At 50.2% G+C, this 279,100-nt stretch overlaps 1 protein-coding gene across 1 annotated transcript; it reads right to left on the bottom strand.

Annotated features, from left to right (window-relative positions):
• Positions 1-57,479: 57,479 nt before the first annotated feature.
• On the bottom strand, positions 57,480-199,149 carry COL13A1 (collagen type XIII alpha 1 chain; the record flags this gene model as incomplete). Its single annotated transcript, XM_079705576.1, is given in 37 exon segments — positions 57,480-57,533; positions 57,535-57,651; positions 62,679-62,714; positions 63,743-63,796; positions 64,997-65,050; positions 70,488-70,568; positions 71,512-71,538; positions 72,535-72,576; positions 74,998-75,042; positions 76,352-76,450; positions 77,224-77,376; positions 77,730-77,774; positions 78,810-78,872; positions 80,381-80,404; positions 81,818-81,886; positions 82,251-82,295; positions 83,455-83,508; positions 85,007-85,075; positions 86,066-86,119; positions 88,607-88,633; positions 89,466-89,498; positions 90,410-90,454; positions 100,629-100,664; positions 101,433-101,459; positions 103,821-103,925; positions 107,445-107,510; positions 110,545-110,571; positions 111,421-111,447; positions 114,576-114,602; positions 115,213-115,239; positions 116,027-116,062; positions 123,866-123,916; positions 126,452-126,478; positions 129,331-129,366; positions 132,104-132,130; positions 178,727-178,804; positions 198,856-199,149. Coding segments are annotated over 37 exon segments (2,181 nt in total).
• Positions 199,150-279,100: the final 79,951 nt, after the last annotated feature.

Raw genomic sequence — 279,100 nt, 5'->3', positions numbered from 1 at the left:
TCTAAAATTTCACAAGGATGTATCTAGGTGTCAGCACTTGATGATAAGCCTGTTCAATTTGAAGACTATTCATAACTCCTGGAATTTTTTTCCTGTCATGTATTTGATTATTTCCTCCCATCTCTTTATTTCTCCCACTTCTCCCTTTACTTGTCTCTTAGTGGGATGCCTGTAAACCAGGTCTTGAATCTCCTAGATTGCTCCCCCAAGTCTCTTAACCCTTTTTTTTTTTTTTTTTTTTTTATTAGTTTCTGCTTTATAACAAAGTGAATCAGTCATACATATACATCTGTTCCCACATCCCCTCCCTCATGCATCTCCCTCCCTCCCACCCTCCCCATCCCACCCCTCCAGGCGGTCACAAAGCACCGAGCTGATCTCCCTGTGCTCTGCGGCTGCTTCCCACTATCTATCTACCTTACGTTTGGTAGTGTATATATGTCCATGCCTCTCTTTCCCTTTGTCACAGCTTACCCTTCCCCTTCCCCATATCCTCAAGTCCATTCTCAAGTAGGTCTGTGTCTTTATTCCCGTTTTACCCCTAGGTTCTTCATGACATTTTTTTTTTTTAAAATTCCATATATATGTGTTAGCATACGGTATTTGTCTTTCTCTTTCTGACTTACTTCACTCTGTATGACAGACTCTAGGTCTATCCACCTCATTACAAATAGCTCAGTTTCGTTTCTTTTTATGGCTGAGTAATATTCCATTGTATATATGTGCCACATCTTCTTTATCCATTCATCCGATGATGGACACTTAGGTTGTTTCCAGCTCCGGGCTATTGTGAATAGAGCTGCAATGAACATTTTGGTACATGTCTCTTTTTGAATTATGTTAACCCTTTTTTTTAAGGATTTTTTTTTATATGGACCATTTTTTAAAGTCTTTATTGCATCTGTTACAATATTGCTTCTGGTTTTTTTTTTTTTTTTTAATGTTTTGGTTTTTTTGGCACAAGGCATGTGGGATCTTAGCTCCCTGACCAGGGATCGAACCCGCCCCCCTGCACTGGAAGGCAAAGTCTCAACCACAGGACCGCCAGGGAAGTCACAAGTCCCTTAATCTTTTCCTTCCGTTTCTCAGTCTTTTTAATTTTTATTTTGGTAATCATATTGTTAATTTCCGAACGTTCTTCTTGTTCTCTGATGGGTTTTTTTTCATAGCATCCTGTTCTTTTATGAATGTACCATGTCTTCCAATCTCTCTGAAACTAGTTGGGATGTGTTTACATCATCTTCTTTCTCTAAATTTTTTTATCCAGTCAGTTGTCCTATTTATTTATTTTCATCTTTTTCATGTTGGCTTTCCTTACATGTCTGGTGATCTTTGGTCATGCATTCATATTTAAGAATGAAAGACAAGGTTGCTTATTACAGGCAGATGGGATAGAAAAGCTTTCCTCAGATACTGTTTGGTAGGCATGGTTCCTGTTTGGGACCTCTGGGTACATGTGCAGAGCATGCCAATTAGCAGGCATCACCTTAGGGTCCCTGGTTAGGAACTGAGAGCCCCCAAATGCCAGAATGAGGGAGTTTTACTTGGTAGAGCCATACCCATCCTCCAAATTCTAGACCTGCCCTGTAGTTGTTCAATTTCTTTAGAGAAGAAACCTCAGATCATTAGTTTGGAGGATAAATGCCAGATTTGCAGAAGCTCTACTAGGAGTAGGGGAGAGAGAGAGGCCAATTCACCTGGCTGTTCTGGAGACAGACCTTCAATGACTCCCCATTTTTCATCTGCCCACCTTCAGGGCAGCTCCCTCCTGCTTTTATTCTTAGCTGTGGCTCCTCCTGTGATGCCATCCACATATTCCTATGTACTTTCAGTCATAGAAAGAAATTTGCTGAAATTTGTTGAAATCTCGCATTTGCTGATGACCATCACCAGCCCCTGCCCCTTTGTTGTGAAGTGTTTATTTTCTTTGTAAGTTTTTTTTTTTTTTTTTTTTTTTTGCGGTACGCGGGCCTCTCACTGCTGTGGCCTCTCCCGTTGCGGAGCACAGGCTCCGGACGCGCAGGCCCAGAGGCCATGGCTCACGGGCCCAGCCGCTCCGCGGCATGTGGGATCCTCCCAGACAGGGGCACAAACCCGTGTCCCTTGCATCGGCAGGCGGACTCTCAACCACTGCGCCACCAGGGAAGCCCCCTCTTTGTAAGTTTTTACCATTATTTCTGTGGGCTCTAGAGAAGGAAAGCTCATGTGCTCAAAGTCCATCATTTAGAACTGGAAACCAAAAGTGTGACTTTAATTTAACATCTTAACAAACATCATTTGGGAATTAGCCTCGTAAGTACACTAGTAAAAGGAAAAGTTAAGGTGTTTTGTAATTGAGTAAGAATGTCATACTGAAAAATTTAGATTACTTTCATCACCAGGTGAGTCACTGGAAACTGGTCCTGAGATAATTGAGAAATATAAAATTTCATATCAAGAGACTGTATAAGACTCACTAATAGAATCAGACCCTCAGTGTGTCTGTATTTGCATAATTATAGCATATGGGATTCCTATAAACAATATTTAAAACTACACTGTAATCCCAGATGGGAGGAGAAGAAAGAAAGGAAACATCCTAAGCATTTGCCCTTATTCAATGAATTGCTCTGGGTGAGAAACAGCAAACTTAATACACTGATTGCCTTCATGAAAAGACAAAATAATCTGGTTTCTTTAGACCACTGTCTTCCTTTAATTTAAATAAGTTCTTACTCAAGCATAAACAGCTGATAAAGAGTAAACTAATTTTTATGCCTCAAACAACTTCTTGAAGTTTTTATTATACGCAAACTGAAGAGGAACAAGGCAAAGTAGCCAACTGGCAAGACGGCCCATTAGCAGCCGCCAGCAATTCTGATTTAAATGACCATTTTTTCTGCCGCCAAGCTTTTGCAATGTGTCTTTTAAAAAGAGAGAGCAGTCAACACTTGAGATTTAATTATAGGCCAGTGTGTCACAGGTGAAGTCTGGTTGGGCTGATGAACCACCGTGACAAAGGATCTAGAATTTCAAAACAGCTTATTTTATTTATTTTTTAATTGGAATATAATTGCTTTACATAGTTGCGTTAGTTTCTGCTGTACAACAAAGAGAATCAGCTATATGTATACATATACTCTTTTGAGATCATTCCCTTCAGAAGTATATAAATCAAAATGCTTTCATATATACATTATTTTAAATCTAAAACTAAGAGGTCTTATAGCTTTTTAATGATGGAAATGAATTAAAAAAACTTTAAATGTTTTCTGTAAGGTTCATAAACATGAAATTCATAGTGTCACCCCTTAATGGATTCGTTTTAAAATTGCTGAAATTTATTCAATTTATTCATTTTTAGTTCCCATGATACTTCCCTAATCTGTAGTATTGTGCTTCAGAATATTTTATATTGTAAATATTTATGAAAAAACAAAGTAGTTCTGCAATGAAGCATCTTTACTTTGTCAGTTCAAAACTATCCTTTGGGAGAATAAAATGAGATGAAATAAAACTAGGTAGGACATAAGGGAATTCAATATAATTATATTAACTATATGTAGAAATATATTTTTAAAGGGTATGAAAAAAGTCTCTTCACCTCATACCTGATAAAATTTTAACATATTTTGGTGTGTTACCCTTAATACTGTATTAAAATAAAAGAAGTTTAATAGTATTATTTTGTAGCTGTGAAAACCATTTTCAGTAGTCCCAGCTAAATCACTTGCTCTATTACACTTCCATTTATGAACTCCAAGGGCAAATCATTATTGCACAAGTAATACTTTCCAAATCATTTTCTTCCATGGCCACCTTTAAGTGAATGAGAAGAGTCAATAATCTTATTGTCATATATGTTAAAGCACATTAACAATTTATAACGTAAGAGCTGTATCAAATGCAATTTCATTGAAATGACACTCGGATCAAATTAATCAAGTTAACCAACCATGAACGTTAGAACCAAGCGTTAACTCAATTTATTTAAATTATACTATTGGATTACAAATCATTCCCTTTTAAAAAAGCATTTCAAGTCCTGTCCTGGAATAATTTGGCGGGAAACTCAACTGCCAGCACATTCTTTATAATTCAGTCAGAGGATATGTGGCCATCTGGGGCACTCTAGAAGGGGTGGGGAGCCGAGCGCGGGATGGAGCAGATGTGGGGTAGATTTAGGATATCTGCTGCTACTGCAGTACATGCTGACTTTTTAAGACGTTTTGTCTTTGTTGAACCAGAGCTAAGTTTTGTTTTGCTTTGTTTTTGTTTTTGCTCCTTTGTTATTAGCCTTATGTTATTTTCTAATATAAATATATTTGGCCACCTATGGTACTAGTTGGATGAGAAATGAATATAAATGAATGAATAGAAATACTTTGAGCTCTCTTTGATTCTGAGTTAGCAACGCACCCCAGAAGAAAATGAACCGGTTTGCCTTCCTGAATCTATTTATTCACAGAAAACATAATAAAAACAAAACTGTTCACTGGGTCCAGCCGGCTTTCGTCTTTTTGCACTTTCGAGAATTAACAAATCGGAACAGTGGACAAGCTATCCTGTTTCCTTAAAATCTAATAGTTGCAAATTAATAGTGAGGTGTATTGTTTTACAGTGATCTGTCTTGCTGCCCTGAGCAGGGGACTAGCTTTGAACCAAGATGAGCTGCTCAGGGAGAGCGAGGTGATGTGGCAGCTCCCTTTGGCAGTGGGTGAGTGGACCAGTACCAGTCGGTGGGTGGGCTGCAGCCCCTGGTGCTGCCTGACCCACCAGGGGCTCCCAGAGACATCCATGACTGCTGGGCCAGTTGTGGGCTCTCAAAGCTAGAGCGGACGGTGTGCTGAGCAGAGGCAGCTGCCCTGGAACGGCTCTTCCTTCATCCCTCCCCCTGCCTGCCCCTCCCCACCCTGTTTTCCTTACTGTCAGGGCTAAGGCAGTGGCTGCACTGCGGGGACCAGTGGCTGGGGGTCTGTTGCTTCAGTTGCAGTGTTCTGTGCTGGTGACAGGCAGTGTTGCTCCCTGGTCAGAGCTGTGAGGGTGCATCTTGTATCACCTGCACCAGGTAAGGGCGACGGCCAGCCTCTGTAGGGCACATCATGGTGGGAGAATGGAAGGTGCAGTGGATGGAGGAGGGGAGTGATACGGTTCTGCATCGACCAGCTGCGGCCCTTAGTCAAATGAGCTGACTTTTCAGAACCTTCCTTTTGCTCAAACAAAGCCTTTCAGAAGCTCTAATATGTATAACACACAGAAGGAGGGGGAGTTATGCTGGTTGGAGTGGGGAAGGCCTGGGAAGCTTGATGGCTTGGTCCCCACCCTTTCCTGCTTTGGGCCTCTGGGCCCTGTGGCGCTCCACTGGAGAACCATGGCACCAGCTGACCTCTGAGGTCCTTTCTGACCTAAAAGTTGCTGCTACTCTAGGAAGATGCTCAAAATGTCACTCCTTCTGAGCCCCGACCCTCCATCTGTTACTTCGTTCATAGAGACGGAACAATCAGGTAGAATTAAATCACATGCCGGTGATCTTTCCTTCAAAGTCACTATTTCATCACCCATGATAACAACAGAAAAGAAAAAGTGGGCTTGAAAAACTGCTTTACTTTGTTTATGGCCTGCCTCTTCTCCACCCCAAGACAATGATCGACACTGTTTACTAAAGAACAGCAGAGGTGAAAATCCAGTTTAGAAGCAAGGGGGCAATGATGACCACCTCATTGAAATTCTGGAAAACTGGTCAATTTGGAAGTTTAGCATTCTGGTGGGGAACCCAGTGAATTATTGTCTGATCTAAAAGTGTATGGTATGAGCTATTGAAATTTACCTTTTCATAGTCTACCACCACTATTTACTGTAATGGCTTTATTGAGCAGTGAAGGCAGCAAAAATACAAGTTACGCAGTTCTGTGTATGAACCATTACTGCTGCCAGGCCAGTGAACACAGGGCCTGGGATTTCCTGGAAAAGTTTGACTTCATTTTGTTATTTTTTTGTCCTGTTCTCATGGAAATAACCCACATTTAGGCATCGAAACTATATCATCAGGACTATCTCTCATATCCAGAAACGATCTCCAAACCTTTGGTCAGACCATGTATTGCAATTCTGACCTAAACAATACGGTCACTGTAGCTTATTCTTGTGGCATCACAGAATCAGCTGAAATAAACATCCCTGTACGAGGCTGGTGGTCGTACGCCTGTTTCCACACATGTTCTTAAAGCATGGGAATTTTGACTTGAATGACTTACTCCATTCCAAGTCCAAATTGGCAATGCCAGTCAAAATAAATTGGGCAAAGTATGATGGATGGTGAGATGGATAAATGAACAATAAAGGCTTCAGAGAAACCACCAAATTTATCTTATTTAATACTTTGTGACAAGACAGTTTAAAGTACAGTGTGATGTGGCTCAATCTGATGCTCTTTATCTTTTATTGACATAGGTAAAATAGTGATGCAAACAGGAGTTTAAAAAGAAAATCTGCATACACTAATGTTAAAATGAACATAATCTGAGAATCACTGGAACGCCAGCACCTCCTGTTCCACCACATGCACATGAGGATGTGGGGCCGTGGAGTGAGGCTGCCTGGGCAGGAGTCCTAAATCTACCACCCACCAGTTGTGTGGTGACCTTGGGCACATTTTAACCTCTCTCTTCACTTCTGTAAGATGGGTATAACAACCGTGCCTACCTATAGGGCTGTCGTAAGAATGATAAGCGTTGATACCTTTGAAGGGCTTGGAACCGTACCTGGCAAGCAGTAAGGCATTTAGTAAACATTAGCTACTATGACTTATTTCCACAAAAGAAAGTTTTAGAGACTATTTTCACAGAATGCAGGCTAACATTTTATTTCAAAAGTGACTATTCTAATACTATATTGCTGGATTTGTGTATAACATGAGGCTTAAAACTCAGTGATGTCTTTCTGCTTCTCTCATTGGTCTTAGGAGGCAGTGTAAAGGGGTGGAAAAGACATAGTCCTGGGAAAACACTAAGAGCCACATACTCTACAGCAAATACTTTTGTTTTTCCCAAGGCTGGGCACTTTGGGCCCCTCTTGTTCTAATCCCATATTCCTCACCTTCCGTCTGCCTGGGAACCCACAATTATCGCAATGTTAGACCCATAGGATTTCACAAAATCATAATCTAAGACTGAAAAGGACCTGAGTGATCAGTCATTTAGACCACTCCTGCCCAATTTTAGCCACAATAAAAGTGAGGGGTTGTGGTCATTGAACGACTTGTCCATGGCTACACGGGGACTGGGTGAGACCAGACCCAGTCTCCTCACCCCCACTTCTGGGACCTGGGTCTGGGGCTGTTTCTCTTATACTTTGTTGTATGTTTCATCTCCACTGGCACCTAGCATAGTATTATGTACACATTTGACATTCAAAAAATATTCCTTAAATGAGTAAATGAATAAGTGAAACCAACCTTAAATATTTGTTTTGAAAGTACTTTGGAGTTCCTTTTGTAGTATTTGTGGGGGGCGGAATGAATTATTTTCTCAAACACTTTTTTCTCCAACCTAATTCCCAATATGCATACCATTGTGCATCTAGGGGAAAACCAATCCCCCGTCCTCATGTTTCCACTACATTCTTTTTTAAAATACCACCTTCCAATACCATTGTTAGAACTCATGTCCTCATTTTTTTCCTTCTAAATCTAACTTAAGATATTCATAGAATCATAGTGATGAACAATTGTGACCTGTTCATTTAGTTCACTCCCCAGCCTGAACCTGGGCAGGGCAGGCCAGGATTTGAGGGAATGCACATCATCGTGCTGAGCAAAGAGGAGGTGCTAGCTAGAGCCTGGTGTCTGCATCAGGCTTCCTTCTGCCTGCCTTGTCTCCTCCTCCCCTTTCCCTCCAAATCCTGCTACATTCCCTGTGAAGCCTTGCTCAAGCCTTCCCATCCAGCTTAGAATTCTCCTCTTCCTTTAAAAACTGTCATAGCATTTTAATTATGGCTTTTATTACACATTATTAATCACTTTTAAATTAATTGTGTTTAGTTATCCAAGCAACATATAAATTAATCCAAGTTGTAAAATTTCAAATATTATAACAACGGTTATGGATGGGTATGATTAATATGATTAAAATCCTCCACGATGCATCTAATTCTTGTTTCTTTTAGTGGGTGTCTTGTTCTACACCTCTCCTATCCCTTTTTACTTATAGAAATTCATAGTTTTATTTTGTTTTTACAAAAATGGTACCATTCAATATATATTGTTCGGTAATTTGCTTTTTTCGTTAACAATGCATCTCGATGACCTTTCTGTCTTAGTAATATATAGACTTACTTCATTCTTTTTAACTGCTTCCTAATTTTCCAGAAGATGTACTAGAGTTTATTTAGCCATTCTCTATTGATGGCCATTAGGGTTGTTTTCAATGTCAGAATTACCAAAACTCTGCCATGGAAGGGAATCACATAATCTGTGTACACGCCTGCCTGCTTCTCTAGGGTACATACCAAGAAATGGAATTGCTGGGTCACACAGAATGTACACATTATTAGTTTTAACAGTGCCAAACTGCCCTCCAGGTTGGCTATATTAATTTACACACCTGTCAGCAGTATATAAAAGTACCCGTTTTCCCACTAGCTTGCCAATCTTAATCACTTTTCCCCTTCTTTTACCTTCCTATATATTTTATTTCCTAGGTTTGGGGGTGTAAGCTCTCTGAGAGCAGGGCCCATGATCTCCTCATATTTGCATTTCTTCCCCCATCCAGAGGGGTTTAAAAATTGGTGCTCCATAAACACCTGTTGAATGATCTCTAACCATACGTTTTTCGTTCATCTCTGGGCAGTACACACTTTTCAGAAGCATTTACCAAGACAGCATCTAACTTTGAGAATGAAAAACATCCTAAGAAAGTTGGTTGATTTTTTTGCACATTCCTCCTGCTGAACAAGTTACAGATATCTTTCATTTAAAGTTGCCTAAGACAGGATTCTCTTCTGCCTTGCTGGCAGGGGGCAGTGAAAACAGACCTGGTTATCTCAGACAATAGCTAGCAGCGTGTCCCACCCACTGGGAAACAGCAGACCAAAGGCGCCTCAGAATCCCTGGGAACTAGACAGAAGATGGAATGGTGAAGGAGAAGGGTCACAATCTTGGAACATTCTGGATCTAAGAAGGTAAATTCTTTTATAGAGTTTTGAAATAGAGGAAACCATTAATAATGTCTAAAGCATGGCAATAAATGGATCCAGGTGAGGAGGAACTGTGACAGGGTAGGAAAAACTGGAGTGAAGAACTGGGCATAAGGAAATCTGGATAGAGGAAATAGGGGTTTGAAAGGTGTGAATTACGTGATTCAAGAGAAACACTTCCTCCAGGCCTATATTTATTTATATGATAATCTTGGGCTAAAGCAATTCTAAAAATGCACGAGTGTAGCTCCAAATCTTGGCGCTCTGAACATTTATTTGAAAATAGGAAGAGTTTTCCAAAGGGGTAAGAGATAACTTTCAGCTAAATATGAAAGAATTGAGAATTACGTGTAGCTTGGTTTGTGTTTCACAAAAGAACTGCTCCTAAATAAGAAACATAAAGGAAGACACATGTTCGCTATTAATAATGTTTCTTTTTCTCTCACCTACTGAACCGTTTCAATAGCAACTGCGCAGCCCAGTGAGGGTACAATCGCATTTCGACACAAACAAATGAGAAGTGAGGAAACCATTTGCCGTTCTGGACCGATTGGGGAATGGCCCCCTGAGGCTGGACCGATACACCTCAGTTCATTAGCGCTGTTGGAAAACCCAAACTGCCCTTACTTTACCATCAGGGCCTCGGGGCTGTGGTCCCCGCTGCACTCCCTTAACCAGACACGAACCCGCGGTGCGGTTTGGTTTCTCGGCTCATCTCTTTTCGCCCCTTTCATCCCTTCTCCTACCCTGGGGCCGTTGCCAATAAACCCATCAGTGACCGGGCCTAAATCAAGCCCGCTGTGGCCCATTTTTGGCCAGGAACAATCAGCGCCTGGAAACTACTGGAGGAGGAGGCGCATTTGGCCCTTTGGGGGCTCAGTGCCCTTTTGGCCACTGTTGTGTGGAACAAAGAGGGCAGGAGCGGAGGGCGCCCCCAGGAGGAATGGCGGGGAAAGACACCCGTGGGCGCGATTCAGGAGGCGGGCGAGACTGGAACTAGGGTGCTCCCGGAGAGCGGGCTAGGCGCCCGGGGAAGCATGGCTGGTCTCCGTCCGCTGCGCCCCGCATCTGGCGGCCGGCGCAGCCCTTTCCTGCGTCGCAGCCTCTTTACTTTTATTCCTCCCCCCTCCGATTATTATTACTATTCTTTCCCGCGCAAAGCGGGAACCCGGGACTGCCCAAGCGAGCGGCGGAGGGGCCGCCATTTCCCCGGGAAAGCTCAGCGCGCGTCGGCACCGGGCGCCCCGGAAAGGGAACCAGAGGGGAGTGCCCGGCCCCGAACCCTCCTCCGCGCCGGCCGGGGACTCACAGCCGCCCGCGGCGCCCCGCTCACCGCGCAGCAACCCCCGACCCACGCCTCCGCCGCCCGCGTCCCTGGCCTGACCTTCTCCGGCGCGGCCCACCCCCGGACCCCGGTCCCTTCCCTCCTCCCGGCGCCTCCGCGCCCCTTCCATTGTCAGCCCGGAGCAACCGGCACCCGACCTGGGCACCCTCTGAGGCCCCCAGAGCGGCCCTGCCCGGGCTCTCTCGGCCCCTGCGCAGACCACCGCCCCGGACCAGTCCCCCTCGGCGGCCGGGCGCCTCCCTTCTCCCCCTCTGCGCCCCCAACGCCGCATCTCCAGGAGCCCTCCGCTCCCTCGGGACAGCCTCGCCCGGGGCTCGCGGCTGGACCCCGCATCCCTCCTCCCTCCCTCAACGCCCAAGATGCCCCCGGCTCCTCGCCGGCCACAGGAATTTTACCGCTTCTTTAGCAAACGCCCCCCCCCTCTTTATTTCCTGAGGAGGCAAGTTGGGCAGCTTGATTTATTAATTTGTCTTTCTTTTCTTTCTTTTTTTTTTTTTTTTTTTTTTTTGCGGGGAGGGTCGGCTCTCTGGGGAGCGCCCGCAGGGGCTGGGCGGTGAGGAGGGGCAGGGGTTCTCTCCAGCCCCTGCACTGCCCCCGCGGCGCGTTTTGTTTCCAGACCCCGAAGCCCCCTGAACAATAATGCCACCGCCATGGCGGGCTCACCTGGTGCTGTGCCGCCTGCTCCGGGCGCCCGGTGCCCTCCGCGCGCCGCTCCCAGGGCGCAGGTTCGGCCCGCGCGGCGCCGGTGCCGGGCAGTACTCTTTGCCTTTCTTTGGGTTCTATCTGTGCGTGTCAATGGCGGCAAGCGGCAGTTCTCCGGGCCGCGGATAGTAGCGGGGGGAGGAGGAGGAGGGAGAAGGGATTGCTCCTTCTCCACATAACCACCTCTAGGAGGAGTCGCTCAGCCTCATCCCCCGCCAGCCCAGGCTCCGCGACGGGTCCTGGGCTTTCGGTGGGGCCTGATGAGCTATTGTCCTTCAGGAGCATTAATGATGAAACCGCGCGGCCTCCGCGTCGCTGGCGGATCCGCTGGGTGCGCTGAGGGCCACTTGCTAAGATGAGGCTTTCCCTAGGGCTGGGGACAGAGGCGCTATGGTCACGATCCAGAGTCTCCTGTTAGCAGGATCCACCTTTGGTGGAAGAAGGCGGCGTGGGCGTTCATCCGGCAGTTCTAGGGAGAGCCTTAGAAGGTGAAAGGGAAAAAATGCCACCTTCGATGGTCTCGTGTCCTTAAATAATAATAAATACATTAACGATTGTGTCCATCACTGGGACGATAGCATAGCATAGGGTGGCCATAGCCACGACAACTGAGAATTTATATCCATGCCTGCATCTTAGCTTTTTATAAATTAAGACAGAATCCAGCGTTGCATATTCTTTGGAGTAGCAGATGTTTGTTTTCATGGGTAAGACTGTGTGCATGGACATAATTTTTAATTCAGTTGCTTTACAGTGTGTTAGTTTGTAATCTCAGCGGGTATTAAGACTAGAACGGAGCTATTGTTTTAAGGATTTCTATTAGTTTCTGGAAAAAAATATTTTTATAGGGGTGTGGTGGACAATATCAGGTGTGAAAATGGGGTTAGTAGTTGCTCTGTTCTACTGGAAGCCAGTGCTGTCCTTTGTAACTCTAGATGTTGGCCAGGGCTTCATGGCTGGGGCGGTGAGTCAAAGGAATTTGTTTATTTCAGCGGGAAATGCTAACTTGCTATGGGCCATCCATGCTTCCTCTGATCTGCTGCTCAGTCAAAGGACTAACAAAAGGAGAGGCACATTTTTGATGTCCTCACAAAAGAGAAACCCACAGGAAAACACAGTTCTCCAGCGTTGGCCAAATAGATGCATTTCAAAACCTCTTCCATTTGGCAATATTATGTGTACTTACGCCTATAAACTTATAAATGTTTAGGCAATGGGGAAACTTGGGGTGACTAAAAGCCTCCAATAGACTAAGTCCACTCCCCTCTGGATTTATACTAGTTAATCAGGGCTGTTGGTGGAATTAGGAGATGGTGCATTAGACTGGGTTCATGTCAAAGTGTTTTCTGAGCAATCAGTTGACTTCCCAAAAGATTATGGATAAAGGTACAAATAAACCTCTCTGTTTAAATCTCATATGGCTTCTCAAAGTCTCCTGGGCCCAAAGGTCTCCATTCATTGGGACTTCCTTCACTCGCCTTCCTACTCTTTTTACCCTCTCTGTGTATGACCTCACTGTTCTTTGTCTTTTTTTTTTTTTGGCCTTACTGCGCGGGCATGTGGGATCTTAGTTCCCCAACCAGGGATTAAACCCGCGTCCCCTGCATTGGAAGCGTTGCGTCTTAACCAATGGACTGCCAGGGAAGTCCTGTCCTTTGTCTTTGCAGGCACTTTCCAGGTCAGCAATCTAGTCAGGATGAAGTCCTCTCTTCCCAAGACATGTATTTATACGGTTTTAAATGATCCCCTGGGGCATCTCATAATGGTTTCGATTTCCCCTTCTTAGAGGAAGCGCCTATCTCCCTTCTTATATAGATTTCTGATGCCCATTCTAGATCAGAAATAACCTCCAGCCAACATTCAAGAGGGCTCAGGAGCCTTCTGGGAGTGCTTGAAAAATCCTCCTACCCTGTGACCCAATCAGCCAGGCTGACTGAGATAGAGTTGAATAATTCATCAATATATATTAGATTCACATTCTCCCTGTAACTTCCCAATAAAAATGGTACTCATGGTCATTTTTATGTGGATTTTATGTAACTCGTTTCATCCTAGCATTTTGTTATATGCTCTTCCTGAGAAAGGCTGGGTCTAAGAAATTTACTAGACAGAATTTTTCCCCTTTCATACTGGTTGGTTCCTTCAAATAGATGATGTAGTTGAAATTCAGAGAATCAAGGGAATGTCAGCTTCATAATACTCTGGTTCTTGGAATAGAAGAGATCACAGAGTTCACTTGGTCAAACCCTTTATGTGGTAGGAAAAAAACTGGTATTCAGGAGATATAAGGGACAAATATGCAACCTGATATGCAGATCTAGTTAAATTATCTATATTTAATATTGAACACTTAGCACATGAACAGAAATTTAACACTGAGATAATATTGTATAGTTAAAATACATTTGAAGTAGTCAACATGATTACAAGTTCATCAGGAATCTTGAGTTCTGTGGTGGCCTCCAGCTCAGGGAGCCTCTGACAAGCTGAATAATAAATACTGATAATAAGAGCTTACACTTATTGAATGCTTACTGTGTGTATTGTGCTTTACCATTACTAACTCATTTAATCCTGACAACAACTCTGTGGGGTGGGCACTATTTTCTCCTTTTTACAGGTGTAGAAACTGAGGCAGCGAGTGGGTGAGAAAGTTGCCCATAGCTACAGTTAGGAAGTGGCAGCCTCTTATTCTTAATTCACTGTTACTGTGGTCGGGGTGTGCATTTGCTTTAAGCAAAGGAATTCTGTGATTGGTCACAAGGTGGAAAGTCTCTTGGACCAATCCCAATACATATCCTCAAGGAGTCAGTGGAAAGCTGATTACAGTAGGTTTGGTTGATTACCATTGCAATGAAAATATTTTCTTAACTCTTGACCTGTATGTGTGCATGATAGTATGAATAAACGTATTGATTGTGAGTTGACTCCATTAGCAACAAGGATGTCTCATAAACATTTTACTGAGATGCAGGATGAACTGCTTCTTAGAGGCAGGCATGTAGCATGATATAGAGATGAAAAAATATGAATTAGCCATGCAACCAGATTCATATTCTGTTGGATCTACTAGTAATTCATCCACAAACTCATCTATTTTAAAAATAGCTTTGATTTTGACCCCCAAAACCTTTTTACTTTTTCATAATCCAAATTTATGATGTTGTGTGAATTGAGTGGGTTTTTATTTTCCATGATTAGTTCTAATCTGGTTTATGACACTTATTATAATTCGTGATCATTTTACCCTTCTGAGATCTTGCTTTGCAATTGCCCTATTAATTTCCTGACCTCATCCTCTTCTAGAAGATATGTCATGTAGGTATATATTTATATCTGACATATATAAGTATATGAATATAAGATTTAGATGTCCAGATTAATTTCATTTGAGAATTCTGATCTCCTTTGAAGTAACCTGAGATTCCCTGGGAGTGTCATAAAAACAGATGGAAATCATTGGTTTAAGCTCTTCTTTGAATGTAAGTTAAGCAATTCTAGACGGCGTATTAATTCCATCAAGGCACCAACTGGCATAACTCTAAATAGCAACTTGGGAGCCTGAGGTTATGAATGCCCACAAAGCACCAAGCTAAACAGTACCCCACTATTCTAAGAAATAAACACAGCTTCTAAATGTACCTTATAGCCTGGAAAATATTAGGCAATCTGACTTTAAAATATTTTATTAGCTAGAAAAATGCTTAGTCTTTCCTGTTGTTATATTTTGAATAGTGCACATGATTAATGTTAAACATTTATTTCCTTGATCTGAACTGGTGGCTTTCAGATCTTAGTAATTTATGGAAGTGAATAAATATCCTTAAAGAAATGGCACGTAGGCAATCGTTTGCCAACAAAGCCCATTCTTGGTATCTCTGGCTAAAATGAACATCTTCGTCCCCTAACAAGAAACATTTTACTGGTTCTGATTCTTAAAAACAACAACAAAATATGTCCTTTATTTTTGTTTTTGCCCGTGCTGTCCGGCTTGTGGGATCTCAGTTCCCTGCCCGGGCCACAGCAGTGAAAGTGCCGAGTCCCAACCACTGGACCGCCAGGGAATTCCCCAAATATGTCCTTTTTGACACTATGTCCTGACCCTTTGGTTCTGGGAAAGGGGATTTACATGAGTGTGTGCGTGTGTGTGTGTATAGAGGCATATCTATGTATATACATCTACATATGAACGAATAAATATTTGGTGTGTGTGTTACACGTGTGTACATTGTAAGATGTGTAGTCACTGAGATTGCTGTAGGCTCAGAGTTAAGCCTGACTTGGATTTTTTTTTTTTTTTTTTTGTGGTACGCGGGCCTCTCACTGTTGTGGCCTCTCCCGTTGCGGAGCACAGGCTCCGTACGTGCAGACTCAGTGGCCATGGCTCACGGACCCAGCCGCTCCGCGGCATGTGGGATCTTCCCGGACCGGGGCACGAACCCGTGTCCCCTGCATCGGCAGGCGGACTCTCAACCACTGCGCCACCAGGGAAGCCCCTGACTTGGATTTTAAAGGAAACTACCAAATGTTTAGCATTTAACTGATGAACTATATTGTAAAGGAAAATGAAATATTTCAGGTTTTTAAGGGAAATACATTGTCAGCCCCAATTATGCAGAGTTGTAGTTAGGAAAATAAGGCACGTAATGTCATTAAGTTTAATGGAAACAGAACCCGGAGCTAAGGGGAGTGTGCCAGTTGGTATCTTGCTCTGTTCAGTGCCGGAGCTCTCTGGAAGATCATCCCAATACTTCCAGGCAGAGCTCTTTACGACAATTGTGATAGGAAGTGGCAGCATGCATCTAGAGACTTTAGACCTTAGCATCTGTGTTGGGAGATCTGTGCAATGTGGCCTCACACCTAAATGAAATTGCTCTTTACAATTTAAACCCATTCTAGAGAATGGGGGCACTGATTTTACAAATGCACAAAAGCAGAATACCATAGTAAAACTATAATTTATTTATACAAATGGTGTGTTTTTACAAAGGCCATCTGTCGGTTGACTCTCTGATCTAAAACAAATCTGTTTGTTCCCCAGAAGAAATAACATGTCTGTTGAAAAAGGATTTATGGACGACAGGCTGCCCAATCCACCAGCCATTGGTATAATAGTAACTATTTATGATATATTTACTTCTAAGGGAGTGCTGTGAGTGGAAACTATTACTTGTGAAGTATGGTAATTAATTTTTCATTACCTCAAAGCCAAGAAATGGAGCCCAGTTGCATTTATTAAGATTGCTGCATGAGAAACATGTTTCTTCTGGAAAAAAGAATATAAAATAAAAGCATGATAGGACCATGGGCTTGAACTCAAGCCCTGGATTTGGTTTTGGAGGACAAGAAGACAAAGCGCTATTGAATGACCCTGGCCACTTGATCTCTAGGCACCACTGGTAGCCCTTATTGAAAATTAGATCCTACCATTAATACCAAAAGAAAAGAGGACTCTAGGCTGGGAGAAACAGAAATGGAAGAGAAGGGAAGACCCCTGTCTCCATCCTCCTATACAAGAGAGATACTCCAGTGAATATTTATTCATATTTTAATAATTATTTTGGAATGGAATCTAATATTTCTTAGTAAGTACCCTTTTAAAGAAACTGGGCTAGGTCACATGAGAGGTACAAAAAGGCATGTTTTCTTCTCTCAGGAAACTTGCCATCTTCCTGATAACTCAGGGCATGGTGATAGATACAGAAATCACCTTGACATTATCAATGAAAAGTGGTTAACCAGAGTCAGTGGTTATCTTATCTCTGAACTCCTTTCTTAAGTTAATACCAGTTATATTTTGGTTTTCCAGAGTATTCATAAAATTAACTAAACCAAGTTCTTGCCCCAAATATTTCATTTTATTTACTTTTATTTATTCTTATTTTTCAGACATTTAAAAAAATATATAATACTTGAATATGACACACAAAAAAGTACAAAGGTAGACGGTCCAAGGGGTCCTTACTCCTTGTCCCCCAGGCAACCAGTTGCACTTCCCAAGGTAACCAAAGTTAAGTTACTTTTGTGTCCTTCCAAGCACCACTTTTCTCCTGGGTTTCTTTTTGTGGACAGAGGTCTTATTTGTCTTTTAAGGGACTCTGGAGAAGTCTTAATATTCAAACCCCAAAGGGGACAGATTCTACAACAGCACATTAACTCCTCTCTGTTAAGATCTTGGGCAGAAGAGTGGACACAGAGGTTCAGAGGCAAGATGTTGGTGAACGTAACTACGAGGATTTTCTGCTGGTGCAACAAAGTGCAAGTCCCTCTCCCCTTTGGATCTAGGAAAATCCTCACATGATGTAAGTCAAAACCCAGAGACAAGGTTGGCACTTAAATACATTGTGTCTCTCAGGCTGACAGTCCAGGATCCCAGCTCTGAAGTTAGGAGGACCCTCCCTTACATCTTGAGTAATCCTTGAAGATGCCTGAATGCCATTCCACTTTATTTCCCATGAATACCTCCCAGTAGTGGGGCTAGAGAGGAAGTGGGCCCTGCCACAGAACCCCCATTATGTAGACAAGTCTCCCAGGACAGTTGGATTGAGCCTGTCTGCCCCCAAGCTCCACACTTCAAAGGGCATCAGAAACGATGAGGTGATTGGATCAGATCACATCCAAGGTCATGTCTGCGTGGGATCTCTCCAGCCTGGGGCTCATGAGCAGGGCTGACTTCATCTGGGGCTGCTGCTCTCTGGTTTGGGCTGCCAACCTTCCCATTTGGAGGCTGGGTCTCAGCTCAGCCCTTGGGGGATCTGAGGGTAGTGGACCAGGGCACAGCATGTCCCTGGAGCCTGCATAGGCAGGAGGTTGATTCAGCCAAGGCACTCTAGAAGCATGAGCTTCAGGGACAGTGGGGATGGGGCAGCTCATGGCTTCCTGCAGCCATTTAGCTATGGCCTCCTGAGGTCTGGTTCTCAGCAGCCCTCATGTTGCCCCTCCCCCATCCTTATAGAGGAATTCCACTCTTGGGCCTCAACACAACACTTCCTGCCTCACTTAAGTATTCCTTCCATTTCCTTTGGGTTGCAGAAGAGTATCAGAGTGAAAAGGAAGAGGGTTCATGCCAAAGGAGACTCAGCCACTCACACCTTCGCTACCCATAGAAATTTCAACCTCTGTTTCTTTCCCTCCCTCCCTCCCCCCCCTTCCTTCCTTCCTTCCTTCCTTTCCTCCTTCTGTTTTCCTCCTTGAAAATTCTTAGCTTGGGTTCTTGAACACATAAAAGTCCACGGAGAGCTGCTGAGCTCTTAGAAGATACTGAGGCTGTGGGATGTTTTGTGTGTGTGTGTTTCTGTTGAGAAGATCCTTCGTATTTTTTGGCAGCTTCTCACAGGGATTTCTGCGACAAAAGATAGCTGCCCACTACTGAGTCTTCTCTCACCCCAGACTCCTACCCTCCCCAGCCAGTTCTGGTTCCTCTGCTACGTGCTCTCAGAAAACTTCACTCCTCCCTTTAGAGCATACATTGACACATTTTTGTGTAAAGGGACAGATAGTAAATATTTTAGGCTTGTGGAGTATATTATGTAGGTACTTATATAGCAAGAGAGAAAACAAATTTCCACAACTTTTTATTAATACAATTCTAAATATAATAATGGAATATGGTTGTTTGTAATAAACATCTACTAATGAGAAGAATGGAATTCTATTTTCTGTTTTAGGGGTGATAACATTTCTCCCCCTCCTCCCCTCCTCCCCTCCTCCCCTCCTCCCCTCCTCCCCCCCTCCCCCCCTCCCCTCCTCCCCCCCTCCCCCCCTCCCCCCCTCCCCTCCTCCCCCCTCCCCCCCGCCCTCCTCCCCTCCCCCTTCCCCTCCCCCTTCCCCTCCCCCTTCTTCTTCTTCCTCTTCCCCTTCTCCTCCCCCTTCTTCTCTTAGACATTCCTCTTGGATCTCTCTCTTTGCATTCTCCAGGCCGTACAGGTTGCTTTCTAGGAATGCTACCTATTTATATGAGGGATTTACCTCTTCCACCCCCTTGACTCTTCTTTTTTTTTTTAATTTTAATTAATTAATTAATTTTGGGCTGCCTTTGTTGCTGCGTGCAGGCTTTCTCTAGTTGAGAGCAGGGGGTTACTCTTCGTTGCCGTGTGCGGGCTCCTCATGGCCGTGGCTTCTCTTGTTGCGGAGCACTGGCTCTAGGCACAGGCTTCAGGAGTTGTGGCTCGCGGGCTGTAGAGTGCAGGCTCAGTAGTTGTGGTGCACGGGCTTAGTTGCTCCGCGGCATGTGGGATCTTCCTGGACCAGGGCTCGAACCTGTGTCCCCTGCATTGGCAGGTGGATTCTTAACCACTGTGCCACCAGGGAAGTCCCACCCCCTTAACTCTTTCTTTCACCCCTTTTGTGTGTTGGATCCACTGTCTTCCTCTTTCTTGGTAGGCTTCCTTGTTTTGGTGGGGAACATTTTCCAGGAACTTCCTGAGAAAGGGTGCATAGAGGTAAAAATATTTGCATATCTGAAAATGTCTTTATTCTACTATTACATTTGGTATCTTTCATCTGTGGTCATTTATCTTACTCTTTTTGTCCTTGAGGGTTTATGCCTGTAAATTCCTTTACTATTATTTCAGTGGAGTTTTGGGAGGGAGTGGAAATAAACATAGATAACAGAGTTAAAATTTCACCTGCTTTCAATGTCTTTTTCCTTTATTAACCGCCCCCCCAAAAAAACACCCCAATTTTAGTTAGACTGCATTTCCTAGCTTCCCTTGGAGCTAGACGTGGCTGAGTCATTAAGTTCTGGCCAGTTCTGCATACATTATGTGTGTAACTTCCAAGTCAAGCTCTAAATGAAAGAGGCAGGTCTTCTCCTTCTCCACCCTTTTGCCTGGAACATGGTTATGGTGGTGAACCATCCTCAACCTTGCAGCAGAGGGTGACACACGGGGAAGGCTGAGCAATAGGAGAGAAGGAATATGGGTCCCCAACATAGTGGGGCACCTTATCAGCCCTGGCCTTCTAATGATCCCTGGTATGTGGGAGAGAATTACATCTCTATCTTGTTTAAGTCATTGTTAGTAGAACCTGCATCCTGACTAATCCACTGGATGTTCAATCTGCCATGTTTAACTGGAGGAGATCCTTCATTACATGTAAAATAAATTTCTTCTCTTTTTCACATAAAGGAATTAAAAGGCTCAGAAATGGTAAGCAGTGGAGGAAGAAACACATCTCTCAGTTGGGTGAATAGGTGAACTGTTGTCACATGACCACACTCCTGACTTCTTTTCTTTTTTTTTTTTTTTTTTTTTTGCGGTACGTGGGCCTCTCACTGTTGTGGCCTCTCCCGTTGCGGAGCACAGGCTCCGGACAGCGCAGGCTCAGCAGCCATGGCTCATGGGCCCAGCCGCTCCGCGGCATGTGGGATCTTCCCAGACCGGGGCACGAACCCATGTCTCCTGCATCAGCAGGTGGACTCTCAACCACTGCGCCACCAGGGAAGCCTCTTTAACTTATTTTCTTTTTATTTACATGGTTCATGGAAAGAAGACTGAGCTTAGAAATGAAAGATATGGTTCTTTTTTGTTTCGTTTTTTTTGGCCACGTGGCTTGTGGAATCGGGCACTCGGCAGTGAAAGCACAGAGTCCTAACCAATGGACCGCCAGGGAATTCCTGAAAGATTTGGTTTTGGTCCTAACTCCTCCAGTGTGTAACTTTGGAGGTTATAGAATCTCTTTGAGTCTTAATTTCCTCATCTATAAAATGATAATAATGGTTAAGAATGGGGTGGGGGATTTATGAAATTCTGCTTTTGTAATTATATCCTTCTATATTTGCTCTAAAGTGAATCTAAAATGAATCTTTAAAATCAACGTTAGGGAATTTCCTGGCGGTCCAGCGGTTAGGACTCGGCACTCTCACTGCCAGAGGCCTGGGTTCCATCCTTGGTTGGAGAACTAAGATGGCACAAGCCACATGGCGTGGCCAAATCAAATCAAATCAAATGACAGTTATTTAACATATAAGCTTAATGTATTATAATATCAATATTATTTATTGAACATTTTCCATGTGTGTGGGACTACAAAGCATTTTTATAATGGTAATGATGTTAATAATAATAACCCCTTATTGCATGCTTACGATGTGCTGTGTATTATGCTAACTGCTTTATACGTATTAACTAATATGCTCCTTAAAATAACCATGTATGAATAGTTCCATTATCAACCCACTTTGCGGATGAGGAGAGTAAGACTTACAGAGGTTATGTAACTTTCCTAAGACAAGGATTCACATCTATGTCTAAACCAACTCCCAAGTCTTTTCTTTTTTCTTTATTCCTTTCCACCTTTTCATAAAGTGTTTTATGTGATTTTTTAAAATTAATTTTTATTGGAGTATAGTTGATTTACAACGTTGTGTTAGTTTCAGGTGTACAGCAAGGTGAATCAGTTATAGATGTACATATATCCACTCTTTTTAACATTCCTTTCCCTTATAAGTCATTACAGAGTATTGAGTAGTGTTCCCTGTGCTATACAGTAGGTTCTTATTAGTTATCTATTTTATATATTATATGATTTTTTAAATGAAAAATTAGAACAGGTAGGTAAGATTAGAGAACCATAACTGCACCTTAAGCAAAATTTGCCTCTAACCATGGTCACCCATGGCCATGACCCGACTTAGAATGGCGGAAGGGGACGTGGGGTCACCCAATCCAACCTCTCCCCAAGCATGGAAATTCCCGCTGTGACAGCCTGGACAGATGGTCACCCAGCCTCTGTTTTATTTAATACCTCAGTGGCTGAACTTTTACTGCTTTATTAGGCTGCCCGTGCCAGTGTTAGGGAACCTCAACAAATCTGGTTTTCAGACTCCAGCCCCTGTGCGTGCCTGCCTTTGCAGTACGTATGTACGCCGTCTTTGCAACGCCAAAGCTAGCAGGTGGTGGCAAATCTGTCTCTCATCTTCCCACTTCCCCTCTCCTGCAGCCCCATTTGGTAGAGAATTTCACGTAGAAGATTGTATTTGAGCGGAATGTGGAGGACTGCATGGGATTTCTGCAGGTGGAGGGGAGAGGAGGCAGAGGCTGCAGGTGGGGCAGGGGGAGGGGGCGGGGGCGTGGCCAGTGTCCCAGCCTGGTGGGTCAGCAGGCGCCCAGAGAGCAGCTTAACAGGAAAGTATCTTTGGGATGGCAATGAGGCCCTACTAAGGGGAGCCTTGAACACAAGGGTGAGGACTGGTACTTACTATGGTAAGCAGTGAGATCTTGGAGCTTCTGATGCATAGGGGAGTAGACAGTCTGAGGGGCCTGCTTTTGGGAGATTCCCCTGACATTTGTGCATGCGTGCTCAAGGGATGGCTTGGCGGGGAGACTCTGGATCAGAGAGAACGGCCCTTCCCAACCTGCTGGAGCAGGTGCCCCCGGCTCCTCTCATCAACACGATCACTTTTCTCTTTACACAGCCGCATTTTTATTTCCCCTACTGTGTAACAGGATGGCTTATTACACTTATTAAACTAAAGATGTACATTAAAACAAGCATTTTGAATAAGATAAGAAGAAGAACAGCCTTTTGCAACAGATCATTGAAATGTACCTAGGGCACGTTTTCCTTTACTCTTCCAGCCTTCTCTGGTGAGAGGCACCCTTACTTCACAGCCTCAGAGAGAATTTGTCCTGTGGGCCCAAAGTCACATGGCTAGTGGCCCAGCAGGCATCAGAACTGGGCCTTTTTTTTTTTTTTGTGGGACGCGGGCCTCTCACTGTTGTGGCCTCTCCCGTTGCGGAGCACAGGCTCCAGACGCACAGGCTCAGCGGCCGTGGCTCACGGGCCCAGCTGCTCCGCGGCATGTGGGATCTTCCTGGACCGGGGCACGAACCCCTGTTCCCTGCATCGGCAGGCGGACTCTCAACCACTGCGCCACCAGGGAAGCCCAGAACTGGGGCTTTCTGATGGAGATTCCAAGGTTCTTTCCATTCCACCCTAAATGCCTCAGTTAATCTCATTAACCATCATTGTGTGTGTGTTTGTATCATATAAAAAGGTTAGAATAGGCTCCAAAATAATTCAACATAGGAATTTTTGCAGTTGGGTTTTATGTGGACAAATGAAAATGCCCCAATCTCTTTATTGACACATGCTTATTTTCATAAAAAGATATTTTTCAAAGAAGCTTGTTAAGTAGATCTACCCAGAATCTTATGCTATATTCATAGATTTATGACTGAAGGACTGTGTAGTCACCATTTACTGATGTAGTTATTTTTCTTACCTGTACAAGGTCACAGCCGCCTGTCCTCTGAGTCCGGTTTTGTCAAGAGGCCCAGTTCTCTTTCTAGTACCCTGTGCTGGCTCTCTCTCTGGTTGCTGCTTTCATCCAGCTCATTAGATGAAGGTATTCTCCACTTTGTTCTGTGTTGATGATCATGAAATTGAGTGCTCCCAAATAATATGACAAGTGAGCAAGAAGAACCTTTCTTAGACCCAGAGGGGATGGTGACAATTAAGATCTTTAAGAACTTTCAAAAAGATGTCCCTGCAGAGTGGCTATGACAGCTGCTGCTCATTGAGATGAGAAACCATTGGCTCAGAACCAGCCAGTTCTGAATATCAGGGCTTCATGTGCTACTCCAAAGTGTTCGTTTCTTTCCATGGCGCCTGCTGAGATGCAGTCCCTGGAATTCCTGTTTTAAATGTGCTGCTGGAGACTCTGGGCTATTAAGGGTTATTGCTAGTGGTCCTCCGTCTAGGAAACGATTCCAGTTCTATATTATCCATCTTTCAGTTGGCTTAAAGGACTGCATGTATTATTGCAGAGCATTGCAGTGATTTTTATGTTTGCTTTGGTAACCCGCATAGTCAACTGTAACATAAATTATGTTGTGGACGTTATAGTACATAACCCAAAGAAGCAAATGTTCACCCATCAGATGCTCTCAATTATTTTTTAGAATAAATTCTGTAAACTAACCCTCACATGAACATGTTATTATTTTCCAAGCAGAATGAGTGTTCAGATTACCTTAGCTCATACTTATATATCCTTAAAATGGTTATATGTATTAATGATTCAGTTGAATTAATAGACCCTAATGCCTCTCTTGGAACTATTTACAATTGTCTTATATATTGCTCCAAGATTAGATAAAATCCCAAATTTTGAGTCCCGCTGTCCTGAAGAAACCCCGCATTATACTTAGTGAGAGCTCATGACGTCTCATGTGCCGCCACACTCATTTTCACATTTTTAAAAAAAATCAATAATCAAATTGGGCATTCCTTTTTTTTAAACTACATTGTAATTCCTTCGCTAATCTTTTGAGTGTGTGAGGTGTTTTCTCGAAAGCACTATAGGGCTGATATTCTATGTGGTTAATCTTCCTTGACCCAACCCTAGTCATTCACAAACAACAGATGTTCCTGGGATATTTTTCGCTTTCCTGCTTGCTCTGTGAGCAATTAAGTTTGTAGTAGGCTATGTCTTTGTCAAGTCCTCAGATTTCCAGTCAAACCTGGTATTTTCCTTGTGCTGATTTTTCCTCCCTTGGGACACGGTCTTTTGGTGCGGTTAGAGGTTTGTGGCAGGCTTCATTTACGTTTGTTCTGGTTTTGGGTACAGCTAATTCAGGCATAAGGTTTCTGTCAGATGATATTTAGAGACACTGTATATTTCTGTTTGGAATACTGGAAATACAGGGATTTTTCTACAGAATTTGTGAGTGGGATGCCTCAATCTCCTTGTTTACAAAACAATCACAAGATCTTTTAGACAATTCCAGAGCCTCCTAGAGAAATCCCCAGGGTCTCTCACTGTCAATTCTAGCTTCGTGATAACTATTCCTCATTCCCCATCTCTCAGTGAAATATTATTATTAATTAGAAAAACAGATTGATAAAAATGGGTTTTTATCTGCCTTTAATTCAGTTCTGTACAAAAAAGTTTTGGAATATCTACTGTTTACTATGGCTGTTAGCACACACCACAAAGCAACTTGGATAGGAATGCGTAGGACTGATGTAATCAAAGCAAAGACACAAAGACATGAGAATGATTTTTTTCCCCTGAGGACCATATATCCAATTTGTGGATAAAATATTTCAGTTCAAAGTATTTATTGGTTTTATTTATTTTTTCCTGATTACAAAAGCAATAATATTCATAATAGGCATTTTGGGAAAAATAAGAAAGTAGTTCTCATCCACAATCTCAACATCCATAAGTTAACCATTGTTAACACTTTATTTAATCTCCTTCCTTTTTTCTAAGCATGTCTATATAGTTCTCAAAAAAATTCACTTCGTATTGTTTTTAAGAACTTTATAAGATAAAACCTATATCTAGAAAATGACACAAATGTATGGCTTAATATAAATTATCACAAGGTGAATACTCGTAATAATAGCCAAATAAAGAAATAGAAAAACAATAAATAAATAAATAAAAGAAATGGAACTTTGCCGACACCAGAAGCCCGTCAGTCATCCTGATCACCATCTCAACCCTTCACTTCTCACAAAAGTAACCACTATTCTGGCTTTTACCATGCGTAACATTTTATCATTTATAACCTCTACGTATGTTACAAGCCTCATAATATATTATTTTCATTAAACTGTCAATGATCTTTTCAAGAGATTTTTAACAAATAAGAAAAACACTTTATATTAACCCCAATATTTCCATTTCTGGTGCTCTTCATTCTATTGTATAGATCCAGATTTCCATCTGTTATAATTTCCCTTCCGTATGCAGGACTTCCTTTAATATTTCCTGAAGTGCAGGTCTGCTGCTAATAAATTCTTTGAGCTCTTTCATGCTTGAAAAAGTCTTTATTTCACTTTTGTTTTTGAAAGATATTTTTTCTGGGTATAAAATTATAGGATTACAGATTTTTGTTGTCATTTAGTTCTTTAAAGTATTGCTCTATGATCTTCTGACTTGCATTGTTTCCATCTAGTAGTTAGTTGTAGTCTTATCTTTGTTCTGCTGGCTGCTTATAAGATTTTATGTTTATCACTAGTTTTAAGCAGTTTGGTTATGATATACCTTGGTAGAGTTTTCTTCTTGTATCTTGTGCTTTGGGTTCACTGGACTTCTTGGATATATGTGTTTGATAATTTTGATAAAATTTGGAAAAATTTCTGCCATTATTTCTTCAACTTTGGCCCCACCTCCCTCCTTTTCCCTCTTCTTTGGCGACCCTAATTGTACTTTTTTAGGCTGCTGGAAGTTATCCCACTGCTCCCTGGTGCTCTGCGGTTTTTCTTTTTCAGTCTTTTTTCTCTGTTTCATTTTGGATAATTTCTATTGCTGTGTCTTCAAGTTCATTACCCTTTTCTTCTGCAATGTTTAATATGCTGTTCCTCCTGCTCAGTGTGTTTTTAAAATCTCAGGTGTTGTAGTTTTCATCTCTGTAAGTTCAATTGGGTCTTTTAAAAGTATTTTGTTCATATTGCTATATGCTCAATCTTTCCTCTACTTTATTGAATACATGTACTGTAATTACATTTTTTTAACATCTTTACTGGAATGTAATTACAGTTTTTTTACGTCCTTATCTACTAATTCTATTTGCATCATTTCTGCATCTCCTTATTATGGGTCACACTTTCCTGTTCCTTTTCATGTCTGGTAATTTTTTAGTTGGCTCCAGATCTTATAAACTTTAACATGTGGGGTACTGGATATTTTACATTCCTGCAGATATTCTTTTTTTTTTTTTTTTTTTTTTTTTGCGGTACGAGGGGCTCTCACTGTTGTGGCCTCTCCCGTTGCGGAGCACAGGCTCCGGATGCACAGGCTCAGCGGTCATGGCTCACGGGCCCAGCAGCTCCACGGCATGTGGGACCTTCCCGGACTGGGACACGAACCCATGTCCCCTGCATCGGCAGGCGGACTCTCAACCACTGCGCCACCAGGGAAGCCCCCATTCCTGCAGATATTCTTGAGTTCACTTCTGGGATTCCATGAAGTTACTTGGAAACAGTTTGATCACTTTGAGGCTTGCATTCAAGCTTTGTTAGGTGGGATCAGAGCAATTTTTGTTCTAGGGCTGATTTTGCCTCACTACTTAATGCCTCATGTATTACAAGGTTTTTTCTCAGGTCATGGACTTTCCCTGGATTTATGTGAGCTCCAGAAATTGTTCACCTTTCTCTGTTTGAGTAGTTATTTCCCCCAATTTGGTAGTTTCCTTATAATCATGTGCTGATCAGTACTCAAGGGTTGCTCTCTGCAGATCTCTGGAGCTCTGGCAATGTGTTCCTCTCCTCTCCTGTAATTTGCCCTGTGGACTCTAGCCACCTGGCCTCCTTGAACTCCCAACTTTGTCTCCTCAGCTCAGGAAGACTGTTGGGTTCCTCCTATCTGCATTCTGGCCTGGATCTTTTCTCCAGGCAGTAAGCCGGGGCAATTTTAGAGCTCATCTCATTTGTTTCCCCTATCTTAGGAATCACTGTTCTGTGCAGCCAGAGAGCCAATATCTAAAAACAGATTTTTCCCCATATATTTTGTCAGGTATGTTAGTTATTTCAGGCGGGAGGCTCAATCTGGTCCCCGTTACTCCATCTTGATCAGAAGCAGAAGTCCCTATCTTGACTTTGGTAGTGATAGCTTCCTTATGCTACTTTGTAGTTTTATCACCCTCGGGTACATCTCTAGAAACTACAGTTTAGTCTTGCCCATAAAAAAAGTTATTATGCATCTTTTAAGTCTCTTTTAATATACAGATTCCTTCTTCATCCTTTCCTTTTTCTTTCATTTGATCTGTTGAAGAACTGAACTGTTTGGCTATAATTTCGCATGCTCTGGCTTTTGCTGATGCATATTTTTGGTGTAGTTCAACATATTGCTCCAGTCTTTTATATTTCCTGCAAATGGGTAGCCAGATACAGAGGTCTGATTCGATTTGGGTTCAATTCCTTTGGCAAGATTTCACCAGGAGGTGCATAATGCCTGTTTGTTTCTCTTTTTGTGATGTTAATATTAATGCTTAATGCCTAAATGTATTAATTCATTGAGGATTGCAAAATGGAGATATTCTAGTTCTTTAATTTCTTTTTCATTTATTAGGTGGAGTACCTTTATAAACAGACACATGTCCTCATGACTATTTGATTATCCATGGTACAGCTTATATGGGAAGGCAGAGTAAATGATTCATTTAAGATAACAAATTGGTTTCATATCATTCTCTCAAGATGACCCATTAGTTTAAAAAATCACTTTTAATATGATTATTAACTATTGATTGATGGGCTTTAACCAATTGCAATTATACTTTTTGAAGCTCAAATTGCCCCATCTCTGGCTGGTGGCAGCCTCTTCAAGTTGGCTTTGAGTCTTTTTAACACCTTAGTAGCTTAATAAATTCCTCTCTATCTAGTATGCCAAGATGTTCCAGGCTCATCTTGTATATTTCCTGCCCCAAACCAGGAATAGCAACTTCCCCAAGAAGTCTTTTCATAGAAAATGGTATTCTAAACACTCTGCTAGGGATGATCATTGCTATTAGGTTGGTCATTGTTTTCAGACTTCTTTAGTGAACAGAGCTAAGATTTTATGTGTGTGTGTATGTGTCTGTGTGTGTATTTTTTCTTTTAAGAGAGAAAATATCTCTTGAGTTCATATTGATACTTGTAATTCATAAAGACAGAATTGTACAGTTCAACCTCTTCTATATTACATCTGTATTTCCTTTCTTCTACACCAAGAATCTTGATTCTTAAGGACAGAAGAGATGATAGAAATATAATATCCCATAATTACCCATCTACTCTATCCCTCACTCACACAAAACAACCTCAGAATAATTGTAGTATTACAATCACCAGTGTTATTACTAAGAGCAGTTAACATAAATTTTTGCATGTTGTGTCCCCATTCTACTCCCGCTTAAAAATAAACTGTATCTACTCGTTTGTACTTCAGCCATTGCATACTATAAATCTCTCCCTTTTAAGCCTCATTGCTGTTAATTCTATAAATGACTACTCGTTTATTACTTATCACCAGTCCTTATGTTAAATGTTCCTTATGTTAAATGTTCATTTTGTTTGACTGAAGCTCATTCTTTGGTATATTTCTCAGGAAGCTCTCACGGGAACAATATTCCCTATATTTTTGTGTGTTGGTAACACTTTATGCCCTTTGCACTTGAATGCTACCTTTACTGTCTATAAAAAACTTTGGCTTGTATTTTCTTTCTTTGAGTATCTTAAAAATACTCTCCATTTGCTTCTGGAGGAATATTAGTGTAGAAATGTTTCATGATAATCTAATTTTCTTTCTCTTATAACTCATCTACTGTTTTGACTAGATATCCAAAGTATTTTTTTTGTAAGTTTAGCAATTTCTTTAGAATATATTGTGATATGGGTCATTCTGTGTTGATAATCTTAGGTACATGATGTATTCTTTTAAAATGTAGTTTCAGGGACTTCCCTGGTGGACCAGTGGGTAAGACTCTGTGCTCCCAATGCAGGGAGCCCAGGTTCAATCCCTGGTTGGGGAACTAGATCCCACATGCATGCTACAACTAAGAGTCTGCATGCCACAACTAAGAAGCCCGCATGCCTCAAGGAAGATCCCGCGTGCCGCAACTAAGACCCAGTGCAGCCAAAATAAATAAATAAAATAAACAAATATAAAAAAATAAATAAAATGTTGTTTCAAAACTTTTTTTATTTTAAGAAAGTTTTTTTGAATTATGGATTTTGGTATTTATTCTGTTCCCTTGTTTTAATTTTCTTCTTTGGAGACTCCTAGTATCCGTATATTGAATCTTCTTTGCCTGTATTCAGTATTTGTTACCTTCTGTCTAATCTTTTTCATCTCTTCTGAAAAATTTTTAATAGACTTTATTCTTTAGAGCACTTTTAAATTCACAGCAAGAGTGTTGAGATCACTTACTCTTGTCTTGAAGATTCATACTGAATCTTACTTAAAACATCTAAGTAGGGCTTCCCTGGTGGCGCAGTGGTTGAGAGTCCGCCTGCCGATGCAGAGAACGCGGGTTCGTGCCCCGGTCCGGGAAGATCCCACATGCCGCGGAGCGGCTGGGTCCGTGAGCCATGGCCGCTGAGCCTGCGCGTCCCGAGCCTGTGCTCCGCAACGGGAGAGGCCACAACAGTGAGAGGCCCACGTACCACAAAAAAAAAAAAAAAAAAAAAAAAAAAAACCTAAGTAAATTAAAAAGCACCTTAATTAATAAATTAATTAATAATTAAAAAATTTTTGGCTGTGTTGGGTCTTCATTACTGCATGCGGGCTTTCTCTAGTTGCAGAGAGTGGGGGCTACTCTTCATTGTGGTGCGCGGGCTTCTCATTGCAGTGGCTTCTCTTGCTGCAGAGCACGGGTTGTAGGGGTGCAGGCTTCAGTAGTTGTGGTACGCAGACTCAGTAGCTGTGGCACACGGACTCAGTAGTTGTGGCGCATGGGCTTAGTTGCTCTGCGGCATGTGGGATCTTCCCAGACGACGGCTTGAACCCGCGTCCCTTTCATTGGCAGACAGATTCTTAACCACTGCGCCACCAGGGAAGCCCAAAAAGGCCCCTTAATTTCTGAAAGATTGTTGCTGGCTGTAACATTCTTTACTTTTTTTTTTTTTTGCGGTACACGGGCCTCTCACTGTTGTGGCCTCTCCCGTTGCGGAGCACAGGCTCCAGACGCGCAGGCTCAGCAGCCATGGCTCACGGGCCCAGCCGCTCCGCGGCATGTGGGATCCTCCCGGACCGGGGCATGAACCCGCATCCCCTGCATCGGCAGGCGGACTCCCAACCACTGCGCCACCAGGGAAGCCCTGGCTGTAACATTCTTGGCTGACAGGTTTTTCTTTCATCAATTTGAATACATCATCTCACTGCCTTCTGGCGTCTCATTTCTGAGAAGTCAGCTGTTAATCTTGCTGGGGTTCCCTTATATGTGATGAGTTGTTTTTCCCTTGCTGCTTTCAAGATTTTATTCTGGGGTTTGAGCTTCAACATTTTTACTGTGATGTGTCTGGTTGTGGATTTTGTGTGTGTGTGTGTGTTTATCCTACTTGGAGTTTATTGAGTGTTGCAGTCATCCCAGGTTGCCTTAACATAACACCATAGGCTGGGTGGCTTAAACAACAGAAATGTATGTTCTCACAGTTTTAGAGGCTACAAGTCCAAAATCAAGGTGCCATCATGGTTTCTTTCTGGTGAGAGCTGTCTTCCTGGGTTACAGATGCTTGCCTTCTTGCTATGCCTTCTAATGGTGAGGCGAGAGAGAGAGGGAGAGGGAGAGAGAGAGAGGAGAGAGAGATCTGGTCTTTCTTCCTCCTCTTATAAAGGCACTAATCCCATCATGGGGTCCCCAGTCTCATGATCTCATGTAAACCTAATTACCTCCCAAAGTCCTTACCTCCAAATACCATCACATTGACGGGATAGGGCTTCAACATTTGAATTTTGAGAGAATACAAACATTCAGTCCATAGTAGATCTCATGCCTCCAAATCTGACTGCAAGAAAATACCTTCACATTTCTTTGTTTTTTTGTTTTTTTTCTTTTTTTGGTGCTGCTGCTCGTCTTGCAGGATCTTAGTTCTCTGACCAGGGACTGAACCCAGACCCGGGCAGTGAAAGCACTGAGTCCTAACCACTGGACTGCCAGGGAATTCCCCCAACTTCACATTTCTAACTGAAAACATTTTATTTATTTATTTATTTACTGCCATCACATTTATTTATTTATTTATGGTACCTCTTAATCTCCCTCACCTGTTTATCTCAGCCCCTACACTGTCCCCACTTCTGGCAACCACCTGTTTGTTCTTTGTATGCACGACTCAGTTTCTGTTTTAATATGTTTGTTCATTTACTCTGTTTTTAAGATTCCACAGTAAGTGAAATCATGCAGTATTTGTCTTTTCCTGTCTGACTTATTTCTCTTAACAGAATACCCTCTAGGTCCATCCACGTTGTTGTAAATGGTAAGATTTCATTCTTTTTTATGGCTGAGTAGTATTCTATTATATATATACCACATCTTTTTTTTTAAATTGAAATATAGTTGATTTACAATGTTGTGTTGTTTTCTGGTGTACAATACAGTGATTCAGTTATATATATATATTCTTTTTCATGTTCTTTTCCATTATATTTTATCACAGGGTATTGAATATAGTTCCCTGTGCTATACAGTAGGACTTTGTTGTTTACTTATTTTATATACAGTCGTGTGTATCAGTTAATCCCAAACTCCTGATTTATCCCTCCCCCACCCCCTTTCCCCTTTGGTAACCATAAGTTGTTTTCTATGTCTGTGAACCTGTTTCTGTTTTGTAAATAAGTTCATTTGTGTCATATTTTAGATTCTACATATAAGTGATATCATATGGTTATTTGTCTTTCTCTTTCTGACTTCACTTAGTATGATATCTCTAAGTTCATTCATGTTGCTGCAAATGGCATTATTTCATTCTTTTTTATGGCTGAGTAGTATTCCATTGTGTATATATACCACATCTTCTTTATCCTTTCATCTGTCGATGGACATTTAGGTTGTTTCCATGTCTTGGCTATTGTAAATGGTGCTGCTGTGAACATTGGGGTGCACGTATCTTTTCGAATTAAAGTTTTCTCCAGATATATGCCCAGGAGTGGGATTGCAGGATCATATGGCAACTCTATTTTTAGCTTTTTAAGGAACCTCCATACTGTTTTCCATAGTGGCTGCACCAATTTACATTCCCACCAACAGTGTAGGAGGGTTCCCTTTTCTCCACATCTTCAGCAACACTTGTTATTTGCTGTCTTTTTGACAACAGCCATTCTGGTAGGTGTGAGGTATCTCTTACTGTGGTTTTAACCTGCACTTCCCTGATGATTAGCAATACTGAGTATTTCATGTGCCTGTTGGCCATCTGTATGTCCTCTTTGGAAAAATGTCTGTTCAGGTCTTCTGACCATTTTTTAATTGGGCTGTTTGCTTTTTTGATGTTGAGTTGTATGGGTTCTTTGTATATTTTGGCTATTAACCCCTTATCAGATATATTGTTTACAAATCGAAAAAATTTTTTTATGTTTCCTCTATTGATGGACTTTTAAGTTTGTTCCTACTTTTTTTTTTATAACAAATGATGTTACACTGAGTATTCTTGTGCATTTTCTCTCTCTCCCTCTCTCTCTCTATATATTTATATATATAATTATAATATATGTAATACATAGGCATATATATTTTATTCATATATTGATATATGATATATAAAGTATTTTAAAAAATATTTTGAAGTTGTACACAGGGCAATTTCTGGACTAAGGATCCGAATTTTTCTGTTTTTACTTTTAATAGACAGTACCTGTCTTCCAAAGAAATTATTTCCCATTTATTGTCTGTTCATTTCCTTTTCTTCCCAATGGTTTTTATCTACAGTTAGAACAATTTTAAGAGAAACATTGAAAAAAATCAATCATAATCCTGTCACTCTACATCAGGAACATTTTTTTGTGAGTTACATTTGTTAATTTTGTCCATATGTAATTAGAGTCTACCATCTTGTTTCCTGCTTATTTTCATTCCACTTAAAACTGTCAAAAACATTTCCCTGTGTAAACAGTTTTTCATCATCTTTATCATTATCATATGGTTTTATGATTGCATGATAATCTAAAAAGATAAAATAGTAAGTTTACTTAACTGTTTTGATGGAAACCATTCTAAACTGCAATACAAAAAGATGTCCCCATCCCTTTTCCCTAAAGATGCATGGATCTTTAGGTTTCTATTCGGAAGGGCTAGGCTACTTTTAGGAGGCCAGTCAGAGAAATACCAGGTGCTCAGGGAATTTACTGTCCAGCCTAGAGACACATTTTTTAAAAAGTTTTTCATTCCAAAAGCAAGTTTGGAATTTTGTTACAGAAACTTTGGAGAGAGAGGTAGAGAGAGAGAGAGAGAGACAGACAGACAGAGAGAGAGAGAGAGAGAGAGAGAAACATCAGCCTTAATTTCACCATAGATACTACCACTGTAGTATTTCCTTCCACTTTGTTTTTTCTATTAGTACACTTCCCCCTCAATCAGGTTACTTTTCTTTCCTTGTCTTTTGCCTTAAAAAGTACAGAATACACGAATACATTCTTACTGTAAAAGATTAAAATAATTATTAAGTGGAGAGGAAACAATAAAGCCCTCTTTCATTCTAGCACACGAGTCTCCCCTCCCTTTAGAGGTTAATTACTGTTAAATATTCGGTGAGCATAATTCCAATTTTATTTCTTTGTAGCTACATACATATAAGTACATATACAGTTATTTTCTTTTTACAAGTAACATCATCTCTCTGATTTTCTATGACTTGCTTTTTCAACTCACAATGTATCTTAGAGCTAGCTTCACATTAGTACTACATTATTCTCTTTAATATCCATTTAATATTCTACAGAAGGGATTATGCCAGAATTTTTAAATGTTTCCTCTACTGATGGAAATTTAAATTTGTTTCTGTTTGTTTCTGTAACAGTGTTACAGTGAATACTCTTGTGTGTTCCTTTTTGAAACATGTGAAAATTTCTGTGGTAGTTTCCTTTCAGTTGAATTTCAACTTCACTTAATAGATATGTTAAAAAGTTTGAGAGATGTTGCCAAACTGTCTTGAATTTATATCCTTTCTAATAGTACATTAGAGTATCTGTTTCCTTTTATTCTTGTCAATTTAATATTATAAAACAAAAATTTTTGATAATCTGATTGGGAATGCTTTATAATTGTTTTAATTCGTATTTCTTTGCATTTTGGTAGATCTGGCTTCTTTCACGTAGCATAATGTTTTCAGTATTCACCCATGTTGTAGCATGGATCAGTGCTTCATTCCTTTTTTTTGATTGAATAATATTCCATTATATAGATACATCACATTCAGTTTATCCATTCATCAGTTGATGGACATTTGGGTTGTTTATACTTTTTTACTATTATGAGTAATGCTACTACAAACATTAGTGTACAAGTTTTTGTGTGAACATATGTTTTTGATTCTTTTAGGTATATTCCTGGGAGTGAAAATGCTGGGTCATTTGGTAACTCTGTGCTTAACTTTTTGAGCAACTGCCGTACTGTTTTCCAAAGTAGCTGCACCACTTTGCATTCCCATTAGCAGTTTATTAGGGTTCCACTTTTCCTGCATCCTTGTCACCACTTACAGTTATCCATCTTTTTTACTACAGCCATCTTAGTGGATGTGAAGTGTTGTCTCATTGTGTGGTTTGCATTTCTATGCACATTCCAGAACTGTCTTCTTTTTCCTTTTTTTTTTTTCTGGAGTACACCTTCTAGTAATAATTGCAATGAGAGTTCATGGCCTAAGAAATACTCTGAGTCCTGCACATCTGAACATGTCTTTATTTTTTTCTAATACTAGAATAATAGTTTGATTGGATATAAAATTTAGGTTCAAAATTATTCGTCTCAACACTTTGAAATTATTCCTACATTGTCTTCTTTTTAAATACATTTTTTTGTAATAATTTCAAAGAAAAATTAGAGTAGTATAGAGAGCTCCTGCATACCCTTCACCCAGATTTACCAATTGTTTGCATTTTCCCACATTTGTTTTATTATTTTATTTTTGTCTTTATCCCTTTCTATTTTTTTCTGAACTATTTTAGAATTGTAGCTATCCTTCCCCTTTACTTTTAAGTACTTCAGTGTGTATTTTCTAAGGGCAAGAATATTCACTTCTATAACTACAATACCATTGTAAAAACAGAAAATTTAACATTGACACAACACTATTTAAGCCTCAGACCATATTCAAATGTTTCCAATTGCCCTATAATGAATTTTATATAGCTTTTCTTTTTTTTTTCCTGGCCCAGGATCTACTTAGTTCTCACGTCTCTTTAATCTTTATTCTTCATTATACTGGATCAGTTCCTCGGTCTTTGTTTTTTGTGACACTGATATTTCGGAGGAGTCCAGGCCCCTGTTTTTGTTGAATGTCTCTCTATTTACATTGTATTCTTACACCTCCAGTGAGAATCTGGAGGTGGAGGGACTGAATGAGACTGCATTTAACTCAGCATGACCCATCCTCACTCTTGAAGAGCCAGGGAGGTAAACAGTCTACTTCTGCAATATTCGGTACTCAGACTCTTCAAGGCCTCTTCAAGCTCAGAATCCCTGGAGATGGCATTTACCAGCTCATTTTGGGGAATTTACTGTTCTCTCAAATGAAGCATGAGCTGGGAAAGAGATCTCTATGTGTTGGTGCTATCCAAACCAATCTCTCCTCAATTCCCACCTTACAAATCTTGTCTCTGAGAGGTAGTACGCTGACTGTTTTCAACCACACTTACAGCTGTCAACAACAACTATATATAAATACCATATAAAAATACCAGTGACCACAATGGATCTCCAGGTATCACTGTAGGTCACCATAGTATCAGAAGAGATTTTGAGTTCCGTGATTTCACTTTTTTGGAGAAGTAGAGGCTTTGGGAGATGAAGAGCTAGTGCAGGCCACATCCCTTGTTAGTGTCACAGCCCCATCTTGAATGAGTATTCTGATTTATTATTTAAACTTGAAATCCAGCAATCCTAAGGAAACCACTGTTCAGCTGTGGCAAGAATATTACAGTGACCACTTAAATTAAATTAATATTAGAAAAAAGCGGAGGGGGTGGGGGACTAAGAAGTCTCCAGGACTAAGATGGTGTGAATTTGCCAGCCAGATTAAAAAGGCCAGGTGGGTGATACGCATAAAACATCATTGGAGGGGGCTTTATGAGTTCTAAAAAGAGAGACTGCAATTCATTATGCTAAGAGCATCTTAACTGTCAGCACATTGAATTAAGAGGCCAGTAGCAAAGAGGGCCTTCCGAGTTAAGTCACAAGTGTGAAGAGTCAGGGGTCTTTAATTCAGAGGGAAAACTCTAGCCATATAAACGTAGAGATTTATTCCTTACGCAGTGATGAGTGCTATGAGACCCAGGGTCAACATCCTCCACTACATCTGCTTTTGATAAGCTCTGCTGAGTTAGTTATTTATGTCAAGAGTTCTTAGCCCCAAGCTAAATGGGAGTGGGGGTGGGGTGACAATGAACAGGGAGAAGGGGAGGGCCCAGAGCTCACAGGGGTCAGAAGGTTAATGCTCAGATATGGGGCTCCGTCAATATCTGTTCAAGAGTTATCCTGATTACACTTTTACCAGCAGAACGTACAAGTTGAAAATGATCATGGGTTTTAGTGTTGGTGAAATAAGTCTGGGTACTAAATAAAGCAGAGTATTGCTTTACAATTGTAAAAAATATTTTTGTGTTTCCGTGGAAAACTATGTTTCATCTACAGCCTATCCTTCTGGGTTATCAGATTCTAGACCTGTTCACTGGCTTTGCAACACTTTGTAAGTTGTAGGTTATGGACAGATATGTATATTCTGTCCTGATAGTAATAACGGGCTTTGCTCCCTTTGTAATTCAGCTCAACATTCCATTAGTCTACATAAATATGTACATTTAAAACTTTTCGTCTGGACTGGTTAAAACGATGGTGTGGTTCCCTCATCATATGAGTCAAATAAAATCTTTAACATGTGTTCATTTTTATATCTGTATGAGCGTCATGATTTTACCTTTTTCTAAATATTATCTTTTAACAGAAAATCCTTCTGTAGCCTGATTGCTTATGAAAAAGTTCAGCCACTCCCCTTTTCTGTGTCTTTCTGAGATTTGGTTACACAGATCAGCTCTCTGGCACTTTTAAACATCAGTCATTTAAAACAAGAACAAAACACAGATGAAACCTTTTTTTTCTTTTTTTTTTTTTAAATGCTGTTTTCTGCACTGTTGGGTTTAATCATTAGAAACCACAGGACTATATATCTAAAGTACTTATCTGTTTTATCACTTTTGCATCAAGGAGCTGATAGAAGTTTGGGGGTGGGGGGAGGATGGTGGGAAAGAAAATGTCAGGAAACAGAAAACAGAGAGGTGCTTTTACATGCTTCATCCCTGTGTGATCATTTCAGATCAGGAAGGGTCCCTGGTCACATTTAATGGCAGAGCCAGACCTGGAACTCTTATCTCCTGGGTTGTAGTTCTGCTCTGCTCTTTGGAAAAGGAGGGGAGAGGTAGACGTTTTTACTTTTAGAAGCCCCTCACTCAGACCCCCAAACTGCTCAATGCAATGGCTGTATTTCCGATGCCTTATTTTGAAGACAGAGGGCCCGTATATAGGTGACAAGGTGAATGAAGCAAGTTCCCTCTCACCCGCCTTCCACGAGCATCATCTTGAACAGCAGGCACAGAGAGAGGGGCCACAGCCCCAGAGAAAGTCCTGGATGGTCCTTTTATCCCAAGCTGTCTTTCTCATGAGCTGGAGAGACCATGATGTTGAGTCACAAAAATTCTGTCTCTCATATACACAAGGAAGGGACTGGAGATGATCTCAAAGGCTTGTTTCTACTCTGACATGGTAGGAAGCCAAGGTCAAGCCTTTTGGTCAGCTGACCTGGGAAGCAACCTGCTATTCATCATGGCTTGCTTTTGAATTGTATAGCTTCAGTTTGGTCATCCACAGAGGGTAAGATGGCACTTCTCAGCTTTAATGGAATTACATGCAAGATTTCCTTGGCTCCACACCCCTTGGGAATTCCTGCCCACTTAGGATGGTTTGTCAATTCCAGGTCATTTGACTGTATTTCTGCCTTGATAGAAGTCTTCTTCATGCGATGTTAGACACCGATGAAGAAATTTTCGTCAAACCAAGAACATATTCAAAGTTTGAGTATTTCATTAAAAATTGTTGAAATTTATTTCTTCCCTAAATGCTCTTAAAGCTAATAAAATAGTTATGGTTATTAATCATGGGTCTTATACATATCAATGGAAAAAGTTAACTTCACGCTCAATTTCTTGTTAGTTTTGTCCCCAAATAGACTTTAAGCAAAATAAAATATTAAACAGAAATCTCCTTTATATAAAATGTTTATACTCCAGCCAGTTGGCATAATGAAAGTTAAGACTTAGTAATTCCATGTGCATCTGCTACCTTTCAAATTTTAAAAACAACTGTGGCAGCTGTTTTCATTTTTAGATGAAGCGCCAAGAGGTTAAGTGATTTAGCCAGTCTCACATCTGTTAATGAAAGAGTCAGAACTAAAACCCACTCTCCTGAGCCCTAATCCTTTCCTCTTTATATGATACCATCTTACTTCCATTAGCTAGGAATGAAGGCTCCCTTTAATCATGAAGCTCTTTTTCCCTTCTGAGAGATGTTAAAGGTATATAATTTCTGGGAAAAAAAAAAAAGAACAAGATGTAGATGATTTGTAATTTATTACTTAGATCAACTCCCATTTTAGAAAAGACAAAAAGAAAATATATAATTCACATTTACATCTTTTACAATTGAAAGTATTTACACCATAGATACTATGTACAAAATATCATATAAAACTCTAGGATGACACAGACAGGAAGGACCACAGTTTTGGCAGGGAGTTTTCTGGCGCTTTTTTTCCTTACGAGTTTAAGTGCATTAGGCTAACAGTTGCCTAACCATTTTGCTGATTTTAGGCAGTTACTGTTTCATCTTTTTAGCTTGATGGCCTCTCCAAAAGAGCCTTTGTTTAGAATAATTAGTAATTGATCTTCCCACATCACTCTCTTGGGTTCACCTTTGAGCCTTAGGATACTGTGGTTCAGGCCATTGGCCCTTGTGGGTTTCCAGGGGGTAGGGCTTTCTACTTAAAAGAGTAGTTGTACTCATTTGCTAAAATCCTACCCACATCTGGGAGTAACAAAGCTACATTTCAAGGAATAGGCTCATTTGCTCAGCTACATTTTTCGGTAGAGAGTATTCCAGTTGCAAAGAATATCCAGCTTTGCACTTAATGGGACCCAGGACCAGAAAGGGCTGTCACTTACTGCACTGCTGCAGGACTGGGACCGAAACTGGGTCTTCTGACCCCCTCTCAGGGCCCTTACCCTGGTGTCACAGTGGCTGGGATGGAGTTACTCAGAATGCCAGGTTGTGGCCTGCCTAGATGTGGCAAAGTGGGAGGCAAGAGGTTTCAAACAGATGTGGGTATGGGTTAGCCGGGGGCTCTGCCTTCTACTTCAGAACACTTAAGAAGCCACTTGCGAAGCCATCTAGTCATAGGTCCTTAGGCACATCCCGACCACCTGGGATGTTTTCCCTGTGGTTTACTTGTAGCCTGGAAGTTATTGAAATGGAGCGAAGGCCCCACTGCCAAGGCAGAAAGCTGTCTTTGACCCGGTATGATCGGGCATTGGCAAATTGAATCACAGGAAATTAAAAATCAAAGTCAGAAATGGAAAGGACAGAACAATCCAGCAGAGAAACAAGTTTTGTTGAAATAGCACCTGATAATGAAAGAAAACCATATAGGTAGTGTTTAGAAGAACTGATCTTTTAATGTCAATATCTATCAGAGAGCTTGCTCACTGCTTAAGCAAAGTGCTTTCCTATGTCTACTAACCCCGAATACTAACATAATTCCAAAATATCAAAGGTGATTAGAAAAATAAATTGAGTGCACCAGAAAAAATATCCAAAATTAAGAATGATAAAAGAATAATAGTGATAATGATCACAATTAAAAAAGAGGCAGTACTTAAAATACCAAGATATAACAGAAGATATTTACATGTATGAAGTTAGCTGCAGCACAAAATATATCAATGGGTGTGTAAGATTGAAACATTTCTGAAATCATCTGAAGGTTGTGAGAAGCAGAAGAAACTCTGTTCCATTATCAAGATCATCATGGAGATAAAATACTGTGCATTTAAACATTGTACCCCAAATGTACCAAATCACAAGTAAAAACAAGCTTAAATGAAAGTGTAAAATTAACAAATGCGTAAAATCCAGTTGCTTCAATAAACAGGCTGGAAAGACCAGCCTGGGATTGCAGTGGAAGTTTGCAAAGTCCAGTTAGGCAGAAAGGTAATGCTGGGAATGCGGGAATCAGGCATTTTGCCCTTCATGTTTTTTTTTCCTGGTAAAATGGCATTTTTGCTGAATCGCTGGAATATGATATGAGATTCTATAATGTTTCTTATAAAGGAAGCTTTCAAACTTAAATTGGAGTCATTAAAATTCTTTGGAGACTTTTTTAGATCATGAATGTAAAAGGCCATGGTGCTAGGTGGAGTCTGGCTATTGGAGAAAATTAGGGTCTGAGGCACAGGGATTCTGCCCAGAAGTGGTCCCTGTGGTCAGTGGAGAGAGGCCAAGGTTGAAGCTAAGGCCTTGGGCTGTCATGCTCTGGGGTCACCACCCTCCACTGAATGCCTTTGTGAGGCTGGTGGCAGAAGACTAAGAGGCCCCAGGTCCCCAGCGCCCCAGGAAGGCGTCTTCCTCCACGGGCAGTGCTGTGGATGGATGGGCTGTGAGCTGTGAGCACTGATGTTCAGAAACTCACTTGCTCTGAAGAGCCCAATGTGAGTGCCTCAGGAGTTGGTAGGGGATGCCCGCATGAGTGGCTACTTCAGAAAACTTCAGCTGGAGAAACCAGACTTCTTTTAGGGCCTCCTTCCAAGTGGGGACCTGCTTGCTTTATGATTAGGTTAACGTTTGGACAGGGGGACTGGAGACTGTGTCCCAACGGAGAGCCAGCCAATTCCTCCGAGTCTGTGTGCCAGGGAACAGCATATTTCTAGGCCAGTTGGTATAGTTAAACGTTTTTCTCTTCTGCCTCAACCCCTGCTGGGCAGGGGTTTGGAAGACACGTGTTTTTACATGGTCCACGTACAGTCATATTCCCAGAGACATCACTTCGTCCTGCGTGAACCTGCAGTAACACCTTCCAGTAGCACATAAGACACAGCTGCTATTTTCTCTTAAACACAATTATACACCCCTTTGGCCATAGGACAACAACAGAGCCACTTAGCGATTTACCTTCTTACATTGATCATTCTGGAGCACACACTGAACTTTAATGGCCATGGTGGCAGGAACCCTGCAGACCCCTGCTCATTCATGGGAAACACTGAGGGTCTTTCATGGGGGTCTTGGATGGCTGCGGAATTGGCTGGCTTGCTTTTGGCTAAGCTATAAACCAAAGAGTCGGTTTTTAAGAGAAAGATCAGCTCTTATGACTTCTGCCACAAATACTTGGCACTGGGTTTCTCTGAACGTCTCATCATGTATTAGAGACCTCATCCCAGATTCCAGCAATTCATGCATGGAAGGAAACCAAGTGGGTTCCCAAAGGAAAAGGAAAAAATCGGCACAGGGAATTGTTGTCCCTCCTTGTCCAAAACAACTTTCCACCCAGGTTCAGCGGGGAGGGAGTGTTTCTCAGCCCAGGCTTGAGCCAGAGCCCTTTTTTTTTTTTTTTTTAATAAATTTATTTATTTTTGGCTGCGTTGGGTCTTTGTTGCTGCACGCGGGCTTTCTCTAGTTGGGGCGAGTGGGAGCTACTCTTTGTTGTGGTGCGCGGGCTTTTCATTGCGGTGGCTTCTCTTGTTGCGGAGCACGGGCTTTAGGTGTGCAGGCTTCAGTAGCTGTGGCACGTGGGCTCAGTAGTAGTGGCTCACAGGCTCTGGAGCGCAGGCTCAGTAGTTGTGGCACACGGGCTTAGCTGCTCCGCGGCATGTGGGATCTTCCTGGAGGGAGCGAACCCTTGTCCCCTGCATTGGCAGGCGGATTCTTAACCACTGTGCCACCAGGGATGCCCTGAACCCCGCTTTAAATTAGAAAACATAGACACCTACATGGTTAAAAACCAAACCAAACCAAACAAATCCCTGATAGGCATAGGGAAAAATGCATTTGATCTGTTCAAATCAGCAAAAAAGCTATTGAATTATGGAATCACAGAATATTACATCTAGTCTCACCCTTTCATTTTAAGGGTAAGGAAGTGGAAACTCTGCGCCATAGCCTGCTGCCTTCCTCTGGAGAAGCAGCGTGTCGCAGGTCTATACTGAAAAGTTTCTCTGACTTATTGAACTTAAACCAGTAAAAACCCCTAGAGACTTTGCTTATGACCCTGAAACCAGAAAACAAAGAAAATAAAGTATTTCTTCACCAGTAGGTCCTAAAAGCAATGTTTTATCAGACTCAGAATAGAAACCCGAAATGAAATAAAATAAAACAAAGGTGTGGATTTCTCTTCTTATGGGGAACATAATAGGTGAATGATACATCTGTCAACGACTCTATTTAAAGGAAAGGCACTAGGAGAATTTGGTAGGAAAAAAAGCTGTCACACACGTTGACCAGATTGCAGATCTTTCTCCCCAGGGGCCTCGTTTTGCAGCGGTGAGCTCAAATGAGCTAAAATGATGCTCATGGACTGAGCTGCGGGAAGCGTAGGGGAGCTGGGGGGTTGGTCAGAGGATGGGGAGGGAGGCAGAAGGAGATGAGGAGAGGGAGAGCCGAGGGAGCCAAGTGATCTGAGGGTGAGGAGTGAATGGAGAGAGAACTGAAAAATGAAGAAAACAGAACGTGGGTGGATGCAAGGTAAGGAGGTGAGAAATCCTCAGGGGGCACCAAAAGGAAAGGCCGAGAAGACCGTCCAGGCTGAGAGGCTGGGGGGTCTTACCCCTTGCGGAGGGTGGGTCAGAGATTGATGAGAGGCCTTGGGAACCATTTGCGAAAGTGACAAAAGCAGCAAGAAGGTAGAAACCTTCCAGGCTCTCACCATCTGCTTGACAAGGGGAGGAGACACAAGCCTAGGGCACTGCAGGGATGTGGCGATGGGGCGTCATGGAGACCAGTGACGGACCTGGAGCTAGGAGAGGTCCTGCCCCTTGAAAGATGACCTCTTTTTTGGTAAAAGGCTCTAGGATGTGACAGGGGTCCCTGCAGGGGTCAGGATGGGACAGCCTGCTATTGGGGACACCTAGGGTGGGCACAGGGTGTAGGATGCTTCATTCCAGGAACTTAGCACCAGGTTGCCTTCACAGGAGGTGCTTTTGACCCAAAGGAGGGCTCGGAGGAAATAACTTTTTAAAAGTCGTAGGAAAAATGCAACAGTTAGTAAAAAAAAAAAAGAAGACATCTCACCTTAACATCAAAACAGAAATGCTAGGAAACTTAAACCATCAGCAAACTATATGCAGGTAATTTTTTTTCTTCTATAGAAAAGACCCACTGCCTGCAGTACGGATAGGTCCTTACCAAAAATAATTACCACAAGGAAAAAAAGTAATTCTTGAGCACTTTTATCATTGAGGAATTATTCTTGGAAACCGTTTTTTCCTACTCTCTAATCTATATAATCAGTCAGATAAGCTGTTGATCTTCATTATGCAACTCGGAAAATTAGGTTCTGACTCACTTTAAAAATACATTAAACCTTCAATTAACTGCACTGAAGTTTCCTACAAGACACAGTGCAATTGAACTTTTTCTACTGAAATACCAAGGTAATGATTGTTAAACTTAAGATGACAGATTGACTGCATGGGGAATCTCGGCCTCAGTGTCCAAGAGGGCACAGGTGGGGAGCAGAACGGGGGCGGGGCTGCTGGGGAGTTGGGTACAGGCCCAGAATCAATAATACATCTTATTTTTTTGGTTGTTTTTTGTGTTTTTGTTTTTGTTTTGGCTGCACTGCGCAGCTTGAGGGATCTTAGTTCCCTGACCAGGGATCGAACCCATGCCCTCGGCAGTGAAAGCAAGGAGTCCTAACCACTGGACTGCCACGGGATTCCCAATAACACACCTTATCTTGGAATCAGCAAAAAAGAAAAATCCTCATTCAACCAGGGATATGGGTAATTGGAATTTTAAAGAAAGATTTAAAAAATTTGCTGATTCTTCTCTTTTTAGGGAAAAGAAAATAAAAACCCTATGAACATTTAGGAAATTTAGTTTTAAAAAGCAACTTCCTGGGGAGTGGGGACAGTCCACATCCATCCTGTCCCCACCTCCCCCAGGTTGGCCACCATTTCCACATCTCCATTATTCAGTGTCCATGTTGTTTGTCAAGCAGACCCTCTGTGTGGACACGAGAGGGCCTGCTCTGAACCTGATTTTGCCAGAAATTTTAATGAGCCATTTCTCAAGTGACTCCAGTTAATTGAGGTTTGGCTACAAAAAGCAAGGTTTTTCCCCGAACTGAATACGAACCATCTCTTTGTCTAACCTTTATACGGCCCTTTCCCGTGTTCCAGTTCCTTTCATGGAGATAATCCTTCCATGGCCTGTGAGGTAGGCAGAACCTGCCCCAGGTTACAGATGACGGAGGGAGTGGAGGCTCAGAGCATGGGAGGCTCTTGCCCAAGGTCGCCCAGCCGGCCCCGGGCAGTCAGGTCCAGCATGCAGACCTCCTTCCTCCCAGGCCAGAGTGCTTCCCACTGGCTGCGGGAGCTGCAGACACATTTATTTTGGCAGACTTTTGCAATAAAACACTTTGTCTTTGGAATGAACGGAGTGCAAGAAATGTGTCTTAGCAGGCGATTTCACTGCATTTCTACAGTGAAGTGAGCCCAGGCACCAGCAGTTTCCTCTTTAAAAGGTGGCCATGATGGATCTGTCTTCCTCCAATGTTGTTGGTTCAGAGCTGGTGCTTTGCTGGCAGGTGACACAGACCATTTGACTATATGCAGATGTCCAGGATCCTGTGAGTCATTGAAAGTCCTCAAATCCCTTCACTCATGTATCATGTCATATAGGGATGCTTTTGATTTCTCCCGTGGCCCCAGAGATGGAAGGAGCGTTGAGCGGCTGGTTAATTTGGCAGTAAAAAACCCCGTGGTACCCACCAAGCCTCTGCATATGGTGACCGAGGGAGAAGGAAGGCAGTGAAGGGTAATTTCCAGGCACTGTCCCTTCAGCAATTTTGCTAACGGATGAAGGTTTATTCCAGATCCTCTCGCAAATAGGTGGCTTGCTGCCTCTCTCCATCGTTTCTGGACTGCAGACCAGATACGTGAGGCCCTTGGCTCTGAGGGCCAGCCCAGACATCCAAGCTCATCGCCCAGGAGTCGCTCGTGGGCTTCTCTCCTCTACTACACCATTGTGCCTTCCTCTCGAAGACAAAGCTCTCTGCTTTTGCAGCTTGGCACGCTGGTCAGCTTATGACGTTTGAAAGAACCCAGGAAGTTAAAGGGTTAATCGTGGCAGCACCAAAGAAAGTTAAAGGAAATCTGTTGAGAAGGAGCTGGGAAAGGTGACCGGCCTCTGGCCGCAGCCTCCTGGGGAGGCTTCCAAGTTCAGAGTGTGACAGTGCTGGCGGCCCCTTCTGCGGAGAGGTCTCTCAAAGATCCACAATTCTTCCCTGACCAAAGGGCATCCAGCGCCGTTGCGGTGCAGCAACAGCAAAGGGCGCTAGCTGGAGGGTCGCGCCAGAAACCCCAGCAGAGAGCTGGGGAGACAGGCGGGGTGAGCCTGCGCTCTGCGGGCCGAGCGCTGGCCCTTAGAGAGCGCAGGTGTCCCACGCTCTCCCGTGGTCACCCTCTGATCACCCCCTCAAGCCAGACCCCCGGGAAGGGTTCGGCCCGCGCCCCTCTGTCCGGAGGCCGCTCCGTCTTCACCCTCCTCCAGGGGAAGGCGCTTTCCCCAAGGCTCAGGCTGCCTGGCTTCACTTCTTGGCGACTAACCATGGACTCTGGCCCTTGAGGAGGCAGAGAGAGGGGGTGTTGGAGGAAGAGCCCTGCGGTGATGGGCATGCAGGGGTGCCTCCCTGAGCCGGGGGTCCCACTGACCTGGTGACCTTGGCAGGTACCCTCCCAGTTTGGACCTCTCTGTCCACTTCCACCACAATCCTGCTTGCCCTCCCCTGATTTGAGAAGCTGGTGTGGCCCAGGATCCTGCCCACCGGAAGATTCTATGAGGAGGATGAGGCAAGGGAGGGGCCCGCCTGTCTGCAGCGGTCAGCTCCTCCTTCTCTGCTATTAATTCCTTCCTGGACCCCCCAGGCCTCGCCTCATTCTGGCCACGCTGGCGTCCGCGGCCTCCTCAGATGCGCCCTCACTAGCACTCAGCACAGTCCTTGTGCTGCTGGGCACCCTGTTAAGTCCTGGAGGGCCGGCTGTGTCTTCCGGTCCTTAGGAGCCCCAGCTGCCTCCCAGTGCCTGCACGTGGTAGGTGCTTAATAAAGTAGATTGATAACTCAGCAGGTCAGGGAAGTTTATGAGCCCCGGCCAGGGCCCTGGCAGGGAGACCTGAGCTAGGTCCCTCAGGAGCCCAGTGAATGAGAAAGTCCTTCTCCACTAAGAGTTCATTGTCTAATATGGGAGACTGACTTCCCTAGTCTAATAGAAGGTGGAGGAAGAAAAGCAGACAGAGTTCCTGGTTGTTCCAGGGAGGGAGACTCATCTAGCTGAGGAACACAGAGAGGTATTCCCAGGGCCACGGAGTCTGAGGTGGGCCTTAGAAGGAGGTAGACCTTTGACAGTTGAGAAAGCATGGCATTCCAGGCCCAGGGCCCTGCACGGGCCAGGTGTGGAGGGGAAGCAGAGGGTGCATGCAGGGGCCAGCGAGTAGACCTGGAAAGGGAGGCCCTGCTGGGGAGGACCCCGTGGTGCAAGACTTCCGTCCCTGGCTCAGCTCTGCCCCCTCAGAAGCAGGGCTGGTCTAGGAACTGGAGGGTCACTGCATGTGGAATTCTGCCTTGGCCGAAAATCCAGCTCCCTTCCCTGCGCCCTCCGCCCCGTCCTCCAGCGCTGCAAGGAACCTTCACCCTTGAAAGTTCCCCTCCTTGGAGAAATGAACTGCTGTTCCTCCCTGTCCCCCCCTTCCTTCTCTGCCCTCCGTCTCCGTGTGGATTTCCTCCTCTTTCCTGGGTCACTCATCAGTGGCCTGCCCTCTTTTTGGTGGTGTGGATGGAGTCTTAGGTGCTTGACATCTCAAGTTGCCTGAGAGTGTGTCCAGGTGCCAGGTAGGGGGCGGGGCCAGGCTGCGGGTGTGTGTGTGGGGCCCCGGGAGGGGAGCCGAGAGCCTGGTGTGAGGAAGGCAGCAGTGTCCCTGTACATTCGTGGGGCTTTGGGGCTCCAGCTGCATGCCGGGTGGTTAAAGCTGTACTGCTGACTGACGAATGCAGCAGCGTGGACACCTCTGTGAGAGACCCCATCTCTGCAGCCACGGCTGCCCCAGGAAAGCTGCCCCAGTCACCCACGCCCCAGGGCAAGTCCAGGAGTCTTGTCACTCAGGATTACGAAGCACACGCATGCGGCACACAGATTTGCAAGGCCAGCTCCATGCACGATACTGTCACAGCCCAAAATGACTCTAGGTGGAGGGGCATGGAATGCTCCAGCATCCCAGTCCTCCCAGGAGCCGAATGGTCAGTGGAATCAGGGGGTTTCAGGATGTCAGAGGTCACCTGTCACTGACACCTGGGGAAACTGAGACTTGGAGTGCGTTGCCCTAGGCCAGATAGTTAGCCAGATAGAAAGGGCTGGGAGCTGAGGCTCCCGACTCCTAGCCAGTGCCCTCCCCCTTCACGGGCTGACCTTGACCCTCCCCACGACTGTGGTATTCCATTCTGCCAGGTGGAGCGGGCCCCGGGAAGGGAGGCCAGGCAGGAAGGAAGCACTGGGGGAGGCTGTGACGGGGCAGTGGGGTGTGTGGAAGGGCCGTCACCTCCTGAGCAAGGTGGGGCTTCCTTTGGCCTCATGACTGCGCAGGCACAAGTGGCTGACCTTGATGAGAGTCCTTATCTGGGCCTAGAGGACTCTGTTACACTGTCACCCATGAGGGCACTGGCTCAGTCTTTTGTCCAGCTGGGTGTTTGCAAGTCTCCAAGCAGACAGTGCCGGCTACAAGGTGCGCTTGGTGCCACCGCATGGGGAGGGGAGCGAACCAGAGAAGGTGGTTCTCCAGACCAGCTGCCTGCAGGTCCCAGAGAACATTCACCAACAGGGCCGTGATTTGCCCCCTGGGCAGGGCTTGGTGCCTCACTCACTCCTTGAGCGAGCAGCTCTCAACACGGGGGGCTGCAAGTCCCCAGAACCAGAGTGAGCATTTTAACCTCCCCGAGCCTTCTCTGCCACCAGCGCTTTGTGCGGCGCCCCCTGGTCCATCCCTCCTGCAAGGCACCTGCCCCCCTCCCCGCACCGTCCCTCTAGCACCTGCCTCTTCCTGTTCTCCTGTCTGCCAGCATGAGTGCTGAGCCCCCCTGCTTCCTGACCGTTTGTCTCCCTGCTTCTGACCCATCTGACATGGAGCTGAGTTGGGTTAAGGTCCAAGTAGTGAGGCCTGGGGCTCCCTGACGTCAGGAGCCTGGGGTTTGGGAGTGTGCCGCCCGCAGCCCTGTGATGGGGAGGATGTCCGGGTTGAGGATACACGAGGCACCAAACCCCGGTGGGAGACGGTGTGCGTACACAGCGTCCAGCCTCAGTGAACTGCCCCCCAGGGGAGGGCAGTGTGGATGCTGAAACCAGGCTGATTGTTTTTTTTCTCTGCCCACCAGGCCCCTGGGGGTGAAATGTGTGAGGTTCTTCCCTGCCTACCCTGGGCTCACCTGCCACTGCCTCTGATTTATTTTTCCTTGACTCTGACGTTTAAACTTTTCTTTACACATATTTCTATTTTATTATCTGTATTCTTGCAAGTGACTTTGAATCCTTTGTGATGTTTATTAGCTGAGGTGTAATAAATAAATGAATAATAACACCAGGATGGAAACAGAGTAAGGTTTTTGTTTGCTCAAGAGTTATTCAGGGTCTTCAGCTAACACAGAATCTCAGTTTCTGGATCTTTCCAGTTTATGTTTGACTCTACTTTGAGATCATCAGTGGGCTCTGATTGCTCCAGTGAGACCCTGAAAGGGAATGAGGCGGTGGGTCTAGGAAAACCAGGTTATACTCTGATTCCTCAGGACCTCAGATGAGGGGGTGGAGGTGAGGACGGTGGCATTGCAGAAGGCATAAGTCAGTGGAGCCAGGACAAGAGCACATCTCCAGGAGCAGAGGCTGGGCAGAGCTGTGCTATGACTTTCAGGGGCTCTGGGCACTTTTGCCTGTGTGGACTCCTTCCTCCAGAAAAATACAAAAAAATTATATTTTGTGACTGCTCTGGTAGAAAGATAAATATAACCCTGGCTGGATTCATGATTATATATTCATTTTTTTCTTTTGAGTTTAAAAGAAATGAAAATTAAAATATTGTCTTAACCCCTGAAAGGGCCAGGCTTGCCCTCACTGTGCCTGGTGGAGCTTCTGGGGAGCAGGCTCGGGACGAGGAACATCCCTGGGCTGAGGATTATCGGGGGAGTGTGGCATCCTGGAATGCTCCCTCAGTAGAAAGAGCAACGTGTACCAGCTGGTGGCTGGGGCCTGGGTCCCTCATGCTCTGCCACCAGTGGAGGGGAGAGATGACCACAGACAGCAGCTCTAATTCAACTGCTTCACTTTTCAAACAAGGAAGCCAAGACTCAGGGGAGGAAGGTGTCTGATTTCCAAAATATCTGAGTGGATGTTTGGTAAGCATGCTGGTAAGGTCCCTGGGGTCTGGGCAGCATGTTGTGGTCCCATGAAGATAAGAGTCTGTGAGCGCGATCTCACCCCACAATGTGGCAGGGGCCGCACGAATGTGAAGCTCATTAACTTGGAGTTTCTTGTTACCATGCGTGGACAGGGTCTCCGTTTCAGTGTGACTTTGTACTGTCTATGATGAAAGGATATACATATAAAGACAAACTAAAGTGCAAACAAAATGGGGGGGTGTTTAAATTACCCAAGTACTTCGTTATTTTCAAGCCCTCTAGAAGCACCAATTATGTTGTAACACGTAACAGTAAACCTGTGTGCTGCCCCATAGGTAATACTTACCTAGTCTTTAAAATAGGTTTATTTTATTTATAAGCAGCAAGACCTTTATAAGCACTATACTAAGAACAGTACAGAAAACCGTAAAACTCTGCTTCTTAAAAAATAAAAACAGCTTCAGATTGCCAATATCTTGCCCAGATTCCTGTTTTCTGAGCGTTCTTTGTTGGAGTGGAATGGCTGTGAGGCAAACTTTTCAACTGCTAGTTGTGAGTAGACCTTGCAAATCTATAGCAAACGAATGGCCATCATCAGCAATAGCTGCTACTAGTGATTGCAGCCCAAAAGAAAGAAAAACAAACAAAAACCCACCAAAAAACAAAAGCAGTAGCAAGTAGCCCTTTGTAACCTTGGGGGCTTCGAGGGTTTCAGCACAACTGAACTTTACACACTCATGTGGCACGGTAATGAACTTGGGGTACATTATAATAGACATTGCTTAATATAATCCCAGCCCTCCCTCTGTTGGACTTAATGGTTCAAACCATTAAACTTCTGAGGAACCCCGCTTCTGGGACTTCCTGATTTCACAAGAAAAGAATGTATTTAATTTAGTGATGAATCAGGATCAAGAATTGCCATGTTTAATTTTTTTAATAATGAAAATCCATAAGAGTTTAAAATATTCTGAGACACACCTAGCTTAGCAAACACCATGGAACTCCACGTATCTCTGAAGTCACACATAAACTAGCCAGCACCTGAGTGCTGGTTGGCCCCCTTTGGCACTGGAACACAATAATTTATTAAGCTTCAATACTTAATAAGTGTGCACAAATATCATGCAAACGTACAGCCGTACTCACTAACGAAAAGTGTATTAGAGTCTTAGATGTATACAAAACATCTTGTAAACAAAAGGGAAGAGGTTGGTGTTTTCTGTACAAAATATGCAGGCTTTCCTTTTTTTTAATAATCTGTAAGATGCATCATACTTCGGGCATTTTCAAAAAGTGAAAACTGTATAAAAATAAATATTCTATTTACAAACACACACACAGGCCAATCCCAGGTTAGAGGCATCACTGCAAAACAAAAACACAAAGCAACATGGAGTTAGTGTCAGTTGGTCTGTGAGTGTTTATTTCCCTTGTGGGAAACGAGGTGGGTCTTGTCCTGGGTTGGATGGGAGCTTTGGGTAGGGGAACTGGGGGAGCCAGGAACCCCCTTCGTTCCAAGACCCTGGTGCTGACTCTCAGCATCCTGAGGGTGGGAAACCACTTTCTCTTTCCAGTCATTCCCCATCCTGGCCACTAGAGGGCACTTTCTCCCTATGCTGCCTTTGGAGGCCTGGCTGTTGAATTAACAGCATCTTCCCAAAATGAATTTATGGTGTGAACCAACAGACACCAGGCTCTCTAGTTGTTTCTCCCAGACACTGTAGCTCTTGAGAGTAGGCTGTTCTTCCCCTGCTAAGCCCAACCATTTCTATCTCCTAACCATCCACAGCAACCTTGAAGAAGAAAATCTTTTTTCTTAGGGGACACACCCCTTTCCTTCTTGGAGCTAACTAGGTCTACAGGAACTCACCGAGAGGGTGAGGCACAGCGAGAGAGACAGATTCTTGGGGAGGCATCATCTCCCTTGAGGGCTGAGCTTTCCCTTTCTCTGGTTAGGGGTGCTTTAGGTACTTGGGTGGTTTCATTGCTTTTACTGAATCCCGTGAACTAATGAGATTGTGGGCACTTAGCCAGAGGATTGTATTCATCTCATTGTAAGTGTGACTGCTGTCACTGGGCAGGACTAGATTAGCTAAGCGCAAACTCTCAGGCAGGTAGTGGACTCCAGCCCTTTAATGAGGATGAACCCACACCTTGAGACCTCAGTGATAAAGGGCTGGCATGAAGTCTCTGAGTGGGAGGCAAGGTGGAGGGAGGCCGTGGGTGGGACTGCATGGCAGCAGTCCTTTGCCAGGACCAAGTTGGGCTTCTGGATTAGCAAACCAGTGGCCCTGGTCATGCCGGGGAGCCTTGCACTTTGGAGGCCCTGGATGAGTGGGGTGATTGCATGTAAGGGCACAGCCCAGTGCTGTCAGGTGGCTTTAATGATGGCAAATGCAGGGGCAAGTGTGAACAAATGAAACCTCATTGTTGGTAGGAATTCTGGGAACCCAAGAGAGGTGAGGCTGCAGGTCTCATGTGCAGAAGCATGGAGCTCTGACAGCTTAAGTTCAAGGGGCAAGGTAGAGTGGTGAGCTGGCCAATCTCTAGGAGGAGGTATAGAATCTATGTGACTTTATAGTTTAAAAAACTTAGATTTCCTATATCTGGATAATGGCTTAAATGGCCTCCTACGAACACTATGAGACTAGCTAATAATAACTAATTTTAAAACATGGTTTAGAACTCCTTGCAGGAGAAGTATTGTATAATTTAACCACACAAAGCATAAAGATTTTATCTGTCTGACTACATGGAAATTCCATACACTCGGGTTTGCGGATGCCTTAAAAATCATTTTTAAATGTTCTCAATTTTGTGCAGTGAGTGAGAGGGTGTTTAATGGGCACCCTGCCTGTGGGATCATTCCTTTTTTGACCCATGTCTTGCTACCTCATCTGCAGAAAGGCCCAGAATGGAAATCGTGCGTGCTTTATTCCACCACAGAGAAAGGAGCCCAAGGACACCTCTGCTCCAAGGCACTAGAACCCTGGGAAACCTTACCTTATTCCAGCAGCCCTGGACTGGCAAGCCATCTTCACCCTGCAGTGAGGAAGGAAGGCAGACGGCTCAGACTCTGCGGGACGGCCCACTAAGCAGCAGGACAGGGGGAACAAGGGCCACAAACATTGCGGCGGCTGATCAGGGTGCGGCCCCTCTGATATAGTCTGTCTCTTTTCTCTACCCCAGGGCCGAGCCGAAAGGAGGCAGGAAGCACGCCCGCCCGTCTGCCCATTGGCCAAGCTCACATGTAGTTACAGTGCAAGGCCAAGATGCTAGCCTGTGGGCTCAGCAAGCAGAGGTGACCTGAATGCTGTGGAGAGGAGAGACCAGAAGCCTGCTGGTCTCCCCTCGGGCTGTACTGAGTGCGGGGTGCCCGTGGGCGTCACTCAGCGCTTGGGGGCCTCAGTTTCCTCCTCTGTAAAACCTGGGGAAAGTGTGGCTCTATGAAACGACCGCCCCCCACTTCTCCCATTCTCTGATTTTTTCTCTCTTCCTTAGCAGCTGGGGGAGGACATCTAGGCAATTCCCACCTGGTGATCAGTAAGGAGGAGGAGGGATGATTTCACAGGCATTGCAATGTGGGCCTGAGGTGCCTTCAGCAAGGAGGCAGGGCTCCTGGCACAGCCACTGCTGGGGACTTGGGGGGAAGAGGCAGTGGTGGAATGGGAATCCACCGGGTGCCCTTGTCCCCTTTGTCGGTGCACCTCCGGAGCACCTACAGCCTCAGGACGTCCCGAGTCTCCTCGGGCCCTGCTATCCTGGCTGCTCTGGCACTCCCTGCGGGAACCTAGAAACCACTGAGAGGCAGGTGGGGAGGGTGAGGTTGAACCAGGGCAAAGATCTGGTTCTCAGTCCGGGTCTATTAGAATTGCAGCCCAGATTTTAGAACTCCAGGCTCCAGGGCAGAGAAAGAGATGCACATGGGGTTTCAGGGGACCGCAGCAAGTGGTCAGGCCCCGCAAAGCCGGAATGGGAGCACCCTGTGCCCTGGACCTACTCATCCACCCATGACAGGTGCCGAAACCACTCACCTGGCATCCAGCAGACAGCCGGCCCTGCACGGGGGCCACAGAAGTCTAGTTACCTTGTACTAAAATTCCTGATCAACAGCCCCCAAGCCCTGCCCCACGTCCACAGTAACACAGCGCAGGAGACGGTGAACAGTAACAATGAGAAACAAGAAAGGCAAGGCATGTACACTTCCACAGCAAAAGTAACACACAAATGTTATTGGAGAAAATGCCAGTTTGCATTAAAGGTCAAATCAAGATAACTTTCATTGTCCCTTCTGGGTCTGGGAGGGTCTGCAGGGCGAGGTGGTGCATCCCAGGGTTCCATGAAAACCTCTGTCCCTTTCCCCAGCCCGCCACAATATGACACTTCACACGGTCTCTGGAAGGGAGAGGAGCCTCCGTGGACCACAGGGGCATTCCCATTGGCACGTGGATGGTGGCAGGGGGGACAGAGGAGGGCTGGGCAGGCAGAGGGGAGTGACAGTGTGTGGGTGAGAAGCAGGGAAGCCAGGCTGCAGCCGGCAGAACTCAAGTGTTCAGATCGTGGGAAGGGTCACGGCAGAGGGGACGCCTGGCTGCTTGGTTAACGGAGGTGCCGCGGAGGGCGCGGGAGATTCCACGGCTGAGAAAGGCGTCTGTGCGGTGCGCGCTGCATGCTGGGGGTTCAAGGTGGGGGTGGGAAGGTGGGGAGCGCGGCGGGAACGGGAGGCTTGCGACGCTGCTTGCTCTGCCGTCCTTTGTGTTGCCTGTGTGGTCCTAAAAACTCCCTTCAAGGGGCTCTATGGTCACCTGTCAGGGTCACACAGCATCTTTTTTTTTTTTTTATATAACTTTTTCTCTTCTGTTCAAAGATAATTCCTGTGTTACCCTGGGGTGGGGATGTGAGGCTGGGAATGCTCATCTGACAGTTACTGGTATGAAACTAGATCCATGAGCTCCAAACCTCCTCCAGAAATTTAGGAGAGCAGGAAGTTTTTGAGCCAATTGCCTTGGAGTGAAGTGCCATCTTCTGCTTCCCCTGCAGTATGTTGAAAGGATTGCTGTAGAAGCCTCGGGTGTCCCTGCTTGGAGAGGGACTGGGCCCAGCGGGACCAGAAATGCCACCACTTAGGTGGGACATGCTTGGGAGCGGGTCCTAAATGTCTCCCCTCCCTCCCTGTCTCTCCCTTCCCTTCCTTAACTACATTCTCAACCTTTCCAGGTTCTTCCAGACTTTTTGGTTGTGAACCACCTAAAGACGAAAAAAAAAAAAGGGAAACCAAGGGAGGGTCTTGTAGTGTCTTCTGGGATTTAAGCAAAAAGGATGAACCCTACAGGATCTAGAATCCTGATTTTGGACCGTCCCCTGGTTCTGGGGGTGTCACCGGGGCAGTGATCCCAGATCTATGCCGGAAGAACAGTCAGCGTACCCCCTCCTCTACTTTGGTTCTAGAACTCCTCATTCTTCCCCGTGTTCATAAGGTGCCTGTCCTTCCTCTGCTAAATCGTGCGATGCTGGAGTGGAGCGGGACACGGGGCCACCTCAGGCATCTCATTGAAATGTTTTGCCAATGCTTTTCCAACTAACTGCAGTGTGTGAAGGAAGAGAAGTCACAATCCTAATAACTTGTCCTGAGAATCCACTTCCCTGGCTTTCTTTCTGGTGGCAGGTTTGTCTAGAAGCAGTTCTGAAAGGAGGGTCTGATGCAGCTAAGGTTGGCATCAGGTGGGGAGGGCCGCTCACATTAAGGTGATGGGCTTTTGAAGCAGCTGCAGGAGGAAGCCAAGAAAGCATCCTGGCAGACTCTGCATGCAAGAGGGGAACGTGGCGGGAGCCCCCTGAGGACCAGCTAAGGCAGGGTGACCCTTGGTGTCTACAGAGTGAAGAGTGACAAGCAGGAGTGTGCAGGGCAGCGGGAGAGGCACGCAGGCACAAGCCGCACACGTGGGGAAGCCCACACTGGCCATGCAGGCAAGGAAGGGTGATGCCATACCAGTGGGCACGGGGCATCCAGTCCGTCCAGCCCTGGTAACCCCGGCTCCCCTTTCTCTCCTTTAAAACCTCGGTGTCCCTGTTCACAAAACCAACCACGATGATTATTTAGGTCAAGGCTGGCCAGCTCCGACTGTGGCGTGGAGAGGCCCTGTCCTACCCTGGCCAGGATGCAGGACCCTCGAGGCATCTATAAATAAACCCCAGATCCCAGTTGATTCCTGTCTCCCCAGTTCAGCTTTTGCGCTCTCTCTGGCTCCTGGGAGAGTTGAGCTCTGGAACGTGTACATCGAGCCCCCTCTCCATCTAGACTCACTTGGAGTAAACACAGGTGAACTTCAACTTTAGCGCATCATAATTTCAGGACCTTCAAATGGGTCGAGGGACACTTGAGAAGCCCGGCATATGTGCCACGAATCATTCCTCGTTGGCTGGTTTGGGAAGGCTTCCTGGGGGTCTGTCTACAGATTTTGGTCTGCAGCTTTACAGGTTTTAGCCGGATGGCTGGTGCGCGTTGGGAGGCTGTGTATGAAAGCCCCTTTCTGGCCTCATTCTGCCCAGTTTGGGGCATAGATGGCCCTCAGGAGACGCTAACCCCAGTGTCCTGCATCCTGACCAAGTGGGGATTCAGACAGCTTGAACTGCTGGCCACAGAGGTGGCCATGAAACGAAGAAGGCAAATGTGGGGTGGGTTTCCCAATTGCTACACTGGCTTCCAAAGCCAGCCTGGAGCTAAGAGCCAAGGCCTGCTCCCAAATCCCTTTCCTCCTGGTGTCTCCGTTTCCACACATCAATTGTTCCGCATCTTCAAAGGCAAGGGCTTTAGCGGGAATGACTTGCAGCTGTGGTTTTAGGGCAACACCAACAGCAGGCAGAATTTCATCAGCCACATGAACAGGTCGGTTTTGGTAGCATCAGTGGAGTCATTTGGTTTTCATCTTTTTATTTGCCTTCTTTGTTTCCAGCTTGCAAACCTCAAGGAAAAACCCAGAACAACCAAGTGATAGATGGAAACATACCAATGGACAGGGGGCATCTAATCCAGGTGCTCCTTGGTCTCCCTTATCCCCCTTAGGCCCTCTAGAGCCTTTCTTCCCCCTCTCCCCCTGTAAATAATGGTTTAGTCCAAGAAAAAAAAAATAACATAAAAACTTTAGGATCATTCATGTGTTAACATTAGAGACAGAAAAAAAAAAAGAATGAAAGAGGGAAAAATAGATTCTCTCAATTAGGATATTCTCCCCAGTAGGATTAGGGGTCAGTCCCTTAGCCCACCCCTCCAAGAACCTGAGAATTTGGCTAAGGCAGGTGCGGAGGGGGCAGGGAGCAATAGGCTGAGAGCCAGAGGTGGGAGGAAATGCAGATGGATGATACTGGTGGCCAGTTTTGCTAATTCTGAGCCCAGAGTGCATCTATAATGAACCTGGGGACCCACTTCCTTCTCTTTGAGGGTTCATTTTTGAAAGGGTCTGGCCTGACAGCTTTTGTCCCAACGGGTTTTCGTCCCTTTGATATTCTATTTGATATTCTATGAGGAGGGAAGGTGATTTTGTTTAGAGCCCTGGGGTGTGTGTGCATGTGGATGTGAATGCGGCATGTAGGCGTGTGCACATACATGGTTGTGCATGTGTGTATATGAGCTTGCGCATGTGTACACAAGTGTGTGCATGTACTAGTGTGTGCTCGCACGTGTGTGTACAAGTGCACGTGTGTATGTGTGTGTCCACGGCTCATAGGGGGCACCTGGTTCTCAGCTGGATCCTCCCATTTTATGTGTGTCTCTGGCCCATCCTGGTCTGAAGTCATAGGCAGCTATTTGTATATGGGTATGTTGGTTCAAGAAATTCATTTGTTTCTGAAAAGCTTCAGTAAACATCGTCTTTCTAAACTGAACCCTATTTTGTATATGTCAGGGTCACTCTCCATTTAAAGCGGGGCTATGGGAAATTCTTTGTAATGAATTTGAGTTTGGATTTTTATATGTTGGGTTTCTCTATAAGGGGGCCAAGTGTGCCCCTGGAGAGTCTTCCTGGGAACTGTCCTCCTCTACAGAAGGCCGGTTGTCTAATGCCTGGGGGCTTCCACAGTGTCCCTTGGGGTGGGTGGCCAAGTGGTCAGAGCAAAGGCTTGGAGCCAGAATAGGATTTGCCTCTTATCAGCCACATGACTTTGGGAACTTACTTAACCTCTCTGAGCCTCAGTTTCTTCATCTGTAAAATGGGGATAATAATACCTCCCTCAAAACTTTGTTGTGATATGTATAGCTGAGTCACTTTGTTATACAGCAGAAACTAACAAACCATTGTAAAGCAGTTATACTCCAATAAAGATGTTAAAAAAAAAACTTTGTTGCGAGGCCTTTGTGCACATTTAGTGCTTAATACTAAATGTGCACTAATACAGTAGGTGCTCAGTAAATGACAGTGGCTTCATAAAGAGAGCAGTAATGATCGCTACTTCTTGTCAGCCAGTACAGGAGCCAAGGCTGCTGCCAGCGGCACGGTCTTGTGTCTACCGTGTTCCCGCAGTGGAAGGCTGTAGGGTTCCTTAGAGGGAGGCAATGGATAAGAATACTTTTGACGTTTCTCCAGGTCTTTAGAAATTACCCACATTTCTTGATTCCAGAGGTTGCCTGCAATTGCCAACACATCTTTCTAAATGAGTTTTCTAAAATGCAGATGCTTACTTAGAAAATAAGATGTGTATAAGAGGAAACATGTATATGCATCTTAGGGGTCATCTCATTGGCTCTAAGATATGCCCACCAATGAGGAAGTCATGGCACGATTAATCTGCAGACAGTGGACAAGCAAAACCACTAGCTGTTTGGAGGGGGAAGCCCCATGGGAAACTTTCTCAGGAATGTGGCCCCTTATTCTCTTTGGGTCAGGCCAGTGCAAAAGTGAGCACAGTCCCTAAATTCAGAGGGTGAGAGAAGCTCCCGGGGAGTGGGGGATGGTGATGATGTGCCTGTGGGTAACAGAGGGTCAGCGGTGGTCCCTTCAGGATGGGAAACTTGCACTCTGGGCCGTCATGTTCTAAGGGCACAGGAAATAGCCTTAATTGGGTGCCCCTTGAAGACAGTAGCGTAGTAACCTCACCTCCATCCTCCCTGCTCCCCTCTTCTGAAGAGGACACGAAAAGGGCCCTGGTGCAGAGGGGATTCTAGCTGGTACGGGGGAGGGGCAAAGAGAGTCAAGCGGCAGGGGGTTCTTAAAAAAATAAATAAACGTACAAAACTGGGTTTAGAGGAAATAAGTTGAAGTTGGGGGAGTGGAAGGGTAAGGATGCGGGCTATGGGATTATTATAATGGGGTGAACATATCTAGAGGGAGAAATAGTGAAGGAGTAAAGGAAAGAAGAAGCAGGCTGAGGCCAAGACAGAGAGCAGAGGAGGGAGAGCTAGGAGGTAAGGGAGCCTGGGGAAGCAAGACACGCACACACACAAGTGTGCACACATATACGTGCACACACATGCACACACACATGTACACCCAGGCACACACGTGCACTCTCCCACACTCACGCACATGTACACACACACACACCCCAGATGGCACCTCTTGCAGAGTGGGAGGAGCCTCACCACACGCTCTCAGACCTTTCAGTTGGCTGGCTTGCAGGCAGCTCCACGGTTACACCCAATTTTCCTGATACCCAAATTGCCAAATTCACACCACCCTTTATCCTCTGATGGACTGTTTCATCCTAAAAGTGGCTCCTGGGCCAAATTCACAGAGCTGTTAAGGGACAGGAGAATGCCCCTAGTGACAAGGACAGAATCTTTCCCCTGGTATGTGTGTCCCCTTAGAAAACTGCCTATCTTGGGCTCTGGGCCTTGGCCACCACTACAAGGACCGTCCTCCTTCCATGAGCAGAAAGGAGACTCCAAGACCATCCTCTGGCGGGACTTGGAGAAGCATGGCTTTAAGGCTGTGAGATAGGATAACAGACGCTGGGGCGCCCGCCCAAGCCTCTCTGATGGGGAACCCGGGTGTGAAGGGGGCAAAGCTTGGGAGCCCCCTTCCACACTCGGTGGGCACGGGTGTTTTGAACATCTCCAGCTTCACCTCCACGAGAAACAGTGAAGCTTCCAACTAGAATGTCATCTAAGCACTCCTGGCCTTTTACTTTGACAAAAGGGTCAGCATTCTGAGCTTCCAGGCACCAGAAAACACTGGTCAGGGCACAGCGCTGACTCTGCCTGGACCTTTCTTCATTTTGTAGGCTTTTATTACCAAGCCCTCATCTCTCCCCTCAGAAGTCCTGTTAGGGCTGGTGGTATAAAGAGGTCTGGAAGAGGAGGTGAGATGTAGGTGGGACTCTTCTAGGATGTTCTGGTATCCAGAGAGTCAGATGTCTTGTATGGAAGAACAAGCTAGTCCTTGATTTGGAAACCTGCCCTTCAGAAGAAGTCGACTGGCTCTTTATGGTGCACTCAGAGGAAGGTTCAGGTACCTTGCCTGTTTTCTGGACTTGACTTTTACTGACATATTGCTGATTTATATGTGGGACTGGGGGGAAGTGTATAAAACCCTGGGCACGGCAAGTGGAGAAGAAATATTTCCCCACTGGATCGTGGGGACTCAGCGGCTTATTCAATGACCTCTGTTCCTTGAGCATCAGAGCCACCAGCCTCCCGCCCCTGTCCACCTGCCTGTCCTCTAGAGCACACAGTCACCACCAATGGGAGGACTAGCTTTGCAGCCTTCAAATGCCCAGTGCCTCAAGCCAACTGAAAAAGTCATGAGAGATAGGTTTAACAAGTGTTAATCGAATTAACAAAGAACACCGGAACACTTTAGACATAAATTAGAAAGGAGGTTAGTACGTCAACTGAGAGGTGCAATGATCAATTATTTTAGTGGCCTAAATTCTTGGATGCCACAGTAACGAAGGTGGGCTTCCCAGCCTGCCTGAACAGGCTGGCCCATTTCTGGAAGTAGGTCTGTTTATTCCAGGGGTTCCTAGACTTGGGCTCCCCATGGACGGTCTGGGAGGGGTCACTGTGTCTCTTCCTTCTTGTTCATAGAATAGATGGGACAAATTGATTGCTTTTGACCAGCTGCCAGAAAGGAAAATTTAGGAATATGGAAGCGTTCGATAAATTGATCTTAAATGGAAGAGACTTGCATTGATGCCAGATATAAATGTACAGATTCTGGCATGTTCTAGCCATAAACATGGCTATCGGTGTTCAAAGATCAGCGGAAGGCCTGGGTTCTGGAAGCCACCTGCTCTGTCTCTAACACTCCTGGGAATTCAGAACATGTTATCATAGTTCAGGGCCTCGTTTCTCCATTGGTTCATCCCACTCCTCTTTTACCTCTAAGATCCTTGGGTATTATTCCCACTAGAAGATGCTCCTGGGCTTCTAGGGGACGTGCATCCCACTGAGAACCCATGTGATGAGGCAGCCAATGAGACGTTCTAGAAAGGAACCCAAAAGTCATCCCTCATTCAGATGTAGTGGGATGATCTCTCCTGGGCACAAACGTGCCACGTGTCATGTGCCATCAGGTGGCTGTGGGTGCTGTGGACAGACACTTAGTAACTGCGTCCTGGTGAACACGGCAGAAACCAAAGGGACAGCTGGGGGCCTCGAAAGGCATGATTTGTTTCACAGTCCTGCCAATTCTTCCCAAGAGAAATAATGGCTGGGATAGTTTTTTAAAGGATTGGCTGTATACAACAGCTGTCTGCTTGTTCTTGGAACTGGGATTTATTTTCTCTCTCACCAGTGGCCTGGGATGCCTGGTAAAACTAAGTGTCAGAAGACTAGGACTCAGCAACGATGGATATAAAAATATCATTTAGGGGCCCATTATCAGGGCAACCTAGAGAGAGCTGGGCACATGACTACTGTTACTGGATGGCAATGCTAATCTGATGGCTGCCCTGGGATTCAGCCTCCCCTTTCCATGCGGAAAAATACATGCTTCAATTTCAAGCTTAGGTCCTGGGCTCCCTGTAATGCTATGGATGAAGCCCCTCACTATAAAGCCTTTTAATTTAGGATGATATATCAGGAAAAACTGTATTTTCGTGTTGGGTCAGGAATCCCCAGTTGGTCATTCCACCTCACCATGATGACATTAGTAACCAGAGCCAAAGTGCGAGGACTCAGACTCACCCGGTTTCCTTTGTCCCCGGGTGGTCCGTGTAAACCCTGCAATAAATCAGAGAAACAAAGACACATTAATGAGAAAGCACAGGATGGCCGTACAGTCCTTCCTTCCAGGCTCATAAAGCTCTTTACTGGTGCCTAATTCATTGGAGACAGGCTTAATTATCCCCATTTTACAGAAGGGGGACAAAGGAGAAAACTGCTCAAGGAACTTGACCTAGAGACAGATAACGAGTTATGGGTAAAGTCAAACACAATTCTGGTTTTCTCACTCTGCACCAATGCCCTGGCCTGCGGGTTCTTCTAGATGGTTCATGCTGAGGACACGGTCTGGGCGCAGAGACCTCTCTTGGAAGGGCAGGTATTTGGATGGCTCTCCCACCAGCCTCTTGCTAGAAAAATGACTCCAAAGCTCCTGAGCCCCTCTTTTCAAGGTGCCAGCTGCTCCCCTCGTCTTTAGCTGGGGAGTGGGCACAAGGCAAAGACTGGCTGGAGGTGCCTACTTAGCCAAAGCACAGCCGAGCATGGAACCCATGAACAAGTGTATGACCTTCAAGCGGGTGGGAAACCAAAGTCCTGGCTCTTGTAGGCAGCCGACTTCTATAAGCCAGCAAGGAGACATCGGCTGCAAATGGAAAGCCAGTCCCGTGGGAAGCCGCCCGTCTCAGGAGACGTCTCCTTGCCTGATGGTGATCTGGACCAGGTTCGGTCCCTCCTCGAGGGTACGGGCCGTGGCACATTCACCTGTGAGACCCCCGCTGCCTTGAGCACAGAGCCCTGCGGCGGAAGGTGCTCATCTGTGTTTGCTACAGCCAGTCAGACGGTGCACACGGCTGAGGACATGGTTCCCTAACGGGGGCCGTGTGCTCCAGGGCTCGCCTCTAGCGGTGCCCGGCGGGGAAGTTCTAGAGGGTGGGCTAGTGGCTGTTGGCTGCTTCCACTGCCACAGAACTGAGCACTGTCGCTTGGCCGTGGATTTTTTGCCCCAGGCTCTGGGTGTTCGGTTTTGGCAGTGCTTCTGTGGGGGACCAGGGCAGGTGGAGAGCAGCCTCTGAGCCCACGAGACTTACAGGAAGCCCAGCTGCTCCCGTTGGTCCTGTCATCCCAGGGTCGCCTTTGCTGCCCTGAAACCGGAGAAAGAACACATAAGCCTTCTCTGACATGGTAACAACCTCCCGTCAGCCATTTTCTGTTTTCATACAAAACTTGGGAAACCTTTCCAGTCTCTTCAAAGAGACACCCCCCCACACACACAAGGAAGCGAGGGCTGGGTGGAGGGCGGGGTGAAGGTGGGGTGACGGCTGAGGACTCTGCCCCGAGGAGGGGGCTTGGAAGCCTCTCTCACCCTCCCTCCACGGAGCCTGGCCCCCCAACGTGCTTAGGAAGGACTGGACAGTGTCTAGCGGGGGTACGAGTTGGCCAGAGGCAGAAGCAGGGGTGGGGAGAACAGGAGCAGGAAACGGGCACGGACAAGGGAGACGGGGGAGAACGGGGAGAGGAAGAGAGCTCTGATTTCTCTTCGAAGCTGTGTCACCCCTCGGAGCAGCCACCCTGGTTCCCCAAGTGGCTGGTGATCTCAGGGAAGCCCACGCCTCTCTCCAGAAGCTCCCCACCCTCTCCTCCCTCCCCTCCGCCGGCCGTGGGACCCGAGAGCACAGCGACAGAGCCCCCGGCGGCAGAAGGCAAGAGGGAGAGCTGCTCCCGCAGGCGGAGAGGCCAGCAGACGGCCACTCAGAGGTCCAGCACCCAAGCTGGGCCCCCAGCGACCCCAGGCCCCGCGGTGCGGAAACCAGGCCAGGCTGGGAGGGTGGAACCGACACGCGGAACTCTCCTGCCTCCGCCCGCCGCCCTGGCTGCGGGAGACGTGACCCCTGGCAGCTGGCCTGAGGCACAGGTTTCCTGGCTTCTCGATGTCTCCCAGGTTTTCTAACACCACCTGGCACTCTGTTTCATGCCGTATCCCTAAATCACTGCAGAATTGAGGCGTGTCCGGTGACAGCAGGGCCTGGGGCCTTGTGTGGCACCTGGGACCGATGCCAGGTGACCGGAAGCTGAGTGAAGGAAGCTCTCCAAGTCTCTGTCCACTTGTAGCTACAAAATGAGCACCTCAGGCCTGCCTGCCACCCCATGGGCTGGGAGGATCATCAAGAGAAGACATGGATGAGGTGCTTGCCGGGTCGAGGAGGAACAGATGGGGGCCGAGATGGCTGGCTGACGCGGTGGCCCTGTGGGCTGCAGGCGCAGGGGCTGAGGACCCGAGGCTGAGAGGGGCAGCAGGGCCCCTTGTCCTGGTGGTCCAGGCTCCCGGCTCGCTGAGCACTCACCCTCTCTCCCTTTGGTCCCGCTGGGCCTGGAACTCCAATTGGTCCTGGAGTACCCTGGGGAGGTGAAAGAGCGCAGAGGTGAGGGTCCTGACGCCGAGGGGAGCCCCGGGAGCCCCACATGACACCTGGAGATGAGCAAGGTCCAGAGGCCCAGTTTTCAGGGTTGGCGAGGCCAGGCTTGTTCAGGGCGGTCATTGGACTGGGCCGCGTTCCTGTTTGGGTTTGGGGGCCTCGGGGAGAGAGCACCTCCCCGCTGCCTCAGAGCCAGATTTGAGGAAGGTACCCCTTTGGTTTCACAACCAAGCTTGCCAAGGCTGAAAACGGCAGAACAGTTGCTTAGTTTGCTCCCAGAAGCGCTTGGGAGGGAGTTGACGCCATCCCAGGGGTGGGGAGGTCGGGGGCTGGCACCCCTTTGCTGACGCAGCTCCACATGCAGCGGGAGGGTCTTCATGCCACAGAGACCGATGCAGACGCACACACAGAGGCAGGCGTGGGAGGGTCATTCAGCCACCGCCCACGCCACCCGCCCCCACTGTGGGCCCTGGCCCTGGCCTTCAGCCTCCGGCCAGGCCTTCTGTCCCCATCCCAGGCCCTAGGGAACAGGCTGGATTGGAGAGTGGATTAGTATGCTTCGGATGTCTGCTGACACTGGCCTGGCAAGGAGGTGGGCCCTAAGCACTCCTGACTCGGGGCTGCAGCCCAGGCGGGCAGCTGGAGCATCAGAGCTGTGTTGATGAGAGACACAGCAGGGCTTGCTAAGGCATAATTAAACATCTTCTCCAGGTTCCTAATTTACGGCCCAGCTAGACGGAGTCTATATTTCCAAGTTTCCTATTGCTCTGCCTGGGTGATTATATTTCTTGCTCAGGACGTGAGGACTGGGCCTGGGCCTGTGGGCGGTTCCCGGTGGTGCTCCGAATGTAGCTGTGATAGGCAGGGCAGGAGCAAGGTGGGGAAAAGCTGATTTACTTTACATGAAAATAAAAAAGAGGATAAGATGTTCTCGGTGGCTCCTTTGAGGGAAGAAGGAAAGCTGTGGACATCTGTGACAGAGTGTTAGAATAGCACTCTGGAGTCACCAGCCAGCTTCAAGTCCTGCCTCAAAGGCCTATAACTGTGATATTGGAGAAGTTTCTTGGCTTCTCTAAGGATCAGTTTTCCCACCTGTAAAATGGGAATAATAGCATGAGTGTCTGCTTCCTAGGTTGCGGCCAGGTTAGAATGGATGAATACATGTCACACATTTGGTGCTGGGCCTGACACCTAGGAAGTGTCCAGTAAATGTCCTGGCAGGGTAGGATCACTCTTCCCATAAACATTTTCCTTTAAGGTTGTGTTATTGATTTTATAAGAAAAAAACCCTTCAGGTCCAAAGGGGACAGAATATATGAATGTGCACTGCTCCCCTCCGTCCAGTATGAATGAAATAACTAGTTGAGAGGAAAGTCACGGTTTCTCTGATTCCAGCCACAGATAATGCCCCTAGCCCAGACTGGCCACCTGGGAAAGGTGTGCTAGGTGCGAGGAGGATGGAAAGAAAGGGACTGTGGTGGGGGACAGCTGTGCTGCCACAGGAAGTGAAAGGTGTGGTTGTGACGTGCCGTCAGAACACGGAGCTGGGACTCGCCTGTGTGTTCCTAAGCGCTACACCTGCCCTCACGCATCAGTGCGGTCCCCACCCATGTACACACCAGACTGGTGGCTGCACAGGACTAGAAAGCCCTTGTGGGCAGACAGGAGATGGACAGAGCTCACAGCATGAAGACAACACAGCATGACGGGCACATACAGACACTGTTGTGTTTGGTGGGGATGAGTCACGGCCCAAACCCCTAGGGCTGGGGTCCCAGGCTGAAGTCAGCACTCCTATAGGAACAGAGTCTTTGCTGCTGGAGCAGCCTCCCACCCCACAGCCAGTGTTCTGGAAATTCAGATTTGAGGACCCTGGGTGCATTCTACGGGCAGGGAAATTTAGGTGAAGGCCAGCTGTCTTTGGTCAAGAGGCCTGAATAAGCACTTCTGAACTGAGCACAGATGGCACTTTCTGGTGTTGGTGGTGGGATAAGGCATGCCTCACTGAAAAAATGAGGCCACAGCAGGACAGACGAAAGGGATTACAGGCCAGGGGTGGGGTGGGGGTGGGGGGGGTTGAGGGGTAATGGAGAAGTGACACTCACCGGTGGCCCAGGCCTGCCGTCCAAACCTGAAGCTCCCTGGACAAAGGGAACAGTTTGACCAAAAGAAGGGGAAGGGAGGAATGGGAGGGAGAAAAAGGGACCAGGGAGGGAAGAGGTGAGTGAAGCAGTGACTCTGGACAGACATAAATGCTGGTAATTAAACAAAATGGGAGAAATAAGCTTGGGAGGACAGGTAATGTATTCACATGAAAACCAACAAAAACATGGAGACACTGAGTGCAGTGTGGCCAACTGCTGAGCAAGCTGGGTGGAGATCAGTGCAGGTGGCCGTTCAATCCTCTGTGCCCCCTGCTCCCCTCTCTCCTTTCATCCTCTCTCAGAAACCTCTCTTCCAAGGGATTGCAGTGTTCCCGGGAAAGAGATATAGAAAGTAAATTCATGGAGAGGTGTCTGGAACCAGAGCTAGTGCATCCTTCCCGGAACCAGTCTTACTTGGGGAAGACATGCCTACATGGCAGGTGGGGCCCAGGTGAGGGTGGTCTTCCCAGCCTTTTTTGCATACCTGTTGAGGCGAGGCCACACTGGGGGACCCCAGGAGGCTCAGCATTGAATTACAGCATCCAGCTTTGAAATCTGGGTAGAGGCTGGCCTACTTCAACTTCAGCTAGGTGGGAGGACTTGGGGCCTTGAATGACAATACTAATGATGCCTGACATTTCTCTGGCATTTTACAGTTTGCAAAGCTTAACACAAACTCAGTCCATTCATATTATCTCAGACAAGGCCTCTTTTATAGAAAAAGCCTTTAGGGGCAGCTGACTGGGACAGAGGTCTAAGGCCATGTATCCCTTGGAATAAACTGTCTGGCAGGTGGGATGCTATTAAGACCCACTCACTATGCAGCATTAAGTGATCTATACAGTGGGAATTAGCGTTCTTGTTCCAATGCTGGGCTATGATGCTGCCCCTACAACCCACCTAGGAGAACAGGGGTACAATTATCTGATGATGCCAATAAGACAAAGCAGGGAGAGAGCAACTGGGACACTCTAGGCCAATAAGGACTGAATTCTTGAAATCTGCTTCCAACTGAGCCTCAGAAACGAGCCTAGGCCTCAGGATTTTAAAGGTGGGGGAATACCCCCAGGTAAGGGAGGGCAGGGAGCTGCTTCCTCCTGGGGGAAGGGTGTTGGGTAGCAGGATCCTACAGGGCCTCGCTTCTCAGTCTTAGGACCACGTAATTCTGGGACCAATCTTGCTTATGGCCTAGAGAGCTGTGGTTCTCAAACCCAGCTACAATGTCAGAATCTCCTGGGGTGATGTTAAATAATACAGATGCCTGGGCCCTACCCCAGCCGAATTCAAACAGAATATAGCATACTTGGAAAGCTCCAGGGGATTCCAATGTGCAGCCAGCACTGAGAACCACTTCTGTAGGGCAAATAAGAGGAACGCAATAGGATGTGCCTGGAAACACAGGCTGCTGCTCTATGAAGTAAAACACTGAGGGGAAGCCTAAAAACAGAACTTTAGCTAAACATCCATATACTTTGTGCAGCGTTAATACTGAGTTATCTTGAGAGGCGCAGAGGGCATGAACTGGAGTTTTTGGGGCCATACGTGGGCCACTGACGTATTTTGTATGGGTTGCAGTATTGCAGATAATTTTGATTTAATATTAGAAAATGAGGAGATATCCCATCAAATGCCAGATGTGTAGCTTCCTTAGAAAAGTTAGAATATGCAGAAATCCTGGACCCTCATTCCCCCAAAGCAACAGTCAGCTGAACCGAGTAGGGCTGTTACCACAGTCCCCACCACTCCTTATTGTCCCTCTGACGTCCACGTTAGTTGCCCTTTATGAACACTGCTTGCTCTGTTGTTTTCTTAAGCTAGCCAAAGCACTTCTCTGTACCCATGTCTCTATCAAAAGTTGAAAAATCAAAGATAGACTGGGTACTTTTTCTTTCGTCTGGCGCTTTCTTTGTTTATATTACCTGTATAGTCTTCATTTCAACCCCTGACTGAATTCCCCAATGTTCACTAGGGTTATTGGAGCCATGAAGGTGAACAAGGAGAGGTTTGTGGTTGAGTGGGGGTGGGCAGGAAGGCGCTTTAACAGTAAAGAGTACTTAGTCATTTTGGACACAGCTTAAGACATGGGAAAGTGTCTGCTAAAGTCATCAGTTTACTGTAGTCTGTCAAGCGAATCCGCTCCTTAAATATTCCCACATTTGATGCACTAATGAGGTGTAATCATGCCTTTTGTTCTTGCTGTTTGGTTGCTGTGATTACATTAACCAGACCTTCAAACCCTGCCAAGCTGGGGCATCTGGGCTTCCCATCATTCCTCTGCTTTTTACAGCTTCCTGGGGGTGGGAACTGGCCTTGTGCCCAGCACAGAGGAAGCCTCAGTGGCTGGAAAGAGCCCTTTGCAAGGCTGTGGCCTCAGTGAAGGAGCAGCCTCTGGTGTAGCCAGGCCATCGACTTCATATGTGACAAGTGACTCACTTTTTTCTCTGGACCCACCAATAAAATGATTATAGGGAACCCTAAAGTCCCTTCCAGATCTTGAAAAACAAACAAGAAAAGAGTGCCAACCTCACTGGGGTGTGAGGGAGGTTGGAGCCCAGGGCTCCGGGATGGGTGGAGGGATGCGCTCACCTGGAGACAGGTGAGACAGTGATGAGACCATCAGTCACTGGAGCTTGGGGCAAAGGAATTCGCCCAGTCCAGGCCCGACATCCGGAGACGCAGACGCCTTCTGAGCAGCCCCCGCCCTGACCTGGGGCCTTTAGCTGAGATCAGAGACCTCAGGGAACCAAGACGTGAGTGGCCTTAGCCTGCTGGGACCGGAGGATCTGACTTTTTGCAAGCTTTTCTGCCGTGGCCAGTGCTTAAGAGCAGAGAGCAGGGGCTCTCTTGGGGTCTGCCTGGGAAAGTAGGAGAGACATGAATACTCTACTGTCCCAGTGCTCCCAAGTCCTCTAAGCTTGGCCCCAATAAGGGCAGATTTTTACTGCCTCAGACAAGCACAAGTAGGGCCTAAGGCTGTTCTTGGGCCCCTTCTGGCTCCCAGCTGGGTCCTCCTTGGGGTGGGGGGCTTTGTCGTATTCAGATTCACATTCCTCCAGAACCTAGGCCAGGGCCAGCCCAGAGGAGGCCCTCGGTAAGAGAGTTAGAGCCTACGGTCTTGTCCAGGTGGGAAAGCAGAACCCCATGGAGCTCTGGAATGCTCAGAACTCTAGAACCTCGAGTTTTCCAGTGGCCTTCTCCCAGGGCCCCGCCCAGCACCTCCTCAGGACCGCCCGGCCAGGCCCCTCACACCGGTTTGCCGGGTCCACGATACTTACGGGTAATCCCAGAGGGCCTCGGTCTCCTTTTTCTCCCTGGACGCCCTTCTCTCCTTTTGCTCCATCTAGCCCTGCTTCCCCCTGAAGGAAAGGGAGATGGGCGAGATCACAGAAGGGCATGGCCCAGACGACTCATTCTTGCATTCTGGGGTCCTGCAGATGGGGATGGGTGGTGGGGAGGGATGGTAGATAGAGGAGGGAGGAGGTAGAGGTGGCTGACCCCGGGGTGGCAGGCCGGGGACTCCAAGAGTTGCTGAATTCTTAGCCTGGCTCTGCCTCAGTTACAGCCAGTTACTACAGAGTATCTCTGTGGTAACTCTGAGGTCCCCAAAGGGAAAAGGGATGGCAGGAGTAGAGACAAACCCATAGGTCAGTTGCAGGTCAGGCTTTGGCATAGATGACCATTTGCATAGCAGAAAAACTGGGACCCTGCAGATACTGGATGGCGAATGCCTGAAATGCCACCACTGGAGCTCTGAGGCTCCCACACTAACCAGGAGAGGAAACTGCCTAATAGTCCCCTGGAGAATGCCAGTGTAGGAGACAAGGGCTGTTGTCATGCCAGCAGCCTCCAGCCCCTCTTATCCATTTGAAATGCTGGGGGTGGGAGCTGGGAGAGTCCCAGGCCAGAGTCCAGTGGGCTTGGTCCTGGGAAGGGGTCCCTTGCTATGCCACCCTCTGTCTGCCACCTATACTTCAGGGTGAGTGAAGGGTCTGGGGCAGGTTACATGGAAAACGGATTTCATCACTGGTTAAGAATCTAACCTGTCACTCTGTAGGGTTGATTGATGGATGGGAAAATTCTGAATCCAAAGCCTGTCCAGTGTCAATGATGGATGTTAACGGGACCACAGGACTTTATTCTGTCCTAATGGTACCCCACTGGCTGAAGTGTCACATGATTTAGGGAAGGGGTCAGCTGGGTCCCCTGTCTCTGAAGCATTTTCTCTCTTTTCTGCCTTCACTGACACAGCGCCTTCCCCCACCCGCTTCACCCAGCACCTGTCACGTGATCTCTTCTTACCTTTGGTCCAGGAACGCCTTGGAGCCCCTGCATTTGGAATCAAAACAAAGCACCTCTAGTTAAGTCAACTTCCTTGTCCACAAGTTGGACCACAAAAAAGCAAGGGCTTAGGGTACAGAGCCTGGCCTGGGGCCCCTGCCCCGGAGAGGTAGAAGGGAATGCTAAGGGGGGTCCAGCTTAGGACTTCCTGGGGTGGGGTCTGAGCCAGGCTTCCCCAGCCAGGGACTGAGAATCTCTCTGTGGCCCACACAGCTGACTCATGAGAGAAGATTCAGAGTCTCATGAAGGCAAAATTCAGAGGAAACACAGCAAAAATTAAATAATATGTGCAAAGTGCTTAGAGTAGCATCTGGCACATAGTAAGTTTCAATATACCTTGGCTACTGTCATTATTACTACTACTACTACTACTACTACTACTACTACTACTACTTGTACCAATGACAATGGGTGGCCCATCACCACGGGGACTCTAAACTCGGCAGAGGCAAGGACCAGCATCTGTTGGTTTAGGATGCTTGGGGACCCTCGAGGCCCAATGCATAGGGGTCCCTTTAAAGGTGCCTTATCATCTGTAACCATGGAAAGGCCAATCCAGTGGGGCTGCTTTTAAATGGGTCACTTTCTATTTTAATCCTGGTCTTCTTGCTGGCTGGTTAGCAGGAATAAAAGAGGGAGAGGAGCAGATGTCTGATGGCAAAGGGCAGAACCAAGTGACAGAATGACTCCTACTCCTGCAAGGAGGGACCAGACCCTGGGACCAGACCTTGGGGCTGCCATGCCAGTCAACTGCTTCTGGGAAGCCGGGCAATGCCCAGGCTCCTTGGTGTCACAGAGACGATGCCTGTTTAAGGTGGGAGGGAAGAGGAGCGGGGAGGGGCTTGTGGATGTGAAAATCCCACTGTGGAAGCAGGAGGTGATAGTGACCTAAGGTTGAGGTTAAGCCCAGTGACCGCCATGGGGAGGGGATGTTAGGGACCTAATCACAGTGGACTGAGACACAGACAAGCCCTCCAAACTTACCGGAGGTCCGGGAGGTCCCTCTGGCCCTGGTGGCCCAGGAACCTAGAAGCCAAAGGGAGACAGTTAGCCCACCCCGTTATACTCTAAGGGCTCCTGCCTTCTGCCATAGCCTGGGGTCCGGCTAGGGACTGCAAGGCCAAAGGACAGAACTACCAGCACACAGTCTCCCAAAGGCCCAGAACAGGTCAGAAACTCATAGCAACTCATTAGCCTGCACAGTGTTTTGAAAAAACAAACAAACATTGCCATGAAATATCCTCAAAATGTCTATTCTTCTGGATGTTTCTGAAAAACCAGAAAATCTGGCCACCTCAGGCTCTTGTTCTTGCATGGCTACAGTCGCCTGGAGCTCAATGAGAGCTTTCCCTTCCGGGTGGGGCTTGAGTTCTTCGGTTTACCTCAATCCTCACCACCCCCTATTATTTTTAACCCAGACTTCTTGCATTCATTTGTTGCATGCCTGGTCCTGGTTGGCATTTGGGTTTGAGACCTTTAGCTTAAAGGAAGAGAGACTGGTTGTCTGGAATGGGGGGAGACTGAGATGCTTCTGAAGAACATTCCTCAAGCTCCCCAGGTTTGTAACAGACAGGATGGGGACTGTGGGTCTCTGTTTCTCTTGAGGGCAGGTTAAAGTCAAAGAGATTCGGACTGGACAGAGAACACGAAGGAACACGGGGCGGTCTTCCTCTCTATGGAGGATGCTGTGCAGGGTAGATTCTGTCTCTGGTGAAGATGGACATCCATTTCTCCACAGTCAGCCACCCAAGAGGCAGGAAGGAGACCTGCCTGCTCTTTTCTGAACGGGTCTCCCCACCAGCTTCTGGACTCTCCTTGGGCACCTCACCTTCCCAGGGACAGAATCCCCTGGAGTGTGGGCAGCATGGGGACCCTCTGCCAGGTGACTATAAAGGGAGCCTCTGCACTGGGCAGAGAGGGAATCCCTGCTGTCGCTTGGACATGTGGACTTTTTAACCCCATAACACTATTGTCTCCTTGCAGGGAACTCAATCTTTGGAAACCCTACCTTCTTAAAAAAAAAAAGTTTACTGCTTTTTTTCTTATTATAAACAAGTAATTCATATATCTTGATTGGGGTAGAGGTTATATAAATCTATGCATGTATTAAAATTCATAGAACTGTCAAAAAGTCAATTTTACCGTATAATCATTTTACTATATGATAATTTAAAAAATAAAAAACATTTAAAGGAATACAAATTTATTAACATATTAGTAAATTAAAGAGAACTGAAAGAAGAAAAAAGAATAAATATCTCAGAGTAATGCTAATATTTTGCTTTATTTCCTTCTACTACTCTTTTTTGATGCATAAAATGTATTTGAATGTATGTCTATACTTATGATGATATCACATATATATATAAAATTTGGTTCTCTTCTCTTTTTCACTTAACACAAAACCCATTTTTCCATTTTTTGTATGTTCTCCACAAGCCTCGTTTCAATGTTGATGTGTTATTCATTGACTGGAATAAAAATGAGTTCCTACCTAGCCAGGGCTTGGAGCAAGGCTTAGCATAAGGAAAGCTCTCCAGCATGGGGACTATTATTACCATTAGTATTTTGTGGTAAGTTACTTAATCATTTCCTTCTTGTTAGAAATGCAGCCTGTTCCCAATTTTTAGTTTAAATACATCTGGAAGGAACATTTTTGCATATTATGCTTTTCCTGAATTTCAGAGCATTTCTTTAGGAGCCTATCCAAATAAATAACATACATGTTATATAATCAGGTCTGTGTTACTAAATGCAGATGGGGCTTGGTGACACTGAAGGGTGACCGAGGGTTTGGTGGTCTCTCTCTGCGGTAGTGTCTGGGTGGCCCAGGCCCTTCCACCAAATGGCCTCTCCCTCATATACCCTTGACCACTGTTGCTCTCCTGGCTCTTACCCTGAGCCTGATTCCCTCCCCTGTTATGAGAAGCTGGCTTCCATCTTGACTACCTCTCACTCCACTGTTCTCCCCTTTTCCCTTAACCACCACACTTCTTAAAAGAATAATGCCTGTCTCTGGAAACCCCACCTCTGGAGCTTCTAGGTAAACTCCTACAGGGTCTTCAAGACCCTGCTCCAATGACCCATCTTCTGGGGTGCTTGCCCGACTCCCTGAGCTGCTGCCATTCTAGTGTCCACGACTGGGGACTGTTTGCTGCACAGGGATGGTCTTGTTTTCCTGTCTCCAGGCTCTAGCACTGGAATGGAACATGGCAGGTGCTGTGTGAATACCGCTGAGGGACTTGATGAATGGGAAGACCGTGGAGCAGACCTGTGGGTCCTTGCTGACCCCTGAGGTGCTCAGGAAATGTTCAGCTTCCTGTGCCAGGCAGTTGTGAGTTTCTTTCTAGAGCACGGAAGTGATGTGCACACTGGAGAGACAGTGGTGTGACAAGGTCCCTGTCAAATAATCCCTGTGACACAAGCCGCAGAGCAGGCACAACCTACCTCCACTCCTGGGTCACCCTTCTCCCCGGGTTCTCCTTTCTCTCCCTGTGGGCACAAAACAACATGGCGTGGATGCCAGCATTTGGGTGATCTTGGGACAGACACCCTCAAATCTGTGACAAAACTGACCGATATTAGACTAGGCCTAGATATCAGCAAGGACCACCTGGGAGGCTGCAGAGGTAGCATTGCCTGAAGGATGAAGGCCAGGGCACTGGACTTGTGATCACTGACTTCCTGAATCTGAGGTTCTAGCACGTGGGAGAGGCTGATATTCTGTATGGATCCTGCAGGGCAGAGGCTCTAGGATGGATCTGGGACTTGTTTCTAACCAGTAGAATATAGCCTATTGGCAAAGATGATGGGATGTCGCTCTTGTGATTATGTTACAAGCTTACGTTACAAAGTATACATGTTATACAAATGATAGGTTAAGACTGTGTTACAAGTATGTTACACACACACACACACACACTCACACACCTGTCTTGCTAGGATGCACTGAGAGACGCCTGCTGGCCTTGGTCTTGAAGAAGCAAGCTGCTATAATATGATCTGCCTACTATGGGGAAGGCCGAGTGGCCGGGAACTGTAGGTGGCCTCTAGGAGCTGAGGGACTCATTGCTACTATAGAAGGAACTGGAAATTATGCCAGTAGCAGCGAGCTTGGAAGAGGACCCCAGCTCTAGATGGGGCTGCAGCTGGATGGCACCCTGACTGGGCAGAGGCCCTAGCTGACCCATGGAAGCTGTGCCATAATACGTGTGTGTTGTTTTAAGCCATTGAATTTGTGGTGACTTGTTACGCAGCTACAGAAAGTGAATACGGCTCTAGAAGCGGAGCCAAGGCCATGGGGGTGGGGGGTGGTTGATGAGGGTACCTCACCACATCGGAAGCATTCCCTCCAGTTTGGAGGGGACATGTCAGGAGGCTACCAGCTGCCTGCTTGTCCCAGCTGAATGGGGCAGCCACAGTCAGTGGCCTTCAAGGTATCCTGCACTGGGTCAGAGGTGGGACTGGTTGACCTCTGAGGTTCTTTCCACTTCTAAGAGGAGAATTCTGAGTCCAAGATTCTAGCACCTTGGAACTATGCTGGCCCCTGGAGATGGAGGCCACCACGCTGTGAGCGGAGGGTGCTGGAACCCCTGTTGACACCCAACTGCCCCTCAGGGAGTAGCTGCTCATCCAGAGGACGCTCCCATCCCCAGGCTGGGCAGGCAGGCTGGCGGTCAGTGCAGCTCATCACAGCACCAGGCACCCGCCAGGCAGGTGACCTCAGTGAGGGCACCCCGCTTGCTTGCCCTCATCAGCAGAGGCCTGCTGACCACCCTGATGCTCGGCCCCCTCGCCTTACCGTGAATCCTGGGAGCCCGATTGGGCCAGGCAATCCGGTCACTCCAGGTCTCCCTTGGTCACCTGGTTCTCCTTTCTCCCCAGTTGGGCCATCTAGACCCTACAGATCGAAAAAGATCTCTGTTAGTCAAGGGCAAGGTCATTACACTGAAGTCTGGGACCTGCTGTGGCATGCATGTGGGGCCACCTTCTTCCAAGGGCAGGTATTTAGGGTGCTGCCTGGAAACCATGAAGCCCAGAGAAGGCTCCCAAGTCAAGCTAGAGGCCTAGCTGGCCTGGGCTAAGGTCCCTTGTTTGTACCTCTCCTGGGTCTAGGGCTGTCCCTATACTCTCCTGGATATAGGTATGTTGTCCCAAGAGGCAGTTTTACACTCCCAACAACTCAGCGAGGTATCCAGGGAAGGCATTATCGCCCCCATTTTAATTTTATTCTTTTTTGTTAAGTCAAATTTATCAATTTTTTTCCTTAATGAATTATGCATTTGGTGTTGTAGCTAAGAAATCTCTTTTTTTGTTTCCCCCTCCCTTGACCACGCGGCTTGTGGGATCTCAGCTCCCTGACCAGGGATTGAACCTGGGCCATGGCAGTGGAAGTCTGAAATCCTAACCACTAGGCCACCAGGGAACTTCCAATCATCCCCATTTTAGAGATGAGAAAACCGAGGCTCTGTCAGGCTCAGTGACTTTCCCGCAGACACAGATAAGAAATGACAGAACAAGACCCAGGTCTCTTGAGGCGGGAAACTGGCCTTTATAAAGTAAAGCTTGAAGGGAAAACGGGTGAGCGCCCTGTCCCCAGCTCCCGACTCTGGTTTCCAGCTGCAGCTGTCACAGCACACAGCCACATCATGCTGGGTGGGCCCCAGCACTCACCGGTGGGCCTGGCTGCCCCATCTCCCCTTTCTCCCCCTTCTCTCCTGGGTTCCCCGGAAGGCCATCTTCTCCCTTCAGTCCTGCAGGCCCAGCCTTTCCTGGGGGACCTTGGGGACCAGGAGGGCCCACATCTCCTGGTTTGCCTCGAGGTCCCTCGAGAAAAGGTCAACAACATGTATTAGATACACTGATGGAGAAACGAGGGGCAAGAACAAGAAAGACTGGCGGGGGGAGGGGGAGGCTACAGCGGACTCGGCTCTTTGGCGCTTGACTGGACCAGCCAGACAGCCCGTCCAGCTCCCGGTGGGAATCTGAGGGGCCGCAGCCCATCCCCGCGTGGGTCGGCCTGGCTCCTCCTGGGGCCAGCAGTGGGGCTCGGCTGGGCTTCCAGAGGCGGGCCTCCCCTCCCCACTCCCTTCCCCACAAGGCTCCCTTCCAGAGCCTTCTGTACCCTCACCTACCAGGGCAAAGATTATCTTCAGAGGTTTGTCTGGGAGCATCCTTACCTTTTCCCCATCGTGTCCGGGAGGGCCGGGCAGTCCAATCTCCCCCTGTAGCCAGAACAACTAAAGGTCACTCTCAGACCAGAGAAGAACAATAACTGTTATTTATACAGCACTTCCTATGTCAGGTATCCTCAGCACTCACACAGAAGGTATGTACTTTCACTGACTCTGTTTTGGAGGTGAGGACCCCAGTGCAGAGTTGTGAGCCCAAGGCCTGGAGTTAGTGAAGACTGGATCCCAGTCCACATTTTAGCCACAACCTTGCACCTCTGACAGGCGCTCCACGGGAGGGGTGCTTGCCTCCGTGTTCTCCCTCCCCCCAAACTCAGCCTTCCAGTCCTGGCCCCCACATGGGGAGCTCCCTTCACTTCACATCAACCCGAGTCCCTTCTTTAACTCAGGGAGGGAGATAAAGGAGGTGTGGCCTCTTCTTTGAGGCCAGGTAAACAACCAGCCTGCATCACCAAGGCAAGCCAAGAGGAAAGAGCAGTGAATTCCTCCTGATAGATCAGGGAAGGCTTCAGGGAGGAGGTGGCCTTCAAGTTGGGCTTGGAATACGAAGACTTTGAAAGGTAGGGAAAACCGGAAGGGACTTCAGAGCAGAGGACCTCATGAGCAGAGGACAGAGGGGCAAATGTGTTGGCCTTCTGGGAAAAATCACAGGGGTCGGGGGCAGAGGATAAAAGGGAGCAAAGGCAGGAATCGAGGGAGGGGTGAGATTGGGGAGGGCTCAAGCGCCACGTGCCCTGGTGGCGGGTTGGGTCCCTGCTGTGGCTCTGGCTGGGGCGGGGGCTCGTCTAGACCCGGCCCCACCACATCAGAGGGGTCTGTGAATTACAGGAGCCCGAGACAGACAGCGAGGGAAGAAAGGCAGAGCTGAGGATGGGGGGAGTGAAGCGGCGGTGATGTCGGTGGGCAGGTGGTGGCTTGGAGCTTTGGGGAGAATTGAAGGCTGGAGTGAGGTGGTGGCTCTGGGAACATGAGAAGGACACAGATGAGGGGCAGCCATAGGGTCCCGCGCTCAGAGACACACGCAGGGCTTCTGCAGGGTTTGCACCCGCCTTGTCAAGACAGTGTTACCTTCTGGCCTGGGATCCCTGGAGCTCCGGGTGGGCCAATCTGCCCAGGAAGACCAGGGGGCCCCTAGGAAAGGAAAGAAAGACATGTGGGAGAACTTTCCAACTGAGGAGGGGTGGCCTGTCTCCAGAGAAGTGTATGTGGAGGCTGGTTTATAGAGACTGGTCATTTCTAAACATTTCATCAGGGGCAGGAACACTTTTGTTTGCAAAGGAAATATGGAGACCCCACAGTGTAAGGCAGATAAGCACTGAGTGTGTCTGGATTAAAGTGGGGGACAGGGACCCTAGGGCCACGCTTATCAGCCTCTCCCTCCCTGTCCGTCTACACCCTGGGGGCTCCTTGGGCTCCATGAAGATAAATCTGACCTTCCCCGACAGTGACTTAAAAATGTCTCCAGGAAGCAACCCAAATGTCCATCAACAGCTGAACATCTGGCACATTCATACAACGGAATACTACGCAGCAGTGAAAAAAGAACCGAGCACTGCACAGGCCATGCCATGGAAGGAAGAAACCCTGATACATTATGCAGAGCAAAAGAAGCCAGATGTAGACACCTACATACTGTGTGATTCCATTCATAAGAAACTCTAGAACTAAAGACAAATCTAAGGTATGGTGAGAGGAAGCAGATCAGTGGTGGCTCAGGGTCGGGCACAAGTGTGGGACTGACTCCTGAGATGCATGAAGGAACTTTCTGAAGTGATTGGGGTGGTGGGTACATGAGTATATATATTTGTCAAAACTCAGCAAATTCTACACCTAAAATGGGTGCATCTTATTGTATGGAAATGGTTAATTCAAGGTTGATTTTTAAAATTAAAAAAAAAGTTTCAGAAAGTTTTGCTTCAAAGAGCTATTTCAAATAATCTATTTTAATGTTTCCAAATGAAGTTCACTGATTCCAGAATCATGTGGTTAATACCAATTTCTGGGATTGGGGCACTGTAAGACTGGTGCTGAATTCTGGCTTTGCATCATCCCTAAGTGTGTTCTGTGGCACACATGGCCACTAAAAATATTAAATGACATAAAATGTGAGTTAGTTTGAGAACGTTGTGATCTCCCCTCTCTTCTCTGCCTTGGAAGTTAAACCTGGTGGTAATCATTTTAGCTACAAATATTTACTGAAAGCCTGGCACTGGTAGGCACACGTGCAAAATCCAGGCTTGGAATTCACTGGTTTTCCAGATGCAGAGAATGAAATTGATTTCTAGGAAAGAGGGAAAGGTAGAGGGTCGCTACTGATTTTTTCAGGATAATGCACTTTATTCATTAGCAAAAGATTGGGTAAAAGGAGAACATAAAAACATCCTCCTCTATACCACTATTTCCTTGACACAGCTGCAGTGAGAACCAGTATTTGTCCTGTGACAGGAGTGCACCACTGGGTCAGTGAAGAGCTACTCCAGACGACAGCCATGACCCTGCTCAGGCTCAGGTCAGCCCCTGCCCCAGCACTGCAGGGTCAACCCTAACCTTCTGGAGGCGAGACCTCCAGTCCTGGCTTCCAGGCTGCCCTCCACCAGCCCTCAGCCCAGTGCCCGGGGAAATCAGGAAGGAGGACTCACCATCAAGGCCAGCGTCCGGATCTCCTAAAAACCAACACCATGCGATCAGTTGAAGAGCAAATAAGAGCCACATGGAGGGTCCCCTCGGCCCAGTCCTGGAAACGTGGGCGCTGGGCCCCTTGAAGGAGCACAGTAGAGGTAGACCCTCTTGGGGGGCCTGTGCCTTCCAGCCCCACCCCACCCTCACCTCTCCCCTCCCAGAGGCTTGTAGTCACTGGACAGGGAGCACCCCACGAGCACCAGATGCTATCCTACAACAGATTCCTACATGCCCTAAAATGGACTGCAAATTTTCTCTTTACAAGAGAGGGAGGGAAGCAGCATCTCCTGTTCCTTCTGTTTGTTTGTTTTTTTTAATTTTTTTTAATTTTTATTTATTTTTTATTTTTTGCTTTATAACAAATTTAATCAGTTATACATATACATATGTTCCCATTTTGGCCTCGCAGCATGGGGGATCTTAGGTCCCTGACCAGGGGTCGAATGCATGCCCCCTGCAGTGGAAGGGCGGAGTCTTAACCACCGGACTGTCAGGGAAGTCCCTCCCATTCTTTCTAATCATTCACTGGGACCCTTCCTTGATCTTTCCTCTTCTCCTAGAACCCAGATTTAAGGCTCTGATGTACCTCCCTTTAAACAGACAGACACAATAGAACAAAACACGGCACCACTGGAAAAATAAATTAGAGGGACAACTCTTGGCATTAAAAAAAATAACTGTACAGCTTGTAAATGGATTCACATAGGTACAAAGATTCCTTTAAAGGAGCGGTTCTCAATCTGGGGTGATTTTGTCTCCCTAGAGATATCTGGCAACATGCAGAGGCATATTTTGGTTGTCATAGCTGGGAGTGGGGAGGCATCTATTGGCATCTAGTGGGTAGAGACCAGGCACGCTGTTGAACATCCTCCAGCATACGGGACAGGCTTCCCCACAACCAACATTACCCAGCCCCAAACGTCAGCGGCGCCCAGGTTGATAAGCCCCGCTTTTAAACGAGGGTACCTTATGAACCTGAAATATGATTACATTGACACAAAGGTAGATGTGTTCCAGGAAGACAGATTCTACCATGTGAAGGGGGAGGGTGTGTGCTGGAGAAATGGGGTCCTAGAACCCCAAGTGGGCCAGCACCCCGCAGGCACCAGGATGCCCCAGTTATGGCTCTCAGTGACCCAGAGCCAGGATACCTGGCCAGCTGGGCCCAGACCCAAAGCCAGGCCATCTGGATTTCAAATGAGGGGGCCGTGTGCATGGGGGCTGCATGGGGGAGGCCGAAGGAGAGAAGGCAAGGGGATGAATCCCCGGAAGCTCTGTCCAGCGGCCTGGCCTCAGGGACATGAGTCAGGGTGTTGGAACGCTCAGCTCTGTCATCACACAGCCCGGAGGCCCATGAGCACCTCCAAATCTCTCGTCTCTGGGTAGGCCCCGCTCACCTGGAGAGCCTCGTTGATGTTTCCATTGTAGTCCACCATCTCTCCTTTCCCGGGTTCGCCCTTGGAGCCCTACGAGACAAAGGAGACCTGCACCCAGGGCCTGGGCCAGCGGGGACCTCAGGACAAGCTCTCTACCATCACTGGCTGCACAGGGGATGCAGAGCAGCTGGGGCGGCTACTGGGGGCTCCAAACACTCTCAGAGGATGCCCAGGGGCTCCAGAACCAAAGAGAAGACTCCGTGTGAGAACCCTGGACTAGACAGACCTGGGGGAGACTGAGCGCAATCGTGGCTGCAATGTCAGACCTCCTATCTGGGGCCAGAATGCTCTTCCCTGTCCCCCCCCGCCAAGGCCCCGGGGACAAGCCACTTCACCCTGTGACCCCAGGGAGGTGAGATGTGGTGCTATGACTCTGGGTGAGAGATGCACGTACCTTGGGGCCAGCGGGTCCCTGTTCTCCAGCTGCTCCAGGCTGCCCCTGTTGCACGACAAAATTGGAGTGAAATGGGCACAAAGTCGGGTACACAGAATCTGGTGTCCCCAGATGGGCCGTGTGTTAGGGAACTCAGAGGGGGCCAGGAGGCTCAGCTTAGCTCAGGCTGAGAGGCGCAGGGCTCCCTGTGCATCCCGTGCAGGCTCCACCCCTTGGGAAGCACCTCCACCGGCCAGCAAGCCCCTCTCCCTCCCAGCTCCCTCCAGCTTCTTGCTGGAAGATCTTCTTTCTGTCCCATGTTAGTTGTTGGTGATTGCACCCATGTCCGTCTGGCCACCTCCCCCCGGTCTCCTAAGTAAGCCACCTCCTCAGAAGCAGGGACCAGACCCTCTGCACCTCTTTATTTCTATCCTGCTCAAGGAGCAAGGGCTCAGAAAGTTTTTGCCAATTGCCTGGGTGGTTGACAATTGCCATGGACAGCCCAGGCAGTTCCTGTCTGCTGGTGAAAGACCCAAACTGTGGGAGGAAACACGGGGGCCAGGGCGAGGCATTAGAACACCCAGCCTCCTGGAGCAGGTCGGGATGGGGGGATTTGTTCCTGTTGGAAACAGGGCAGAACTGTGGGGAATAAATGAAATGTGGTGTAAATTGTGAAAAGCAAACCATAGTTCCAATTGCTCTGGGATAACGTGAACACTGAACACATTTCAGAAAATCAAGACAGAAAGTAAAAATAAAGGGAAAACAAACCCTTTAATAGAACTCATCTGCTGCCGACCCTGCTGTTGGCCAGCTCGTGGAGCCTCGCCTCCAGGTAACCTGCCCTGCACCTCCCCAAGCCCACAGCCTTTCAGTCACGGGGCACCTGTGAAGGACACAGCAGCACCAGGCTGACCCATCCACAGGGAGTAGCTGGAGGGAAGTGGGGCCCCGTCTTTACCAGTGGTGTGGGAGCTAGCAGAAGCAGGGGCTCCGGGTCAGCCCCAGCCCCAGTGTCCCATCCCTGGGCCTGCCTTTGCCTGGCTGCCGTCTCAGTGGAAGTCCTCCAAAGCCCGAGGCGACCAGGAGAGATGGTAGGCACGAGTCACGGCCGTCAGCCCTGTGCCTGGAGGCCCAGCGGCAGGACGGCCAAGACTCTCTCTCTCTCTCTGAACTCCCAAGCTGACCCTCATCCTGCAGCTCTTAGATCTGGGGGCTCCTGTACCTTGTCTCCTTGCCGTCCTGGGGTGCCCGCCTGGCCATCAGCTCCAGCTTCCCCCTGGGCAAGAGGAGAGAGATGGGTGAGGGCACACAGGGCAGCTGGGACTGCTGCTTCAGGGGCAAAAGACGGTCTTGATATTGATGTTCTAGTAAGTGTCTCTGGGTCTCTGTCTCTTTCCCTGCTGGCTTCTACTAACTCACCCCGTTCCACCTGTCTGACTCCTTCCCACCCTTGGGCCCCACCCAGGTCTCACCTCCTCCTAGCAGCCCTCCCTGACTACTCCCTTCCTCCCCTGGGCTCTGTGCTGCCAGGCCCTCCTCAGGTCTCGGTTAACACACGCGTGCCCAGTTCTGCCGAGGCCCCTAACTGTGGACTGCCACCAGCCTCCAGGGGCAGGAGGCAGGTCATTTTGGAGCCTGGAACTCTTACACACCTCATCAGGTCCTGCCTGGGGGACAGAGGGGAGCAGGAGGGGCCTGGGCACGTGGGGACGGGGTGCCCAGGAGGCCTAGGACAGGAGGAGCAGGGAGAGGTAGGAGGTGGCCCACTCCAAATACTTCGTTCATTCAAGAGTTTGCCTGGTCCTGGAAAGAGGACATGAGTCTGGGGACAGTCTTCTAGCTTTCCCTTCCTTTTGTCCTAGGATACAGGGACAAGAGTGACCAGATTTCCCCAACCCCAAATCGAGACCCAAGACGTGCCTGGTATTCATGCCCTTCAGGGTCAGCGGGACAGACTCAGCACCGGGCATGCCCTGGAGCCTGGGTGCTCGTACCAGGGAAGCTCTATTCTCAACACAGTCACGTGGGAACGTGGCACTGAGCCCGAGACCCTTCCTGCCACTTCATCTTGCCTGTCTGTGGGGTTCCCTGTGGCTCCCTACACTATATTCCTGTGAATTGTGGGTTTGCTTCTCCTGCTAGATGGTGGGCAAGCCAAGGGCAGGTTCTCGGCAGCTTCACAGCCCATAGCAGGCCCTTGATAAACATCGGTGGAATGAATGAGGGTATTGCCTCAAAGCATGCAGAGTAATTAATCCTTTCCTTATAAGCTAAGCAACAGACCCCCTTATTTCCCTGTGCTGTTAAAATAAACCGAGCAATGCAGGAGGCATCTGCTTTGCAGAACTCAAGTCTTACCACTGCAGCTCGCACCCTCTGCAAGGAAAGTGTGGGCAGCCCCATTTGTAGCTGTCCCACTGCTGCAACCTTACCTGCCCCCACTGTGCCACACCAGGTGGGCCCAGCTGATCCCTGACCTGCAGCTGATTTAGATCCTAAGCTAGGGGCCTTTCTGTTTGTCCTAAGACCTTGTAGCCATTGGTCCTTGACTCAGTTACATCATAGCCATTTGAATCAATGGGACCATCCATCTGCCCTAGAGATGCTTGGAAGCAGAAGCTTGGTCCAAATGACCTTTCTAGAATCCACTGGAAAAACCACACAGAACAGGAGAGAAGGCAAGGTGCCCAGGACACGGAGTTCCCCAAATGGACTAAGGATAAAGGCCAGAGGCAAACACCTGCCTTGAGCACTGATCCCAGGGAAAGACTCACCTTTGGCCCTGGGGGACCAGGCTCCCCTCTGCCCCCTCCAATGGAGTTGCCAGCATCACCTTTTTCTCCCTGGGGGTGGAAGGTAGAGTTACCATCACTAACTCTGGAAGAAGGTGGTTGATCCCTGTCTTTTCTCCCCTCACAATTCGAAGGAGTGAAGGCAGCAGACTGCCTCTCAGTCTATGCTGAATGTTGGGGGACATTAAGGGACTGTGGGCTCCAGGATGGCTGGGGACCAGAGGCCTTCAGAAACCTGGCTATGGGATTTGAGGAGAGAATGGAGCTGGTTACTGAAGGAGAATGGGTGTAGAGCTAGAACAAGACACCCATCAGGACCAAGATCTAGAGCAGTGTTTCTCAAAGTGTGTTCCCTGGAACACTCCTTCCGCAGGTTGGGAATATTCAAAACATGAAAAAAAGGGGTCTGGTGGCCAAACAATGTTGGAAAGGCAAAGTGAAATGAAGCTTCGCAGACTCTTTCACTGCAGGGTGCTAGGAGCCTCTTAGGCCAAGGTGCCCATGACTCTCTGAGGAGCCTGTTTTATTTATTTAAATTTCTACTGGAGTATAGTTGATTTACAATGTTGTGTTAGTTTCAGGTATACAGCAAAGTAAATCAGTTATACGTGTACATATGTCTAATCTTTTTTTAGATTCTTTTCCCATATAGGCCATTACAGAGTATTGAGTAGAGTTCTGAGGGACCTGTTTTATATAGCTTTCCCCAAACTTATTTGACCCAAGTCTTTTTTTTTTTTTTTAAGTGGAATATCTTACGGAGCTCACATATGGTGGTGCAAAGAAATCAGACCAGGTCATAGCTACTAAATTCTTTGAACTTGGGCAATTTTTTTTGGCCAATCAGGGCCTCCCATGTGGAACCCCATGCCTCTGTCCCCCAAAGCACAATCTGGCTGTGTTCCAGCTGCCTTCCCCCAATCTGGGAGGGACACCTCCAGTGCTGGGGCCCGTGTGAAAGTGCAGGGCTAGGAATGTGGGTGGGGATGGACACTGGGGCCTTCACACAGAACCCACCATTCAGAGCTGGTTGCTACTCACCTTCTGCCCTAGGAGGCCGAGTAGCCCAGGGGGCCCCGCAGCCCCCTTCTCACCCTGCGGAGGAAATGCAGACAGTTTGGGTTAGGAACTGTTTCTCCAGGATGTTGGCGAAGGCACCAGCCCTCCAGCGTCGGGCCTTGGCTTTCCTCTCTCGTCTCTCTGCCCCTGCATGGGCTCTTCTCGGAAGGACTCCACTTCCTGCTGGACCCCATCAGGGACCTGACTCCTTCCTTGGGACACTTCACACTGGTTTCGTTATCCTCCCAGTCCTGTGTGGGCGGGGCCCTCAGCACTTACGCAGGGAGAGGGGCCAGGAGCATTTAGTCACTTTCGGGGGTCTCCTGGGGACAGGCGACCAGTTCAGAAGGCCAGTATTGGGAAAGGCTTTTTTAAGCCGCTTGGCTCTTTTTTATGTTTGTAATGTCTAGCAATTAGATACCCCTGGTCTCTATTGAGAGCTTTCCGTCGACCTCCTCCCTACCTCTAGGGAGGACAAAAACCATCGAACCAGAACTTCTCCTTTGGAGGAATATTTTGAGAAGTTTGCCTCCTATTATGGGTTGAATTGTGTCCCAAGAAAATTCATATGTTGAAGTCCTAACTCCAAGTATCTCAGAATGTGACCTTATTTGGAAATTGGGCCATTGGAGATGTAATTAGCTAAGTTATGAGGTGGGCCCCTCATCCAATATGATTGGTGTCCTTATAAAAAGGGGAAATTTGGACACAGACATGCATATCAGGAGAACACCATGTGAAGATGAAGGCAGAGATTGGGGTGATGCTTCTACAAGCCAAGGTACATCAAGAATGCCAGCAAACTACCATAAACTAAAAGAGAAGCACGGAACAGATTTTTCTTCACGCCCCGCAGAAGGAACTAACCCTGTCGACACCTTGATCTCAGACTTCGGACCTCAGAACTGTGGGACAATAAATTTCTGTAGTAGAAGCCACACAGTTTGTGGTCCTGTGTGAGGGCAGCCCTAGTAAACGAGTACCCCTCCCTAACTAGCTTCTTCCTGAAGAACACTTTTTCTCCCTTATGGCACAAGTCCCTGAGCCCTGCTCTCATTGCAGTAAGGAAGGGGCTCTGAGACTGTGGACGACCCCTCACTGCAGCAGTGACACAGCCAGGTCCAGCACCCAGGTCTGCCTTCTATGCCACAAAGACTTCACTTTGATTCAGAGCGTCCAGTTTCAAGAAGGCCCCTGCCTGGTCAGCATGAGAAGCCCCACTCTCCATAGCCTGAAGGCTGGTGGTTCTCATAGGTAATAATATAAATTGAGGACCCTGGGGTTGTAATGTGCTCACATCTCAATGAACTTTTCAGCTGGAGCCACAAAAGTTGCCACACCAAATCTTTAGCTGTCTTCCCCTTGCGACCTGCCCTTGGGTAGAAGCTGAATGACAAAATGGCCTGAAGCAGGCTAAGGGAGGAGAGGAGGGGCAGATAAGGGCCCAGGTGATGAGAGGGATGTGAATCCTGAGGCCCCAGCTGTCCCTGTTGTGCCTGGGCTGTGCCTTTGCCTTTAGCTGGGGCACCCCCTGAAACAGGCCAGGTCTAAGGGAAAGGGTGCGGTCCTGCACTACAGAGGTCCTGGGGGATGGGGGTTGGGGGAGGGAAAGCTTCCCTTCCTTCTAGGCTTTCCTCCTGGTACCCAACAGCTTTCAAGGAGAAAGGCTGTGCTCTTGAGTGTGAATTTCCTGAAGCTTTGCCAGGCCATCGAGGCACTCCCTTTTTCCTGGAGACACATGCACCCACCGTACACCGCAAGCAGCACACCAGCCATAGGGGTGGGGCAGGCAGTGGGGGACTGGCAGAGGCCAGGATGAAGGGAGCACACACTCAAGGACACAGTATCCTACCCTCTGCCCCGTCTTTCCCAGCAAACCTGGGGGCCCCGGCTTCCCTGTTGCTCCTGGGTCTCCCTTTGGGGTAAGAAGAGAAAGTCACTGATAAGAGGATGGGGTAGGGGTGGTGAGGGGTACGATGGGCAGTAATCATAGACCAGTGTTTCCAGAATACTTGCCTCATAAGACGCTCCTCTTAAAAAAAGAATGCCCTGGTCAGAAAGTTTGAAAATGCTGCACAAGACCCTGCATTTTTTTTTTTTTAAGAGTTTCCCAATGTATATTTAGTATAGTAAAGGCTCTGAGAAGGCCTGCGGTAAAGACACCTGCGTAATAGTTTTAACCCCGCATTTCTCAAATGGATTTGACCATGGAACCTTTTTCTCATGTTACATCTCTTATTGTCCTGGATGAGAGAGACAGGGCCCTGTGGGTGCAGGGGACAACAGTCACCACTGGAGCTGGTGTGAATGCAACCCAGGCCAGGATCCAGGGGAGGGGGGAGGCATCTGCAGAGCATTCCTGAGGAGCAAGCCCCTCCCGGCAGGCTCTCCTCTGCTCAGTCAGGTCCCCAGCCCCAGGCTAGCCTCGGGGGGTCCAGGAGCGAAACAACAGCAGCCCCTCCCACCTCCACCCCACGCCTGATGCTCGGTGCAGCCCAGAACGTGTTGCCTCTGTATCAGTACCTTGGCTCCTGGGATCCCAGGCTCACCCTGTGTGGGAAAAAAACAAGACTCAGGTAAAGAAACGAGAGAGCGAGAGTGAGTGAACGCAGAAGCAGAGGAGGGAAGGCCTCTGAGGGCAGGGGAAGCGTCTGGCCAGCGCAGGGCTTCCCGCTGCCCAGGACTCGGGCCCCTCCTGGACTGTCCCTTATTCTTCCCCCAGGTGAGAGGGGTGGCAGGTGTGAGGCAGCCCAGGAGGAGGGAGAGGAAGGAAGGGGCATTTGCTTCTGACACGGTGTCCCTGTAAGTGACCTGCTGGGAGAGCCACATCGAGCATTTGTGCTTCCGGGGTGTCCCCTCCCATCTGCTCTTTTTTTTTTTTTTTTTTTTTTTGTGGTACGCGGGCCTCTCACTGTTGTGGCCTCTCCCGTTGCAGAGCACAGGCTCCGGACGCGCAGGCTCAGCGGCCATGGCTCACGGGCCCAGCCGCTCCGCGGCATGTGGGATCTTCCCGGACCGGGACACGAACCCGTGTCCCCTGCATCGGCAGGCGGACTCTCAACCACTGCGCCACCAGGGAAGCCCCCATCTGCTGAATTTTGGAGTGTAAAGGAAAGTGCTAGGTTCCTTTCACATTGGCAGGCTGGCAAGACCTTTAGTTGAGGCTGGTAAACCTTTGCCACTTACTTGCAAGGCTTAGTTAAACATCTGTTGTTCAATCTGTGCATCTGGCATAAATGTTGCTTTAAGAGAAATGGTTCTGAATCCTGTCTGCTCCCTCCTTGGTCCAGTGGCCACCCAATGAGCCCCTGAAGCCCAACTCTGTCCTCTCTCCATCCCTCCCATCCTGCCCCTCAGGTGTTGAGTTACAAGGTCCACTGACCTTCATCCCGGCCACAGCGATTCCAGGAGCCCCCTGGCAGAGAGAAGGAAAAGCATGGAGACTTTCTCACCCAGCGGGAAGCACAGAGGAGGTGGCCAGCCTCCTCTCCCAGCCTCTTCTTGGAGAGATGCGAGATGTGGAGGCTTATGCTTGCCCCCAGGCCCACAGGGAAGGGGGTTGCTGAGCTTGGCACAGAGGGAGTGGGTCTGAGGAAGAGGCTCTGCACAGCTCAGCTGGGCTCCCTGGGCTTCCCACCCACCTGCTCAGCCCCTAGACCCTCCTGGGGGACTCAAAGGGCACTGTGTCAGGCAGCCCATGGCTGGGCTAGACAGGGGCATCCCTGGGTGGAATGCGGGGAGGGCTTCTTGGGATAGGAAAGGAGGAGGAGGGGACGGAGGAGAAAGGGGAGAAAGGGAGAGCCATGGGGGAGGGGACAACAGTAGATGGCTGAGTTCACCAAGCTCCTGGACCCTGAGGGTGCCGTGGGACTCTCCTCAAGGGAGCTCTCTGGCCCTATGCCCTGATGGACTGGGGAGCGACTGGGAGTGAACCCTATTTCCTTATCAGCCCAAGACCACCAACTTTGAGGTAAATAGGCTGCCAAGCACACCACTTAGTAAATTCCAAGTGAAGGTGATTTTTAGGGGGTCCCGATTCCCACATGGGTCTCAGAACTGCAGCCAGAGCTGGGGGTACCTGAGAGGACATTTATGACCCACAGTTGCCCACAAGGAGGCCTGGCCATGTCAGGAGGGCACTGCTGAGTGATGGCTCACGGGCCAAAAAGGAGCACCCCTGCCTGGAAGACAGGCCGGGCAGCAAAGGGGAGAGGATGGGAAGAAATGTGCACTCCATCTCCTGTCTTTACAGTGAGACAGGATGTGGGAAGGGAAGGAGCTGGGAGAGAGGGCTGGGGCTGGGGGAGCTGCCTGGGGGTGGCATACCTTTGCTCCGTGTTTGCCCGGCATCCCTGGCATGCCCCGTTCTCCCTGAAGGAAGAAACAAGAGAAACAGTGAGAAGAGGACCAGACTCAGGGCCCAAGGTCTTGGCCCTGGAAGCATGGCCTGCAAGGATGTCAGTGAGAGTGGTTGCTGTGGAAGCTTGGGATGACAGTCCAGCCCATGAGGAGCTTGAGGTCCCCACCATTGCCGGCAGCCATGGTGGGCCACTCTTCTCAGCAAGGTGGACCTGCACAAGGACCCAAGTTGCAGACCACAGAGCAGGAAAGAGCCCCAGAGAGAGGCCCACCGGGAGGAGCCTGAGGCCAAGGAGGGGGAAAGCGGACTTGCACAAGGTCTCCTGCCTGCCAGGGGCCTGGGCTAGGGCCGTGGGCCTGAGCCGCCCCCTTGGCCACTTGCCTACTGCATACCTTCCCTCCCTCCCTGGCCTGCTGCCTCCTGCCCATTTTCACTCTGCACGTTTGCATGGGTGGTACTGCTGGCTGAGCCAGACGGGGCTCCGGCCTCTCCTCTTCCCTGGGGTCCTTTCCCTTCCAGGTTCCTCGGGTCTAACTCTTCCCGAGGACATGAGGGCTTTGGCCCCAGGTCAGGGAGGCTTTGGGCGGTGGGGGACTGTGGATGGAGGCAGGGTGTGGCCCGGAGCCCACCCACTTCTCTGCATTCCTGGCCCTGCCTGGCCAGAGGCACCAGTCACGGGGCTGCTTCTCCAGGACATCATGCTTGGGCTTTGCTCTACCATCTCGGCAGTGTCCTGTCTTTTTGTGTAACCTCTTTACTTCCTGGCGAAAATGCCAAATCTAAGGGGAGGAGTGAGCTCAGGAAGGACAGGGAGTGTCCTGCCCTCCTTGGAAGGACACACCAGGAGGAGATGGGGTTGGAGGTGACAGCCAGCAACAACTGGGGGCCGAGAGCAGGTGAGTCAAGACTTACCCGCGGTGTCAGAGAGGGAGGGGTGCAGGGGAGGAAGGAGGCCTTTGCCTCCACGAGGGGAACCCCAAAAGAAGTCCCAGTGTAAGCCCCAGCCAGGGCTCAGGGTGCTGTGCAGCATGCGTGGTAGCAGCTCAGACCCTGTGGCCTGGAGGCCAGGCTGCATATCCCACAGGCAGAGGGGGAACATGGCCCCACCTGGCCTCCATCTTTTCAGCTGACCTCATTCCTTCCCTGACATCTTACAGGAAGCCCTGGTCCACTCTTCTCCTTGCAGAGGCTGGAGCTACTTCCAACCTTTCCCCTCCCTGATTGAGCCTCCACGCTGGCATCCAGATAAGCGGCCAACACACAGACTGGACAGTAACACGCCTGTACTTGGACACTGCCACCGCCCGGCACTGACTGTAGGAAAGGGGCCGGGCTCCTGAGCATGGCATTCCACCCCCGCTCCTTCCTGGCCTCATCGCCTCACATCCTGACACCTACACTGTTTCTCTGAAAACCTCACCCGTTTTCAGAATTCTCTGCCTTTCTGCTATTTCCTCTGCTCAAAACCCTATTCCTCCTTGGGGTGCTGGTCAAATGCCATCTCCTCTTGAAGCTTTTTGCTCTGCCCTGTAGCCCAGTGCTGGTTCCTCAGTGCAGCGGGAACCACTGTGTGTATGTAATCTGTATACACAAACCATGTCTGCTAGGGATGGCTTCACCTCCATCCTCTTTGGGCCAAGTCTCTGAATTCTGTGAAAGGCCCAGAAACTTTAGCTCCGAATGCAGGAGCCCTCCCTCACCCGACCCCACCAGGACCCCTGAGCCACAGGCAGGGGTGGTAGAGCTGGATTCAGAAGTGACCACAGCAGACAAGCTGGTGCCCCAGGCCTGCCCTGGGTGCTAAATTCTGGTAAATCCGTCTTGTGGGAAAGAGTGGAGAAAGGCACAGCCATTTACTGTGTCTGTTATGTGTCTGGCACTGAGTTAAGCCTTTACATCCTTCTTCTATTCAATCTCTAAGAATCCCCTCTAATCAGTGAGGGAGTAGATGTTATTCCTGTTTCACAGGTGAGCAAACTGTGGCTCTGGAAGGCCAGGTATGATTGCCAATGTCACACAGAGCAGGGATTTGGACACAGGTGTTTTGTCTGCTAAGTGCAGGTACCAGCGACTGGCGTTCCGTCACTTCCGTTAAACACCCTCTGCAGGCCAAAAGCAGGTCAAAGCCCTCTCTTCTGGATGGCCCTCAGGTCTGTGCCCCAGAGGGGTGAAAAGGCAGTGCTCAGACCAGGGCTGTATCTTTAAGCACAGGCACCAGGGAAAAGAGCTGAGTCGGGGCCGGCCTGTGAGCACAGTTCTGCTCTACGGCCAGCAGAGGGCGCCAAAGGACTTCATCAGAAGTCTGGCAACAGTGGCTGTAGAGCGCCAGCCGAGGGCCCCATCACTCTTTCCTCTGGAGGACCCCTGCTCAAATTCCAAACAACCCAACTGGGTTGACTCAGCCCCGAGGACACCAGGCAGAGTTCCCTGGGGTGGGGAGGTACAGGTGGGAGGTCAGCTTGGGCGTCCCTGACTATTCAAGGATCTCCCGTTTGCCCCATTCTTCCTCTTCCCACCTTTCCCTCAGCTTTCCCCCAATACATGTGCCCTCACCTTCCCACCTCCACCTAGGGAGCTGGGCGGGGGAGCCAGGAAAGGCTGTCTGTGTGACCCTGCATCAGTCACTTCCTCTCTCTGGGTCTGCAAAGTGAGATTGGACTAGACCCTTCCTACCCACCCCTGCTCCTGAGAGGCCAAAGCCGAGGAGCTGACACTGGGTGTGTTGGCAGTTCCGGAACAAGGCTCCCTGGGGGAGGGAACGTTAGCTCTGGGTAAAACTGCGGCTCTACGAGGGGCTCAGTGGGTCTCCTTCTGCCCCGGAGGACAGCCTGGGATGCCTCAGTAAGGGAGGAGGCTGGGGTCTGCCCACGCTTTCCAATCTCCACGTGAGCTGTGCAGAGCAGAACCCTGGGAGTGAGGGTTTCCGGGCTAATCGGGGTTGTCTTCAGCCCATGATGGTTTGTATATAAAGAAACAACTGCACACTCCGGGGAAATCTGGGCCCCTTGCAGCCTCTAAGGAGGCAAGCCTCCTCGTTAGGGTGGCTGACCTTTGCCCCTTCCCTCCCCTCTGGGTCAAGTCTCTTAATTCTCTAGGTGACCCAGGCTCCCTTGATCCCCATCTCGGGGCCTCCCTCACTTCCCACCCCTCTGCTGGGCAGGAAGCAGGGGTGGCCCCGGCTGACCCCACCCTGCGGGCTCATTCCACTCTCATCAGTCTCCTTCTCCAGGGCTCGTCCCCAGGGGCTTGCCCCAGCCTGACCTCTGAACCGGCGGCTGGGTTCATTCTGCACCAGAAAACATTGATTCTGGATGGTGGGAGAGGTGAGAGCGGGCTGAGAGTCATGATCAAGGACTCCAGGGTGGCTGAGGGCAGGGCATTCATTTGCAGGGGTGGTGGGATTGGGGACGGGGAGCATTTCCGGGGCCATTGCTAAAGGGAGGACATTGACACACTGTGTGCACAGAGCTTTTCCTCGTGGCATGGCTTTGCGAGAGCACATCTAGAGACTCCTTCTTTCCTGTTTCACTTCGTAAAAGTTATTTTGTTTAAAAGGTTTGAGTTTGGGATTGTCCTAAATTTAGATCCACCAACTCACTCATCTCTTAGTTGGGGAGGGAGAGCTCATAGTCTGCCAAATCGCGAGGGCCCCAATTTATCTCCCGTACCTCCTGTCCTCCCAGCAGGGAGCTCGGCCACCGGATCCAGGCCATCCAGCAGCTGGGAAAGTGGGCGCTCCAAGCATTACAAAGGGTCTTGCCCCAGGTGCACGGAGCATGGGCAGTGGTCCCTGCTGTGGAACCTGGCCTGCGACCCCCATGCCAGCCCTGCCCTGCCTACCACCTGGGAGACTGGCTTTTTAACCTTGGTGCCAAGAACCAAGGACGCCGGCTGGCTGGCCTGGAAGGGGTGGATTCCAGTCTTTGTGGCCAAGAAAGTGCTGGGGTGAGCACAGGTGGCTGCCCTGAATGACCTTGAAGGCCATCCAAGCGCCCACTTTTACGATGCCACTGACTCCAGCTGCCCCTGTGCAGAGTTCGCACCAGCATCAATAGGTTCTCTATTCTGGTTCCGCTTCCAGGTAGGAGGACCCATCCTTTACCCAGATGACAGGATGGAAGCGAGTTCCTTGGAGCACAAACCGGTCGTGCTCTTAATTGGTGATTTACTGTTTGTTGAACAAGCTGGGCAGGGACTTGGCAAGAAGACATAGTCTCGAAAGAGGTGGGGGGCTTCCAGGTCAGCTCCCCAGCTGAGCAAAGGTCAGGCCAGAGAAGCAGGGGGAGATGCGTAGACCTCCCTAACGTGAGGCTCCCGCTGCGGCCCAGCTGCGGGTGAGGAGGGCCCTGGGCCCGAGCAGCTCCACACAGACTCTTTGTTCTCTGCAGGGGAGAAGTGTGGGGAGTGGAGGGCTGGGGGGAGGCCAGCAGGTGACTCAGGCCTTAAGTCTGGACCAGTGCCCTTTCCTGGGTTGGAAAAGCTGGGCGAGGAGGGCTAATGTCTTTCTCTCCCCTAAAGAGTTCCCAGGACTCCCTTCCGGGAGAAAGGCAGCTCGGCTCCCTCTTCTCTGCCCTAGCCACCTCCAGACTGGAGAGGCCTGCGACCGCGGAAACGCCAGGTCCTCCGGTAATTAGGGCCGGCAGGAAGTGATCCGGGGAATTACCGGGGTCAGGCACCCCACCGAAGGCCAGGGCTTTGGAAGGGCGGCTGGCTTGTAATCTCGATTTGAGATCAGTTGATTTTGTAGTTAGTTCCAAAAAGAAAAGTCAGCTCTAATTAATCTGGGGACTTTGGAGTGCAGGAGAAACAGGGCCCAGAGAGCACAGGCTGGGGGCTGGAGTCTGGCGGAGCGGGAGTCCCATCAGCCCCCACGAGGCCTCAGATCTGGGGCCCGTGTCTCAGCTCCCTGATCTGCTTTAATTGAAATGGTCTGGTGTCCCCGCTGGGAATTCATGGCTTTGAAAGCAAGCGCTGTCCCCACTCCAGAAGGCTCCTGCGTCTACGGTTTCCATCTGCACGGACTGCTCTGCTGCACGTGAGTGCGGCAGGGAGCCTGGGGTTGCCCAGGTCCTCTGGGAGCCAGGGGGTGTGGGGAGGTTTCAGGAGGTTTCTCCACTGGGGTGCAGGGCTGAGACAGCTGCCTTCTCCTGGCTTTATTGGAGGTCCTGGGACCATGCCAGCTCCCTGGGGAAGCATTCGGGTGGAATCAGTGCCAATGGGAAAAGCACTCCCCTTCTTCGGTTCTTTGACTCAAACACACCAAGTACCCCAAGTTCTCTGCCTTAGATGCTCCAGGTCCTGCTCATAGAGAGCCTGAGAGGCTCGGAGGAGGGCCTGAATCCAGCCACAACCTTTTCACAAGAAGGAAAACAGCCCAACTCCCTCTTTCTTTCCTTCTAGTAGAGGAAGTGGGGGTCTGGGAGGGGAGGTGTTTGGAAATCATGGGTCCCCCCAGGTTCATAAGACCCAGGTAGTAAAGTCATTTAGAACAAGCCTCTGGGGCCAGACAGATCTGGCCTCACTGCTTTGTAGTTGTGGCCCTTTGGGGATTCATCTCTGTGAACCTTGGTTTGCTCATCTGTAAATTGGGGCTAAGAATAAAACCTCCCTCACAGGGTGGTTATAAGGATCCAATGAGGTGAGGCAAGCCAAGGGCCCCGTACAGCTTGGCACGAAGAGGCCCAGTAAGGTAGATATCATAATACGAGTTATCATTCGACAGAAGCGTGTCCACCCACGTGACGCCTTGCTCTGACTAGCAGGTCAGAACGATCCTGCCCTTTTGCAGAAGGATTGAGGAGGGATGAGGAGGTGGGCGGGGTGGGCGTGCTTCTGCTCCTCACACCCTTGCTCCAGTGCCCTAGCCAGCGGACCACAGGGCCCATCGGATCTCCTCCCCGGGAACCCCTGTTTCTGGGGAGCCCCGCAGCCTCCAGGGGGAGCACCCACAGTTACAGGCTGAGTGAGCACGAGGCTCTCGCAACCTGCCTCCTCTGGTCTGAAGACGCACAGCCTGCAGCCTGCAGGAGAGCTCTGGTCCTTCATGCAACCCCCAAGGCTTAACACCCAGACCACCACATGCGTCAAACTCACGCCCCACTGCCAAGACGGGTGGACCAGCTCTCATGTGCTTACATATAGGCTCTCACCAGGTTTTGTGATCCACACACAGTCTGACAATACTCATAGCCTCTTGAAAGACAGCCAAGGTTGTAATGTTTTAAACACACTTTGCGTCTTGCAACATATTTAAAATAGATTGGCATCATAAATTTGGATCAAATAGGTACCACGTGGGCACACTACAATACTCACAGTGTCCAGGATGCGGGCCTGGGGCAGCGCAGGGCCCGCGGGCGACCCCGGGCTGTGATCTCAAGTAGCTGGTGGAGATGCTGCCCTGCTGGCCTGGCTGGCCTTTGAGAGGATGCCAGGCTGGGACCAGCTGCCAGGGTGGTGGTGGTGGTGGAGGATGGAACTAATCATCAGCAAACCTCACAGGATGAGAGACGTCTTTGCTGAGAGTTAAATTCCACCCCTGACTGAAAGAAGGGCCCCGCGTGTGTGTCAAGTTGCCGGGACAGAGCAATGGAAGCAGATGTGGAGGGTCCATCAGTTACCCTGCGGGTCCCCTCATGCCCTGAACACAAGGGGCGTCTTGGGGCCTCTGTGCCAGCTTGGTGTCCCCACCCATCAGTACGGAGTGGTGGGTGGGAGTAAACTCATTTTCTCAGCATCCGTGACCAAGCTGCCCTTCGTGTTGGTACCTCCAGGCCTCATTCCAGGCAGAGAGCAGAGGGGGAGAAGGAGAGAGAAAAAGAGATCTGATAGATGCCCCAGAAAAGAGCCTGGGGGTTAACCTTCCACATCCCAGAGAAACCACAGGGGAGGGTGGTCTGTGCACAGATGGCTTAGCCTGGGGTGAGACCCCCCTGAGCAGACATTCACTTCTGCACCGGAGCGAGACGACTGCCTTCCGGGTTCGGACTCATGAGACCTAGCTTCCGATTCCAGCATGACTGTTCACCAGCTGTGCAACCTTGGGCAAAGTATTAACCTCTCTGAGCTTCTCATCTAGACAGTGGGGATAATGCACTCAAACTACTGGGCCATGGTAAGGATGAGTCAGGGAGGGAGTGAATGGACTTTGGCTAAACCAGAGATGTGAAGTATTGCTGCCCTTGTCCTTGGGCACCAGACTCTTCATCTCAGAATTCTGACAGGAAGCAAACTGCTGCCTGGGCATGGTGATCACGGGGGCTGGGGCAGTGGGACGGGCACTCATAGCCTCCTGAGTAGTGCTTGACCTAGAGGAATGACCCCCAAGTCCTTGGGGGCAGACTCTTTGCTGCTGGCCATCGGTCTCCAGTGCATGCCCTCTGGCCTCTGTTGGACTAGGAGGCTGTGGCGTCGGGGATGACAGGACAAGGGTCCCAGCAGAGTGAGGACCAGCATAGAGACAAGGGCGCTGAGACTACCCAGTGGCTCCAGGAGCGCCTACTGAAAAGTCTCAAGGACAGGCTGGGAGAAGAGGAGGCAGCAGGAGCCTTCCAGAAACCCAGAGAGGCTAGCAGCCTCACAGCCCCTCCGGATTCCAGGAGAAGAGGCCATTGTGGAAGGGCAGGGGGTGGTCCGGCAGAGAAAGAAAGAGTGGGGAGCATGAGTTGAGCATGAAGGAGAAGGGCCTTCTCAATTCCTCGAGAGCCCTAAGAGCACTGATGCTTCTGACAAGCCCTGGATGCGGATGAAGAAAGGCCTGGACTGGAGGGGCCTGATCGTCAAGCCAGGTTGAGGTGGCGGGCTGCTCCTCTCTAGGGGGTATGGAGCCAACTCTGTTCTTAGGAAGCTGTAGCTTCCCTGAGCTGGAAGGGATTTTAGTCCAGTCTCCCATCTGACACAGAAGCTTCTCTTAACACGACCCAGACCCATAGTTATCCAGCCTCTCCTTGAATACCTCACATGACGGGGAGTTCCCTCCTTCTCAAAGTAGCCATCTGTACTGCTTTACCCTTAGTCATGCACCCTTCCATGCTCAAGCCTTCTCTAGCAGCCCTGAGCCTTTTCTCCCCAGAGCAGGCTTCCCAGGGGTCAGAAGCTGCCCCTCCATCAGCAGAACCACACTAGTTTTCTCTGCAAATTCAGTGCAGCCAGGGCTGAATGATTCCTCCCACAATCTGGCCCAGAATTGCCAAAATCATGGAACCAGGCCCTCTATCATTATGACACCCCAGCCCCAAGCTGACGCCTCCCCATCCTCAGGGCAGCAGACCCCCAACCTCCTTTCTGGATGAACTAGACTTCCCGTTGGCAGGAGAGTGCAGACGCCTACCACAGTATGGATGCCAGCTGCGGGCATCCCCTTGATCCAGGGGGGAAACTGCCGCCCTGAAGTTTCTTCACAGTTTGAAAGAGCTGGTCTGGCTGCTAATGGGAAAGCCGACCCCGTGCTGCATCAGGAGAGGCAGTAAATGCTGTGAGTCTGCGTGAGTGGGTGGAGGCAACCTCGGGGGCTGTAATTTCCACTTCCTGACACAGTACAAACTTTGCAGTTTATGCAGAACTAATGAAAGATCTCTTGGGTCTTGCCATTTCACCCACCAAGCTCCCGTAAAACAATGCGGTGACAGCAGCCGCCTGATTACAGAGCTACATGGCGTGTGGAATGTGCTTCTCCAGAGTGATTCCTGCCTTTCCAGAATCCCTCCCCGTCCTTGTCCTGCCTTTCCTTCCTGTCTCTTTTCTTCTCCTGGGAGGCCTGGAGGGCGGGATGGGCTCCTTATGGCAGGTGGCACCCTGTGAAAGACCCGGACCTGGACTTGAATTCCTGCTCTGCCACTTACGACACTTCAGGCGTGCCTCATTTTCCTCATCTGTTAAATAGGAGAAGAAGAGTATCAGCCTCCTAAGGTGGTCTTAGGATTAGATATGATGCAAGTCACGTTGAAGGACAGCCTGGTACACAGTAGGCATTTAGTAAGTGGTGCCTAGTATTGAAATGACTTTTATGTTATATAGTTACCGTAATGACCACCTCTGGGCCTCTGCTCAAATTGTTTCCTTGACTAAAATGCCATTTCCCTTGAAATCTGCTGCTTGAAGGACCACAGTGGTGGATTAAAAATGGCCACAAAGGCTTTGCCACCCTTGGACAAGAAGAAGCGGAGGCTGAGTCCCCCAGCCCCACTGACTTGCATGCTTTGGCTGTGTGACTTGCTTTGGCCAATAGGACTTCAGAAAATGTGATGCAAGAGATGTTTTTGAAAAGCACTTGAGCACTGGGACTCACCCGTTTTGAAAGCTGACCTAGGCCTGCCATGCTGTGAGGAAACCTCTCTGCCCTGCTGGGGCTGAGAGGCCACATGGAGGAGAACAGAGGTACCCAGCCCACAGCCAGCACCAACCCCAGGCATGTGGATGAGGCCATCTTGCCCCCTTCCCACCCAGCCTTTCCGCCCAACATCCCATGTGACTGCATCAGTGAGCCCAGAGGAGACGCAGAACTCCCACATGGCCAAGCCACAGAATCCTGAGAAAGAATTGTTTTAAGACAGTAAGTTTGAGACGGTTTGTTACACAGCAATAGATAACCGATACAATTACCCATTCACCAGGATTAAGCTCAGAGGCTGTCCCTTCTCAAAAGAATTCCCAAACTCCTCCCAACCTAGAATTAATCTCCCTGCACACACCGCCCCCCCCTCCATATTGACACAGCACTTTGCAATGGTAGCAGTTAGCACAGTCTGCCTTCACCAGGGTTATCTGTACAGGAATCCTGTCTCTCTGGCCTGTGAGCTGCCAGAGAGCAGGGTTGGGACCCTTTCATATCTCCCACCATACTCAGAAGCTCTGCCTGGTTCCCACATACTAGGTCCTCAGGGGGGCCAGTGAGAACCTGGCCTGCCTCTGTGCAGACACAGCCACCCAGGCTGGCGGGGGACACACTCCTGGGTCTGAGGTCCAGCGGGGCCACTGACTTGCCCAAGGCCCTTCCCCTTCTGAGCCTCTTCCTCCCCCAGGTGGAGACATGAACCCCTGTTCAGCCCACCTCAAGGGTTTCGAGGCTCCCGCTGGTATGTGTGCAAAGTGTGTGTGTGAGACGAAGTCCGGACCCTGTGTGCACTGTGGTGGAGCCCCACTTGGGTTGTCACTGGGGGGTGGGGCCTCCGCTCCACTCCTTCTTACCTTCCGGCCGTGGTAGCCCTGGATCCCCGGGTCTCCCTGGGGGAACCAAGAGAAGACCATTAGAGGGGTTTTCTTGCCACCCCCTTCATATTACCATCCCTCCTCCTCCCAATGACTCCAAATCCTCTGACCTCCACCTCCAGCCATCCCTGGAACAATAACAGGGACTGTTCTACTCTTCAGAATGAGTCCTTGCCTTGCGGGAGGCAGAGGGAGGTGGGAAAGGTTAACTCAGCAGGGGCCCAGGACACCTGAGGGTCAGTTTTTGTTCTACCATGGACCCTCTGTGGCACCTGGACAAGTCACTTTTCCCCAGGGCTCTAGCTTCTGCATTTGTGAATTGGTTGGCTGGGATCAGTGCTTTGCTACTTCTCATCCCTAGAGCCGCAGGGACTCCAGCTTCAAAGGGAGATTCTGTTTGACATCGTGGGCTTCCAGATAAGGTTTCCAAAGAAACCAGATGACCCTGAAGGTCCTTTCCAGTTCTGGCCCCTTATGAAATGCTGTTTTACTGGGATGTTGTGACAGCGTCCTGGGCATCAACTTTGAGTTTCCAACTAGACCATAATCTCCTTGGAGGGCAGGGCCGCATCTTCCATGCCAGCCATAGCACTTGCTTGGCCTGAGCCCACAAAAATGCAATCCTTGCGGGACCCAATCAATTTCCAAGGGCGTTCTGGAAATGAGCCACTCGTGATCCTTCTCTCAGCTGAGATCCCTCTCAGCTCCCTTCAGTGACGCCTCCCCCTCCCTCCTGCAGGGAGCTCTCCCGCCCGTTTGATGCATCACCCAGAGGGCCCTCACCTTTGGTCCAGGAGGCCCAGGTAAGCCCTGCGGAAGCAAGAAAAAAGGTGAATGGAGATGGATTCCTCTGGCAAACGGTGGGGGCTCGTCACGTTTCCAGTGGAGGCTGTAATGGGTTCTGGATGTGTTGAAGAACAGATCCAGAGGGTCCTGGAAGGGTATCTGAAACCTGCTGAGGGCACGTGGGGACAACGGGCTCATGTCCCTCTTTGGAGCCACATGGGCGCCGTGGGCATCTCCGCTGTGTTGGCCCACTGGAAAGTAGGTCAGTGGCATCATGTGAAATTGGCAGTGTGGTTTGGTCCAGATTCCCACCCACCCACCTCCTAACTGGAACCGCTCCCTGGAAAGCCGACCTTGCCCAGCAAAGCCTGGGTTTTGCCTCTGGCCCTGCCAGCCTGTGGGGGAGCCCTCTGTCTCCTTCCCCCACCCCTGGGGCACAGTGAGCACAGCAGCCAGCGCGGGGGAGGTGGCATGGGCCCCGCGGGAGCCCGAGGGAGAAACAAGGGAAGGCGGGCTCCGGCGTGGTCTCGGGCGTGGGTCTGGACGGCAAACACTGGCTGGAGAAAACCATGATGCTCGAGTCTGGCCTCTTTCAGTTGGTTTAAAAGCATGCTTTCTGGTTTTTCTCTTTATAAACAACCTAACAAAGAAAACCACCTGGCTTGGGTTCAGTGATCAGGAGTTACCCACTGTGTTTGGGCAGGGGCCATCAGTAAAGAAGTGAATTTTGAGCTTTGTTTTTTGGTTTTCTTGGCTTGATTTGTTTGGTTCAATTCCCTAAATTTCACTTCCTTTCAGGTTTTCTGTTTTTGCATCTAGAAACCCATGGAAGTGAGACTAACTTCCCTCCCCAGCGTTCTGGGGAGAAATCATGGAAATATTTAAGATTCGTTACGGGGATCAAGCTGAGCAGGAGAGCTGGCTCCCAGCAAGTTAGGTTTTCACTCTGCTGTGCCGCCTTCTGGCCAAGATGGCAACCCTGGCCTGACAGAGCTGTTGCCCAGCCTAGGGGGACCCTACGCCGAACCTCAGCTTTGGCAGCTGGGGTAGCTGAGGGCCCAGATGTGAAGCCAAGTGCCATGGAATGTGGCTGTAGTCATCGAGGGCTTTTTGGCAGGGACACCCTGACCCGGCAATTCCACCTTTGAGAATCTATCACCATGAAAGCATCAGAGATGTGCACATTGATGTTCAAGAATATACAGAAGGGAACTCAGTAACTACCTTGTAGATAGACCCAGCAGTCCTAAAATCCACATCACAGGAGACTCCTGACTTAGGAGGGGCATGGTTTACGATATTAAGGGAAAAAAGTAACAGGATACAAACTGTTATATTATTCAGAACATCAACAACCTGGAAAACGTTTATGTGCAGATCTAAGGAGAAAAATGGAAAGTACTCTCTACAGCGTTAATGATGGGGAACACTGGATATGAGAAAGCATGCAATTTAAGACTTTGTCTATGTTCCAAATTTTTCACAATGAAGGTATGATGCCTTTGTCATAAGGGAGAAAAACACTTTTTAAAATAAAGCCTCGTGGAAAAAACATTATCAAACAGACTATGTCCTTAACCCCTGTCCCTCTAATAACTGCTGACGTCAGTCTTAGCTCTGGGTGGAGAACCCATTTTCTCCAAAGAAGTCCAAGGGCCTGCTAAGTTATTCTGCCCTGGTGCTTTCTTGCACTAAATTGGGCTGAGAAAGAGTCGGGGCTTGGCCAGGGCTTACAAACAGATGACTGGTGGACACTGGGACTGACCTGAGTGTGGTCTTGCTTGGAGGGGTGTCTGTTGGCCCCCCTGGGCCCTCCCAGCAGTGGTCTAATCCCCAGGCTCGATGCAGGGCCCTCCTGGCCGACCAGACGTGTAACTTGGCTGGAAGGTGGCCCAGGAGTGGAAGCCCACACACACCAGCAAAAGCATGTCTGTTAGGGATGCCAGGCAGTCGGATGCCTGCTTGCTACCTCCTTAGAACACACTGTGCCCAACTCAGGTTTTCCTAAGCCCGGGGGTCAGGAGACAGCCATCAGAATGGCCCTGGGAACTTTCTTTCCAAGCTCCTGTCTGCTGAACCTGGGAGGGGGCGCCTGTTCATGGTGTCCTCCCTGGCAGGCAATGACTGGAGTGGAACACACGGTCCCAGGATGTGTGTTCAGAACCAGAGTGTAACAGGTGAGTGTGACAGGGACAGGCAGCTCCTGCAGGGGCCAGCCACATCCAGCGGCCTTGCCAAGTGTTTCTGCCTGTTCAGTGGGGACCCAGGTTCCCATTGGTTATGAAAGGTTTGGAAGCTTCCAGGGAAAGGTTTGGAAGCTTCCAGAGATTTCTTGGGACAAATCTCGAAGGAGAGGAAGCAGTGGAGAGCGGGAGAGTTACTTACGGGTGGCCCCATGGGCCCTGGCAGTCCTGGGTGCCCCAGTCCACTTGGTCCAGGAGGGCCTGGTGGCCCTGGTGGGCCTTGGATGCCAGCCTGGCCCTGTTCACCCTGAGGTTCGTGGAAACAAGCGTTAGAGAGAAAGCCCCAGGCTGCAGAGCGGTCCCGCCCCAGTGCCATGCACCCGCTGAGGCTCCGCCGTGGGCTCTGGGGGAGGCGGTGGTGGCGTGATGGTGATGGTGCTGTGGTGGTGACTACATGCAGGGGCTGGTGGCAGTGAGGAGACGGCCAAGACATTAGCCCCCAGAGGAGGGGCTTCCAGAGAGGACTCGCTGCATCAGCTGCTGGTCCCCAGGGCTGAGCTCTGCTGCGGTGGCAGAGGAGCGGGTGAGATGCTCCCCGGCCCGACCGAAGGCCTCTTCCCAGCCTGGTCAGATGGCCAGGGTACAGCCCAGGTGGCCGGCAGCCTGGGCGTGTCTCGGCACCTCCCTCTGTGTGGCGAATCCACCATCTCTGCGCCCTGGCCTCCTAACTATCAAATGAGAACAGCTGTTCCTTGTTTCCCCTCACTGCTTTTTGCTGTCTTTGATTATCTGGCCCAGAGGATCAACTGAGATCCTTAGGTCAGAGGCCACAGAATTTTGTTTGGCTCACCAAATAATTGGGCAAGAGATTTTATGTAAAAAATTTGGCTTGGTGGCTTCTGATGAAAAACTGGGAGCCCTGGCCAGCTAGGCCCACATTCCCGGGGGGCTGCCATCAACTGGGCTCTCCAGCTGCCTCAGGCCCACCCCCATCCTTTCTGCCTGCAGCCTGCTTCTGTCACTTATGTGATTTGTACCTGACCTCAGGGGACAGTTGAGTTTTGAAAGTGTAAAGTGCTTTGTGCCTCTCTGGAGTCGCTATTATTATTCCTTTGCCTTATCCCCCAGCCTTTGTCACCCACTGTGCATGTGCCCAGGGTGGACCCAGGGCCCAGGGAGGAAGGGGTGGGATCATGCTCCCTCAGGAGGAGGAGAGAGCCTGGTCCATGTGACCCAGATCTTGGGGCTGAGGGCCAGCTCAAGTCAACCTAGATCTACGCAGATCCATGTCATTATGTTATTTTCTACGTGACCTCTCCAGGGAGGTTCTGGGCTCAGCTCTTGATGGGGGTCCAGCCCTGCAGACAGACTAAGGCAGAACAGCCTGGCAGGTGTGAGCGCTCCAGGCTGGGATGCAGGGAGACCCAGGTGGCCAGACTCCAGTCCAGCCCACCCTTCTCAGTGTGATCTCAGTAATCCTCTATGACACTGCTGCTTCCCTATATGAAAAAGGGAGCTGACAATGCTTGCTGCAAACTCCACAGAGGAAAATGATGATTACAAATAGGAGTGTACATCCTCACAATGAGAACTAAGATTTTAGCAGCATCTGCTTGAATCATATCTCAGATGGGACATCCTAGGGCAGATGCCACCAGCAGTGCCACTCTGGGGCCTGGGCTGCAACCTGCCACACCCTCTGAGAAGCCACTTAAGGGCTCAGAGTGTCCATGGTGGAGAAGGCAGGTGCAGAAATGGGTCACAAGTCCCATTTTACAGAAGAGAAAAATGAGGCTCAGAGAAGTTGAGCTCCCTAACCAAGGTCACAAGAAGAATTTGGGGGCAGCCAGGACCCAAGCTCAGAACTCCAGACTATTCCTATTCATTCCAAGTAAGCCCCCAGCAAAAACTGCTCACAGTCCAACTTTCTGCACTTTGGCAATGACTTCCAACACTGTCTGCTAAGCACATCATATCTCATATAAAGTTTCCTCTTTCAACTAATGTTAGACCCAATGTTTAAGCATCTTATAGAGCCTGTGAAATCAATATTGGTTTATTGATAGGAAATGGACAAGCCTTTTTATGTCCCACCATGGCTGACAGCATAAAAACCTTATTCTCTAGGCAGAATCTGCAGCAGGCAGCACAGGGGCCCCTATTCTTCTCTCTACTCTGCAAATCAGGTCAGGGCAGCACAAAAAGTTCTGGCTTATCCACCTCTTGCTCTTGAAAAGGGAGGCAGCAACATGCCTCGGCTCCTCCTAATTTCTTCATCTGTGAGGTGGCGATGATGCCACCTCCACTGCCGGGTGGCCCATGTGGGATTACATGAGATAATCCATACAGAATTCTTACAATAGTGCTTGGGACCCAGCAAGGGCTCAACACATAGCGGCTAATGCAACTAAGGCCAGGAGGTGGCTGCTGGGGCTTGAGGCGAATGGCCGCTCTGAGAGCAAGAACTCGGCTCTCCTGAAATGGGGTCTGACACGGGTAGGGGTGGCTGAGAGCGGGGTGGGCCTGGTGTTTCTCTGAGCTGTCAGTGGGCCCCCTGAATAGCCAGGCTTGGGCTAAGCGCTAGGAGCACATGGAGGCTCTCAAGGATTTGGCTGGTGTAACGGGATATGTAGGCTTGGGTGGCACGTGTGTCACATGTCCCTCTGTATTTTTAGCTGTAAATTGGAGTGATTTTTCAGCCTTGTTCAGTCAGGTGCCTGAACATGCAGGCCCCTGGGCTCCTGGCTCCTGAGTCAGGCCAGATGGGGGCTCCAGGCCCTGCTGTCAGGTTTTCAGAGAGCATCTCGGAGCCCTGCCACTTCCAGCACCCCTGTGGCCTTGGGGGTAACCCCTGACCCCAAGTGTAAGGAAGGCTAGGGGCATGGGTGGCAGCCATGGAATTCCTGGCCTGGCATCAAGCTGCAATGCCTATGCCTGGATCCCTGGGTCTGTGGTCTCTTGTTCTTTGTGATCTGGTCCTATCCTAGCCTCCTTGGCTTAGTTAGGCAGGAAGAAGGAAGCAGTTGCTCACAACGATTACACCTGTCAGTTGTGAGCTACATTTCCTCTGCAAATTCCCTCGCTTCTCAAACTCAGGTTACAAGTGATCAGATGCTAAGCAATCTGCATTTCTAAATATAAAGGGTGTAGGTCCAACTGAGAGAGCTCTGGATGTGGGGTCTGAAGACCTGGCTGCCAGTTCCCATTCTGCTTCTTGTTGTTTGTGCGACCTTAGGTACAAATTCACCTCTCTGAGCCTCAATTTAATTATGGCACTGTGCCATGAATTATTCCCAGTGCTGTGCATACACAATAACCCTATGCAGTAGGAACCGTTATTATCCTCATTTTACAAATGAGAAAGCTGAGGTGCAGAGAGGTTAAGTAACTTGCCCCAAATCACACAGCTAATAAGAGCAGGAGAATCTGGCTGCTCTGCAATTTATTGGCTGTGTGACCTCAGGCAACTTACTTAATGTCTCTGAGCCTTACTTCCTCATCTGTGAAATAAGGATGATCATGCCTAATTCATACAACCACTGAGAGAATTAAATGAAATGAGGCCTTTAAAATGCATAGCCCAGTGGCTGGCACACAGTGATGGCTGTCGTGAGTAGTAATGGTGGGGTAGTAGTTGTGGCTTCTGGGCCCGGGAGTTGTGTATTTCCACGTCTACAGCATTCGTGAGTCCATTTTTGTCCAAATTAATGTAACGGGAGTGCAGAGAGATTCTCGCTTCACCTATAGCCCCAGCTGGCCTGACAGGGACCAGAGACTCACCAGCCCTTGGGAAGCCCCACGTGGTCTGGGAAAGGGAGGTGTCTACCTGGAAGGTCCGCCTTTTAATGACTGGGGGTGGAGCCAGCCGCACTGAATTGAGGAGAGGCAGCAGCTGAGGAGAAAGATGAGTTGGAAGGCCAGAGGGCAAAGGCCAAAGATCGCAGGGGCTCAGGAGGGTTGAAAGTCCACCAGGATGGCAGGGCGGCCAAGAAGGAGGGAGGAGAGGAAGAGAGAAGAGAGATTAGCGAGTGTGAGGCACAGGAGGGCGGGCGTGGACGGGGCGCTTGATGCTTGTGGGTGCAGTGCTGAGCTTGCCCTTGGATGGCACCCCATCCCTGGAAGGAGGCGGGCCCTCGGGGTATTGGCCAGAAGCACTCCCCGACTGAGAGAGTGGCCCCCCTGGCCAGACCTGCCCTCCATGGCCAAGCTGGGTCGCAGAGGCCTCCTAACATGCGGCCCAACATTGTACTGCCAGCCCCGCCGGTCCCTGGTCCTGGACAGAGGCTGCTGGGCTGAGGGGCGCGGACTCCGAGGCTCTGGCTTGGGAGCCACAGGACCACCCTAAATTGGTACTTGAAGCCAGGCTGGTGTGTGGCGACCTCTGGGTTCTTTTTTTGGCTAAACAAGAAGGGCTGGTGTCAGCGGATCTGGGGAGGATAGTCAAAAGCAGAGCCAAGCCCGGATCCCGAGGGTGTGGCCAGTGTGGGCACCAGCTAAGTGCTACTGAGGTCTCACCCTGGGGCTAGTGGGCTTGGAAAATAGACACTGGACAAAGACGTCTCTTGCATGTTCAACCACGTTTTTGGGGGGAGGCAACTTGCAATCATGTTATCTAATGTAATTTTCATTTCTGGAAATCCTTGCTGTTTCCAGACTCTCAACCCATGGGTGCTAAGCACTCCGCTTTTGGAAGAGGTTTGAACCCATGTGAAAAGAAAGATGGCGTATAATCCACCTCTCGTTTTTGAAAGCATTGTGACTCACATGAGGCCACTGGGATGAGCATTAGGAAGCAGGGGCCGCCTGGGCTGAGGATGCACCCAGCTAGGGACCTGGGAGCCCAATCGTGGCCTTTCCAGGTCATTGCTGCCTTCATGGGCGGCCCCATTCCTCCCACTGTGGGGCCTGGGGACGTGCAATGTTGGGCTCTGCATCTAGGGAGCCTCTAAGCAGAGGGGCCTGGAGACCTTCCAGAACCTACAAACCTTCAGGGTAATTATCTGGTTGGAGTGCAGAGCTGCTAGAGACCTGCTTAGGTGCTCCTGGTGTGGGGTGGGGGTGGAGGTGGAGATAGGGCAATGGGGAGAGTGAGTGCCAGGCCCAGACACCAGCTCCCCGTCCCAGGGCACCCCTCCTCCCCCTCCCTCCCTGGGGATGCTACAGGCAGGAACAGGGGCCCGCACCGCCTGGATCTTGTATCTTGCGGGCCAGGAGGCCTGCCATCCCCATCAGGTCTGCAGTCCCCTCAGAAAGCCAACAGACGCCTTGCCCTAGAAGGACCCTGCTTTCCTACCCACTTCCAGATAAACAGAAGGTGCCAGCTGCCTTGCCCTGCCCAGCGGCTGGATCCCCAAATCCACTCTCACCCGGCCTGACTCGTTACCCACACAGGCGCAGTCATACCCTGGGCTCCTCTGTGCCCTGTGGCCCTGTGGAGCCTTCTCTCCCTGCCAGCTCCCTCTTCTTGGGGTGCGCTGAGGGGCAGAGAGCTCTCTCCTAACCAGCCCCATGCGTTCTCTCGGGGCTGATGACACACTGTCAAAGCGTTTAAGTTGTGTTGTCTTTTGTGCTGGGGGATGCTGTCTTTCTTTTGGGTAACATAACAATCCTGTGAGCCCATCGTTTCAAATAAACACAGCTGACCTTCTATTATTGTATCAGGATCAGGCTGGCCGGAACACCAGGGCCCCTGCTTCCCTGCAGCACATGCCGCTGACAGGCTGGCTCTGTCTGTGCTGCTGCCGGCCTGTGCCCCCAACCCAGTCTTGGCCTCGCCCCCACCCCAGCCACTGATGTTCAAGGCTGTCCCCGCCTTGGCCTCCCCCTGGCCTGGGAACCAGGGGTCAGAGTCTGAGTGGCCGGACCCTGCCAGCAAGGCCCTCCCAGTGGTCTTCTGGAGCCAAGTTGACCGACTCTGAGTCTGGCTTGTGCTTCTCTCCACTCCCTCAAGACCACTCCCTGGCAGGGGTGGGCGCCCAGGGCGGCCACACTGTGTGTGTGTTTGTGGGCACGATGCAGCCTATGACAGGGGGATGGACACCTAAAGATGCTCCACTGAGACAGGCAAGGCCGATCCACAAAACGAGGGGCATTTCTCTGGTCCCAGCTCACTGGGGCTCCTGCACACCTTCACTCCCCCCCATCCCCAAGAATGGCTCTCTGATGTTGGCACACACATCTGAGGGTTCCCGATAGGATGACAGCAGACTTTGGGCTCTGTATCCTGGGCTGAAGCAAGGGAAAGGAAGGAGCTGGGTGGGGGCCAGGGGGGATGGGAGATCATCCCAGCCCTGAAATCCCCCACTCCACTTGGAGGGGCTTCCTTGATTCTTAAAGAAGCAAAACAGAGACTTTACCCTTGAATTGATTCAGTCAGCCTCCAATTATCTCCCACCATGGAGGTTTGGGTCCTCTGAAACAATGACTAATCCAAAAGTCCCTCTGATTCCGCCAGGGCAGGCAGATGGACACACACAAGCTGTCTCTCTCTCCCTCTCTCTCTCTCTCACACACACACACACACACACACCCACGCACACACACACGCCCACGCACACACACACGCTGGGTAGGGAGCCAGACCCAGACTCACACAAGCCGCACGGCCTTACGTTGAAGGCCATGTGCAGAGGAGCACACAGCCAGGCGTGCAGAGTTCCAGATACACACACGCTGGGGGCGTGCAGGCCCAGCCAGCACAGAGGCAGACGTACCAAGACACGCAGCTCTGCACAAACACACACACACTGACTACCAGGCACACCCCCAGGAGCTGGCCAAACACACCACCACCGTCACGGCACCACTCTGGCTGCTGAGTGCAGAGGGGGCTGTGTGCTCCTGGTCCCCAAGCTCTGTAGGGAAGAAGATGAGGCTAAACTGGGGGCTGTACCCCAGGGATGGATCAGTATTTGGGGTTCACTTACCCGGTGTGGGTACTCTCCACACTGACCCTGGGGAAGAGAAGGAAGGAGAGGAGGAATCAGACCCTTGCTGTGGGGCTGTACCGTGGGGGCAACCTCAGGACTTGGGGACGCACCATGCATGTGCGTCACCCGCCTGCCCCGCTCTGTCTTGGGCTGAGCTCTCTCAGGCAGGAGAACTGATTCCCTCCCTCGAGCCTGGCTGGCAGCAGGGCGGTAACCTCCAGGGCCTGCCTGGACGTGGCTCCACAGAGCCAAGGGCAGGACTCTGCCACCATACATCACATGCCATGACGGCAGAGTCAGGAGTTATGCTCCGTGCCTGGCTGGAAGAAGCTTCCGGAAAGGCTGACCCTCTGGGTGGGTCCACCCAATGGCACTGAACAGGAGCCCATGGATGGGAATAGTAGACACCAAGGCAGGCTATGGGCAATGGGGACCTCGGAGGCGCCTTCTTGGAGCCGGGGTGCCAGGTCCCTGCACCATCCGCCTGGGGGCAAGCCCAGAAGAGCCCCCATCAGAAACTCAAGGAAGCAGAGAAGGTAGGAGGCTGGGAAGAGGGCCAGGCCAGTGGTTTACAAACTGACACCTCAAAATCCTAGAGGCTCATGGAGGTGCTCAGGAAATACCATGGGGGTGGCAGGCTGGATGGGCAGAGAAAGAGGCTGAGAAGGACCAGGCTCCAGGCCGTACCTTCCCCCCAAAAGAAGAGCCCCATGCAGGGCAGCTTCCCTTCTCTCTCTCATTTACCATGTACCACAGGGTACAGGGGATTCCCCTGGTTCTGTTGATAAAATCTGAAGTTTGAAAATAATCCTTTCTACCTGTTGGAAGGCTGCTTCTTGAGATGAAAATTCTGGAAAACCTCCATCAGCTTACCTTTTCTCCTTTTTGTCCTGGAGGTCCCTAAGAAGAGAAATGAGACAGTTAGAAACTGAGGCTAAGGACTCAGGGCCCAAAGCCTCTCTGCTGGGAAACATTGGGGCGAGGTACCAACTGGCTATCCTGGGGGACCCGCCAAGCACTGTGGGGAGGAACACACACACAGGTCAGTGGCACACAGAAGGCGGGCAGAATCAGAGATGCAGGCCTGCGTAGGATTGTGCAAGAAACTTTTTGGAAAGCCTGCAGTCCCGAAGGCTGGGCTTGGCCACCCACGCCAGGTCTTCCGGTGCCCGAGATGTTCCAGCTGGTGTGGCCCAGCTCCTTCATCCACCCGTGGACGTGACTAGGTGTGCCCTGCCCGCCCCGTACACGGCCGCGATGAAGAACAGGTGCCATCCTTCATTCATTCCCGCAACCACCAGCATCTTGTGGGCCAGCCACGGAGGAGGCTGCATGGCCACGTCAGGCAGGGCTCTGCTACTGCGCACTCACGCCGCGTCCTCACAGAGCCAAAGGCACCTTCTAACTCCTACCCTCCAAGGCCTCAGCATCAACCCCACTGAACCAGAAGGGCTTCTGGGGACACAGGGGCTGGGGCAGCGCTGCAGACTTTGGGGGTTTTGGAGAAACCTTTGGCCAAAGAGAGGAAGCAGGAAGTGGGCGACTTAAGCATATTCTGGGCTCCTCGGAGGAACATAAGGGACCTCGGGGTTTCCTTCCAGGGTGTCTTGTCAAGCTCGCAGAGCTGAGGAAGGAGCCCGGGTGCAGGGTGGACCTCCTCAGTTCTCTGAGGAGGACATGGCGTCCAGCTGGGTCTCTCAGGAGCCTGACCCGAGGCCAGTGCTGAGAAGGCTTCACGCTTGGCCAGTGTGGAGGGGAGGGGGGAGGATGGCGCACCTTGTTCTGAGGACCCCCTTGGAGGCAAGGCTTTCAGGATGTGCTGAGCTCACACCCGCGCTGGCCCGAGAGGAAGGCGCTGGCGTCACTCCATCTCCCGGATGAGGTGACGGAGACAAGGCCCTGCAGCCGCAGTGAATGGTGGCACTGGGACCGTGAAGGTCCAGCTGTGTCCACTCTGCCACGCGCTCTGAACTGGGCTGGACCTCAGGGGGCAGGGCTTCTAAACTTGGCTGGAGCCACAGGCAGTGTCCCAGCCTCTGGGGCCCTGAGCTCCCTTCCATCCTGCAGGCCTTCCTCAGGGCCTGTGAGGACGCACCTGCCAGGCCAGTCTCTTTGGGGTTTGAAGACCACAGGATGCCCATGGACAGATCCATCTGGGTGGGAGGAAAGCCTTCTTTTGTCCCCGACTGGACAACTGGACCAACCCCAAACTGGGAAATTCCCAGGAGGTTCGTGGGAAGAGACAAGTGGTCTTTGGGACAATCCATGTGGCACCCCAGCCTATGCAGTTGGCTAAGTGTTTAGCATCAAGTTTAGCAGAATATGATGCATCTGGCAGGGAACCAGACTGCAGCGTACCAGGCCACCCTCTCTTGGGACGGAAAGAGGAGTGTGATGAGAGAAGGAGGGCCAGGGGCCCAGAGAAAGAACCCAAGGGCTTGGGACTGCGGAGACTTGGAGGACTGAGTCCAGACATCCCAAATGGCAGCCCATGGGACAATCGTGGTCCCCAAGGTATTTTGTTGATCTCACACAGTTTTATTTCAATAAACTGAAATATTGAAGAGCAAGGAGAGTACAACAAAAATCTGAATTTCAAGTTTCTTTTCAGTATTTCAAGGTCCAACAACACAGGGCACCGATTAGCTCGAGCCCGCCCCTTTAGGACAGGTCAGGGCGATGTGCTAGCTTGGCACCTATCGTGCTTCCTCTGTGCCAGGCACTGTTCTAAGCACTTGGTGTGAATTAACTCCTCTCGTCCTTAGGACAGCCCTGTGAGTTGTGGGACAAGCAGTGAACACAGAGTCCTGGTTCTCCTTTACGCCACCTGGGGGGCCCCGATCCTGTCGACACCTTACATCAGATTCTCGGGGCTACTGTGAGGTGGGTGGGGCAGAGGTGACCCCCTTTTGACAGGTGAGGGCACAGGTTAAGCATGTGAGGGTGAGCCCCAGCCCCCCATGTTGGATGTCCAGCAGCAGGTAAACCATCCAGGAAGGGAGGCGAGTGGGAGACGGACAGATGATAAGCAGGCCAAGATAATTACATTAGGCAGCGTGTTGAATTAATAGCCTGGGGTCCCCGTGCCAAGCCAAACAGAAGCCTAATGGCTCTGTGGCCTGTCGGATTTTGACGGATGACTACGAGGTGGGCAGGGGACCTATCACACTGACGTGCGCTCACGGGAGAAGGGGTGGCCCTACCCTTTCCTGCTCAAGTTAGCTCTGACCCTGGAACAGACGGGGAAGACTCACGGGGGGTGAAGTGGGGTGGGGCAGAGGGATGGCAGAAAGGGGAGTCCCCTAGAAGGGTCCCTTTCTTTCTAAACAAAGGGCCCTGGCAGCAGAAGGAGACACGGTGGAGGGTAAGAGCCTACCACGTGGGTCTCACTCCCTGTTCTGTTATTTAGGCGTTGTGTAACCTCAGGCAATACACACAACCATTCTGAGCCTTGATCTGCCCTTTCATCGAGTGGGGATGATAAGCTGTTAGGAGGATTACAGAGCAGTGCCCTGCTGATGGCCGTCACTATTCCTTCCGGGGTGGCACGGACTGTGTTAAGGCTCTCCAGAAGGTGGGAAGGGGCCAGGAGGAAGGTGGGGGCAGAGGTCTGCTTCTCCAGGTCTGCCTTGTGCCCGGCTGGGGCAGGAGCGCCTGGAGCCCTGGGAGGCCCAGAGCAGGGAGCACGAGGAAATTAGGCTCAGGACGAAGTGCTGGATGGGTGCCGCTCGGCCCCCCGTGAGTGCTGGGTGAGAGTGGCGGTTTGGGAACACTAGCTGCTAATTCCGTGTGACACTGGCCAAGCGCAGACGCTCTCTGGACCTCCCTTTCCTCATTCTTCAGGTGGAAAAGCCCCCTGCTGCCTCTCCTCCCTGAACTGAGCGAGGACCTAGGGGGACCTAGGTTGCACCCAGCCTGGGAGTGACCGTGGGCCGGCCACTCCCGCTGCCGGGCAGTGCTTCTGTGGCCCGTGAGGGCCAGGCTGACCCCCGCACCCCTCGAGGGAAGGCAGGAAAGCTGGGTCTTACCGTCTCCCCTTTTGGTCCAGGGCGGCCCTGGAACGAGAGGAGCACGAGTGCTGGGTGAGTCATTTGCACCCCAGAAGTACCCCAGCCCCACCCCCTAGTCACACAGGGCTCCTCCCGTGAACGTGTGCGTCTGGGGCCCAGTGAAAAGGACTGAGATGAGCAGAGAGGAGCCCTGGACGGGAAGCAGCCTCCATGTGGACTTGGGCACGTGTCGGCGCTCCACCGAGATGGAGACGCCGAGCAGCACACAGGAGGCGCCCTGCGGGGTTGGGGGGGAGGGCGCGAGCCAGAGCTCTCCAGCCCTCTCCTCTCCCGCGGCCTCCTTGGCTCACTACCTTCCAGCCTCTTCCAGGAGGCCCTGGAATCAGCAGATTCTAGGATGGCTCTTGCTCCAGATACTGAGAGTGCAGCTTGGAGGCCGTGGACTTGTGCCCAGGGGAGGCTCATGGGGGACAGGGCAACTCATTCAAATGGCCTCTCTTCCCCTTCGCACTGGCAACGACGTTCCGCCCCAAGAATGTTCATTTTATCTGAAGCGTCTTCCAAGAAGTCGAGGTCTTGCAGAAGGACTAGGAGACCCCGGGTTAGTGACCTGGACTAAGTAGGGGGAGCCCACAGCCCGAGAGGGTCCACTCACCGGTTTGCCGTCAAGCCCAATGGGACCCTGAAAGAGAAAGAGGCCAGATGTAAAGACCGAGTATCACAGCTGTCCTGGCAGAGAGGCAGCCTGAGAGGTAGTTAAGGGCACAGGTTCTGCACTGTAGCAAGTTAGGGTTCACATCTCTGCTTCACCACTTGCTGCTATGAGACCATGGGTAAGCTTAAACCTCGGTTTCCCATTCTAAAGTGGGGAGTAAAAGAATCTCCCATGAGGGGTCTTTGTGAGTGAACGAAATGCCACCTGCCCCGTGCTGGCACGAGGGAGAACCTGACGGGTAGCACTCGAGTGGAAAGTGGAGGGCGTGTTCCTGGAAAGCAGGGCTGGCCAGCACCGAGGCCTGCGGGAAAGGGGGAGCTGGCTGCTCCCTGCCCTCCTCTCATAATCTGTCTTAGGCCTTAGGCAGGGCTCCCAGGACATCCAGAGGGCCACATACATGACTGCCCCCAGCAGGCGGATCTGCTCTCAAAGCCAGGTCAGAGGTGGCCTCTGAGTGGTGCATCATCTGCCCCACAGTCCAGGGTCCTGCAGGGCTGGCCAGCCTGTGACTTCACAGCCTGTCCTGTCTGCCATCCCTGTAGTTCCGTGTTGATGTCCCTGTCCCCTCCTGCACTATGAGCCGAGCGCTGGGCTACTCTCCTCAGTTAGTCTCCACGAAAGGCTGTAGGAGAGGGTCCTTACCGATGGGAATTTGGAATGGCAAAAGCAGTCTGAGGGCCAGCCCTGCCTGAAGTTTAACACAGCCAGGCCCAGGAATCGTCAGGGGCACAGCTGACCAGTCCTCTCCACTTACCGGAAATCCAGGAAAACCTCGAGTGCCCGGCTGACCCTGAAAAGAGCAGGAGAGGAGTGAGTGTGGGCGAGGAGGAGAGGAAGCCACACCTTAGTCCCCGGTTCGCCTTGGCTCCCAGAGGGTCAGTGGTTTCCCTCCCACTCCTCTCTGATCATCCGTGAGAGACACAGGCTGCGAGGCGGGATGGAGAAAGGAGATGGACCATCATAGGAAATCTCCTCCAGGGAGTGGGGTGGAGAAGGGAAAAGCAGGTGGCCAGCATCCTTTGGGTCTTTCTGGGAAGTAGCCTGCCAGAGTTCCTCACTGCCCGCCCGGATGCTCTGAACCTCGGCATGGGAGTGGGATGGAGAGCAAGGACGGTGGGGACTCAGCCTACAGCGCGCTGAACTCCTGGACTGGGATCGTCTAAGTCCTCTTCACTTACACAGTCATTGTTCATGGTCACCTATCTAACGATGGTTTGGATATTGGAAATTGGCCTTTAGAATGTGTTTTCAGACCAGAACAGGTCAGACTGCCCACTGTCCTCTCGCCCTGGCTAATAGGGCTCTCCTGGTTGGGCAATCTCTGGGTCCCCCAATCTTTGTGGGATGCAGAGCAATCATGTCCATTTTTCCGGAGGTACAGAGTGCACAGATCGGTATTCAGGTTGGAGATTAGAAGCTGGTTCACTGGCCAGACTCAGGACAAAAGAGAAGTGCGGAGGTGAGAAGAAGCCTGAGACTGTGCAGACCCAGGGCTGGAACGGGCTGACCAGGTGGTCCAGGGTGATGGAGAGCTAAGAAACCTGGGTCCTGTCACTCTCCTTCTCAAGAACCAGCAAGGGTTCTCTTCTGCTCACATGTCATTCAAGGTCAGCCTCAATCTCATCCTGATGCACCATTTTAGCTCCTTTCCTGCCTCATCTTCCTACATACTCTCTGCTTGGGCACCCTGGCTCACCTGCCTTTCAGTGGACACACCACATCTTTCACACAATTAGCTTTCAGCTTGAAGTCTCCCCTTGACTGAGATGGCCTCAGTCTCTTCCCAAGCTTGGGGTTTTGACTCTGGCAGACTGAGTTCTAATCGTGTCTCCACTGCCACCAATGGCTATGTGACTCTGAGCAAATGGCTTAACCTCCCTGGGCATCAGTCTCCTCATCTATAGAATGGGGATAACTGTATAAACTCATAGGGTCGTTCAGCTATATTTGTAAAGCCTATTGAAATGGTAGCTGCCATCATCAGATGTTTGTTAAACTGAACTGAACCTAGGAGCACCAGAATAAAGCAAGGTTGTCTTTGATCCAATGTCTTAGGATCAATGGAGGTTTGTCCTTGCCAAGCAGTCGTTTCAGAATTGGCCCTTATCCAGAGGAAGATTCCTCTGAGTCCAACTGCTGTAAACCTGAAACACCTCCAGGCTGCTTGGGTCTTCCTTGAAGCTGTGGACATGGATGCCTCTGTTCGGAGGGGACAAGGCTGGGTGGGATGGGGTCCCTGCTGTCAGGGTCCAGGCAGGGAGCCAGCTGGAGCATGCTGTGGGCCCGGGATGGGCTTGTGGGAAGCATCCCGAAGGGCAAGAGCATGGAGATGCCACTCATGTACCAGAAGGGCCCCAGGCCTCTCTCCTCTCAAGGATAAGTGATGCTAAGAATAGCACTAAGAAGAAAACCTGGATACCACCCAGTGTAAACTTCCAGCTACGCTGAATGCTGAGAGGCCTGAAGAAGAGGTCAGGAGGAGAGGATTCCAAGAAACATCTTCAAGTCCCACTCTGGGTAATGTTTACATGATAGGGATAATGACATGGTTTGCTAATTACAGAGCTGTCCCTGGTAGCAGGATGCATCTCTCCAACCCAGAGCCAAATCCAGGGCTAACCAAAGCTTTTTCAGGGATCTTGGGAAGAATGTTGTCATTGACCAAATGGAAACTGGGACTCTACTTCCTGGAGAGGTCAGGCCTTGGTGAGGCACTTGGAGAGGCTTGGAAATGGATTTTAGTTTCCATGTCTTCATACCTATACTGAAGGTGGACATCTCTTCCAATGTTTACTGACCCATCCTATTTATTTGTGAACTGCCTGTTTGTATTCTTTACCAATAATTCCTACTACGTTTATCTTTTTCCTACTGATTTGAGTAAAGCTCTTTGTCAAGAACAGTAACTGAGAGTCATATGTGTTGCAAATATTCTTTCCAATTTGGCATTTATCTTTTTTATGGTATATTTTCTGCTGTATGGAAGTTCTACATTTATGCTGACAAACATATCAATATTTTCCTATGGCCTCTGGGTTTTATTTTAGGTCATGGATTTTTTTAATTTAATTAATTTATTTATTTATTTTTGGCAGTATTGGATCTTCATTGCTGCACACGGGCTTTCTCTAGTTGAGGCGAGCGGGGGCTACTCTTCGTTGCGGTGCATGGGCTTCTCATTGCAGTGGCTTCTCTTGTTGCAGAGCACAGGCTCTAGGCAGGTGGGCTTCAGTAGTTGTGGCACATGGGCTCATTAGTTGTGGCTTGCGGGTTCTAGAGTGCAGGCTCAGTAGTTGTGGTGCATGGGCTTAGCTGCTCCGTGGCATGTGGGATCTTCCCGGGCCAGGGCTCGAACCCGTGTCCCCTGCATTGGCAGGCGGATTCTTAACCACTGCACCACCAGGGAAGTCTTTAGGTCATGTTTTGAAGGGACTTGCTCAGTTCAGAATTATAAATGTTTGCTCATGCTTTGTCCTTATATTTTATGGCTGCATGTTTTACATCTGAGTATTTTGTTCATTTTAAATTTACTCTGATTTCTAAACTGTTTGTCAGTTGTCTCAGCATCATTTCCTGAACAATCTATCTTCTCTATTGTGAAGTGAAGCCTTTATCATGGACCAAATTCCCAGATGTGTTTGACTTTACTTCTGTTCTATTTGTTGTTTTAATTGCTCTGTTTCTATAATACGTTTTGATGGCTGGTAGAACAACTAAACCCCTCCTCCCCTACCCCCCTTACTCTAGGTTTCAAAAAGTTTCTGAAATTCTCATAACTTTTTTTTTTTCCAAATGAAATTGAATGTTATTTTGTTGGACTCCTAACTCCACCCCCCAGATTCATGGGTATTAGGATCATGTTAAAATTATGGATAGATTTATTTGTAGATTAATTTACAGATTAATGTTATATCCTTCTATACAAGAACAAGGGAAATAAGCTTTACATTGCTCTCTAAAATCTCTTCCTTTAATTCAAGGCCAGGGAAGACAGGGAGCCAAGTGCATCCCTGTTTTTCGGAAGTGGACCCCTATGTCTACTCCTCCCTACCTTCCTCCTGCCTGCATTTGTGTGGGGTAAAGCAACACAAACTGAAGTTTCTGGTAGGAAGGACGCTACCAGGAGCTCTCCCTTCCCTCTTATCTAACCCGTGAAAGAGGGCCAGTCGTGGATCTGTCCAGAGCCTGCCTTATTCTACCTCCGCTACCCCAAGTCAGTGCTGGCTATCTTTTAAACAAGACTCTGCTGGTAAATGCTTAATCACGTTGGGGAGAGTGGGAGAGGAGAGCCCTGCTTTGTACAGCATTTGCCAAATTCTGTAAATCTGTGATTCTGTAAATACTCCCACCACAGCCCGTTTTAAGCTTGAAAAGTGATGTCACTGAACGCAGAGTTGGGAGGGGGTGTGTATGACCCACCCTCGTGAGCCGTCTCCACTCACTCTGACCTCCGGCAGCAAACGGAGGGCCAAACATTACAAGGACATCCCAAATCTATCACCTTCAGATTGAACTCATCTGCCCCTGCAAAATCTGCTTCTCCCTTTGGGGAAGGGCACTGCCAGGCACTCCGTTACTCAAGTCCGAAAGGTGGGGTCACCTTGAACTCCTCTTTCTCCGTCAACCCCCATTTTTATCATCACTAAATTCCATCAATTCCCCTTCCAACATATCTCGCCAGTCCAGCCCTCCCACCAGCCCCACTCCCACTGACTATGCTCCAGTCCAGGCCTTGACGATTACAAGTCCCTTCCTGCCAGCCCCGTACCTGCAGCCTCTTCTAAGCATGCTCCGTGCTGGAGCAGGAAGGATCAGGGTAGCTTTTTTTTTTTTTTTTTGGCGGTACGCGGGCCTCTCACTGTTGTGGCCTCTCCCGTTGCGGAGCACAGGCTCCAGACGTGCAGGCTCAGCGGCCATGTTTCACGGGCCCAGCCGCTCCGCAGCATGTGGGATCCTCCCGGACTGGGGCACGAAGCCGCGTCCCCTGCATCGGCAGGCGGACTCTCAACCACTGCGCCACCAGGGAAGCCCCAGGGGAGCTTTGTAAACTGCAAGTCTGATCGTGTCCCTCCTCAGCAGAACACAACCCCAGGGGTCTGCACTGCCCTCGGGGTAAAATCCTGACTCCCGAACATTGCGTCCTTCATGATCGGGCCCTTGCTCACCCCGCCAACCTCCCTCTCACCATCCTTGCTCTTGCTTTGCTCTGGAAAGAACTTTCCCCATTTCCCCGGTACTTTACGGGAACCGCTCCTGCCTTGGAGTCTCAGCACTCCTCCCCAGCCTTGGTACCTGGGACCTCTGTTCCTCCTTGATCACAGTTTAGTTAACTCTTCCTCCCGGAAGCCTTCCCTGCCTGCCCTCACCCCAAGTCAGGTGCCTCCTCCGTATCTTCCACAGCTCCCTAACCGCCCCCAGCTGAGCGCTGACTGTCTGTACTATAATCACTATGGGATGGCTTCTCTCTGCAAAGGGGCAAGCGGGCTGCAGTCAGGTTTTCATCGTCTACCCAGCACCTAGGATGTCGTAGGTGCCTGACAAATATTAATGGAACGAATAAATGAAGAAACACTCAATGGGTATATTGCCCTGGTGTCTCCTTGTGAATGAGGGCTGGAAAGCTCCTCCTGGCCCCTGAAGAGAACCTGGGGTCTCTGCGAAAGAATGAGCTCCCTTTGAGATGGGGGGCATTTCCTAGCCTGGCAGCTGACCTCCCCAGTGCCTGTGGGGCCAGCCAGCATCTCGGGGTCCCAGCCTCCCGCTCAGTTTAATGGGGCCTGCTGCTCCGGCATCTTGCCTCACTGGAATGTGAACCATCCTTCTCCAAAGTGCCCGGGTGGTGCCCCCTTTGCATGGACCATTTACGAAGCTGCAAGACAGGAGGCAGGTGGCCCCTGAGAGTGGCAAGGCTGGTTCTCATTAGCAGCATGTGTCCTAGGCCTTTCCTGGCTGAGTGGAAAGCCACATGTTCCCCATCATCCCGGGCCGCAGAGGGCTTGCCCACTTGACCTCTACCGCTTAATTGCAATCGGTCCCATGGTCTCCTGCGGTCCCCTGCTCTCAGCAGCTCCAGGTGGCTTCCTAGGAGGAGCTAAGGGGGTTGCCCTGGTGTCTAGCGAGGACTCAGCAGGGGCGGCCCCAGCCATCTGGGTGAAGGTCTCACACACACAGGCCAAAATCCGAGGACACTGGGCTTGATCAAGCCTCCTGGTGCCATAAAGCCTCTCCTAACATCGACACAACACTCACAGGGAGGACTGTTTTTTCAAGGTAAATATCCTTTTTAAACAGTAGAGCTTAAAGCGTGGAAGGCGGTGTTGGAGAAAGAATGCTGGCTTTGGAATGAGGCCGACTGGGCCCAAACCAAGCTCCAGCACTGAGGAGCCGTGTGACCACAGGCCAGTTATGGACCTCTGTTTCCCGCTCTGTGAAATGGGCTGGCAGTTTTCCTGGGGGCCGGAGGGACTGAAGGAGGCTGGCACATACACAGGCTTTCAGCGTAGGACCTAGCATGCCTCCTAGGTGTCCAGGAGAGGGAAGCTATTGCTATTACCGGAACAGAAGGTAATTTTCACCGTTGGAACCATGTCCAGTGCGGTGGGTATAGTTATACACGCTGGGCTGGAAGCAGGGGGAGCTGAGGCAGACCCTGACCCCGGAGCATATTATCCAGAAGTGGGGCCTTTTCAACCACTTCTAGGTATCCAGCTGACACGACACTGCTGAAAGATGCTGCTAAGAGGGTGTGAGAGGACCAGCCTGATCCACACAAGGGAACATCTGTGGTCCGACCAGGAGGCCGACAGAGATACTGGCCAAAGGGTAGGGCCTGTATTCTGTGTTACTGCCCTGTCCTCCTAACAGGTCCACCCCAGACTCAGTCCTTGCCGTTGGAACCTGGGGGACTGTCTTTCTCTGTGACCTCCCCATCTCCTAGTCGCCCCCTGGCTGGGCACCCCACCTGGGCTCAGGGCATCCACACTGTGGCTCCCCCAGTACACGAGGGGGCTTACAGCCCACCGGGACGGTGGCCACGTGAGCCAGAAGCACAGGTGATGGGAACCCCGTGGCTGGGTAGCAGCAGGGGTCAGAGTGTAGACTCTGAGCACACGGCCCGGGCTGAGTGTCAAATCCCAGCACCATGGCCACACTCTCATGTATGACCTTCGGCAAGTCACTCAGCCTCGCTGTGCCCTGCTTTTCTCATCTATAAAATAGAGGTGCTAATAGTACCTACCTGTGGAGTTCTCATGAGGATTAAGTGAGCTACTATGTGTAAAGGTGTTAAGATACTGCCTGCCACAGTGCAAAGTGTCAGCCCTCAGCACTGGCGCGTGGTCTGAGCTGGTAGAAACCTTGCAGGGAAGGCCTGTCCACGCAGCCCAGGCCCCTTCACGCCCTGCCTCCAGCCCAGGCCCCTGGCCTGCCCGCCAGCCTTGCTCCCCAGCTCCATCCTTCGGCTACTCTCTCTGACCTTCTCGGTTCTCCCTCTCTGCTCCCAGCTCTCACCATAGCCCCTTCCTGGCTGCATAGCCGTCAGGGCCTTGGACGCCAGCTTAGCAATTTGCTCTCTGACCCCCCTCCTCTCCCTAGTCAGTGGGTAGGAGCCTCCCGCTTCCCATTGAAGGCAGGGGAATGGGTAGGGGGGCTTCATCAGCCATTGGGCTAGGCTCTGGGAGCATGAGGCTAGGCCTCTGTGTCCCCACCCCTCTCAACCATGTATGGCAGGTCAGGAAAAGAGCACAGCAGAGCATGGAGACTGCAGCCTGTTGCTGTTGGGGGAGCCCTGGGCGCCTGGGGTCCTGGGTTCTAACGCTGCTTCGGCCTCTATGTGTGGGACCCTGGCCAAGCCCCTTCCTCTCCCAAGGCCTCAGTTTCCCCTTCTGAGAAGGCTGTGTTAGACCATCCTTGAGGTCCTTTCCACCCCGACATTTGGCGATTTTATCAAAGTCCCTTGGGTCGGACGCTCTTTGAGAAAAACAGCCATTCCTCCTTCCCATAGTCGTGCTATCTTCCCGCAGCATCACCCACGCCCCCCTCTTGGTCCCTAAGGAAGCATATCTGAGGGGAAGGCTCTCTGCTTTTCCCAAGCCCCCAGCCACTGGGTGGAGGGGACTGGGACCCAGCACTGAGCACAGAAACAGGGCCTTTGAGGGCGAGAGGCGGGTTGGGCTCTGTCAAGAGCAGGAGTGGGTGCTTGGCTCAGGAGACCTGGGCTCTGGGCTAACTGCTTCTTGGGCTTCTGGAACGTGTCCCCGGGAAAGCTGGAACATGGCCACCACCGCCCTCCCGGGAGAGGAGCCAGCACTTTCTCCCTCTGCCTGTGAACAGCAGGGCCGCCTCACAGCTGCTGTTGTTTCACGGCTAGAGGCTAGGGCCTTGTGAACCCTCCCGAGAGGCTGTAACTGAGGTAGGTTTAGTCAGGCTGCTTTCTTTAACATCAACAGCAGCACTGAAGCCTGGCCCAGCGGACCTCGTCCCGGGGCAGCCGTCACACCCAGAGGCGTGGCCAGGACCCACGCTGCCCCCCCCAACAGGCCTCCTTACTAACTCACCCATCCCTCCACCCCAAGGAAAGGCAAAAGCCACTTACGGGGGGGCCGCGGGGACCGATGATGGACATCCCGGCATCTCCTGGGGCCCCCTGTTGGGGAGAGAAAGAGGGAGGAGGGGGAGAGCGAGGGGGTAGGGGTGGGAGGGGAAGAGTAGAAGGGGGCAGCTGGCAGGTGGGGAAGGCGGAGCGGGTGAGGGTGGGACCCGAGAGCCAGAGGCCAGAGGACAAAGCGGGGCAGAGGATATGGGGGAAGGTGAGGGACCCAGAGGAGAGGAGATGAAAAGGGGATGGATGGAACATTCGAGAAGGATTGAGAAGGGCAGTGGGGAAGCAGGAGGAACGAAGAGAGAAGAGACGTGAGCAAGAGCATGTGATGTGGGGACCAGGGAAAGAGGGCGGTGGGGTCCCGGGCCGGAAGCGGGAGAAAAGGATTCGGTGCAGTGATGGGCAAGAGCAGGCACAGGGAGCGGGGAGGGGGAGGGAGGGAGAGAGGAGGCCTCAGCTCAGCCATGGCTGCTCAGGCCCCAGAGGCATCCCCACAGGGCCCTGCTCAGGGTGTTCCCAACCTGCCCCAGCCCCAGCCAAGCTTCACATCCCCTGAGGTCTTCTTCCCCAGCCCCAAATGGCCACACGGCTTCACACCCTGTAACTGCTGAACAGCAGCCCACCCGCCCTGGGCTGGAGCTGTTGTAAAGAGAGGGTGGGGAGAAGACACACACTTGCTGTGTGGGCCCAGCAGCCCTGAGCCTGAAGGTTGGAGCTGCCTTGGCTTCTAGTCCTGGTGTGAGAGTGACACAGAGAGGTTTAGTCTGGGGCAGAGTTATCAACATAGAGAGGATGGTGGATGCTGGGCTGGGGGCTCAAAGTACCATGTGGTCCAGCTGCCTAGATAAACCTGTGTGTGTGTGTGTGTGTGTGTGTGTGTGTGTGTGTGTGTGTTTCTGCTGGGGGCTGGGGAAGGGTGACAGAAGGAGGATGAAGGGTGTATGGAACACAGGTGGGGGTGGGAGGTGATGCTCTGGCAGAAGGATCCAGACTGTGTCAGGCTGGAGGAGGGCAGGATGCTGCTTCCCACCAGGAGTCCACCCCTCCTGGCAGAGGAAACACCCAGGCCTCACTTCCAGGTCCTCTCTGCCATCATGGAACCTCTCTGAGCCCACGTACCTCCTCTGTGAAGGGATGCTGAGAACGGCTCTGCTGCACTTACAGGGCAAAGGAAGGAAATGCATTTGTAAAATGTCATGCCTCACATGCAGGTGAGGAGTGATTTCAAATTAGCAACTGTTTATGCCATTGTAATTACACAAGGATTTTTATACAAGGTGGTGTAGTGTGACGTTAGGAGCCAGAACACTTGGGTTTGAAGCCCAGCTCCGCTCCCTGACAGCTGACCTTGGGCTACGTAACTTCTCTCTGCCTCAGTTTCCTTATCTGTACTGCAGGGATAATAGCACCTGTCTCATAGGGTGGATGTGAAAATCTCATGAGATAATGGTGTAAAGTGCTTAAAAGGACATCTGATCTACGAAGGGGCTAGCAAGTGTCTGCTATTGTCCTTACAGTGATTGTGTCCCCCATCTTTCTCCTGGGTGGTTTAGCCCCCAGTGAGGGTGAGACCCACAGTCTTCATTTCATTTGGAGGACAGCATAGCACAGTGGTTAGGGACCCCAGTCTTGGAGTCAGACGCCATGGGGCTCGTCGCCAGCTCTCTCACTTTCTGCTGTGTGACTTTGGGTATGTGACCTTGCCTCTCTGTGCTTCAGTTCCCTCTCATGTAAATGAGACTTCTAAAGCCTCCCTGGAAGGGCTATATCAGCGTTACTTGGGAGAACAGAGCAAAACACTTAAAACTGCGCCTGATACAACTTATGCTTAATACATGGTAGGTGCTATTGTTATTGTTGTCATTGTTACTTTGGAGACAGAGACTATTGCAGAAATACATGCTGCAATGTCCAGGCAAGGAAATACAGAGCTGGGTATCAGGAGGTCTGCTTCTGGACTCCAATCATCACTATGGCTGTGGGATCTTGGGCAAGCCCCACCGGCTCGCTGGGCCTCATCTGTAGAGCGAGCTGGTTAGCAGCATTGCTCTGTAAGCCCTCAGAATCCACCCGGGCTGATGCTCCAGGACTGCCCTTTGGGTTTCTAGCTTCCTGGAAGACTCCACTCTATAACCTCGGGAGTGTGTCTGGGTGTTTCCCTGGGGGGACTCTCTCTGGAGCAGCACAAATAGAGTGTCTAAATCTGAGGGACCAGTGGAGGGCTAGGGAGGGGCTAGAACCAGCTACACAGAACAGCAGTTGCTGCTCTCCTTGCCTCTGGGAAGGGTGACTGCCTAAGGCTGAAATCAGTGCGAAGAGGCCGCATGCAGCCTCTGTGGGCAGGGGACACCCCCTCAGCCAGGGAAGCTGGGACCTTAGTCCAGGAATCCCAAGACTCCTGCCCGATGGTGCGGAAGCTGTTAGGAAACCAGGCCGTGAGAGGCTGCGAGGGCAGAGGCATGCTCCGCTGGGGCCTGTGTGCCAGGAGGAGGGGACGGGGGCCTCTGGAAGCCCCCCCAGGAGTCCAGGAGGTGGAGCAGAGGCTGGGGTGTCAGTGCGGAGGGGAAAGTGTGGACTCACCTTCTCGCCTGGTTGGCCCTTTCCTCCCTGTGGCGGCCACATGCAACATGGAGTGCAGGGAAGAGACAGGGAGGGAGAGAAAAAAGAGAGGATGAGAGAGAAGCACACGCACAAGAATTCGTGTTAATGGCACAACAACCCAACACAGGAAGTCACCGTGAAATAAGAAACAAAACAAACACAGATGCTGACACACGACAGGTCCCGAGTCCAACGAGCACAGCACGTGGACGGCTGGTGTCTCAGCCTGAGGGCCGGCCCTAGCCAGATAACTAAGAAGGAAGGGGCCTTACGAGGCCCCCTTGCCAGGGTGTGTGTGTGTGTGTGTGTGTCTGTATGTGTGAGACAGACAGAGAGAGACAGAGAAAAGGGAGGACACACCCAGGTCAGAAAATCGCCCGAGGAGCCGTGGCCCCAGCTGCCGGGGTCATTTGAGGAGGGGGTGGCCGTGGGAGAGACTTTCCCAAGGACTCTGTGGTGAGGTGGAGTCTAGTTGTTTTGAAGGTCCAACCGAATACCAAGCACAAAACTGCCAATAGATGCGACAGGAGTCGTTAGGGGTGGCCAGGCAAGATGCGAGGAGGGACACCGGAAGACAGATAGAAGGACACACACATCTGGGGGATGGAGGACGTGGCCGGGGTGCAGAGGAAAGTGGGTCATGGCCAAGGACCCCTGTGCGCACAGTGACCAGTGGATAGACGGCCCCAATCCACCCTCATTCGTGGCAGCCCATGGAGCCACCTCTGGTGGATCATGGGAACAACTCAGGCATTTCACACCCACCGGCCACCCCAGCTCTTATCAGGGGGTCCATGCCAGGACTCCTACTGTGCAGCCAAATGGGTCCATTGTCACATTTAAAATAGCACAAGCAGCATGAAAGCACCAAAGTGGTTTGAAAATAGCTTTGTGTAGAAGGAAATGGGGAGACCTCCTGTGGCTCTCCTTCCTGCTCCACCGGAGGCTCAGGTGGACACTTCCCTGGCGGGGTCGGGGGGACACATCCACAGGGCCCAAGAAGGAGGGCAGGAGGGGCAGGCCTGGAGGGATTGCTTTGCACTTTGCAGGCTTCCCTGCAGGCTGGCAGCTGCAGGCCGGGTAGAGACTCCTGGAGCTGACCTGTCAGGAGCAAGGACTTTGGTGTCTTGGGTACAAGGCCCAATTCTACCCCAATCCTGGGCAAACTGAGTCTCAACATGCTCATTGATAAACAGGATCTCGGAGGGCTATGGTGAAGAACGTGCCTGGCCCAAGCCCACCCACAGCCAGCCTCTGAGAAAGGTGGCTGAATGCAGTCTCCCTAATCTACACAGAGAAGGACCCAGTGACAGCCTGGGGGACTCAGGGTTTGGAGTTAGAGAAGTGAAGCCTAGAGACAGGGTCAGGCAGGAATTGCACGGTGCTGCGATCTGGGACGTGGTTGGACAGTTGCACGCGGGGGTGGCCCAGGGCTCCCAGCCTCCATGTCTTGACAGACAGTTCTTGGGTAGCCCTGGGGAGCTCAAAGCTCTGTGACGTGGAACACTTGTCCTGAACCTCTGAAATGTCCCAGGTCCTAGGCCTAGGGCTGTGGCTTCTTCCTAAGGATCAGACCCTCCTTAGAGCTGTGATGCCAGTGGAGGGGGTCTGGGCAGGGTGAGTTCCATTATCAAGGTCAAGAGCACAGGTCTGGAGTCAGACTGCCTGGATTAAAGTCCCTGATCAGCCACTTCCTAGACCTGTGACCTTGGGACAGACACTTAACATCTGAGCCTCAGTTCTCTCATCTGAACAATGGGGTAGAAACTGGGCCCACCTCATGCAGTTCTCGTGAGGGCCGAATCAGCTGATGTGTGGAAGGCCCTTAGCACAATGCCAAGCACACCGGCAGCACTTTCAAGTGTTAGCGATGACTTGGTGCCTTTTCTCTGAGCACTGGATTCACACCAGGTCAGCAGACTCACACAGGATGCCACACCCAGGCCTAAGGCCAACCCGGCCCAGGAGGTGAGGTTACCAGGCAAAGCATGTGAGTGACGCGGAAGGATGGCACGGGGCAAGTTGGGGCACCAGGAGCCAGGGTGGAGGTTGAGGCTGGCGGCTGGTGGGGAGTTAGAGGTCAGACGGGGAGAGCAGCTCGGGCCACGGCCTAGACTAGGCTGGGGGATGGTGAGGCCAGCGTGTGGCCATCATTGCCTTAGGCTGCCACCAGCTGCTGCCCATTCCAGCCTCTCAGAGGCTAGAAGCCACCAGAAAAAACCCTGGTGCTGGGACCTTAAAGCCTAGCACCAACCTTCCCATTTCTGAGATACAAGCTCCCTATCAAATATTCCCTTTCATCATCTTACTGTTTTCAGCTGGAAACGATGAATGTTTTAACCCCCAGCCTCCTGCTGAGGATTTGGAGGCCCTGCCTGGAAGCAAGCCCTTTCTGCATCACTAGCCTCTGTCTAGGGAAGATGATTCCGGAAGCTGGCTCCACTGCAGTTTCTGTAGAGCATTTTCAGTTTGCATTTCTTGCCATCTTTCGCTGCTCTTGCCGGGGGATGGTTGCAGGAGCAGCTATAAATCTGGGGGTGAGCTGCCAGCCTCGGGAGGTTAGGGAGTGGAGTGGGTGGGAGTCCTCAGTAGTGATTTGGCGATGAGCTTTATTCATGCCAGTTTTTGGATTTTTCCTTTGCCATGGCAGTTCTCTGGAGAGTAAAGCCATATTGCAAGATCGGAAGGATTGGAATAAAACTTTTCCCTCCTCCTTGAAGCAGACTTGGGTGGGGGAAGGGAGAGGTCCGACCCCTCCTTGGGGTGGGGTAGGCAACTCCTTGCCACGGTCTGCAGGACAGGCCAGCCCGGGGAAGCAAGCAATGGCCACACAAGCAGGCACAGATGCTCCAACTCACCACACGTCCAGGCATCCCAATGGCACCTTTGTCCCCCTGATGGAGGCAGAAACATATAGATGTGACTGGAGCCAGGCCAGCACGTGAAGGACCCCATGGCTAGCTACACACCCAAGATCTGGTTTGCATGGGTACTTGGGATGATTCCCAGGCGTCATGTGGGTGAACTCGCCCCTTTCAGTCCCACAGACTGGCCGCATCCTCGTCACGCGGAACTTGAAGCCACGGAGCAGGGTGAGTGGCAGCTCCCGTGTGACAGATGGGTGAATCACTTTCCTTGGTCTATCTCTGCCGGAGCTGGGGAGCAGCGCCCACGTCCCCCAGCTCCTCCCCAGGCCCTCTGTCTGCGAAGGCCACCAACAGAGTCCTGCCCTTCCTCACCGCCACACCCAGCCCCCACCCCGTCCCCACCCCGTCCCACGCCAACAGCGCGCCCTGTGGATTCAGCCGCAACAGGAGTTTCAGCTGCTGAGAGGGAGCTGCTTTGTTTTGCGGCCAGGGGTTACATCTTCTCACTCTGGAAATCTGCTTATTAAGTTTTGTTCCTCCCTCTTTTGGTAGAGAATATTTTTTTGCAATCATATATGTGCAAACCCATAAAATCTGGGGTGGGGCTTGGGGTTTGCCAGGGGCCTGGAAGGATGGAAAACAACAGGGGCTGAAAATCAGACGGTGTTTGTCCCGGCAGGAGAGAGCTGGGTTTGTGGGTTCCCCTGAAGGGTGGGCATTTCTGGGGTGATTCTGTGTCTGCTGACCTCACTTAGGCAAAACACCCCGAGGGATGGTTAGCATCCCAAGATGTATGTGGATGCACCAGGGAATAGCAACCAGCTCTGGATTAGGCTGCTGTTACATGTACGCTGTCAACACTGAAGGTATCTTTAGTAAAGCGTTCAGGCTTTGGGAAAGAGTGGCAGGGTTGCAGCGATACGTGGATATCTGTTATATATATATATATATATATATATATATATATATATATATATATATATATATATATATATATATATATATATATACACACACACGTGGATCTGTTTCTTGAACATCCAGATCTCTCTCCCGGGACTGCTGGGAGGATGCCAAGAGACAATGGTTCTGGAATGCTAACTCCGGGTGCCTGGCACCTGGTGAGTGCTGTGTAAACTGCATCTACAGGTAGTGAGCCCAGTACGGCCACAGGCAAGTGATTTTTATAAGCACGTGTGTACTTCATACTTTTGTATTTCACAAGAGACCAGCATCAGCAAATCTTTCTGTGGGTCACTCCCAGGTCCCTTTGCTCAGAAGCACGAGCAGGACTGTGACCCTTCCTGCTGAGGGAGACAGGCCTGCTGGTCGTCGGCTCCGACTTCCCAACAACCCACTCACTCTTGGGCTTCTGAGTGATATTGCAGGAGGTGTGTTTTGGTTTCTTTTCATTTCTTTTTTAAAACTAATGTTCTTTGCAGTCCTGGCCATAAAATGCTCGGGTTAGGGACTGGCATGGAATGGCCAGAGGCTGGAAACTCTGTGCGGCAGCCCCTGCTCTGAGAATTGCCCCCAAATGCTTTTTAAAGGTGGACATTGTCAGAAAAAAACAACGTCTGCCCACATTCTCCCAGTCAGCTGATTTTCCCCCTCCTTGGATTTCATGGGACAGAGTCCTCTGTCCTCCTTTGCTCCAGGGCTCGTACTTGCTGGGAGAGTTTTCATTTTCAAGGGCTAAACATTTGCCCACATGCATTTCATTAAAAAAGTCACTGCTGGACATGAATTCTAGAAGCTGCTGGTTTAGTCAAGAGGTTACAGTATAATTCATGTCTAAAAGAGGAGTAACAGGGATAAGAGAGATGCACAGAAGGCTCTGGAATCCAGGGGGTGTGGCCTTCAGTGCAGGGAGAGAGGGCAGCCTGGTGCCAGCCCTGGCTCCCCCTCCACGCCCACCTCGGCCCTCTGGCTGGCTACAGCATCTCGCCTGAGCCACTACCCATCCAAGGGCCCACGGTATCCGGTACTCAATGCATCTATGCCTCAGGCTACACCCCACAGGGCAACGTCTTTGAAGACTTTAAAGATGGTCCTCAAATGTCGAGTACGGACCGCAGGAAACAGCAGTATGGGATGGTGTGTGGTAACACGGGACCTCAAACAGGTCTACAACTGAAGCTTGGACAATCGGACAAGCTATTTTACCTCTCTCTGTTTCCTCATCTATAAAATGGGCATAATAATACCCATTTCATTGAGTTGGTGAACAAATCAGATGTATAAAGAGGGATTAGCAGAGTGCCTGGCACCTATGAAGGTCTCAGTGAGACATGGCTGTTAGTACTATTGATACTTTTGTCCCAGAGTCCCCATGGTTACTTGACCCAGCCTCTCTAGCACTCAGAAATGGTAACTGGGGGGAAAATAAAGTTTTTGAGTCTACTCTTACCAGAGGACATAGGACAAAGCAGGGACAGTGGCCTTCAACTAAGCTGGTGCATACCAGTAAGGAGGACACCCAGTAAGTCAGGGGACTGCCTCCCCATCCAGCCCCCCATTATAGGGTCACCAGTATGGAAGTCAGGTGTGGCCCTGGATGGGCCTGCATGCAGTCATTTGCCTGCCTGGGCCCCAGGAAAGGTGCCAAGGAGCTTCACCCTCAGCTGTAGGTTAGAGATGCTGGAGAGAGGCCTCCCACCCAGACACACCTGGAGGAAAGCAGCCACCCAACCTCTCCTGTCCTTGGATTGAGAAAGAGCCCGTGAGAGAGATGCAAAGGAAAAAAGAAATGAAAGCTACTTACCGGGAGGCCGGGTCTTCCAGCAGGACCCTGAAATAAAGGGGGAAAGAGTAAAGTTTAGGAAGGTCAGGGTATTGTTCCACAGAGCCCAGCCAGCTGTGTGATCTTGGAGTCACTTGTGCTCTATGAGCCTCTGTTATTTTATGAACAAAATGAAGAGAGGGCCATAATCACTAAGCTTCCTTTCAGTTCTAGCATGCATTCACTCACTCATTCATTCATTTATTCATTCAGAAAAGCAGTTAGCAGCAGTCTCCTCTGTGCCAGGCTCAGGGCAGGTGCAGGGAACAGAAAGACAAGAATGTCCCTTCATATCTCTGTCCCTCAAGGATCATCAGGGCTCTGGGACTCACTGGCATGTCCCCTCTCTCTGAGCCTCTGTGCCTCAGTGTCCCCCACTCATGTGTGTTGGTCCTGGCCTGGGAAAGCGCCCAAGGGGCTGGAGCTTGGTTTTCCCTGTCTTACAACACAGGGGAAGCCAGATGCCAGCTCTGATGGAGCCAGTCGGCCTGGGACACTTCTGTTGGGCCTGCCCCATCTGAGCTGATGGACCATGGCCAGGGAGCAGGAGGTGGGAAGGGTGTGGGCCTCTCTAGGGGTCCTCTTGCCCTCTATTGGGATGGTGAAGGGGGCAGTGGGACTTACTTCCTTTAATGCCTCTAACTAGCTTCAGGCCACCCTCTCTACGATGGGTTGGCGCTGGCAGCGAAGCGGGAGGCTGGACCCCGCCCTGTGTGGCTCCAGGAGTCTGTCTTCACTGACCACAGCCATGTCTTTCTCAAGCTCTTTTTTATGACCCTAGGACTCCTGCCTAGAACAGTTCTGGGTATAGACTAAAGACTCCATATGATGGATCTGAAATCCCACTGAAAAGAGGAAAACATTCAAAAAAATGTTGATCGTAATAGATATTCGCATAGTAATATGCACAGGACGGGGCTCAGGAACAAAGCAACTTCTGAGAAAGTCATGTGTTTTTCACTCTGGCCCCCAACTTCCAGATGGATCTGATACAAGAGGGTGGCAGAGAAACTGCTCTAGGAGCTGCCTGGTGAGGTGTCATGGGGCGCCATGCGGAGCAGGAGGACCCCCTGCAGAGAGCTTCTGGAGCTGAGCCCCACCCTGGCAAGGCCGGGGCCTGGGGTCAGGAGAGATGCGGTCTTGGTAAGGGAGAAAGAAGCAGGCTTTAGTTAGGAGCAGGGCTCTGGAGTCAGCCTGCCTGGCTGTCACTTACTTGTCGGTGACTTTGGGCAAGTCGCTTGGCCTCCCTGTATCTCGGTTTCCTCATCTTGTAAATGGGAGAACAATCATATCTACCTCTTGGGACTGAATGAGATAATTTGTGTAGAGCAGTCAGCACAGGGGCCGGCATGGAGCGAGCGCTGAGTGCTGCAGTCATTAGAAAAGCAGAGGACTGGCCGGGAGGTGCGTGGAGCTGGCCCCCGGTCTCGCCCTCCAGAGGCTCTGCCATCAGGTGAGTTTCTCTCCTTCCAGATGTCCTGCTCTTCCCATACACCCACAGCAGCGCCAGGAGGGGGTCTCAGGGTGCCCACCTGGAGACAAGTCCATCTGCCTCAGGGCTGCTGAGGCAACGCAGGCAGCACCAGGAGTAATGCCCCTGGCACCACCCCACCCACCGGGTCCCTTGCTCCTGAGGACATTCCAGAGGCGGGGGCAGGGGTGGGGTGATGCCCCCACAGAGAACCAAGCTCGGGGGATGCTGGTTAGTGGTCCCATAAGCACAGAGCCTGTGCCCACCCTTTCACTCTGCTTTGCCCCCAGGCACTAAAACGTAAGCTCCCAAGGCAGGCAGGGCACTTTCTGTTTTGTTCACGGATGTGTCCCCAGTGCCTTAAGGAGTGCTGAGCTTTTAGTAGCTCCTTAATTCATGTTTGTGAACGAACGAACCTGAGGGCGGGTACCACGAACCGGGGGACTCAGCCCCTTCTTTCCCAGCTCCGCAAAGACAGCTCGGGCACCCAATGTTCTCAAACCAGAGCTGTAGCACTGAGCCAATCCCCCTTCCTGTCATTTCTAAATGCTATCAGGGAGTGGGCCAACAAGGGGCCGCCACCTCCCTCCTGTCCCAGAAGGCAGACGGGCCTGTGGGGAGTTCCCAACCTCACACAGGGGGTCTAACCCTGATAGGGACAGAGAGGCAGTTTCCCCACTGCTCCTGTGTACTGAACAACGACATCACCTGTACGTGGGAGGAACTTCTCTAGGGTCTCAGCACCAGGGAAAGCTATGCTTCTCCCAACAGCCAGGGGTGCTCCCACCTTACTGCCCCCTGACTCTTGTAACAGCTCTGCTTCCCTCTTTGCTCTGACCACCAAGAAGCTCAAAGCTGCGTCTGTGGCTCATCTGCACAGGATGTTGTGGTGTCATCAGCTCTGGATTCTCCTTGTTTTCTTGCCTCTGCTCTCCACACTCCCCTCCACTGTTTCCTTATCTAGTTTGTAAATCACCCCGAAATGTTTCTTGGAATAAGATGGGGTAGAAATAAAATGAAATAGTAAATTAATTTATAAAAATACAAAGAATAATAATTTCTTCCTGAAAATTAAAGACTTGTCAGAATCTTTGGGGATCATCTAGGGAAGTCTTCTGTTTTTAGAATTTAAATGAGTTAATACATTCTAAACGGAAAAAAATATACGTACATACACACATATATATGTATGCATAATATATATACATATACACATATATACATATACATACATATAATTATATATATTCCTTACAACACCTGGATGAGGCAGGTACTATTACTATTCCCATTTTATAGATGAGGAAACTGAGGCACAGAGAGGTAAAGTAATTTGTCCAAGGTCACACAGCTAGAAGTGGCAGAGCCAGGATTCGGACCCAGGCAGCTTGCCTCCAGAGTCCATGCTTGTAATCACTCGATTACACTGCTTCCATAAAAGCACAAGAGCTCCTAACACATAGTAAGTGTTAGCTAGTATTTCAGCAAGGATCATTTTCAACCAGGGCTGGCAGCTGGACATCATACATTTCCTTATATTCCTTCGGAGAAAGAGACATGCATACTTCCCTTGGCCATCTGCTTCAGTCTCACAATTCCTGTAATTAAGAAATTCTCTCTTAAATCTAGTGCAGGGATGGCCAGCAACTGTCAGCTTGAGTGCGGACTCCAGTGGATTGGTAGTGATTGAGTAAAGCATTCTGTTAAGAAGCCTCTTAATTGATTAGCAATGTCTGCCATGGACAGGAGCGGTGGGGTAGTGGAGGGCCCCACCGCTCAGATGATTCCTGCTGCTGCTTAAATCTATCCTCCATGGTTGTGGTATCTAGGCACTGACCACAGTAACCAGTGTCACCCCAGAGGTGCCCCTGAAAAACACCCAGAGGGTGGCAGACAGGCATTGCGACCAGCTGCCATCTCCCTCTCCCTGCCTCTGGCTGGTGGCATTCTTCCTTTGCGGGAAGCAGAGAGAACGGGCTAGGGGGTGATTTCCACCCTGGCCAGCTTCCCATTTCCTCCTCACCCTGCCTTGCGGTTTCAGCCAGAGTTGGGTGAAGACTCAGGCCTCTTCTGCGTCAGGCTGAGAATTCAGGGAAGCTACCTGGGCTCCTCTCCCTCAGTCCACGGGAGTGGTGGCTGGGCAGGCAGGGATTGTGAGGAGAGGCTCATATCCCGCCCCCCCCAAACCGATCTGCTCTGCACTGCAGAGCCCCCAGCAGTGACAGCACCCTCCCTGGCTGCGGAAAGTTGTGGGGTGAGGCCAGCAGAAGCTCTCAGGATGCTGCATTCCTGGTGAAGGCAGCCCTCAAGTCAGGCAGGGACCCAGAGCTGACTTGGGTTAGCCCCGCTGCCTGGCTGTGGGAACGAGGTATATGCGGGAGGTCCCTGGAATGGGGGGAGGTGAGGACTCTTTTTGGCTTTGTCACAAAGAAGGGGAAAAGCAGCCCATTTCCAGCAGGTGGTCTGTCGAAGTTTCCTATGGCAGAGTTTATTTTGGAAGATTGATGACAGGAATTGAGATCTGACATCCAAAACATGGATGATAAATCATCCCTCCTCTTTTCAGGGAATGACAGGATTTTCCTCTCTGTAACTGAGCAGCGAGTGAGCTGGGCGGGATCGTCAGCCCAGGTTCAGTGTGCCTTTCAGGACACAGATGGAATGGAACATCGTGGTCTTATTACAACTTAGGCGGCTGTTCTTGTTGGTTCAGATCAAGAGAACAGCTATGGAAATGACTTCTCCGAGGAAGGGATGATGATAGGGCTGCTTTCAGTATGCTTGAGAAAGATCTGATGTGAAGGGCTCGGCCCTTTCAACTCCGATACCCAGCTCCCCCGGCGACCTCTGGGCCTTTTGTTGGGATATCAAATGCTGTCCTCAGAAGACATGCCCCTGTTCTCTGGATCCATTACTTCGAGGAGACGGTCTCCTCGGGCTCTTCTCAGGTTCTCTGGAAATGGCTCAGCTCCCCCGCCCTGCCTCTGGCTTTAGGGTGATGCCAGGGGAAGGAGCCCGACAGGCTGCCTCTAGTTTGTGTTGTTTCCCAAGCTAACCCGCTGACATCATTCTCTTACATAAAACCCCTGCCACCACCACCAACCACCACCTGCCCGAAGTGATTTGGCCAGATGGAGATGCCCACTCAGCGGTGCGGACACCGCATCCTCAGGAGCAGTCCACGCTTAGAGCCGCTCACCGACCTGTTTACTGAAAGGGCAGGGGACTTTCAAGGACCAGAACCGACCAGAGATGATCTCTTTCTTCCTTCTAATACTCGGTGCTTCTATGACTCCACTTGCCTCTTTGGGGGACAAAGGAGCAGGCTAACAATGGGGCAAACCAGCCTTTCAGATTGCAACTGGGACGTGTTCTGCTCGGGGCACAACTACTACGGTCTGGCCCTGGAGGCCGCAGAGGTGGGTGGAAAGCAAAATGACGGCCGTGTCAACCTTCTGGAGGGACCTTGCAGACTTCAGTGGAGGGTGTAGGGGGCTCAATCCCCCCACCCAGGGCCCGGTTACCAGCAGGGAGCAAGGCCTTTCAGATGCGTGAGACCAGGCTTCGAGGGAGTACTTACAGGAGGTCCTGAAAGAGAGAGAGAAAATGCCAGGGTCAGTGCCAATGCCATAAAGGCTGCTTAGAAGCAGCGTCCAAGAATTCTTCAGCTGAGGGATTTCCATCTGGTCTTCGAAATTTGTATTTTCCTGGCCCACTGTCACCAATATAATCGCTTCCCCCTTTATTTCATCTCTGTATTTTTATCACTGGATGAGAAATCCAGAGGTCTGGGCCCCAGGTGCCGCCAGGCCGGGGCCCTAACTTCCTGAACTGTCCTTTCCACACCTCAGCTTCCGACCCCCACAAAACGGGCTCCCTGGGACCCGCCCCAGCTTGGGCACACGGTGGCTTTGCCAAACACAGGGCGCTGGGCACCAAGGCTTTTTGCCAAGGGTCAGAGTGTTACAGAACCTGGAGGCTGTGATTATCAGCATGCCCGTTGTCTCTCCACGCTCATATGAAATGCAACAGAAAACAGGCAGGAACAGCAGGGGCCAAAGGAGGTTTCTCATTGGGTTCCCCGCCTGATGTTTATCGGACCTGTCCTGGTTTCTGTTAAGCTCTGAGTCAGGCTTTCTGCCCTCCTGGGTCTGCTGCCCACTCCCTCTTTCTCACCGCCCGCCTCTGTGCCCTGGCCCTTCCCTCCCTCCAGGCTCTCTCCTTTCTTTCCTCCTCCTTGCGGCTACTCTCCCTCCTCCCTCCCACAGGCCTCAGCAAGAGCCCTATCTCATTACGGACAACGGACAACGGCCGAGAATTACAAATTCAAATGGTCAGCAAAAGGGGCAGGAGGACGGGTGGGGAGGTAAGGGAGAGAAAAAGCAGCAGCCGAAAGATAGCAAACTGAAAGGCATTTCTGCAAACATGAGTCACCAAAGCCCCAGGGCCCGTGGGATTCCCAGCTGGGCCCGGTGTGTCTGCCCAGCCCCTGGTGACCTGGCCACGTTAAGACAGCTGCTACTCCCGTCGCTTCTTTTATGCTCAGCCAATAAAGACTGCTTATGTTTCCCCTTGCTCCTCACGTTCCCAAAGCCAGCTTCCTTCTCCGCCTTCATCTGCCTGTTTCTCCATCCTGGTCCCCTTCCAGCAGGAAACAGCCTCTTTCATGCTGGCCTCTGTCAAGCCGTCACGTTAAGGGGGAACAAAATGTTTTAAATTAAAAAAAAAAAACCAGTCAAGGGGTGTAATGCCTGGGTGAGGAGGCCCCAGGCGGGCCGGCAGTGAGGTTTCAGAACAGTGAGAGGGAGGGAGGTCGAGGGAGGAGGGGACATCTGGGACCTATTAGGCTGAGGGGCAGGGGAATGTCACCCAGAACCTGAAAATATCCCCCAAGTGCACTTGCCAGAGGGGCCAGCCCAGCTGGAAGGTCCGTGCCTCTTGGTGGGGGGGAAGTGTCCTCGTGAGAAACAGGCTGGTGGCAAAGTTCAGCCCACGGCAATTTGGGGACGGTTTAGCCACATGGAGAGCAGATGTCCTGCACCCGCCGGGCTCCCAGGGCACAGATTCTTGGTGGTGGTGGAGGTGGGGTGTCCCTGGTGACACAGCAGAACCCTGGTGATGGCCCGGCTCGCTGTTAGCAGCCTCGGCCGCACAGGTATCACCAGGTGTTGCCGGGCAGCTAACGTGAGACTTGGCACTCAGCCTAGTCCCTGAAGGGCAGTTTGCTGGGTCCTCCCAAGTGATGTAAATTCTACTGGCGATTTCAAGGTTTTTTTTTATAGCCCCATCACCATCACTGCACACACTCCTGTGGTCCTTACTACATGCCGGGCACAATTCTAAGTGTTTTCCACTCCAGAGTAGATTCTGTTATGCCCACCTTGTAGATGAGGAAACTGAGGCACAGACAGGCTGAGCTTCTCCCCCAGGGACAAGCCGCTAGTAACCAGGAGAGCTCCTGACTCTTCATCCCACTGCCTCTCTCCATGCCTCTCACTCAGAAAGCAACTCACCTCACCCCCAAATCGTCCACAGACCTGTTCCCTCTCCAGTCCTCTCCCCTGGATGCCCGCTGTGTTCAGCCTCTGGCCCCTCTCTCTGGACTCAACCCTCTCATCTCTCTTTTACGGGCCCCTTTTTCCGATGCAAAGGAATTTGGCTCTGTCAAGCTCTTCCAGGCTAGTGTTCCCCTACCTGTCACTTACACAGACTTCAGGATGTGAAAAGCCCCTGTTTGTTAGTTGATTCTGTACCTTAGGCAGGGGGAGCGGGATAGAGGAATTATCAAAAAAGACTTTTTCTATCACTAACATTTTTTCCCCTGTTAATGACAGTCCTCAAGGGTCCCCCTGGAAAATCTTTAGGCCCCTTGGAAGATCTAACTACTGCCCTGCCCCTGGCAGCTTTTATCAGACCTCTGGATTTCAGAGCGGATGCTTCACCTAGTGCTGTGTTCAAAGGCCAGCAGCTCTAAGGTGGCTGGGGAGCCGACTGTAAAATCAGTAGTGCTTTGATGTCACTGGTTGGTCTCCAATGTGGGTCACTTGGCCACGCTCAGTAACATGGCTATTAACTGACTGGTCATCCTGGCCAAGCACCAAAAGATAGAGTCACACCAAGGCATGACCAAGCACCCATTGAATGGATGGGGAAACAGAAGCCCAAGGAGGGTAGTGACCATGCAGTGTCACTGCATAGATTGGTGGCAGGGATGTGACCAGAACCCAGGTCTCCTGACTCCCCATCCAGGGGTCTTCCTAACAAACTACACTGTCTCTCATGGCTGTGCAGTTGATCCTGTCACCTACCACCTCAGTGAGGCCACTGTTGCCCTTCCCAGGGATTGGCTGACCTCCTCCAAGTAAGACAGTCATGTTCCTCCTAAAGGGACACGTAGGCATGGACTCCAATAAAGAATCCCAGGTAGTGTTCTATGTCACACCTTTCTCTGAACCATCTTTAGTATGTTCATTTATTCATTCAGCAAACATTTAATGAATGCCTGCTGTGTGTCAGTCGCTGTGCTGGTCTATGGCTCTATAAAGATGAATAAGGCACAGTCATTGCCCTCTGTGGAAGGAAAACTTCATTTTTTAAGCACCTAATATCTACCAGGCCTGATGCTCTAGTGACACAGAGATGAGTAACTCATTTCCTTCCGTTGGGAAATCAACAGTTTCCTATGTCAGAGAACTGGAGAAATTCCAGAGAAGAGAACTAAAACGAACAAAAGGATTTAAGGGAGAAAGGTTTGCTGGTGAGGATTCACCCATTCACTCAATCGACCACATTTACTGAGTGCCTATGACGTGCGAGACATAATGCTAAACATGGCCATTATAACAGCACATTCAATCCTTATAACAACCACGTGAGGCTGGCATTATCCTCATTTCACAAATGAAGAACGTGAGGCTTAGGGGTTAAGCAACCTGCCTAAGGTGGTCTCCCTGTCTTAAATGGCAGCATCTGTTATTTTTTGTAGGTTTCATTTCCATGTAACAGAGCACGGGTTTGAACCTGGTCTCTCTTAGCCGGAAGCCTGTGCTCTCCAGAGTGGAGGTCATCAAGGTCATCAGGCTGGGTGGGGCCCCTCCTCTCTCTTCCCCTCTTACCACCCTCCCCAACCCCCGTACAGAAGGCTCTGCCCTGTCCAGACCTTGGATCCAGTCCTGGTCCTGGACAGAGAAGCAGAGAACCACAGAGTGTGCCCAGGTTCTACGTCATATGAGGCGTGAACTGACCCTGCTTGACTGCTGGGCTCCCAGCAGCTGGGGTCTTAGCCCCAACCTACGCCGCCTGGTGCCTGCTGCCAGGCTGCCTGCAGCTGACCACCTGCCACTTGGCTCTGCCACGTGCCGACCCACCCATCCTGCCAGGGCAGATGCTCTGTAACCCTGGCTCTCCTAGGACCTGGGTGGCTAACAACAGTGCCTGTCACACTCTGTCTGGGGGAACATGGGTTCTCAACCAGGGTCGATTTTACCCCTCAGGGAACAGCTGGTAATATCTGGAGACATTTTTTTTTTTTTTTTTTTTTTTTGCGGTACGCGGGCCTCTCACTGTTGTGGCCTCTCCCGTTGCGGAGCACAGGCTCCGGACGCGCAGGCTCAGCGGCCATGGCTCACGGGCCCAGCCGCTCCGCGGCATGTGGGATCTTCCCGGACCGGGGCACGAACCCGTGTCCCCTGCATCGGCAGACGGACTCTCAACCACTGCGCCACCAGGGAAGCCCTGGAGACATTTTTGATTGTTACAACTGGGAGGCTGCTTCTGGTCTCTAGTGGGTAGAGGCCAGGGGTACTGCTAGACAACCTGCAGTGCACAGGCAGCTTCCTACAACAAAGCATTATCTGGCCCCAAATGTCAATAGTACCAAGAGTGAGGAATCCTGCATGGACTAACAGAAGCCGTCCTGTCTCTGGACTCCCCCTGCGCCTATAGTCCTGCCTGTACTCCTAGGATGAGGCCCTGGCCTCACTCCACCCATGGTTTGCCAACTTTGGGGATCTTCTTCTATAGGTTGGCCTGTTCTGCCTCCACTCAAGACCTTGTTAGGACAAATAATAATTCATTTATTGAGCAATTATTCCGAGCCTGACACTATGCAAAGAACATTATGTACCGCCCAACAAACCAGTGAAGTAGCGACTATTATTATTCCACAGATGGAAAAGCCGACACCCAGGGAATTTAAGTATGTGTTCGTGGTCATGGAGCTCACGTGTGCCTGTGCGGGTAGCCGAACCCAGGCCTGCCACTACCGTGGCATGCAAGCAGCCTGGCACAGCCTCCCAGGGCCATGGGGCCCCCGTGCTTGAAGGAGGCACACATGTAGGTGAAATAAGGGGGCAAACTCTGCCTTGAGGAGTGGTGAAGGAGGGAAACGCGAGTAGCTCAAAAACCATGGAGAGAAATTTGTCAGGGACAAGCATGACGGCGTGTTAAGGGAAACTGAACAAGATCTGAGGCAGCCTCTGCCCTTTGAGGCGCACATCAAAGAGAACAGGAAGTCCTTCTCCCGTGCAGTCCCATGGTGGGGATACTGGCTTTACAGGGAGTCACGGCAGACCTCTGGGCAGAGCATCTGGATTCGGTGCTGCGGGAGCATGTCTCACAAATCATGCTTTGTGACCAATGCTTCCCCGTACTGAGGTTCACCACAATCCAGCTCCCATTCTACAGATGAGGAAACTGAGGCTCAGAAGGGATGTAACTCACCTATGGTTCACAGCTGGTAAGGGATCCTGAATTCTAGTCCAGTGCCCTTCCTGGAACAGCCCACCACTGGCAGAGCTTTGAGGGGTGGCAGGCTTTATAGTTCTTAGAAAAAATATACAAGTACTCAAATGGTGTCTTGTGAGGGCCGATTGTGCTCATCTCTTCCCAACTCTGTGTTCACATTGGCAGCTAGAAATCAACCACGGTGGGAGTATTCACACCACAGAAATTGGCAAAAGCTACAAAGCAGCCTCACCCCGACCCCAAAAGCCAACTGTTAACCATTTCCCAGCACACTGAGACTCTGATCTGTCCCATGACGATGTCAGCCACAAGACATCCCCAGACCTTTCCAGCTCAGGCTGATGGAGAATAACAGGTCCTGAGAGGAGTGGGCAGCAGCTAAAATCACACACACCACACTTTCTACTCTTGCACTCGTGGCAGACACTGCTAATCGATCACAGCTAGTCTTCCCACAATGCACCTTGACAAGGCTTCACAATTTTTTCCAACATGGCCACTATCAATCAGCACAAGCTGGCACATGAGGTGAAATCTAGTAGTCATCTTGGAACTAGAGCCATCTGGGAGGTGAGACACAGGGAAACAAGTAGGCAAAGCACGAGGGTCATTTTCTGACTTATCAGGGAGGACTGGGCTAGGCTTGGGGGGCAACAGAGGTGGAGAGGCTGGGTATCCTGGACTCCCCAGCTGTACCTTATGCCAGGGGTAGGAACTAGCATTCATTGCAGCCCTCTCCCCCTGTCCCCAGCCAGTTGTCAAGACTGGCAGAGAGACTGGGGAGGTGTGAGCACAAAAGGGACAGGAGCCAGCAAGACCCCCTCCAGTGTAGTTCATGTCCTGGCCCCAGGAGGTCCCCGATGACCTACTGCTGCCACATCTGGAGCCACCAGAGGGCAACTCGAATGGTCACCTTCCTGCAGACACCATGGAAGTTGCCTTCCCACCTGATGCGGTCTTGGGCCAGCTCCAGGGGCTCTTGGAGCCCTCTGCCCTTAGTGAACCCCTCCCTTTGCCATGGAGGTTGTCCCTCTTCATGACCTTGCTCCCCATCTTATTTGGCGAGGGCCTGGGGACTGGCGGAGGCAGTGGGATGGGGGAGGCTCAGGTGCCCTGCCCTGCACTTCTGGATGTGGAGGGGGTGTCTGGGTAGCAGACTCTCTTGTCTTCCCAGCACCCACTCTCCCTTCCTCCTTCCTACAGAACCTCGATTCTATTCTAGTCTCCACCCACTCTTCACACAGCTCCATGTCTCTGGGGAAGCCAATCCCAGGCCTAGCTGGCAATGGGTGAGGGTAAGTGTCTGGGGCCAGGAACCCTCATGAAGATGGCTCTGGGGGGGTCAGTCTGTGCAGGCAAAGAGGAAGGCCACAGCTGAGGACGCTGAGGGAGGGGACATCCCAGTCCAGCTACCGCAGTTCCCACCACCCCAGACTCCCGCATGCCCTGTAACTGGGGAAGCAGCCCCGAGGCTCCAGGAAGTGGCCATGAGGGCTGCTGGCTGGCAGGAGGCCACAGCAGAGAGCAGCGCCAGGCTCCGCAGAATGGACAACGGCTCCGACCGAAGATGGCCACCGGCCACACCTGTGTCCCCTCCCCAGCGCCACGGCAGCTGTAATCCTGGGAGGATGAGACAGGAGGGGATGTTGTCCTGAATTAACTGAGTGGTGAGTCTGAAGGGCTGAGTATTAAACAGGAAGTGGCTGAGTTTCTCTAGGTTATTTCTCTCACCCTCAGCAGAGGCAGGGGCTCGAGAGCAAAGCTGAACGCAGTATTGGGAGGGGGAAGACAACCGCATCTTTGCACACGTGAGCTGTGTCCCCTTCATGCTCACTGCACTAGTGTTTATTATCATAAACATCTCCTCAGCCCTAGCTGCATGGGGCTGCTGTGCTGGATGCTGTGAAAGTCAGACACCATCCCTGTTCCCAGGGGCTCCTCTAGCTCAGGAGATGCCTCCCCACTCCAAGTGACACCCAGATACCTTGTCCCTCAGCCTGAGCTTCTGGCCAGCTTCTTCCTCAAGACTGGGGCCAGGAACCCCCAGAGTCAGACTGTGGCTACCCCTCTGGGTTCAGGGGCCGGACCCTGACTTCCGTCCAGATTAGAGCCGGCTTTGCTGTGGATCTTGGAGGGATACTGTCCTCTCTCCCTCTTGGCTACCACCCACCTGGCGAGCTCCTGCCTGGGGTGCCATGTGCCTGGACTGGGCTGTCTCATTGACATTCAGCCCTCCGCCCTCTCAAGGATCTTGTTTTATCTTTACTCGTTTGATCCTCAAAACAACCCTGAAAGGTTGGAGCAGGTATCAGCAGCCCCATTTTATGGGCGGGGGCTGAGGTACAGGCAGGGGAAGTGCTACCCAGCAAACTCTGTCTCCCCCTCTGACTCCAGCCCCCGGGCAGCCCGCTCGCCTGCAAACTTGGGCCCAGTGACCACTGACTGCACTGGAAGCGGTAGGTGGTCTTAAGACACTGGACTGCCACCCTCCTCCCACCCTGCCCCCCTGCACTGGAGCCCTGAGCCGGGGCTTGCTTTCTCCCTTCGGTTGTCACATGGGTCCTGCAGGAGGACAAGCCTCCGAGGCACCGCACCTCTGACCCCAGACCTTCTTCCTGATACCGGATCTGGCCACTGCATCCGAGTTCCTGTGGCAGGCCCTGCTCGGGGCAGCTCAAACGTCACAGCTCTGCAGGTCGGGCCCCACAGGCAACTGCTGGAGGGATAGAGGGGAGGGGTTGGCCAGGGGTCGAGACCCTGGTCAGACCCACACGGGACGTTACCCCCCAGAGGCCTGGGAGAGGCCACAGGCTTCGTAGGTCTTGTCTTTACAACCAGGCCTGGACCTCCCAAGGATGAGCTTTTGTTTTTATATTAAAGTCACAGTTATTGACAACTCATTATGAGGCTGGCATCCTGAGTCTTTTGTCTCATCATTGTCATAAACACTAATATTTATTAAGTACTCACCAACCTCCATCAAGAGCCAAGTCTGTTATACATCGTCTCACCTACTCTTCACAATAGCCCTGCAAGGTGACACTATTATTATCCACACCTGACAGATGAGGAAACTGAGGCAGGGCGGTCACATTAGCAGCCCATGGTCATACAGCCGGAGCCCAGGCACGTCCTTAGCTGCAAAGCTATGCATTACCTCACTGACCAGCCACCACAACCCAGGCAGGTTCAGTGCTATTCTTGCTATTCTTGCTCCATAGGGGGCTCCTGAGGCCCAGAGTAGTTAAATAATTTGTCCAAAGTCAGACAGCTGTAAGAGGCAGAGCTGGCACTTGGAATCAGTTATACCCTAAAGCTTTCCTTTTTAACCCCTACATTTATTGCTTCCATGAAAGCAAATAAGAGTCAGCAAGACAGGTGGTAGGGCGAGAGGGCTAGACCGCTGAGAACGAAAATCTGCAATAAGTCCTTTCTAGCCCCTTTGACGACTGTGCGTGGCCTCATCCATGGGCTAAGTTCAGACCACTCTCATCTCTCTTAAAGCTGGCTCCCTGAGTTCCCCCACTGAGGACTGACTGTAAACCCCACCGAGACACTGCCTGTCTGAGCAGGAACTACAGCCAGCCACACGCACACTCGGTCTCATGGCTTCGTTGTTCCTTTCTTTATTTAGAAGTAGCAGGTTAGAAACTTGACAGCTTGTACTTTTCACTTATCAAACTGCCCAGAATCATGGGAAGAGCATGAGCTTTGAAGCCAAACAGCCACAGGTTCAAATTCCAACTTTGCTACTTGCTAGCTGTGTGATCTTGGGCAAGTTGCTTAACCTCTCTGAGTTCCAGTGTCTTTTTCTATAAAATGGGGGTAATGATAGTATCTACCTTGTTGGAATTCAAGGAGTAAATGAGAGAATACAGGTAAAAGGTTAAACACTGCTCCTGGCTTAGAGTAAGCATATAGTAAATGATAGCTATGATAATTACTATAGTTATGAACTTGGAAAAAATGACATCCTATCCCAGAAGGCTATGACACCTTCCTCCGTTCTAAGCACAGGTACGGTTAACACAGAGAGCTCTTTCCATGTGCCAGGCACCATTTTTAGTGTTTTATGGACATGGCCATATTCAGCCCATATTAAGTACAAGCCTTATAAGATGAACATCTTTGTGACCCTCATTTTACAGATGAGAAAACTGAGGCACAGAGAGGTGGTGTCTCCGGCATGGGGTCACAGCTGGCAGGGGCAGGCTGACTCCAGGGCCCAGGCCGTTAGCCTCTGTGCTGCACTGCCTCCCAGATGAGCCCCCAAAACACTGGAAACCACGAAGAACAAACAGGCAGGGGGCAGGGTAAGCTGAGATAAGCAGAGCAGGATGGATGGGGCTGGGCAAGCATCTGAATAAAACAGTACAAAGTCACCAGCTCTGAACCCGCGGGACAAATTACGTATTTTCTTGCTTCCTTGGGTCCTGACACTTCCAGGTTGGGGTCAGAATCACAAGTCCTGAGTGAGGAAATCTCAGGACAGTTCTCGCTGATGGAGTGCAGACCCAACTCTGCAGACTGAGGCCAAGGGCAGGCATTGTTCTCTGGCCGCCAGTTTCCTGGAGTGGCCTCCGGCACAGGGCAGAGGGGCCGGGCTGCCCGAGCACAGATGGGGGCCCAGGGAATGGGGAGAGGTTTTCTATCAAGACACCCCCTGTGTTGTCAGGGTGGAAATCAATCAGGGCTGGGGCATCCATCAGACTCTGCTGGCTCTGACCCTTATTTCGATAAGGATCTGGAACCTCACTTGAACTTGTCATCCTTGACTGAATCTCCAGGAAGCCGCGAGATCCTCCCACAAGCTCTGGAGGTACCTCCCAAGAAGAGTTACCTCCTGCCCCACCCCCACTCCTCACCTTGGGTCCTCCCCAAGAAGTCAGCAGTGTGCAAGCGATGCTCCCTTGCCACATCCAAAAGGCACACAGAGCTCTCCAGCAAAGGTCACCGCATGTACACCGCAGCTCTACACCATCTCCTTTAGGTAGCTGGCTTTGATTTACCATGACCCCAGAGTACTGTGCACGATTCTTTCCAAGCCCTCAAGATATTCAGTTAGTTATTGGTCTCAGTTCTATGTGAGAAAGCCAATTCCATGTTTTTCTTCCTTGTATTTTCTGTTAGACTATAAGATTTCTGATGGGTGCAATCATTTACTCTTTAGTCACTATTCTAAGAGAAGCTGAGGGAGATTAGATGCTGCCAACTCCAGTGCCTGTGTAATACAGGCACTGGAGTTGTACTTGTCTGTACAGCCAGACAAGTAGTAAGTGAATGAAGCAGGCCAGGTGTAGTGCGATAGGCAGTGGTAGAGGCTGTGGCAAAGCACTACAGGCTTGCTTGGGCGCCTAAAACAGTTACCACCTATCAGTTCCAACCAAGTACTGCCAGGTGGGGATGCAGACACACTATTGTCAGATCTTGAAAATATTTAAGAAAAGCCAATATTGGATATTTTATGTAAAATCTTCTGATTTCTAAACGTTGATACTAATTTAAAACATTTTTTTAAACTATTCAGCAAGCCAAACAAAGCTGCATTTGGTCCTTGAGCTGCTAATTCACCGTACATAATCTCTGGGGATCTTCCAGGCCTGATGTGTTCCAATTCCACAGCCAGAATACGTGCTCAGTAGATCCTTGCTGAGGACATGAATGGGTGGATGGCTGGATCCACTGGTTATCACGGAGCTAGAAGTCTGTGAAGAAACAGTGTCCTAACAGTATTTGCAAACTGAATTTATGTTTGAGAGTTAGCTTTAACCAAGTGTGGAATTGCTTAGTTATGCCACCTTCAAGCATGTTTACGTCCCTCCCCTCTTTGCCTTCCTCCTCCTGCTGGGCATGGAAGCCCAGAACTGACGACTAGCACTGAACAAGGCCCGAGCCTTAGGGTGGCAGGTGAGTTAGAACGTTGAGTTTTACTCAGGCTTGGAGGTAAAGCAGGGTTATGTTGAGCAGTGACTGAGATTAACAATTAATGAGGTGCTTAATTGCCCTGGGTATCTATTTTTCTTAAATCTTACTTTAAAATGCACACAATTAAAAATATATACTGTGATGAATAATTAATAAATGTTAATGTTTGGTCATAATACAGAGTGTTTTAACTCAGGGGTCGCCAACCCCCATCGCTTGCATTACCAGCCTGAACCATCCCCCAACTCCAGCCCCGTTCCGTGGAAAAACTGTCTTCCATGAAACTGGTCCTTGGTGCCAAAAAGGTTGGGGACTGCTGTTTTAACTTATAATAGCATAATCAAGTGAAAAATTTGCTTGTCTCTGTCTCTCAATTATGTCTAAATCAGCTGTGCTATCTGCCCACAAGGTCATGGTTAAGGTGTGCATATGTAACTGTGGGCCAGTTAGCCCTAACGACATACATAGCCTCAGGGGCAGCAGGCTGGCAACCCGGCATGGGCCTTTTCTTCCATGCCACCTGCCTGGATGGTACCACCAAACCCTCTGAACAGGATAACAGCTAGTGTGTGCCAGACAGTAGACTGGGCATTTCCTATTCACTATTTCTAATCCTCATAACACATCTTATCTGCATGTATTCTAATTTACAGATGAAAACACCAAGGCTCAGTAAGGTTAAATAGATTTTCCAAGGTCAAATAACTAAAAATGATGGAGGTGGCGTTCTCTCTTGGGTCCATCAGACTGAGAAGTCCATCCTCTTTCCACACAGCACACTGCCTAAGTAAGGGCACATCCTCTCTTCCTTATACAGGACAAAGTTGTTCAGTACCCAAGATTCTTCAGGGAAGCACTGGCAGGGTTGAGATGGAAGCCCAGATGTCAGAGCCCTACTTGTAGTACCAGACTACTCTGGAATAGCAAATGCCTGGGATATGTACCCCTCACTACTCATCTATCCAGGGCCCGTGGCAGACATAACCAATCTATTTCTATGCTGCTTCTCCTACTTGTGGCAGCCACAACCAATCAATCACAGCTGGCTCCCATGAGGAAACATATTTGCCATCCTTGGCCAGGCTCTTAGCACAACTGCCAGTCAAAGAACTTTCATAAACTGAAGATGTAGAAATGCTAACCGCAGTCTGGTGGCAAGCAGAGATAGACGGAAACCACTATCTTCTGAACTGAGAGGGCCTTAAACACGTGATAGGAGAAGAGGCAGAAGGAAAAATCAAGGGTGAAGTTGGGCTCTGTGGTCTTATATCCTAACCCAGACAGGCTGGGGGTCGGACCTGGTTTGCACTGCGAGTTGGGTGACCTCGTATGTCTGTGCTGAGGCTGCAGCGTACTGCGGTGAACAGGGGCCAAGGAACTGGATACGTCTGAGCTGAGAAGAGTGAAAACCCTTTGGATCTTGCATTTGGCTTTGCTTTCTAAAAAAAGTTTGGTTTGTTTTTCTGACATGTATTTATTGTTATAACAGCTCTTTAGGAACATTAAAGGACATTTCGTGAAAGAAAAGCATCAGCCCCCAGCCCCCTGCTCTCACACAACTGTTTCCATTTTCCCTTCTCCCCTCTGATCCTCCTCCCCATGCATGCCTAGGCAGGGTTGAAATTAGCGAGCACGCAATAGGGGATGCTGCTTTCTTCACTTCACATGACAGGGTAATCGCATTCCCACCCTTGTGCCGCCTTCCAAGCGACATTTTTTAAATGGCTGCACAGTATAGCATGATTGGCCTAGATTTGTTGGCTCTACATCTGGAAGTCTCTGTTTTTTGTATTTTATGCTATGATGAATAACTTTGTGCCTTTAGCACCTCTCTTGTGATAAATTATTTTCTTAGGCTAAAGAAGTGAGACTACTGAGTCGACATGAAACCTTGTATGAACATCGCTCTGACTTTCTGCCCTTGCTTTTGACCTCACATGTGTATAAACTCTTGAGAGTTCTGGAGCACTGAACCCCAGCTGGGAGGTTAAGAAGGCTACTCCAGGCCACCCAGCAGAAGAGAGGCCTCGATGGAACCGATGCTTGCCTCTCAGGCTCCTCGTCCAAAGCTCCTGCACACCCATAAGCCCTCCCTGCAGGGGCGGGGGGCTGCACATGGACAAGGGGTGGGCTGCGGAGCCCACAGGAAATGGGGACACGGCATCAAGAGGTTGAAGCCTCTCTGGTGGCCACCAGTGTCCCCTCCTCATGGAAGGTCGCCTTCCGACAGGAGGCCCTACCTGACTTTTCAATTAAGAGAAGATGCTGTTTAGAGGGGGCAGGGCACCCCGGGAGCCCAGGTTGTCTTAGGTGCTGATCCGCATGAAGGAGCTCACAGCAGAGAAGCCTCTACCCACTGTACCCAGCCCCTCCACCCTACCCTCTGCAGCTGGACAGCCTGAGGCCAGGGCTTCGGTGGGGAGGGCAAGCTGTGTGAGAGCTCTGTGCAGGGAAAGGCTGGGTGGTCTCCAAAGCTCTGGTCCCTTTCTGCCCAAGGCACCGGGAAAGCACAATAAACACAGGCTGAGCAGCTTCAGCCCCAGCTCAGCCCCAGTCCCTGGCCCAGCCCCTGCCTCAGTTGCTACGAGTCCACCTTGGCTGAGAGTATCACTTCACTGCCCAGGAGGAACGTTTGTAAGTTGAGCCCAGCCAGTCCCCACCGCTCTCCCCACTCAGCCCACTGGGGGCTCCCAGGACTGGGTGGGTATGACTGCAGGCCACACTCAGCACCACCCAGGACCTCACCTCCAGCCCACTGTTCCAGCCTGGGGTTCCACAGAACTGCAGGGCCGGTGCCCACACCCAGGGCTGGAGGCCAATCCTGAGCTCACACGAGCCCAGCCTCCCCACCCAGCAAAGTCCTAGCCAGCCCACGGTCAATGGTTTCTTATGGAGCTCTTGCTTTCTGTGTCTGGCACTGTGCTAAGTTGGTGCTGGGGTTACAGAGGTGAAAAAGACAGAGTCCTGGCGTGTGACCTTGGGCAAGTCAACCTCTGAGCTTCAGTATCCTCATCTGTAAAATGGGGGTAAAGCAATACCTACCATGGGGGTGCTGTGACAATTAGGTGAGATCATATATGTGAAGCACTTAAACCAGTACCTAACATACAGTAAGAGGTATGTAAATATTAGATTTTACATTGTCATTATTCTTTCTAGTTGCAAGCAATAGACAAAAAACAAACAAGAAAACAAACAAAAACAAAAACAAAAAACAGAAATAAATGAGAAAAATCCAGGCATTGATAACTGCCCTGAAGTTAAAATATGGTAATGTACTGGAGAGAGGCTGGAATTTGAGAAAATGAGAAAATGCTTTAGCTTAGATGGTGGAGGAAGGCCTTTCTGAGGAGGTGATACTAAGCTGGAACTTAAAAAATGAGAAGGAGCCAGTGTGAGAGGATCCAAGGGATGATTATTCCGTTCAAGCCACACAGAAAGTGCAAAGGCCCTGAGGTAGGAACAAGCTTGGGTGTCTGGGAAACAGAAAAAAGATCTTATAGCTGGGGCTGTGATATCTAATTCAGTGGCCATTAGCTACCTGTGGCCATTAAAATTAAAATAAAATTAAATTAAAATTAAATAAAATTAAAAATTCAGTTCCTCAGTCTCACTAACCACATTTCAAGTATTCAATAGCTACATATAGCTAATGGCTACTGTATTGGACAGTACAGGTATAAAATATTTTCATCACTGTAGGAAGTTCTATTAGCAGCTCTGCCCTAGAGCTTTGGGAGGAAAAAAAGAGATTGACATGAGATGAGGCAGGAAAGGCAGGCGGGGGCCAGAGCTCAAAGGATCTGGAAGGCCAGAGCAAGGAGCGTGGCGTTTGTCCGAAGTGTACTGGGAAACCCCTGAGGTGTCCAGACTTTGGACTGGGCTCGGGAAGAGCTCCCCCTGATTCTCCCACTTTTCTGAGCCTGAGGAATCCTCCAAAGCCAGAACTGAAGGGGAACAGACATATTCACTAAGTCTGACGAATCCACAAGTTCTGAAGCATATACAGGAATGCCCCAGAAACTCCCCGGGACCTGGCATTTCCCTGGAGGATGCGTGGCTCCCTTAGGGAAGGCAGAGGTGCTGCTGGCACAGAGCCCTCACCGTCAGTTCTTTTCAAGGATTGCCTTGGCTGAAGAGAAGCCCTTTGTCCAAGGCTGCCACAGCAGGCCAGCCCCCGAGCCCAACCTGGGACAGCGCTGAAGGGCCATCCCGGCTCCAGAGCTCCCTGGGGTGGGCTGGGCCTTCCTTGAGACTACACTGCAGCTTAGCTTCTCCCTTTGCCCACTCCTGCATCCTTCCCTTCCCGTCACCCGTTTCAAAGCCAGCTTTCCAGGGCACCCAGTCTGCCTCAGCCCCTCAGCATCACAGGAGAGCAGCTGGTCCTTTTGCTCACTGGTGGGAGACAGTGGAGGAGTCAGAGCATCAAGTAGTCCCCATGATGACAGCACTAAGTCAAGCACAGCCCTGACCAGAAGGCAGCCTCCTCTGAGCGAGGGTGGCCCCCGGAAGGTCCCCAAAGTGCCCTCACATTGGACATGCCCCAAGGGGTGAGAAATCATATTCACTGAGTGCCCTCCTGTGCCACGTGGTTTACACATGTGGTCCCAGGGCCCCTCACCAGGCCTCTAGGAGCAGCACTGTAATCCTCATCCTTCTAGAAGCAAAGCCTGGGCTTTGAGAGACACCATAATGAGCCCAACATCCCACAGCTCCCAGATGCCAGAACTGGGATGCGAACCCAGATCTTGTTGATTCTAGAATCCACTCTTTTTGCCTGTACTGCCCTGTGCAGCCAAAACTCACCGAGTTCCGAACACAGGATGTCATGCATTGAAGCACAAGTTCATGCTAAGGAACATGGACATTTGGGTCTCATCTCGCCTTTGCTGTAGTCAAGAACCAAAGTGACACTCTCTTCTCTCAACCTCCACCTCACCTGGGGGGGCAGGTTATGGTATAGCTACAGCTACCATCTAACGTCTGTCATAGTCACCAGGCTCTACAAATACTGCTTTGATGTGCTAACAGCCCCTAATGGAGACAGTGGCTAATAAATCATTCACTGGAGCCCAGGATGGTCAATCCAAGCTACTCTCCTGACCTCTGACCTCACTCAGGAGCTGGCTGTGGGACCACAGCACATCCCAGGCACTGGGGCAGGACAACTCAGGGAAGCCGAAATCCCCTAAAGGCAGTGTACAATGGGCAAGGCCTGGAAAGAGGTCAGGAACATTGTGACTTCAGCAGATGGGAAAAAACGCCCATAAAAAAGTCACTTGGGGATGACAGTGGTGACCTGCCCTGGGGACAGGTTGAGGCAGCCTGGGAAGATGTCAGGAGACTCCAGCCATGTCAGCAGCCCCTGAACATGACGCAAGACTACACAGTTGGCTTCTGAAGAAACAGGACCCCCATGCTACTAGGGTCAGAAAGTGTGCAGAATAGGGGCTGGGGTTGGTGGCAGGGATGCTGGTAGGGCTGGGGCCAGGATGAAGAAGAGATGTGAAAAAAGAGAAACAACATCCTCTCCTCTTGTTAAAAAAAAAACAAGAAGAGAAACCTACCATCGTGAGGCAATAATTCCACAACCCTTCCCAAAGACGGGGCAGAAGGGCTGCCGAGCCTGATCCCTGCCTGTGGGCTCCGTGCTGGGGCGGAAGGAAACGGTGAGTTACCGTTGCTGCCCGAGTCCCCCTCAAGCACCTGGTCAGGTGACCAGGGCATCTGTGCCAGCCCCCAGCTGCCATCCTGGAGGAAGCAGGAAAGGAATTCAAGGGGAGGGAAATCCCATCTTGTCTCTGGTGGGACAATGGGTCTGAGGCCTGCACGTGACTTTCTGCGGGTTTAGGGTCAGGAACCTGTTCCTTGTAGGCACTATGATTTAAGAACCTTTTAACACTCCAAGACATATGAAAAATGGTCTTAATATTTCTCTTTGTTTTTTGGGGGGGGTTTTTTGGCCACGCCAAGTGGCTTGCGGGATCTTAGTTCCCCAGCCAGGGACTGAACCGGGCCACAGCAGTGAGAGCACAGAGTCCTCACCCCTGGACTGCCAGGGAATTCCCTCTCTTTGTTTTTGGTAAAATTGTTAAGGCAATTTCAGTCCATCTGAGCCCCAGGGGAATATGGAGATGAACTGCCTGTGTGACTCAGGCAGAGAAGTGGGGCATGGTACCCTGGGCAGCTGGGGACCATGGCAACAGCAGGATACCCCATGGGGATGGTGTTGCAGGGGCAAATGCCGGCTGGATGTGGCAGCCCTTAGCTGTGCAGATGTCCGCACTGCCCGTGGTACGTAGGGATAAGGAGAGCTGATGGATGGGGGGTGTCGGGGGTGGTGGTGTAGATTTTCTTGCCCTTAAGCTCCCCACTGGTGCTGGTTGTTTCTTCTGTGGGGGATGCTTCGTTCGGGTTTTATAAGAGGAGGGGGATCCCCTTCTTGTTCAATGAAACATCCTTGTCCATCTGTCCCCAGAAAGACACAACGGAAGTCTGGGGTGGGGAAGACAGGTGAATCAGATGCCAACCACGTGAGACAGAAAATCAGTCCACACCTGTCGGGCTCTTCCCTCTTTCACTGAGGGGGATTTTGTTTACACTCTCAGCATTTCTTATAACACTGTGAGCCATGAGCTTTGGAGCCTTGGAGCCAAACAGAGCCAAACCCAGCCAAACTAGGTTCAAATCCCAGTGACTCTCAGTAGCTATGGAGCCCCCCACAAGTTTCTTTTAATTTTTCGGGGCCTCAGTCTCCTTATTTATAAATGGAACTAGTAGTAGCAGCTTGTAAGACTGTCATGAGGGCAGGACATATGGATGCAAGGGTCTTGCACTGAGTAAGTATTCGGTAAATGGCAGCTTTACTTCTTGTTACTCGGCCACCATATGGGTCAGGATGTTTGCTATGGGTTGATTTTAATTCAGTTCAGGCCACAGTTCACTCACACTTTGTCAGCAACCTCAGCTGTACGGCTTCGTGATACTCTTTGGCCATCTATCCACCTTCTTGGCAACCTCTGCGTTTGTCCTGCCCCCTCCCCCAGAGCCCCCTGTCTCAGCTGCTCCCAGGGGCTCCCTCACCTTCCGACTTAGAGAACCTGAGCAAATGATCCTAGAATCCATCAGGCCTAGACAACCCCACTCTTAGAACCCAGACAGGCTAGGAAGGGGAAGGTGGTTGGAGCCAGGGGGAAAGAAGGGCTGTGTTTCCTGCCTGAGTTCCAAGCACACTGGCTCTCAGAAGGTGCTCTCATGCCTGTGGGTCAGAATGCAGCCCTCTGCAGGCAGAGGGCCTCCTCCCCAGCCCCCTCCCCGTGGGCCAGTCCCACCCCACTGAGGACCTTGAGGGGAAGAACCTGTTGAACTTTCTTTAAGTTCTTGGCTGGTTTTGCAGGGCCTGCCTGGTTGCTTTTATGGGCCACAGATGGGGAGGGTAAAGGGAGAGTGATTCAGGGCCCCTCCCCCGCCTAGGCAGGAGCCCGTGTCCCTCCCTCCCAGGGCTCCTAACCCCTGTAAACGCCTGTCCTCCTGAGCTGAGATGCTGCAGAGCCAGAGGCTTATACACAGTCCCATTATTTATTGGGAGGCTTAGGGCCAGGATGAGGTCAGGGCCACATTCTCTTCTGTCCTGGCTCTTCTCACCTGGGTTGTAAGCAGGGAGAGAAGGGGAAAGGGGAGAGAGAGAGGTGCGGGGACAGGATGGAGGAAGGGGCACTCACGTGTTGAGGACCTACTATGTGCCTGGTCCTGTACGAGGTATTTACAGGGGCAACTTCACTGAACAGATCACAGTAGGTCACTTTTACCTGAGGCACGTGCACGTGTGAGCAGTGTGGATGTGTGTGTTTGGAGACAGGATGGTACAGTGGTCAACAGTACAGCTCTTGAGTCAGGCCTGGGTCCAATCTCCAGCCCTGACGCTTAAGGGATGACTTCATATACACACATTCCTTCACCTCTCTGAGCCTTAGTTTTCTCATCTGTAAAATGGGGATAAGAATGTCTACTTCCTGGAGTTCTAGAGGAGCTGGAGCCGAGCTTCAAGCATGGGTCCTGGCACGCTGTACAGCTGCAGTAGATAGATGGTGGCTGTCATGAGGAGGAGGAGGAAGGGGCTAGGAGAGAGGGGCGTGAGAGAAGAGGAGAAAATAGGAGAGAGGCAAGGAGGAGTGTCTGGGCAACAGAAGTCACCCGCTTGCCTGGGATTTGCCTGGCTTCAGTTTTCCAGCAGCACCCTGCGGGTGAGCCCCTAAGGAGAACCGCAGCTCCCACTGGGAAGCCCCAGCTAAGAATGATGGAGGGGGAACCAGAGGGTTCCAAGCAGCAGAGCTGCAGCCACTGCCCCCACCCCAAATACCTGCACACCAGCTTTCACCAGGAGCCACTGCACAGAGGAGGGACGTCTCAGGGTGGGGGTGGGGGATTTGGTCCCTCCTGGGGCTCCCTGCTGAGATTCAAAAAAGCACCCTGCGTCTTTAAGGAGGCACCTGTTGGGAGCGCAGGAGGGAGGAAGGTTAAGATGATTAGCTGGTGCTAACAAATTTAGGATGTGGAAGAAGTCTTTTCTTGGCTGTCCATCAAAGGGAGGATTGAATGTCCCTGAGGTTGGAGAGAGCAGAAGGAGGGAAGGAAAGGGCTGGGGGAGGGGGCAGGAGGGTGTTCTGTGCGTACCAGCGGAGCCTTCTCCCTGGACTGGCCTTTCCCTGGGAACTGGGGGTGTGCGGGAGTTGGGCAGGCTTGAGGGCCACGTGCTGCCTGTCCAGCTGCTGGCCTCCCTATCAGCCTGTCCGTCATTACCCCTCCCCCACGGTCCCAACCCCAGCTCAGGTTATGTCCAAGCAGCTGGGCTGAAAAGTGATCCTGGAGGAAGAAGGCCCTTCCTGTTGATTAGGAACCGGGACACTCTCCCCTAACCCCCCTCTAACATGATAGACCCCTGCCTCATCCAGGCTCCCTGTTCTGGGGGGACCCCCGGCCTCTCGTCTCCAAGGGCTGTACCACCCTTCATCTAGGTTCCCCTGTAACCAAGGGAAACCTGCATGGTCTCCCAGAGAGATCACAAACCACTCACAAAAGCCTTCATAAAAGGTTATTTCCGGCACAGGCTGGAAGGAGGCGGGCACAGGATCCACGCCACGTCCAGGAATGGTTCATTCAGAACTGCCTGGGTACGGGCTCTGGGCCAGGCCCTGTGCCGGGCACTGGGGAAACAGATAGCAAGGCACCGTTCCTGTCCCTGCCCTAGCTCCTGTCCCCAGGAATGCGCCGTCCAGCGGGGAAAAGAGAGATGAGAACAGAACAATGCACTAAAATGAACCGTAGAGACAGCAGCGGTGTTCAGACCTCAGTGGGCAGAAGGATGACCTGGAAATGCCTATCTAAATGCAGGGTTCTAGGCCAACCCTCGGAGATTCTGATGCTGAAGGTCTGGTGTGGGCCCTGGGCATCTACCTGCATGTTTAAACAGAGTGTTTGATTCTCATGCAGGTGGACGTCAGAGTCGATGGGGAGGAAGGCTGAAATGGAGGGAGAAGGGGTAGTGCTGAGAAAGGGTGGAGGGACGGGGCGCAGGAAGCAGAGAAAGCTTTCCAGGCTTGGTGGCCCGAAGCTGATTTCTGCTGGGGAGGGTGGGCAGGCTGAGAGAGAGGAAGGGTTGAAGGAGGCTTGCGGGTTAGGGAATGCCTAGGTTGGTGTGGCTGGAACGTAGAAAAAGACCAGGCTGAGCAAGAAGAGATATCTCGTATGCTAACACATATATATGGAATTAAAAAAAAAAAAAATGTCATGAAGAACCTAGGGGTAAAACGGGAATAAAGACACAGACCTACTTGAGAATGGACTTGAGGATATGGGGAAGGGGAAGGGTAAGCTGTGACAAAGGGAAAGAGAGGCATGGACATATATACACTACCAAACGTAAGGTAGATAGATAGTGGGAAGCAGCCGCAGAGCACAGGGAGATCAGCTCGGTGCTTTGTGACCGCCTGGAGGGGTGGGATGGGGAGGGTGGGAGGGAGGGAGATGCATGAGGGAAGGGATGTGGGAACAGATGTATATGTATGACTGATTCACTTTGTTATAAAGCAGAAACTAATAAAATAAATAAATAAATAAATAAATAAATAAATAAAAAAGAAGAGATATCTCGGGAGCATCCCGGGGCATTTAATGTCTTCAGCAAGGGAGGTCTTGATTGGGTTGGCAGTTTTGAGAAACTGTTCTACCTGCAAGGTGGAGGGTAGGGGGAAGGGACCAGAATGGAGGAGGGGGCAATTGATAGCACGCTGTGGCAAGGATCTGCAGGAGGGCTGAGGGTGGGAGTAAGACGGTGGCAGGAGCTGGGGGGCGGGGAGGGGGGGTGGGCAGACAATGGGGAATATCAAGGAGGCTGAGTCCGTAGGTCATGGTGCCTGGTGGATGGGGGTTGGGGGGTGAGGGAGAGGGTGGAAGCAGCGTCAAGTTTCTAGTCTTGGTAGTGGGTGGTGCGGCCTGCTTTTCCCTGAGGCTGAGGATACAAGAGAAATGAGCTGGTTCAAGAGGAAAATGGGGAATTTCATTTCGGACCCAGTAAAATCCAGGTAGAGAAGGAGGTGTAATCGGAGCAGATGTGAGGCCCACGGGGGGCCGGACACAGTGATGAGCTTCCCTCGGATCACTGACTCCATAAATCCTGAGTGTCTGGCATTTGAGTACCGGGCCTGTGCCCCATGCCCTCTGCACCAGCCATGCTGACTTGTCCATCATTTCCATGGCACAGACAGCTTTTCTGCCCCATGTGTTAGCACTTGCTGCTCCCTGGTCTGGGCTGCCCTCCTGCCCTCTAAAAATCAAGCCCCACTCCTCCTTCAAGACCTAGATCCAATGATGCCTCCTCTGGGAAGCCCTCAGGGCTTGCTATTCCTTCCTTTTTGCTTCTGACTCTCCTTGGGTGCTTTTTACATTCTATACTTTATTTGTGGGCATCTCTCCTGGAAGATGAGGACATTTCTTGTTCCAGTTTGTGACTTATCGAAAACCTATCACAGAGCCTGGCCAAGAGCAAAGGATAAGCACCTTTTTATTGATAGATAAACCCGGGTGTATTGATGCCTAGCTCCAGCACCTTTTTATTGGATGGCAACACCTCCCTGGTGGATGCAGCCGGCCGTTGAGAATGTACGTGGAAATGAACAGACTGTCACCAACCCTGTCACCGCTTTCACCATCACAGTAAACATCGGTGGACAATTACCATACTCGGGGTACTGTGTCAGTTTGCTTCACATTCATTATCTCATTTAATCCTTATCAAAATCCATAGGATAAGTCTCCTCATCACCCTCATTTTATAGATCAAAGCTGTCCAGCAGGATGTTTTGCCACGATGGAAACGTTCTATGTCTGTGCTGTGCAACACAACTGCCACGGGCCACATGAGCACTTGAAATAAGGCTGGTGTGACCCAGGAGCCGAATTCTAAACTTTAATTTTAATTAGCTTAAACATAGTCACATGTGGCTAGTGGCCGTCATAATGGACATTTCAGTGTAAATGAAAACAGACTGAAGGGGCTGTGTAACTTGCCCAAGACCCCACAGCCGGCAAGTGATAAAGGCAGGATTTGCACCCAGGGTTGTCTGGCCCCAAACCCATGCTTTGAGCCACCAGGCTTTAACTCCATCTCCTTTTCTCAGCCCCAGATTGTGGGTGCGGTTGGGAGGAGCTTAGCATCATCACACCAGCTCCAGTGCAGGCTGGTGGCCTCTGTGACCACCAGTGGAATCCTCTGACGGTTTGTGCAGTGTGATTGCTCTGTGTGAGACTCTGGGCCTCCCCGGGGCCCTCCACTCCTGCTGTGACAGTGAGTGATGGAGGAGATGATCCCACATCCCCCAGCACTCACATCCCACAAACCAAGATTTCTTTGCAAGAGGCCTTTGGTCACAGGCTCCGCAGCTGGAGAATATAAACAGTTTACTCTCACTGCATTTCTGCAGCCCAGGCAATGGGGGAGATTTAGTCCTGGCACCGACTTCCAATATTTGCAGACCTGAGGCCTGTGAGAGCCACTGCTCCGGTGTAAATGGCACTGGCCAATCACTGTGGCCCCTGTCTGAAACCCCCGCACAGTAGGGCCTGGAAGGAGCAAACCATGAGTGATGCAGTCCTTGCCCCCTGGCTGCTGCTGGGGACACTGGTCCCCTGGCAGCACACTGGGGTTAGCATCTGGGCACCCAAAGACTGCTGGGACTGCTGGAGACAAGAGGGTAGAGACCCCGGTGCAGTGGAAAGCCAGCATTCGGGGTGGGGATAATGTTAGTGCCCAAAGAAGCACGGGCAGATGAATGCTCAGGAGGTGGGAGGGGAGAGGGAAAGAGAATCCTTAGAGACGTGTTGACCTCAGCGGGGTGGGCGTACAGAATATGGATGTCACATAGGGACTGGGTGTGAGGACACCCACGTTCTGGTCTCTGCTCTGTACAGAAGTCAGTCTTAGCTTTTCAATGCACCAATAGGATTAGGTCATGGCTCTGCTCAGTACCCTTCGGTGGCTCCCCATTGCTCTCAAGATAAAGGCAAAAACCTTAACATAGTCCACAAGCCGTGTTCCAGCTCCTGCTGACCTTCCAAATCTCGCCTTATGCCACTCTGCCCCCGAGCTCCCTGCTCTGGCCATGCAGCGCCTCCTGTTCCTCATTCTTGCCAGCCATTTGCCCACCTCAGTGTCCTTGCACATGCTGGTCCCTTTGCCTGGAATGAACCCTCTCCCTTCCCTCTCTGCCTGGTCAATTTCTGCTCCTTAAGTGTCACTTCCCCGGGGAACCTTCCTGGACCTCCCTGACCCTGAGGACTCTTTCTAGCTTGTCATGAAAGCCTGTACTTCCTTTGGTAGGACTGGTCACCGCTGCAATTGTACATTTGCTAGTGCGATCAATGGAGTTGCCTCCCTCACTAGACGGTAAGTTCTGGGACTTACTTTGCACACCCTCGGGTCCCCTGCACCTAGGAGGGTCCTGGCATGGAGCAGGTGCTAGGTAACACGAGTTGAATGCATGCACGGATGAATGTGCGAAAGGATGCTATTGTGATTGTGTGTGAGGCAATTCTGTTCTCTGGGCCTGATGCCTTAAATGATGGTTTGTAGAGTATTTACTCCATGCCAGGTGCTGGGGAGGGCACAGAGCTGCCTGTGCAGAGGGAGACAGACATTTAAACAGGCCATGATGATGCAGTGGGATAAGGGTCTGCTTGGAGGACCAGCAGGCTGTGAGGAAGCTTTTAGCAGAAGCATTCGGTGGGAAAGGGGCTGGAAGTCGGGGATGGGGATTACAACTAAGGCCCAATCCGAAGGGTAAGAGAGAGTTAACAGGCAAAGATGGAACAAGAGTGTTCCTGGCAGAGGGCAGAGCAAGGGGGAGAGAGCCCTAGCGAGGCTGCAAGGTGGGCGGGGGGCAGTGGGGAGAGATGGGGCCAGATGGGGACCGAGCTGGACTTTGTCGTGAAGGCGCTGGCGCCACTGCGGGCTTTCTGGCAGATGGACGACAGAGGAGTGTCCTCCTGGGTAAAAGGAGAGGACTGAGTGGGGCAGAGTCTGGGGCCCCTCCAGCTCTGGCGCCCGGGCGGGTACGAAGCTCGATTAGGAAGGTTCCTGACTCCATTGCCAGCACAAGCCTCAAGGGACTGGTTTCCTCCCTGACGTCAGCTTAAAGGTCACACAGATCCCAGGTTTCCTCTCCAGAGCCATTTAGGGTTCTGCATTTTGTCCTTTTCCCCAGATCCCTTTGGGATCCCGTGACATTCCCAGCCTGGACCACCTCAAGGGGTAAGCAGTCCCCTGAGCTCCTGAGTCACTGTGAGAAGTAGGACTTCCTTAATTTGTCCTAAACTTACCTCGCTCATGTTTCAAAGGGGGCCTATCATCCTAGCCTGTCCGGAGTCAATGCTGAAGGAAATACACCATGAGCTGTGCGGTGGGAGGGGGAACTCAGGACATCTTTACCCTGGGGGCCCTTTGCATCACATCAGCCAACAAGCTGTATGCCCACAACCATGCAGACAGGCCCGTCTCTCCCTCTCCCCAAACCCAGGCCCCTCTCTGCACCTAACAAACCGGGCATGAACTTATGAACTGGAAGTGAAACTAGGCCATTCAACCGACTTCTCACTCTAGCCAACAGATGCCACAGCTGGGGGGCGTGTAAATAATAGGGCCCCTAAGTAACCGGCGCCTTCAGTGCCGCTGACCGTCCCTTCAGCTTCTTCTTCCAGGCCTGATGCCATGCCTCCAGGAACCTGGCACCTTGAGCTGCAGCCATGCGCCAGCCCCATGCCCTGCACAGCCCAGCCAGGCAATAGCTCCAGCCAAAAAGCTCTCAGTCTCGCCTGGCTTCTCTCTTTCTCTCCCCGCCGCAGGCAGTCCAGCAGCAAGGCCTGCCAATGTCACCTCCAAAACATAGCCCAAGCCTCTCCACTTTTCCCATCTCCTCTGTCACCACTGCCTGGACACCCACAGCAGGATCTTCTCTCCCTACCTCAGCACCCTGCCTCTATAGTCCATTCTCTATCAACGCCAAGAAGAAGGTAACTTGTACTCTGAGTGTGTGGCTCCCCTTTTAAAACCCTCCAGTGGCTTTCTGGTTCACTAATGATGAAATTTACAAACCCCACAGGCCAGAGTCATGCAAGGCACCTCAGGGCTGCCGGCACGACCTCTCTCCCTTTCACTCACTCCATCAGGCCACTCTGACCTTCTTTCTCTTCTTCAGTCACACCAAGCTCATTTCTACCTCAGGGCCTTTGCACATGCTGTTCCTGCCGACTGGAATGCTCACACCCCATCCTCTGAATTAATCAGTCAATTAATTAATTAGTTAACTTAATAGACACTTTTATAGTGCTTTGTTCTATGCCAGGCTTAGTCTAAGCACTTTTCAAGTTCTGAATAATTTGTTAACTCTTCACAAGGCAGGGTCCCTCTTGTCAGTTCAAATGTCATCTTCTCATGGAGGCCTTCCCTGACCCACCTTCAAACAGATACCATTGCCCCCTCCCCACCAGGCTCCATGGAAAATAGGTTTTTGATTCATTTTCATCATAATAATCAATGGGTATTTTCTTATTTATTTCTTTATATTAGCTCTCTCTTTTAGACTGGAAGCCCCAGGAGGACAAGGCCTGTCAGTCAACTTGACCCTTATATCCCTAGAGCCTAGCACAGTGCCTGCCCCTGAGAATGAATGAATGAAGGGGTCACCTGCCCCAGAGAGGCTTCTAAGACCATCACACTCTCTAAACGCCACAGCTGGCACGTACACATTGCAGGATGTAAGTGTTGAAATGATTCTTGTGGACACTGCTTAGGGCCCAATCAGGAGATGAGCTTCTAGAAGGCGGAGACAAGATCTTGCTTGTCTTTGTGTAAATTATGAAAATAGCAACTGGTATGTTTGCAGCAAATGGCAATTCACTTTAGAGCTTTCAAAGGAGCTGCATACACATGCACTCACTGAGAGACTCACTCAGTGAGACTGTCATAGCTCCATTTTATAGATGCAGGAGCCGAGGCCCAGAGAGTCAGGGCTACACCGTGTTCACAAGAGCCAGGACTCAGTGCAGATCTGAGGCCTTTACAAATGTTGTATCCACCTGAGTGCCCAGTGCTCTGTATACAGCAGGGGCTCAGTGGAGATTTCTGCATTTGCTGCAGCCAACAGGCAGCTGTTCGAACAGATTCCTCGGGAAGGGCTGGTCCCAGGGCAATGGTGTTTCAGAGGCTCAGGAGGAGAGGCAATGTGGGCAGTCAAAAGAGTACTGGGTGGGGGCTTCCCTGGTGGCACAGTGGTTGAGAGTCCACCTGCCGATGCAGGGGACGCGGGTTAGTGCCCCGGTCCGGGAGGATCCCACATGCCGCGGAGCGGCTGGGCCCGTGAGCCATGGCCACTGAGCGTGTGCGTCTGGAGCCTGTGCTCCGCAACGGGAGAGGCCACAGCAGTGAGAGGCCCGTGTACCGCAAAAAAAAAAAAAAAAAAGAGTACTGGCTGGGTGTTCAGGAGAGGTGAGTAACAGCAGCTCAGTACCATTTAGTAGGCACCTCCCCTGTGCCCGGCACTATGCTGAGGGCTTTACCTACATCTCAGTGCCCACAGCAGTGCAATGAGATAGATGGTGTCATTATCCCCATTTTACAGATGAGAAAGCTGAGGCTCAGAGAGGTTAAATCACTTGCCCAGTAACTGTAACACAGTCAAATCCTGGAACTCAGCCAGCAGACAATCCCACCACTCATTAGTCCAGATGCTTCCACACATGGCTGAAGGAACCTCCTGCCTTCTCTGGGTCTTAGACTCTATAAAGCCCGACTTCAAACTAGATCCTGTCTAGGCCTGTCCAGCTCTGACACGAGTCTGGGAGGGATGAGAGCAGGATGTATGGCCCCTTGAAACATGAGGAAAGGGCTGCCTGGATGCCCCGGAGCAGACCTTGCCCTGCCCAGGACTTGGTGGATGGAGTGCCCAGGACTTGGTGGATGGAGTGCCCAGGGGCAACCAGTCCACAGGGCCCTGGTCTCCTTTGCTGGCTGGATGACAAGGACTGGGTCATACAGGAATGGAGAAGGGCTGGGGGATCTTGGAGCTTCCCAAGACCAAGAGAGTGACTCATCATATCCACAGGGGTTGTCAAGGTGGGCAAATGCTGTGAGTACATCCAGCCCTACCACACAGCTGCTAAAATGAACATCAGAAATGGGTCCCCAGCCTGAGCTTCCTTTGGGTAATAACATCTCATTGTCCCTTCTCTGTATGTCTCTTTCTTTCTTTCTTTCCTTTTTTTTAAGCAGAATCTTTGAGTTGTTGTTCTATAGAAAGATGATCCTACTGCCTTAGGTGTCCACCCTACAAGGAGATGGGCAGAGAGGATGGAGAAGAAGTGAGAGTCAAGGCTGATTTCTAATTCTCAAGGAAACTACTGCCCTCCACAGAGGCAAGAAGGGTGAGTGACACATGCCCCGGGGGAGGAGTCGAGAAGATTGGATCTGACTTCATCCCTGGAAATAGTCGTGTGGTGGGTGGTGGCTTCAGGGGCCAATCAGCTTTAGGGACATGACAGAATCTTTTGTTCTGGCAGGAAGGACAGGCTGTCTAATGGACAAATGAATCCGGAACCAGATACCCAGCTTGGCGGGAGCTCCTGGCCTCAGGACACATTATGGTGTTGGCCGACACTGGCCACTGGGCTATTTTACAGTCCTTCGCCTTGCCTCAGTTTCCATAAAAGTTCTCTCTCCCTGTGGCCCCAGGTGTGCCTCTGGGGACCCGTTTGGAGGACAAGACATGGCGGAGAGAGCGCGGCCACTCCCCATCTGGCTGCGTAGATTGGGGCAAGTTCCTTTCTTCCTCCTAGAGCCTCATTTTCCCCAACTACAAAGCGAACAGGTTGGACGACACCGGTGGATTTTGAGTCCTGCTCCTTCCTAGAGCATCGAGCTACCTGGAAGGGTCACCAGTGGGACACACCGATCCCACCTGTGGGGCTCTGTTCCTGTGTTTACATGACAGGCAAAGTTTGGATTGCAGGGAAGTTTCCTTCAAAGAAAGGGTTTGCCGCTGCCTCCCTGCCCGAGGTGGCCTCTGACGATGTCCCTTTGGTGTCGAGGTCTGGATTTGGCGGCTGTAAGGAGGAGATGTGCCCCCCTCCGTCCCTGCAGGAACCCCCTCTTCCGTACCTGGTCAGGATCCAGAATTAGGCCGATCTCACCCCATACTTTACAGGCTCTTCACTCCTCTCGCTCAATGCCCAGCTTGCCCTCCTGTTCCTTCCTCAGCTAAGTTGGGGAGCACTTGGCAGATGCCAGGATTATACTTGTAAGAGTTGGGAGCCAGATTCTTCTAGAGTTAAACAGACTTTCCAGAGTCAAGGGCACATGATTTCAAAAGAATAACATGATAGAGATTAAAAAAAAAAAAACTCCGTGAACTTCCAGCGTTGTTTCTCAGAGTCAGCGTCCATTCAGTCCAGTGAGTCATCTGCCCTTCCTCATCCCCACTCCCTGAGGTAAAAGCAGAACATCACGTTCCGGTCAACACCTCTGGGCACCAATCAGCAAAGAGCGAAGCAGCCGGGGTGATGCTGTCAAGTACTGGGAACTATAGCGACACGGAGACCCGCCGATCGGAGCCAGTGCCGGCGCCATGACTGGGTGAGGCCATGGCAATGGCCCTGCGGCCACAGTGTCCAGACTCACGAGTGCCTGAGGGAGAGGAAAGGCTCATTCAAGGAGGACAGGCACCAGCTTCTAAGCCTGAAGGGCCACGAAGAGAACACTCCGGCCACCGAAGCCCTCGGGCCCTAGGTGTCTGGGAGGGAGCCTGGAGGCACGGCTGGGACAGCCCCCCACGCCAACACGCTGGGAGCCCACGGCCCCCTGCTCTGTCCATGCTGCCCCCCGAGGTCTGGGAGCTGCCCCGGCCTCCTCACTGTGCGCCAGGCGGCCCCGTGGCTGTGCGCAGAGCTGTGTGGAGAGCTGGCGTCCACTCAGACACCCACGCCTGCTGGGCCCGCTCCACGGCTCCACGCCAGGCGGTCATGCATTTCCTCCCCACTCGGGCTGGCTGAAGCGGCAGGCCGCACTGCTGGAGCCCTCTGCCCGCTCGACCCTCATTCCAGCCCCCACGAGCCTCCCCAGGGTCTCCACCAGGCGGAGGCGTTCTCCTGCCAAGGGATGCAGTGCCAGGGGCACCAGACCAGCCGCCCCCGGTTCCTCTCGCTGCACCCCCCGCCCACTGGAGACATTCCCACTTGCCTGGCCTGCCATACCTGCCACATACTCGCCGACGGCAAAGGCCAGAGGGGCCGGGAAGGAGCGCCAGGCTGCAGAGGAGTTCGCGAAGCGAGCTGGAAAGAACGAGCAGGCAGGCCCAGGGCCAGCCCTGCTGCCACTCAGCTACTGCAGAGCCAGACGCTTTTGGAATCCTCTCCTCTCTCCCTCCCCTACTCCCACCGACCTCTGCCACACCCCCTCGTGCAGAGCTGGGGGGCTCTCCTGCTTCTCACCGAGGAGCCCGGTGCAGCTGAGCTACTGGGTCTCTTCTGACCCCCCTGGGCTAGGGCCTTAGGTACAAATGCCTGCTGTGCAGGCCACCGTCAACAGCATCGGTCCTCGCCCTGCTTGTGGCCCACCTCACAGAGGTGACCCCAAGACTGCAGCTGGACTGCCTCACGCAGAGCACCCACCTGCCCCCCACTGCAGGGCTGCCCCCACCGGAGCCCTTGGTCTCTGCAGCAGCTGCTGCTTTACCTGTGCATCCCTTCACCTGGACTGTGAGCCCCTCTGAGTCTCCTGAGGACAGGGCATGGCACAGAGCCAGTGTTTGTTGAGTGAGTGAGTGAGTGAAAGTGACAGAGACAGAGGGAGGGAGAGCGAGTCTGCATTCTGACACTGCTCTGGTTTGCTCCGAGTCAGACTTCTTGGGTTAAAATAATTCTGGCTCCAGCACACGCTAGTTCTGTGAGCTTGGCCACATTACATAACCTCTCTGGGCCTCGGTCTTCTCATTTGTAAAAAGGAGATAATAATAGTAACTGGCACATAAAGTAATTATGAGGATTAAATGAGATAATGTGATGAAGCGCTTATAACAGAGCCTGGCACAGAGTAAGCCCTCGATACATGTTGTTGTCATTGTTAATTAATGTCCTCCAGCCTTATCTGACACCACCTCCCTGGACAAGCATTATGGCCATTGCCAAGTCCTCAGTTTGCTCTCAGGGAGCACTCTGGTGGCTGGAGGATGTACACTAGAAGCAAGTAACTTCTGACGTTTCAGGGCTTGTTTCAGGTCCCAACCCTGCCACTTCCTAACCCTGTATCCTTGAGCGGAGTGCTCTGAGCTTCAGAGTCCTCATCTAGAAAACACGGTCATGTGAGTCTTAACCTCAGAGAGAGGCTGGGAGGAAGAAGTGAGGTGTACGAGGTACGAAGTGGGCAGTCAGACTAGCTGCTGTCAGAGACCATCCAAGCCGCCTTGATGGTGGACAGCAACCTGCCGGGGAGTAGCTGAGAGGCTGGCTGGGCTGTGACGAGGAGTGGGGCTCCAGCAAGGGCGTGCGCGGCCGGGTGGCTCCAGGAAGAACTGAGGGATGTGTCCACATGTCCAGCGTGCCCTACCTTCTAGCCTCTCGTAAGGGCCATGGCCCTTCCGGTTTACTGCCCCTTTCCTGCAAAGCAGCACCCGGCATTCCTTCAGCATCACTGTGGTAGAAACTTCTCTTGGGACAGTTAAGTGGCCTTTCTGACGCTCAGAAGCAAGGCATAGAGAGCTGGGGTTCCCCCTGAGGGCTCCCACCCCACCGCAAATGCTGCCATCACCTCTTTGGGGGCAGGTATGCAGCTCACCCGCTTCGCATCCTGCAGCGCAGAGCCCCGTGTCCTGTATAAAGGTATCCAGAATTTAGGTCAGTGTTGGAATGACTTAGCCACCAGCAGGGCAGAGAGGGGAGCGGGAGGGAGCGAGCACCTTCTGTGGCTTCAACCACTTTCCCGTGTTGCCTTCAGTGCGTGATGTGCATTCTCTTCCAGGACCTCACATGACCGGATGCAACTGGGCAAAAGCCTTTTCCACTCATCATCATCATCATCATCATCATCATCATCATCATCATCACGGCAACTGACAATCATTAAGGGCCAAGTATGTGTCAGGCCCCATGTTGAGTCCAATAAGGTGGGTACTATCATTATTCCCATTTTATCTGAGGTCAAGGGAGTAACTCATCCACAGTCCCACGACTAATAGGGGTAGAATGGGATTTCTGGGACTTGACCCCGGGGATGCTGGAACTCAGAGCCCACACCTCTAGGTGCTGGGTTAGCCTGATTCTCGAGGGCAGGTCAACTGGGAACCACGGCTACTGAAGCCGGGCAATTGCTTCTCCCTACAGACAGCACAGCCCTGCCCAGGGTCATCCTCCTGTAACGGGGAAGACAGAGATATGAAAACAGATCCTGGGACTTCCCTGGTGGCACAGTGGTTAAGAATCCACCTGCCAATGCAGGGGACATGGGTTCGAGCCCTGGTCTGGGAAGATCCCACATGTCGTGGAGCAACAAAGCCCATGCGCCACAACTACTGAGCCTGCGCTCTAGAGCCCGCAAACCACAACTACTGAGCCCTGTGCCACAACTACTGAAACTTGCGTGCTTAAGAACCCATGCTCTGCAACAAGAGAAGCCACCTCAATGAGAAGTCCACGCACAGCAACGAAGATCCAATGCAGACAAAAATAAATTAAATAAATAAATTAAAAAATATGCCTCTTATTAAAAAAAAAAAGCAAATTCTGACAAAGACTCTAGATAATAGATACATAACATTTCACTGAATATTCATCTCTATCAGGTGGGCCCTAGTACCTTCAATTTATAGTGGTGGAGACCAATGCTCAGAAAAGATAAGGACCTTGCAGGGCTGTCAGCCCTCAATGCCTGGATGCTCCCAGGGCCACCAGCTGTGCCTGGGAGAGTCACGGGAGACGTCTCAGAGGTGGTGACACTGAGGAAGGGAAAGGGGGCAGCACAGCAACCAGGGGGGATTGGGTGTAGAGTCCAGCTGAATAGGCTTGGCCCCCTAGACATGGGTCCTGGTAGGGCTGGCACTATTGCTGCCAGAGGTGGCAAAGGCCCCACACATAGGACTTAAGCTCCAAGCGGTGGCACATCCTCGTTGGTGGAGAATGCCAATTAGGTATTACAGAGTCAGGCCCAAAGCTTCCTTCAACATCTTCTAATCCAACAGTATCTTCTAATCAAACTTATGATTAAAAATGTTTTATCTTGAAATGTTGTAGATATTCAAAAAGGTTTAACATGATGTGTTATTGAGTAATAAAAAGGAATGACATACTGGCACACGCTACAACATGGATGAACCTTGAAAACATTACACTAGATCCAAAGAAAAGAAAATAGATTAGTGGCTCCTTGGGGCTGGGAAGGTTGGGGTCATGGAGGATGACTGCTAAAGGGTACGGGGTTTCTTTGTGAGGTGATAAAAATGTTCTAAAATTGACTCTGGTGAGGGTTGCACATCTCTGAATATACTAGAAACCACTGAATTGTATACTTTAGATAGATGAATTGTATATGTGAATTATATCTTTAAAAAGGTTTACAAAAAAATATAATGAACCTGGCATACCCACCATCCAGCTTAATAGTCACCAATACAGCCAACCCCCCGGGACCCCAATCTCTACCTTCTCCCCACCCCCCACTGAGTTTGATGTTCATCACTCCTCTCCCATGCATTTCTTTACATACTTATTACTTATGCATATACTCCCTGAGCAATGTATGGTGTTGTTTTATGTGTCTCTAATTTTACATAAATGGATTATATTGTAAATATTCTCATTTGCTTTTTCCCTCAATAGGATGAGATTCATCTATGGCATTGCTTGGTCTGGAGGTCAAGTTCATCCGTGCTCACTGTGTAAGGTATTTCACTGATGAAAGTACTGCAATTTGTGTCTCCACTCTACTACTGACAAATATTTAGGTTTTCTTTTCCTTTTGTCAGTAGCACACACAGTGCCGAGGTGGACACCCTTCCCTCTCTTAAGCACGTGGGAGTGTTTCTCTAGGATGTGGCTGGCAGGGGGGCAGCTTTCCACACTTGACCAGATTCTGCCAAATTGTTCTTCAAAGGCGTTGAGCTCTCTTTACCAGCGAGGAAACTGAGGCCCAGAGAGAGGGCAGTGACCTGCTCAGAGTCCTCAGGGTCTGGGACCGTTTCCCAGTCCAGGGCCCTTCCGGGCGTAGCACACTGCCTGTCTGGAACCCTCCATTTCCTTATTTTTATTTTCTCTACAAATCTCTGCGACCACCCGGGTGGGTGTTATCAGAGCCGATCTAGGAGAAACACATTATCAGCGCTGTCCAGGAGGGCTGGGGATCTGGAAGTGCTTTCCAGAGGAAATGGGGAAGAAATTAACTTTAGGGAATTCCCCAGGCGGCTCTAAAACTCCAAGCTGACGGCCTTGAGAGGAGAGGCGCTTCCAGGGGCAGATGGGGGCAGTGTTTTCTTTGGGGGCGGCACCTAGCTCCCAGCTCTATGGCCCTTCCCATGCCTGTTTCCTGACCCTCCCCTTTCCATGAAGGCTGGGGCCTTCCTTACAGTCAGGTGCCCTCTCCAAAGGCAACAGCCAGCTCCTCTTCTGGGGCAAGCGGGGGCTGAAATGGGCCATAAAGGCTCCAGGACGTGCCTTCATTTGGAGCCCAGGGTGCAAACTTTATTGACTAGTTGTCTGATTTCTAAAGCACAAGGTCCCCGCTCTGGTTTGACTGTGGCTCCCTTCACCTACAGCCTCTCCATCCAAATGCCATCAGATGACCAGCAGCGTGGGTGTCACCAGGGAGTCTGCTGGGCATGCAGAAGGGAGAATGGCAGGAGGGAGACTTGGGGGGTGGGCAGATGACATTAGGGATTTGGGCCTTTATACTGAGGGTGATAGAAAGCACTGAAGTGCTTTAACTAGGGTTATGCATTAAGTTTAAAAAGACCATTCTGGGTCTTCCCTGGTGGCGCAGTGGTTGGGAGTCCGCCTGCCGATGCAGGGAACACGGGTTCGTGCCCCGGTCCGGGAGGGTCTCGCGTGCCGTGGAGTGGCTGGGCCCATGAGCCGTGGCCGCCAGGCCTGTGCGTCCGGAGCCTGTGCTCCGCAGCGGGAGAGGCCACAACAGTGAGAGGCCCGCGTACCGCAAAAAAAAAAAAAAAAAAAAAAGACCATTCTGGCTTTGGGGTGAAGGGGTATTGGAGGAGGCCAGTTAGGGGCTACTGCAGCGAGTAAGGTGAGAGATGGTGGCAGCCTGACAAGGGTGATGGTCGTGGAGATGGAGGGAATCGGTGGAGTGGGATCCTGAGACTCAGTGGTGAAGGGGATGGGAGGGAAATGGTGGTGTCCAGGCTGATGCCCAGGTTCCAGCCCAGGTGGGCTGATGACACCATTCCCCAGGACTGGGAATATTGGGAAAGGGCCAGGTGTGGGGGAAAGACACTGACTTCAGCCACATGCCTTTTGAGGATGGGTGGCCTGTAACCCACCCAGGGGGAGACAACAAGAAGGCTGCCTGGTAGGGTTTGCAGGCAGGGAAGGTTCTCCCTGGCTGGAAACCCACAAAGGCTCCTTTCACTATGTAAGTGCCTCACTCTGAGGTTTGCTGTCAAGCACATGTAGAACCTACATCAAATCATTAATGATGATGGCCAAGGAGAAAGCTTTGCAGGTATATACATCTAGGTCTGTTTTCACTTCTCATTTGAAGACAAATTACTTGTCCCAGTCCGTGGTTTTGCCTGGATTATACACTGAGCACACACCAGGCATTATGTTAACACAGTAACCAAACAGCAGAACTACGTTGGGAGAGAAGGACAGAAGGAACTGCGTGGGGATGCTGTAGCAGGCCTGGAGGGGTGAAGAGTTCATCAGGTAGAAACAGAGAACAAAGATACCAGAACAGCATGAGTGGGTGCGAACAGGTAAGACACTAGTGTACAGGCAGGGCGGGTGAGCAGCCCAATTTTACTGAAGGAAAAGGAGTACAGCACGGTGGAATATTGGTCAGAGACTAAGCTAGAGAGATAAGGTGGGCTTATCATTGGGGTAGGGGGTGTATATAAGCACTAGGGAGCCATGGATGCTTTCTGAGCAGAGGAGTGGAACTGATGGAGCATAGGAGGTGCGGGAGAAGGGGACCCTGATGCTGCCACAATGGGTTGGAGCCTGAGCGTCTGGGAGGTCAGATGGGTCTGCAAAGGACTGCAAAGTCAGGAGAAGGCGGTGGGACGGGGAGGGGGGAACAAACCTGACACAGCATGTGAAAGCAGAACAAGGGAGAGTCTGAATTGAATAGGAGGGTCTCTTCCCAGACTGGTCCTCAGGGATGTGTTTTAAGGAATAGCCAAGAATGACTCAGAATTAACCCAGCAATTATTTACACGTAAAGCAGTGTTTCTGAGGTACCTGAAAACAGTATTTCTTTAGTTTAAACGTCCTCCCTAAAATAACCACCAGCCCTGCAATCCTTTTCTTCACCAATGGCACCAAAGGATACTTTGGTCTGAATTCTCCCTTTTCTGTGTCAGGCAAGTCTGAAATAAGGAGAACCACAAAGAGAGCGGGGCTATGGATCTGCTCTGCTGCAGCCCAGTTTGGGATGGAAGCTCTGGCCATAGGCTCTGCCCTTGTAAACACCATGAGACTGTTGGGGGTGAAATCTGGTGCCAGGACAAACAGGGCCAGGCTAGACAAAGGAAGGACTTCAGGACATGTGGACACCAGCTCTCACCACCTACGGAAAATAACCAAGCCCGAGAGGCAGTTCCAACCTCAACACAAATAGTAGCGCATGAGAAAATAAAGCTCTGTTCACAGACTTTGCTGCTGGAAGGGGTTTCTCTGCCCTCTAAGCCATCCTTCACCTCATTGCTAGTTATTGCTCTAGAATATGAATTGGATCAGGTCACACTGCCGCTTCCCCAAACCTCACTGACACCACGTCATCTCCTGTGGGGTAACAAAGCCAGGGCACAGGCATAGCAGCACATAACTCCTATCATATCAGACATCACTCCTATCATATCAGACATCATTAAGCAATTGCCACATTTTCTGATGAGCCTGGCTGCAGCCACAGAATCTAACTCAGCAAAGCCTTGCAGGCAGCCATTGCCAAAAAACTACCACCCTCAGGATGACAACCGCTTGCCCCCCACCGAACAGAGAAAGCCAGGTCTCCTCAGCCTGTCCCTTTGCTGTCTTTTTCCACCCATATTTTCCATCACTACTTCTATGCTCCGACTTTCTTCAACTGCTTGCCATTCCTAAACAGACCTGCCTTTTTCTCACTCTCTGAGCCTCTGTCCGTGTCGTGATTCAGCCTGGAATGCCCTCTATGCAGAGTTCCTCGGTATCTGTTCTCCCACCTCCCGTAACAATAAAGTTGTATCTGGGCATACAGCCGCCCAGCAAAAAACACTGCCTGGCCTCCCTTGGACCTGGGGTGTAACCATGTGCTAAGTGCTGGTCAATGGGCTATAAGCAGAAGTGATGCATGTTTTATTTTTTTTTTCCAAGTTTTGCTCTTAAGGGTTTGGGCATATACTCCCCTGGACCCCTTCCCTTTTACAGTGGTCATTTGATGGTGAGAAGAGAGCAGCTGTCAGGGGCCCAGAGATGGAAGCCACATGACGAAGATGGCAGGGCCAGTCTCCCAGCCTGGACCACTGTCCTCTGGCCTGCTAAGGAAGAGACCTCCCCCTCTACCTTGCTGGAATCGCTGTGTTTGGCGGGGGTGGTGGGTGGGGTGGGTGTCTCTGGTTTTGGGGGCAGCTGAGTCTATAACTATACGCCTTCCCACCTGCTTCCTGTTCCTTACAGCCACCCTCCAGTGCCACCACCTCAGTGAAGCCTTCCCAGAGTCCCAGGCTCCTCTGGGATCCCCCGCACTTCGTGCACACCTCACGTTGGCAGTCCTAAACCACAGGATGCCTACTGCCCCTCCCACTAGCCTGGCTGAAGGCATCTTCTCTCCCCTCCATCCATCCTGTGGACCAGTGCTGGCGATGGCACTCATGCTCAAACCTGACCATATCACCCCCTTGCCTTCGCTCTTGCAGTCCAGACCTCTGGCTTGGTGGTCAGCACATGACTCTGGCCTATTCTTCGCCTTAGAGATGAGGCCCAGCTTGTGAAGGGATCTGCTCCAGCGGCTCAGCTGGTCACAGCTCCCTGTGTGTGTGCAACCACAGACCGTCCTGCCTGTTGCCCGCCCCGCCCAGCCCCAGCGTGGCGGGCCTGAAGTAGCTGCTTCCTTGCCGACCGGAGCCTATATTGTCCTGCTCCTCGGTTGTTACTGAGAACAGGGACAGAGAATGGGGAGTTTCCCTGATCTGTGTATTCTTCTCAAGTGGCCTAGAAAGTCCCACAGCCTGTATATGTCTTCCCAAGGCCCTTCTCCTGTCCTACCAGGCCATACGCTTTGCAAGTGGCCCACACCTATTCCTCTGAACTTCTGGCCACTGTGACCCTTCTAACAAGGCCTGACCTTTGGCATCCCATCCCAGAGCTGCAGGCCCAACCCTCCCTTGGCAAACAGTGCATGCAGCCCAGAAGCAGGATGCAGCCAGATCTCAGCTAGTAGGTGGCTATTTTGGGACAGGGAGGATACTGGGAGGATACTGGCGAGGTCAGAGTAGGAAGGGAAAGAGGTGGGTTTTCTGCCCACGATTATGTGTCCCAAGCCTTCTGGATGCTGCCCAGGGGCCCGAGGCTGCCACAAGGAAGAACACACCCACCACAGGGCTCCAGCCTTGGCCCGGCTGGCTGCAGAGGAAAACTGGGGGCAGGCACAGGTCTGGGGCTCTAGGTTCCAAATCCAGTGGCCACAGTGGGATGGAAGAGTGTGTGTTTATTTGTTGTGTCCTAACAGCAAGTGATTTCAGCATCAGGCAAGAGTCAGAGCCGTCTCGGAGGGGGAGAGGCGTCAGAAGCCAACCAGAGGTCAGATGGAGAACACTGGAAAGCTTCCAATCACCCAGGAATGATTACTGATGATAATTTATTGAACATTCATTGAGCATCTACTATGTGTGGAGCACAATATTAGGTGCTGGCCAGAAAAAAAGTGAATAATGCTTTGCGGCACTTTACAATTGTGTAAGTCCTTCTGCAAGCATCAGGAGCCTTAAAATGGTTCATAAAGTAGTTTATAAACTCTGACCCTAAGGAAATAATCGGAGATGCATGATTCACGTACAAGGATGAGAGTGGTGTTTTACTGATTTTGGGGACCACGGACGTTTCAGAATGCCAGAACTCCACTGTGCCTGTTTCCAGCATTCCAGGGAAGGTCATCCATCAATGTCAAGTGCTCAGTACTGTGCCTGGCACAGAGTGGGTGCCCAGTGAGGGGCAGGGGCAGTAACTGCTGCTACTCAGCACAGGTTGGCAGCCACGTGGCCCAGGCCTTAGTGTGGAGGAGGTACCTTTACCACGGGGTGCGAAGCCTCAGGTTGGGCAGAGGGGGCAGGTTCAGGGACCCAGCAGGACTCAGCCCATCCTAGGAGATGCATTTTACTCTGTAGTTCTGCTGTCTGAGACGACTCTGTGCAGCCCTCCAGTCCTCCCTTGCTGACTCTGTAAAAAGCTGGGAGAGCATCTTACTCTCCTTCTGATTTTGCCTCAGTTTGGGGCCTTTATTTTCTCCTGGTGTTGCTCACCTGGCTCTGAGCTCTATACTTCGGGCCAAACTGCCCTCTGGGGAATTCTCCAACACTCGGGACACCCCTCGCACGTTCCCCTGCTCACTCTCCTCCCATCTCCTGGCCCACTCAGTCCCTGCTGGTGGCCTTTCCCACAGAGGACCAGTGTCAAGCCCTTCTTCCCCCCCAGCACCTCCAAGCATCCTTCCTCTCCACCACCTCTGAGCTGCTCAGGCTGCTCCACAGCTTCCTCCTCACCATCCAAGAGCTGGAGCACTCTTCCAGTCCTTCCTCCCTCCTGCCACATCCCTTCCTAGCTCTCAGCCTCCCAGGACCATCCGAGTCAGACTCTCCCAAGCACAAAATGGAGACCTATTGGTAGGCCCCCACTTGAATGGAGGCAGAAAAATGAGAAACCCAGTCAGGCGGGGAAGGGAGAAGGATGAGCCTGTGTGCCCGTAAATGTGCCCCCGACACCAGGACACAGTGTTTGATAAGGATTTCAGTGCATCTTTAAAGTGCAAGAGGAATCGAGGAGAAAACCAAAAAATAACAGTAGTGCTCACTAGGAATCAGGGAAGTACTAAGTACTCTCTGTGAGGACCTCACTGAACCTCTGCCATATACCTGCAAGGCGGGTATTATCCTCATTTCTCAGACCAGGCCACCGGGGCAGAGAGAGGTTAAATAACTCTCTGAAGGTCACACAGCTGGTAAATGTCAGAGCTGGAATTCAAACCTATATCTTCCATGGTTCCAAGTCTCCTGCCCTTCACCAGCATTCTATACTTCAAGCAAGAACAACTGCAACGGACCAAGAGCTACGAGGATGACAGACATGGTGGTTTGAAACGCGGCTGCCCCACAAACCCCGATGCACACGGTTGCTCTGCCCAGGCCCCGTCAACACACCCTCACCTTCATCTCATCTCATTAATCCTGGCATTCTTTCCCCAAAAGCTATCCCAGATCCCAGGGCTCAATCTCTGGGACCCCAAGGGAGGGAGGGAGCTTCCCAGGGCTTCTGGACACCCTTTTAATTAACCCAGATGACCCTCTTCTGCCTGAGGCCAGCTGAATCCCGTCGCGGTCTCACCAGCTCCCGTGGCACCTGAACTGTGCCTCCCAACTGTGACTCAGCCCACTCACTCTCCAGTGAATGTGGTCCCTCCATTTCCCACGTGTTCAGCATCTGTCGGCCTCTCGTCCCTGGCTTGGGGACCCTGAGTGGGGGCTCCTAGGGCTCCTCGGCCCCTGTGTCCAGTGGAGTGTCCTGCCTCAGTGGGCATCCAGGGCCACACTCTGAGCTGGCAGCGGCCTGGAGCAGGGCAAACCCTCGGCGGTTCCTTGGGAGGGGTACCTTGCCCCACACCCTGTTTCAGCTTCCTCCCTCAGCCCCAAAGGGGTGAAACCCATTCCCATGACTCACGGCAACGGCGAAACTTGCCCAACTTGCCCATCTGTCATTCTTGTAGCTTAATAACGATGGTGGGTAACTTAGAAAACCATGACTTGTCAATATTACTAACTGCAGACAATGCAGTTAAACCTCTGTGCTTGGGACCCAGGCCACAGCTGGGACTGAATGAGCAGATGTGGTAAGGAGGGGGCCACACAGCACAGGGGAAGAGCACTGGAACACGTCCTCGGTAGGGAGCTGCCCATACAGAGTAGGAAACGGCAAAGGCAGACTCGGAATCCACATTGGACTGGTCAGCTTGATCACACCACATCACCCAGCAACCTTAAGCTTGTTTGTGTGTGTGTGTGTGGCCTAGATACCAGACAGTGAACACACAGGCCCCTAAGCCACCTAGCTGGGGCAGGCAAGGTTTTGCAATTACAGGGTAATTCATTCATTTGGGTAACAAGCGCTTCTGAACCGACTACGTGCCAGGAGCAAGAGGCACAGTGGGGGGCCTCTCTTCTCTTCAACTCCACGAAACACCTCACAAGTTGCCACACCCATTATCTTGCCTGATTTCACAGCCTGGTGTGCACAGTACCTGGCCCATAGAAGAGGTGATGAATAAATGAAAGCTTGAATAAGCAAATGAATGATGGATGCGGGATGGGGCCCATCAACTGGTACATGGAGGGTGAACATCAATGACACCGTCATTTCCATCTTCCAAATGAAAAGTGACGCTCTGAACAGGGTGTGGCACGGCCACTGAGAGGGCCTCTGGTGTGTGTCTCCGTCCTTGTCACCCCTTCGCAGGGTTCCTTACCTGGCGGACAGTGACACCCTGGAGACGTCTTCGGGGTCTCCCGGCGCCTCCGTGAGTGGAGCTTCCATTTCTGCACAAGGAGACAGAGAAGAACAGTCACTGGGAGTTGTAAACGCCAAGTTCTGGAAAGCGGCTGGGGGCTGGGGGGTGGGAGGGAGAGAGGGCGGGGGAGAGGGGCCGCCTGGGGGCTGGCAGGGGGACTGGTCCTGGATCAAAGACTGGCCACCAGGCATCTGGATAATAAGAAGCAGATGGAGAGGTCCCATCTTGGTAACCTCGGGGTCTGATGTCTTCGGAGAGCTCTGAAGGAAATTAACTCAAGCACGGGACCCTATAAAGCAGTGTGGCCTTCCTGCAGCTCACAGGCACAGCGACCTGCTCTTCTTGGCTCTCTGCTAATTGTTTCCTGTCTAGCCCTGGGCACCTATGGATTCCGGGGGCAGGGACAGTGACCTCTTTTCTTCCGGTGTTGCTCACAGAGCCAGGTACAGGCAGGCCCTCTGTCCCTCCATCAGAACCCTTTGTCACCAGCTTGCCTATCCTTGGGCCAATCTGGAAGGCCCCAAAGATGCGGTAACAAGAAGACTGAGACGCCTGCCCTCAAGCAGCTGCCACTTCCGTGGAGATGAACCGATGACAGGTACACACCTGCCAGCCCTGACACCTGGAAAGGGCAGGGCGCTGGGCACTGAGCGCCTCGGTCCTCACCACCACCGAGGGAGGGGATTGCTGGGGGGTGGGGGGGAAGACAGAGGTTAACAGGTGTGCCTCTGGGGTCAGACCGCCTGGGATCCTAGCAGTTCTTGGCCCCTGAGCTGATAGCAGTCCTGACCTTATTGGTTACTGAGAGGATCAAAGAAGTTGGTGCATAGAAAGAAAGGTGCCCAGGAGGCATCAATAAATGTTAGCTATTATTACACTCATTTTATAGGTCAGGGACCTGGGCACAGAGAAGAGACTAACCTGGCCGAGGTCACAGGGGAGGAGGGCTGAGATCTGGACCCGCCCTCTCTGAAGCTAGTTCTGCAGTTAGAAGCTGGTAGTCCCAGAGCCAAATTGGCCTTTAGATGTTTTTGGTGTTTTTTTTTTTGCGGTACGCGGGCCTCTCACTGTTGGGGCCTCTCCCGTTGAGGAGCACAGGCTCCGGACGCGCAGGCTCAGCGGCCATGGCTCACAGGCCCAGCCGCTCCACGGCATGTGGGATCTTCCTGGACCGGGGCACGAACCCGTGTCCCCTGCATTGGCAGGCAGACTCTCAACCACTGCGCCACCAGGGAAACGCTAGACGTATTTTTATTTGGTTCCCCCAGTGATTTTTTTTTCATTGAATTTGTCCCCAGTGTTTTGAAGAGGCTGATTTCACATGAAAGTCTGTGTTTCTAACTTCTCTTGAAAAACTGGAAGATCTGGGCCCATGGGGCCTGTACTGTGTGCCTGGCTGTGACTGGCTGTCCTGTGCACTGTGGTCCCCACCCCGACCTGTTGACCGGTTAGAAGGCCGGCTGGCTCCCCGCAAGCATTTCCCCAGCACATGGCTTCCCACTACTGTGTAGTTCTGCCACTCAGGGTGAGAGGTAAAGGAAGTCACGTGGAAGGTGTCATAGGACTTGGTGTCACCTCTGGTTTGGCGGTGGAGAGGGAAGGTCAGGAAAGCTTCCTGAGGATTCACATCAAACTAATGTCTACGGAGCGCCCACTGTGTACTGGCGCTAAGCTGGGTGCTTTTACAGGGAATCACATCTATTTTTCATAATCGAACTCTAAGGTAGGTTAAATAGTGACCTCATTTCTTGCTGAAGGAAAGTGAGGCTCAGAGAGGCTGAGTGACTTGCCCAAGGTCACACAATCAGTATGTGGTGGATGTGGGATGAGAACTCAGGTCTTTTGATATAAAGTCTACTCCATCCTGCTGGAGAAGGGTGTGTACAAACTCTCCTGGAAGAGCGAGCTTAGCCATTGTGTGTGTGTGCCTGTGTGTGCGTGTGCGCGCGCGTGTGTGTGTGTGTGTTGGGGGAGGGGCAGATCGACAGTGTTGAGGGGAGGGCAGAAGGGGGCTGGAGGTCAAAACACACAGGAGGAGGAGAAAGCGAGGAATGTCCCAAAGGGGAGACCCTCACTCAGAAAGGGAAGCTGGCACACAAATACTAGGTGGATGACTATTGAGGTGGGCACAGAGTGGCCACCGGGCAAACCAAGGACATCCCAGGACAAGGTCTGGTGGAAGGCCCTGAGATGCCCAGCTCTGAGCCTAGCTCACTAGTATCACTTTCCAAGGAAGGGACTGTACATACCTGCTTCCACATCCCTTCCCACCAACAACCTGTGGGCTCTTCAAGGGGCTTATTTGCCAGTGGAGGAGACAGACAATGAATAGAGGAACAAATGAATATATAACCCAGGCAGCAATAAGCACTATAGAGAAAAATAAAGCAGGGTAAGGGAACGGAGAGTGACGGAAGGTGGTATTTTAAACTCGGGGGTCAGGGAAGTTCTCTCTGTGCAGGGGACGTTTGAGCAGAGAGCTGGCAGAAATAAGGAAATGAGTCGTAGAGAGATGTGAAGGAAGCGTGTTCCAGGCAGAAGGAACAGCAGAAGTGAAGGTTCAGTGATGGGACTGTGTGCCAAGTGTTTGAGGAGGAGGATAGGGGACAGTGTGGCAGGAGGGACTTGGGTGAGGAAGGAAGGATGGGAACGTGGTGGGAGGGCAGATCTTTTGGGCGCTGGCAGAGACTTTGAATTTAGCAGCACACAGACTCCTGACATGTCCATGGCTTATTGACAGCCATAAAAATCTAGAGCTAGTACGGATGCTGCGGTGAGCCATCCGGGTCTCCCAGTCAGGAGAGTGTCAGGACTCACCCTTAGCGCCAGGTATGTTGGCTGCTGATGGCTGAGCTCCTCTCTAGGAACCACTCTCACCTTAAGCAGTTGCCTTGACCAGGGTCATGTCCACTCCCCCGACAACCGCATCCAATTGCTCATAGATACCGTCTGGTCCCTAGGACTCAATTCAGGATGAGCTGCAGAGCCCCACGGGACCAGCTGAGGCCTCTGTCGTGACCGCATCACGGCTCAACCCTCTACCCACCCTGCCTCCCTCACTCTCTCCAATGTTGATCCGATAAGCCTCTTGCTCACAAACCTCCGCTTCAGGAAAACCTGGAGTGACTTTCACATTCCCTGAGCCTTCACTTGACCCTCACCATCACCCCGCGCAATAGGCAGGCCACAAATCGGCCCCATTTTACAATAAAGGAAACTGAGACTCAGAGAGCGAAGGGGAATTGCCTTGAACAGGTAAGCCACAGAGAGCTTAAATTCCAGGTCTTCCACCTTCAAGTTCAGTGTGTTTGTTCAATTCATCTCATATCCATGGAGCTCCTACTAATTGAGAGACTGCAAAATGGAGAACAAGACACCATCCCCATCGGCAAAGGGGCTTGCGCCTCACGTGGGAGAAGCACATTGAGAAGTGTCCAGCTGACTGCGGACTTTGAATGCTGAGTGGGTGATGGGGGCCTATGTGCCCAGGTAGGGTCCAAACCGAAGGAGCCAACCAAGGGTTTGAAGCAGAGGAGGCACGTGGTCAAATCGGGCTGGTGTAAGGGCCCTCCAGCAGCATGCTGAGAATAGACGAGGACAGTGAGAAGGTTGGAGGCTGAGGCTCCTCTCTGAAGGCTGTCAGTCCCCCATCCAACCAAGAGATGCTGGTGGTCCAGGCTACGGCCTGGCAGCATGACGGAGAGCGGCGGGCGATGGGAAGGGGTATGCGGGAGGAAGAATGGACAGAGCATGGGGTGGACTTGGTGAGGGCGTAGGCTCCGGGCTCTGCCGTGGGTGGCCGAGATGCCCCCGTGGAGAAAGGACGGGGCGAGGCCAGGCTTGTGGAAGGTGATGACTTTGGTTGAGGACAAGCTGAGTTAGTGCAAGGGTCCAGGTGGGAGGGGCACATGTGGCTCCAGCACTCAGGAGAGAGGCCTGGGTGAGAAAGGCAGATCCGGGAATCAGGAGCATCCATCAGGAGGGGCAGGAGACAAAGCCACCAGGGACACAAAGGTGTGAAACTGGCTACGTTCAGGGTGTGGGTGTGTTCTCTTGGCCCGCCCAGTGGTTATCTTTGGAAAGCATTCAATCGGAACATCATCGCAGCCCTTTGAGAGTCTGGGCCTCAGCCCCACCCACTGACCCTCGTCTGCAGCTCATTCCTTCTAATACTCAACCCCAGGGATCCTTCCAGCCCCCGGTCCTTCAATCCATGGGTCCTTTCACCTTTCCACTGTTCCTCGCCTGCCATGCTTCACTTCCCTCCTTCTCAGCTCTAATTCTGTGGTCAGTGACTATAATCACTCCCCAGGCTCCACCCTTGGCTGCCTTGATGCCCTTCCCCTTCGGCACATGCTCTCGGCCACGCCACAAACCTGGCAGATGCAATGTTTCCACCTACCCCACTCCAGCATCCAAGCAGCAGATGAAGCTGGGGAAAGCGCCCAGCCTTGCTGACCGGCCTCACTTCATTCATGATCATTATCTCAGAGGAAAGCCCAGCAAGCATACCTCAGTCCCCCCATCTCACTGTCCTAGTAGTTCTCACACCTTCTCTCTCCCCAACCCCAATGTCACTGTCACCTGATGACCTTGCGAAAACAGAAGCAACAGAAGAGCCCTTCCAGAGGCTCCCGCCCCGAGGCACACCCGCCCATCTGCATCTGTGCTCCCAGGTTAGGCCAACCCTCCACCAGCACGCAGGCAAGTCCCCCCTCCAGCCCTTATCCTGGGTCACTTACACCAGGGGTCAGCAAAGGTTTTCTGTGAAGGGCCAGCAAGTAAATATTTTAGGCTGTGTGAGCCATATGATCTCTGTCACAACCATTCAGCTCTACTGTCGTAGGCGAAAAGCAGAATAAGCACGGCTGTGTTCCCATAAAAAAACGTACTTACAAAAACAGCCTTCCAGTGGGATTTAGTGGTCGCTTGCCCACCCCTGATGCAACCTTTATGCAAACATGCTGCTCTTCCTCCCACCATAAAAAAATAAATGAAAAATCCTCATGGACCCTGTTTAGCTCTTTTCCTAGAAAAACTCCCTGAAGGAGGGTGTCTCGCCTGCTCTCCCCTGGACCACTCCCACCAGGCTCTTACCCTCCCTCCACCTGGCTCGCTCTCCATGAGGCCCCCACCCCCACCCTGGTCCCCAGCGCCCTTCTGCAATATACTTGCTAGCCTTCCTCCTTGTTTTATTTTCTCCTTCAGATTCTGTTGTTGTTGTTGGCTTACTTATCTTGCTTATTGTCTCCATCCCTAGAAAGCAAGTTCCACAAGGACATGAATATTTTGATCTGTTTCATTCATTGCTATATCCTCAGCGCCTACAACATGGCCTGGCACATGGTAGGTGCACAATAAATATTTGTTGCTTAGGAGATGTCATGTAGGTCTAGATTTCTGATCTCTCTTGTAAATGGGAAGATCCGGCGACACTGGGCTGTGGTAACAATCGGGTGGTGCTGAGTGACGGCTGCCCCTTTTAGGTGGGCATGTGCTGTCCAGCTACCCAGAGTACCACCCCACCCCCGGCCAGTCTCACCGACTTAGGTCACCAGCCTGGCCCCCTTAGGCATCAGAGTTTGAGACCCTTGGTTTGAAATCCCCAGGCTGAGGCTCAGGGCCAGGTGTAAAACTTTCTGAGGCCCTGGGGTGGACCTTCAGCGGCCCTGGACAGAAAAGCCTTCCTGCTTCAACCCTGCTGCAAGCCAGGGCCTCCTGGAATGCCCCACACGGCCAGAGCTGAAATACCACCAGCCTGATCATTGCAGCTATTAAAATGCCTGTATCAGTATCAAAGGGAAAATGCCAAGTGGCCACTTACTCTCCCCAGAGAATGCAGCTCCAGCCTGGCCTGGGGTTGAGGGCCCACTCCCTCCCCACACTCAGCCACAGGCCTCTTAAAGGGCTCAGGCTCAACCTGGGCCCCTGTAGTATGTGGGTGGGTCCAAGTTGTGGTGTGAGGAGGGAGCCCATAGCAGAGGCCAGGTGAGCTCCTCATTCCACAGCCATGACCTTGAGCCTGACACCTGCCCTCTCGGAGAATCTGCAAAATGAGGGTATTACCCACCTGCCAACCTCTTAAGTGTTGCCGTGGAAAGTGCCTTGGAAACCATGAAGCACTTACCAGGTGGAATTATTAGATAGGAGTTAATATTAAAAATAATATTCAGTAGCTACACATATAGAGCAGTATATACCAGGCACGGGTCTAAGTGCTTTAGCATTTAATAGTTAATTTTTGATATTAGTGTATGACTCCTATTAGAACCCACCTGCCCTTGGAGGCTGTGGTGGGACTCTCTTTTGGATTAGCACAGCTGGCCCCCAAATCCCGATGAAGCATCACTCCATGGGGAGCTCGGCAGTATGGATATGCGCTTGAGCTATCTTTGGGAGTGCCAGGACCTTGGGGTCTAGTCTCAGCATTCCCACTAACTGTGTATTAAGAGAGAGATGTAACCTCTCTGGGCCTTGGTTTCCTCATCCACAAAACAGGAATACTATTAGTTATCCACTGGACCATACTGGACAGCTGGAGGGATAAAATGAGATGAGATCAGAAAACAAAAAGAGGGGTCCAGATGTGAAGAAGGGTGAGCACCTGCTGTGCCAGCCTGTTTTTCTGAGCGGCCAGATGAAGGCCACTTCTCTTTTGAGCTGGTGCCAGGCCTGCCTCCTTCCACCTGCCACAGTGAGGCTGGCCTGGCCTCATGCACTGCTGCTGACATGTGGTCACGCCCCTCCCCCTCCTGGGAAACTCAGACCCCCTCTTCCCACAAAGGAGAGGGTGATGGAGGGTCCTGTCTGCAGCCCTGCCTTTTGACCACAAGAACTAGAAGTTGAAGGAAGGAGTTGCCCATTGAAATGACCATGCTGGGCAAAGCTCTGGCCCCTGTGCCAGCATCTGATCACAATGCTGGCACAGAGTGGGTGCTCCATCCCAGCTGCTGGAGCTTTCTCATTACCCTGTGCCATAGCTGCTATTGGGCTGGTGCCCCATTGGAGACTGAGCTGGCCCTTTGAGGGCAGGGCCTGGTCTGGTGTCTCTGAGCCACACTTGAACCAAATTACTTACTTTTAGGCCTGTCCCCCGCTAGGATCTATCCCTGTGGTCCCAGGTGGGCTTTGGCCTGGGCTTGGGAAGAATTCAGATCGATGGAGATGAGGGTGGGGGAGGGCAATCCAGGGAGAAAAGCAAAGGCACGGAGGCAGGGCCAGGGCTGCACAGTGCTGGCTCTGTGGGCCAAATCCCAGGGACTGCAGGAGAGGGACAGATGGGTTTTGTTAAGGGGACAGGGCTGCGTGTGGCTGCATGCCCCGGAGTGCAGGCAGCCGAGTGAAATCGAAGCGGAGGAAATGGAGACACTCAACCCACCCCCTCCAAAACTGGACCTGCCCCGTCTGCTCTGGGAGCCTGTGTGCTGGGGGCCGGACGGGGTGTCGTGGGGGACCTGAGGAACTGTCTTCTCCCTCCCTCCCCCATTCTCTTTGTGCAACGGACTTGGCGTCTGATCATAGACTCCCAGGGCCATGAAGCAGGGGCTGGAGGATCCTCCAGATGCCACGAGCTGCCTCTGCCACCCTGCTTCACCAGAACCACAGAGAGATATTGCTCCAGGCTCTACAGATCAGAAAATCGGGGAAGGAGGCACCTGTCCCTGTGTGAATTTTCCACCCTTCATATGAGAAAGTTCTTCCAGCTAAACTAAGTCTCTGCTGCTGCCAGGGAGAAAGGAGCTGGGCCCTGGACTGTGCAGACGTGGGTGGGAGCCGGGTTAGCATGGGGCCTAGGACCTCCGGTTTCAGGGCCTCGGAGGTCATCCATGGACCCAGGGCAGGGTGAAGCAGGGTCCCCCCCAGTGGAGTGGGGAAGGGCTGGGGGCAAGATTGCTGGGACGGAAATCAGACACTCTCCCCCACTTCCTTCCCTTCCACAAATGGGTATCAAGCATCTATGTCAGCATAGCCACGCAAAGTGCCGGGGACCCACATGTGAGCAGAGCAGACGTGGAGGCTGTCCTCATGGAGTTTACTCTCTAGGGAGGGTCACATAAGAGTCTCCAAACCACACACATCCATGTGAAGCAGCCACTGTCATCAAAGCTCTGGCCAGCGGGGGACAGGTGCTGAGAGCCAGTCCTGGGGTACCGACTAGGTTGGTTCTTCGTGGGGAAGTGACAGCTGATCTGACATCTGAGGCTGAGCATCAGCTGACCAGGGGAGGGGCCCAGGTACAGGGGAAACAGGCTAAGACCTGATGTAATACTGTGCTTCTTGTGAACCAGGCAGGAGTCTTGCACATATTTACTCACTCAGCACTCACAGCAGCCCATTCATGAACGCGGAAACTGAGACAGAGACAGGTGAATTAACTTGCACACAGCCAAGAAGGGCAGAGGCGGGATTTGAGCCTGGCTCTGAGCCCATGACCCTCTCTGTATGACTGTGCCTGTGCGAGTGGGGGTGAGGGGAGATGGGCTCTTGTCGGGAGATTGCAACATCTATTACTGGAGAGACAGGCACTGCTCAAAGCACGTGTTTTAACTTTTTTTAATCCTAAAAACAACACTCATAAGATGGAGGTACTCTTATCATCATCACTCCATTTGATAGAGATACAGCCCAAAGCACAAAGGGGTTAAACAACTTGCCCAGTGTCACACAGCCAGTAATTAGCAGAGCTGGACTTGAACCTGGAAATCTGGCTCCGCAGTCTGTGCTCTTAGCCATGACCGTGTACAGTCATTTGGCTAGACTTCAAAAGTGAGCAGAGGACAACATCGCGAATCATTAGAGAAACGCAACTCAAAACTACAGTGAGGTATCATCTCACACCGGTCAGAATGGCCATCATCAAAAAATCTACAAACAATAAATGCTGGAGAGGGTGTGGAGAAAAGAGAACCCTCTTGCACTGTTGGTGGGAATGTAAATTGATACAGCCACTATGGAGAACAGTATGGAGGTTCCTTAAAAAAGTAGAAACAGAACTACCATACGACCCAGCAATCCCACTACTGAGCATATACCCTGAGAAAACCATAATTCAAAAAGAGTCATGTACCACAATGTTCACTGCAGCTCTATTTACAATAGTCAGGACATGGAAGCAACCTAAGTGTCCATCGACAGATGAATGGATAAAGAAGATGTGGCACATATATACAATGGAATATTACTCAGCCATAAAAAGGAATGAAATTGAGTTATTTGTAATGAGGTGGATGGATCTAGAGTCTGTCATACAGAGTGAAGTAAGTCAGAAAGAGAAAGACAAATACCGTATGCTAACACATATATATGGAATTTAAGAAAAAAAAATGTCATGAAGAACCTAGGGGTAAGACAGGAATAAAGACACAGACGTACTAGAGAATGGACTTGAGGATATGGGGAGGGGGAAGGGTAAGCTGTGACAAAGCGAGAGAGAGGCATGGACATATATACACTACCAAACGTAAAATAAACAGCTAGTGGGAAGCAGCCACATAGCACAGGGAGATCAGCTCGGTGCTTTGTGACCACCTAGAGGGGTGGGATAGGGAGGGTGGGAGGGAGGGAGACGCAAGAGGGAAGAGATATGGGAACATATGTATATGTATAACTGATTCACTTTGTTATAAAGCAGAAACTAACACACCATTGTAAAGCAATTATACTCCAATAAATATGTTAAAAAAAAAAAGTGAGCAGAGGAGAGCCATGAGGCTAGAGAGGGTGGCAAGGGCCCCGTCCTGCAGGCCTCATGGACCATATTAAGAAGCAATAGGAAGTCTCTGTAATCAGGGAAATGTGGTGATCGTGTTTAGAGTTTTTGAAAGATTACCCTGGCTGCCATGTGGATGATGAAGAGGGCAGGGCAGGGTGAATGGGGGCAAATGAGTTAGGAGGATCCTGCCGTGGCCTGGGGGAGCCAAGGGTAGCTCAGGTAGGGAGGCGCAGGCAGTGAGACAAAGAAGAAGACAGGTTTGTGGGAGGCCGAGAAGGTGCAGTCGGTAGGGCACGGAATCGGTGCAGTTGGACGCCAGCGCTGGGCATGCAGAGGTTCTGGGGAGGGCCGGACTTCCTACTCAGCTTAGAGACACTGAACGTGAGGTGCTGCCGAGACATGCTGGAGGAGCGGGATGACAGGTGTAGAATGGGTCTGGAGCTCTGACGAGATGAAGACCACACACAACATTGCAGCCAGAGCTGTCTAATCACGGAACAGCCATGATCTCCCCGTCACTGAGGGAGTGTAAGCCTGAGAATCAGGGGTGTGGTCGGGGATTCCTTTGAGCACATAACTCCTTTCTTTCTAACATTCTGAGTTCGTGGAGCGGGGAGACGCTAGAGGAGGCAGGACCACCCTCCCCTCCCATGTCACCGAGTCTCCCCCACCCCTGGGAAACCTCAGTGCCAGCTCACAGGGAAGTCACTAAGGCTGTTCCTGGAAAAGCCCCAGCTCATGCCCCGTTCTGCATCCCTGTCCCCAGAGGTCACCCGTCCTGTCCTGCCTTACAGGCCACCTTGTCAGAGCATGACCTGATGTAGAAAACCTCCAAGTGATGGCTTAAGAGGCACCTTCACAGGGCATCTGCAGCATAAGAGGTGACTGCAGGTGTAAAGTCCCTTGGATGGCAGAATCCCAGGCCCTGTGACAGCCTTTGGGGGGAAGATGTGTCCTCTGGGGGCAGCAGGCCCTCCCCTGCTGAACTTAAAGAACAGGTAGGGGACTCCTCTGGCGGCCCAGTGGTTAAGACTCTGTGCTCCCCTTGCAAGGGGCACGGGTTCCACCCCTGGTTGGGGAACTGGGATCCCGCATGCCACGTGAAAAGAACAGGTAGGAATGAGCCTCCTGACGGGGGGCGGGCGTGGGGGCAGGTAGACCGGGAGAGCTGCCCACAGCAGGAAATGCCCGAGCCAAGGAAAGACGGAGACTTTGCTTTGGACTGCAGGCATGGAGGAGGCCTGGGAGGCTGGGGACGGGTGAGAGGAGAGGAAAGTGAGCTGAGGAGGCCCAGCCCGTGTGGACTCCAGCCATGTGGGATTTCGGGAAAACCCACAATAGCCTCCAGGAGGGGAGACAGGGGCCCAGTGTCCCCTGGAAAGGCTGTGCCCGGCCTCTCAGGCAGGCGGTTCCGCCTCTTTGTGTTCGGCTTGCCCTCACTCTTTGAAGGCTCAGAGGAGTCCCCACTGCCAGCAGACCCATTCCCGCCCTTTGGGCCACAGAGAGTTTTCTGCAGGGAGGCCCACACCCAGGGCAGGAGGCTGCAGAGGAGCGGGGAGTGTCCGCGTGCCTCTGCTACTGGGGCCTGCCCACCACGCAGCTGGGACCCCAGCCTGCCCCAGCCCCTCCCACACCCGGGGCCTCAGTTTCCCTTGGAGGAAACTGCTGACTTCCTTTCCTTACGGAGGACTCAACAAGACTGCTTCTGAATATAAATGTTTCAGATATTACATGAAATTCCTAAAAATCTTATATGTTCTGGTATAATGTTATAAGTCATAATTCTAGTTATTATTTTAAAATGTATATCTCAGAAATAACTAAATTTCCTTGTCAATTGCATTATTATGAACTTTCATCAAATCTTTAACCGTGGTCTTTTTTTTTTTTTTTTTTTTTTTGCGGTACGCGGGCCTCTCACTGTTGTGGCCTCTCCCGTTGTGGAGCACAGGCTCCGGACGCGCAGGCTCAGCGGCCACGGCTCACGGGCCCAGCTGCTCCGCGGCATGTGGGATCCTCCCGGACCGGGGCACGAACCCATGTCCCCTGCATCGGCAGGCAGACTCTCAACCACTGAGCCACCAGGGAAGCCCCCGTGGTCATTTTTAAGTCTTTTGTCTTTTACAGACAGTTCTGGGTGTACTCTGATGCTTTTGCAAAAATGTTTCTATAAAAGGGTTTCATCTTCAAGGAATTCATGGAAAAGACTCTGACAAGTACAGGTTTCTGGTAACTGACTATACTGCTGAACTGAATGAATAAGCATTTTCAGAACTCTAATGGAAAACTGATGAGTTCATAAAAGTGCTAACAAAAGATCAAGATGAAAAAAAATTTAATTACATGGGACTGAGTGAACTGATGAGGATGATTATAATTTTTGTGACTTCCTGTTTGAATAAAAAAAAAAAAAAGACTGGTCTGGGAGGGACAGAATCCAACCAAAAGAGGTGGGAGAAGGATTCCTAAGGCTTCTGCTGAAACCTCCTTTCTTCTGGAGGGCAAAGTTGATTTTATTTTTTGAAAAACCAAGACCAAAACCCAAACCCAACAACCCCGCTCCAAAAAAATAAATCCCACTGCTTCCGCTTCTTTAACCTTCCCATACTTTCAAACTGTGCAGTGTACGGTAGGATTTTTATTGACATCTCATCATGACCCTCATTACTGCCACCATCAGCCCCTGAAGCACTGCTCAGGACTCAGGCAAGGGGCCTGGGGCAAATTGCACAGGATGCTCCTGGCTCAGGGGAACAGATAGACTCTCTGTCTCAAGTACTGTCAGCTGTGGAGTTTGTTGAACAGCCTACTGCCAGACCCTACCCACGGGGATTCACATCAGGGTTTGGGGAAGGAGGTCAGCTCTGGTGTGTTATAAAGTTCCGCCGGTGCCACTATGCAGCCTGACCATCACCAGTCCAGGGACAGGCCTTTGAGGGTGTGCAGACATGAGAGAAGGAGGGGAGAGTCACTTAAAAAAGTTTAGTTACCATAGAACTTTTATCCCTATTTTGCTCCAAAAGGGGACACTCAGGAGGCTACAGAGGCAGACAGATAGACACACATTATACAGCAAAGCAGCAGGACAGAAGAGGGAGAAAGAAAAGAAAGGGCAGGGTGATAAAACAGACCTGAAGCTGGAGCTTATGCAAAACCTTCTGCCCAGATGACTCTGCTCTGCCGAGGGGTGAACGCCAGATTTGGGGCTAAGCTTCCTAGAGGACAGTTCAATGTCCAAGAGACAAGACCTAACTCACCCCTCCTGGAAGCCCAAACGTTCTGGAAGCCAAGGCTGGACAGAGACTTTCTAAGGGTCCTCATCACCAAGGCCTGCTGTATCAAGAGGCATTCTCAGCTCCATTCTTTTTTTTTTTTCGGTACGCGGGCATCTCACTGTTGTGGCCTCTCCTGTTGTGGAGCACAGGCTCCGGACGCGCAGGCGCAGCAGCCATGGCTCATGGGGCCAGCCGCTCTGCGGCATGTGGGATCTTCCCAGACCGGGGCACGAACCCGTGTCCCCTGCATCGGCAGGCGGACTCTCAACCACTGCGTCACCAGGGAAGCCCCCTGGGAAGCCCCCTCTCAGCTCCATTCTTGCAACAAAGATGGTAATGTGAGCTGATGCCAAGTCAGTTCGGTAAATGCCACCTCTGTGGGAGCTGAATCAGACTGAACTGAACAGGTCCCTAGCCCTGGCCTATGTAACCTACCTCAGCTGACAGTGAAATATGGTACTTTATACAGATCATATACACATGTGGCTCTGAATGCCAGCTCTGGGGCCAGACTGCCTGGGTTCAAGACCTGGCTCTGCTACTTACTAGCTGTGTGACCTTGGGAAAGTTATGCAACTTCTCTGGGCCTCTGCGTTCTCTTCTGTAAGAAGGGAAGAGTAAAAATATAACCACTTCATAGGATTATTGTGAGAATTAACTGAACTAACAGATGTAAAGCTCTTTGGATAGTGCTTAATAAATATTAGCTATTAATAAAAGTTGTAGACACGATACAGCCTCGTTTTATCTCCACCAATGATGAGGGACGTGGCAATGGTTACAGTTGCTATTAACTGAATCTTGCACCTACTCTGTGAGGAGGATGTTATCCCCATTTTTCAGATCAGGACACCGAGACTCAGGTCACACAACTATTTAGCAGCAGAGGTGCTGTGGGCTTGCCCACTGTACTGTTTTACCCCAACCAAAAACATGCCAGGCAGCCTGGGCAGGTGAAGACAAAGCTCCTGACCCTTGGGAGTAGGGGATGGGAGGGGATGGATGCTCCTAGCTGCTCTGTACAGGTGGGGACACATCACACTCAGCTATCCCCACTCTCAGCCAGGACCAGGGGTTGCAGCTCTGACTGAAAAGGAGTTAATCATTTCATCCTCTACTGATTGCTGCGAAACACCCAGCTCCAGGGCACACCCCCTGAGCAAATGCTGAGCGGACAGCTGGGTCTGGGTTGTGGGCAGTGGGCGGAGGACAGCTGACTGAGACGGCTTCACTGGCCTCCAGCAGTAGGACCTTAAATCAGCAACTAATTGCTGAGGGCTGCCTACTTTGTGCAAAGCCCCAGGCAAGACTCAGTCAAGGACTCAGAGACCAGTGACCTCCTATCCCTGCCTCTGGGTTGTATGGGGTCAAATGGAGAGACAAGACGTTTAAAGGCAATGGAGAGGAGGGCACACTGCACAATGTGTTTGAAACTGAGCCATGGCTGGCAGATAGATTTTATCTCATGCATTGACTCTAATAGACTGGGAGTGGCAGCCTGGAGAGCTGTGTCGACAAAGACTCTGAGGCCTAGGTAGACCCACGGGGCATGTGTTGAGTGATTAGTAATGCCTGCCGTGGTTCTCGGGTAAGAAAAGTCAGCACGTGCCCTGTCTATTTTCCTTCTCTGAGCTAGATGCTTGGCATGGCCAGGCAGTTCTGCAGGAAGTCGGAGCAGGGAGAGGGCCCATTCTGGGTCGGGGTGGTTTAGGAAGACTTTCCAGAGGGCACTGGGGCAAGTCTGGAATGATTAGGAATAAGGGGAAAAGGCATCTTTCTGAGGGTGTCAAATTGTGAAACTGTGCATAAGGCAGATGGCATACTGTTTCAGATGCTTTGACTTTTTCCCACCATCTTCTTACGCGGGCTGGCTACTTAATGAGGTCCTCAGTCTGGTTTGGAGCTACTTGCTAGTTTTAAGGCCTTTGGAGAAGCAATAAAACTTTAACAGCTCTCCCTAGTTTTATCTATAGTAAATATTGCTCAGTATTTTAAAAAATTAATTAGAGTCAGGAAATAGCTCTTTATCTTGAGCCTCAACTCTTGCTAGTTGGGTAGCAGTTTCCTGGAAGAGTGTTGAAAAGGATTCCAAAGCTGTATGTAAACTCAATGTGAAAGGGTGCGGCAATCGATTAATAATGTCTGCTGAGGGCCAAGAAATGGAGAGTGGAGTGTACACTTGCCTTGTCTTGGCCACCACTTGGCCAGACAATTACTACTGTCCCGAAAGGAGAAGGTGTGGTGTGGAGGAGAGGTGACTGATGGAGACAGGGGTCCTACCTCCAGCTCCTCTGATACCTGGTGGGCAGCTTTGGACCTGTTTTCTCATCAGTAGAGTGAGGGGACTGGACTCAAGGGTCTCTGAGGATCTTCCCTCTATTAATTCCCCATAAGACTAGTCATTTACTCACAGCGTGGAAAGAGGAGTAGTATTAGGACTGACTCAGTGGAGCGCTGGCTGCATCTGAGGGCACCTGGAACTAAGGTCTGTCCATTAACTGAGGTCCAAGCAGCTGTGATGTACACAGGACACTCTACACAGGCCCACACCCCACCATTCACACACTCTCCCTTTAAGAGCCTGCTCCTGTCCTCAATCCTAGAGGACCCCATCCAGAGCCCCAATCTCTCAGCCACTGCTCTGATCTCTCCTCCAAATGCTCCTGGAAAGAGCGCAACAAGGGGCTCCTGTACACACTCTATAAATGTAAAACATTCCCGTTACAATGGTTGCTATTATTATTTTTAGGGATGAGGGCATCTGCCTGGGGTTCCCTCAACATTTTAGCTTGGAAGTTTCCACCACTTCCTCGCCCAGGGGTTTCTTGGGGTGGAAAATGCCCTCAACACCCAAAGGACTGGATCACAGATAGTGAGATGGAGGTACAGTGACATCAGTTTTCTCAGCTATAAAATGGGGCAATGAGAGTATCAATCCTTAGGGAAGTCGTGAGGAGTGAAAGAGATAATACACGTAACAATGGGCCATTGTACATACCCTATAAATGCGGGACACTCCTATTAGAGCTGCTGTTACTCTTGCTGTTGGGGATGGGGAGTCTGCCTGGCATCCCTCAACGTTCACCCTGAAGGAGGCTGCTGACACCCCTTGCTCCCCCTTGGCCTGCAAAATGGATTTGGCAAGTTTAAATTCCACCCTCTTCTCTATCACCACACACCGTCTGCCCAGCCCTAGGTGACATCTGATTTCCTCCATTTGGGCCATTCCAGTTTCTTTTTTTACAGCAAGCAAATCAAGTAACAGGCAGCTGGAGCGCTCATTAAGGGTCCCAGACCAGGAGAGAGGCGCTGATGGGGGAAGAACTGGAGCTGAGGCCTGGAAGCCACACTCCCAGCTCCCCTGAGCTGGCTTCCTGCCCCCATGCTCCTCTCCTGGCCCTGATCCACCCCTCCCAGTGGCTCAGCCACTCAGATCTGGGCCTCTGTTCACATCAGCCCCAGCTCACCTCATTCCAGCCTCTTCTCCCCACTGGGTACCCTCAGCCTGGCCTGCCAGCTCCCTCTTCCTCCTGTCTCACAGTCACAGCCTCTGCCCCCAGCATGCTGCTTTCCCCACTGGGATGAGTGGTGTGCATGTGCCCCTGGATTCCTGCCTCCAGGCCGTTGCCCAGGCTGTGTGCCTCCCCAGGATCGCTCTGCCCGATGCCCTGCCTCCATCCTTCAGGGAGTGGCCCCGGGCTCACCTGCTCCAGGATGCACTGCCTGCCCCGGGTCCCCGGGAGCTCTCCAGACCTTTACAGAGAAGGAATCTGAGGTACAGGTGCAGGGCATAGAGTACCTACGGCCACAAGGCTGGCAAAGCCCAGCTGGAATCTTGGCACATGGGGTGACTTTGTGCCCCTCGCAGGCACGAACCCCCTGCATGTCCATTTCACAGAATCATTCTGCAACAAAACCATTTGCCCTCTCTCCTCTGCCAGGTCTTCCCACCCGGGGGTTTCCACTGGTCCCAGTTCTCACTTCTCTCCTCACCCTTCCTCACCTTTGCCCTTTGCTCTGACCTGGGAGAACAGACCTAGGAAAGCAAAGGGTGGAGGAAGGGCCTCCACTTGCTCCTGAACACCTGTGATGGCCCAGAAGCTGCCCGCTCCTGGCACGGCGTCATCCCGTGGACCTTTCTGCGGTGACATGCATGTTCCATGGCTGCGCTGTCTATCTGGTGGCCACTAGCTACAGGTACCTATTGAGCACTTCTTTGAAAGATGGCTAATGTGACCAAGGAACTACATTTTAGATTTTATTTAATTTAAATATAATGAGTGACATGTGACTAATGGTTACCGTATTGGACAGGGCAGACCTTAGAGTGTCCCTCTGGAGCCACTGGACTGCAGGCCCCGTCGAGGGGAGGCCTCCTGGGGTTATCGCCATACAGACTAGACCACCTGCCCCCTCTACCCACAGGACCGCTCCCTCCCTCTGGTCCCAACACCCTCTGCTACTGATCTCAGGTCCCATCACTGCGCCTGCCATTTCCATTCATTCCCCTGTCTCCACTAGTGCCCCTGCCCAGGTCACAGTCCCCTCTGGCTGCACTAGCCTCTTGTTTGGCCTCCCTGCTCTGCCCTGCTCTTCCACTCATTCTACGCACGTCGCTGCCTTCTTCAAGACCCTTCCACGGCTCTCCGGTGCTCTTACAAAGAATGAACTGTCTCTAAGGCCCCTCTTGACCTAGGCTGCCTGTCTCTCTCCAGCCGTATCTTCCACCACTCAGTTCCCCAAGGCAAACCCCTCCCTCTGGCTTTCCGCTTCCAGAAGTTGTTCCCTTTGCCCCGTACTCATCCCCATTTGCCTGGAAAACTCCTATTCACCCTTTAAGTCTTCACTTGAAAATCACTTTCCCAGGAAGCCCCTGCCATCGGGTAGCTGCATGGTAATCCATTCCCCAGATCTCCTCTGCTTCCATTATCGTAGCTTTTTTCACACGACATGGTCACTGCCCATTCTCTTCTCTGTGTCCTATTTGCCTGTAAGTTCCAAAGGGCAGAAGTGTGCCCCCACAATGCCTGACCCACAGCTGGCTCTCAGGTTCAACTGCCGAATGAGTGGATGAGGAGGAACAAAGGAAGGTGGCGGGCAGAGTGGGGAGGGCACTGGAGGCGGGGTCACTGGAAGCTTAGGTTCCAGTCCTGGATCTTGCCATATGACTCTGGGTAGCCTACTGCCCCTCTCTGGGCCTTAGTTTCCCCATCTGTAAAATGGGGGTCTAGAAGTCAGTAGGAATTTGGAGAGGAGGACTCAGCCTGGCAGATAATAACACTGTCAGCCCCAAGGCCCTGAGAGTATGATGCTTGGCCTGGCTAAGTCTTAAGCAGAGGAAGCCAAGATCTGGGAAAAGGCTGGGGCATGCCCTGGACAGCAGGAGGGGCCAGGAAGGGGAGAGGATGCAGAGAGGAACTGAGCAGAACATCCAGGGTCAGATGTTTGTCCCTCAGCAGCCAGGGCCCCAGGGATCCCTGGGGCAGCCCTCACTGTCCTGACACCCTCCCCACCACCCAGCAGTCCCACGTGCACTGTCAGCCAGCCGGCAAAGGCCGCCTGCCGGCACTGCTGAGTCCAGAGGCTTCCCTCGGAGTCCCAGGGGACCCTGGGTGGCCTGACAGAGCCCTCCAGCTTCCCTGAGGCCCGGTGGGGCACGGGAATGAGCTGAAAGTAGCAGTCATGGGTGCACCTCTGGCATCAGTAAACTTGTCCTGTGACCACCCTGTCTGCTCTGGCCCTCTGACCTCACTCTCCGTGATCACCCTGGAGAGCTATTTTGGCAAGGAGCAGGCTTTGCCTGGTAGAGGCACCCAAGAAGAGCCTGGCTGTGGGGAACTGGTGCACCATCGGCACCCACTGCACCCACTGCTGGGCTCTGACACTTGCTGTCATCACCACCGTTTTGATGGTAGAGTGGAACTCAGAGGGGTTAGGGTATTTACCCCAAGTTGCACAGCTTAAGTAGCAGAGTGGGGATAAAAACCAGGCCTGCTGGGCTCCACCTCCTGCTCTTCACTGTTCCATACCACCTCCTACTAAGTAAGAGCTCACAGCTCTTCCCCTGGGAAACCTTCCACGGCCAGCCTGTTCCAAGAGTTCTTCCCAGACTGCTGTGGCCTTTACCTGTGGGTCCTCCCCTTCATCCGGGCCCTGGATCCCTGTGCTGTCCAGATTCTCAGAAGTCACCAGGCCTCACGGTCTCCTGGCCCAGCCTTTACTCTGGTGGCACTAATGAGACTGTATGTCCCTACTTCCTGTGGTCTTTTCATGAAGTCCCGAGATTGCCCTGCCTAAGAGACACTAGTGGCTTCTAATACACTTGGATTCAAGGACATTTTGGAAATGGGAGAAAGCTCAGCATCCTTTTCCCAGAAAGATACACCGACACAAAATGTTGGGTACCATTCCAGGGAACCAGGGACAAGAAACCCAGCTTCAGAACGAAAGGGTAAGGGCTTATTCATGCCCAAGGACAGCAGAACCAGAACGACCAACACCTGGGCCCTAGCGTTCTGGGCAGGGACCAGGACACCACCCCTTGCAAGGACTGCCCCCCTGTCCCCCTCAGCCGCTTGGATAACTCACTCCCTCTCTCTTCCCAAAGGAGCATGGCAATAAAAGGCAGCACTGATCGTCGAGGGATAGATGGGGAGGGCCGCGGGGGCCCAGCAAGCCTCGGCCCCGGCCATTGGGCTCAAGTCCCACCGCGTGGGCGCTGGGCGGCTCTCACAACACCCTGGCGGGGTGCCGGGAGGGAGAAGTGGCGCCTGGCCGCCTTTGCGCGCCTCCGCGCCTTGCCTTCCTCCACCTGCCCCGCGCGCTCAGGGCGATTCCGGCGCGGAACGCGGGAGACGCCTGCCAGAGGCTGGAGCTGAGGGGTCCCGCGCTAGCCGCCCGGGTCTTCCTGGCACCCTGCAGGACGGCGTCTGTCCCTGCCCCCACCCCTCCCGCAGACAACTGGTGCGAGGCCGGGGCGCACGGCGCGGCGGAAAGAGCAAGAGCCTACGGGCACTGGCTGGTTCAGAGTTTGGAGGCTGAGTGACGGGGCGCCGCGGGGAGGGATAAAAGGCAGCAACAAAGAGCACAGACCTCATCCAGCAGTTGGTTGACTCGTCCCAAAATAGCCGGCTCCATTTGCTGCTCCCCACGGTCTGCTTCCAGGCGCTGCACCCGGGCCTGCAGCTCGGCTGTCCGAAAGTGGGCGAGCAGGCTGAGCGCCAGCGAGCAGAGGGCCAGCGCCAGTAGCCCGCACGACCCCGGGCTCGGCAGCCGCGCGCAGCGCTCCGCCGGCGCCACCGCCAGCGCCACCGTCCCGGGCGCGTCCAGCTCCCCAGGGCCGCGGGCACCGGCGGCTGTCGCTTTGCGGGAGCGCTCTGCTACCATCCCCTCGCGTATTGAGAACCAATAAATAAATAAATAGAATAAATAAAGGCGAGAGCCGCTGTCCAAAGGCGCGAGCCAAGCTGCGGGGCAGGGGGAAAGGGCTTGTGTCGCTGGAAAATGTCCCTATCCTTGGCTCCCGGCAAAGAGGATGGAAAAAAATAGTAGCTGGAGGGGGAAAGCCGAAAAAACACAACCAGCAGTAACTGGGGTACACCCAGGTAAGAAAAAAAAGTTACTTCGAAGAACGTTCCAAGTCCAGGAAAGTTAGGGGAATCTGGCCGGCTCTCCTTTCCGCCCCGTCTTTCCCTTCAAGTATCTGCAGAGTCCTGGAGTTGGTTCTGCGCCGTCTGTCCTTCTTGGTGTCTCCCGTCTCCCGGGCGAGCCAGTTTCAGTCCCGGGGCGAAGGGGTGCACGTGGAGGGCCCCACGGGCAGAGTTGGGTCGTGGCCGCTGCCGAGGAGCGCTGGGGCTGATTCCGGCGCCTCTGTAACTTGACACACTGGCTGCGGCTGCACGGATCGGATGAGCAATCCGTGCTACTTCCCAAACTAATCTCTCCCGCCCCGCTCCCTTCTCCTCCTCCCCGCTCCTCCTCCACCTCCTGCAGGGCCGACGGCTTGGATTTGTTTATTTATGCAAACTCGCCCGGGGTGGGGGGCGTGGTCTGCAGCGCCCGCTGCCCCCACCCACCGGCCCTGGGAGCCCCTCTCCCGCGCTCCCTGTCCCCTTTGAAGCGACACTTGGGGTTATTTATAGACAGGAAGGGGGTGTGGAGTGGAGCTGGGGCTTCACTTCTCTCCCTTTCTCCGAATTCACACTGAGGGCCCTCTTTGCTTTCCTCATAAGTCATGGGTCCAGGCATCACTCTGCTTTCTAACAAGTTGGCAAAGCCAGCCTTTGGGATCCTCCAAGGAGCCCGGCTGAGTTACTGTCAGGCGTGTAGATGGATCTTTATCTCCCGAGCAGGACTATCTGAATCCCCTCAGCTGCCATTGGCCACCCCTGTCCTGTCTCATCCTCTCTCTTCCTACCCAAACCAGCTCCACCTTGGTCTCCGTACCTCCCACGTCCTGCAGCTGCCCCAGCGCCTTGGGTGGGGCTCATTTCTCCAACCGCATTTTTACTCCAGTGTGAAAAGTCAGCCCTCCAGGGGGGTAGCAGAACTGGTGCCCTTGTCTCTCTTTTAGGACCAAGACATAAGGTACAGGTGAATAAAAACTGAGCAGAGGCTTATTCCAGGGTATCCAATGGGCCAGTCAGTCCTGCCGGTCCTCATCCCTCCTCTTCTTGTCTGCCATCGATCTGAGACCTGTTCCAGCCCTCCGCTGTCAGACCAGCCTGCCCCAAACATCACAGCCATTAAAGGTGAGCAATTCTCTCCTGTGCTCCCTCTTGCTGTCATTTCCTATTTCCAGTTGAGAACGCTGCCTGAAGGGCATTTTGTAGTTTCCTCTCTTCTCTTGTCACCTCTCCCATTTTAAGTAACATTTGTATCCCACGAGACTTTATCTCCTTGCACCTCTTGACATTCCTGAGAATGAGGTGATGGGACAGAGTTTATGGAGAAAGCCTACTTCCCAGGAACAGTGTGGGGGGGTGGTAGGGCATAAAAGGCTGGTCCCTGAAATGTAAAACTGAGGTGGGTAGGGTGACAGGAGTGTTTCGGTGATTCCATTTTATAATAACAGGGTGGCCAATTTCACATTTTATATATTGACCTGATCAGGCTTAATATATAATCCAGTATCACAGCACACCTCAGAGTGTGGCATACTTAATAGAGTAACATAGCAACATAGTACTTATATCATAAATAATAAATGTTATAACATTGCCTGCCAGGTCAGTTAGTCACTAGGGAGGACTACAGGGATAGAAAGTGATGCTGCGGAAAGGACTGGTGGCCAGGAGCTCTGGGTCAGTTCCAGCTCTAGCATTTCCTTGATGTGGGACATTGGGTAAGTGTGCCTGTTTCCTTACCCTGTGAAGGATATCTCAGCTGAGCTGTAGAGAGTAATCCTTGAGAGAACACAGTGGTGTTGATGACCACCAGGGGACGCCAGAGAATTTCTGCACTGAGAGGTACAAGCCCGGGTATCCAGGGACTTTGATTTGGCTCCACCTTCACATCCGCCCCCCCCACCAGCAAGGGTAGTGGGAATGGAGGAATTAAACTAGGAGGGTAGTTTCATTCCTTCCTTATTCCACAAGCTGATCTTTTCCCTTTTAAGACTTTGGGACCCTCAGGAATGCTATGGCAGTGAAACCTAAAAGGTTTGGGGCTACAGCATCCTCTGTAATTGGGAGCTGAAGGGGGAGGGTGCAGCAGTACTAGCCTGACCCTTGCATCAGAAGTGACATGTCTGGTGGCTTCCCTGGTGGTGCAGTGGTTAAGAATCCGCCTGCCAATGCAGGGGACACGGGTTCGAGCCCTGGTCCGGGAAGATTCCACATGCTGCGGAGCAACTAAGCCCGTGTGCCACAACTCCTGAGCCTGCGCTCTAGAGCCCGCGAACCACAACTACTGAGCCTGCGTGCCACAACTACTGAAGCCCACGTGCCTAGAGCCCGTGCTCTGCAACAAGAGAAGCCACCGCAATGAGAAGCCCATGCACCACAAGAAGAGTAGTCCCTGCTCGCTGCAACTAGAGAAAGCCCGCACGCAGCAACGAAGACCCAACGCAGCCAAAGATAAATAATTAAAATAAGTTTATTTTTTAAAAAAAGAAAGAAATGACATGCCTAAACCCTGAGGCATCCAGGGGGCTCTGGGGTCACAGAAACTCGGGAATTCTCTGTCAATGTTGGATCAATGTTCTTTCAACGTTGGAGTTAACATCTCTAGAAAACAGAATTCCTTGTTTGTAGCAAGAAGATAGACTTTCAGTGCTAACCCACAGAGTTTGACTTTAATCTGTGGTCATGATTCCACTTCTAGATAAAAACGGATACTCTTGGGTGCCAGAATGGAAAGCTAAGAAAAAATGTCCCTGTACACACAAGCTGTACTGTTCCTGAAGTATTTTCTGTGTTTTTCTGCTTCCACATATTTGCTGGTCCCTCTGCCAGTGAAGTCCATCCTTCGCTCACCTGTTCTCTGTACCTTAAAATCCTGCCAATGGCTCCAAGCTGAGTCCCTGTGGCTCTAGTGGGACTAGAGCTCTAGGGTATGTGAACTAATCTAACCAATTAGCATCTCCATCTCCCCTGGCTACAGTGATTGGGCCCAAGATGGGTATGTGGCCCAGTTCAGGCTAAGGAGAATCAGGCTGGAATGATTGGGAAGGGAATGCTATTTCTTTGCAAAGGGCTTTCTGAAAGAGTAACAACTACCGCAGTGGGCAACTTGCCTGTGTTCTTAAAGATCCTGCCTGAGAATGAAACCAACACAGGAGGCAAGCAGAGGCGGAGAGACTGAGTCATGAAGAGAGTATTTAAACCTTTGGATCAAACTGTGCCGAAGCTCATCCAAGCCTGCACTCTGCAATTACAGGACTCATTTTTGCTCAAGCCGGTGTGAGTTGGGTTTCTTCTCCTGCAAGTAAAAGAAGCCAGAGCCACAGAGAGGGCCTCACTCCATCTTACTGAGTCAGAATCTCTGTGGTGGGAGTAGGGGCACAGGGAAGCCCAGGTTCCCATCCTGCTTATGGAAGCTCCTCAAGGGATTGGGATGTACATCCAAGGTCAGAAGGTCACTGCACCGCACACAGGACAGTGGGGGAACTTGTCCCTCCTGAGCTCGTTTCCATCTCTGAGGATGACTTTCCCATGCAAACCCCAGCACTTCTCACCCGTGTCTCCAGCTGCTTCTGGCAGCTCTGTTTGGTGCTCTCCTCCCCCACCACCTCACCTCACAGTCAGCTTCCCCCGGCACTGCCTGGCTTTCATTCCCTTGGTCTGTGGCATAGGCATCATCCTGAGGCTCAGGCTGGATGTTCACCTCCTCCCTCACCCTTACCCCCTTCATCCAATTGGAATCAAGTTCCGTAGATTCCACTTGCTTAGTTTCTTTCAGATCTGTCCTTCCTTTTGGATTTCTCTGCTCCGCTGCCTGCCCCATGCCCAGTCCTCTAAACAGGTCCAACTCTCCCACACAGTAGCCCCGACTGGGAAACCTCACCCAAGGAGGCGTGGCCTGGGGACCTACCATAATCTCTCCCATACACTGCAGACTCCCTGTTCCTTATTTCTCTCCCAGGCTTTATGATCATGGGCATCACAGCCCTGCTTCTCAGCTCTGCTTCTGACTCCTGCATGTAGTGAGCAACAAGATAGAAGGAGCCTGGGCCCCTGGTGACTTTGTAGAGTTGAGGTGACAGACAAGCCTAGACTTTCACACGAGTGAAGTAACTTACTTCATCTGAGCCACTGTTATCCTAGTCTGTCTTCTGTAGGCTAAATCATGTCCTAACTATGACCTGTGTCTTTTCCCTCCCCTAGGCTATGAGTTTCTAGAGATCAGGATGACTATTTTTATCTCTGTATGCTCAGTACTCAGCACAGTGTAGATGCCCAAGAAATGGTGGTTTGAATGAGTGAATGAGTGAATGAGCAAATGAATGAGCGAATGAGCAAATGAATGAATGGATGGATTCTAGTTCTGGTTCTCTCTCAGCTACATTAACCTGGGCATCTACTTCCTTTTATGTAAGATTTAGGAACTGATGGGCAAGGAAAGGCAAGGAGAACTGGGATGTATAAGGGTCTTCCTAACTCAAACATTCATCCATTCAGCCAATATTTATGGAGCACTTGCCAAGCCCTGTGCTGGTGCTGGGGACACAGTGGTGAACAAGGCAGACTAATGGTGGAGGCCGACAGGGATAAGAGCTACAATGCAGGACAGAGAGGGTGCTCGGGGGATGAGACCTGAAGGATGAGCAGAGTTAATCAGATAAAGGGGTGCAGGGAGGGCACACCAAACAGGGGAACCTACCTGTACAAAAGCTTGGAGGGGAGAAAGAGTGTGGTGTTTGGGGGTAATTGTCAGTGGTTCACTGAGGCTGAAATGTGGAGTGCAAAGGGACAGGGTGGGGGCTTCTGCTGAAGAGGTGGACAGGGGCTGAGGACAGAGGATTTGGACTTTGTCCTGAGGGCAAAGGGGAGCCATTGGAGGGGTTTTGCCCCTGTGCTGGGCGTCGGGAGGTACTGACCTACACCAGATGGGGATCCCAAAGAGAATGAACCAAGGCCAGGCCTGGAGTAGAAATAAGGTGAGCAAGGCAGGCATTCTCTTGGGCTCAAGCTCTCAATCTTGCCCTTGTACAGGCTCTGAGATTAAATTAGTTTGCCCCAGGTTAGACAACAGTAGCATGCAGTGTCTCTGAGGAGAGTGCATTGGGGTTTTGGGGGCCAGCCCGAGGCCCCTGCTTGGAGTTGCAGATAGGACATTTGGAAATGCCTTTTCCTGAGTCCCCACTTCCTTCCCACACAGCCACGCCAATCAGCTCACGGGCTGTGACTGCAGAGCTGAGGATGGGTGTCGAGGGGCAGGGGCTGCAGATGTGCGGGGGAGGGCCAGCCTGCCCAGGAGGCCCTGGGAGCCTTGTTAACTGGGGCCAAAACAAACTCTCTCATTAAGTAGAGAGCAGAGCCAAGTGCAGAGGCTACGCTGATGAAAACGCTGGGGACCCTGTTCACTTGGAGGAGTTTGGATACTTATGGTTTCAGGCCATGAATGATTGTGTGCACGTGTGTTGGGGTGTGAGACCCGCCCCCCCACCAGCTCCCTCAACCTAGGGTCTCACTGTGTGTACTTGCCTTTTTCTGCTCCTTTGCTTTGGTACATGAGATCATGCACATTTCTGCACACATGTACAAGGAGGTACATAGAGGGGAGTGCAAATGCTGTGGGTGACCAGAGCTGCCCCACAGTACAACTGGGCTGTCTCCAAGCCACCCCCAGTGTGTGTGTGGATAGGATGTGCACCCGTATGTACATGTGCCCAGAATGGGTGTGTGCTGACCTACCCGTGTACAATCTGCTTTGGTCGAGATGTGTATATGAGAACATGTGCATGCTTCTGAATGGTCAGGACCCCAACCGTGCCTAGGAGAGATAGTGCAGTAACCAGGACAGTATTTCAGACATCTATAGCAGCATCACAGATGGTCCCAAACCTTAGTTCCTTAAACAGAATGATTTCTTATTTCTCACAATTCTGTGAGTTGATAGTGCTCGGTGGAGTGGTTCTTCTGTTCCAAGTAACATAGCTGAGGTCACATATGAGGCTGTGTTGTGGAAGCTTGGCTGGGAGCTTGGCTGGGGTTGGAACATTCCAGATGGCCTCTCATCCCCATGGGGCCACTCTAGGTGGCCTCTCATCATCCCACAGTCTATCCTGAGCTTCTTTATAGCATGGTGGCTGGCTTTCAAAGGGAGATTTCAAGTGCCAGTGGCAAGTGTTTATGACGCCTCTGCTTGTGTGACACTTGCTACTGTCTCATCGGCCAAAACAAGTCACCTGGCCAAGCCCAGATTCTTGTCGGGGAGGGAACTACCTATGAACCTGGTTCCAGATGGAATCCACAGATGTAGCTGTCTACCCCAGCCTGAGAAGAATGCCTGGTAGGGTGGGCTAGTGGACCTGTCCATAGAATCAGTTGACCCTAAAAAGTTGGATTTGGGGAATATTGTGGTTAGCAAAGGTCATGCCCAACTGTCCACTCTACTGCCCAGACCCTTCCTAGCTTTCTCCTGATGACCGCTTGCAGGAACAGCTGGAGGCTCCAAACAGCCCACATCCCTCTGGTCTCAGGTGGTTCAAGAATAATTTGGCACAAATCTCCTACCTGGCCTCATTTCATGGACAGCTCTGGAACCCATCTCCTGCTCACTTGGAGGCTGTTCTGAGTGGTTTCAGGTGCTGGCTCCACTGTTTACTAGCTGTGTGATCTTGGGCAAATTGTGTAGCCTCTCTGCACCTGCTTTTTTAATTTTATTTTATTTATTTTTGGCTGTGTTGGGTCTTTGTTGCTATGCGCAGGCTTTCTCTAGTTACGGCAAACAGGGGCTACTCTTCATTGCAGTGCATGGGCTTCTCATTGCGGTGGTTTCTCTTTGCAGAGCACGGGCTCTAGGCGCTCGGGCTTCAGTAGTTGTGGCACACAGGCTCAGTAGTTGTGGCTTGTGGGCTCTAGAGCGCAGGCTCAGTAGTTGTGGCGCACGGGCTTAGTTGCTCCGCAGCACGTGGGATCTTCCTGGACCAGGGATCAAACCCGTGTCCCCTGCAGTGGTAGGTGGATTCTTTTTTTTTTTTTTTTTCACGGTACGCGGGCCTCTCACTGCTGTGGCCTCTCCCGTTGTGGAGCACAGGCTCCGGATGCGCAGCTCAGCGGCCATGGCTCACGGGCCCAGCCGCTCCGCGGCATGTGGGATCTTCCCAGACCGGGGCACGAACCCGTATCCCCTGCATCGGCAGGTGGACTCTCAACCACTGCGCCACCAGGGAAGCCTGGCAAGTGGATTCTTAACCACTTCTGCACCTGCTTTTAAAATCTGAACTATGGGGAGAACAATTCCTATCTCCTAGGGCCACTGTGAGTATTGGATGCGATGGTGCATGTAGAGTGCCATGTCAGTACTCAACACAGCCCATCATTGCCATGATAATAGCTGCAGAGACTGGGGACATACAGCAAAGACCAAACAAGAGTTCACATCTCCTCCCAAATTCTGTATTCCTGCAACTGAGAGGAGGGATGGTGCAGGTCACTGATCCATCAGTCAGTCCACACCTACTATTGAGCTCCTGATGGGAACAAGACCCAGTGTCAGGTGCTCACAGAGCGTGTGGTCCCATGGGGCCTTTGTAGGAACCTACATGCACAGGAAAGAGAACAGCAGTTCCAGGCAGAATGAACTGAGGGCCAAACAAACAGGCAGATGAGTAGTGACTCAGGACTTGGAGAAGGAGAGACAGGTAGAGACTTAGAGTTGGGTGAAAGTGCAGGATGGCTTCCTAGTAGAGAAGTGAGTACTGAGCAGGGCCCTTGAGCATGGCAAGATCCAGACAGAGGAGAGGACTGGGATTATAGAGCACAAGTTCCAAACTTTTGTGGTACATCCTTGCCAGGGATGCATCATGTGACCACCTGACCCCCAACAGCCCTAACCATCTGTCCCTTCCATTCCTCTCTTCTCAGGTGGCATGGTCTGGTCATGTTTGGCATACATACCAACACTCCCATTCCCCCATCATCAGCAGACATCACTAATCAACTATAGAACACCACTCCTAACATACACACACAAACACCCTGCTTAGGCTTCTCAAAGCAGGAAGCTATTATCAGTCTATTGAGGTTAGCGCTTGGGGTGAAACCATTTTGCTGAACTCAGGCTGAGCTAAAACAAAGCACCATCTTTGAAATCCAGAAACGCTGAATCCTGGCCTCTCCATCTACAAACTGTGTTCCTTTCAGTTAGTGTCTTCACCTCTCTGGATCTCAGCCTCCTGCCTGGGGCAAGAGAATATTAATTCCTACTCAGGGGAGTGCTGAGAGACTCAAATGAGACCATGTGTGCAAGACTCTAATAAAGCACAAAATCCAAAAGAGATGATGGTGATGGTCACGCTGCAGCCAGACATCAGAAGGCTCGAGCAAATGCATCCATTAAGGCCCCATTTGCAGCTTTTTGGAGGAAGAACAATCATTTCAGGAGTAAGAGTGAGACGTAGCCCCTCTGAGCCGTCAGCCCGTGGAAACAGGGCTTGGAATCTGGGCCTCAGCCTAGGGGTGGTGGAAGGGCGCCCCAAGCATGTGCTTGGAGAAGAGGCCTGGGACTCAAGCTCTCCCTGACAGGGGGGAAGAGCTGTCAGAAAGGCAGGCAACTGCGGGTTAAGAGACAGATGCTTTTGGTTGCTGACAGATGGGTAATGAAGAGCACAATTAGTTTACTGAAGCAGATCCTTGTTTACCAGCATCTGGGAACTGCAAGTTATGGTGTTGTATCTCTGCGTGCTCTCCTGTCCCCAGCCTTCTGCCCACCCCCATCGCTGTGGAACTCTTTGTCTTGACCACGGAGCTCTGTCTCTAAGCCTCAACTTAGGAGCGGCTCTACTGGATTGAAGTGGAGAGTATACCTCTTGCTCAGAAGAACCTTTATAAATCCCCCAAGCCTCCACTGGTATATGACTCCTGCAGAAACTGAGCACAGAGAGGTCAGAATGTGGTCCAAGGTCACACAGCATACTAGTGGCAGCGCTGGATCTGGGCCAGGTCTCTTCCCTACCAGGTACGGCACAGCCCCCAGGTTCAAGGTTGGCCCGGTGTCTGGACTGCAGCCAATGGCCAGTAAATCCAGAGGAGGCTTTGCCCTCCCCACAGAGCTTTGCTCCCTCTTGTTCCTTCACCAGCAGTAGTTGTGAAAGCAGAACCACCTGGAACATTTGTTCCTGTAAACTTCATTACAAAGGGCTTCTTTTTCTTTCTCCTTTTCCTAAAGCCTGTTGCTTTGTTAAGGTCTTTTTTTTTTTTTATTTTTTTATTTTATTATTAGTTTTTGCTTTATAACAAAGTGAATCAGTCATACATATACATCTGTTCCCACATCCCCTCCCTCATGCATCTCCCTCCCTCCCACCCTCCCCATCCCACCCCTCCAGGCGGTCACAAAGCACCGAGCTGATCTCCCTGTGCTCTGCGGCTGCTTCCCACTATCTATCTACCTTACGTTTGGTAGTGTATATATGTCCATGCCTCTCTTTCCCTTTGTCACAGCTTACCCTTCCCCTTCCCCATATCCTCAAGTCCATTCTCAAGTAGGTCTGTGTCTTTATTCCCGTTTTACCCCTAGGTTCTTCATGACATTTTTTTTTTTTTAAATTCCATATATATGTGTTAGCATACGGTATTTGTCTTTCTCTTTCTGACTTACTTCACTCTGTATGACAGACTCTAGGTCTATCCACCTCATTACAAATAGCTCAGTTTCGTTTCTTTTTATGGCTGAGTAATATTCCATTGTATATATGTGCCACATCTTCTTTATCCATTCATCCGATGATGGACACTTAGGTTGTTTCCAGCTCCGGGCTATTGTGAATAGAGCTGCAATGAACATTTTGGTACATGTCTCTTTTTGAATTATGGTTTTCTCAGGGTATATGCCTAGTAGTGGGATTGCTGGGTCATATGGTAGTTCTATTTTTAGTTTTTTAAGGAACCTCCATACTGTTCTCCATAGTGGCTGTACCAATTCACATTCCCACCAGCAGTGCAAGAGTGTTCCCTTTTCTCCACACCCTCTCCAGCATTTATTGTTTCTAGATTTCTTGATGATGGCCATTCTGACTGGTGTGAGATGATATCTCATTGTAGTTTTGATTTGCATTTCTCTAATGATTAATGATGTTGAGCATTCTTTCATGTGTTTGTTGGCAGTCTGTATATCTTCTTTGGAGAAATGCCTATTTAAGTCTTCTGCCCATTTTTGGATTGGGTTGTTTGTTTTTTTGCTATTGAGCTGCATGAGCTGTTTATAAATTTTGGAGATTAATCCTTTGTCAGTTGCTTCATTTGCAAATATTTTCTCCCATTCTGAGGGTTGTCTTTTGGTCTTGTTTATGGTTTCCTTTGCTGTGCAAAAGCTTTGAAGTTTCATTAGGTCCCATTTGTTTATCTTTGTTTTTATTTCCATTTCTCTAGGAGGTGGGTCCAAAAGGATCTTGCTGTGATTTATGTCATAGAGTGTTCTACCTATGTTTTCCTCTAAGAGTTTGATAGTTTCTGGCCTTACATTTAGGTCTTTAATCCATTTTGAGCTTATTTTTGTGTATGGTGTTAGGGAATGATCTAATCTCATACTTTTACATGTCCCTGTCCAGTTTTCCCAGCACCACTTATTGAAGAGGCTGTCCTTTCTCCACTGTACATTCCTGCCTCCTTTATCAAAGATAAGTTGGCCATATGTGCGTGGGTTTATCTCTGGGCTTTCTATCCTGATCCACTGATCTATCTTTCTGTTTTTATGCCAGTACCACACTGTCTTAATTACTGTAGCTTTGTAGTATAGTCTGAAGTCAGGCAGCCTGATTCCTCCAGCTCCGTTTTTCGTTCTCAAGATTGCTTTGGCTATTCGGGGTCTTTTGTTTTTCCAAACAAATTTTGAAATTTTTTGTTCTACTTCTGTGAAAAATGCCAGTGGTAGTTTGATAGGGATTGCATTGAATCTGTAGATTGCTTTGGGTAGTAGAGTCATTTTCACAATATTGATTCTTCCAATCCAGGAGCATGGTATATCTCTCCATCTATTTATATCATCTTTAATTTCTTTCATCAGTGTCTTATAATTTTCTGCATACAGGTCTTTTGTCTCCTTAGGTAGGTTTATTCCTAGATATTTTATTCTTTTTGTTGCAATGGTAAATGGGAGTGTTTTCTTGATTTCATTTTCAGATTTTTCATCATTAGTGTACAGGAATGCCAGAGATTTCTGTGCATTAATTTTGTATCCTGCTACTTTACCAAATTCATTGATTAGCTCTAGTAGTTTTTCGGTAGCATCTTTAGGATTCTCTATGTATAGTATCATGTCATCTGCAAACAGTGACAGCTTTACTTCTTCTTTTCCAATTTGGATTCCTTTTATTTCCTTTTCTTCTCTGATTGCTGTGGCTAAAACTTCCAAAACTAGGTTGAATAAGAGTGGTGAGAGTGGGCAGCCTTGTCTTGTTCCTGATCTTAGTGGAAATGGTTTCAGTTTTTCACCGTTGAGGACAATGTTGGCTGTGGGTTTGTCATATATGGCCTTTATTATGTTGAGGAAAGTTCCCTCTATGCCTACTTTCTGCAGGGTTTTTATCATAAATGGGTGTTGAATTTTGTCGAAAGCTTTCTCTGCATCTATTGAGATGATCATATGGTTTTTCTCCTTCAACTTGTTAATATGGTGTATCACATTGATTGATTTGCGTATATTGAAGAATCCTTGCATTCCTGGAATAAACCCCACTTGATCATGGTGTATGATCCTTTTAATGTGCTGTTGGATTCTGTTTGCTAGTATTTTGTTGAGGATTTTTGCATCTATGTTCATCAGTGATATTGGCCTGTAGTTTTCTTTCTTTGTGACATCCTTGCCTGGTTTTGGTATCAAGGTGATGGTGGCCTCGTAGAATGAGTTTGGGAGTGTTCCTTCCTCTGATATTGTTTGGAAGAGTTTGAGAAGGATGGGTGTTAGCTCTTCTCTAAATGTTTGATAGAATTCGCCTGTGAAGCCATCTGGTCCTGGGCTTTTGTTTGATGGAAGATTTTTAATCACAGTTTCAATTTCAGTGCTTGTGATTGGTCTATTCATATTTTCTATTTCTTCCTGAGTCAGTCTTGGTAGGTTGTGCATTTCTAAGAATTTGTCCATTTCTTCCAGGTTGTCCATTTTATTGGCATAGAGTTGCTTATAGTAATCTCTCATGATCTTTTGTATTTCTGCAGTGTCAGTTGTTACTTCTCCTTTTTCATTTCTAATTCTACTGATTTGAGTCTTCTCCCTTCTTTTCTTGATGAGTCTGGCTAATGGTTTGTCAATTTTGTTTATCTTCTCAAAGAACCAGCTTTTAGTTTGGTTGATCTTTGCTATCGTTTCCTTCATTTCTTTTTCATTTATTTCTGATCTGATCTTTATGATTTCTTTCCTTCTGCTAACTTTGGGGGTTTTTTCTTCTTCTTTCTCTAATTGCTTTAGGTGCAGGGTCAGGTTGTTTACTCGAAATGTTTCCTGTTTCTTAAGGTGGGATTGTATTGCTATAAACTTCCCCCTTAGAACTGCTTTTGCTGCGTCCCATAGGTTTTGGGTCGTCGTGTCTCCATTGTCATTTGTTTCTAAGTATTTCTTAATTTCCTCTTTGATTTCTTCAGTGATCACTTCATTATTGAGTAGTGTATTGTTTAGCCTCCATGTGTTTGTATTTTTTACAGATCTTTTCCTGTAATTGATGTCTAGTCTCATAGCATTGTGGTCGGAAAAGATACTTGATACAATTTCAATTTTCTTAAATTTACCAAGGCTTGATTTGTGACCCAAGATATGATCTATCCTGGAGAATGTTCCATGAGCACTTGAGAAAAATGTGTATTCTGTTGTTTTTGGGTGGAATGTCCTATAAATATCAATTAAGTCCATCTTGTTTAATGTATCATTTAAAGCTTGTGTTTCCTTATTTATTTTCATTTTGGATGATCTGTCCATTGGTGAAAGTGGGGTGTTAAAGTCCCCTACTATGATTGTGTTACTGTCGATTTCCCCTTTTATGGCTGTTAGTATTTGCCTTATGTATTGAGGTGCTCCTATGTTGGGTGCATAAATATTTACAATTGTTATATCTTCTTCTTGGATCGATCCCTTTATCGTTATGTAGTGTCCTTCTTTGTCTCTTCTAATAGTCTTTATTTTAAAGTCTATTTTGTCTGATATAAGAATTGCTACTCCAGCTTTCTTTTGATTTCCATTTGCATGGAATATCTTTTTCCATCCCCTTACTTTCAATCTGTATGTGTCTCTAGGTCTGAAGTGGGTCTCTTGTAGACAGCATATATATGGGTCTTGTTTTTGTATCCATTCAGCCACTCTGTGTCTTTTGGTGGGAGCATTTAGTCCATTTACATTTAAGGTAATTATTGATATGTATGTTCCTATTCCCATTTCCTTAATGGCTTTGGGTTCGTTATTGTAGGTATATTCCTTCTGTTGTGTTTCTTGCCTAGAGAAGTTCCTTTAGCATTTGTTGTAAAGCTGGTTTGGTGGTGCTGAACTCTCTCAGCTTTTGCTTGTCTGTAAACGTTTTAATTTCTCCATCAAATCTGAATGAGATCCTTGCTGGGTAGAGTAATCTTGGTTGCAGGTTTCTCTCCTTCATCACTTTAATTATGTCCTGCCATTCCCTTCTGGCTTGTAGAGTTTCTGCTGAGAGATCAGCTGTTAACCTGATGGGGATTCCCTTGTGTGTTATTTGTTGTTTTTCCCTTGCTGCTTTTAATATGATTTCTTTGTGTTTAATTTTTGACAGTTTGATTAATATGTGTCTTGGCGTATTTCTTCTTGGATTTATTCTGTATGGGACTCTCTGTGCCTCCTGGACTTGATTAACTATTTCCTTTCCCATATTAGGGAAGTTTTCAACTATAATCTCTTCAAATATTTTCTCAGTCCGTTAAGGTCATTTCTAAAGTTGGGAGGGAAATGCCCTGTTTGTCTTTCCTATATGTCCCATCAGGAAATGAGGGCTCTTGCTTTCCCTGAGTGATCCGTTCCTGACGCTAGCTCGCCAGTGACAGTTGGGTCTGCTGTAGATATATTAATTTGAGTCTTCCTTTGGCTTTATATGGCTCTGGGACAACATCTGGAAACAGATGTTTGCTTGGAGATGGAGCAGGGGCAGGAGGCCTGGATCCAAAAGCAAGGCCCACCCCCCAGAGAAGCGGGGCAGACGTGCTGAGGGCTCCTACAGGCGCAGGCCATGGGCTGCTGCGGGAATTTTGCACATTTGAAGGAATGGCGCCCTCTCTGGGCTAGGCACAGGCTGCTGCTACGCTGGGCCTCCCCAGCGATTAGGGTCAGTGCTGCAGAGGTGCTGGACTCTGTCCCCACAGCTCCCCTCTTTGCTCCATCCCATGGCCAAGGACTAGCAGTCCAGCTCCTTGAACATGTCAACTTTCTTGTTTTCCAGAGATGGAAAATTCCTGAAGGGCTGGAGACTTCATCAGATTCAAATTTGTTGAGGATCCAAATGTGAAGTGCAGGGCTTGGTGCACTATAATCCTCAGGACAAGAGTGATGATGGTAGGAATGGTAGTGATGGTGGTGGTGGAGGTGGTGGTAGAGATGACAGGGGTGGTCGTGTTAGGTGGGATAGGTCAATGTGGATACAAACTAGGTTATGCACCTGCTCACCACGTTTCTCCCAGTTGCCATGTCTGTGCTTGGCACATGACCAATCTGGGCTAATCACAAGAGCACACATTTCTAGCCATTGTGATTGGCCCAGAAGGTAACCAAGCTGAACCAACCAGGAAACTTCCCTGGGATTTTTCAATCTGAGCTTCAGAGATGAAAATTCTTTTGCTTTTGGGTCACTGAGCAGCCAGGATGTAAATCCCTGGCTCACACGGACAGGTGTCTGTCTACAGAAGAAAATTAAATGAACAGCAGAGAGAAGCGGAGATAAGAGATGGAGCATCCTTTTGGTGTTTGAGTCCCTTGGGAACAGTCATCCCTAGGAAGGTCTTGACCTTTCCAGTTAAGCTAGTTGACTTGGGTTTCTGTCACTTGCTACCGAAGGGTTCTGACTGATCCTGAGCAGAAGGTGATCATGGAAGTATAAAGACAATCGTGTGAGAGGGAGCCTAACGGTGATAAATGAAAATGAAGATGGCAAAGACAACATCAGTGATGGAGGTGGTTATGGTGATGCAATGGTGCTGCCAAAAATGGAGATGGTGGTGATGACGGTTCAGATTTGATGGTGACATTGATGGAAATGATATTGGTGATGATGGCAGTAATCATGTAGATCGATCATGATGATGCTGCTGAAGATGCTGAGGCATTACCAACCTAATCTGGGTACATATCTTAGAAGCATAGGTCCAAAAGATGCAAGAAAGGATTATAAAAAAGGGTGCGAGGAAGAACAAACTCTTTCAGAATGTCAGATGCTGTCCTTTTTCTTAGCTAAATAAATCCTAGCTGAACCTGGAGAGGAGGGTCCCAGATTGTACCCCATAGAACTTCAGAACCGTATTGGAACCCTCTGGAACAGAAAGACCCAGGGTCCCCAACCCCATCAGGTCCTTTTGGTCATTGCAAGTACCTCTGGGGGTTCAGGCAAGAAGAACTTGAGGTGGGACGGCAAACGTAAAAAAGCTTTGCGGGCTTCCCTGGTGGCGCAGTGGTTGAGAGTCCACCTGCCGATGCAGGGGACACGGGTTCGTGCCCCGGTCCGGGAAGATCCCACATGCCGCCAAGCGGCTAGGCCCATGAGCCATGGCCACTGAGCCTGCGCGTCCGGAGCCTGTGCTCCGCAGCGGGAGAGGCCACAACAGTGAGAGGCCCGCGTACCACAAAAAAAAAAAAAAAAAAAAAAGCTTTGCGTCTCCTGTCTGACCATTTATACTTTGTTTCTATCTGTGACTATTTATTCATCGTGATCTACTTGGTGAAAATGAGTTACTTCTGGAGAATAATAGCAGCTAATTTTTGTTAAGCATTGACTGTGTGCCAGGGGCTAAGTGTTTTATATACCTCATCTCACATGATGAAATCACCACAGCCATAGGTATTTCTATTCCCCATTAAACAAAAGAGAAAACTCAGGGAGAAGAGGTTATATGAATCACCCAAAGTCGCACCATCAGAAAGGCAGGGTAGGAAGCCAGGCAGCCAGGTCACCGGGGCCCATCCCCTAACTCGTTACACCCCACTGGGAAATGTGCTCAGGGTGGAACCCCATCTCCAGCAATGCTTCCGATCCACTGCCCTCCCTGGATGCCTCCTCTTTCACCCCCTTCTACCCAAGAAAGCATTTTCCAGAGGCAGGGCCTGGGGCCAAATGGGGAGGAAGTGAACTGCTGTGGGTCCCATGGAAGGAGCCACCTGCTTTAGGGAGCTGCCTGGTCCTGCTGCCCCCGCTGGGGAAAGCTGACTGAGGAAAGCTGGGTTATTGGGAAGCGCCTGCCTCTTCCTTGGGGTTCAGTTCCTTTTCCCCAACAGAGGGCTCCTGCCTGCAGTGGCGAGCACACAGCTCTCTGTTTCTGATTAAGGCATAAGAGTGTCAGTGTGGCGCTGGGGTCAGACAAACCTGTGTGTAATTCTTACTTCACCACTTTGGGCTTGTAACTACTTCTCTGAGACTTGATTTCCTCCCTTGTAAAGTGCAGATGAGAATTCCTACTTCCCAGGGTTATCGGGAGCATTCAGTGTATAAAGCACACAGCCCAGTGCCTGGCACCCAGTAAGCGCTCAATGAATGTCAGCCAGTGGTTATAACATTCTCACTACTGTAATCCCTGGACTTCAGTCCTCTTTGTCATTCTCCTTCTCGTCCATGAGCAGGATCCCTGCTCTGCTACAAGGAAAGGAGAGAGGCCTAGGAGGGAGGAACCCAGGGCTAAAGAAACCCAGATCTGCCTCCAATACAGGAGGGTCAGCACTGGTCTCCTGAGCCGCCTCCCTCCCCCAGAAGTTATAGATCCCCGTGGCTGGGTTTCTAAAAATAAGCACATGCCATTTCCACAATGGAAAATTTTCCTTAAGAAAAAAGAAGGAAAGTAAGTAAAACATTCCCTTGTCATCTCCCTTGGCCAAAGAGAACTAAGAAAGATAAATGAAGCCTTTTACACAGACGTGGGAGGTTCCAGCTCTGGGCTCCACCCTGATGTGGTTCTGGTTTTGTTGGAGGCTCCCAAGGCTTCAGGAGCACCCATCCCAGTGCCCCTGGGAGGCCAAGGGGGGAGGGGGGTGGTTAACAGAGGGAATGTGGTCTTTGGGAGGGGAGTCCCGCTCCCTCCTCTTGGTGTTTTTTCTTCTTGGTGGTGCCCCCTGCAGGCAGCCAGCACCACAGGGCCCACGAACCATTATCTATAGCACGCTGCATGTTGGTAACCCCACACTGAGGATGCGCCAGGTAAAAAGACGTGTCCAAGGTCACCCAGCAAGTAAATGGCAGAGCCAGGACCAGAGGGAAGGCTTCAGACTCCTGGCCCGGGAACTTTTCTTCCATACCAGCCACTCTGCCCCGTCAAAAGCACATGCTCCAGAAACTCTGACATGAATCTGTTGGTCTGGGATGTGGTGAGAAAAGCTGTGAGTCTGGAGTCAGAAGCCATGAGCTTTATCTGCCTGCTGTTTGCCTTCTGAGTAACCCAATAAGTCACTACACAGCTCCGAGTCTCCCTTGTCTGTTCTGCAGAAAGGAGTACGGAGGCTACCGCATGGGGTTTTGTGGGGTGGGGCATGAACCACCTAGTGCATAGAAAGGACTCAAAACATATTTTCAAACTCAAATCACAAGAAACCATCATTGTTTCTCATGGAAAGATTTATGGGTATTAATTAACTTGGTTATTCTAAATTTTCCTACAATGAGCATATATTCCTTCTCTAACAAGAAAAATATTCCGCGTTTAAATAAAACACAAATCAGTTGTCTGTGCTTTTCAACTCCATTTCCTTTCCACCACTGTTACCAGGAACTATTACACCCAGGTAAAGAAGAAGTAATTGGGATCAGGCCTCTAATATCATGCCACGTAGACAATCACCTACCTGACTGAGTGTCATTTGTTGGGTGGGGTCCCCAAAGAGACAGACTTTGAGAAAGAGATTTGCATGCAGGGGGTATACTGGGGAACCAGGGCAGTGGGACAGGGCAGAGGAAGAAGTTTAATTGCACGGCAGTAGTAAGGGGTCTCTGTCAACCCCATGGAAAGCCGGGAGTGGGGATGCCCGGCAGAGTTGCCCTGAATTGAAGGAGGATTGGTCTCTGTACCTCCATTCTCCCTCCAGTCCTGGGATACGGGCTACCCCCCAGGGAGGGAGTGTGATCTTGGGTGACGCTGTTCCCTTTAGCCAAGTGTGAGCCATCAGCAGCAACGCCCCTGTGGCTGGGGAACCAGTGCCTCTGTCCTGGAGGGGATCTGGGTGCTGCATCCCAGCATCCGCTACACCAAGGTTAAAAGCTAATCCTGCAGAAGGCAGACTCTTGATGAAAAGACCCCAGTCCTTCTCTGAACTGTCAACTAAGCACACACCTGACTCCTTGCCATCACCTACGTGGCTACCAAGACAGGGAAATTCAAGAATCAGGCATTTCATGGAACTTCCCTGGCAGTCCAGTGGTTAGGACTTTGCCTTCCAATGTCGGGGGTGTGGGTTCGATCCCTGGTCATGGAGCTGGGGTCCCACATGCCTTGCGGCCAAAAGGCCAAAACCAGAAACAATACTGTGACAAATTCAATAAAGACTTTGAAGATGGTCCTCATCAAAAAAAAAAAAAAAAAAAATCTTAAAAAAAAAGAATCAGGCATTTCAGTGGTTGCATCTAAGCTCCTCCCTTCTCCTCCACCCCCATCTGAGTCCAGAGCTCCATCCACAGGGTGCCTGGAGGTGCAGGCACATAGCTGCCCAGCGACAGAATTCTAACCCTCTTGCCAGGCCACAGAACCTTAAAAGAGCTCTGTAGGTCGAGCATACTCCCAGATACCCAGGAACACTGGATCTCTAAAGGAAGGTCTGCCAGGCACTCTGAGGGGAGCCACCCTCCACCTTTTATCTGTCATGACACTCGGGGTAGACAGCCTGTTTACAGCCACTTCCACAGGCTGCCCAGACTTGGAAGAAGCTCAAAAATGTTTAGAATGTTCTGGGTTGCAAGTAATAGAAAGTCTGATTTAAACTGGCTGGAATAATAAAGTGAAGGTACTGACTCACATGAGTGAAAAGTCCACAGGCGGGTCTGGCTTCAGGTGACATTTGATATAGAGTTTCAGCATCACTAAAGACTCAGTTTCTTTCTTACTTCCCTCCCTCCCTCCCTCCCTCCTTCCTTTATCTCTCTCTCTCTTTCTTTTACTTTCTATTCCTCTCTCTCTCCCTCCCTCCCTCCGTCCCCCACCCCTGCTTCTTCTGCTATGACACCCTCAGCCTCATTTCCTTTGTGGTCCCAAGATGGCTGCCCACAACTCCCAGTGCTACATCCTTTCTCGTTCATAGCCTGTCAAGGAGAAAGAGCATCTTACCCTAGCATTGCCAGCAAAAGTCCTGGTAATGAGGTTCATTCTAATTGGAATGGCTCGGGTCATGTGCTCACTCTGGACCAATCCCAGTGGGCAGGAGGAGGGAATCTGCTAACTAGTTTCACCCCTGGTGTGGAGTGAGTGTAGGGTCCACCCTCCTGAATCATTATCCTCACACAAAAAACAGGGTTATGGGGCTTCCCTGGTGGCGCAGTGGTTGAGAGTCCGCCTGCCGATGAAGGGCACACGGGTTCATGCCCCGCTCCGGGAGGATCCCACATGCCGCGGAGCGGCTGGGCCCGTGAGCCATGTCCACTGAGCCTGCGCGTCCGGAGCCTGTGCTCCGCAACAGGAGAGGCCACAGCAGTGAGAGGCCCGCGTTCCGCAAAAAACAAACAAACAAACAAACAAAAAAGGGTTATGAGGAGGAGCAACCAGGTCCTGGGAGGCAACCAATAAATGTCCACATGGTTCATGGTGCTATGGACCCCATAACCTCTTTATCAGTAAAAACACATTTAAATATTTTAATAGCACAAAAAGTTTTGTGATTCCTCATGTAGATGTAGGTGTTTCTAGGACCCTAACTGCGCACCCATGTAGCATGGATTATGGGCTGCTGATGATGTGGTTTTCTCTTTAGTTGTGTGCTGGATACTTGTTTCTGTTACATCTTATGATATCCTTACCCTCCTCATGGAACCAGCACCCCAGATTTCCTTGGGGGAACAATTTGTCCTTTTCACTCTGTGTCCATGTGATTTTGAATGGGACCATGCAACGTAGGTTGACCATGTGATCCAGGATTAGCCAATCAGTGCAGTTACACCCTCTTGGCTTCAGTGATTGGTTCAGGGATAGACACATGACCCAATCTGCGCCAATGATGGCCAGGTCAAAACATTGTTTTCCATAATTAGGGGAGGAAAAGCTCCTCTTTTCTGCTGAGTTTGAGTCTGGGAGAGTGTAGCCTGGAGCTGATGATGGCCATCTAACCACAAGTTGGAGCCTGATTATGAAGACAACCAGAAAAGAATAGGACTGAGAAATGGACCGAGACTGCTTCCTAGTGACAATTTGAAACCCTGGAACATGCTGCACATGAAGCCAGAGCTATGTTGGATTTTTCAGGAATATGCCCTAATAATTCTCTTTTTTGTTCAAGCTCAGTGAAATGGGTTTTCTGTCACTGGCACCCCGATGTGTCCTAACAGAGTATGTGTTTGACTTAGCCCCAACCCCACTCACCGTGGACTAAAAGCGCCTACTTCATCTTGAGCAGAGCCCAGGCTTTCAACGAGGACACTATTTCCCTGTCAAATGCTTCTGCTCCGGGGTGTCGAAACATGGGGCCTGTTAAGAAGAAAAAACATTTGTCTACAGTGGGTCCAAGTCACAGTGTCAGGCCATCATTACTGTGATCATTACTGTGAAATGTTGGAGAAAGAGGTGCTCCAAAGGGAGAAGAGAAAGGCACCCTTACAGAGGCATCGCAGGAGGCCTACAGGTCACTCCCCAGGGAAATGAAGCCTGGCTGGTGGGAATGTTTCCCAAGAGATCGTGCATGGCTTTGCTGCAAACTCCTACTCATGCCCTTCCTCAAATGGCTAAATAATCTGAAGAGCTTTGCCACGTATTTTTCATTCCACATCCATACTCTGCCCGCCTGTCCCAGGCAGCTAAGTTTAACCCGACTGAGACGTTCTTCTTGTGGAATTCAGGTCAACAGAATCCCATAACTCGTGGGACCATGTGTCAGCTCTCCCACTGTGTAGATTGATTTTGTCCAATTCAGTAGATACCACCGGGCGTCTTCTCCTGCAAGGCCTGGGTTCAGCTGGGCCTTCAGTAAGCACTGATGTGAATTAGATGCAGCCCTTGCTCCTCAAAGAACTCAGTTGGGGGAGGTAGGATGTGAAAAGACAGGCTATTATACAGGCTAAAAGAAATAAGGGCAAGTGAGAGTTGGAACCCTGTGTTTTGAAAATGTGCGGGAGAAGGCAGGGGGGAGACAGGCATGACAGGACTCACTGGGCCTGCCTTGGCACTTACCCTTCAGCAGTGGGGGAACCCGACTCCAGAGAGAGAAGGGAGGCTTTCTGGGCCCAGGGAAGAGTGGAGCAGAGACTTAGAATGCTACAAGGCTACATGTTCATCTTTGCTGCTGCCTTCCTTAGGCCATGTCTCCACATCTAAAGCTCATTGGGGTTTATGAAAACATCATATCCAATGGGTTAACTGTAGGAACTGAGCCTTCATGGTCACATTACGGCCTTCACCCTTAATTAACTTCTTGCTTTTTTGGCCAGGACTTTCCTTTCTTTGAGCCAGTCTGACAAGCTCAAAGCAAAGCCAAGAATTACATCTTACGGCATCATGGTGGTTTCTAAATCACCTCCTACATGAGAACCCATTGGCACAAACTGTAGCTGCAAACTTTACCTGTCGCGAATTGGCTGCATTAGATCATGAGCCACTGGTTATTGCCATTTCCACATTGTAAGGGTTTGGTTTTTGAGTGCAAAGGATTTGAGAAGAGCAGAGGAATGAGTCAGTTTCCAAAAGAGGTGATGATGGTGGAGGATGGGAGCATGGGCTAAATGAAGATATGGGCCAGGAAGGAGAGAGGTGGGGAAGGTGGGGGAACAGATACAGGAGCTCTATCTGGCAGCATAGACACTGAATATTTACTGCTCTGTGGTTTGGAACCACCATTCAACCCCTCTGAGCTTCATTTAGGAAAGATAAAAACATTGGAACCTCTTAGAGTGGGTGACTCGCTCCTTTGCTCAGGGGTGTGGGGGGAGTGGAATTCCAGCCCACCATCTCAGGAATGACAGAAACAGAACTGTCCCCAGTCTTTGCTGCTCTGTTTCTATTTCAAGGCCTTATTCTGCCACAGTAGTAGTGGTATAACCCCAGCCAATGTGGAGTCCTCTCCTTTTTAATTTCCCGGAAGCTTAAGTGGTATCCACGCATCTGGTCTTCACTGTCATTTGTGATGTCCATCACTATGCCTGTCCTTGTTCATTGGTCCCGCAAGTTGCTGTGGAGATGGCCTTTGTCCCCTTGCAAGACCCTTGCCGGTCTCTCTCTCATCTGGTGCCTTGCCACTCTTGGGTCATTCCTGTTCTTTGGGGCCATCCTGGTGTGGGGGAACTTTCTGCAAATCTGAGGAGTGGAAGTTTTCTTCTGAATTTTGCTGGTGTGAGCCCTTTATGCTGCCTTATGGCCCAAGAATTTTCAACTCAAAACCAGGAGACTCCTTTCCCTGCCTTCCGAGACCACAGTCCTCCCCTGAGACAACAGCACAGGACAGAATTTGGGTGCGGGTGAGAGGAAAGGAGCAAAGTATGGAAGGGGGAAATACCAGAGAAGTAAAACATTAGTTAATATTTCAGAACACTAACCTGAGGTGTTGTCAAGGCTCCCCTGAAATTCAGAGAGGTTTAAGTGACCTATAAAGATAATGCCACACTAGTCACAGATCCAAAATGAGAATCTGGAACGTCCTTCTCCAGGCCAAAATGCAGGGTTCGATCATGCTTAGGGATGGTGAGAAAACTTAAAAGACCACCAGTCTGACTGAACCATCCTGGGAGAGAAAGAACTGGAGAAGTTTCCAGCAATCACCCATAAGCATTAGGTGGTTGTGAGTTGCTGGCATTCATCTAAGCACTTTGGGCGCTCAGAAGAAAGCCACGGGGCCAGGTCACAGCTGAATCTTGAGGACCACTGTTTTCTTAAAGGAAATCTGGAGAAGGTGGCTCTGAGGAGGGGTCAGAAAACCCTGCTATATAAGAGAGGGTGAAGAAAGAGGGAAGATTTATTCTAGAGGAGAAACTTCTCTGAAGGCTGTCAGGTGGGAGAAGGACTTGATCTGTGACTTCCTGTAGGACCTGAGGGACACAGGGAGTCAGACTTCGGCTCTGCTGAAGGAAAAGACCTAAGGATTGGATTGAAAATGGAAAGACTCTCCCTAGAGGTAGTGAGTGATCAGGCAGAGGATGGACGATCAAGCAGAGGATGGACAAACCCTTGACGGTAAGACAGACCTTTGCATGGAATGTTCAATGAGACCTTGGAGGTTCCTGCCCTGCCTAGATGTCATGATTCTCCACACCCACTGAGTTATGGTATCTCCCACCCTCATACATTTCAACCCCACTAATCCATACCTTGTGGTAACTCAGACAGGTGCTATCTGAAGACATCACCAACTATGAAAAATGAGTTGGCTGAGAGATAGAAAGTGAAATTAGATTACAAGGGAAGGGCTTGCCCTGTCTATGAGAACAGACTGTTTCCGAACTTTTCTGCATCTGTAAGCAATCACCACAGTAACTGACATCATTGTTCACTCTCTGCTCTCTGTGACCTTGCCTCCTACGCTTTCTGGCCTCGTACCTGAGGCCATCAGTTGTGAGTTCTCAATTCCCAGGCATCCTCACCCTCAGGTCTTGCACTAGTCAGACGCCCTGCCTCCCTCACTGAAGCCTCAGAGGATGAGGTGTCTCTCTGTTTAAAGGCAAGCATCCCACCTGTGTCTTTGACCTCTAATTCTCCTGCCTCCTCCAAGAGACTACACCATCCGTCATACTGTCCTCTCCTGGATCGTCACCTCTTCCAGTCCACTGGCTGCTTCTCCTCTGCCTAAAAATCTACTCAGGCCCCTTATATTCCCCAAAATGAAATCCTCCATGTCCTCCTCTAGCTTCTGTCCAAATCTCCCTTCCTTCTCATCCAACCTTCTCAAAAAGGCTGTCCACACTTGCTGTTTTCCAATTGTTCACCACCCACTTAAACCTCAGTCCACTGCAAACTGGTCAACTGAAGCTGCTCTTAATTGCTCTAATGTTCTTACTGACCCTGACTGACAAATCCAATGGACATTTCTCAGTCCTTAGCTACTGGTTCTCACTGTCGTCTTGAAAACTATTAAACACTTCTCTTCTGGAACTCTCTCTGTTGGTCCCTGTGATATCAACCCATCTCTTTTGATGTCTTCTTCTCTGTCTCCTTCAAGGGCTCTGTGGTGGCCAGTCTCCAAGATGGCCCCCAAAGATTCTCACCTCCTGGAGTTCACGTTACATAATCACTTCCCACATTGTACCAGGGTTGGACAGTGTGGCCAACAGAATATAGCCGAAGTGATGGCATATCACTTCTGAGATTAGGTTATCAGACAGCTTGGCTTCCATGTTGGTCTTCCTCTCATTCTCTCTCTTGGACCACTTACTTTAGGAGAAGCCAGCTGCCATATATTGAGGACCCTCAGGCTGTCCAAGGAGAGGCCCACTGGGTAAGGAACTGAGGTTTCCAGATGATAGCCAGTGAGGAACTGAGGACTTCAACCAATAGCCCTATGAGTAAGCCTTTGTGGAAGTGGATCCTCCAGCCCAAATCAAGGTTTTAGGTAACACAGCCTCGGCCAACAGCTTGGTTGCAACCTCTTGAGAGATCTTAAGCCAGAACTACCCAGATAAGCTGTTCTCAGGTTTCTGCCCCTCAGAAATAATAAATGTTTGTTGCTTTAAGCTACTAAGTTTTGGGGCAACTTGTTACTCAGAAACTAAGACTCTCTTTCCTTGACCACGTATATGGAGCTCCATGAAATGTTAGTTGTCCCCAGGACCCCACTGTTATGACCTTGTTTCTCACTCTTGGTGCTCCTGGGGTGGGGCAAACACTATGGGTTGCCTATCCAATAGTCTTCCCACAAGCCCTATTTCTCTCCTGCTGGTAGAATACATTTCCCATAATTGAGACTCAAAATACCAGACACCAGCCTCCCTTGCAGCTAGAATTTGGGCACAAGATCCAATCCTGGCCCATGGGACCTGAGGAGTAGTCTGTTGGGTGTTCTGTGAAAGGTTTCTCTCCCTGATAAAGAGAAGGAGATTAGTGAGAAACTCTCCTTTTGCCTTCCAGCTTTTAAATGTCTTGTGTGAAGCATGATTCTTGGGGCAATAACATCTGCTGTTCTGAGAAGTGCATTCCATCTCCCACCCCATTATCCTCCTCAGCCACATCTACAGTGAGCACTGGAGAATATGCGCTCCTTGGGGGATGAGCAGTTTTCTCAGCCTGTTTCCTGCCTGTAGAATTTTGCACTCCCAAGAATTAAAACTTGAACAGTCACAAGGCTTTTCAGTCCAGAATTGTGATGATTTTGACAGTACAACTGAAAGACATAGCAGTCTTCTTATCTATTTGATTCCAGACAACTCTATATACCAATAGCCACATTAATTTATAGTTTTCATTTTAGATATTCATACATTTTAAATTTGCTGAATTTATTTTCTCTCTTATTCCCATTGGCCTCCACTTCCTTTAAGGCACTAAGTTTTAGGGTAATTAATCACAGTTAAGTTGGTTCTCTCAGGCTTAGGAGAGCACCCCTTCAAGTCTCTTTTCCCTGAGTCAGTTTGTCCATTTGAAAAGATTCACCTCTTAGTTCATTCAGAGTTTTCAACAATGGGTATGACAGCCATGTCATCAATTTGATCCTTACCACAGGCTAAGATTTTTCTGGGCCTGAATTTAAGGGTTTGTTTTTTTTTCTTTTGCTTCACATTGGTTTTCAGCAATTTGGTTGTGATGTGCCTTGGTGTGGTTTTCTTTGTGTTTATCCTGATTGAAATTCATGGAGTTTCTTGGATATATGGATTTATATTTTTCATCAAATTTGGAAAATGTTTGGTCATTATTTTTTTTCAAATACCCACACCTTCTCTACTCTTCTCCTGGGACTCTAATTACAGGTAGGTAAGACCATTTGTCCAACAAGTCACTGAAGCTCTGTTAATGCTTTTTTCTCTCTTTGTGCTTCAGTTTATCCTGTCTTCAAGTTCACTGATCTTTTTTTCTTTCTGTCATGTCTAATTTGCTATTTAGCCTATCCAGTGAAATTTTTATTTCCTATACTACATGTATTAGTCAGGATTCACCACAGAAACAGAACGAATAGGCTATATCCCTATCTATCTATATATCTATCTAGGTATCTATGTATCTATCTAGGCATCTATGTATCTATCGATCTATCATAAGATTTATTTTAAGGAATTGGCTCACACAATTACGGAGGCTGAGAAGCCTCATGATCTGCCATCTGCAAGCTGGGGAAAACCAGTGGCATGAGAACCAGCAGCACTGATGCTATAAGTTCCCAGGCAGGCAAAGACTGCTGTCTTAGCTCAGCAGTCTAGTGGAAAGAGAGAATTCAACCTTTTTTGTCTCTTTGTTCTATGTATTTGGGCTCTCAATGGGCTGGATGATTCCCACCCACACTGGGAAGGGTGATCTGTTTTACTCATTTCACCAAATCAAATACTAATCTCTTCTGGAGACACCCTCACAGATATATCCAGAAATAATGTTTAACCAGGTCTGTGATCATCACATGGACGAGTCAAGTTGACACATAAAGTTAACTTTCATGCTGTATTTTTCAGTTCTAAAGCTCCATTTGGTGCTTTTCAAAAAAAATGTTCCATTTCTTTCCTCTTTATATTAATGTTTTCCTTTAAATACTTCAATATATTTATAATAGTTGTTTAATAATTTTATTTTATTTTATTTATTTATTTATTTATTTTTGCAGTTCGCGGGCCTCTCCCATTACAGAGCACAGGCTCCGGATGCGCAGGCTCAGTGGCCATGGCTCACAGGCCCAGCCGCTCCACGGCATGTGGGATTTTCCCGGACCGGAGCACGAAACCGTGTCCCTTGCATCGGCAGGCGGACTCTCAACCACTGTGCCACCAGGGAAGCCCAGAAACACAGATTTATTTGTATCCTTTCCCCACTCAGAACTTTTTTATGTCCCCCCCACCCTTGTTTATATGATGAAGTCCAAACCCTTACCAAGGCTTTTAGGCCTCCAAGGTCTGGCCTCTGCTGATGACTCCAGGTGCAACTCTTGCTACCCCCCATCTCCATTTTACATCCTAGCAACACCAATTTATGGTCGATTACTCTAGTCATCCTGCTTTCCTCCCCTGTGAGCCTTTGTGCATACTGTGCCCTACCTGAGAGGCCCCCTGATGGCTCTATCTCATCCCCCAGCTTTTCCCCTGCAGGCATCTATTCATGCTACCCAAGTAGGAGGTCCCCTTTTCTTCCCTCTAGAAGTCTTCCCTGGTGACCCCAACCTCCACTCTTGTATGGTTGCTCTTTTCTGTGCTCCAGTAATCTTTGTACACATCACTCTCGCCACACCTACCACTCTCTGCTTTATGGTTATGTGTCTGTCACCACTCCAGACTGAGCTCCTGGAGGGCAGACACTGAGACTTACTTAGCCTTGAATCCCCAGCCTCTGGCCCATGGTGGCTGTGCAATAAATGTTTAATGATTGAATGGATCACCCAATAAATCCCTTATAGCAGGTCCCCTACAGACCATCTCTGTGGAATGCGTAGTGGTTAGCTCACTCAAGTAAGTGTATTAATTTTAAAATAATAAAACTATGTTTCCTTAAAATCATTTTTCCACCAGCGCTTTCCTTCGATTAGTACAATCAGGGACAGGAGTGTATTTGTGGTGAGGTTTCCATAGTACTTCTCTCAGAAGGGGTATTTACATGTTTCCAGAAGCAAAGAATCATAGCTTAGTAAGAGAAAATGTGAAAAGAGCATGGCATGGGTATGAGAAACTGCTGGAAAACTTTTCTAGGCCATTATAATCAGAATGGGCCTTGAACATCCATGAAGGGGGTGACTACAGATGTGGATGTCTGATAGTCCCTTCTCCCCCAGGTGCTATGCTTATCAAAATTCCACCGTTAGACAGTCATTCCTTTTGACTATCCTCAGCCTCTCCTGTGGAACCCTTACAAGCCAAATTTCCTGTGGAAGGAAGACCCTCTCTCCTTCCAGGGATTGCTTTCTTCTGCCTAAAAATCATCCACCACCTCCTCAGGCTACCCCAGTTTTTCCTATTCTTTAAAATGTATATGAAGTCCCTTCTCTCCCACCAATCCTCCCCAGATCTTTCTTTTAAGGTTGGGAGATCCTCAAGAGCAGAAACCATGCCTCATTCAACATTGTCTCCTGGGTGCCTGTCACAGAGCCTGGCACATGGTAGATGTTGAGTAGGTGAAGGGTAAACGGGCCTGAACTCACTCAATGCATAGTCATTTTCCCATCTTCATATATTCTGGATGCTCTATTAATGCTGGTTCACTGGTATGCTGGTGATTGATGGAAGGTCTTGTGGAAGGTCTTTTGTTGCTCTAATGGGATGTTCTTTTTGAAGTGGCTTTAAAAAAAAAAATTCTTCCTGAATACAGGCTAGTTTCCTCACCTGGGTGGCTCCAGGTAGGCAAGGGGTGTGCCTTTGCCTTTCTGGGTTTGCCCTGTGGGTGGAGATTGGGGCTGGGTCAGGGGGAGACACCTTGTGGACAGAAGTTTCCCAGTTTGGATCAGATGGTGAGGATAAAACTTCTAGTGTATGGTATGTGGGACACTATTTGTACTCTTATTCTAGATCTCCAAGATGATGGGGCAACCGTTCATGGGTACCCAGGGGTGGGTGATGGGAATTTTCTCACAGAGTCATCAGATAGGTGCTTAACAAGGTCCAGTGGCCAGGGCGGTGGCTCCTCTGTGGCACGATGATTGGTTCATAGGGATGAAGTGAAGTCACGTGCCAACTAGTGTTGGCCTGTGCACCTGTGATGGGAATTTCTCGCTCTTGGGTTGGCAGGTGGCAACTCAGAGCCCGTGTGGCTCCTGGGCCCTCAAACATGGCTCTTCCAAGAAGTCTCTTGCCAGATCAGCTCACTTGACTCTTCGTGGGCCATTTGCCCCCGCTCAGGTCCCAAACTTTCCCCATTTATACTTTTCCCACAGCCTCACCTGAGACTCTCGGGGAGTCCCTCTCTAATCCCCCTTCTGGTCTGAGATCTATTCTCTTCCATTCTTTCACCTAATAACCCTCAACTTCCCAGTGACTGAGAAACTGGCTTCCTTTGCTTGAAGATAGGGAGGCCTTAGTCTCAAATCTTTAATCCTTAAATGAGGAAGGGAGGGGAGATATTTGCATTCAGTCCATTCTAGTGCAATAGAGAAAGTGGGGGAAACAGTTTAACTTCCCTGTTAAAGGGAGCTGAATCATTCTTTTCATGCTGAATTGGCTGATAGGTTCCTTGGCAGCCAAGCCTTGGCATAACCTCACCCCAGGGGAGAGCTTCTCTCTGTCTCTTTACTCTGGGTGAGGTCGTGTGACTTACTTTGGCCAATGGCTTCAGGCAGAAGTGAAAAGGCACTGGCTCTTTAGGGAGCTTCATGTTTCTCTGCTTCCCTCTTACACCTCTATTGCTGTCACAAGAGGAACAATGCCCTGCCCACCCCCTTGTCCCAGGAGGATAAGAGACACAAGGAACAGACCCTCCCCAGCTGACCCACAAACCTGCAGTGAGAAGTAAGGTAAGGCAAGCGCAGCTGAGATCAGCTGAACCTCTGTCAACCACCCCAGGAGTAAATGGTTATTGTGGTAAACCACTGAGTTTTGGGCTCTTTTGTTATGCAGCATTATTGTGGCAATAACTAGCTGATATACCATCCTTCTAGAAGGCCAGAGTAAAGCACTTAGCACTTAGTGGTTGCACAGCACAGGATGAGTGCTTAGTATTTTGTTCTCCATTGAGTCTTGCTGGCTGGCATCATGAAAGAATACAAAAATATCAGACCTGGAAGAGCCTTTAGAGGGGTTGTCTCCACTCCCTCTTTGGCCACGTGGGGTGAGTAATCCTGGCCTTGCAAAGGCACTGTGAGGATTATATGAAATGCCGCAGGCACAGCACTTGGCCTGCACCTAGTACACGGGGCTTGTTACCTCTGCCTTTCTCAAAATTCACTGTTCATGAGAAAGTAGACTTTCTGATCTCTGGTTTAGCATGACCTTGCAAAGGAAGGTTAATTTTATTCAAGGAAGTGTTGGCCCCATCCTAAAGTATGAAGTCTGAGAATGCTCTCTCCTCCTCCTCCCCTGCCTTTTCTGGCTCATTCCCCCTCAGGTGACCCCTAGCCCCTGTAAAAGTGATATCCTTTTTCTTGGAAACCCAGAATTCTCATGTTCTTTCCCTTCTTCGTATCCAAACCCTGCCCTTGGAAGAAGGTCAGATGAGCCATTTACATTAAAGTGTAAATGACTGGTGTGGCTGGGGCTTTGCCTCTTGTTAGGGGTTGCATTTCAGAAGGAAACAAAGCCATCAGTGGGCACAGTGTTAAGAGGGTCCTTTGGGCAACAATGTACAAATGATGGAGTCATTTGCAGGTTGGAGAGACCTCCCCAGAGGAGGGCTAGGATTCTGCTCTTCGAGAGTTGTCTTTGAACAAATCAGCTCACAGGGCACCCTGGCTCCAGATGACCTCAGCCCACCCCTCTGGCCTCTCTTGGACCCTCCTTCTGGTAGCATATATGGACCTAAGAGGCAGCTATTTCAGAGGCTCCCCAGGAACCCCGCAGACCAACCCTGACTCCAAGCCCTGCTCACCTCCCTACCTGAGCCACTGGCCCCAGCTGGCCATGCAGCCCTCTCGTCCCTTTGCTCAGATCCCAGCTTCCAGGAAAACATGTTCTTCCTGGGGTTTGGGAACAAGATGGCCTGATTCATGCTAGGAAATTCTTTGTTTACATTCTCCAGGGCTTATCTACCCTTAAGAAAAAAGAGAAAGAAAGAAACGAAAGGAAGGAAGGAAGGAAAGAAGGAAGGAGGGATGGGAGGGTGGAAAGAAGGAAGGAAGAAAGCTTGTGCTTTGGTCAAAAGAGTTTAAAATGGAATTTTCCCTCTTTCTCTCTTCTTCCTTTTTTTTTCCCCAGCAGTAAACTACCAGACTCTGAACTGAAAGGGTAGGGACCCCTCTGGCTGTCAGAAGAGACGGGGATGCCAGCCATGCCCAGGGGAGCGGGGCATGGGGATGCCAGGACCAAGGCCTCTCCCACCTGCCCCCGTGCAGTGGACAGTGCGTCCCGCTGCGCTGAGCGGGCCCAGGAGGGACTTACACAGCCCTCGCTCACCACCCCTGAGCATTCTCGGAACCTCCTTGCTCCCACACCGTGCTTGCATTCCCTGTTGCTCCCTTAAAAATCACAGAGGAGGGATGGGGAAGGGCAGTGTGCACCCAGTCCCCACCAGAGCCCCCTACTGTCCTTGATTTCTTCCCACCATGGCTTGTTCCCTGAGAGCACCTTGTTGGTTTATGTGGTGTTGCTGTCACAGAACGTGAGTTCCCTGAGGGAAGAGGTGAGGTCTTCCTCACTCACACTGTCACTGCAGTGCCCAGAACAGCGCCTGGCTCTGGGACCCCACGTAAATGGAAGGAGAGGGGGAGAGAGGCAGCTCACCTGGGATCCTCGGTTCCAGAGTCCTCCCCACCCATGCACACACGCACAAGCACACACCCATGCACACACATGCACATGCACACATGCCCATAATGGGAGGGTCTCTCTTCTTCAGAACTTCTAAGTTGGGGAGTGGAGGAGAACAGAGGGTTTCTTAGCACCTTGGGAACGACCCTGAGGCCAGAGCCCTGCGCTGGGGGCCTTGCCTGAAGAAGAGGACGGTGACTCAGTTCTGTCCCCTGGGGGGGGGCGGTTCCTTAGCTCAAGGACAAAGGTGTAGAGCCACCTGAGCTGCTGTGCCCCTCTTCCCAGAGGCCCAGGACGCTGGAGGATATGTAACTGTATCACTGATTCCCAGCTGGCAAAACCTTTGGCGGTGAGACCTAGGGATACACCCAAACCTGGAGGGCAGGGCACGGCGAGTCAGGTAGTCTCCCTGGCCCTGTCAGCTCCCTGGCCCGCCTCTTGCTGCCCTTGGCTAGGAGAATGACATTGTTCTGAGGAGAAAGCGGGGTCTCTGCCAGAGCCCATCTGGCCCAAGTTAGACTGAGTTTGGGGGCCCAGGAGCCCCTGGCCAAGAGTTGTCTGGGCAGTTGCCAGCTTCTACCACGAGGGCGCTAGAGGGACTGGAGAGGTCCCGCCCCCTGCTACCTGCCCCCTAGCCAGTCGTCCTCTGCAGGATCAAGTTTCCCTCCCCAGGCCGAGGCCACCACACCCGCTACTGTCCTTTGTTCGGTGGTTCCACGGTAGATCCTGGCTTGCTGAGTGTCCACTGCATCGGCGGGTTATTCCACATCCTCTCAATGTGAATGTTAGACACAGGTTGTTTTACAGATAAGGAAACTGAGGCTTAGAGATGTTGTCATGTGTCCAGGGTTACAAAGCTAGTGAAGGGTGGAGTCCAAAGTCAGACCTGAGTTGGTGACGCCCCTTGGTCCACCGGCCTCCCCCTACATAAGTGCCCCCCACCCCGTGGGAGATTTCACATCCTGCTCTGTGAGGCCCCTCCCCCAGCACAAGCTGAGAAGGGAGTGGGAGAAGTGTCCACCCCTTCCTGCCCCCATTCCAACCACACTGGGCCCAGAAGGTGGACGAGCCCCTTGGAGCCCAGCAAACATCTCTAACCCTGTCTCTCATTCAATACACCCCAAGGTCCTGAAAGATAATCTTTCCTTTTATGTCTGCAAAACATAGATATCCTCACAAGTTTCTGGCCCCAGAAAAAAAATGCTGTTTAAGCAAACAGATTCTGGCACAGCTCCACCCACCATTCCAGTCTCACCCCTGCTGGACTCCACTAACACTACCTCAAAAGGATGAATGGACAAGCCCCATGGAAAGCGATTAAAACTAGGGTCTGGCCCACAAATACTCAAAAGTCATGTGCCCCTATCATCATCACCAAATGACAAGGTGATACAGTGAAAAGAAGGCCAGCTTCCGACCCCAGCTTTCTTTGTCACTGGCTGGGCCTCAGTTTCCCTACTTTTAAAGCGAGGCTGGTTCATTGGATGCTTCTGATGTTTAGTTCTATGCTTCAGTGTACCCTGAGCTGAGCAAGGTCTGACCCCCGGAGATATCATGTGTTCCAACCACTGTAAGCATCTGTTTTCCCAGGTCAATGTTTTCCAGACATGCTTTCCTCATCTCCACAGAGTAGGGGGGAAGGCAGGGACCAGGAGTTCTTGCTGACAACCAAAACAGACAGCTGCCCAGAGAGGTTATGTGACCTGCTCAGAGTCACACAGCAGACTCGACACCACAACCCAGCTTTTCTTTCATTGCCTTGCAAGGGCCGTAATGGCTCATTTCACACTGAGAACTGGGAGAAGGAATCACGGGCAGAAGACTGAAACACATCTAGAGAAAGGAAGCAATGTTGGGGGGCTGAGCAACATCCTGTCCCCTCCCCCCAGGAGGCTTTCTGGCTATTTAGGGAAGTGAGAGGAAGGCGGGCAGCAGGATAGGTCCGGGTCTGAATGCAGGCTTTCGCCAGGAACAGGGAGCAGAGAGCGCCTAATGACTCCAAGCTGTCCTGGAATGTTCCCCTGGCCCGGGGAGCCGCCTCAGAGTCTGGTTGCTGTGCGTGGCAGCTGTGTGAAGCACTTGCTGGCTGCAAGCCCGGCCACCAGGGACCACCAGCGGCCACAGCGATGGGGTCACCAGCAGGTGGGGCCAGGGGAGGGCAGCTCCCTCTTCCCTCGACATACAGATCTCCAGAGTCAGCCTGGTTAGCGAGGGGCAGGAGGGGCAGCACTGTGTGGCCAGAAGGGGTCGGGCTCCTCCGCCCTTCCTGAAAGCTGACAGGATAGGCCCAGCCTAGGGTCAGAGGGCACTCACGGCACCTCTCCTGTCTCACTAGCCCTCAGGACCCACGCTGAGCCACAGGCTCCTGTCTTCCCTCCCATCAGCAGCTAAGTGCTTACATGTTCCACCGAGACTTAGGTAACTGTGGGTCAGGCCTTTGCTGGGTGGTCTATGTGATAAGTGCAAGGCCATCAGAGGGCCTTGGCAGAAATGGTCCCCTGCACTGTCTCGGCGGTCTCTCTTTTCTCTGTGGGAGTGGAACCCGAGGCTCGGCCAAGCCCGCCTTTATGGTGTAACGACATTAATGATGATGATAATGACATTAATGATGTCTAATGATGTGACTGATGATGGTAACAGCTAGCGCTCACTGAATGCACTCTATGACGAGCCCTGCACTGAGTGTTTTGTATGAATTAATTTAAACGAACTCAAAGTCACCCCAAGATGTTGCTACTTTTATAATTTCTATCTTATAGGTGAGGAAACTGAGCCCCAGAGAGACTAAATAACTGGCTCAACTAGTGGCAGACTTGGGATTCCCATCCTGGCCATCTGACTTCAGACCCATGAACTTTTTCTCTGGCTCATTTATACTTATATCTGTTCTGTAGTTTTTCACTAATACCTGTTTCCCCAGAAGGTTATGAGTTCCTTGCCTGTGGAGACCTAGTCTACCTCCTTCACTGCTGTGTTGCAGGGGGCCTGGTACCTGCAGGTACTTGTAGCAGAATATATCAGTGCCCTATCAATAGCTCCTGTGCCTTCCAGCACTTGTGTCTCTTTGCCTGAGGCTTCTCTCTGGCCACTGGAGCCAGCTCTGCCCAGAAGTAGCTCTCAACCAGTGACTGACAGAGTTGTGGATAAACGCCCCAGGTCCCTCACCCTTGTGGGGAGATAACTCTGTGTCATGGGTCCTACACAGGCTCCCAGAGCTCTCCAACAAGATGGAGCCCCAGCTGCCCATAGTGATGACCTGCTGGAAACATACCCTCTCCTGGCTGTCTTCCACTCCCCATCTCACTTCCCCACTCGACTACTAATAAACCATTCCCAAATAAACCTCACAAATAAATCACATCCTTAACTCAGAGTCGGCTCCTAGGGGAGCCCAAACTAAGACAGTGCTTCACGTTTGTGAAACGATTGGTTCTACCTTACACTGTAGGGTTAGAAAGGGTAAACCACTAGGCTAATCGTTCTCTACAGTTTTCATTGTTATAAAAACATGTATTTCTTTTACCATCACATTAAAATATATTTATTTAGAAAATAGTAAACCCCACTTTATAAAGACAAGCTCCAGCCACAGAGAAGGAAAATCCCCTTCCTCCCCAATGGAGCATGATAAAGAACACCAGGAAGACCCAGACAGGAAGGTTATAAGTGTGTTCAGGGGAAAGAGAAAAGGACAAATGCCTGGGAGTGGGATGAAAGATCCGGGAGGGCTTCCTGGAGGAGACAGCAAGGGAACTGGGCCTTGAGAATGGTTTGGAGTGAAATAGATGGTGAGTGAAGCTTTCAGATGTCAATGAGGGTGTGAGCTCCCTCTACAGGAAGGAGCAAAGGAGAGGCGAGGTCTGCTTGTGGGGTCTTGGGAAGCCCAGCACTGCTGCTCACCAGATAGCTGACCTTGGGCACTAACTCAACCTCTCTGAGCTCCCACTCCTCATCTGTACAGTGGCCATCATGACTGTGCTACCTCAGGGGGTGGCTATGAGGATTAGACAAGGTGATGTGGGCCAACCAAGAGCCTGACACGGAGAGTGTGACCAGGGCCAGATGGTTCCTGGTGGTAGCGCATGTGGGGACACTGAGTGGCTCAGTCTGACCCACTGTCTGCACTTTGGACAGCTCAGGAGTTGCTGGGGTGGCATCTGGAGAGGCAAGATGTCAGCTCTACTCAAGTCCAGCCTCCTCTGTAAGTGGTTTCACCTTAGTGAGCCCCACGTCCCTCATGTAATCTTGTGCAAAATGAAATTTGAATTTCAGCTCCACCTGCATCCAAAGCTGGCAGAACTAGATGAAGAAACAGATGTGAACATAGTTTATAAACTGTTAAGTGCCAATACTTTGGAGAGATTAGAGTGACAGCCACAGTGATTCAAATTCAAGATGAGACTGGTCATAAAAGAGATTTTATTATGGGGCAGAAATTCCTAGAAGTTTCGAGCTGGAAATGATTCTAGATAATCTAGTTCAGCATGCCCCTTGTGCCCCATTTTAAGATGCTCAAACCAAGGTCCAGAAAAAGGAAAGATTTACCCAAGTCCAGACAGCTGGCAAGAGGTGGGGCCGGGAATTGAACTGAGGACTCTGGTGGCCAGCTAGTCTAGGGCACCTTCCTTTCCACAGTGGCTACCAGGAGCACAGCCACCTTCTAGGCAACCCCCCTGCACCCCACTTCCATCCTCCACTTTGCCTTCCCAGGCTATGCCATCTGTCTGGCTTCGCTCTCTCCCACGGCCTCCTGTCCCCACCTGCAACCCACACACACTCTGCAGCTGCCCCACTCCCTCCCATCTCACCTGGTGACTTGGCTCCGATGTGTTTACCTCGGAGAAGCTGCATTGGCAAGGGTCTCTGTTTGTAAGACTCCCCACCTCTGTTTACTGGTGTTTATCTGGTTGTATCCTGTCTACCCTCCTAGCCTGGAAGCCAGAACTGCTCGTCCTGCCTGCTGGGTGCCATCACCCACTCCCTGTGGGCTCAGACCTCTGCATGCAGCAGACACTGTGAGGTGGCCAGCAGCCAGCTGACATGATGCTTGGGCTTGGGCAGGGCTCGGTGGCTGACATGGGTAGAGATGTGAGAACACCCCAGAGGAAAGAGGGCTGTGTTTCTGGAAACAGGGTCCAGATATTAACGATCGTATTTTCGTAATATAAAGTATCAGTTTATTGCCTTTTATACTATGTAGAGACTGTACTAAGTGCTTTACATGTATCATCTTGCTTAAGCTTTACACCACCTGTCAATAAGATTAGTTATTGTTACTCTTATTTTTCAGATGAAAAGGTTCAGAGAAATTATATTTGCTGGAGATCACAGAGCTCATGGATGGTGGAGCCAGGACCCAAACCCAAGTCTTAATGGCTCCAAATCCCCTGCTTGTAATCACTGCATTATATTGATTACCAGGCACAGCTAGAGTCCACCTTTCCACACTGCTGCCAGATGACTTCTCCAGAGGGGAAATGGGTCCCAGCCATCTCAGAGCAACCTGCCAGGGAGCCCTGGACCCGGTCAGGTAGGAGAACTGCTGCCTCAGACTATGATATGGGATTAGTGAGATGCTAAATTGATTCAGCCTTTTAGAGGACAGTTTGGCAGAAGCTAGCAAAAATAAAAACTGCCACACTCTTCGACACACCAATTCCTCTTACAGAAAGTCATCACCCAGGGGTACAACGATACCAATACATGATGTTCATTGCAGAAGACCTATGTCTTCATCAATGGAGGAGTGGTTATGTAAGCCCTTGGACATCCATAGGGTAGCTATGAGGCAGCAGTTAAACTGAATGAGACCGACTTATATGAACTGATGTGGGAAGATCTTTAAGACATACGGTAAGCAGAAAAAAAGCAAAGTGCAGAACACTACGTGAGGTGTGTATATAAAATGCCCCAAACAAGTCCAAATGATATGTATGTGCAAATAAATGCCAAGAAAATGGACAGCAATGATACATACTGAACTGTAAACAGTAGTTACCCCAGGGGAGAGAACAGGTTTGAGAGGGCAGAGGTAAAGTAGAATTGTTATTGTTTACTCTGTGCCTTTTTTTTTCTAATGAGAACACGTTCATGATCCACTTGTGTAATGAAAAAACAAAGCCAAACCCCAGGCCTGGGCTTCTCCCAGTGGGGCTGGATCTACAGAGAAAGCAGACAGTGAGGGTGGATTTCTCCGGCCACTGAGGGCAGCTGGGGGCAGCTGAGCAGACGGTCCAGAGGCTGGACTGAGCCTGTGGGGGTTCCCTGCAGTGTCCCTAGGGAAACCTTGGCCTGATGCTCCCCAGGGCAGCTCCCTGTCACCCCTGCAGTGGTCTGCAGTGCCTTACGCCTAACCAGCCAATTGACTTTTGACCTTACTCGGCCTGTGCAACCACTGCAAGATGAGCTGCCTGAAACTTATGAGGCTCATTTGGTGGATGAGAGGACTCAGAATCACGGCTGACAGGACCGGACCAGGTGGATCTGGGAGCATATACTCCCACAGCAGGGGAAAAGGAGCAGTCTCAGGGACATTGGGGGTGGCGGTCCCTGCTGGATGAGGGAAAGGGGCAGATGCACATGGGAAGAGTGTCCCTTAGCTGGAGAGTGGAGCTGAGTATCCCTCATCCTCTCCAGGACCTTGTCCCTGCATGTCACCCCTCCCAAGAGAGCCCCTTCCTTGCACCACGATTTCCTGGTGCCCTGCCTGGAGCACTGACTCTGGAGTTGATCAGACCCGGTTTGAATCTGCCTCTTACTGGCTTTGCCTATATGAGCAAGTCACCTACCTTCTGAGCCCCCAACTCCCCATCTGTAAAATGAGAAAATCATAGAAATGTCTCACAGGCCTGTTGGGAGGTTACGATAGATAATATTTATAAAGCATCATTACAGTGCCTCATGCATAATAAGAGCTTGATAAATGTGTTGATTTAATTATTCCTGGGTCACAGCTAACACCTGGGCAGTGAAGAGGGGCTTTTAAAAAAGACCTCAAGGGCTTCCCTGGTGGCACAGTGGTTGAGAATCTGCCTGCTAATGCAGGGGACACGGGTTCGAGCCCTGGTCTGGGAGGATTCTACATGGTGCGGAGCAACTGGGCCCGCGACCACAACTACTGAGCCTGCGCATCTGGAGCTTGTGCTCCGCAACAAGAGAGGCCGCCATAGTGAGAGGCCCATGCACTGCGATGAAGAGCGGCCCCCGCTTGCCACAACTAGAGAAAGCCCTCGCACAGAAACGAAGACGCAACACAGCAAAAATAAATTAATAAACTCCTATCCCCAACATCTTCTTTAAAAAAAATAAATTAAATAAATAAAAAAGACCTCAAATCTAGCACAACTCCAGACCTTTTTAAAAAAAAAAAATCTCCTAAAACCACAAATGAATTTCCCCTTCATTTCCAAAAACAGGTTGACAAACTCCTACCTAAAACCCTTGTAGCTGGATGTGTTCCAGCATTCAGAACTTTTGGGGTTTGAGATGTCTATTTAAACACATGAAACGCCTAACAGGGTCTAGGGCAGCACCTCATGATCAAACATCATAATATTTTTGTGGCAAAATATGTGGATATTCACACCAAAGAGGATACATAAATTCAACAAATAGTCTCATATCAGTTTAGCTCAAGTCTTGCTGCCAAATGGGTTACAAAAAGCTTTGGTTCTCAGAGCTTCTGGAGGTTGGAACTGTGGATGAGGGCTGGTGGACCTGCTTTGTAAGTCCATTGTCCACTCCCAAAAGCTGCACTGCGACAACTCCGAGAAAAAGGCATTTTTATCATCACTTTACAGATGAGAAAACTGAGGCTCAGAGAGGTGATGTGACTTGCCCAACATCACACAGCCAGTGAGTGTCAAAGTCAGAACTAGGATCTGGGATCTTGAGAGTCTGGGGACGGCAGAGAGAAACAGGGCTCAGAGGCGGGTGGGGCGGAGGGCCTCTGTCCCTTCCCCTGCTCCCCCTCAAGCCCCTAGGCAGCCCGCGTGAGTTCCTCTCCAAGACAATAGGGCACGAGTGTGCGGCTCCTGGCTGGTCTGTGCCATCCTCTGGCACACGGAGTGCCAGACGCTGGCCTCAGAGGTCTCCCCCCTCCATCCACGAGTTTCCGGGGAAGATATTAATGAAAATGTAACAGAAGAGTTTCCATCACACCCATGTTTTCACTTCAGCCGTGCAACCAAGATATTTTCTGGCATTTGGGTTCAGCTGCAGGTGGACTGGGGCGCTGGTGGTGGTAGAGGAGGAGGGGCAGAGGGAAAGCAAGGCTGAGGCATCCCGTTCCCACGGAGGATGCGCCGGGAGCTATGGGAGCTGCGGCATGCCCTCTCCTTGTCCGCTCACTACCGCCAAGACCAGCCAGATGATGTGGGTAACCGGGGTGGCAGGGAGTGGGGGAAATAGAGTACACAGAGACCTGTCACATTCAGTGGCCATGCTGATCCGTGCGGGATGTTTGTCTCACGGGGCGGGGGCGGGGGTGATTGTTCAGTTGAGGCAGCTGGATCCTGACCTAGAGTCTCTTGGGTAGATGGAGTTCCCAGGGATGAATCCTCCCTGTGACCTCTGAGCCTCAGGACAGTGTTTGGGTCTCTCTCTGGGAGCTGGGTAGCTCAGCTCAGCCAGACCTACACTCTCCCTGGAAGCTCCAGGAGGCTCAGACACCTAGTTTGGACTAAAAGCACTGGTCTTGCCCCAAGGGCAGCTGAACCTGTGCCCTGTGCCTGCCCTGTCCCAGCACTGGAAGTGGCAACAGACTTGGCTGCCCTGTGACCCCACAGGCTCTGGGGGTTAAGCCCAGCTCGTCTGGGGGGGTTCACCTGTCTTGCTTTACTCTAAACTATGAGCTGGTGACCCTGAGCCAAGGTCTTTACTAGCCCAAGTACAATATGCCCTCCACGTCCTGGTGTGTGCTCTCCCAGGTCCACTGACATTCACTCTGGCAGTCAGTGGCAGATGGTGTAGCGTAGTGACCAAATACACAAGCTCTGAAGTTATACAGACCTGAGTTCAAGTCCTGATTGTGTCATGCACTGCCGTGTGACCTTGAAGTTACCTAAATTCTCTGTACCCGAGTTTCCTGATCTATAAAATGAGAGGGGAAATAGCACCCATTCACAGGCTTGTAGGAGTTAAATGAGCTCATTTACAGTAAGTTCTCTATAAATAGAAGCTATTACAGAGAAACAAAAGCTGAAAGAATTTCTGGACATCTACTGGACATTCCCCTCACCCTGCAGATGTGTCTCACTGAGACCCAGACAGAGGAAGGAGACCTTGTTAGTGATCAGGGACAAGGTCCAGACTTTCCACCCAAGCCTGTGTGTGCTCCATCTTTCTCACCCCTTGGGTTGAGTCTGTCTCCATGCCTCCTGGTAAGACTGTGTGTGTTTCATTTTCCCACAAAGCAGTGGTTATCTGCCATTAAATGAAAACAAACACACAAGGAAGTCTCTTTCTCTGAAAAAGTGGTACCATCTTTGAAAAAATAGATGTATGATATTATATATCTGCACATACTTAGTGAAAAAATCTAGATAGAAATACCCAGTTCAACATGGAGTGAATACTCATGTTTATTCTTTTGTCATGGTGAAACTTTCCCCATGAGTGTGCCAACTTTGTAAAGTGGATGGATGGATGGATGGATGGATGGATGGTTGGATGGATAGATGGATGAATGGGTAGATGGGTGGATGGATAGATGGGTGGATGGATAGATAGATAGATAGATAGATAGATAGATAGATAGAATGCAAACCTTTAGAAAGCCTTCAGGTTGTTGGTCAGAGAATGCCCAAGTCACCACCATGGCCCAAGGGCTGCAAGCTGGGGAGTGGGCTTTGGCTTCAGACAGGCCTGCATTCAGAATAACTAGGACTAGAGAGGCAGGGAAGAGGGACACGACCTGTCAGGGATGTGTCCAGGAGAGGACAGTGATGCCTTTTGCCTAGCCTTTTCCATCAGGGGGAAGAAAACCCATCTTTACTCTCCTGGGTGCCAAGCAGCCTGGTCTCTGGCTGCCAGCCTGTTGGGTGTATTTACAGGGCTGACTTAACCAGAAACACTGTGGAACCTGGCTACTTCTGGGCACAGGTGTCACGTGTTCCCAGAACAGGTTTTAGAAGGCATCGCGAGACTTGGAGGGGCTGGTGAGGGGGTCACTCTTCCTTACCATTCTGATTTTGACTTACAAGCTCAACCTGTGGCTTGGCTCCTGTCTCATCTCTCAGGGTGGGATGGAGTATGCATATGTGGGTAGGTTTTGGGGGGCTGAAAACTGAATCATTTCAGTGTCAGAAAGACATGTCTCAAAGAAACATGTAATTGTATTCCTAGGACCCAAGCTCAGAGGAAGGAATCTGAAGCAGGCAGCAGCTAGTACAACCCCAAGAAGCCACTGATGTCACTCAGCCCATGATTGAACACCTCCTTTGGCTGGAATCTCACTTCTGCCTGAGATGGCCCGTTCTGTGCTGATTTAACCAAGGACTTCCATTCCCCTAGAAATGATTCTACTTAGCTAAGAAAGCACAAGTGAGTCCAAGGTCCTTCCGCACCCATCTATGCCCAATTATTCTGCACCTTTAGGGAAAACACCATACTTTCCCCACTGTTCTGCCATGCTATCTGTATCATATATCAGAAAGGGTCTGGATGTGAGTCAAAAGATGCAGGTTCAAACCCTGACTTTCTCACTCTAGCTGTGTGACTGTTGGCAAGTCTTTGAACCTCTCTGAGCCTCAGCGTTTCCCACCACCTGTAGACAGGAGGAAGAATCTCTGCTTGTCTATTTCATTTGGGTTGCTGGAAACTAAAGTCATTAAGAAATTGTAAAAATCAAAACATATGATGACAACAACAAAGATGACAAAGATGATTCAGAGTGGCCAGACATGAAGGTTTCCTCCATTCTCAACACACGGAGGGGAATGACTATTTCAGATTAGCTTAGTCTAGTGATCTGAAAGAACACCAGGGGTTACACAGAGTGAGGGAGGATCTATAGGGAGGAGACCCCAGTGAACAAAAACTAGACTGGGGTGGAAAGTCCTGGAGAGTCAGGGGCAAGTGGGTCCTGGTGCCTGCAATGGGGCAGAGGACCTGGAGTGGGGGAGAAGCCCCACCTTGAATGTTTGGGTGGGCCAGAGTGGGGGAGAGTCGAGGCCAGCTCACCTGAGCTTGGGAGGGGCCCACAGACTGACTAGGAGCCCTCTCACCCTCCAAAGACTTCACACAAAGCTGCCTGATGGACAGGCCTGCCCAGCTTCTCTTACTAGCACCTGAATTGTGATTGGTTCATCTAGGCTTTACTACTCTGTATTATGGGATGTTTTCACACACCATCAGCCTGGAACTTCCAGAGGGTAGGAAGCATAAAGCCTGGCGCACAGTAGGTGTTTAATAAATGTCTGATGAGTGAAAAAAAGAATGAATAACTGGGGTTAAGCCACAGGCATGGGGATTCTAAGTTGACCTCACCTGGCCTCAGCACTATCCATCCTGGATCTGAGAGGAGGTTTGTGCCTTCCTTTAAACATGAGCCACCTCTGGCTTTCTCCCCTGTGACTTCCATGGCACCGCCCTCCCCAAAGCCTCCTTTCTCCTCAGATCGGAGTGTCCATGCTCCCCTGAACTCTCTCTCCTGGAACCACTCTTTCTCTCCCCTGCTCTCTGAAATGGGCCTCTCCCCCCTCATCTTTCTCAGCTCCCTTCTTCAGAAGCTTTCCAGCTCTCCCACAGTCTCCTCTCCCTCCCCCCAGAGTTCCTCTGAATTCACCCACTTAGTAGTTACCTACATGCTCAGCTGTGGGTTTAGCCAAAAGCCAGATCCTTTTGTTTCCCTTTGTGGGGATGCCATCTGCTCACTGACCTTTCCTTCAAAGGAGGAGAAAGCCTAAAAACCTTCCCCCCATCCCCACCCGAACCCTGTTCTTGCAGAACGGAGACCCCAGAGTTCTTTGCAGTGCACTGTGTCTGGAAAAATCTGAGCGGCCCACACACAAGGCCAGTGTTCCAAACTGGGAGAAACAATTTCCATCCTGTAAGCCACAAACCACCCCCGGTGCACCCACCACCCCCGGCACACAGAGGCCAGAGCCCAGGGCATGGCCTGGCCCAGGATACGCTCCTGCCTCGGCCTGGTGGAAACGGAGGAGGGCGAAGTGGAGAAAATGGGGAAATTGGCGGTAGGGTGGAGCCAGAGGGAAACAGAGAAACACAATGGGAGCCCAACTTGCAGATATCAGAACACTGGGCCATAGCTGCCTGTCTTCACTCCCTCCACCTCCCACTCCCACTCCTGTACTAGACTGGCTCCATGACGCAGATTCCCCCACATTATAATAAGTCCTGGAGGAGTTCCCTTCTTCGCTAGGAGCTGGGTCACTCCATATGCGTCTGCTAGATGCTCCAAAGTTATTTTCCAGGGCATCTCCGATGGGCCAAGCCTTCCTTTTCTAGGCTTCCTGTTTATAGACGGACCCCAAAATGTAGATACACAATGCACAGAAACGTGCTTTTGTCTTATTACTAATCCAGAGACTAATTCTAAATACAAAACCTAGAGCCATACCTTCTAGATTATTCCATGGGGCCCTTCTCCCTGATTCCTCCCTGCAACCACTCATTCCATCAATTACTTTGCAATTTGCCTCTCCCCCACCTGTTCACCCGTGCCACCTTTGGAACGACTGCTCAACTTTACATCAACTCCTCCACCTGCCTTTGTTTAGAGGAACGTGGATCATAGCTCCCAGTGTGCCCTGAAATGCAACCCAAGCAGCCAAGAAACACAGCGCTGTCTGCTGCTGTAGGAAATTGAGGAAAGAGGTTTATGAGCCTTGTGTTCTGCTCAATTAAGCTGTCACTGGGTGTTTTGAAACTCTGGGCCAAATGCAAACACACACTTGTAATCACTTTGTATTTATGCTTGGCAACTTACTTTCAATATTACCATTATTACACTGGAAAGTATTTTCCCTTTAAATATACAATTTAGTTTTTTTCAAAAAAAAAAAAAGTCATTTCATTACATCTTGGAATCAAAATTTTCCCTCCAGAGGAATCCATCTCCAATTTAACAACTAAAGTCAAGGAAAAACTAGGGTACAATATGCAGAAACTAATTTTGAAGTTGATTTCCCTCCTTGCTAATGTCTGTTGCAATCATCCCTCCTCCCCTTTTATTCTCCAGGCCCTCTGGCATTTAGGGCCACCTGCTGTGGATTTCTGTAGCTCTAACACACAACCATGAAATCCTGAGTTAAACCCCTGAGAGAAAAATGGTCTGGGGAAGAGATCAGAGTTCACGGCACTTTAAATGCAGCTCCCAAAACTCAGACTCACGAGGGTCTGCAGTTGTCAACTCAGAGCTGGGCCAATACTGGAAGCTCATCCACCTTCAAGTAGACGATGATCTGTTTTTCAGAACGACCATCTCTCTTTGTCTTTCTGAAGTTCTCAAGAGGTACCAACTCCACAGGCACCCGTTGCAGGGTTTGTGGCAGAGAATCCTTCTTCTACAACCCACTGCAATCTCTCCAGCTTTAGCCACATGGCTAGGGTTGCCAGATTTAGACAAAACAAAAACAAAATAAAGAACATCCAGATACATTTTAATTTCAGATAATCAACAGAAAAATTTTAATGTAAGTATTTCTCATGCATTATTTGGGATATACTATGCTGATAATAATTTGTTGTTTACTTGAAATTCAAGTGCAACTGGGTGTCCTGCATTTTATCTAGCAACCCTTGGCATGACCATATCTCAGGCTGACCCCAGCCTGTAAGTGCGTAACTCATGCCCAGCTAGGGACTGGCCTTGAAGCACTGACTTCCCACTGCAACATGAAAGGCCCTACCCTGTCCCACAGGAGAGAAGCTGCTTCGGATACCACCCCCTAGGCTGGATAATAGTCCACATTGGGGTCAGTGGGTTGAATTCAGTGTGAAAGGCCATGCTCCCTGGTGACTGATGGCTATCACCTGTCAGGAGGGATGAGTGAGGGTGCCCCCATCAGCTGGGCAGGTCCTGGCAGCCAGAGTCGGACATGAGGCATGGCCCTTCTTACCTGCACTGGTGACGAGATGCCCCACACAGTGCACTGACAGGCCTGGGAAAGCCAGAGCAGAGGCTGCCAAGAAGGGGCTAGGCAGGAAGCAGTAGCCGAGGGCCAAGATCCCAAATAGGGAAGAGGGAAAGGGTGCAGAGAGGTGGGAGGAGCGGTGGAGAGGAGGGGGCAGAACCAGAGCAGAGCCCAGACTTGGGCAGCTTGGTGAGTGGCAGGAATTTCCCAGGCAGATGCTCTACAGTTGAAAAGGTCCAAGTGGGCCGCAGGCCTGGAAGGCTTCCCAGAGGAGGAGTGGGATCTGCTGGCACAGAGCTGGGTGGGCTGGAGCCCTACTCCTTGGAAATAAATGTCCGAACCAAATATGGTCAGTTAATAGTCCTCTTTCCTGCCAGTCTGTCCAGGATGGGTTCTCAGGAGAGGTGAGGTTGGCCCTTCGCCAGCCAGTGAGTACAGAGGGTCTCAGGAGGCACCGAATGTGCAGGGCGCTGCCAGGAAAGGCAGGGACGCTGCTGGTGGAGCAGTAAAGGCAGGAGGAGGAGGGGCCCTCTGAGGCCCCAAAGAGAGAAAATGGGGGGGGTGTTTTTTTTAACACTTTATATGTTTTGGCTACTGAATTAGCATTCTCAGCTGCCAGTGAAAGAAACTCAAGCCAAGCTGGCTTAAACCACAAGGAGAATTCATTGGCTTGAAGAGGCTGGAAGGAGAGTTTGCCTTACGTCGATCTGGATTGAGAAGCCCAAGCAGTGTCAGCAGGCTGTCTCTCACTCTCTTGTCTCCTGGATCTCTTTTTCAGTGTGTTGGCTCATCAGATGCTGATTCCCTATGGCTCTGGGCTCTTCTATCAGCTCAGAAGCCCCAGCAGTGTGTGGACAACAGCCCCTGGGCTCAGTCCCTTGGTCTGGCTTGCTTCACGCACTCATTCCTGAACCATCATTAGGCCAAGAGGAGAGAACACACTGATTTGCCAGGCTTGGGTCAAGGGTGAGGGCCTGGGGGCGGGCTGGGGAGGTCAGCCACGCTCATCTCTGGGGCTGACTGTGAGAGACGTGGTCCCTCAAAGGGAAATTGGATACACTTAGCAGAAAGGGTGCGCAGTAAGGAATGGATGCTAGTCAGGTAAAAATCACCAACGTCCAAGCCAGTGAGCTTATATATCAATGCTGATTTCATCTGATCCTTGCAGTGAGGGTGCTGGGTGGGAATTATTAGCTTATTTTACAGAGAATGAAACTGAGGCTCAGAGACTGTGACTTGTCCAATATCATACAGCAAGGTGGAGGCATAACAAGATTCAAACTCAGGTTTCTGGGTCCTGACATGGCCACACCAACGTAGCCAACCTAGCCAGATGCCCTCCCAGTGGAAACGTGAGGCCTGGTCCCTACCCTCCAAGGGCTTCACCCACTAGTGCCAGACCACACCCAGCCACTGTGAGAAGACCGCTTCCAAATTCCAGGTAAAGGAACGAGAACTTCTCAGCACAAGCCATGTGCGTGTGGAAAGGGGTCAGGAGAGCAAGTTAGAGGCCTCAGAGAGAAATGGGGTGACTTACCGCTGGGTATTTACAATAGGAGGAATGTTTACCAGGAACAGCAAAGGAACAGGCCCCCCTAGCTGGGGACCCAAGGAGCAGAGCTGGGTAAACAAGCAGCTCAAATGTGGGAACAGCTAGGAAGAGCTTCCTGTAACTCTTGCAGCCCTGGGAGGACCCACAAGACCTGGGGCCCCATCACCAGGGAAGCGGCCTGAGCTGCACCAACAGGCCAGGGAGACCTGAGGCTCTGTCCCACCCCCATCCACTGTACGACCCTGACAAATCACACCCTCTCCTGGGCCTCAGTCTTCTCATCTGTAAAATGAAGCATACAGACCAAATCAATGCCTCCCTCCCTTCCTTCCTGCCTTCTTTTCCCTCTCTCTCTCTCTGTCTCCCCCTTTCCTTCTTTCTTTCTTTCTTTCCTTTCGCTGCAATCCAAAGTAAGAAACACCTTTGCCACTGATTCAAAAACACCCACAGACAAATTTCACAAAACAATATTGATCCTTACTACAAGCAGTATGCTCTGATATTTTCTAGTTCATGTACTACATTTTTTTTAAAAGCTGGATTTTATCTGCCCACTCTTGGAAAACGACACTGGACTAGATGATCTCCAAGGACCTTCTTAGAGGCCAAGTCTTTTTGGCAGGGCTTTTGGTGCTGCAATATCTGTTAGGCACTGCAGGGCACAGGGAGGAGACAGAGGCGGGCGTTGGAGGAGCTGATGCTTAAGAACCATCCCCCCCCCATGCTCCCTCCAGTTCTCTCTTTGCTCTTCCAGCTTTCCAGGGAGGCTGTGAATCAGAGGCGAGTCTAAGACGCTTTGAACCTGGACAGTTCCCTTCCTTGGAGCTCCATTTCTTGACCTGTAAAATGGGCTAGTAGAAAGTATAAGGCCGGATCGTGGCCAGGAGCACAGGCGGCTCTGCACTGTGAATGATGACATTCTGGTCATCACAGCGACTCTGAGCTCCTCTGGCTCGCCTCCTGGCTCCCTCGTTGCTCCTGTCCATCCTGCCTCATGTGCCCCTGAGCGTCTCGTAAGTGGTTTTAAGGACAGCAGCTGCACTGCCGATATTTGACAGGCGGTTTAATCAGACTGCAGTTTCTGTTTGAAGAATGAGGGAGGACTCCAGAGGGAGGCCCAGCGAATTTGCAAGGAAATACCGACGGGTTGACTTTCTGTCTGTCAAAGACAGCCCTGCTGAAAGGGCTGCAAAGCCTTAAGTGATCAGCTCCCAGCTTTTTTCTTGGAGCCAAGAGTCACTCAGGCAATTTCCTCCCTCTTCTCCCAGGGGCCCCCGAGTTGAACTTTTTGGAGTAACAGGCCAGGTGATTGCCTTTGCTTCTGCAGTGTTGGGCTGGGTTGGGATTGGGCCAAATTTAGGTGTGCTGAAGCTGGCCTCTGATAGGACTTTTAAAAACTAACTTTTATTACAAAAGTGGTACATGAATACAGTCTCTTTTTTTCAGCCTTCCTTTGAAAAATTAAAAAATTGCAGGTAAAGCCCAAGGCCCCTTTGAGTGTCACACCCAAGTCCATTCCTTACTCCCACACCCCTGCCTCGTAACCCCTGTGTGTGTTTGGTACAAAAACAGAAACATGGGTGGGTTTTATTCTCCATATAAATTTTACCTGCAGCCAACACTGTCCACCACCCACCCAGCAGGTGACGGCACCCATTTCCTCCCTGCTAATGAAACCTGGATGTACTCAAGTGGTCAGCAAAAATCTCCTGATATCAGGGAGAATAGATAAGAATGAATCATGATAGGCTCCCTGACTTCACACGACACTACAAAGCTACTATAGTCATCAAAACAGTATGGTCCTGGCACAAAAACAGACATATAGATCAATGGAACAAGACAGAAAGCCCAGAAACAAACCTATGCACCTATGGTCAATTAATCAATGACAAAGGAGGTAAGACTATACCATGGAGGAAAGAGAGTCTCTTCAATATATGGTGCTGGGAAAACTAGACAGTGACATGTAAAAGAAATGAAATTAGAACTTTCTTTAACACCATAAACAAAAATAAACTTGAACTGGATTAAAGACCTAAATGTAAGACCGGATACTACAAAACTCTTAGAGGAAAACAGAGGCAGAACACTCTGACATAAATCGCAGCACTATCTTTTTTGAGCCATCTCCTAGAGTAATGGAAATAAAAATGAAAATAAACAAATGGGACCTAATTAAACTCAAAAGCTTTTGCACAGCAAAGGAAACCACAGACGAAATAAAAAGACAACCCACTGAATGGGAGAAAATATTCGCCAATGATGCGACCGACAAGGGATTAGCCTCCAAAATTTACAAACAGCTCATGCAACTCAATATCAAAAAAACAAACAACACGATCAAAAAATGGACAGAAGATGTAAATAGACATTTCTCCAAAGAAGACATACTGATGCCCAAGAGGCACGTGAAAAGATGCTCAACATTGCGAATTATTAGAGAAATGCAAATCAAAACTACAATGAGTTATCACCTCACAACAGTCAAAATGGCCATTATCAAAAAATCTGCTCTAAACGATTTTTGACAATCTCATCCCTTTAAGCAGAAAGGTCTAAAGGTTAGTGGATGACCCCATTCTTCATAATGAGATATCAGGGGAATTCTACTGGGGAGGGCTTCCCCTACCAAAGAAAAAGCCACAATTTTATGAAGAGAAAACCCTTTCACTTCTTCCTTCTTCTTGCCTTGAATACAAATGTGATGTCTGGAACTACAGTAGCCATTTCATGACATGAGGCAATGAGCAAAAAGGAAAGGCCAAGAGAATCCCTGAGATGTATTACTGAGCAGCTGATCCAACTCCAGCAATTGCTACTTTTAGACTCCTTGTTATTGGAGAAAAAATAAACTCCTCTTCCTTTAAGCTAGAGAAGGTTGGGTGCTTGGTTACTTAGGGCAAAAAGGAATCCTGACTCATATGTCAATCTATGACTTGCTTTTTTCCCACTCAACAATGATTCTGAGATCTAGCTGCATAAGTATATAGGGATCATCTTTTAACTAGTAAACTGTGTTCTGTTGTGGAATAAATCATACTTCAGTGAGCTTTTACTGATTGGAAATTTAGTCTGCTTCACATTTTTTTTTTTTTTTTTTTTTGGTAGTACGCGGGCCTCTCACTGCCGTGGCCTCTCCCGCTGCGGAGCACAGGCTCCAGACGTGCAGGCCCAGCGGCCACGGCCCACAGGCCCAGCCACTCCGCGGCATGTGGGAGCCTCCCGGACTGGGGCACGAACCCGTGTCCCCTGCATTGGCAGGCGGACCCTCAACTACTGCGCCACCAGGGAAGCCCTGCTTCACATTTTTATTTCACCATTAATACTGGAATGAACATCCTATACATGTGCTAGTATTTCTTCAATAGGTTCCTAGAAGCAAAATTGCTGGATCATACACGATGCACATTTTCAGGTTTAATATATTATTACAGCTGAATTGCTGTAGGAAGTGGTTGTACCAATTTACACTTCTTCCCTGGTGTGGATGAGTCCCTACTTCACATCCTTGTCTACCTTTGTTTGATCATTAATAAGGTTGAGGGTTTGCCAATATTATGATAAAATTATGATTGTGTTTTAATTTCCCTGATTACTAATGAGGGTGATCATGCTTGACTGTATTGGACATTTGTGTTTCTTTTGCAAATTGTCTGTTCACAATTGCTCACTTTTCCATTGTGTCATTTGTAAGCATTCTGTTTGTAACATGTTATAAGAAACATTTGTGTATAAATGAAACATTTCTGATTTGTAACCATTCCTGATATGTTATGGATGCTGATGCTTTCTGGGTTGTGTCTGTTTCAAGTCTTTTCTCCCAGTGAGTTACTTGTCTTAACCCCAGCCCTGGGGCAGTACTCCTGCCACACGTCCACGGGCACAGAGCACGCAGTGGTAGAGCAAGGACCTGAGGCCAGGTTACCTAACATGAAGAGGCTCATTCCCTTTCCCTCAGTCCTGCTGCCTCTGCCCCTGGTGCTCTGTAATGAGGAGCTGCTTCTCCTCCTCTCCGACCTCCCTGGGTGCTCCCCTCTCCTTCTGCTTTGTCTGAAGGTTCCACCATTTGGGTCACTGATCTGGCTCAGGCATCAAAGGAGAGGCACCATTTCCAGAGATGACCTTGAGTTTCCCAGGAGAGGAGGAAAAAGCATGTGAAGGCCTAATTTGGGGGGATGGGGGAGCCCCTTTCTCTCTAGGGTCACAAGGATCTGGGGGGTAGCCTCACTGCCCACCTCCCATGGTCCAGTGAAGTCGGCTGCTCCATTTGTTCCTGGGGTCTTTGGCTGCAGCTCCCAGGACCACGGTTCCTGAGGTTCACTCCTCCTGCCTCCCTGGGCCTCCCCATCAATGATCCTTAGGGGTCTCTCAGGGGCCCTGCATGGGAGTGGGCTCTGGTCTCCATAGCCTCAGGTGTCATAGACATCCTTCTCTTCCCAGCCTAGGGGTCTCTCTAAACCTCTATCTCAACAAGTGCTCCCACCTTTCCCTAGGGTATCCTCTGTGTTCTCCCCACACAGGGCAATCAGCACAAGGACCCTATAAGAGCCCGCGCTTTGCAAACAAAAGCTTCCAAATGGGCTTCCAGACAGCTCTGCCCATTAGGCCCCTATATAGCTTTTCCTCCTCTGCCCTACTCTCGGTCCTCCCCCACAAGATTAGGGTCAAAAAAAGCTCCAGAATTCCTAGCTCTGGAAACCTTCCATTCAGTCTCTCCTTGGCCCCAGATCTGCTGTGTGCCCTTGGGTGGCCTGGTTGATCTCTCTGGCATCTCTGCAGCAGCCCCTGGCCTGGGTCTCAGTCCCAGAAGCAGCAGCTGAGGTCAGAGGCCTCACACCCCTGCCCTGCAGGAAATCCTCCCATGGTTCCCCATCTGCTGAGGGGCCTACCGGGCTGCAAAGCTCCTGACCCTCTGGCACAACCGCCCCTCAGGCTCACCTGTGTGGTGAAGCACAGGCACCAGTCACACCAACGGTCCTGTTGTTCAGACCCGCCATGTTCTTTCACACCCTCAAGTCTTTCCAAGACTGTTTCCTCTTCCCCAAATACCCTTCCAACTCATCGTGTCTACCTGGTAAACTCCTACTCATCTGTCAGTACTTTGATTCCCAATATCCCCAGCCCCAACAGTTAATCTTTCCTTCCTCAGCATCTCCAAACCACTGTGTAGAATCCTGGCCCTAATCACACTGTATTTTATAATTTGTTGACCTATATGCCTAGATTAAGCTGAAGGCCAGAGACGGCAACTTTTCCATCTCTGTACCTCAGTGCATTCAAGAGTATGGAACAGAATAAATCTCAATACATGTTGGAGAGAGAGAAAGAGAGAGAGAAACATATAATTCTTTAAAATCCTCATGAAGTGGGTAAAATTTCCCCGAGTTTCCAAATGAGGAAGTGAGTCTTAGGAGGGTTAAGTCATGTGCCCAAGGCCCCACAGCTTGAGAGTGGTGGCAGCAAGGTTTGGGTCCAGACAGCTTGACTCCAGGACCTAAGCACTTGCCCAGAGTGCTCCATTGCTCCTACGGGCAGCCTTTTGTAGACTCTGGAGCCCTGGCATCTCCAGGCTTCTCTGACGGTGTCAGAAGGCATGATATGGAGCCAGTCTTGTAAGGTTGTGTGTCCTGGGGTGAGCCACTTAAACTCTCTGGTCCAGCTTCCCCACAGGCAGAGCAGCAATAACAATCTTGCATGGCCTTTTTCCCAGAGCCTTACTGGGTTCACATCAGATGCTGGATGAGACAGGGCCTTGAAGAGTCTGGACACACAGAGCAGAGGCACCAAGCCCAGACTCTGTTTCCCCTCGGGGGACTCCACCTCCCCACTCCTCACCTGCTTGCTTTGGAAAGAAGCAGGTGGTGAAGCCCAGCCAGCGGGGGCTGGCGAGCAGCCTCCCTCCCCAGCCTCCTCTCCCTCCGTTAATGCACAAGTGTTGTCACATTCTGGGAGCAGCCTCAGGCCCCAGACACCCCAGAGGTTTCCACGGTCGGCCTAAACACTGGGTTAGCTAGCTGCTGAGTGGGGAGGGAGACAGCGCCAAACAGACACACCCCACCTTGCTAAGGACAACTTTACCCCACGAGGCTCTGGCCAAAAACAGAAGGAAGACACTTGGACAAGGTCTGGGAGCGGCATTTGACTGCAGTTCTCCACACCAGGGGCCTTGGGTCTGCCTTCTGAGGAGCTGTCTGTCCCAAAGCCAGCCTCCTTGGAGCCCTCAGGCCTGGGCTAACTTATTTCAGAAAGGAGGAGTAAGGAAGCATGGCCTCCTTCCTGGATAAGTGGAGGGGGCTGGGCAGAGATGGGAGGATGGTTCACTTATGCAACGGACGTTTCTGGAACAGGCCATGTGTTGGGCGCTGAGGGACAGGCATGGTCTCTGCACACAAACTGCTCTGGCTCCTTGGTTTAATTCTCAAGAATATTTAGGAAGGGAGCCCCCTCCTGACCTATCAGCAGCTCTGCATGCTTGCACAGTGTAAAAACAGACTCTGTACTTGGATTTGATTTTAGAGCATGTTCCCTTCACCCAGCTACAATCTTGCTTTATTCCCTGAGTGACCCTGTGAGAAAAGCAGGGCAGGGGATAATCCCCACCTGGTACCCATTGATTGGAAACTGGAGTGCTGTGTTCAAAGAGATCCTGAGGTTACATTTGGGCTCAGTGTTATAGAGCGCTGTGATTGATTAGCAATGTCTGCAGTAAGTGCAGGAAAGGAGAGGAATAGTACTGGTGTAATGGAGTGGTCATCCCTGTACCAAAGTGTATCTTCCTCAAGGGCATAGGTCAAGTCTTGTTCACTAATGGTCCCACAGTACCTGGTACGGTGCCTGGTACAAGGTAGATGCTCAATAACTATGCATTGTATGTAAGAGAACGAAGAACAGTGAAAATGCTGAGACCCAGAGTGAGGGGTGGGACTTGTCCAAGGACACAAAGTGAGTCTGGGTCTCCTGATTACCCATCCTCTGCTATCTTGTCAAACCCCACACTCTCCCCATTCCCAAGGTATGTATCTGTACTTCCATCTGAGGGCAAGGATTCAAAGCCTCCATACCCCATTCAACACGTGTCTTTGAAAGTCAGAGCTGCAGGTAGCCCAGGCTGGGGTAGAACCTGGCTAGAAGAGAGGGTCACTGTGTCCTATGTTTTCAGGGTAGGGTACCAGGATTAAACATTGGGTCAGCTCTGGGCCAGAGAGAGACCAGAAACCACAGACTGGTCAGCCCCGGTGCTGGGCTCTGCATCCAGGAAACCTGGAGAAAGGGTAGGCCATCCTCCTGGGTGTGTGTTGGGGGGAATCCATCCCAGGACACCATCTGCCCCTGAGCAGGAAGGGGGCAGACCTTCTCTTCTTTGCACAGATCACCAACAAGTATTTCAGGGGGTATCCAGGCCCAGATCTGGCCAAAATAATCCTAAAACTGAATTTTTAGAATTCAAGAATTTTTTAAAGAATCCTTCTCAGCAGCTAAGGGGTGGATCCCTATCCCCCAACATTGTGTTAACGGGCATCTCTTGATGGGGTTCTTTATTCTTCTCAAAGTGCTCTCATAACCACTCTCTTAGATAGAAGAGAATAACAGGATGTTAACACTGAAAGGATCCTTAGGGATCCTCAGAAGCTGAGACCCTGTGAGGGAAAGTGACTTGCCCAAGGTCGCACAGAGGTGGGTAGAGCTGGGCCAGTTCCTGGCAGGGGCTCCCAGGCGTTTTTCATGGCTGTGACCAGGTGACAGTGCTGAGGAGTCAGGCCTCTCTGGGAAGGTGGGAAGGACTGGGAAATGTGCCTAGAAGGAGGGCGGCTGGAGAGAGCCTTGGGGTCAGGCCCCAACCCCACATAAGCGTTTAATCCCCAGGGTAATGCCCTGTGGCCACCCCATCTGCCCCAGGCCCTGTCCGTGCTACCCACAAAAAATTTCTCATTCATTCACTTATTTTTAAACATTTTTTTTGGTTTTGTTTTTCCAACCTTTGTGTTTATAAGGAAAGCTACATAAACAATCCCAGAAAGAGGCCACCAGCTCCAACCAGCTGCTTGGGTTCAGGGACGAAATCAGTATTTTTGGGAAATGGGTCTTTCCTCTACCTCTGCCTCCATCTAGAGCTGAGACCCTGATGTTTAGCATAGCCCAAGGGCAGGGAGAAAGGGCGTGCAGGGAGGGCTGTGCTCTACACACTGGGTCCCAGTGTCCCCAGAATCACCCAACACCCCCATTTTGCCACTGGGGAAACTCACTTGCCCAAGATCACATGACTGGCAAGTAACGGGTAGATCTGGAATTCAAACCTAGGCCGTCTAGAGTTTAAATGCTCGCCACTATGCTAAGGGGGCCTCCTAAAATGAAGACGGGCTACAGAGAGGGGGAGGGAGGTGGGGGATATGGGGAGACATGTGGGGAGAGCAGGGCTGCAGTTTCCTTCTAAAGAAGGGCCCACAGGGTGGAAACCCACCCCCATCCATGTCCTGGGAATACTGCACAGTGTGTATACACATTCATGCAAACCCACACGCACGCACGTGAGCACACACACAACCCGCTCGTAAGCACCCACACATGCTCACTCACACGGAGATCAGCCCCACTGCAGCAGGGCAGGGGCTGCCCGGCCAGACCACATCCTAGGACACATTCTTTACCCATCGACCTGAAGAATGCAGACCTGTGGGACCAGCTCTCCCACAGGCAGCTCGTAGATGCTGGCCCAGGAAGCTGCTCACTTGCCCTCCACTTTGACAGATCGTCCCTTCTCATTCTGGTGTCACTGCCCACTGGCCACGTGCAGTTGAGAGAACAGAGGTCAAACTGGGAGAGCAACTTATCTGAGGCCCCACAGTGAGTCTGTGGTAGGCCCCTGCCCACCCGGATGCTTCCTTTAACCATATTTTAAGACTTTCTAGCTTGGGATCCTCCCTGGTCTAGTTGAGAAGGATTAACAGATTCCCTGGCAGTGAGGGTGAGTCAGGGCCCCTGTGAATGTTTGCTGAATGAAGGAGTGAATGAATGAATGAATGAATGAAAGAAGAGATGAATGGATAAAGGAGTGAATGGATGAATAGATGGATGGATGGATGAAACGAGTGAATGTGCAGGGAAGGAAGGAATGAATGAATGAGTGAATGGATGGATGGATGGAGGAATGAATGAATGGATGGATGGATGGGTGAATAAGTGGAGTGAATGAATGGGGGAAGGAAGGAAGAGAGGAGTGAATGAATAAGTAACATATTCAGGTCCTCCAGGGCTTACAATTCATTCAACTGGAAATAGCAGACACAAGACTAGACTCTGTCCTCATAGAGTTTGCATTTTCATGGGGAAATCTGATAATTTTTGGAAAACGTACATAAGGAAAAAGGGCCCACAAAAGGCCACACTCCACAGCATCCTGAGAGTCACCCTTTTGGGAAGATCTCCAGGTAATCACCCCTGCCACCATCATACTAACCTGGGGTGGGGGCAGGGGGGAGCGCTGTCTCCCACTTGGCATCTGACCCAGGGGGTGGACTCACTATTCCCTTTTAATTTCCCGTAGTGCAATGAGAGAAGGCTCTTTTAAATGAGACTTTACTAAAGGCTTGAGGATAACAGTAGGAAAATAAACCCAGAGGCCCAGCTCCTGGCATTCATGTCCCCTTTCCCTGTTCCCTATGCAGACATCACTAGCTGATCTTGGCACTTCCTCCCTGAGCACAGGATTCTTCTCTGAACTGTGCTCCAGGCAGCCACGAACAGTCAGTAGGTGCTGACCTGTGAAATGATGCCTAGTTGCCCTCCCTGGGCTACAGAATCAGGCCGTGGGGACGTTGCTGACATATCATCCTCTCAGGGAGTCCTTGGAGAGGTCTCCCTGCCTACTTTTTCCCTGCTCAGCACAGAGGATCATACAGGAACCATGCACCTGGTGGGGCTTGGTCAGTGGATGAAGCAGGAGCCCTGCTGTTGGAACAGAGTGCCAAGGACACAGTGGACAAGGAGCCTGGCCAAGTTCCTGACAGGGACTCTCCAGCCCAAGACAGCAGTGGGGCCAGAGGCCGGGGAGGTTAGATGTCATCGCCTTCAACTCTCACTTTACTGAAGAGGCCCAGAGGGGCCAGGTGACTTGCCCGAGACCACATGGTGAGTGACGTAGTTGGGTCTAAACCCAGAACCCCTGACTCTCATGGTCCAGGCCCCAGATCCTCACCTATGGCCCTTTCATTACTCCACTCTGCTTTCCTTTCTTTGGAACTTAGAGAGATGAAGAGTTCTGTCCATCTAACCTGAATTTCATTTACTGGTGATACCTTCAGCTGCCTCCTAGTTTTTGAAACTGTCTTTCCAATGAGATTTTTCAGTAGAAGGGGTTAAGAGGTATGGAAACCATCCCATGCTCTCCCAGTAGGGCAGTACTTGCACTATAAGGGGGAAAGAAGCAGTTTCTTCAAGTGCCCCAGCCCTACCTGCCCTACCTGAGACCTGAGTAGAAAATATCTCTGTCCAAGACGAGGCCTCTAATACAATTCTTGGACAGTCCCAGAAGAGCTGGTGAATCACATTTATTAGCGCTTGCAGGGAGTTGGATCCGGAAGTAGTGGCTGTGATTTATGAAGTGTGGGCTGGGCGTTAGGTAAGTGGGCAGGTGGTCGGTTAACGTGGATGGGCAGCGAGGGGCTATGTGGGCAGGTGAAGTTGTCTGCGGGAGGTAACGGTGCAGAGCAGGCTGCCCAGCAGTTGGGTTGGCAGGCTGGGTGTCAGAAATCAACAGGCCTGGTGAAAGGTGAGTAGATACAGGCCAGAGATGACCCAGGTAGGGTGTGGACTCAGGGCAGGCCAGCTGGGAGGCATGCGTCTGGGCTGCAGTGAGTAGGGTCAGCATTGTAGGTCCAGATGGGGGTCAGGAGTGTGTATTCTGAATGTTAGGTGGGCTGGGTACTAGCTGGGTGGCTCAGTAGTGGCATGGGAGGTAAGGGGTTGGCTCATTAGGTGGGTGGGTGGGTAAGCCAGTGGTTAGGAAGAGGTTGGGTATACAGATGGGGACGGGGCTTGGGAAGGCAGTTTTAGGCTGAAGATCTGTAGGCTCCACTCCATCTTCTCTTGGCATTTGCTATTAGAGCCAAATGCCTGGCTCCCCTGTGGCTCCTTCAACTGCAAACCAGCTTCCAGCCCTCCACACCTCCCCACCCACCAATTAGCGGACCCGGGCGGGATGGTGGCTATTCAGAGCAGTGGTCAGGGCCCAGCCTACTTGAGCCAGCCCAGAGTGACCTCTGGATGCTTTCTGGAAACCTCTGGCAAGTAGCCGCCCCTCTCACATTGCACAGGCTCAGCCGTTTGGGGAGGATGCAGAGTGGGGGGAGGACGCAGGGGGCGGCTTTCTGTAGGGAGGGTGTAATCATGAGTCCCACAGAGCCGGGCTGGCCACGGGTGCCATGATCCCCGCAAAGGAGTGGCAGGGCTGGGGGCCTGGGGGGCATGCCAGGGAGGGGTGAGGAGCAGGGAGCAGCCACAGGGGAAGCCAACAAGGGCCTAAAAAGATCCACTCATGCAGATCCTTTACAAAAGAGTTCAGATGTGAATCTGGGCCCGCATGGGCTTTTGTATCATCCAGGAAGAAAGAGTATGTGGAGCTAAATTAGGACTAACAGGATGACAGAAGGACCACTGAGCCACCCAAGAATCCAGAGGCAGTCTGCATAATCACTCAAGAGCAGGGGCTGTGCAGCTAACCTGCAGATATGCAAACCCCACCTCTGCTACCTCCTGGCTGTGTGACTCGAGCAAGGCACTGAACTTCTCTGATCCTCACTTTCATCATCCATGAAATGGGGATAATATGATAACACCTACCTCATAGGATTTTGAAGATTAAGTGAGTTAGCATGTGAGAGGTGCTAAAAAGAGTGGCAGGCAAATGGTACGTGGTATATGAATTAGCTATTATTGTTGTTATTTCATTGTTAGCACTATGAAGACAGACTTGCCAACCACTTCTCATTACCCAGCTGCTCCCTGGGCTTGTCTCCACGCTCATCTTTCCAAGGGGAGGCCCAGGGACAGCCCTGGCAGCTTTGTTAGTATGGAGTCAGCCACTGAAGAACTTTAGAGAGCAATGAAAGTGCATTTACTAATTTAGGTATTTCAGGCAGAGCATATTTCATCGAGCCCTCCTCGGCATCAGGAATGATCCCTTCATTCCCGGTATCCACCCCAAATCAAGGAGCACTGGCAGAGGGGGACAGAATGAGAATGAATGGTGCTTAATGGAGGAGGAACTTCCTGGTTTGGGGGAGACTAAGGAAGAGAGCAGGCTCCTGCCAGGCCCCTGTCCCCAGGCATGCCAGGGGACAGGTGTGGAGACCACACGCCGCTGTGGATTGACTGCAGGGGCGTGCATGAGGGCAGTGGAGGGCCTCATTGCCAGGCCCTCTCACCCTGCAAAGGCCCGGGCATCAGCTGTCCCGCCAGAAGTGGCTTCAGTGGAAGGGGCTGGCCGCCAGAGAGGAAGCCCAGAGCGTGCCAGGCTCCCCAGGCTCCAGGTCAGGGGCCAAGGCGGCTCTCAGGCCACAGCTGCTCCACTGGCTCATCCCCACCCCGGGAACTGGCAAGTACACAGTCACCCCAGCTAGGAGCCAGCTGCTCACTCTGGGGTCTTGCTCTGCGTCCAGCCACTTCCTGCTTCTGGTCTTGGCCCTTTTTCTGTCCCTGGCTGGGTCTCAGACAAAGGACAGACCCTGGGTCCTAATGACCTGACTCTCAAGGCTTCTCAAAGGCCTGGGGAACAGGGGCGTGTGTGGGGCAAAGGAAGCTGAGTGAGGACAGGGCAGCGGGATGCACTGTCCCCTCCTGAAGACCAATGCAGAACCCTGGACAAGTGAATTCACCTCTCCATGCCATTTGCCCTGAGCTCTAAAGTTATGGGTGAACTTCTTTCATTGGGATGGTGGGCTGGGAGGAGATATTAGTAATGTCTCCAAAAACTGAAATCAGGGCTTAAAAATGAGCTGATTATGGAGCCACAAAACCACAACTTCCATTCCCTCTATTATTATCACACACATAGCCACCTCCACGGCCAATACAAGCATACCACTGCCTCAGCACAGGTCCGCCCAACTCCTCCAGTAACCTGGGGTGTCTTCTTGGGTATCAGGTATGGAAAAATCTAACTGAATTGGCAAAACTGGAGGAGTTAAAGGGAATACAGACTGGTGTGTGTGTGTGCATGTGTGTGTGTGCGCGTGCGTGTGTCTGTGTGCTTTGGTGTGTGTGCTGGGTCTCAAAGCCACATCATAGGGCTTTGGATTGATCTGTCTATCCTGTAACACTTGTAGCACCTGAAATCTGTAACACAGTTGACTGTAACTCCCATCATTTCTCCTCCCCTTAGAAGTGGGAGAGTGAAGAGGAAAAAAAAAAACAACCCAAGAATTTTTCTTGCAATTTTCCCAAGAAGAAACTCGGGCCCAGAGAAGTTAAGTGACTTGTCTAAGGTAACCCAGTGAATGAGAACTAAATCCAGGCCTGGAAGCCAATCTGAGTCCCTTACTGGACAGTTCCCAACAGGAGGTGGGGTCAAAGGCTGCTGTTGGCCTGCCTCCTCGTGTCTCTTCCTGCTTCTGCGGCATCTCAAGGGGTGTCCTCCTGTCTGCTCCTCAGGGGCCCCAGGAGGAGGGGCATTGGCCAGCGGGCTCCATGTCCTGCTCGATGGGCCTCCCCTGTGGGACTTCATGGATCAGGAATCTCGAGGCCCTGGCCTTCCTGAGCAGGCCAGAAATAAAGCCATGAACTAGACCCACCCAGTCCCTTCCCTCATGGAGCTTACGATCAGTTTCTCGCTCAAGGAGTCTTGCCTTGACTTCCAGAGCAGGGCAAATGAAGGGGCAAGGTGAGGGGCAGGACAGCCCCCAACCCCCAGAGGGGGCATGTGAGGGCTCATCCCCATCTGACAGCAAGGAGGTATGCAGGAGGCAGTGGCAGCTGGTCCCGGCTACACTGTGGCTGCAGCAGGCAGGCTGAGCTCTGCAGATGGAAAGTGTGGGACAGTGGACCCCTCTAGTCACCGCTGGCCCGAACTGAAACATCTACCTTCCTCCAAGGCCCAGGTGTGTCTCCCAGGCTGGCCAGACCCTACAGTCACTGGTTCACAAGCTACAGAACAAGGGGGCCCCTTCAGGTGGTCTCGTGCAAACTGTTCACCGTACAGAGAAGGACATGGGGTCCAGAGAGGGGGAGAGGCCTTCCCCAGATCACCCAGTGGATTATGGGAGAGCCCGGCTTCCCAGCTCCCACACCAGTGCTCTTTCTACTGCAGCACCCAGCTAGGGTCTGAGGGTGACCTGGTCACTGGAGGGGACAGCTGATATCGCTGGAAGCCCAGCCACAGTCCCCAGGGCAGAGCACCCAGGAGATGTGCTCCTCTTCTTTCCATAACAGATGAGACCCCCGCTGCCCGGTATGCTTTGGAGGATAGAGCCTGTAGGTCTGGGCCGTTCCTGGGTCCAGGACACCAGCCTGAGAGGTGATGTGCACAGCCGTCTGCCATCTTCCGTGGCTGGAGCAGCCAAGGCCAGCTGACTCCTCCAAGATGAAGGCCGAGGAGTCCCAAAGAGGGAGGGAGGTTTCCAGCACTGCCAGGCAGAGGAGGGCAATTTCAAAGTCGAACAGGTCCCAGCTCTTTCATCCCTTGGCTGCTCCATACTACTGGCCAGGGGACCAGTGGGGGGTGAGCAGAGGCTGCAGCCTTGGCCCAGACAGCCATGTGGACAGCCTCACAGGAGGCCCTTCCAGAGGCAGGAAAATTGCTGGCGCCTGCATCGATGTGGAGCTGTCAACCCACACTGGGGAAGGGGCTCAGTGCTGGCCTCATTCATCTCAGGACAACCCAGAACCTTCTTAACCATAGGAAGCTGAGGTGGGGGGGCATTCTAGGGTTCCACAGACGGTTAGTAGGAGAGTCTAGGTGGAACCAGGCCTCCTGATCCTCAGTCCCTTCTGCTATCTATCCCCTCCCCCAAGAAACAGCGTCCAGAAGGAGGGAGGAGCCCCAGGCACGAGGAGAGACAGAACTCAGAGAGTTCTAGGGTTCACTCTCTCTCAAGGCCCTTCTGTGCCTCAGTTTCTCTCTCTGGAAATAGAGCCAATTTTTCTTGACATTCCCCTGGCTGAGAGGCTGCATGTTCTGGAAATGATTCATTGCAGAGCCCTGGAGATCTCTCCCTCCCTGCTACACCCCAGCCATGCTGTCTTTGCTTAGCCTGGCCAAGCTTCTGCCACCGCAGAGCCTTTGTCCGTGCTGTCCCTCTGCCTGCAGCACTATGCCCTCTTCTCCCAGGTGTCCCTGATGGATGAGTGTAGCGGGAAGACAGGCTCAGGACAAGCCCTGGGCTCCAACATCAGATGGGAAGGACGGGGAGGCAGCAAAGGAGAGCAAGAAGGGCGAGAACTGGAGAGGGCAGTCCCAGGAGCCGGGGAAAGAGAGTCATGGGTCAAACAGCAGTCAGCGGCAGGGTGGGCTCCAGCCAGATGCCCTGGTTTAAAGTCCAACATCCTGTCCTCCTTGCCCGTCACCCCAGACCACAAGATGATGCTGGTGAAGGGTCTTGAGAAGAAACAAGGACGTGGACTCGCTGTGCCACTCACCTCTGAGCCTTTGCTCAGCCAGTTTCTCCCTGGAATGCCCTCCCCACCCTATGTCTACTTGCAAATCCGGCCCATAACTGAGAACCGAACCTGAGTGCCTCCCCTCCCTGGCTACAAGGCTGTCCTGTACACCCACCCAGTGGGACCTTTCCCTCCTCTGAGCCAATATCCTCCTTCCAGGTCCTCTGTCCCTCTCCCCTGCAGGATCCAGAGAAAGGAGGACCCTGAAGCTCTATCTCCCAGGCTCCTTCCGCACTCTCTCCCTAAGTGCCTTCTGGAATGAGATAAATGTGGCCCGTGAATATCTGTCCAGTCTGCCAGCCTCCCCACACCTCTGCCTGCCCTGGGTCCGGCTCACCGTGTGTCACTCGTGGGCCACACAGGGTCTTCCTGCCTTTCGTCTCACCCCTCTGGATTTCTCTCTCAATCAGCACTGTGATGCTGTTGCTCCTTCGCTGCAAACCCTCAATGACTCCCTACTGCCTGTAACTCTGTGGGGACACCCAAGGCCGCCCCTGCCCTAGCTCCAGCCCACCTTTCTGGCCTCACCCTCCCAGTTGGTGCCCCGATGCTCTGTCTGCTCTTCCTCATACGGGCCCTGAGTTTCGGGCTCCGGATTCTTGCACACACCAGAGTTCCCACTCTCCCGCTGGGGAAACCACTCTCTCTCTACAGCCACTTCAAATGTGACCTCTCCCGCGAGGCCGCCCTCAGATGCCTCCAGTCCTTCCTCCCGCACGTGAGGCAGGCGGCTGTGTGAAGACATCCATGGACTGCCGCTTGTGCTTCCAGCTCCTCTGCTCCTTGAGGCCAGAGGTCTCCTCTTCTTCTTGTGCATGCCCTGCCCCAGAGTGCGGCTGTCCTAGATCTTGAGACATGTTTATGGAATGGAAAACCCAGAGCAGCCTTTAGAAGCAGAGCCTGCCTCTCCCAGGACTACAGAGCCCAGGAAAGCCTCCCCACTTCATTCCTGGCCTGTCACCCCCTTCCCTGGATGATGTCTTAAGAGGGAACACAGGGCTTCCCTGGTGGCGCAGTGGTTAAGAGTCTGCCTGTCAATGCACGAGACGTGGTTCAAGCCCTGGCCCGGGAGGATCCCACATGCCGCGGAGCAACGAAGCCCGTGTGCTACAACCACTAAGCCTGCGCTCTAGAGCCCGCGAGCCACAACTGCTGAAGCCCTCGCGCCCAGAGCCCGTGCTCCGCAACAAGAAAAGCCACCTCAATGAGAAGCCCACGCACCGCAATGAAGAATAGCCCCCGCTCGCCCCAACTAGAGAAAGCCTGCGCACAGCAACGAAGGCCCAACGTAGCCAAAAATAAAGAAATAAATAAATTTATTAAAAAAAAAAAAAAAAAAGGAGGGAACACAACCTTTTGTGCCACAGGGAGAAGGAAGGCAAATTCTCACTAGGGTGTAAATGGCCGATATCCAGCTGCTCTTGAGAACCTGTCAGGTCCTATAAGCCTGAGGACTCCACCGGGGGCTGGGGAGGGAGGGTGGAGGGTGTTGTCCAGGGCTGGTCAGCATCCTGGCCAGAGCCCTGAGTGCAGTGTCCCACAGTGGCCCTGTGATTCTGGCTCCAGAGCCTCCTCCACTGGTTCTAGGGGGTCCCTGGCTCAGCCTGCAAGGCCCAGCTTGTGGGGGAGGGAGGGTGCTGGGCAGGGACACGGAGCCCAGCTCCTTTCCTCCCTGTGTAAACAGATGACTTAAAGGCTTAGGGGCAGAAAAATAAATAGCCCTGCTGGCCACAGCTGGCCTTGGCCCCAGGGAGCTCACTTTTCCTTCGGGAAGCAGCCTCTGCCTTGGAAGCTCTGGGACACTTGGCACCCACCCCCTCCCCAGCCACCCACCAGCCTGGGAGGAGGGCCTGGCTTGGCTTCCTACTACTCCCCCTCCCTAGGTTCCAACCACAGGGAAAAGGGCACTTCCCAGATCCCCATCCTCTCTATGAAAAATCCCACATATACAGATGATGTTGGGGAAAAGAAGGGCACACTGGGACTGGCCCCTAGAAATCACTGGGGGTGCACATGAGATGGCATAGGGGTGCAGTGGTGACCTGCACCGGCTTCCGTGTGAGCCCAGCACTGCCGCTGGCTCATTGGGTGAGCCTGGCCCAGTGACATGACCTCCCTGCATCTAGGCTGCCTAGAGAATGGGGATAGTAATAGTACCTGTCCCACAAGGTTGTTGCCAGGGTTAAATGAGATAATATGTGTAGAGCACAGCTGGTACATAGTGAGTGCTCCACAAATGGTAGCTATTATTGTTATTTTATGATTGTTAATGCCACCTGGCTGCTGCCCTTGGGATCTGAATCCTACCCAAAGAAGCCAGGCTTGGCCCACTTCACACCCTGGGGTGGGAGGCTGAAGACCCCAGGCTCACCCCCATGCCCAGCTTTTTTTTTTAAAATAGATCTTTATTGGAGTATAATTGCTTCACAATACTGTGTTAGTTTCTGCTGTACACCAAAGTGAATCAGCCATATGCATACATACGTCCCCATATCCCCTCTCTCGAGTCTCTCTCTCACCCTCCCTATCCCACCCCTCCAGGTCATCGCAAAGCACCAAGCTGATCTCCCTGTGCTATGCTGCTGCTTCCCACTGGGGCGAAGTGAGAGTAGCATTGACATATATACACTACCATGCCCAGCTTTGTGTGAACACTACCCTGAATCTCTGAAGAAAATACACCCTCTCCCCTCCAACATCAACATAACCTCCACCCAGATGTCTGCTCTCAGTTGACACCCAGCACTGAGCTTTGAAAACATCTGGATGGTGTGTTTTGGCTCTTTCTGCAAAGTCCAGATGTTTGGGCAGCATGTGAACTCCCCTTTCCGGCCTCCCCGAGGAGTGGAGTGGGGGGCTCAGCATGTAGTGGCGGACATCTGTGACCGCAGGGAGCCCAGCCCTCCCCTGCCCTAAGCCGGGCCTCCCGACCGACTGGGGCCCTCACATGGGAAGTGGGGATGGGGTCAGTCTGCCTGCTGTGGGCTACCCCTCTGCCCAGTGTGAGAACCAGATGGCCCCCTTGCTGGGAGGCTGGGAGGCAGGTCAGGAGGGGCGCTTAGGGCTGGCAGGGGGCAGGAAAGGGCACAGGGTCTCTGCAGACCTGAAGCCTGGGGACTGGGAGTGAGGAGACCTGGGTTCTAATCCTGGCTATCCTATGTAATTGCTGTGTGACCTTGGGCAAGTCACTCTCCCTCTCTCGGCCTTGGTTCCTGCACTGAACAGTCAGGGGCCTGGGCTAGAGCAGGTTACTAAGTCTGGCTGGCATTGGAACCCCCAGAAGGCCTGTGAGATCCCAGCCCTCCCACCCAGTCACCACCCCCACCACCGAGATTCCGGTTTACCAGGTCTCAGGTAAGAACTCCTGGGAATTTTTAACAAAGGCCCCTAAGGTGTGCCTCCAGGTATGGGAGCCACTGGCCCAGACGGTGTGTAAGAACCTACTGACCTTCTGGTGGCTTCTGCGTGATGTCCCCTGGACCTGGTTCTCACAGTCACTCTGGAAGGCTGACGTCAGCCTGCCCTGGCCTCAGACAAGCACAGAAGCAGAGCCTGTAGTCGGGCTGGGCAGTGTCAGCAGGGGGTGTGTGCTAGATGAGGCACACGGATGTGGGTGTGTGGTGGAAAAGGGCTGTGTGAGTGGGGAGTGAGAGTGTGTCTGTCTAGAAGTGTGTGCTGCATGTGCATGTCATCAGTGTGTGTGTGTGTGTGTGTGTGTGTGTGTGTGTGTGTGTGTGTGTCCACTCAGCACCCAAGGCTGGGTTCTGCATAGCGAACTGCTCTCCTGTCACCTCTGTGTTTCTGGGGACGGACAGGTGCCGAAATGGCCCAGGAAGGTCCTCTTGCCCCTTACCTGCCCTCCGGGTGAGAGAGTGGATGCTTGTCCCCATGGGGAGTTGCAGAGCTGGGCACTGGCCTGGAACGCACTGCGGTCAGTGGCTAGGAGGGGGCAGGGGCTGGGTCAGGCGAGAAGCAGGCTGGACAGCCAAGCCCAGCTATTCAGCTCACCCTGCACCGAGGCCTTGACAAAGCTGGAGACTTGGGGAGGCAGCAGATCCACAGAGATCCCCCTCCCACAAGACTTCCAGAACTTCTGATTGGCCTTAAGCCTGGGCAGAAGTCCCGTGGACCCTTCAATTTTACCTGTTTTCATTCAACTTACTAATGGTCTGAACTGAGGGACATCCCCTCCAATATCCAGGTTGCTGTTGCTATCTTGCCCTCTTCATCCTGTACGGGACCCATTTGCTCTTTCTTTTGCCCGAGATGAGTCGGTCTCATCCAGCTACACACACACACAGACACACACACACACACACACACACATACCTCTGCAGGTGGGGAATCCCAGGATCTCCTGTTTTCAGACCCCCCTCTCAGTCCCTGGCTGGTAGGCCTTCTGCTGTCTCCTGCTGGGAGAGCAGGAGCCCCAGCCTGACAAGGCACGACAACTCTGAGTCAGGAGATCAGGTGTCTGCTCCCAGCACAGGCTTGGCATTGCTGGGGGATTCTGGGCCAGAGCGGGGCTAGGTTCAGTTGCAGGCAGATCCCAGCAGCCTCCATGGAGATTAAGCAAATAGGAATAACAATTAGGATCTCACTGAGCATTTCCTATGTGCCAAGCACTTTACATGTAATGGCTAAGTTGATGTCACAAGGACTGTAAGAGGTAAATACTATTATTATTCCTATTTTGCAGGAAGCCACTGAGGGCAGAGAGGTGAAGCAACTTGCCCAAGGTCACACAGGAAGTAAGCAATGGATATAGAATACAGAGCCACCACGTAAGTCCTTAACTGCTTAATCGGGTTACTTAACAGCGCCTTTTTCATTCCTGAGCAATAACAATGTGCCAGGCCTGTGCTGAGCACTTTCCATGCATTCACTGATTTTGTGGGGGTCCTGCTTCTTTAAAGAGCAGAGCTAGAGGAAGAGGAAGCAGGCAAGGACCCGAAGAAAAGCTTGGGCAGAGGGCTGTGGAAAGCTAAGGAGGGAAGCTCAGGATATGGCAGCAGTCAGCAAACTTTTTCTGTAAAGAGCTAGACAGTAAATATTTTATATGGTCTCTGTTGAAACTACTCAACTCTGGCATTGCAGTGCAAAGCAACCACAGACACCATGTAAGCGAGTGTGACTGTGAGCCAATAAAACAGTATTTATGGATGATGAAATCTGAATATATGTAATTTTCATGTATCACAAAATAGTCTTATTTTTTTCCAACCCTTTAAAAATGTAAAAAGAATTCTTCGCTTGTGGGCCTTACAAAAACAGGGGTTGGGCTGGATTTGGCCCACAGGCTGTAATTTGCCAACTCCCATTTGGGTTTAGTTCACAAGGGCTGTGCTCTGTGGCCCTGTTGGCTCTGTTGGTTCCTGCAATTCTTCAGCCAGGTTGGAGCTCCTGTCCCAGGACGCTGCATCCTGACATCGAGCTGATCGAGAGTTCTGAATGAGAGCTGGGAAATGGTTACTCCTGATCCTGAGCTGGTATCCAGATCTAAGCCAGGAATTCCTTTAAGGATTTGAGTTTTCAGCACCACCATTTCCTGGCTGAGTGATGTTGGGCAAGTTTCCTACTCTCTGAATTAAATGGGATTCCCTTCAGGTGCAAAGGAGAGAATTTCGACTCAACTGCTTAAGCTAAGGAGATTCATTGGCTCCTGTAATTGAAAAGTCCAGGAGCAGACATGAGAGCTTCAGGTATAGTTAGATCCAGGTGCTCGAATAACATTTTCTGAAACCTGTCTCTTTCTACCTCTTGGCCCTGTGTTTCTGGGTTGACTTCATGCTCCATTACAATCACCCTAAGAGATGGTAGAAATGGACACCAGAGAAGCTGGAGGCTCCATCCTATCTGCTTATCAACTCCAGCTGAAAGCAAACTCTACTTCTCCAAACACTTAGCACATTTCCAAAAGATGCTCACAGGCTCTGGCTGGCCAGGTCTGGGTCATGAAACTCCTGCTGAATTAATCATCATGTCCAGAGGAAGTAGAATCCTTGTTTGCCCCTGCAGCCAAGGGGCAGGGTTGGCCCCCACTGAATCAGCACACGCTGAGAGTAAGGTAAGGATGGCTTCTTAATGGAAAAACCAGAAGGAGGTGAATGGAGGCTGGGCAGGCAAGAGCAGCAGCTGCCTGCCATAGGATCAGAGGCTCAGCTTCCTCTTCTATAGAAGAGGAATTATGATCCCACCTCACAGTCAGTGTGGCAGTGGGAAACCAGAGCACCGTGACAACCCTAAGCCACCATAGAGAGGAAGGAAGGAAACTAGGTGCGTGTGGTAGGCCTTTCATCTGGAGGCCCTCTGACATTCACACCACAACCTCCTACTAAAGAAAGACCCACAGAATGTAATATGGTACAACTGCTGTGGAAAATAGTATGGCAGTTCCCGAAAAAATTAAAAATAGAATTACTGTATGATCCAACAATCCCACTTCTGGGTACACACCCAAAGAATTGAAAGCAGGAACTCAGATATTTTTACACCTATGTTCACAGCAGCATTAATCACAATGGCCAAAAGGTGGAAGCAATTCAAGTGTCTGTGGATGGAGGGACACATAAACAAAATGTGGGATATACACACAGGGAATATTATTCAGCCTTAAAAAGAAATAAAATTCTGACCCATGCTACAGCATGATGAGCCGTGAGGACATGATGCTGAGTGAAGTAAGCCAGTCACAGAAAGGACAAGTACTGTGTGGTTCTACTTATAAGTGCCTCCTCTAGGAAGTGCCCAGACTAGTCTGATTCGTAGAGACAGAAACTGGAATGCTGGTTGCCAGGGCTGAAGGAAGGGGGGAGAAGGGGTTACGGTTTAATGAGTACAAGGTTTCAGTTTGGGGGGAGGAAAAATTCCTGCAGATGGATGGCGGCGAAGCTTGCACAACAACGTGAATGTAACTAATGCCACTGAACCACACACCTAAAAATCGTTAAAGTGGTAAATTGTTTTATCACCATTTTAAAAAAATGTTTAAAAAAAGAAGAAAGTTCCACAGAGGACAATTCTTAACTCAAAGATGATTAACTCAAAACTCCTTTCAGCAGTCGAGTGAGGACGTCACTGGGGCAGGCTCCTGGCCAGAGCCTCCAAACCACGCCAAGTGAGCGGCTGGATCCCCCCCTGCAGACCAATGGAAAGAAAGTCTAAAAGCCTCTCTGTTCTGCATTTTAGGGCCAGTGGAGTTTGTTGTTGTTCCTGTTGAACACCTTCCCTCCTTCCCTCTCCACAGACATAGAACAGAAGCTTCCAGCACTGCCGTTTTCCCCACCCGAGATTGGGGGTCCTGCCTCTTGCACCCCTCCCACAGGGCCTCTTGCCTAGGTGGAGGCAGGAGGCTCAGGGGGACGAGCCTGAGTCCCACACCTGTTGGTGGCAGAGCCGGGCCTGGACACTGAGATAGCCTTTCAAAGGCGGCACTCAACTACCGCAATCTATTCACGCGGTGACCATTCTGACCTTGAAAATTGCACCTCGACTAAAGTCACTCCTGCTTCGAACCCTCAAAGGGCTCTTAGAATAAAATTCAAACTCCATCCCACCCAGAAGATCCTCAGGCGCTGGCCCCTGGGGCCCTCCAGCCTCATCCCCAGCACCTGCTCCATCCGCCCCAACACATGAGCACCTGAGGGCCTCTCTCTGCATTGCTGATTCCACCGCTGTGAATGCCCTTCCTCCAGCTTTCCTTAGGGCTCCATCTAATCCTTCAGGCCTCAGCTCAAATAATATTGTCCCAGAGATCTTCTCAGATGCCCTATCTAAAGTGGTCTTTCCCAGTGACGCTCTGGCTCTCCCCAGTTTGTTTCCTTCTTAGCTCTCATCAGCTCAGCCTCCCAGAGGGAGGCTGATGGTAGGTGAATAGCCAGCATCAAGCCGGCCACAAACGAAACTATGGCAGCCACCGCGCCCAGGTTCAACCCCATAGGACTCACCAAGCTCTGGCTTCCCCAGCAGCTGCCAGGAGGGGCAAGGCAATACAGTCCAGAATTACACAGCAGTCAATTACATGGCGGATGGGGAAGGACCAGCAAAACACCATCTGTTCTTTCTCCCCCCGCAGAAGCTTGTTCTGAGACACAGTGGTTCCATAGAACCTCTCCAGGGACAGTCCGCATGACTGAGCAACCCGCTGTGTTTTCTGAGAAGCTGAGGCCAGGTCGGTAAAACATCACCTTGGTTTTGCTTTCCTTCCTCTCTGCCTTACTTCCCTCCCCTCACTCTTGCTTCCTGGGATTGCACCCCACAATCAAGAATTAGCACACAAGCTTTGCTGCCGGCTCTGTTTTCTGGGGAACCCAGGCTAAGGTGTTTACCTTGATAAAAACCAGTACAACACCTAGCAAAAATATGCGCTATAGAATGTTGGATGGATGGAGGGATGGAGGGAGGGATGGATGGATGCATGGGTGGGTGGGTGGGTGGGTGGATGGATGGATAAGGGGGTGGATGGACGGATAGAGGGATGGATAAAAATCTTCACTAATAGAGCACAATAAGGAACTTCCTCTTAGAGATGCAAATGTAGATACCCACATATTCAAGCTAAAAACACTGATGCACACAACCAGGGAAACATTGCCCTATACATTCCGTTGTTCCCATTCTCCTTCCATATATTAAAAACACACACTCAGACATTCCCCTCTGACCTGTGTATAGTTCTGTCTCCTCCAGAGCAAGCCTCTTAGGAGTGAACCAAGACTGCATTTGTAGATTTGGAACAGAGGTCTCTGACACACAGAAAAACTCACCAGTGCATAGATAATGCTCTTGAAAAATGAGATCAGGGCTTCCCTGGTGGCGCAGTGGTCGCGAATCTGCCTGCTAATGCAGGGGACACGGGTTCGAGCCCTGGTCTGGGAGGATCCCACATGCCGCCGAGCAACTAGGCCCGTGAGCCACAACTACTGAGCCTGCGCATCTGGAGCCTGTGCTCCGCAACAAGAGAGACCGCGACAGTGAGAGGCCCGCGCACTGCGATGAAGAGTGGCCCCTGCTTGCCACAACTAGAGGAAGCCCTCGCACAGAAATGACGACCCAACACAGCCAAAAATAAATTAATTAATTAATAAACTCCTACCCCCAACATCTTAAAAAAAAAAAAAAAAAAGCCTTTCCATTAAAAAAAAAAAAAAAATGAGATCAGGCTGAACACACGTGCTCTTGCATTCCAAACACTGCTCTAAGAGCTCTGCGTACAAACTCACTGGATCCTCGCAGCACCCTCGGGGGTAGGTACAATTACTTCTTGCCCCTTATAAGAAACGAGGTAACTGAGACACAGAGAGGTCAAGTACCTTCCCCAAATCACCCAGCCAGCAAGAGGCTGAGACGGGATTTGAACCCATGGCTGTATTGCTCCAGCAGCTGTGCTCCTACACGCTGTTCTTCTAGGGAGTAGAGACGATTCTGTTCTTCTTCCTCACCAGCCCAACCTAGTGATGCTGGTTTTCCCATCATCCCAGCCAGGGCAGCCTTCGAGTAAGCTGAGCAGGTACTTGCAACGTCTCTTCAAGGTGACCCTCGCATATCCATGCAACAGCTGACTTGGAGGGGAGACTCACCCCAGATAACAACTCACAGAAAGACCTGAAGGACTCCTTCCTCTGCTTGGGTCTACCACTTCAGTCTGAATGGAGACTTCTGAGCCTCCACCTCCGTTCTCCAGATAGAAGGCCACTGGGGATTTTTCTCTCAGGTGAAGGGAAGTAGAGCGATGGACTAGGGAAAGGGCAAGGAGTGATGAAGGGAGGCCAAGAGTGGGAGGTGGCTCACCCCTTCCTGGCCCGCCCAGTGTGAGGACACCCATGTCATTCAACTCAAATGTCACCTCCCTAGAGACGCCTTCCCTCACCACAGTCCACAGCGGCCCCCTCACCTCCCCACGCCCAGGGCTGTCTGCAATTGTCTACCCTAACCCTCTTGGACACGGTCTTGCCTCTCTCTCTGCCTGTCTCCTTATCTGTCTCCTCAAACTCTAATGCACACTCCGTGAGGGCAAGGACCTCGGCTCAGCGGTATCCCCGCACGTCCCATGGTGCCTAGCCCATTGTGAGTGTTTAATAAATATTCGTTAAATGAATGACTGGGAATGTCAACAAGCCCTTGTTGAATTAAGTCTCAGGCAAAAGAAACCAACAGTAGAACAACCTTCCAAACTTAGGAAATGACAAAAGGGGGAAAATCAGATAAGTGTTATTTTGCTTTTTCATTCTTGTTTGAGCTGGTTGATGTTATACTTTTTTTTTCCTGCTTTGCATAAACTCAGGAGATGGAGCTTAGGTGGGTCATAAGCAGGCTAGGTTATACAGCTGAACAGCTTGTGCACTGCACAACTCCAGGGAATGCCATCCACGGTGAAGTCTTGGGAAATAGTACTCCCAGGGGTTGTGCAGTACGCAACCTGTGCACCTGAGGGGGCAGCCCTGATAGCTGAATGGGAGAGAGGAAGATGATAGCAAGGGAGAGACAAAGAGATGATTCAGTTTATGGAAAAAAGCGGTGGAACAGACCTGGGTGATCATCCACTTTAACTGTTCTCCCTTTCATTTTAAAAATAAGGGAAATGAGACCATGAAAAGTGAAATAACTTTACAAAGCAAAGAAGGAACAAAGCCACCCAGAGTTCCACAAAATGCCAATAACATCAATACCATCACATCTCTGGTTATATATTTCATCACCTTGTGGTGGATAAAGGAGACCTTTCAACTCCATGGAGAGAAAGCAGGGCCCTGGTCTAAAGCTGAGGCTGAGAATTTAAAATTCTCTAGGGCAGCAACCAAATCTCCAACTGAATAAGCTACAAAAGGTCAGATCCCATATCTTCCTAGTACACCACTGCAGCCCCTGCCCCCTCCCAAGCTCAAGGCTGAAATGCAATAGACATTCAAATAATAACAGCTACCCTTTACCAAGCCCTTACTACCTGCCAGGAGCTGCTTTAGGCACTTTATAAATATCAGTGCATTGAATCCTCTCAACACCCTTATTAAGCAGGTTCTGTTATTACCCTCAATTTACAAATGGGGAAACTGAGGCACAGAGCAGTTAAGTAACTCACACATGGTACACAGCTAGCAACGAATAAATAAGTGAACAAATGAATCTGTTATGTCACCACTGAGTCCTCCTAAAACATCCCACCCAGGACCTCAGGGAGTGCAAAGCCCACCCCCAAGGGAGCAAGGTGCTCCTCTCCCTGCAGGAATCAGCATGGGCTATGGTCTGGGGAGGAACTTCAAGAGTGTCCCAAGATGAGACAGGACTGGAGAGGCTGGTGGTCAGCGGGACCAAGAACGGAGCAGGGAACAGGCTGGTGGAGGAAGTGTATTTTGTTTGTTATTTGGAGGTGCTAAGTGGGAAGGTGGCAGGGGCCTTATACACACACTCACACACACACAGTGTCTCAGCTGACAGGAAGAGGAAATGCCTTGCATTTTCCAGCCGCTTGTCCCCAGGCCAAGCCTAAATGCCAGCCCTAAAAATACTGCCTGGAAGCAGAGCTATGCTAACAGCTCCCTCCTGTCTCTGTCACCCTCCTGCCCTCCTCTCCACAGGTTTATTTTTGAATGAGGACGCTGTGTGAAAGTAACTTGATGCTGGCAAAACCTGAGCCCTTTGCTTTCATGTCTTCTTCCATTCACGTTTCTGGAGGGGAAAAGAAGGGAAGGAGGGAAGTATGACTGCCTTTGGGTTAGGAGGAAAGCAAAGGGGATGGGACAGAGAGGGACACATACAGACCCTTTCTGCAAGATTCTGCAAGATTTATTGACTTGATTGGCAGCTGAATTTGTCAAGCTGACCAGCCATGTTAGGAACAGTATGAGGAACCAGAATCAAATATACCATCTCTGCCCTCAAGGCACTTGCAGTCTCCATGAAGCATGGACCAAAACAGGGGAAAGAAAAGCACACCACCCAAGGCTAATTCCAGGGTCCTCCAATCAGTCCTAAAATACTACCCCTTTGAGCTTATCCAAAACTTACCAGGGCAAATAAAAGCCAAGGATGAGTGAAAGACTGAATACCTCCCTGCTATGATTGGAAAGAAGGCAAGGAAGCCCACTCTTACCATTCTTATTTAACATGGTACTGGAGTTGAAGCCAGTGCAATCAAGCAAGAAAAATAAATAAACAGCATCTAGATTAGAAAGGAAGAAGCAAAACTGTCTTTATTTGCAGATAACATGATCACTTACACAGAAAATCCTATAGAACCTACAAAGAAGCTACTAGAATTAAAAGTGAATCAGGGGGCTTCCCTGGTGGCGCAGTGGTTGAGAGTCCGCCTGCAGATGCAGGGGACACGGGTTCGTGCCCCGGTCCGGGAGGATCCCACATGCCGCGGAGTGGCTAGGCCCGTGAGCCATGGCCGCTGAGCCTGTGCGTCCGGAGCCTGCGCTCCGCAAGGGGAGAGGCCACAACAGTGAGAGGCCCGCGTAACGCAAAAAAAAAAAAAAAAAAAAAAAAAGTGAATCAGAAGGTTATAGAATTCAAGATCAAATACACACAGGGAACTATACTCAATATTTTATAATAACCTATAAGGGAAAAGAATCTGAAAAAGAATATATATATACATATATGTATGTGTATACATATAACTGAATCATTTTGCTATACATCTGCAACTAACACAACACTATAAATCAACTATGCTTCAATTAAAAAATAAATAAATACGATCAATATACAAAAATCAAGTGTATTTCTATATACTAGCAATGAGTAATCAGAAATTGAAATTTAGGGACTTCCCTGGTGGTCCAGTGGTTAAGACTTCACCTTCCAATGCAGGGCATGTGGGTTTGATCCCTGGTTGGGGAGCTAAGATCCCACATGTCTCGTGGCCAAAAACCCAAAACATAAAACAGAAGCAATATTATAACAAATTCACTGAAGAATTTAAAAATGGTCCACATCAAAAAAATCTAAAAAAAAAAAGAAAGAAATTGAAATTTAAAACATTGCCATTTATAAGAGCATGAAAAAGTATGAAATACTTAGAGATAAATCTGACAAAAGATGTGTAGGGCCTGTGCACTGAAAACTACAAAGCATTGCTAAGAAAAATTAACCAAAAGAACTAAATAAATAGAAAGATATGCTATGGATTGGAAAACTCAATAGTGTAAGGATGTTGATTTTCTGCTAAACTGATTTATAAATTCAGTGGAATCCCAATTAAAATCCCAGCAAGCTTTTTGGAGAAATTGACAAACTGATTCTAAAATTTTACGGAAATACAAATGATCTAGAACAGTCAAATAACTTTGAAAAAGAACAAAATTGAAAGACTTACTCTGGTTTTATGATGTATTATAAAGCTATCATAATCAATGCAGTATATAGTGGTGTAAAAGATCAATGAAAATAATAGTCCAAATATGGTCAAATGAATTTTGACAGAGGTGCCAGGCAGTGAGTAAAGTATAATCTCTTCAACACACAATGCTGGAGCAATTAGATACCCATATTAAAAAACAAACTTGGATTCATAACTTGCACTATACACAAAAATTAACTCAAAGGATCATAAACCTAAAAGTAAGAAATAAACTTACTGAGCTTCTAGAAGAAAACATAGAAGAAATCTTAGTGACTTTGGTTTTGTCAAAGATTTCACAAATAGAATGTAAAAGTACAAACTATAAAAGAAAAAAAAATACATTGGGTGTCAACGAAATCTTAAATGTTTTCTCTTCAAAAGATATGGTTACGAAAATGAAAAGGTAAGTCACACACTGGGAAAACTATTTGCAACAGTTGTCCAACAAAGGCTTTGTATCTAAACTATATACTATATAAAGAATTCTACAACTCAGTAAGAACTGTATAAAGAATTCTTACAACTCAGTAAGAAGACAACAAACAACTAAAATTCTTTAAATGGGCAAAAATTTGAACAGACTTCACCAAAGATCTGGAAGACAGATAAGCATGTGAAAAAATGCTCAACATCACTGGTCATTAGGGAAATGCAAATTAAAAGCATAAGGAGATACTACTACCTCATCCACTGGAATGGCTAAAAATTACCTAAAAAGACTAATCATACCAAGTGTTGTCCAGGATGTAGAGCAACTGTAACACTCATACCCAGCCGGTGGGAATGCAAATGGTACAACCATTTTGAAAAACAGTTTGACAGTTTCTTTCCATTCCTAGGTATTTATCCAAGAGAAATGGAAGCATATGTCCACACAAATACGTAGTTATGAATGTTCATAGCAGCTTCATTTGTTATAGCCAAAAACTAGAAACAACTCAAACGTCTATCAGCAGATGCATGGATATACAAACTATGGTACATCCACACAATGGAATACTACTCAGCAATAAAAAGTAATGAACTACTGATACACACAATAACATGGATGAAATCAAAATAATTAGGTTGAGTGAAAGAAATTGGACCCCCCCAAAAAGTACATACTGTATGATTCCCTTAATATAAAATTCTAGAATGCTATATATAGTGACAGATAGCAGATCTATTTTGAGGGTGATGGAAATGTTCATTATCTTGATTGTGGTGATCATTTCACAGTATATACGCATGTTGAAATTTATCAAAGTGGACACTATAAATACATAATGTATAGTTTATTGTCTGTCAGTTATATCTCAATAAAGCTATAATTAACATAGGTTTTTTTGGGGAAAAAAAGTGCTAAGGACAGGCCTAGGCAAGGATTCTTAACTACTTTTTGGATTATAGCCCTCTGAGAATCCAATGAAATCCATAGAAAGTCCCACATGCAGAAAATGGACGTGATTCCGGGTGGGTTTGTGGATCTCCAGAGACCTGTGAAGCCCACCCTCAGACCCCAGCTTTCATATCCCCAGTCTACAGCAGCATCGATTACCACATGTGTCCACATGCTGATTCTCAACCCCAAAATAATGCTGGATGGACCCCTTTCCCTCAGTATTGCCCACCCTTGCCTGGTCTCTAGCATGTGTTTGTGACAAAGCCAGTAGAGATTACAAGGAGGCACTGGGCCCTGAGATGGAGCCAAGGGGTGGGGCCCTCCGTGGATCACGCCCAGGGGGCTGGCCTCTGATGCACTGTGCACTGACGCCTGGACCCTCAGTCCCTAAGTATGGCAAAGAGCTGGAGCAGCCATCCTGGGAGAGCTGGGGGAAACTGGGCAGCTCCACTTTCACTGTCTTCCTCTCCTGCCTGGATCCAGGCACAGGGCTCCTTCACCACAGGCAGATGTGTGGCCATAGCCTATAATGAGATGGACCTGGCCACTGGTGCCTCCCTGGTTACTAAGCCTCAGCCCTGGACACAGGCTGACCCCTACTCTGCCAGGATGACCCCAGACCCCAGCCATAGGCTGACCCCTGGCTCCATACTGAATTCTAACTCCCATCACTGCTGATCCTGATGCTAACCCCACACTGACCTCTGTGTGTTATAAACCACAGAGGAGTCTAGACAAGGAGCTGTGGGTGCTCAGAGCCGAGCCCCTCTTGGGGACACCTAGCAAAAATCAACGTTTTCAGTCCTCTTTCCTCTAAATATGAGCCACTGCATGTCACCTGATGATGATGATGGTGATTATGATGATAAGAATGAAAAGGTGGAAGAGCCTTGGCATGATTTCTCTGTGTGAGCAAGTATTTCCCACCCTGGAATCGGGAGACAGAGAAGAGACACAGAGCAGCCTGGCCTGCCTTGATCTTTCCCCGTTTCAAGGGGTTAGAGGAAGCGGGTCTCAGCACCCCTTCCCACTGCACCCTCCCATCTTGGGTCTCCTCTTCACCCTGGGAGTCCCCGGGGAGAAATAGCTCAAACCTCCCAGCAGAGGGCACCACATGCCTTCTAACTCCACACTGTAGCCTGTTTCCTGGGTGCCAGGGCGGGAGCCCTTTGGCACGAACTGATGCAGCTGGGCTGCCTGGCAGGAGGAGGGAGCTCCTGACAAACAGCTCCTTGGGATCCCCTCCCAGCAGCCAGTCCTTCAGGTTCAGAGATGCCTTTGGGCTGGGCTGTCAGGCATGGGTGCTCTCCCTTGAGGCTCTTGTCTAAGCATCCTCGAACATGGTGCTGGCCCAGTGACTCTCAGCCCTGGCTGTCCATCAGAATCACCTGAAGAGCTTTTTTAAAATACCAGTGCTTGCATATGATATCGCTCATATGTGGAATCTGAAAAAAACGGTACAAATGAACCTATTTACAATACAGAAATAGAATCACAGATGTAGAAAACAAATTTATGGTTACCAACGGGGAAAGGGGGCAGGTGGCATAAATTGGGAGACTGGGATTGACATATACACACTACTCTGTATCAAATAGATAACCAGTAAGAACCTACTGTATAGCACAGGGAACTCTACTCAATACTCTGTAATGGCCTATATGGGAATAGAATCTAAAAGAGTAGCTATATGTATATGTATAACTGATTCACTTTGCTGTACACCTGAAACTAATACAACATTGTAAATCAACTATACTCCAATAAAAATTAATTTTAAAAATAAATAAATAAAAATAAAAATACCAGT

Source organism: Hyperoodon ampullatus (genome assembly GCF_949752795.1).
Source record: "Hyperoodon ampullatus genome assembly, chromosome: 1".
NCBI classification, from domain to species: Eukaryota; Metazoa; Chordata; class Mammalia; order Artiodactyla; family Ziphiidae; genus Hyperoodon; species Hyperoodon ampullatus.
This window is presented reverse-complemented; position numbering and strand designations above follow the sequence as displayed.